This window comes from Colias philodice, chromosome 22 (assembly GCF_061535455.1).
Source record: "Colias philodice isolate Cphi_HAF_F1 chromosome 22, ilColPhil1 Martin Lab GWU primary, whole genome shotgun sequence".
NCBI classification, from domain to species: Eukaryota; Metazoa; Arthropoda; class Insecta; order Lepidoptera; family Pieridae; genus Colias; species Colias philodice.
In genome coordinates this window covers 6,132,795-6,421,152 of record NC_143107.1, presented here as the reverse complement: position 1 = coordinate 6,421,152, position 288,358 = coordinate 6,132,795, and the positions used below count along the sequence as shown (strand labels likewise).

The following is a 288,358-nucleotide window of genomic DNA, read 5'->3' as shown; positions in this document are numbered from 1 at the left end:
ACTCGCTTCTTAGAAAAAAATAAGCTCCTACATAGCAACCAATTTGGATTTAGATGTGGAAGATCTACTGAGGATGCCACACTGCGGCTCACTACACAAGTGTCAACGCATCTGGATGAAGGATATAAGTGTCTAGGAATATTTCTAGACCTTCAAAAAGCCTTCGACACTGTGTCCATCCCAATTATGCTTGCTAAGCTGGAGCATGTGGGCGTAAGGGGCCTTCCCCTTGCCTGGTTTACAGATTACCTGTCTAACAGAACGCAATCTGTGCGTATAGAATCTAAACTGAGTAACGAGGGTGAGGTCTCTTATGGAGTGCCGCAGGGTAGCACTCTCGGTCCTATGCTGTTTCTGATATATGTGAATGAGCTGTGTAAACTAAATGTGGCTGACTGTGAGGTAACTATGTTTGCTGACGACACGGTTATATTATTTAAAGGTAAAACATGGAATGAGGTATTTAAAAAATCTGAAAAGGGACTTCGAGCTGTGACCGGGTGGTTGGAGACTAATTTGTTAAAATTAAATGTATCTAAAACTAAATACCTATGCTTTTCAAAAACATCTGCAATTAGTCCAGCTGATCACCTGGACCTTACACTACATGTTTTTCCGTGCAACCGTGATTCCAGCAGTACTACAGGCTCATGCATGTGTCCGAAGATACAGAGAGTTCCCCAAATAAAATATCTTGGAATTATAATTGATGATAAGCTTAACTGGATTCCGCAAATTAGAAATGTCTCAACGCGGATCAGAAGATTAATATAATATGTATTTAAAACACTTAGAAACTTTGCAAGCAATGACTTAATAACTCTAATATATAAAGCACTTGGGGAATGCCTCATAAGCTACTGTATAACATCGTGGGGAGGAGCAGCAAAAACCTATCTCTTAGAAATTGAAAGGTCACAGCGTGCGCTTTTAAAAGTAGCTTTCAAGTTACCATTCGACCACCCAACTACCATGTTATACTCTAAAGTGAAGATTTTAAGTGTCCGAAAACTATTTGTGTATCAATGTATACGGCGTTATCATAGATTTAATAACAGCAATGAGTATAACAAAAATAGAAGAGTTGCTGTTCCAGTTCCGTGGACTAAATCCAAATTTGGACACAGGCACTATAAATATATTGCTCCAAAACTGTACAATAAAATGAATAAGTTTTATAATATTACTGCTCTGAATAATTACCAAATTAAGGCTAGAATTTTGAATTGGTTATCTAGACTTGACTACAATGACACAGAAAATCTATTATAAATTCCTTAAATGGATTAATTATTAATACAGGTATCCACAAACACAAAGACACACACACACACACACGCACCCACATACACACATACACACACACACGCACGCCTGCACACACGCACACTTACATAAACTTATTCTCCTAATTAATATAGTATTGATAATGGTTTTGGACTTATTGATTTTTTTCTTTTTATTAATTTTAATTTTTAAATTATTAATTTCCATTTCTTGATTTTAACATTTTAATATACTTATCATGAATCTTAATTTTACCTTTTGATTGTGATTTTAATTGATTGGAAATTGTAATTTGTAATATTTAGCTATAATAACTTAGGTACTACTAACTTACATTTTATTGTTATGTTGATTGTAACAACTTATAATAATAGTGTTGCATTGTTTCGATTTAATATTGATTTTTTGCTGATTTAATATATGTGGCTCAATTTATTTTATAATTACTAACTTATTTAATTTTAGATGAATTTATTTATGTGATGATATAATTTTCGAAATTTGTTTTGGACGTGCTTTATTTGTAATTAGATACCTAGACACATTTTGTTTTTTGTTTTGCTGTATGTACTTATTTGTTATTGATTTTTTTTAATAGTTTTAATTGAATGTAAATTTTTAATTTATTTTTGATTTTATTTAATTTGTCTCTGATTTTTTTCGTGTCATGTAACTATAAATGGAAGACACAGGCTCCTGAAAAACAGTTCTTACTATCTTAGGAGCCTGGGTCGCTCTTATTTGTAAAATGTTTTAAGTGGAATAAATGATTTATTTATGATTTATTTATAATATTAGTATGGATATAGCACGGACTTGCTTCTCAAACTGGTATATCAAAATATAGCATCGATAGATCTGGCAAACGAAAATATTTAGCTTTCACAAACAAATATGAGCGAGCATATGCTTGAGTTTTACGTTTGAGTTGAATATTGAAATATAAATGTAATATAGGCTAGATTTGAGAAAATATATCTATCCTATCGTACTTCTTATATATGTCACGGCTAAAGGTAGGTGAGAACATAAACTTAAGATTAGCCGGTTAAACTTAGGTTTATTTTCGACAAGGTGTTAATGTTAGTTTGTTCTATCTTTAGCCGGCTAAACTTAAGTGTAACCGCAGGCCCGTGGCTAAAAATGTCGGGGTGGGTAGATTTGGTTAGCGCCGGGCCGGTGGAGGGCTTGAGGGGCCCGCACAGTGCCAGAAAACACTCGCCCTGTTCCTTACATGTATTATAGTAACCAAATCTACCCACCCCGACTCAGGGCAGAAAGCTGGTGGCTAGGTTAGGTTAGGTTAGAACTCTTAAGACCCGCACGAGCCGAGCGAGCGCAGCGAGCGTGCTGCGGCAGCAGCCGGCGAAGTGCCAGAAAACACTCGCCCTGTTCCTTACATGTATTATAGTAACCAAATCTACCCACCCCGACATTTTTAGCCACGGGCCTGCGGTTACACTTAAGTTTAGCCGGCTAAAGATAGAACAAACTAACATTAACACCTCGTCGAAAATAAACCTAAGTTTAGCCGGCTAATCTTAAGTTTATGTTCTCACCTACCTTTAGCCGTAACATATATATAAAATTCTCGTGTCACAATGTTAGTCTGCATACTCCTCCGAAACGTGTGGACCGATTCTCATGAAATTTTCTGTGCATATCGGGTAAGTCTGAGAATCGGCCAACATCTATTTTTCATATGTACCTCGGGCGAAGCCGGGGCGGACCGCTAGTAATATTATAAATGCGAAAGTTTGTGAGCAGGATGTATGTGTATGTGTAGCTGAGTATGTTTGTTACTCTTTCACGCCAATACTACTGAACCATATACAATGAAATTTAGCACACATATAGAGAGTAACTTGGATTTACACATATGATAGTGTTTATCCCGGAAATCCCACAGGAACGGGAACTATTCGGGTTTTTCTTTGAAAATGCAGGCGAAGCCGCGGCAGAAAACTAGTAAGATAATAAAGTTTGTGCATATGAATATCTTAAACCTAAACAATACGCCTTATATTAAAACTACGGTACAGAGAATTCGATTTAACTTTGCAGCGACTTAATAAAATTCGCTAATAACAAATCTAACTTATTCTTGTCTACAGAGTTTTGGAGCAGATTTCATTAAATTGACCAAAGTTTAATTTGGATTCTAAAAGACGAGATTATTCTAAGAAATGCAATTTGAAAGAAAAGCAAAAACTAGATAAATAGAACTGAAAAACAGAAATTAAAAATTCAGGGCCGTCCCAAAAAAAATTCACATTTTTATCATTTGTAGAAAAATGCCTGCCTTCCTGCAGGGTACGACCTCGGGTTCGATTTCCACCCAGGGCATATATTTGTGTGATGAGCATAGATGTTCGCTCTGTGTCGGGGTGTTAATTATCTATTTATGTATTTATTTAAAATTATATATGTATGTTTATCAATTATCAGCCATCTGGTTTCCATAACAACAGCGAAAGCTTAGTATGGGATCAGATCGTGCCGTGTGTGAAAATTGTCCTGAAATGTTTTTAAAATTTATAAATATTGATTTTTCCAGACAAAAAAAAGGAAACTTTGATATCACAAAATTGCTCTTTCACAATTTCAAAAAATTGCATGCATTTGCAAGTTAAATAACTATGAGTTCATCGTAAATAAATTACTGTAAAAGCGTTGAAATTCCAAGTAATAATTATTATAAGAGACTAAACTGTAAACTGTAACTACTTGAGTTCGACTCAGAAGTATCTATCGAGTTGAGTGACTTTTTACAAAGTTTAACGGGAAAACTTTTGAGTTGTTCGAACTGTTTGCAAAAAGGTTACTTGTGAAAGGTTTTAGTTTCTTTGCGTATTGTTTATTGCTGTATCATGTAGTATTTAATTGTAGATATTTATTGTAAAAATATATACATATTTACAATAATGTGAAAGTAGTGTATTCATTGTGGAAAAAGATTAAGTGGGATGAAGGACAATAATTAATATCACATAAAAGGACAAAGGTTTTCACTTATTAACTAGTCAATTCCAAGTCACATTTACTACGAAATTAGAAACTATATGTATACCTAAAAATACTATATGTATACCTAAAAACCCTATAAATAAATACTATATAAATACTATATGTATACCTAAAAACCCTAAAAACAGATAGACGAAGCTGTAAACATATATATTTTCTAAAGACTACATACTTACAGTGAGGAGTAGGTGCAATGCAATTTCAGCAATGACGCAAGTTTATTTGTATGATTATTAACCGACTTCAAAAAAAGGAGGAGGTTATCAATTCGGCCGGTATGTTTTTTTTTTATGTATGTACACCGATTACTCCGAGGTTTCTGAACCGATTTACGTGATTCTTTTTTTGTTCGATGCGGGATGGTGTCGATTTGGTCCCATAAAAATTTTATTCGGATAGGCCCAGTAGTTTTTATTTTTTGAGCATTTTTGTCTGTATTTGTAAATGTTGCAAGTGCAAGTTTGAAGTCGGTTGTTTTTAACGCAGTTATCACTTGTTTCCCTTATACGAAGACATTCTAATAACAAGTTAAACTTTACAACATGACTGAAATTTAAAAAAATAAATTTCAGTGAATGGATTGAAAACTTCACCGCTCTATAACGATAACCAATAATCTAGATTCTAGTAAGTTCCAATCGCAAGGAAGTTTGCATTAAAATTGAACAGATCACCAGTTACCAAAACAAATCTGAACTATTACCAGATTCGAACTGTTTGCGAATTCACGATTCCAAAGGGAGTTTGAGTCCAAAATTCTGGAACGTTCCAGAATTATATCGATATTCCGATTAAATTGTAAGTGACAGGTTGATGCTTCGACTGGATTGAATGCTTAATACCATAATGGATATAATATGCTAACCTATAATATATACTTGTGTGTAGGAAAAGAGTTTTGCTTTTTTGTAATTTTAATGTATATTTTTTTCTATAGATGAAAATCTCTGCTAATAGAAAGAAAGAAAGAAATAATAATTTATTTTGCCAAAAGCCAACAACAGATATAATAAAAAGAATAAGGAATACAAAAACACAGAAAAAGACAAAAGTGTGGCAGACCTTTAGCAAAAAGGGGACCAACTCAGTATTAAGCTGTGCCTTCAACAGCACAGCACTGATTTTCAGTGGCCCCCTAATAGGTATATTAGGAAGGAAATCTAGTCGTTAATAATAATATGAATGCTGATAAATTTAATTAACAAAATGGCATTCAACATTACAAGTGAGAAGAGATAAACATAGGTACTTAGAACAAGTACTAAAACATTACACGATCAATCAAATAAAATTTTGTATTTAATTACGAAATTGTTGTCATTATTATTTTTTAATTTGCCCACATTTTAATTATAAACATTATTGCCAGTTAAAATAAACAGCGAGTTAACTTACAAGTTAAAAAATTACCCAGAAATCCAACCTCTACAAACCTTCAGCGTTCTGTTAAATATTTCATCCAATTTGTAAACGACAGTTTTAAAGTATAGCAATAAAATATCAGCGTTATCTAAGGAAATTGTAGATGACGTGAGATTAATATTCTGTACCGTTTTACGTTAAGAGCGCGTATTCAATTTAACGCAAGTCAAAAACTCCGCGATCTATTACGATAGATCGCGGCTTGCGCTATCCTTTTACTATGAACAGCATAGGTCCACAGGAGAGCGCCGAGCAACATGTCCTCCCTCTGGAAAGGCTCGCTGCCGACTGATTTTAATCGGGTCGCGCGCAGTGTTTTATAGTACTTTAAAAAAAATTGTAGAAAAATAATAGAGGTACCTTAGTTGATTTTTTAAATTTTATCTTATAAGTAAGACATTCTTTTATTGCAATATGTATAAATTATATTCAATAAAGTCAAATATCTTGGTGAAAATAATCATTTTGTCGACTATAATTTCTAAAAAAATTCACATTGTTCGGATTTTAATTTCGTAAGTTAGGAGTCCAAAATAAAAAAATCTTTTAACTAACTATTTTAATAAGGATCTTTGCAGTTAGTTAAAAATAATTGTGTGTTAGATCTGTCAGCAATTTCAGATATTTTTAGCTTCGAAATTGACACTAAAGGTGAAATCAAGTAATCATCGGCTCAGTTATCTTGATGGTATTCAGAAATACTGTTTTAATTGAAAAAAACTCTTAACTAACTATATAGACAATAAAATTTCCTAAAATTATTAGTAATTCATATGTTTGTAATATAAGTGGTTGATGGACAATCTGGTTTGAAAAATCACATATTTGAGCCAAACAGCGCACGGACCGCGTACACGGCCTTAACAAGAAGCTTGTGATAAAAATGTGTTATTGCGGTCGATTTTGGAAACTCGTGCTTTTTTGTACCTAATTATCTACAATAATTAATCTATACGTGATATTATAAAGCTGTAGATTTTGTTTGTTTGTTTGAACGCGCTAATCTCGGGAACTACTGGTCCGATTTGAAAAATTCTTTCAGTATTAGCATGTATTAGATAGACCATTCATCGAGGAAGGCTATAGGCTATATTATATCATCACACTAAGATCAACAGGAGCGGAGCACTGCGGGTAAAACCGGACGAGGTTATAGGCTCAGCCTAACTTCGTCCGGGCGCGTAATATCTTTTAATTAGGTATAGTGAATTTAATATTGAAATATAATGAAGTATAATACTTACAAGATGAGCTTTCTCTAAGTAAGTACCGCCGAAAAAAAAATATCCTGATTATAAGTAAAGCCATACAAAAACATTATAAGAAAAATATTTATAGTGTTTTATTTTAGCAATTTAAATAGATTCTTAAATCATTTTTTTATTCTCTTTGTTTTTCAAACTCAATCTCAAACATTTATTTAATTAGACTTCTTTTAGAAGCACTTTCGAATCGTTATTACATATTTTTAACATTTCCAACCGATTCGGAAACCAGTGTCTATGGAGAAGATAATATATTTTAAGGAATCCGTGCAAAATAAGTTTTATCATATATTTATTGTACGTTATCGTATATGGTACGTGTGACGGGGGTCTAACTAACCCTTTTCACTTTTATATCTTGCAATTCCATTCAAATCCACAATTTATTTAAAGGTCAACGAACTTATAAGCTCATTGGGAATGATTTTGTTACTTTACTATACTATAATAAATATAACATCGTTTTCTATAAATAATTACACATAAAAAGGAGCAAACATAATATTCAACTACTCAAAAATTATTTATGCTTATTTCAACTCGTTTTAATAGATATTGGGTGGCACAATGTTTAATCAATTTTTTTTCTAACATAGCATACATATATTAAAACCTACGTAACATGGACGATAAATCAAACAAATAATAAATATTGTAATAATTTTATTTCATAACAATAAGTGTACAATGCACATACTACAATAATGGTTTTGTTTATTCAATAAATTATAACTATGTAATTGTTATTGTGTTTAATTTTACGTGAGTATTTTACAGGCTGCCCCACTGTTGGTATACTAAGCTCAAAGCAGGTTATAGTTTTCTTTACGCTGAGTTCGTAAAAAATACTTTAAATAAAATTCCAGACGCATTTTTTTCAGATAGATGAATTCTTAAAACTCTATGTGTACACCCATAACAAGTAACCCACCCAACTTTACCACCAGCATGTGGGCTATCGTTTAAGATTATGTTTTCATAGACAAAATGCTCACATGTAGCGAAGCGGTATATGCCGGCTGCGCGAAGAAAATATGGATTTTTAGGAAAAAATAACAAAAAAAATTTAAAGTAAAGTAAAAAAACTTCAAATCCCTTCGCGCTTAGAATACCAATAGTGGGACACTCTGTATACACTTGGAAATTAAAGACTAAAAATTGTATATCTTCATCAAAACTTCCAGCATTCAAATATCTAGGTTGTTAAGTATCATACTGATAAACCATCATCCAAATTACAAATACAGCATCGTCAGGGGATTATTCAAATTCTAATTTCACATTAAATTCCGCGAACGAGAGCAATGTCTATTTATCGAAAATTACAATTCACCGCGGAAATAATACCTCCGGTGTGTTTGTAATAGAAGCAGTTACACAGGGCCTGTTGAACCTGTGGGGCCCTGGAGCCTGTGGGGCCCTAGAGCCTGGAGGGCTAAATGACGTAGCAGGAAATATAAATTAAACATATCGACTACGACGACTTCGTTAATTATTCTTTTTGATGTGAAACATCTATAGGCGCTCGTAAAACCGATTTCTGACGTGGTGACGCGTCGTCATGCTAAATAATACCTAGTACCTAGTACATAGTCTATAGAGCAATCTGTTCTTTTCTGCATATTACTTTGAAAAAATAATGTCAATGTTTCACATCTGCAGGCGTCCCGTGACGGCTCACATATTTTTTTATCGTTGTGAGGCCATAGTCTTTTATTTGCTCCAGGGCCCTTGGTTACCTGGCTACGTCACTGTGTGCGGAATTTGATACTAATGTAGCTTATTTCATGGATATCCTCTTTACGATCGATATTCGTATTATCTGTTACATTACTAGCTGTAACCCGCGGCTTCATTCGTAGGATACTATACAAAGACAATGCGCTAATCCAGACTACAATTATTCGTATTTGTTTCAAATTTGATATAGGACCAATCAGCTGTTATCACGTGATATAGGAATAATTAATATACATCGATGACATTATTACATAGTAGTTTTTTTTTTTTTACTTTCGGTTGTTATTACTTGCAGAGAGCTTCATGTTTTTGTTGATTGTATTTAGTTCAGTGTAAGACAAAAAACACAACATTATGACGAAATATTACTACTATTATTTCCAAACAAATCATCTTTAAACTAAATTCTCAAACAAAAGTTAACGTTTGAAATGTTCGCTCAAATAAGTCGTAATGCATTATTGGCATACTTGTTCTGAATTCTCTGAACTACAGTTATATAAAGTAGACGTAACTTCATCTCTGATTCTCTGAGACATTCCTTTTGAACAAAATCACCTTCAAAGTCTTAAGTCTAAAGTATTTAAAGGTCTAAATTATTTGTCAACTAAATGTAGGGCTATAATTGGGAGATAATTATATTATTGTGTTATTTTAATATACAACCCACGTTAAATATTAACACCTACGTTATTAAAACTTAAATAATAAGTCAAGTATTAATTGTTAAATGATTTTGACAATGTCTGTCAGTCTCTGGAATTAAGTAAGTAGCTCTCTACTGGTGCAAGAATTATCAATATCGGATAAGTCGTTTCTGAGTTTATCAATTTAAAAATACAAAAAAAAACTTTTCTCTTTATCCAGAATATAATACATCTCTGTACCAAATTTTGCCAAGTTTAGGTCAGCTGATTATACATCCATCCTCAACCTCATCATCCTCAAAAAAGTATACCACCCATCCTCAACCCTCAGAAACTTTCATTTTTATTATAAGAAAAAGTAATTAATATTTTTGATAATAAAAATAAAAAATAAAAATATTCAAATGGACATTCCATAACTTTTATATTCTTTGTAACAGTGAGATGGGAAAATCAATTATTGTCGAACAGTATTACAATTTGATACGCAGCGTGTGATCTCATTACTTTTGTTTCTTTCTGTATCTTTGTAAAAGATAATTATCTTTTTTTTTGTAAAATATTGTTTTCGTAATGTAGGTACATATTGCATGATAATAGAATACGTGTGTGTTATGTGAATGAAGATGGTTCAGAATTAAGTAAATAAATTTTCAACGAGAGATTGTGCTGTAAGCTGAAATAAAACTAAACATGTTGTACCTACTATAAGTAAAAATGTAACATCTAAAAATACCATGTTTAACGTAAATAAAGAATTATGAATTATGAATACCAGATTCGAGTTCAGCACCGGTTTCTAAATCTTTTGTGTACATAAATATTAATCGTGTAGCAAATACATACGTAACTTAGAATAAGATATTTCGGGAAAACAATTTTTATTAATGTTTATTTTTTTTTATTTTTTTATTTATTTTTTTCGATTATTATATTCATTTTTAAAAGGTGAGAGGCCAATTTAAAAAAAAAGAAGGTAACATAGTGGGAAAAAATAGATAGAATATTGGTTGGTAATTATTATAAGGTTACTAGCGGTCCGCCCCGGCTTCGCCCGTGGTACATATGAAAAATAGATGTTGGCCGATTCTCAGACTACCCGATATGCACAGAAAATTTCGTGAGAATCGGTCCAACCGTTTTGGAGGAGTATGGCAACGAAAACTGTGACACGAGAATTTTATATTAAGACTAACTGTTAGATCAGACACCAGCCATTCTAGCGTTATATAACATTCGTTTTGTTTCGGTAAATGTATCGAAATAAGACACGTTCGTGTTCATCGCAACTACAATTTAATTGGTATATTTAACGCCTTAATTAGATACATTTACAATCATCCATCCAATAATAATACACATTTAACAGTCTACCAAGTTAAATAATCAACTAGATTATTCTCTATTCAAGTACAAGTGCCAAACAAGTCATAACTTATCGAACGTCGCACGCCGGAGGCTTCGCGGGACTTTGGACAGCTTCGATCGATATGTTGGGACTTTAAAGTTAATAGTTTATTTTTTAAATGTTATAGTTGATATCTAATTATTGAATAATGTTAAAAAGGTAAAAGGTACTTATAGATATTTATAAAATTAAAACAACGTTAGAAACGAATACATATGAGCTGAAATTAGTTATTAGCTCTATATAAAAGTTATGTTAAAAATTATGTACTCAGTTGAAAAGTATTGGACTACGCGGTTGTTTAATAGATTACCTTAATATATTACATTTTCTTCTTTTAACAGGTGGTTACTTTGACATTTGCTAATATTAAAAAAAATGTATAATTTTCAAACACTAGAATTTTGAATAGAAAATTTGATTTGGCAAATTGTTTTAACATTCATGCTTGATTTCATTGTTTCTGATTATCTTAACGAAGTTAACTTTACATTAAATATCTTCATACCTTCATAATTTATTAAAACCCGCCAAGTAAACAACAAAGTATTCGAGCCCAAACACATGATCCGATATAGTCTTTATCTTAAATGCGAAATAACAATGCCCTATTGTCTCATCTCCACGCTGGCTGATATACCGAGCTGATGTTATGGTACACTCACTCAATTAGGGTGCGACTTTATGACTATCTCTATATATAAAAATGAATCCCCATTTTCCCTATAACATCACCCGTGAAAACACAAAAATATATCTTAACGTTAAGATATTATATTGATTTTGTGTGTTTTTATTTCATTAACTATACGTTAAGATTCAGGTAACTGTATTCTATTTTGTACTGGTTTGTAGTGATGAAAAAATTGGGATATATTTATACGCAGTACGCACCCTTATGGTAAAAATATTCTAACTACAACAAAAAAATAAAACTCTTATTTATAAAACATTAAGATTATGAAAGATTTACATTATTTTTAAAACCAACAAGCCATATTATTTGTGTCTTGATCTCTGAATTTACAGAAGGCGATTTACAAAACTTTTTCTCGAAAGTTTTTCTTCGAGTAACCCAACATTAAACAATATAATAAACATACCAAAATCATATTGGTAATCAAAAATAGGTACTCAAAAAAATATATGCAATGTTTTACGTAATAAAAAAATACTTATCCTATAGTGTTTTAAACCCACATCTTGCAATTTACATTTATAAGTTACTTAAAAAATTAATCTAAATTCCTAACGTAGCACCCTTTCTAGTTGAATGGCTCATAATGTTATCCGCAAAGAGAGTCAAAATGAATGACTATCACAGAGTATACAAAGCATTGATAAGGACACCTCAATAATATTTTCTTAGATACTGGAAACAATGGGGTAAAAGGGACTTTTCTTTTATCTTTTAATAAAATAAAATGCCGAAAAAATGCGCTGTATTTGGAGAGATGTTTTTTTTTTGTTGACGGAAAATATGTACGTAACTCTGTTAAAAATCTGTGTTCTGGTCTAGACTATCAAATTCTCCGTGCCAAATATTATTAACATAGCTATTAAAATGAAGTCTTGTGAATATCTATGCCATAACTGTAGCCCTAAAATATACAGAAAATAAGTAGATTAAGGATTTAAAGAAAAATGAAAACACACCTGCGAATTAAACGCAGATGACAGACCCGAAGATATAAATATAACTGCTTACATAATTAAAACATTTATTCTTTCTTTCTATCTGAAAACGTTGAATAACAACAAAAAATAGTTTTCCTACTTTACATACAACAAAATAAATCAAACAAAATTAAAAATGCAGTCTCTACAAGCAGCTACTCTGTACAAACAAGTCATATTGTGTAAAGGGACAGTTGTTCGTACAAATAGGCATTGTTTAACCACCGCTTTAGTAATGGTTGCATTATGAGTTAAGTGCTTACTACATTCGTTTAGTATGATTGGACTTAATTGTGTCTATTGTGTAATTACTCTGTGTAATTGAAGGGTGGTCTTAATAAGTTTTGGGAAGGGATGATAAAATTGCGTTTTTATTTATTAGTAATCTGTCTAGGCTCTACATGCATTGACTGTGTATAAAACTTGAAGAAATTAAATTTTAGATTACTAGCTTTCCGCCCGCGGCTTAGCCCGCGTTTTCAAAGAAAAATCCGCAGAGTTCCCGTTCCAGGGAATTTCCGGGATAAAATCTATCCTGTGTGTTAATCAAAATAAAAATCACTCAATAATTTATTTCTAAGTGTCAATTTAATATTAAACATACAAGTTCCATGTAATGACGGTATGAAGGTAACTAAAATATTGTGCTATTACTAGTAAAGCCATGTCGTAATTCGTATATCTACTAATACAAATAAAATACCTCTGCCTTTAATAAATCACTTATAAAGTAGTTATTTTGCAATGTTTATTGTTAGTTAGAATATTCTGCCATATTAAAATAATTTGTTAAACATTTTACAAGTTGTAGAGATATTTAGAATTCCTAGAATCTAAACAATAGGCGCTTGGGGAATCCGCGATGCATTCAAGCAAAACCATGGCATAAACTTAGTTAAGAATGGGAAGCAGTTAAGTTATTCAGTAACGATGGATGTGGCTCTACTTGTAGCGATTTAATAAACTAGTTTTCAGATATTACAGACATTATAATATATTATAGACTTTATTTTTTGAAATACGCTCAAAAACGGATTTTAATTGACTTTTATCTTATCTACAGTGTATGTTGTATGTATTTAATATCTCTTGAAATTACAATTTTTAGTAACAAATTTTAATGCATTCGTATAATGTAAGGATGATGTTAAAAACATTTGAATATATCGATCTTTTCTTCTATGTTTGTATATCTAGTCATCCGAATGTGAGGAACCGGCATAAAAACGTATAAGCATAGTAAGAAAGTAAGTTGTCTTCGAACAAAGGTACATGGCGCCATTTGTATGTATGCCACTCAGTTCCTAGGCAGTGGCGTAGCGTAGTGGGGGCGCGGGGGGCGGCCCGCCCCGGGCGGCACTTTTTAGAGGGCGGCAAAATTTCACAGTAACTATTTGAACCATTTCATATTTTTAACGCAACTATAAATAATTAGGAACGATTGAAAAGAGCTCGGAATTTTTCATTACTTATTCTGTGACGAATTCAGGGAATCCCCTTTCTTTGAATGATATTTTGTAGCGAATGGCAACACCGTCTATACTGATTTGCGGGGATTCCCCGTATTTTATTTTATGCTTGGATTGTTTATGACTTATCATATCATTACACATTAGAAGTAATCAGCGAGAATGACTTCTATAACATATATATTAAGTTCAATATTGTTTACTACGTCCCTTTAAGAAAGTACGTGATGCTTTGACAATTCAAAGAAAGTTTTATTCATGGATCTTCAGTTGTTAAGTTCACACTGTTTCGTAAATATGATTTTTGTGCAAATAAGTACGTGTAGTGGTTATGAAATAATTGGATAACTTTGTGAAAATTTGAATTTTCCGCTACGTGTCAGTATAGTCCTACATTCAACTGTGTGAATAATTAAAAATTGATTTTCATTTTATATTCAATTCACTAATTATTTAATCATGTCGATTGTCGAGGTGAACCCTAATTTTAAGTAGGTACTATTACCTACTTAAAATTAGGGTTCAATGTATAGAATGTAGGTATAGTATACATTAATTTAAATACCTAATTAAGAGGGCGGCAAAATTGTCTTCCGCCCCGGGCAGCCGATACCCACGCTACGCCACTGTTCCTAGGGTCGGTGTTTATACAATTATTTAAAATATTAATGAGACAAGTGACAACCCTGCGCCTCGCGAGTTTAGGTACCGTGCGCTCTGAAACGCCGGGAGTCGGCCTACTTATCTCTTTATACTATAGCGATAGCTACTATTATGTATTCTGTGCTATGGTATAAGTTACGTAGTAATCTGTGCTGTATGGCTAATTCAAAGCCTTGCTCTATACTCTAATATTATATTTACGTAATACCGTTCGAATTACATGCAAAAAATTAATATAATAAATTATAAAGTGTATTATTTAATGCCCTAACCTCATATAGACGCTAATCAATTTAAAATATTGTTAAATATATTCATCTATATGTATAAAACTCAAAGGTGACTGATATAGTGATCTATCAACGCACAGCCCAAACCACTGGACGTATCGGACTGAAATTTGGCATGCCGGTAGATGTTAGGACGTAGGCATCCGCTAAGAAAGGATTTCCCGAAATTCTTGCGTGAACGGGGAAAAACGGGGATGCACGTACAAAGTCGTGGGCTGAAGCTAGTATCATATAAATCGCTAGCACTGTTACCTTACAAACTTCACAACTTGGCCATTCTTTGAATACCCAGGGGAACACTTATGTATTAAGATTTCAAGCCAACTGTTCAACTATGTGCTAACTTTCTAGCATACATTGTTATTTCGTGTTTATATGAGATGTAGGTACGGAAATATCTTAGTTTGTTAATAATCTTTATTTAAGTAAACTATTTTTAATTAAACTATAGAAAAAAGTAGTAAGAATTCAAGATAATCGAATGTTTTTTAAAGTAAACATAACTCATATGTTTTACAGAAATAGGTTATGGATAGTTTTTCCTTTCTTACTTTATGACATGTCAAAGCTGCGTTATTAATTATTATACGGAAAGAGCAGTATTCAATTATATCTACAAAAAATATTAATTATTACTGCGAAACGTAAAGGGAAACAATACGTATTTGAAAATAGAATGATTTCAATAATATTGGTTAGGGAGCCAGGTGCTAATTTGGTTAACTATTTCCTCTCAAGAGATAATTCGTCAGACGCATGAGAGTATAGTATTATAAAGCCTCGTGAACGTCAGCTGGCGCTCGGTTGGGGGGGTGAGCGGTTGTAGCCTCCCACGCACATAGGAAAAAAAATACATTCATTCATTCATTTCCTCTCAGCTAAAAATTTGTCAAATTGTAGCTAACCCAATATCTCAACGAAAAAAAATAGTCAGCTGGTTACAACATGGTGTATTATACGTCAGCTGGTGTCTCGAACATGAAAGTTAAATTTAAAGAAAAATTTATTTTCCGTTATTTCCTCTCAAACAAAAATTTACCTGATGATAGCTTATATGTAACTGTGGATAAATATATATGTCAGCTGGCTGTATCTTGGTGGAAAAACCGTCAGCTGATACGGGAGGCTACAACCGCTCTTCCCCCCAACCGAGCTCCAGCTGACGTTCACGAGGCTTCATAATACTATACTTTGATGCATTTTACTAATTACCGCTTGAGAGGAACTTGGTCATAAAATCTGCTGCTGGCTCCCGGACCATATTAATTTCAAATGTAAATTGATATTATTTTATGAAGTAATAAATAATTTTGTAACAGTATATTCAAACTGTGAAACAATATTATTTGAAACCATCAATATCGGAGGAAAACAATTATGACGATTCACAGTGCTTCAAGAAGAAATCTAAATCACTACATAGTATAAAACAAAGTCGCTTTCTCTGTCCCTATGTCCCTATGTATGCTTAAATCTTTAAAACTACGCAACGGATTTTGATGCGGTTTTTTTAATAGATAGAGTGATTCAAGAGGAAGGTTCTAGTACATATATAATCTATAATGTTTTAGACAAAGCGGGCGAAACCGCGGGCGTAAAGCTAGTAAATAAATAAATGTTTTAGTTTGTAATCATCAACATAATATCAATCACAGTTGAAAGATCAAAGCTTATAGATTCACTAGCTGTACTCTGCGGTTTCACCTGCATTGCTCCGCTCCTGTTGCTGCGTGATGATATTATATAGCCTATAGCCTTCCTCGATAAATGGGCTATCTAACACCGAAAGAATCTTTCAAATCGTACCAGTAGTGCCTGAAATTAGCGCGTTCAAACAAACAAACTCTTCAGCTTTATAATCCACTAGCGGTCCGCCCCGGCTTCGCCCGTGGTACATGTTTACGTTTTCTCTACATAAGAACTATCCTCGTACTTCAAGGAATATAATAAAAAAAGAATTATCGAAATCGATTCAGCCGTTCTCGAGTTATGCGCTTACCAACACATTTTGCGATTCATTTTTATATTATAGATACTATAATATTATAAATGCGAAAGTAACTCTGTCTGTCTGTCTGTTACTCAATCACGCCTTAACTACTGAACCAATTTGATTGAAATTTGGTATAGAGATATTTTGATACCCGAGAAAGGACATAGGATAGGTTTTATCCCGGAAATCCTACGGGAACGGGCTTTTCTTTGAAAACGCGGGCGAAGCCGCGGGCGAAAAGCTAGTATTATATATATTAGTACTAATATAGATTAAGGCTTATACATGCGCTAATAACCTTGACCATACTTGACGGATCTCAAACCTCTCCCGCTGCACCTTCTTTTTTCCTCGCATTCTGTATTTAAAAAGATACTAATCAGTGAAACAAAATTTGAGGATATTTTGTCACAACAGTCCCTGACTAGTCCATTGAATAAAAAGTCCTAGAGTGCGTGAGTTAGTAACGTAAGATGTTTCTTCGGAAACATGTCAAGAGTCCCTAGGTAATAAACATACTAAAACCCCGGGCCACTAGGAGGAGCCCCGGAGTAGGGGGAGGGGGGAAATGGGTCCATTTTTTCATTTTTCGCTTAAATCTAAAAAACGGTACATGTTAGAGAAAAACTTTCAAGGAAAAGTTGAAAGGCCATAAAATTATCTACAAGTTGTACCTTAATCATTTTTTCCTATATCCTACCGTTTCTGAGTTATACGCAGTAAAACATGATTTTGGCTCAAACAATTTCCACATCAATCGATCAAAAAATATTTCTTTCTTCCAAAAAACTAAAATGTGCCACTTGTGACCGGTACTGATAGATTGCTCTTAATTAGGTCTATAATTGGTAAAATAAACACATTCCTCCATTGAAGCCTTTAGGAGGAATCGATTGTCAAAATATTATATTATGGTAGTTTGAGTTACTGAACTTGATCTTTTTATTTTTTTCTTCCAAAAAACTCAAAAGTGCAACTTGTGACCGATACAGATAGATTGCTCATAATTGGGTCTATCATTGATAAAAATACCAGATTCCACCACGGAGGCGTTTACGGGGAATTGAAATTTATTAGGGTAGTTACGATACTTGAACTTTTTATTTTTTTTCTCCAAAAAAACTCAAAAGTGCAACTTGTGACCGATACTGATAGATTGCTCTTAATTAGGTCTATAATTGGTAAAATAAACACATTCCTCCATGGAAGCCTTTAGGAGGAATCGATTGTCAAAATACTATATTAGGGTAGTTTGAGTTACTGAACTTTATCTTTTTATTTTTTTCTTCCAAAAAACTCAAATGTGCAACTTGTGACCAGTACTGATAGATTGCTCTTAATTAGTTCTATAATTGGTAAAATAAACACATTCCTCCATGGAAGCCTTTAGGAGGAATCGATTGTCAAAATATTATATTAGGGCAGTTTGAGTTACTGAACTTGATCTTTTTATTTTTTTCTTCCAAAAGACTCAAAAGTGCAACTTGTGACCGGTACAGATAGATTGCTCATAATAAGGTCTATCATTGATAAAAATACTAGATTCCACCACGGAGGTGTTTACGGGGAATTGAATTTTATTAGGGTAGATACGATACTTGAACTTTTTATTTTTTTTCTTCCAAAAAACTCAAAAGTGCAACTTGTGACCGGTACCGATAGATTGCTCATAATTAGGTCTATCATTGATAAAAAAACCAGATTCCACCATGGAGGCGTTTAGGAGGTATTGAATTTTATTAGGGTAGTTGCGATACATGAACTTTTTAACTAACTACCCTAATAAAATTCAATTCCCCGTAAACGCCTCCATGGTGGAATCTGGTATTTTTATCAATGATAGACCTTATTATGAGCAATCTATTTGTACCGGTCACAAGTTGCACTTTTGAGTTTTTTGGAAGAAAAAAAATAAAAAGTTCATGTATCGTAACTACCCTGATAAAATTCAATTCCCCGTAAACGCCTCCGTGGTGGAATCTGGTATTTTTAGCAATGATAGACCTAATTATGAGTAATCTATCTGTACCGGTCACAAGTTGCACTTTTGAGTCTTTTGGAAGAAAAAAATAAAAAGATCAAGTTCAGTAACTCAAACTGCCCTAATATAATATTTTGACAATCGATTCCTCCTAAAGGCTTCAATGGAGGAATGTGTTTATTTTACCAATTATAGAACTAATTAAGAGCAATCTATCAGTACTGGTCACAAGTTGCACATTTGAGTTTTTTGGAAGAAAGAAATATTTTTTGATCGATTGATGTGGAAATTGTTTGAGCCAAAATCATGTTTTACTGCGTATAACTCAGAAACGGTAGGATATAGGAAAAAATGATTAAGGTACAACTTGTAGATAATTTTATGGCCTTTCAACTTTTCCTTGAAAGTTTTTCTCTAACATGTACCGTTTTTGAGATTTAAGCGAAAAATGAAAAAATGGACCCATTTCCCCCCCTCCCTCCACTCCGGGGCTCCTCCTAGTGGCCCGGGGTTTTAGTATGTTTATTACCTAGGGACTCTTGACATGTTTCCGAAGAAACATCTTACGTTACTAACTCACGCACTCTAGACCCCCCTTGGAGGGACTCATTCAGTGGACTAGACGAGGGTCAGGGACTGTTGTGTAACTGATAATTTATTAAACATAAAATTTTCAGAGCTCTAAGTCAGCAGGTTACGAAGTTTATAGAGTATTTGCGGAAAAATCGATGACCACGGCACATTTTTTTTCTAGAAATCTATTAACTTTGGAAAAAAGTCCTCGCGAGCAATTAAAGATCAAAGACCATCCTATTTTATATATTTTTTTCGGTATTGTGCTTTATGTTGTACCAGACTTTATAGAGGTTGAACATAGTCGAAATTGCCGGGTAACGCCTTAAACGTCAGAAATAAATAAAAATTGAAGAGTTAATTGAATGAAAACTGAAAAGGATCGTTTGTGAGCGAGTCACGATCTCCAGGTCTTAGATAAAACGTTACGACCTGAATATCTAGATGAGAAAGGCTTTCTAGAATCTAAAAGTTTTTCTTAATATATTATGGTGACTAAACTAACAGGTTATTTTATTTACCCGACTACGGCAAAGCAAAAGGAGGGTTATGATTTTGACAGGCTATGTATGTATGTATGTATGTATGTATGTATGTATGTATGTATGTATGTATGTATGTATGTATGTATATATGTATGTATGTATGTTCATCTGTTCCCTCGTAACTTCTAAACTACTTATCAGAATTCGACAAATGACATATCATTAGAAGCGTCTTAATTGTCCGCTGGTTATAGGCTATATGGGGTTTCACAAAATCTAATGTGGCGCCCTCTAGCGGACAAAACATACAGCGTAAAAAAATAAAGTTAAGATAAATATGCCGTGTTTGGTATCATTTGAAAGCTTTTTACTTGCACATTTTGAATATATTATATATATATATATATATATATTACTAGCATTTGCTTGTGACTTTACCTGTATTCATGGGCTGATTGCATATAATTCACATCTTTTCGTTCATAGCTTCTTTATTAGTTCATCAATTTAACTTTTGTTTTATACTTTTTCAGCGTCGTTTTTTGTCGTAGTTGGGTTTTAGTTGTTTTACTTTTTATCTTGTTATGGGATATAAATAGTTTATGGTATATAAAGTGAAGTCCCGTGTCCCCTAGTGGGGGACAGGGGTAAGGGACTGATGCAATATTCATACATCTGTTTCAGGGAATAGTTACTGTAGACTGTTTTTAGGGACAATTAGGTGATCAGCCTTCTGTGTCCTGCCAGACCGAAACATTTTTTTTGTTCGTCTCCACCGGGAATCGAACCCAGGACCTCTCGGTTCGACGCACATGCGTCCACCACTGAACCAAGGAAGCGGTTGTGATAATATAATATGCATATTTGTAAAATTAAATTGTAATACTGACATGATTTTAAAAGAGCAACTATGGAGTTTCTTGCCGGTTCTTCTCCATAAATACTGCTTTCCGAATTGGTCGTAAATGTCAAAATATGTTATGACGATTCAAAAGTGCTTCTAGAAGAAGTCTTATTGAATGAATAAATGTTTGAGTTTGAATAAAGTGTTTTCATTCCTAAGTATTACAAATGTTTGGGAACAACTTACTAAGAGAAATAGTAGTAGTAAAAGAAACAGCATATAATATGCATTATATTTCCACATAGGACTTATTAATATTATAAATGCGAAAGTTTGTGAGGATAGATGTGTATGTGTGTGTTTGTTACTCTTTCACGCAAATACTACTGTACCGATTACAATGAAAGTAAGCACACATATAGAGGGTAACTTGGATTGAAGCATAGGTTTTATCCCGGAAATCCCACGGAACGGATATGCGGGTTTTTATTTGAAAACGCGGGCGAAGCCGCGGGCGGAAAGCTAGTATCCTGTATCACATATTTGCAATTATATGCTCTTGGGTAAATATTATCATGTATTCATGAAGTTTGATGTTTCATTTTAGCTCTGTCATGTTGTTTAAATATTAAAATAGAGATATATTTCAGCATTGCTTTGATATTATTTGCTCAGCGAATAATATCCCATAGGATAAGGGTCATCCATTGATATATTTGCTCGTGTTTTGTTTGAAAATCAAATGCAGATATCCAATATCTATTCATAACATCGCAATGAGAATTTAATGTGGAAATTTAAACCAGGAGAAGATATTTGATGAATATTCTCTTTATTCATCAATAAAAATTAGTAACAACATTGTTTTCAGAATCTAAAGGAATACGTTAAGATTGTAACTGTTTATATTATTACCCTTAGATCATAGATCTTAGATATTACTTATATAATGGAAATTTTGATATTGTATTGTCGTTTTTCGCTTCGTCCATTTAAACGTGACACAAACGAAAAGCTTCAATAATTAAATATAACATGAACAAGACTTTATTGCTTCATAGGAATATATCCTAGACAAACAAAGGTTTTTCCGTGGAGTGCCGGTTTATGAATAGCACCTCCCCATCTCCTCCCGTGGGTGTCGTAAAAGGCGACTAAGGGTTACATCATACCGGAACGGGCAGCAGCCTTCCGCGATCCACTACTTAACACCAACTGCGCTCGCCAACCCGCCTGCCAAGCGTGGCGAGTACTGGCATTATCCCCTCATGGATAGCACACCACCAACCAGACTGGAAATCCTTGAGGGAGGCCTTTGTCCAGCAGTGGACGTCCCACGGCTGATAAGAAGAAGAAGAAGAAACAAAGGTTATAATCTATACTATAATATTATAAAGAGGAAAGGTTTGTAATTATGTATGTATGTATGTATGGTTTTCACGCATAAACTAATGGACCGATTTCAAAAATTCTTTCACCATTAGAAAGCTGCATCTTCACTGAGCATCATAGGCTATATTGCATTTTCAAAAAAATTAGAGATCCTTACCAAAAATGCAATAATGTAACCCAAGGTGTAAAAAATTCCTTAATATAAATTCTGTCATCGCGTGCGGTTACTATAGAGAGGCAAATTGATTGATATTAATAATTGTAGTTCATATTATATACTTGAAATGACATATCCCACCAAAAACATTTTCATGTAAAATGTTGCCAAGACGAGCCCATATGACTCGCACTGTCAAAAAGTTATCAGATCTCATGTAGAGCCAAGCTTCTAAAACTACACGCCCTAACTCTACAAGGCCTAACTTCACAAACTCTACACCTTGGTCAAATTATGTGGCTTGGCCATTTCGCTACATTCACATCGGCGTAAGGTGAAAAATTAATTCACTGTTCATTACTTTTGTGTTATACAATAGTTCTTGTAGTAACGAACGGCCAAGCCACATATTTTGACTAAGGTGTAGAGTTTGTGAAGTTAGGCCTTGTAGAGTTAGGGCGTGTAGTTTTAGAAGCTTGGCTCTACATAGTGATTGCAATCCGGCGTCATTTTCAGTCCGGCCGGATCCGACCGGATCCGACCGGATTGATTAAATCAAGATGATTTTCGCTTTTTAGTACAAAATAAGTGAGTTAATCAAGTGTCACTGCACTTATATGTAGGTAGTTTATAAAAAATAAATCACAAATATATAAAATCGACTTTATTTCCTAACCAACGTTAAGACAAACAGGCAACAAGAAAACAATTAAAATTTAGTAGTGTAGGTAACTAGTAATAATTTTACGACGTAACGAGTAGCTCAGTCTTTCTAGATTTCACTTTCACATATAGATCAATTTATAAGTAACAATATTAGTTATAAAGTAACTATAATATCTAATAGATACAATTACCCTTACGTAAAATTATCACAATAATGAGTTTAGAACTCTTTAGTTTAATCAACTTACGATAAATAATTATTTTAAGTAATAATTGTAAAAAATATAAATATTAAAAGAAAATCAATATTGATTTTGAAAATAAGATCGTAGAAAACAAATATTGTTAATTGTGTCATCAGCTAAACGACTTCTAATAGAGCTGCAAATATAGCCTGCGGCCGAAAAGGCCCTTTCAGCTTCTAACACTTGTCGGCTTTATTGTCAGCAAATAGATAATCATGATTATTTTCGCACAAACTGCTAGCACCGGATCCGGTGTTCGGATCCGGTATATTGGTACCGGATCCGGTAACCATTAAATGATGCCGGATCCGCCGGATTACCGGATCCGTTTTTCCGGATTGCAATCCCTAGCTCTACATGAGATCTGATAACTTTTTGACAGTGCGAGTCATATGGGCTCGTCTTGGCAACATTTTACATGAAAATGTTTTTGGTGGGATTTCATTTCTTTTTGTAAGTTGTTTGTAACAATTTTTTTTTTTATTTTTAGCTACTGTGTGGACGTAAGAGGCAGGAGACGTTCGCAACACTTCTATTCATTCATATTTATATGATCTGATCTGAAGTATATGTCTCAATATACGTCGATTAAATTTTAATTTTTTTTTTTAACAAGGAGTACCTATACATATACATATATATCTAGGGGAACCAAGTTTCAGATTATTAGATTAGACCTCTAGCGTCATCAAAAATTTAATTTAAAATTACAGGTCTCATACAAACTCCCATCCCCTATCAGGGGTTGGGGGATGAAAGTTACAAGTTTTATAATTTTTTTGTTGTTTGTGTGCTAATACTAGCTTACATACAAAATTTCAGCTTTCTAGGACATTAGGAAATACCTTAAGAATTTTGATGATCATCAGTGAGTCAGTGACGAAATTAGCGTTTTTTAGATATAAATAAAATCTGAAGTATAAAAGCTAATGTAATTAAAACTTAATATGTTCAATAAGTCCGCTATTGACAATATATCCCGAAAATTTTGTTGATCTAGCATAATCCAAACCCAAGTTATGAGGGTTCAAAAAAACGTCGAAGCGCTTCGAGAAAAGGTAGGTAGTGCCCGTGCGTTTCGCTTGGCTCGTCTTGGCGGGGGCACTACCGTGCCCCCAGATATCATTAACAGTGAAATACCTCTATTTTGGTTTCAATTAATTTATTTAAATAAGGAGTTTTTACTCAAATTTTTAAGTCGAAATTAAATGCAATATTTGCTTCTTATTTAAGAAAAATTATTTATATAATATTTTTTGAATGCAAATCAAAAGTTTTTTTTAAACTATAATCCTAATAAGTTCAATTTAATATTTCTTGATATCATTCATTATATAATCCGATTAATAATATAATAATAAAAAATAATGATGAATAAAATCAAGAAATTATATTAGTTATTATAAAAGTTGGGATAATAGGGGAAATTAATGCAATTTCTACATCAAAAATTAAAAAAAATAATTGTAATTAGAAAAAAATGTAAAGAAAAAGGAATTCGAGGTAATGATTTACATTCACATTCACATTCACATTCACATTCACATTCACATTCACATTCACATTCACATTCACATTCACATTCACATTCACATTCACATTCACATTCACATTCACATTCACATTCACATTCACATTCACATTCACATTCACATTCACATTCACATTCACATTCACATTCACATTCACATTCACATTCACATTCACATTCACATTCACATTCACATTCACATTCACATTCACATTCACATTCACATTCACATTCACATTCACATTCACATTCACATTCACATTCACATTCACATTCACATTCACATTCACATTCACATTCACATTCACATTCACATTCACATTCACATTCACATTCACATTCACATTCACATTCACATTCACATTCACATTCACATTCACATTCACATTCACATTCACATTCACATTCACATTCACATTCACATTCACATTCACATTCACATTCACATTCACATTCACATTCACATTCACATTCACATTCACATTCACATTCACATTCACATTCACATTCACATTCACATTCACATTCACATTCACATTCACATTCACATTCACATTCACATTCACATTCACATTCACATTCACATTCACATTCACATTCACATTCACATTCACATTCACATTCACATTCACATTCACATTCACATTCACATTCACATTCACATTCACATTCACATTCACATTCACATTCACATTCACTGTTCGCTGTTCGCTGTTCGCTGTTCGCTGCTCGCTGCTCGCTGCTCGCTGCTCGCTGTTCGCTGTTCGCTGTTCGCTGTTCGCTGTTCGCTGTTCGCTGTTCGCTGTTCGCTGTTCGCTGTTCGCTGTTCGCTGTTCGCTGTTCGCTGTTCGCTGTTCGCTGTTCGCTGTCGCTGTTCGCTGTTCGCTGTTCGCTGTTCGCTGTTCGCTGTTCGCTGTTCGCTGTTCGCTGTTCGCTGTTCGCTGTTCGCTGTTCGCTGTTCGCTGTTCGCTGTTCGCTGTTCGCTGTTCGCTGTTCGCTGTTCGCTGTTCGCTGTTCGCTGTTCGCTGTTCGCTGTTCGCTGTTCGCTGTTCGCTGTTCGCTGTTCGCTGTTCGCTGTTCGCTGTTCGCTGTTCGCTGTTCGCTGTTCGCTGTTCGCTGTTCGCTGTTCGCTGTTCGCTGTTCGCTGTTCGCTGTTCGCTGTTCGCTGTTCGCTGTTCGCTGTTCGCTGTTCGCTGTTCGCTGTTCGCTGTTCGCTGTTCGCTGTTCGCTGTTCGCTGTTCGCTGTTCGCTGTTCGCTGTTCGCTGTTCGCTGTTCGCTGTTCGCTGTTCGCTGTTCGCTGTTCGCTGTTCGCTGTTCGCTGTTCGCTGTTCGCTGTTCGCTGTTCGCTGTTCGCTGTTCGCTGTTCGCTGTTCGCTGTTCGCTTGGCTCGTCTTGGCGGGGGCACTACCGTGCCCCCAGATATCATTAACAGTGAAATACCTCTATTTTGGTTTCAATTAATTTATTTAAATAAGGAGTTTTTACTCAAATTTTTAAGTCGAAATTAAATGCAATATTTGCTTCTTATTTAAGAAAAATTATTTATATAATATTTTTTGAATGCAAATCAAAAGTTTTTTTTAAACTATAATCCTAATAAGTTCAATTTAATATTTCTTGATATCATTCATTATATAATCCGATTAATAATATAATAATAAAAAATAATGATGAATAAAATCAAGAAATTATATTAGTTATTATAAAAGTTGGGATAATAGGGGAAATTAATGCAATTTCTACATCAAAAATTAAAAAAATAATTGTAATTAGAAAAAAATGTAAAGAAAAAGGAATTCGAGGTAATGATTTACATTCACATTCACATTCACATTCACATTCACATTCACATTCACATTCACATTCACATTCACATTCACATTCACATTCACATTCACATTCACATTCACATTCACATTCACATTCACATTCACATTCACATTCACATTCACATTCACATTCACATTCACATTCACATTCACATTCACATTCACATTCACATTCACATTCACATTCACATTCACATTCACATTCACATTCACATTCACATTCACATTCACATTCACATTCACATTCACATTCACATTCACATTCACATTCACATTCACATTCACATTCACATTCACATTCACATTCACATTCACATTCACATTCACATTCACATTCACATTCACATTCACATTCACATTCACATTCACATTCACATTCACATTCACATTCACATTCACATTCACATTCACATTCACATTCACATTCACATTCACATTCACATTCACATTCACATTCACATTCACATTCACATTCACATTCACTGTTCGCTGTTCGCTGTTCGCTGTTCGCTGTTCGCTGTTCGCTGTTCGCTGTTCGCTGTTCGCTGTTCGCTGTTCGCTGTTCGCTGTTCGCTGTTCGCTGTTCGCTGTTCGCTGTTCGCTGTTCGCTGTTCGCTGTTCGCTGTTCGCTGTTCGCTGTTCGCTGTTCGCTGTTCGCTGTTCGCTGTTCGCTGTTCGCTGTTCGCTGTTCGCTGTTCGCTGTAGCTGTTCGCTGTTCGCTGTTCGCTGTTCGCTGTTCGCTGTTCGCTGTTCGCTGTTCGCTGTTCGCTGTTCGCTGTTCGCTGTTCGCTGTTCGCTGTTCGCTGTTCGCTGTTCGCTGTTCGCTGTTCGCTGTTCGCTGTTCGCTGTTCGCTGTTCGCTGTTCGCTGTTCGCTGTTCGCTGTTCGCTGTTCGCTGTTCGCTGTTCGCTGTTCGCTGTTCGCTGTTCGCTGTTCGCTGTTCGCTGTTCGCTGTTCGCTGTTCGCTGTTCGCTGTTCGCTGTTCGCTGTTCGCTGTTCGCTGTTCGCTGTTCGCTGTTCGCTGTTCGCTGTTCGCTGTTCGCTGTTCGCTGTTCGCTGTTCGCTGTTCGCTGTTCGCTGTTCGCTGTTCGCTGTTCGCTGTTCGCTGTTCGCTGTTCGCTGTTCGCTGTTCGCTGTTCGCTGTTCGCTGTTCGCTGTTCGCTGTTCGCTGTTCGCTGTTCGCTGTTCGCTGTTCGCTGTTCGCTGTTCGCTGTTCGCTGTTCGCTGTTCGCTGTTCGCTGTTCGCTGTTCGCTGTTCGCTGTTCGCTGTTCGCTGTTCGCTGTTCGCTGTTCGCTGTTCGCTGTTCGCTGTTCGCTGTTCGCTGTTCGCTGTTCGCTGTTCGCTGTTCGCTGTTCGCTGTTCGCTGTTCGCTGTTCGCTGTTCGCTGTTCGCTGTTCGCTGTTCGCTGTTCGCTGTTCGCTGTTCGCTGTTCGCTTGGCTCGTCTTGGCGGGGGCACTACCGTGCCCCCAGATATCATTAACAGTGAAATACCTCTATTTTGGTTATTTATTTAAATAAGGAGTTTTTACTCAAATTTTTAAGTCGAAATTAAATGCAATATTTGCTTCTTATTTAAGAAAAATTATTTATATAATATTTTTTGAATGCAAATCAAAAGTTTTTTTTAAACTATAATCCTAATAAGTTCAATTTAATATTTCTTGATATCATTCATTATATAATCCGATTAATAATATAATAATAAAAAATAATGATGAATAAAATCAAGAAATTATATTAGTTATTATAAAAGTTGGGATAATAGGGGAAATTAATGCAATTTCTACATCAAAAATTAAAAAAATAATTGTAATTAGAAAAAAATGTAAAGAAAAAGGAATTCGAGGTAATGATTTACATTCACATTCACATTCACATTCACATTCACATTCACATTCACATTCACATTCACATTCACATTCACATTCACATTCACATTCACATTCACATTCACATTCACATTCACATTCACATTCACATTCACATTCACATTCACATTCACATTCACATTCACATTCACATTCACATTCACATTCACATTCACATTCACATTCACATTCACATTCACATTCACATTCACATTCACATTCACATTCACATTCACATTCACATTCACATTCACATTCACATTCACATTCACATTCACATTCACATTCACATTCACATTCACATTCACATTCACATTCACATTCACCGTTGTTCGCTGTTCGCTGTTCGCTGTTCGCTGTTCGCTGTTCGCTGTTCGCTGTTCGCTGTTCGCTGTTCGCTGTTCGCTGTTCGCTGTTCGCTGTTCGCTGTTCGCTGTTCGCTGTTCGCTGTTCGCTGTTCGCTGTTCGCTGTTCGCTGTTCGCTGTTCGCTGTTCGCTGTTCGCTGTTCGCTGTTCGCTGTTCGCTGTTCGCTGTTCGCTGTTCGCTGTTCGCTGTTCGCTGTTCGCTGTTCGCTGTCGCTGTTCGCTGTTCGCTGTTCGCTGTTCGCTGTTCGCTGTTCGCTGTTCGCTGTTCGCTGTTCGCTGTTCGCTGTTCGCTGTTCGCTGTTCGCTGTTCGCTGTTCGCTGTTCGCTGTTCGCTGTTCGCTGTTCGCTGTTCGCTGTTCGCTGTTCGCTGTTCGCTGTTCGCTGTTCGCTGTTCGCTGTTCGCTGTTCGCTGTTCGCTGTTCGCTGTTCGCTGTTCGCTGTTCGCTGTTCGCTGTTCGCTGTTCGCTGTTCGCTGTTCGCTGTTCGCTGTTCGCTGTTCGCTGTTCGCTGTTCGCTGTTCGCTGTTCGCTGTTCGCTGTTCGCTGTTCGCTGTTCGCTGTTCGCTGTTCGCTGTTCGCTGTTCGCTGTTCGCTGTTCGCTGTTCGCTGTTCGCTGTTCGCTGTTCGCTGTTCGCTGTTCGCTTGGCTCGTCTTGGCGGGGGCACTACCGTGCCCCCAGATATCATTAACAGTGAAATACCTCTATTTTGGTTATTTATTTAAATAAGGAGTTTTTACTCAAATTTTTAAGTCGAAATTAAATGCAATATTTGCTTCTTATTTAAGAAAAATTATTTATATAATATTTTTTGAATGCAAATCAAAAGTTTTTTTTAAACTATAATCCTAATAAGTTCAATTTAATATTTCTTGATATCATTCATTATATAATCCGATTAATAATATAATAATAAAAAATAATGATGAATAAAATCAAGAAATTATATTAGTTATTATAAAAGTTGGGATAATAGGGGAAATTAATGCAATTTCTACATCAAAAATTAAAAAAATAATTGTAATTAGAAAAAAATGTAAAGAAAAAGGAATTCGAGGTAATGATTTACATTCACATTCACATTCACATTCACATTCACATTCACATTCACATTCACATTCACATTCACATTCACATTCACATTCACATTCACATTCACATTCACATTCACATTCACATTCACATTCACATTCACATTCACATTCACATTCACATTCACATTCACATTCACATTCACATTCACATTCACATTCACATTCACATTCACATTCACATTCACATTCACATTCACATTCACATTCACATTCACATTCACATTCACATTCACATTCACATTCACATTCACATTCACATTCACATTCACATTCACATTCACATTCACATTCACATTCACATTCACATTCACATTCACATTCACATTCACATTCACATTCACATTCACATTCACATTCACATTCACATTCACATTCACATTCACATTCACATTCACCGTTGTTCGCTGTTCGCTGTTCGCTGTTCGCTGTTCGCTGTTCGCTGTTCGCTGTTCGCTGTTCGCTGTTCGCTGTTCGCTGTCGCTGTTCGCTGTTCGCTGTTCGCTGTTCGCTGTTCGCTGTTCGCTGTTCGCTGTTCGCTGTTCGCTGTTCGCTGTAGCTGTTCGCTGTTCGCTGTTCGCTGTTCGCTGTTCGCTGTTCGCTGTTCGCTGTTCGCTGTTCGCTGTTCGCTGTTCGCTGTTCGCTGTTCGCTGTTCGCTGTTCGCTGTTCGCTGTTCGCTGTTCGCTGTTCGCTGTTCGCTGTTCGCTGTTCGCTGTTCGCTGCTCGCTGCTCGCTGCTCGCTGCTCGCTGCTCGCTGTTCGCTGTTCGCTGTTCGCTGTTCGCTGTTCGCTGTTCGCTGTTCGCTGTTCGCTGTTCGCTGTTCGCTGTTCGCTGTCGCTGTTCGCTGTTCGCTGTTCGCTGTTCGCTGTTCGCTGTTCGCTGTTCGCTGTTCGCTGTTCGCTGTTCGCTGTTCGCTGTTCGCTGTTCGCTGTTCGCTGTTCGCTGTTCGCTGTTCGCTGTTCGCTGTTCGCTGTTCGCTGTTCGCTGTTCGCTGTTCGCTGTTCGCTGTTCGCTGTTCGCTGTTCGCTGTTCGCTGTTCGCTGTTCGCTGTTCGCTGTTCGCTGTTCGCTGTTCGCTGTTCGCTGTTCGCTGTTCGCTGTTCGCTGTTCGCTGTTCGCTGTTCGCTGTTCGCTGTTCGCTGTTCGCTGTTCGCTGTTCGCTGTTCGCTGTTCGCTGTTCGCTGTTCGCTGTTCGCTGTTCGCTGTTCGCTGTTCGCTGTTCGCTGTTCGCTGTTCGCTGTTCGCTGTAGCTGTTCGCTGTTCGCTGTTCGCTGTTCGCTGTTCGCTGTTCGCTGTTCGCTGTTCGCTGTTCGCTGTTCGCTGTTCGCTGTTCGCTGTTCGCTGTTCGCTGTTCGCTGTTCGCTGTTCGCTGTTCGCTGTTCGCTGCTCGCTGCTCGCTGCTCGCTGCTCGCTGTTCGCTGTTCGCTGTTCGCTGTTCGCTGTTCGCTGTTCGCTGTTCGCTGTTCGCTGTTCGCTGTTCGCTGTTCGCTGTTCGCTGTTCGCTGTTCGCTGTTCGCTGTTCGCTGTTCGCTGTTCGCTGTTCGCTGTTCGCTGTTCGCTGTAGCTGTTCGCTGTTCGCTGTTCGCTGTTCGCTGTTCGCTGTTCGCTGTTCGCTGTTCGCTGTTCGCTGTTCGCTGTTCGCTGTTCGCTGTTCGCTGTTCGCTGTTCGCTGTTCGCTGTTCGCTGTTCGCTGTTCGCTGTTCGCTGCTCGCTGCTCGCTGCTCGCTGCTCGCTGCTCGCTGTTCGCTGTTCGCTGTTCGCTGTTCGCTGTTCGCTGTTCGCTGTTCGCTGTTCGCTGTTCGCTGTTCGCTGTTCGCTGTTCGCTGTTCGCTGTTCGCTGTTCGCTGTTCGCTGTTCGCTGTTCGCTGTTCGCTGTTCGCTGTTCGCTGTTCGCTGTTCGCTGTTCGCTGTTCGCTGTTCGCTGTTCGCTGTTCGCTGTTCGCTGTTCGCTGTTCGCTGTTCGCTGTTCGCTGTTCGCTGTTCGCTGTTCGCTGTTCGCTGTTCGCTGTTCGCTGTTCGCTGTTCGCTGTTCGCTGTTCGCTGTTCGCTGTTCGCTGTTCGCTGTTCGCTGTTCGCTGTTCGCTGTTCGCTGTTCGCTGTTCGCTGTTCGCTGTTCGCTGTTCGCTGTTCGCTTGGCTCGTCTTGGCGGGGGCACTACCGTGCCCCCAGATATCATTAACAGTGAAATACCTCTATTTTGGTTTCAATTAATTTATTTAAATAAGGAGTTTTTACTCAAATTTTTAAGTCGAAATTAAATGCAATATTTGCTTCTTATTTAAGAAAAATTATTTATATAATATTTTTTGAATGCAAATCAAAAGTTTTTTTTAAACTATAATCCTAATAAGTTCAATTTAATATTTCTTGATATCATTCATTATATAATCCGATTAATAATATAATAATAAAAAATAATGATGAATAAAATCAAGAAATTATATTAGTTATTATAAAAGTTGGGATAATAGGGGAAATTAATGCAATTTCTACATCAAAAATTAAAAAAATAATTGTAATTAGAAAAAAATGTAAAGAAAAAGGAATTCGAGGTAATGATTTACATTCACATTCACATTCACATTCACATTCACATTCACATTCACATTCACATTCACATTCACATTCACATTCACATTCACATTCACATTCACATTCACATTCACATTCACATTCACATTCACATTCACATTCACATTCACATTCACATTCACATTCACATTCACATTCACATTCACATTCACATTCACATTCACATTCACATTCACATTCACATTCACATTCACATTCACATTCACATTCACATTCACATTCACATTCACATTCACATTCACATTCACATTCACATTCACATTCACATTCACATTCACATTCACATTCACATTCACATTCACATTCACATTCACATTCACATTCACATTCACATTCACATTCACATTCACATTCACATTCACATTCACATTCACATTCACATTCACATTCACATTCACATTCACATTCACATTCACATTCACATTCACATTCACATTCACATTCACATTCACATTCACATTCACATTCACATTCACATTCACATTCACATTCACATTCACATTCACATTCACATTCACATTCACATTCACATTCACATTCACATTCACATTCACATTCACATTCACATTCACATTCACATTCACATTCACATTCACATTCACATTCACATTCACATTCACATTCACATTCACATTCACATTCACATTCACATTCACATTCACATTCACTACTTCACATTCACATTCACATTCACCGTTGTTCGCTGTTCGCTGTTCGCTGTTCGCTGTTCGCTGTTCGCTGTTCGCTGTTCGCTGTTCGCTGTCGCTGTTCGCTGTTCGCTGTTCGCTGTTCGCTGTTCGCTGTTCGCTGTTCGCTGTTCGCTGTTCGCTGTTCGCTGTAGCTGTTCGCTGTTCGCTGTTCGCTGTTCGCTGTTCGCTGTTCGCTGTTCGCTGTTCGCTGTTCGCTGTTCGCTGTTCGCTGTTCGCTGTTCGCTGTTCGCTGTTCGCTGTTCGCTGCTCGCTGCTCGCTGCTCGCTGCTCGCTGTTCGCTGTTCGCTGTTCGCTGTTCGCTGTTCGCTGTTCGCTGTTCGCTGTTCGCTGTTCGCTGTTCGCTGTTCGCTGTTCGCTGTTCGCTGTTCGCTGTTCGCTGTCGCTGTTCGCTGTTCGCTGTTCGCTGTTCGCTGTTCGCTGTTCGCTGTTCGCTGTTCGCTGTTCGCTGTTCGCTGTTCGCTGTTCGCTGTTCGCTGTTCGCTGTTCGCTGTTCGCTGTTCGCTGTTCGCTGTTCGCTGTTCGCTGTTCGCTGTTCGCTGTTCGCTGTTCGCTGTTCGCTGTCGCTGTTCGCTGTTCGCTGTTCGCTGTTCGCTGTTCGCTGTTCGCTGTTCGCTGTTCGCTGTTCGCTGTTCGCTGTTCGCTGTTCGCTGTTCGCTGTTCGCTGTTCGCTGTTCGCTGTTCGCTGTTCGCTGTTCGCTGTTCGCTGTTCGCTGTTCGCTGTTCGCTGTTCGCTGTTCGCTGTTCGCTGTTCGCTGTTCGCTGTTCGCTGTTCGCTGTTCGCTGTTCGCTGTTCGCTGTTCGCTGTTCGCTGTTCGCTGTTCGCTGTTCGCTGTTCGCTGTTCGCTGTTCGCTGTTCGCTGTTCGCTGTTCGCTGTTCGCTGTTCGCTGTTCGCTGTTCGCTGTTCGCTGTTCGCTGTTCGCTGTTCGCTGTTCGCTTGGCTCGTCTTGGCGGGGGCACTACCGTGCCCCCAGATATCATTAACAGTGAAATACCTCTATTTTGGTTATTTATTTAAATAAGGAGTTTTTACTCAAATTTTTAAGTCGAAATTAAATGCAATATTTGCTTCTTATTTAAGAAAAATTATTTATATAATATTTTTTGAATGCAAATCAAAAGTTTTTTTTAAACTATAATCCTAATAAGTTCAATTTAATATTTCTTGATATCATTCATTATATAATCCGATTAATAATATAATAATAAAAAATAATGATGAATAAAATCAAGAAATTATATTAGTTATTATAAAAGTTGGGATAATAGGGGAAATTAATGCAATTTCTACATCAAAAATTAAAAAAATAATTGTAATTAGAAAAAAATGTAAAGAAAAAGGAATTCGAGGTAATGATTTACATTCACATTCACATTCACATTCACATTCACATTCACATTCACATTCACATTCACATTCACATTCACATTCACATTCACATTCACATTCACATTCACATTCACATTCACATTCACATTCACATTCACATTCACATTCACATTCACATTCACATTCACATTCACATTCACATTCACATTCACATTCACATTCACATTCACATTCACATTCACATTCACATTCACATTCACATTCACATTCACATTCACATTCACATTCACATTCACATTCACATTCACATTCACATTCACATTCACATTCACATTCACATTCACATTCACATTCACATTCACATTCACATTCACATTCACATTCACATTCACATTCACATTCACATTCACATTCACATTCACATTCACATTCACATTCACATTCACATTCACATTCACATTCACATTCACATTCACATTCACATTCACATTCACATTCACATTCACATTCACATTCACATTCACATTCACATTCACATTCACATTCACATTCACATTCACATTCACATTCACATTCACATTCACATTCACATTCACATTCACATTCACATTCACATTCACATTCACATTCACATTCACATTCACATTCACATTCACATTCACATTCACCGTTGTTCGCTGTTCGCTGTTCGCTGTTCGCTGTTCGCTGTTCGCTGTTCGCTGTTCGCTGTTCGCTGTTCGCTGTTCGCTGTTCGCTGTTCGCTGTTCGCTGTTCGCTGTTCGCTGTTCGCTGTTCGCTGTTCGCTGTTCGCTGTTCGCTGTTCGCTGTTCGCTGTTCGCTGTTCGCACTCATATTCACATTCACATTCACATTCACATTCCAACACAAACAGCCATCCACACGTTTGGTTCGTGTTCGTGTTCGAATTCGAGTTATGTTTGTGTTTGTGTTTGTGTTTGTGTTTGTGTTTGTTTTGTGTTTGAATTTGAATTTGAATTTGAGAGATTGTGTTTGTGTTTGTGATCGTGTTTGTGTTTGTCCAGATCCAGATCCAGATCTAGATCCAGATCCACATCCACATCCACATCCACATCCACATCCACATCCACATCCACATCCACATCCACATCCACATCCACATTCACATTCACATTCACCGTTGTTCGTTGTCCGTTGTTCGCCGTTCGCCGTTCGCCGTTCGCCGTTCGCCGTTCGCCGTTCGCCGTTCGCCGTTCGCCGTTCGCCGCTCGCCGCTCGCCGGTCGCCGGTCGCCGGTCGCCGTTCGCCGTTCGCCGCTCGCCGCTCGCCGCTCGCCGCTCGCCGCTCGCCGCTCGCCGCTCGCCGCTCGCCGTTCGCCGTTCGCCGTTCGCCGTTCGCCGTTCGCCGTTCGCCGTTCGCCGTTCGCCGTTCGCCGTTCGCCGTTCGCCGTTCGCCGTTCGCCGTTCGCCGTTCGCCGTTCGCCGTTCGCCGTTCGCCGTTCGCCGTTCGCCGTTCGCCGTTCGCTGTCGCTGTTCGCTGTTCGCTGTTCGCTGTTCGCTGTTCGCTGTTCGCTGTTCGCTGTTCGCTGTTCGCTGTTCGCTGTTCGCTGTTCGCTGTTCGCTGTTCGCTGTTCGCTGTTCGCTGTTCGCTGTTCGCTGTTCGCTGTTCGCTGTTCGCTGTTCGCTGTTCGCTGTTCGCTGTTCGCTGTTCGCTGTTCGCTGTTCGCTGTTCGCTGTTCGCTGTTCGCTGTTCGCTGTTCGCTGTTCGCTGTTCGCTGTTCGCTGTTCGCTGTTCGCTGTTCGCTGTTCGCTGTTCGCTGTTCGCTGTTCGCTGTTCGCTGTTCGCTGTTCGCTGTTCGCTGTTCGCTGTTCGCTGTTCGCTGTTCGCTGTTCGCTGTTCGCTGTTCGCTGTTCGCTGTTCGCACTCATATTCACATTCACATTCACATTCACATTCACATTCCAACACAAACAGCCATCCACACGTTTGGTTCGTTTTCGTGTTCGAATTCGAGTTATGTTTGTGTTTGTGTTTGTGTTTGTGTTTGTGTTTGTGTTTGTTTTGTGTTTGAATTTGAATTTGAATTTGAGAGATTGTGTTTGTGTTTGTGATCGTGTTTGTGTTTGTCCAGATCCAGATCCAGATCCAGATCCAGATCCACATCCACATCCACATCCACATCCACATCCACATCCACATCCACATCCACATCCACATCCACATCCACATCCACATCCACATTCACATTCACATTCACCGTTGTTCGTTGTCCGTTGTTCGCCGTTCGCCGTTCGCCGTTCGCCGTTCGCCGTTCGCCGTTCGCCGTTCGCCGTTCGCCGTTCGCCGTTCGCCGTTTGCCGTTCGCCGCTCGCCGCTCGCCGGTCGCCGGTCGCCGGTCGCCGTTCGCCGTTCGCCGCTCGCCGCTCGCCGCTCGCCGCTCGCCGTTCGCCGTTCGCCGTTCGCCGTTCGCCGTTCGCCGTTCGCCGTTCGCTGTTCGCCGTTCGCCGTTCGCCGTTCGCCGTTCGCCGTTCGCCGTTCGCCGTTCGCCGTTCGCTGTTCGCTGTTCGCTGTTCGCTGTCGCTGTTCGCTGTTCGCTGTTCGCTGTTCGCTGTTCGCTGTTCGCTGTTCGCTGTTCGCTGTCGCTGTCGCTGTTCGCTGTTCGCTGTTCGCTGTTCGCTGTACGCTGTTCGCTGTCGCTGTCGCTTTTCGCTGTTCGCTGTTCGCTGTTCGCTGTTCGCTGTTCGCTGTTCGCTGTTCGCTGTTCGCTGTTCGCTGTTCGCTGTTCGCTGTCGCTATCGCTGTTCGCTGTTCGCTGTTCGCTGTTCGCTGTTCGCTGTTCGCTGTTCGCTGTTCGCTGTTCGCTGTTCGCTGTTCGCTGACACATGATGATGGCAAGGTCCAAGATTTACTTCAAGTGAAACTATTTCACAATCCATGTTCACTTTTAAATCAGTAGCAAGACAATCGACAATCGACGCGCTCGCTGTCAAGGACAATTTTTTTTTTATTTTTAGCTACTGAGTGGACGTCAGAGGCAGGAGACGTTCGCAACACTTCTATTCATTCATATTTATATGATCTGATCTGAAGTATATGTCTCAATATAATATGTCGATTAAATTTTTAATTTTTTTTTTTAACAAGGAGTACCTATACATATATGTATATTAAAAAAATATATAAATATATATAATATATATATATATATATATATATATATATATATATATATAGTGTCGAAATTAGCGTTTTTTAGATATAAATAAAATCTGAAGTATAAAAGCTAATGTAATTAAAACTTATAATATGTTCAATAAGTCCGCTATTGACAATATATCCCGAAAATTTTGTTGATCTAGCATAATCCAAACCCAAGTTATGAGGGTTCAAAAAAACGTCGAAGCGCTTCGAGAAAAGGTAGGTAGTGCCCGTGCGCTTCGCTTTCGCTTGGCTCGTCTTGGCGGGGGCACTACCGTGCCCCCAGATAAAATGTATAATGTATTTCAACACCTTTGTATACCATGTTTACTTGCAACTAAACGATTTATTTATTTTATTTATTCACACATTTCTAATTTGTAAGATGAATGAAGACTCTCCAAAGAGTGTATTATAACTCAAACTTACACATATAGGTACACAAACATCAGCATAATATGCATACTATGTAATAACTATAGAATATAAAATTCACTCCCTCTCTCTCTCAATTCGTTCACAAACTAGGCCTACAAATGCTCTTGCAATGCTAAGAACATAATATTATATTCCGTTATACATTTCAAATAGCGCAACAAATACAAATAAATGTAATATCAAGTATCATCTGGAACGGGCAGTTCTTTAAACTGAATTCAATCTTCACTCCTTTAGTATTCGGGACGCGTCTCTTCATTCGATTTGCAGTTTTTTCCTATTTACGTTTCTCACTTATAGTTTTGTGAAGCTTTATATTGGAAAATATTTGCAATCTCTAGTACAGTTAAGTGTGATTTTGTATTGAGGTCTTGGTAGCATGTTTGTTGCTTTTTTATAATTTATTTCAATGAATATGATTTTATATTTACGCTGTTTTAACATTTAACAGGAATATTTGTTACTGATGAAGAATTTTTATACTTGTGGTAAATATTATAACAAGTATTAGGTATTATAATTGCTAATTATTATATTATTATCAAACATGTTAAAAATATGTAATGACGATTCAAAAGTGCTTCTAGAAGAAGTAATTCACATCTCAAGTTTATTAAGAAGCTCTACCTTTAGTTACTTAGTATTTTAGTAGTCCAAGACAGACTCACAAAGTAAACTAATTTAATTCACAAATAATAGCAAAATCTAAACTTTTAACGCTGCAGGAAAATATTAAATTTAAAACTTATAATTTTCAATTGCATGTTCCATAAAAAACTTCATCTTTAAGCCCTAGACTTTGGATCGTAACAGTCAATGTTATCTCGGTCTAACATTAATAAGTGTAATGTGTGTGAAAGAGATAGTTAAGTTACAATTAAGTGCTTGTTAAGCGGATGTAAAGTTAGTTAATTAGAAACTCAAGTATAATCAGTGTTTGTCGTTGAATTTTTTTTGCGATTTGCTTATTAAAATATATGGAATGCATAATTTCATATTCTTAATATTATGGTAATTAATAATTATTGTATTTATTATTTTCGAGAAACTTTTGAGGCATAGCGATAATAAAATACTACTTTTAAATACATTAAAAACAGGCACAAGAACAACAGTTTATAAATTACACTTTTTCTATGTGTGCAATTTTTTTTTTCAGTAGCATATTTTTAACCACTCATTTGTCGGAAAATTAATTTTGAATGCGTAGGAAAAACTTTTAAAACACAATAGTTATAAATAAAAAGAGGATTCTAGTATGAATTCAATCTCAGAAAAATTTGTCAGAACTCCTATTCAATAACTTGCGAACCCATTTTGAAGAAAGGCGTCTTAGTCTAAGATACGGTGTAAAATTCCTGCCATATATTTTACAAGTAAATCTTTTTTTTTTAGTCTTTGTTTAGAGAAAGTTGTTGTTTCCTAGAGCTATTAATTTTGTTTATACATATTGTCATTAAGTTTAATTTCCTAAGATCATAACAACATTATCGAAAATCCATTCAACTGCATTCAATTCACTTTCCTCGTTATTTTATTTAAAAGATTTTTTAACTCTTGTATTGATTTGTTTTTATTATTAATAGTAGCGTTCTTAGATGTACTCGAATGTTATGTATATTTGTTGTGCCTATCGAAAGCTATATTAACCACCATGGGATTAACACTATTATTAAAAAGTGTTACTGAAGTGTATGAAACTTGAGTGTAAAATTGTACATCGTATCTTGTACTATTAGAAGATTTTCGTCTGCAGGCCGCGAGAATATATCACTCAGAGTCTGCATTTGAAACCTTTTATCTGGATTGAGCAGCCTTTATTTCAGACCCTTATTTATCAGTTTTCAATTATTTCAACCGCTGTTGTGTTTTTTTTTTTGGATTAAGCCTTCGTTGGCTCTGCTCAATATGGTAGGTTTATTTTATTATAGGTGTTGAGTGGTTTATCAATACATACTATAAAATAAAGTCGCTTTCTCTGTCCCTATGTCCTTATGTATGCTTAAATCTTTAAAACTACGCACCGGATTTTGATACGGTTTTTTTTAACAGATAAAGTGATTCAAGAGGAAGGTTTAATTTAATATAATAATTTATTACAGATGAAACTAATTATTATATAGTACTATTTCTGTTAAACAGATGATTTTGGCTAAATATTTTTTGAAGTGAAACTTCATTCGTCACGTCATGGAGTTAGGCGACGATTTTGGTACTTTTGAATCTTGCCAAAGAAGTTTCACTTCTGTCTCGTGTGCTCGGCACAAGGCAAAAGGTCCGTAAATAATTAGTCTGTAGCAATATAAATTAATCTCACTTAATTATTTAAATAGAATATAAACATAATACTTCTCCAATTCTCTTGACTCTTCCTACTCAGAAATTCTTCTCTTGCATTTAAATATAAAACAGACAGTCCCGAGCAATGACCATTATAGAAAGTCTCACAAAGAAAAGTACTACGCCTGCTGTTTTTTTTCGAGCTGCATTGAATTTACCAGAGAACACCTACTCAAAATTCCCGCAAGGCCTTTGCTGTATTTAACTTCGTTAAAGACTTGCGCTGATTAGATTCCATTCAAACCGACTTGTCACTGTGAATGCTAATTAAAATCATACTTAATTATTTATAAAAGGCACGGTCTTAAGGCGATATTTAAAGTCGACATCTCGAAAGATACTTTTTCTCCTACTTTTTAGAAGATCAAAATATGCTTTGGAATTGTAAGGGTGTATTTTTATTCGTTTTTAAGAATCTTTTTAAAGAACTGCTCGCTAATTATGGTAGTATTAAGAGTAATACAATGTAGATTTCTTAATCACTACGTTGCATAAAAGAAAGTCACTTCCCGCTCTTAAGTATACTTAAAAAAAATTGACATTATTATGTCAATAATGATTTCAAAAATGATGCTTGATTTATTAATTACAAGCTGTTATTAATCAAGCTGTATTTATTAATACAGCTTGATTATGAATTTATAGGCTCTTGAATTAGTAAAACACTTAGTTTTTTAAACTATGCAACATTTGTGGATGCGATTTTTTTTATAATCTTAATACTATTATAAAGGCGAAAGTTTGTAAGGATGTATGGATGTATGGATGTATGGATGTTTGTTACTCTTTCACGTAAAAACTACTGAACCGATTACAATGAAATTTAGCACACATATAGAGGGTAACTTGGATTAACACATAGGATAGGTTTTATCCCGGAAATCCCACGGGAACGGGAACTATGCGGGTTTTCCTTTGAAAACGCGGGCGAAGCCGCGGGCGGAAATCTAGTATAGCTATATAGGAAGGTTTTACTTAAATTATTTGTTAAGTTTTAAAAGCGGGACATGCCGCGGGCGATTGCTAGTAATATAATCTGCCACGGAAGCTTCAAATGCTCACAAAAGGATTTAATGTAAAATATGGAGAAGTTATAATGATAAGTGATTATCGACGTCCGCATTGCAATTACCCAAATAGGGTAAGCTTAAATCTGTTTGACGTATAAAACATTTATTGGTCGCGCAAGGGATAAAAGAAATACTATTTTAATGTTTTTGTCGCAATATCTGTTTCTCAATTGATACCTTAGAATAGATCACTTAGAAATGGTAAGCTTGTGATGAATTTTTAGCATAACCCACGGGTATCTATGCAAGATTTCCCCACTTAAAAAAAAATAAGGATCCTTGTATTTTATGCACCGTTACTACTACCACTATAATGTGACAGACTGATGTAAGGATGTAGTATTTTTCCTCACCATCATTATTAATTATAATGCATCTGCATATAACAGACAATTAGTTGGAGTTTCTTGCCGATTCTTCTCCGTAGATACTTCTTTCCGAATCGGTGGTAAATGTTAAAATATGTACCTAATGACGTTTCAAAAGTGCTTCTAGAAGACGTCTAATTGAATAAATAAATGTTTGAGTTTGAGTTTGAGTTTAGTCATCGATTCTGTTCAGGTGATAATCTGTATTCTAAGCTTTTGCTTAGAATATATGTATATATTCTTAGAATATATGTATATAATATAGTATTTTTACTATGAGAGAAATCTTATCATCTATCTTAATACTAATTGCTATACTTGCTGTTTATATTATAATCCTTACAACCAGCATTTATACCTCTAGTAGGTATACTTATCCATATATTGTAAGCAATTTAGATTAAGCGTGAACCAAGTAATACACAGATAATGAACACATGCCGCTGTAACATGAATAAAGCAAATCCAGTAATTTCCATTTAGTGATCGATTTACATGTCGGAGAGCTCTCATTAATGTTAATCGCTATCGAATACATAATATGGTGTTACAAGTCTGTTGTTACGTTGATGACATCGTATTTGTGCCCCTGTATTGAAATGAGAGACGATGAAGTAAAAGTTGCATAACTGCGTTGACGGTAGAATGCCTTACCCACCCTTCGAAGCCAGAGCTTGTGGGTTCGATTATGCCCACCTAGGGCAAATATTTGTGTGATGGACATTGATGTTTGCTCTATGTCAATATGGGATCCTATTTTATACCCAAGTGTAATAATTTTAAGAAAGGTACTTAATAATTACTTAACTGAAATTTACACTACTTGCAACAGCGTTATTTAGTAGATAATTATTCAAAATAAAACTAATCAATCATATATGTGACAGGGTTTGATAGTAATAAATAATTTAAATATAATTATCAGATTATTGTATCTGATTATTATGTACAAATTATATACAATCAGTAACCATTAAATTTTAAATAAGACTAGTTGTGCCGCGGTTTTAGCTGCATTGTTCCGCTCCTATTGGCCTATAGCCTTCATAGTTAAATAGACTATATAATAATGAAATATTTTTTTCAATCCGAAACGTAGTTCCTCACATTAGCGCCTTCAAAAGCAAACTCTTCAGCTTTATAATATTAGTTTAGATATGAAACTATCTAACACCTTTTAGATATTCAACAGAAGTATTAAATACCCAAAACATACAGAGAATGCACCAACTATATAAATTTCAAAGCAGGCTCATTACTAAAAGCTCGGAATTATTATAATGTATTCATAAAGCTTAGGTGCCTTGATTCTAAAAGCACCAAAGATCTATTAATCTTGCACACTATAGTATTATTATAATACTGAAATTTATTATCTAAAGAAGAGATATATCTAGCTACAATAAAATTATTATTATGAGACTGTATCAAAAAGTACGAAATTTTTGAAGTGAAACTTCTTTAGGCGCTTCGAGAGTAAAATTTACATGTCGCGTCATGGCTATAATATACTAGCTGCTCCGCGCGGTTTCACCCCCGTGGCTCCACCCCTGTTGGTCGTAGCGTGATGATATATAGCCTATAACCTTCCTCGATAAATGGGCTATCTAACACCGAAAGAATTTTTCAAATCGGACCAGTAGTTCCCGAGATTAGCGCGTTCAAACAAACAAACAAACTCTTCAGCTTTATAATATTAGTATAGATTATACCGTCATGTAGTGGAGTAAGGCGACGATTTTGGTATCTTTTAATCTTGCCAAAGAAGTTTCACTTCAGACACATGTACTCGGCACACATAGACAGTTGAAAGTTTCGGATATTATGATATATTTGCACTATAACAATAAATACTAAAAATAGAGGTTAAGCAACGGTTCGCAAAGTCACAAATTGGATGGGTGGCCACTTAATTATAATATTTTTTCTTTGAAGAAGCGTGCGCATCGAGGATAAAACTACAGACTACTTTAATATAAGCTTTCATAAAATTTATGAAAATAGATGTTTGTACATTAATGAGACTTGACTTAAAACGCAAATAAACATAAACTTTAAGATAGAAATAGACTCTAATTTGAAACAGCACAAAAGAAACTTCCAGAAGGTCTAGGAAGTCGGTTAAAATGAGATTGTCGTTGATTTCTATTTCTTTAAAACCAGCTATTTCTCGACAAACTTTTCTGGTACAACTTTTCATAGGAATTCCGTATTTATATTTTCACGTTTATTTCTACGCCCAGTTTTCACTAAAGCTTTGACTTCATTTCATAATTAAGTAGGAAAAAATTGAGGTAAAGCTATTTTATTTATGTTCAAATTAAGATATCTAAATGATTTTAATGAAGAAGATGTTTATACTGTACCTACGTTATTAATTTGGTTTTTATAGATATACTAGCGGTCCGCCACGGCTTCGCCCGTGGTACGTGTTAACATTTTCTCTCCATAAGAACCATCCTCGTACTTCAAGGAATATAATAAAAAAAGAATTATCGAAATCGGTTCAGCCGTTCTCGAGTTATGCGCTTACCAACACATTTTACGATTCATTTTTATATATAAGAAGAAGATTATGATAGAATATTATGATAATGAAATATGCCAAAACAAGTCACTCATACAAATTTGAAATTCTTCAGGTTTTGTCGTTAAGTTGTGGATCTAAAATTCAGAGTAAATAAGGAATTTAGTTATTCTTTTTCTCATGACATAATAATATATTTTTATTTAATTAAATCTAGGTATACTAATATTATAAAGCTGAAGAGTTTGTTTGTTTGTTTGTTTGAACGCGCTAATCTCGGGAATTACAGGTCCGATTTGAAAAATTATTTCCGTGTTAGATAGCCCATTGATCGAGCAAGGCTATATGCTATATATATATTCAAGCTAAGACTAATAGAAGCGGAGCCACGCGGGTGAAACCACGGAGCACAGCTAGTAATAGGTATTATCTGAGAAGACAATTATAATTAACCATACTCCTACAACATTTGATAATATAGATGTAATCCAACCGCTTATCATTTGCAAAAAAGCACCTTACAAAAATTATTATTATTTACGTTATAAAAACCATTGAAGAAAACATTATTCCTGATATCCATTTACAATTCAAATTCTTGGACAAGGAAGTGATTTCACTCACAAAGTAGTTTCGAAAAACTCCGCAGATCAATTACAGGAAGATTTCACAAACTGAAGTATTTCTTTGTTAAAATATTAATTAGTTTTCTTGTTTTAGAACTTTCCGTACTGTTTGTATTTTGTCTACGTTATTTACATTTATAGTATGAGAAATATAATTAACTAGCGGTCCGCCCCGGCTTCGCCCGTGGTACATATTTCGCAATAAAAAGTAGCCTATGTTCTTTCTCGGGTATCAAAACATATCCATACCAAATTTCATGTAAATTGGTTCAGTAGTTTAGGCGTGATTGAGTAACAGACAGACAGAAAGAGTTACTTTCGCATTTATAATATTAGTATGGATTAATTGAGGTTATATTTACGTTATAAAATCGAGATTTTATTTTGGTAATGTGTTTGTAAGAACTATTTAAAAGCTACACGTAAAGAACGACATACGAAATTTAAACTGACTATAACCGCTTCGTCTATAACCTAATAAATTATATACTAAAAGCTTCATAATGAATCACTATATCGGTTAAAAAAACCGCTTCATAATCTGTTCCGTACTTTAAAAATTATAAGCATACATAGTGACATAGGGTCAGAGAAAGCTACTTTGTTTTTAACCGACTTCAAAAAAAAAGAGGAGGTTATCAATTCGGCCGGTATGTTTTTTTTTTTTATGTATGTACACCGATTACTCCGTGGTTTCTGAACCGATTTACGTGATTCTTTTTTTGTTCGATGCGGGATGGTGTCGAATTGGTCCCATAAAAATTTTATTCAGATAGGCCCAGTAGTTTTTATTTTATGAGCATTTTTGTCTGTATTTGTAAATGTTGCAAGTGCAAGTTTGAAGTCGGTTGTTTTTAACGCAGTTATTGACTTGTATACTATGTAATGATTCACAAAGCTTTAATCGAAGGTTATAAAATAGTACATATTGGCCTTGAATTTATAAATTTTTGAAATTATAGATCCCATAGATTATAATAAATTAATATGCTGAGCTCAAATATGAAATTAATTTTAATTGTATTGAATAATAATGTAATAAGAAACACAGAGGTACAAATAAATATGATTTTATAGTATAAAGCGCATCACACACGGTGAAGATACAATAATATTTTATGTTAAGATTCTCTAACATAAAATATTACAGTATCTAAAGGTATCCGGTATCAGCGTTCTGACCATCATTTTTCTTTTTGTCATTTCGTATTAAGACCCCTGTAGAACCGCCATCCTGTTACAAATGACCCGAAATTTTGTGTCAGTATCTCCCGGCCTATCGCTTGGTATCTTAAGGTATTGAAGGTAAAATATATATTATCTTCGTCGTATGTTATGGCTCATAGGATTTGTATAGCGAGCGATAATCGAACACATACATTTTACATATTATGTTCACCGTGTGTGATGCGCTTAAAACACGCTCTGAAAACTTGCACTACATTTCGAAAAGTAACTCAGTTAACTCCTGACTCATTGAGTTTGACCTTTTTACTTATATCATTGTATGCAATGCTGAAATTTAAAAGTAGTTGTCTAAGATTCTACGCCATTTAATAATACTATACTAACTAGCTTCCGCCCGTGACTTCGCCCGCGTGGTGTTTTGATATAAGGTAGCCTATGTTCTTTCTCAGGGTCTAAAGATTGTCTGTGCCAAATATCAAAAGTGGGAAAGCGTAACAGACAGACAGGCAGAGTTACTTTCGCATTTATAATATTAGTAGGGATGTAATGAGAAACTTAATCTAACTTTACAAAATAATAATTACACGTAAAAATCATAGCTTCCAAAGCTTTATAACTATAGTATAAAACTTGCCGTGATTCGAAACGTAACTAACTTAAATACCGCTGACTCACTCATTGAGTTAGCTCCCTGTTTTAAATCGATTTTGAATCGTCGCGTCTTATTGCATTGAGTTTTTACGGCTTGTAACCAGATTAGGACAATGTTATTATTTTTAAATACGTTTTTCTCTGAATAGCTATTACTGTAAAGTGGTTTCCTTTATGAGTAAACTAGCTGTGCTTCGCGGTTTTACCCGCAGTGCTCCGCTGTTGGTCTCAGCGAGATGATATATAGCCTATGATGATAATATATAGCCTAAATGATATATAGCCTGTCCTCGATAAATGGGCTATCTAACACGAAAGAATTTTTCAAAACGGACCAGTAGTTCCCGAGATTAGCGCGTTCAAACAAGCAAACAAACTTCTGCTTTATAATAAGTACTTGTAGATCTAGAATTTGATGGTATCGTATGAACAGTTTAATTATTTTATAAACCTATGTCATCAATAAAATGAATATTATTTAAACGTAGGTACCTATGTCTACAAAGTTTTCTGTATTGAATCTTTATTTAGATTTATATTTTTATAGACAAAACTATTAAGGATCCTACGTACTCAATTCATCTTTTACCTGGATTTAATTATTTTAATTATTCTTTAAAGGTCTAAAATAAAACACAAATTATCATTCATCTATTTATTTCTCTTTACCTCCAAAAATCTTTTAACCGCTTTAAAAATATCTTTACTAAGTACTTTAGGTTTTTCGAATGCTAAATAATGTCCGCCATCTTGTAAATTAGTTGTTCCTATAAGATTAGGGAATTTCCAACGAAGAACGAAGTCGGGGGAATGAGTTAGTTCATGTTTTGCGCGTAAACCCCATGTGGGGACTTGTGTTGGTATACTGTAAAAGAAAATTAAAACATATTATGTAGTTATGTTTGATATGCAGAAATAACGCAATTTAAGACATGAAGAATGAATACCTATAGGTAAATAAATTATTGTACAACCGTAAAATATTCGTAACATATTATATTCAAGCAAACTTGAAGCCTTTAAAATTTTGAAATACCTGTAGGTATTATCTAAATAGAAGATATATCTCTTTACATGAAGATTTTCCAAAACAAAATTTATCGTACGCTAATTCATCAATGTCAATCCTATTCAAAAGAAAAATAAATTGAAATAATAGGATTAAAGTTAAAAAAGAAACAATAATTGCCTAAATACTAGTTTATGTAATCGAACTAGCTTTCCGCCCGCGACTTCACCCACGTTTTTGAAGAAAAACCCGCATAGCTCCCGTTCCCCTGAAATTTTTGGGATAAAACCTATCCTATGTGTTAATCTAAGTTACCCTCTATATATGTGCTAATTTTCGTTATAATCGGTTCAATAGTTTAGCGTGAAAGAGTAACAAACATACACACTAAATCACTTTTATTATTAACTAGCGGTCCGCCCCGGCTTCGCCCGTGGTACATGTTTACGTTTTCTCTACATAAAAACCATCCTCGTACTTCAAGGAATATAATAAAAAAAGAATTATCGAAATCGGTTCAGCCGTTCTCGAGTTATGCGCTTACCAACACATTTTGCGATTCATTTTTATATATAAAGAATGAATACCATACCTCGCCAATTTTTCTTCTATTTCACTATTCTCCATCATTTCCTTAAAGAATCTCATCGCTGTAGTAATACTTCCCGTGCTCCAATACAACATGACATTATCAATTAAATCCGTTGAATTAAATGCTGGAAGTCCGCCATCTTCTTTATATTTATTTGCTGGGTCGGTAAATAGTAGGATTCTGTCTATTATGTAGGCTGCTAGGCCTAGAGGTGAGTCTTGAAGAGCGATACCTGAAAGAATTTGTATATTAAAAATACATCAAGTTTTATTGTTAGTAATTTATCTTAAGTAGATTCTAAAAAGGATTCTTTGGGCCAAAAGTTAAATTTTTCAATTATCTGTTTACCATTTTTTAAATCATTATTCATCGTTTATTATGAAGATTTTGTCTTGATTATTTTCTAAGTTCTATTGGATCAGTTTTAATCTACTATATAAAAATAAGTCGGGTTTTCCTTCCTGACGCTATAACTCCAGAATGCACGAACCGATTTCCACGGTTTTGCATTCGTTGGAAAGGTCTCGGGCTCCGTGAGGTTTATAGCAAAGAAAAGGTGTCTCTGGTGGCGAAACGAAGTTCGCCGGGTTTGCTAGTGCAGTATAAAACAAAAGATAATGCAGACAATATTTGTATATTGTTAAACAATAATAAATATCAACAAATTCAAATCTTGTGCCTCGAATCTTGCTTCAAAACCCTACCCAGAGCATCTTTATGAATTAAAATAACTATTCAAAATCGTCAAATCTTTCGTCAGAACTCAGAAACCCTACACGTCAAATCTTACCCAAAGTATCCGGCTTCGTCCCTTGTATATGCTTATATCCAAACTCTTCCAAATAATACGCCAATTTATCCGTCAAAGGATACAATCTATCCGCAAATTCCTTGGCCACCATCGTTGGCCATATCGCACCAACCACCCAAACCATACTGGCCGAACCAGAGAAGTTAATGGGATTGTTCGTGTGATAGCCAAGCACTTGGTTTGGGAAGAGAGTGGCCAAATGTGAGCCAATGTTGTGGCCAAAGTCCCCAGCTTGGAGGTAGAATTGTTTTATGCCTATACGCTCCATTAAATTGCGGAGGACTATGGCCATTTGGTAAGCAGTTAGACCTGGTCGTACTGCGCCCTATAAAATAATAATATAATTATGAAGCACTAATCCTGTAAAAATTTTATAAAATAAACAAACAATTTAAAACAATTATTTTAAATTGTTGAGCCAAAATAAATAAATAGAGGAAATAAATAACTAATTTTTAGGTTATAGCGGCAACGGAATCAAATACATCATTTGTGAAATTTTCAGCTTTCTAGTTTTCACGGTTTATGAGATACAACCTGGAGACAGACAGACAGACAGCGGAGGCTTAGTTACAGGGTTCCCGTTTTACCCTTTGGGTACGGAACCCTAAAAACGAATGATAAAGCCCGCATGTTACACACATTATTATTTATTTTATTATAATTATAACTAATAAACAATTAGATCCATATCATAATGCATCCAAATCCAAATTTTCCTAACTAAAGTAAAATTTCTGTAACGACATGTAAATATAAAAATCAATTTATCACCCATATTTTACGTTAATGCGAAAATTATTTGTCGTTCTGAAATAAAATTAATTCCGATGTGCTTGCAATGACAGCTGTCACACACATCAAGCATTACTTTGTGAACTACAACTTTTCTGAAAATATTCATAAATCTTTCCATAATTATTCTTATTTGCGTGAAAATAAGCTTTGATATTACTATTTAGATGTATTTTTTGTAGCACTATGCATACACCTGTTTCACTGATCGATTTCTTTAGGGAGAAGTATTTGATGAGCATTCTGCGAGACCAAGACAATTTTTTCCTCATTTCCACTGGGAATCGAACCCAGGACCCCTCCCCCAGGTTCTACGCTCACGCAGTAACCACTATACTAAGGAGGCGGTCCAATTTTGATGTATAAAAACATCTATTAACTACTAGCGGTCCGCCCCGGCTTCGCCCGTGGTACATATATTTTACGTTTTCTCTACATAAAAACCATCCTCGTACTTCAAGGAATATAATAAAAAATGAATTATCGAAATTGGTTCAGCCGTTCTCGAGTTATGCGCTTACCAACACATTTTGCGATTCATTTTTATATATAAGAAGATTTACTAATATTTAAATAATGCTCATACAGTTTTAAAGTACATACTAATATTTGGTTCAGACTTTCCTTAATTTCCTACGCAAATACGTGATATAAATCACATTATTATAATAGTGGACAAAAATCTAGTTTGCTGCAACTTTCAACATTACGAGTATTTACCCAAAATTATATAACACTCTCTGTAAAATTTAAGTAAAGTATGCGACATGCTTTCAGCCATTAATAATTATACTGCTTGTATCATAAATCCGTTACACGTTTTAACTGATTCGCTTACTTCTTTCATATAAAATTAATTGAAATCATTGACTTCGTAATTAAATTAAATTTTACAGCAACTCGTGACACAAACACACACATACCTACAAACAAACACTCATACACATACACAAAAATATACACACAAATAATAGAATACACTGATATCGGTTCAATATAATTGAATAAATCGCGTTTAAAATCAGTCAAAAAGTCTTAAAATTCTAATTGCAAAATACTTGCGTACATACACGAAGATACTTTGATTTCGTTTATTTAATTATGTTTTTCTATATCACGTGTGTGTATTACGGTGTATTTACATCAAACGAGCAAATAATCAATGTAACCCCCATGTCAAATTATTTTAGTGTAAACACGCGTAGAGCATTCTTTCATTGTTCTTAGTGCGTTCGAAAAGATTATATGCAATTTTCTAATACTGAACAACACTAAAAGATCACGAAAGAATGCTTTTGCTATAGCTCTAGCTCTATGTTCGTTTGATGTAAATGCACCGTGACACACGCACACACATTTAATCCGTTTAATATGTAGTTTAAATGCTGTCTTAACTTTCTTTCTTACCTGTTAAAAAAAACACACACACACAAACAATTATTTCATCAAAAATCTTATTAAAAAAAACACACACACAAACACTTCTTTCATCAAAAATCATATTAAAATCTATAATTTCTTACCTGTGAAAAAGCAAATCCAGGTAAGCTAGGTACAATAACTTCAAATACGAAATTATATCCTTCCCTAGGTTTGGTCAATAGAGGAATCACTTCATAGAAATCTTTGATTGAACCAGGGAATCCATGAAGAAGTAGCAGTGGTAAAACCTGTAAAATTATTGATATTTTGCGTATTTTACAGTTAGAAAATAAGCCAATTTTAATTTATACTAATCTTCTATACGAATATTTTGAGATAAAGAGTTTGTTTGTTTTAACGCGCTAGTCTCAGGAACTACTGGTCCGATTTGAAAAATTATTTTATTTCGGTGTTAGATAGCCCATTTATCGAGGAAGGCTATAGGTTATATAATATCATATACATATTATCATCTCATATATCATCTCGCTAAGACCAACAAGAGCGGAGCAATGCGGGTAAAACCGCGGAGCACAGCTAGTAGAATATAATACACAGAAATATAGACTCTACATTAATTATACACTATAAGGTATTTTACATACACTATTACTGCTTTTTTATTATGTAACCTTAAGATTATAAATCTTCTGTATTTAGACTTTATATTACTAAACTATACCAATTTAAAATCTCTTTATCGATACAGTATTGTTTTTAATGTACGAATATTATAAAATAAAAGCATAATATATCAGTATCTAAACCTTGTAATTTGAGAAATTTTATTTACCAGAAGTCAGATAGTATGCATTTTACAATAACAAAAAATGTCATACTCACTTTAAAATTACTTCCAACATTCGGTTTCACATGCACATAATGTATATCCAAGCCTTGTATATTCGTCCTGAAGTGTTCATATTTATTGAAATACCTCACTCTTTCAGGATATTTATATTTAAACTGCCAATGTGCGAAAATTTGGCCAAGAACAAACGAATTAATGCCATAAGAGGCAGAATCTTCGAGGCTTTTTATTCGAGTCGCTCGACGGAACGTCTCGAACTTTCTACGTAGATTCTCTTGCATCTAAAAGGGTGGAATATATCTATACTTATAAAATACTAATCTATAATCTAAATAAGAATTACGGAATCGATTTCAAAAATTCTTTCACCAGTGCGAATAGATCATAATATTATTACGCTACATTTACGTAAAACAAGCAAATGCTAATTCTAACCCAACTATTCAATTCTTTTAGTGTAAATAGACGTAGAACATTCTTTTGCACGCCTCATAAGCGAAGCGTTGAGGTGGGTACTACTGTCACTTCGCGCAAAACATCTGATTTTTCAAACTTAAAATGTCTTTATGTATCATACATTGCACTTGTAAGATAATACATACACAAACATATTAAGAAAAAAAAACACTATTTTTAACATTCATGATATTTTTGATGTCATTTTTGTTATTTAAAACTAGTTAAAAAACAGTTTAAAAAAGTTCTGTCTTGGACGTCCGTGTGTCTGTATGTGCGGAGGATTTTCTTGTTAACACGATAGCGACCGAAATACTTTACTAATCGAGTCTTTTTTTTTCTCTTACGCTTGAGTATGCTCAGGAATAGAACCCTTTCATTTTTGAGGGTCTGATTCGATGTGGTTTAATTGTTATTAAATAAACAAAAATAATAATTAATAAATAATTATTAAAAAAAATTATGAGGCGTGCACTTTTGGATTTTCCAAACTATCTTTGTTCTTACTGCGTTCGAAAAGATTCAATTCAATATTCTAATACTAAACAACACCGAATACGAGTTATCGTTTACACAAAGTATGCTCTAGCTCAAGTTCTAGCTCTATGTTCATTTGATGTAAATGCACTGATAAGTACATGATCCCTGGGTATTAAAGGAAGTTAGGTTTATCAAAAAGTACAAAATGGCATATCTGTGGATGAGACATCATATTATAGTACTGGTTACCTTAATTATGCATTTATTACCGAAAACTTATAATAAATAAATGTCATGTATGCTTGTAATTTGTATCTTAAAAAATATACTCTTTCTTTTTAATATATTTTATTTGGAACGTGTTTTTAATCAACTGAAGAAATCCTTCCATAAGAATTTCCCAATTTATTCTCCGTAAACAGGAAAAGCGATACTAAACATACTAAATCAATACTCTCAACAATAATAATTACAAGGTTCGGACAATTCTTCAACAAGAGTAATTAAATGAAAGTTATAATTGGCAGCCCTTGTATTGTTTACAAGGATGCCTCTCAAATGTTGTTCAAACTTTGAGCTTGTTTTGTTAAACTTTCGGGCATTGTTAGCCATGTTAGGGGAATTTGCCAAGTTATTTTTAGGGTTAAAGATGTGACGGTTTGATATGAAAAAGAGAGTTCTTGTAGGTATAAATATGCTATGAATATTAATAACTATTAGTTTTATTAAAAAATGTATATCTTGCATGAAGGAGTCGAGTTTGGTAAAAGTGATTAATTTGGAAACCCTTATTATTGGGATTAGAATTTACTTTAAATTCAATTTAATAAGTACTTTGCGTTTTTAAGGCCATGTAAAAAATAGATTTCAATTTTATTTTTGTAAAACTTATGTTACATATCGTACCCATACTTATTCGGTACTTGTAAGTTTACAAGAATTACCATTTTACAATTACACAAATAGGGTTATCCTACTGTTATTAATTAATGCACTTATTATTTTTATTTATGTAGGTACCTACCTATTTTTAAGAAACATATTGTATAAAGGTAGTTTTAAAATAATGTTGATATGTATAAACACTTGTGTATCTTTAGTTGAATAACAATTTTTTGAGTTTGTGTGTTTCATTTTAAATTATTGAGTTTGAGTTTGTGTGTGTGTTTTTATACTTACAGCATCAGAGAAAACGACTCTATACTTTCGTATCGAAGTATCCTGGTTAGTAGTATTAGGTCCCCACCAGACATTCAAATCTACTTTTGGTAGCTCCGGTACAGTAGACAGTCTGATATATAGTCGGAAAGATAGCACAGCTAGTAGTATTACTGCTGCAGATACTACTATGAGCCATACCTGAAAGAGTAGAATAATAATTATGTTAATTACAGAACAAATAATTAATAAACTATAGTTTAAAAACTAAAAAACACGCTTTAATAAACTCATGAAATCTAAACTTATATTTTAAAGCTGAAGAGTTTGTTTGTTTAAACGCGCTAATCTCGGGAACTACTGGTCCGATTTGAAAAATTCTTTCGTTGTTAGATAGGTCATTTATCGAGAAAGGCTATAGGCTATATCATCACGCTAAGACCAACAGGAGCAGAGCCAGGCGGGTGAAACCTAAAGATACCACCGATGATTGATAAGTGTACAAAATTGGAAATTAATCAGTCCGTTTAGTTGGAGTCAGTTACATACAAACATACAGGTGAAGAATAGAAGCGTGTTAATAATGAGCTGAAGCCTGAAGCGTATTATTTGGATATGATAAGTTTGGTCATCACATTAACATAGGTGCATGTGACTTGTTTAATTAGACATATGCCATTATAATTAAGCTATTGCATAGCTTCTATCGCGGGCCTTGAGCGCGGGGACCGAATCGAGAAATTCCGTAACGAAAAAACCTCACGCTCCCCACTCCGACGGGCTCGGAGGTGTGGCTTGAAGGCATGCTATGCAATAGCTTTACCGCGGCAGTCCCCGAGTGCCACACATCTTTTTTACTACCTTTTACATAGCAGTTTTTCAAAAATAAATTATTAGAAAGCTCTACGGTAGTCTCTGAGTTTAAGAAATCATTACAGGGTTTTTTATTCAAACTCAATCAGTACAGCGATATTAGCACTTATTCTTCGAAATCACACTTCTCATAAACTAGGCTACTTCTTTGTACTAAAATAAAAAAAATTATTTGTTCATACTTCTATACTATAATATATAATGTGGTATAAGTAAAAAAATAACGTGAACCACATTTGTCATTAAACGATCTGTTAAATCCCCTACAAAGACCCTTCAGTAGGTTAAGGGTCGTCCTAATTTGAGTCTCGTTTAGAACAAAATGGGACAAATTGGTTCGAGCAAAACGCATGTGTGAAATTTCTTTGATTAGAAAGTTGTGTAGTGTTAATTTAATCAGGCTAATTTAGAAGCCCGTTAATATATAAAAATACCTACACATTAAATTATTATTGATCGAACTAAATATTCTAAAAATATCAAAACATATCTTTTACAAGTGTATGTCGTAAACTTTTTGAAAAATATTTTAGTTAAATAATATACAAAAAAAAATCCGTATTCAAATTTCAATCCAAATTTATTGACTGAAACAATTTCCTAAATCTAGACCGTGGGATCTCCTAATTACGATAAGATTATAATATAGATATATACTTGGAAAAACCTATACGATTAGTGTTAATATATTATTCAGTATTTTTATCAAAAATATTGTTGCAATAGAAAATAGAGTTTTATAACTCTATTTTTTATTGATAGAATTTATTTTGCTACATGCTCCCATATAAGTACTAGGTACTTTGTGAATTTAAATTTTTCAGGAAGAAACAAACTGAGTTTTGTTATTAATTAATATTAAATAAATAACCTCTATAAGTACAAAAATGTTATAATGTTAATTTACTCACATTGCTACTCTTTTCCTTTTCCTGTTCCTTTACATTATTATTCACTTTCTTTTTCTTGGGAGCCATTTTAACACCAATATCACGACCACACCATAATAATATTATTTGAACTCGTTTACCTTTACTTATCAGATAAATATTATCACTTCGTACATAATCCTGATTTTTCGTATCTCATACATTACGTGTTCATTTGTAAATAGTTCATTGATTCCAATTTTATTATTATCCGTTAATTCATAGATAATAAATTTCAATCTGTTTCAATTCAAATTAAACCCGTGCGTAATTCGCGCCGCGTTTAAATTTCGAATTGTATTTGCCGCCAGATTGTTATTCTTCTTCTTTTGTTTTTTTTTTCTATTCCAACTACAGAGTGCGTATTACGTAGACAGATTAAGTTGCCACTATAAATTTTAATAGAAATATTTTATTTTATTTGAAACTAATAATTAATAATTATTGGTCTTGTATACCATATAGACTAAAGACTATTTATTAACACAATTTTTAATATATTTTTTAGGATTAGGTAGTATAAAATCACGATTTCTGTAACAAAGTATTGTATAACAAATGTAAAAATGCAAGTAGGTGTTGTTGAAGTCTTACTATGGAAGAAACATGACAATAATGCCATTATACTGTGTTTCAGCGTCTTTCATCTCGAAGTGAGAGGTACTCAGGCTTCAGATGAAACCCGTTTTTAGGTCATTTGTTTCAAGGCATTTCTATGGCGTAGGTACTAGCTTATGAGGTAAATAGAAAGGCTTAGGTATTACATTTAGCGTACTTTGCATGGTGATTTTTATTGTAAATTAATTGGCTGCGTTATATTGTTAGATATTATTTAAGGTTATACAGGGTGTCCCACTATTGGTATACTAAGCGCGAAAGAACTTGTAGTTTTGCATACACTGATCACGTAAAAAACACTTTAAAAAAAAATTACGTCCAAAATTTTTTGCTAAATTTTTCCTGAAAATCCATGTTTTCTTCTCTAGCTTCGCGCAGCCGGCATATACCGCTTCTCTAATATGAGCATTTTATCTATGAAAACATAATCTTAAACGATAGCTCACGTGTTGGTGGCAAAGTTGGGCGGCTCGCTTGTTATGGGTGTACACACAGAGTTTTAAGAATTCATCTATTTGAAAAAAAAATGCGTCTGGAATTTTTTAATTATTTTTTACGTACTCAGCGTATGCAAAACTATAACCTCCTTTGAGCTTAGTATACCAACAGTGGGACACCCTGTATAATGTAGTGTTTATAATTTTGTAAATAGACATTCATTTATGACTGTTTAATAAAGATAAAAAAATAATCTAACAGGTAGGTACCTATTCATTTATAACCAAAGAACAGTAATAGTGTGATGATACAGATTTAAGAATTTTTGCATGTCTATAATATTTTTATGTGTGTTTTCATTTGTAATAAAAAATATTGACTTGTGAATAAAATTAGTTTTGTATTTTAAAACTCATATAAAATAATCAAAGGCAAAAGCTTTTCTGTTAACCTTACCAAGAAGACCATAAAACGCCTATGAACTATCGCTTTCCTATTTTTCTATGCCTTAATAATCCCTTAATAACATTATAATATATACTAAAACCGCTGTGTAAACAATTCTGTAAACCCAAATATAAGTGTTAAATGAAATCCAAATCTACAAACCAATAGAAATAGTAATTGAACGTTCGCAATGTCTTCAAATCCATTGGATCTTCATCCATTATCGAGATTAATGCTAAGAACCGTTGTGTGGGTTAGGTGTGAGATCCACTGCATCAGCTATAATATAAATTTAAAGCCTTAAAGGCAATAGAAGGAAAAAAAATATAAGTTATTGTTACCATGGTGACGGCAGCCTATCTGTAGATTGTAGATAGGTTAAATCTCTATAAATGAAGAAAATGTTTTGTTTTTTTATTATTACAGTTTAGATATAGTTAAGTTTTTAGTTCTAATACGGGTAAATATGTTTTTGTTCCATCAAAATCACTCCAACTGATAACTAACAAAGAGTTTAAAAATCCCAAAAATAAAAACACATTTTACATATAAACACACTTTATTCTTTCAAATAGTTTTAATATTTATTATTTGGTCGTCATTCCTAAACTAATTTTTTTACAAAAAAAAATGTAAACATTACGGATAACGAAACGCTATAAAATATCATCTTTTGGTGGATTCGAACTTTACGCCAACATCAGCGTTATGTAGATTTTTGAATTGAATCAAATGAATACTTAAATATCTTCACAGTGAAACCTTTGTGTTTAGTTTAATATTATTTTATGAATTTGCGCTATACCATAATCACTTGTTATGTTTGAAATGAAATAAAAAAGGGTTTTCTTCCGTTGCAGTTGTTTAATTTTAATCAATACACCACGCTAACCTCGTAACATCTTCCCCCATTCTCCCCGTGGTTGCCTGGCAGAGATCACTGTTTAGTGATTAGCCCGCCATGTGCTACATCTTCCTGGTACCATTTTTTATTTATATTGTTTCTGTTTATTTAATGATTATAGAACAATAAAGCGTAATAAAATAAACAATTACTTAGTTATTTATCCTTAATTCACCTCTAAACAACTTTTAAAATTACACCCAAATATTTAACAACACGAGAAAGCTTCCCTTATCGCGGCATGACATATCGCATTGCAGTTCCGTTTAAAAATGGCCGCGTTTCCGCTGTATTTACGTGTTTACAAAGAGCCCGTTTTTACATTTATTTACGTCACAGCATGTGTTTTTTGTTTGTATTGATGCTTTTGTCTTATTTTCAGTTTTTGTAATAGGATAAGTGGTTGGTCTCGGCATCACGCGTAAACGAGTGGACCGATTTCGATAATTATTTTTTGTTATATTCATTGAAATACGAGGATGGTTCTTATGGAGAGAAAACGTAAGTACCACGGGCGAAGCCGGGGCGGACCGCTAGTAAAAGAAATTGTTAGAACCACAACCAGTAAGAAGTTACTAAATACTAATATTAGGTAGGTTATGACTTATGAGCCTATAATCTATATAGATAGGTTAGAATGAATAGCAGAGCCAAGGAAAGCAGTAAAACTTAAAAAGCCATTAATACACAATACAATACCAGGTAAAATAATAAATTAAAAGAACGGTAAATACAATAAAATGAACCCTAATATATACGCGATTCGCATGACCTATTTACCGTACATAATTTTCATGTAGAATTTGAGGACATATCTCGCTGTGGCCAGAAATAATTATGTGTGGAATTCAACCAGACAATATAACATGGAATTTGAACATTGGATGAGGTGGATGAAAATACAATTAATACAGCGTTATAATTATGGTAAATTATCACTTATATTTGCTAGTCTTAATGACTATTCTTAAATACTTAAAAGTTAACATAAATAAAAAGAATTGAAAAGATTATGAAAATGCTTTGAGAATTGAAAACCTTTTCAGAATTTACATCGTCCAATATTTTATGGATGTAGGTTCTATCGGGGTACATAATATATCTGAAACCTATTTCTTAGTCTAATCCTTGAAGTATGTATTCTAATTATCGACAATATAAGAAATTTGAACAAGTATTATTATAATATGTAGTTGTATATTCTAATATAATACGAGATATTGTCTGTGACTAGCTGTGCCCCGCGGTTAAACCCACTCCTGTATTGCTCCACTCCTGTTGCTCTTAGCGCGATGATATACCTAACCTATAGCCTTCCTCGATAAATGGGATATCTTAACACAGAATAATTTTTCAAATCGGAGTAGTAGTACCTAGTTCCTGACATTAGCGCGTTCAAACAAACAAACAAACTCTTCAGCTTTAGAATATTATGTTTAGATAGATTTGAGTTTGAGTATAGGTACATAATATATGTATTAAGAAACACTTCCCACCAAAACTTCAACAAAAAGCCGTCTATTTATACAAATTTACCAACTTTATGGCACATTCGTATTTCCACGCTCGTCGTCAACAAAATGTCTGCATATGACGTCACAAATTGTCCGCTATTCAGTTGCGAAATTACGAGCGTCGACGCCGAACTAATTTCAACGGAATATTATTCGGATAAAATTTGCCAAATTGAACCATTTTGGGCCTATGTTATTTGTGAAATTGCTGGATTTAAGTTGGTTAATGTATTAATTCTGTTTTATTGTGACGCTTGCAATTAAACTGATTAAGGTTCTAATATATCCGAGATAAATCTTAAAAACCTTATGCCCTATACACTATACAGCCCTTGTTAACTTTAACTTTTACTTTAACCATAACTTCAACTAGGTATACCCTGTAACTGTAACTTTAATTGTAGTTTTGACTTTCTGTAATTTTAAATTTAACGTAAACTTTGACTTGAACTTTAACTGTTACTTTAACTCTGGTTGATTAATATGTTTACATAATATAAACATCCAAATTCAATGCAAAATATATGATAGAATAGGAAATAACGTTAGATACCTATAATTTAAATGCATTTTCGCTATTATTTATAACTAGTGGTCCGCCCCGGCTTTGCCCGTGGTACATATTTCGCAATAAAAGGTAGCCTATGTCCTTTCTTGGGTATCAAAATATCTCCATACCAAATTTCATGCATATTGGTTCAGTAGTTTAGGCGTGATGGAGTAACAGACAGACAGACAGAGTTACTTTCGCATTTATAATAATTAGTATGGATTAACATCTAAAGGAAATCAGATTCGCAGAATCTTGTAAAAAATCGCCGAACGAGAAAGCCTTCCTCAAGAATCACTCTATTTATTTAAAAAAACGTATCCAAATACGTTGCGTAGTTTTAAAGATTTAAACATACATAAAGGAATAGACAGCTACAGCGACTGTTTCATACTATGTAGGTTTGTACATGTATGTTTTTTTTTCAAGTTTTGAAATCTTGCCTAAGATAAGTAAGTACCCAACCCGAGGCAATGTACTTACTCCAACTACCACATGTCTGCAATCGCGTGATAACTCAAAAAACGCAATAATGACGCAGTCGTATCGAAGCACACACTTCGAAAAGTTGACTATTGATAAATTTTAATTGGAGGGTGCATTGCAACCACTAATGATGTTATGGGATAATGATCCCATCGAGTGGTATTGATTGCGTGTTGTATGGATTAAGCGCCATTTGCACGACCTATTTTGTCGCGTGATATTTTAAATTTTCGCCCGCAAAGTCAAAGGAACCGCATAATATTGACTGACCAGTTAGCCTAGTTGGTTTGACCCTGCCTTGCCAGAGGTGGTGGGTTCGTTTCACACCCGGGGCAAATATCTGTGTGATGAACATAGATGGTTGCTCTGTGTCTGGGTGTTAATAATTATCTAAAAAAGTATTTATTTAATATTTTATATGTATGTTTATCAGCCACCTGGTTTCCATTATCCAAGCGAAAGCTTAGTATGGGATCAGATCGTGCCGTGTGTGAAAATTGTCCAAAAACCAAAAAATAAATAATAAATTCTCGTCTCTATCCACTTACCTTATTTAAAAACTATATTGAAGCTATATTCGTATCAAGTTTCATTCAAATCGGTTTAGTTATCACTCAGGCACAACAGTCATGAAGGAGGTACAGACAGACAGCTTGCCCGCAGAAAGTTCCTGTTCCTACTCTGTTCTATAAAAAACCTGAAAAACCTTTTATATCGATTCAATTAAGAAAAATATATAGATAAAGACAGATATTATGCCGCAGTAAAGTATTGCTTTATATAGGTAAAATGAAAAACAAATGTAGAACAAAAATTGACTTTGATGGAACCAAGGATGGAACCTTTAAATGGTGTTATTAAGTACAAATAGTCATACCATTGATTTGAAAAACAAAAAGAATTACATGCGGAAACTCTTACATTTTTCTGCCAATCAAACCTCTTTTCAACCCTACGCTTGTCTCAAACTTCAAAGCTCATAAGCCTTTCTAAAAGAACAAAGTAAAAGAGTTACTATTAATATTAAACATGTGGTTGAGTTTCCCGTAAAGTTTTAGCGCGTGTAGTAATTAAGGAACTTAGTCAGCCCCAACTTCCTTGTTCTGTTTCTCTGTAATAAATATACCTATAGCTAATAGGGGTATTGAAATAATGCAACAGTATGCTATTGTACAAATATGTTCATTCGTTTATAAGTATTGAGACACAAAATTAAATATTAAAAAAGAGCGCGTGTGCCGAGCCGAGCACACGTGTCAGCGAGAAACTTCTTTGACAAGATTCAAAGATGCCAAAATCGTTGCCTTACTCCATGAAATGACGGATACCGATATTGCCATGACGCGACTTGAAATTTTACTCTTAACGCACCAAAAAACGTTTCACTTCAAAAATTCTCTCAAGTCACAAATTAATTCAAATTTACCTTTATTAAAAACATATTTTTATCGATAAATTTAGATAAAGCTTATAATTATCATTGTACTAGCGTTTCACTACCGAATTGACTAATTTTAACGTGATATTTTATATCAATAAAAATCCATACAATAATGTTAAATCATGTTGTTGATCCTTAAATTATCAAATCATGAATCAAACATGATTTCAAACATTCGAATCAAAAAAATATTTTAAATTTCACGTTAATTATAAAGCAGAAAACGCAAACTATAAAATGAAATTCGTATAAACCTTCATAAATCATGTACTAAAAGCCAAAAGGTTATTTTTATATATTCGCGATTTACCTTACCCAGCTTTAATTAAGGCGGTGTAGGCATTGAGATAATATTACTACGTATGGAGGAGACACCACGAACAAAATCTGTGCGCCATTTTTTTGCTCTAACTAAGTTTTAAAAATGATTATTTAGTTAGGTACTTAACGATGAAAGTTATTCCTTTGCACTTTTCCGTATTATTTGTATTATTTGTGCAATATCGTAACACACACGAAGGCATGTTTGATGCGTTTCACTTTAAAACCATTAAAAAATACCGCTCAACATACGTCACATGACGTATGTTGAGTGGAACATATAAGTGATGTAGGCGGTGTCGTCTCCTATTAATATTATCTCAATGGGTGTAGGGCGAATTTCTTACAAACTTGAAACCAAGGCGTTCGTGTAAACTCATTTAGATTATTACTAAAAGTAATTGGATTACTTTACTCCAGTTAGAGACACGTGCCATGTTTGGGCGGCTACGAAAAGGAAAATACAAAAATATATTTTGAGAAAAAAGCGTTTTTAAACGGAAATAACAAAAAGAGAAAAAAGGCTTTTTTTTTGTTGTGTGCAAACGCTTTTTAGAGTTATTCAAGTAGATTGGATATATCTGCTCCAAGCACAAACAGTTTCTGAGAAAATCATTAGAATTAAAATGTTTCTAATATCTACAAAAACCTATGTAAACAAAAGGCAATTAAAATAATAGACATTAGTGTCTATTATTCGAAACAATTTACAAAAAAAATTGGTTGTCTGTAAAGTCGGTTTACTGACGATAGTTGAACGTGACAACGGCCGATTGTGCTTCTTTGTCGCTCGTTCCGCGCTCTCGCTTGCACTTCAAGCTTTACATGGAACGCCTCAGAGCGAGGTAACGCCGCATGAGTCATTTTTTGTGCGTGCAGCCGGCTCTATCAATTATAAGACGTTGTCACGTCAAAAATATAAAAAACAATAAAGCTAAAAGCACCGATATCGAAGTTATTGGATCTGACATTATCCATCAAATGTTTAGATGTTAATATATGGAAAAGTGGAAAAGTACGGAATATGAATTATTATAATATCTGTCAGTCAGCGATCGAGGCTAGCTGCTGGAAAATATTTTACGTAAAAAAGCAATTTCAACCTAAACCAGGGTAAATAAGGCTGTGTTTATGGAAATCAAAATTTAATATTTTATTTTATTATTTACTTGATACTTTATTGTACATAAATACCAAGCATAGAATAACGAAATACAATAATAAAAAAAATCTGTATTAATTTTTAGAAAATAGTGCGAAAATTTTCTGTGAAAGTTTAGTTATGAATTACAATATTTTTGTCTCTACACCATGGACATTGATAAATTGAAAGAAAATATATTTTTCCGTTTGTTGCTCCGCTCCTGTGTGTCTTAGCGTGATGATAATATAACTCCTTGCCTCTTGCCAATTGCCTCTTGCCGCTTGCTGCTTGCCGCTTACCGCTTGCCGCTTACCGCTTGCCGCTTACCACTTACTGCTAACCACTTACCGCTCACCGCTTAACACTCACCGCTTACCACTTACCGCCGCATTTTTTGACATCTTGCTGTAACATGTTGTAGCATATAAATATTAAAAAAAAAATTATGTTTTTAGCAAATAAACATTATATTACATATTTTTATTTTTACCGCTTTCCGCTACTGCTCGTGAACAGCCGCACCCGAATCTCTTATTACTCTAAGATTGGAGCTTCGTTAGAATTAATGATATTCAAGAAGTTGGTCGGTTTCAACTGAAACTTTGTAATTTATTGCCAAACAAAGACGCGAGGCGAATACTGATTTCACTAGGATAATGTTACGGTTAGTTACAATGTGATTAAAAATTATTATTTTGGAACTTTTGTGAAGGCACGTTACATATTCATAGACTAGCTATTACAATATCGGAGTATTTCTTAGCAACTTGAAAATATGTGAGTTGTTTTTAAAACGAGATTTTCGAGTTTCGTTAGAGGAATTATATTGCTTTGATTCAAATAAGAAGCCGACTAAGTGTGTCGGACTCGCGCACTGAGGGTTCCGCACAAACCTGTTTTTTTATTACCTATATCTTTAAAACGAAAAATATGGAATATATTTGGATATAAAAACTTCAATTATAAATTCAGCAAAAGTTAATTAAGTGCGCATTTACTAAAACAGAACAAAATGAAAAGCTTTTAAAAATAAAGCATCTCTCTTATTTCACCCTATAAAATAATAAGCTTACATAAAAAAAACGCTGATTCCTTCCTTCTTTGAAATCGGTTAAAATACTACTCTATTAGCCATTTCATATATTTCTGTCATTTTCCGTCAAACTATGACCCGTGTCTATGAAGGGAGACAGTTGATACGTGATTCGCATCAAATCGTACGAATACGTGCGTCATTTCATAATTCGTTATCAACGTTTGACGCAGTGGTAACAATGATATTTTTCAATTATTATTTGTCTAGTTGTAAATTAATGAAAGATCATAAATTGCTACTTTGAAATGGATTGTGTACGTTTAAATACATAGTGTACGTTTGAACTTTGAATACACACATTGATGAGATGTATACATATAAATTATAATATTAAAATTACTATATTTAATTCGCAATAAAATTATTTTGACATAGATTAATTGGTTTTATGAACGTTTGCGAAAAAGGAACCAAGATACATTACGCTATTAATATCGATATTTATATTGAACTAGCTTTCCGCCCGCGGCTTCGCCCGCGTTTTCAAAGAAAAACCCGTTCCCGTAGGATTTCCGGGATAAAACCTATCCTATGTTCTTTCTCGAGTGTCAAAATATCTCTATACTAAATTTCATGCAAGTTGGTTCAGTAGTTAAGGCGTGATTGAGTAACAGACAGACAGACAAAGTTACTTTCGCATTTATAATATTAGTATGGATTAAAATAAATATGAGTCTAGTGTACAAACTGTAAACCAAACTCTTTATAAACTTGTTTAAAATATTGCTTTGGCGGAATATCGAAAAGTCAAAGGGACCACCTACATCCATCCTTAAGAGTCACCTCACATATTTCCGTCAATAGTGACAAGAGGCAATTTGGCTTCAATTCGGATCACGTCGCACGAACACGTGCGAAAATAGTTTATTTAATAATACAATATGCTCAGTAAATATACTGGCTGAGATTTTGTATGACGTGCATGGAATACTTTATACTATGTAATCTAAAAAATCTATCGAGATTTATGGTATGGATTTATTTATAAGGAAGAAACAGTTTTTCATTCTCTAATACATTTCATTTTATAATATTATCATCAAATATTTTTTTCGTCCTATAAAGTGTATAAGTAAAAATCTACGTAATTGTTATATTTCATTAATTGGTATTTAATATTATACTTTAGGAATAATAATAAATCTAAAAATGCCTGAGCACTTTATTATGGCACTAACAGAATCAAATTACTGTATAATAATTAGAACATTTCACAAGAAAAAGGTCTCGGCTGATCGCGGAATTTTTTTAAGTAAATATAATTAAACATTTTTTAATCTATTCCTTGAGCTATAATATCATAGACTATTTCAAGTATAAAAAACTGTTTATCTTCATCGTAATTTTATTATAAAAAATTTCGTGTAATCATTCCTACATCCATCTTTTACTTCGTCCATCTTTTTAACAGTTACTGTCTTGGTTATAAATCACATTTATTCAATCAATAATAAACATACATACATGTTTCTTAGTAAAAGAAAAACAATTTTCTTTAAATTGTTTTATTAATACAAACTATTTCTACAAAGTTCTACGCCTAGGTCTAAAAGTTGTACCTAGTTCGACTAAATTCATCGCAATAATGCAGGAAAGCATAGCACAGTATGCTATCTGGTTACAAAGTATAATAACAGGGAAGACTGACTCGTCCAATAATTTCTCTCGGGATACTCTGGTGTAGGGTTGGCACGAACAAGTTTTTAAATTTTTAATTTTGTATAATTACGTATATTTTGTTGTTTGTGTGTTGGTGTTTTGTGTATGTTTTCATTATCTTGTAGAGTATTTTGGATGGGTAGTGGTGTTATATCGTACTGAAAATGCTTTTCAACATCTTTAAACTTTTTAATATTTGTTATTTGTAAATATATTAGTGTATTTATTCACAGTTATAATGAGAAACATATAAATAACAAAAATTAGTTTTATTTAAAATAATTTGCTGTTTGCAAGAAGTAAAAATAATTTAAGAGTGCGTGATAGAACTATAAAATATTCGAATTGAAACTTTATATTCATATTAGTAAACAAAATGTCAATTTTTGTACATTATTTTAATAATACATTTCTACGTTTACTACAACACATTACACGAAAAATAATAAAAAATATGTTTCCACCTCGTGCCAACCCTATCACCTAGGGACGTTCGGACCTCATAGTCTGCACTGAGCTGGGACTAGATAGATATCAAAAACATTCCTATATCTATTCGGAAAATATTGCATACACTTTCGTAAATGTTTAAAACAATATCGAGAAAGATAGAAGCAAAATGTTATTAATCTAGGCTTGAGAACAAAGACCTATGAAATATGCACTAGATTATAAGTAAAATCATAATATAATATTATGTATAAGCTTTAAAATTTGTATTCATAAAAAGCAATATTTTAATTTAAAGATTTTTCTGTTAACTTTCTTTCTTTGAACACAAGCTATTTAACTTGCAAAATCTCATACCTAAACTTGTATTGTAATAATATGTATTTATTTCTCTAGCCAAAAATGTTGATTGCACATTTTGCTCCTACGACGTAATATTTTCATCACGATGTGTTCCATCACCATTTCGAGCAACGTAAAAAACCTTCAGATGATCTGAAAATTTCAATCGATTTTTTAACTACCTGGTCAAATCACAAACGATTTTTACAATTTACACCTGCATCTTACCTGCATTTTTCGATTTATTTAATTTTGTACCCGCTCATAATTCAATTTATTTCTTAAACTGGAAATTTCAATTAAGCTCTAATTGCAAACTATTTTTTATTCCAGCATTTTATCGATTCTATTAACTCTTGTTACCGATTTACAAACTAAACCGGTAAACGTGTTATCGATTTATTAAATTTAAAATATTTAGCCCATTATTTCGATTAACTCCTGCTACCGATTTACGAACTTAACCTAGCCTACCCAAGCGAATCTTTTTAATATCCCCCTTTTTAAAGCAGCACAGATAAGATGCAGCCCCACAGGATGCCTAGGTCACGAACCAATTTCCACGACGCGCGTGACACAATATTCAATTTCCGATACACTGAGTATTTTTAAACGTGTTTAGTTTCCAGATTCGCGATAGTACATGTTTGTTAAGGTTCTAGAAAGATTTCTGTGTAGATTTAGATATTTATGAACGAACTTTTATGTGAAAATGAATATTTTAAGGGTTTTGTTTTGATATCCTTGTGAAATGAGAAAAATAATAATCCTATCCTATCCTATCCAACTAATATTATAAATGCGAAAGTTTGTGGCTTGTGAGGATGGATGTATAGGTACCTACGTATGTAAAGGTCTGTTACTCTTTTACGCAAATACTACTAAACCGATTACAATGAAATAATATAAAATAAGTCCTAGGCTTTTTATTCCGGAAATCCCGCAGGAACGGGACCGGGTTTTTCGTTGAAAACGTGGGCGAAGCCGCGGGCGGAAATCTAGTAATATATTAAAGTGATGATTGAATGTTGTAAGTTGTAACCTAAGGAACATTATATAATCCTAATAAATCTAGAGCCTTATCTTTTATTTTCTATTTAAATTACTAAATGTTTTTAGAATCGGTACTTGAAGTGGACTGTTCTGTTTGTAATAAGATAAAGCCATTTTGCTTTTCAAATTCAGAGGATCAAACTATTTTTGTTCAAAATCTAACTCTATTGATTAAAATGATACTTATTAATAATATTGTCTTCATTAAATATTTAGTTTCATAGCATTCGAATGCTTTTTAAAAGAGATTTTTAGCCTTGTTGTGGAATTGCTTCTAAAAATTTCTCATTTAGGTATAAAGAAATACTATCTAAATATTAAATTCGACAAAGGCCGCGTTCCATCGATAAAATATTGTATTTATTGTCTTCTTTTAAAATGAAATTAGTTGAATATAAGAGACGAGGTTTAAAATCTAAATCTCTGAAAAGGCTGAATCAATTTAATAGACTACAAGGAAGGATAGGAAAAAAATATGGGTCAATTGAACCACCAGGGGACAGATAGAAGAGCATAAAATAATAAGATTCATCACTATGCCATCACTTGTAAGCTGTCCAACTGAGTGCAGATGAGAATTCAAAAGTACAGGTAGACTCGGTAAATTTTGGTCATATATTTTTGTACGGCATTCTTAACCATCGATAGATACATTAAAAATAATAAGAAACCGCTCAGTGCCGTACAAAACTGGTATTTATTTGCTAAAGTTAAAAATTGCCATTTTATTATAATCAGTGTCATTAATTCAATAATCTGCCCTTACCTTAAATATTTAAGATCAAAGCGTTAGAAAGGTTACCCCTTCTAATAACTTCCTTCTCCTGATTAAACATCTAATCATTATATTTTCACCTATTTCTTAATTTATAAAAAACGACGTTTCTGTTATTTTTTTTCAGCTTTTACATCATTTTCTTCGCTGCTCCGCTCCTATTATATTATACCTACTAGCTTTCCGCCCGCGCCTTCGCCCGCGTTTTCAGAGAAAAACCCGTTCCCGTAGGATTTCCGGGATAAAACCTATCCTATGTCCTTTCTCGGGTATCAAAATATATCTATACCAAATTTCATGCAAATTGGTTCAGTAGTTCAGGCGTGATTGAGTAACAGACAGACAGACAGAGTTACTTTCGCATTTATAATATTAGTATGGATTGTACAAAGCGTAATGTTATTTTAATTATAAATTAAGCCTTTCTTTATTAAAAGAGAAACCAGAGAAACAAACACAAAACCGAACCAGTAGTTTCTGAGATCAGCAGTATCAACCAAAAAATATCTTCAGCTTTATGATATTACAGCTAACAGTACAAAAAAATAGCGTGTGTGCCGAGCACACGTGTCAGAAGCGAAGCTTCTTTGGTAAGATTCAAAATTTCAAAATCGTCGCCTTACTCCATGACGTGACGGTATTGCCATGACGCTACCTTGAAATTTTACTCTCAACGCGTTAAAAAAGTTTCATTTAAAATTACTATGTAAATAGTCTAAATACAATTATATAATATATATGTAGTACTAGTTAGTATTGTTACGTAGGTATGTCACATATTATATAACTGATGTAAAGGCGTGTCACAATTACGTATAAGTACATATATCGCATATCTTAGTTCCAACTACAGAAACATAATCCTGAGCTCAAGGGCTTATGTGAGTGTGTTGAGTGCTACAATTTACACCACATTTGCATTTAGGACCTTTTAGCAACGAGCAGTTTTGGCCTCCTATAGAGCTCTATAAAAGAGCTTTTAAAACTTTCGAAACGTCTGTAAAAAAATATAAAATCAAACATATAATATTATTATATAGGCATCAATCACGTGTTAATTTTTAAATTATTAAAATTTTAATTATTAGATATGATAATAAATTTTTAAAGAACAGAAAAAATGGATCGCGGGATACAAACCCGCGTCTTCCGCTAAGTTCGAATTCCGCCTCGTGATCGACTTTCTTCTATTCATAGTTCGATAAGGATCTTGATTTTAGTTCAACGTAAAAAATTTTCACGAAAACATATGCTTAGTATTTAAACCGCTTAGTGTGTACAGAGCCTTAAGACTAAACGTTTGTTTCAAGATTCTCTGTTCATTTAACTCTTAGTAGCGATAAAGGAGAAGTGGCGTGATTATGTTCGCAGTAAAAAAGCCGAGATACTTAGAAGTTTTTGCCAAAAAAACTGTGGGAAAACGAAAGGTGTGTATAGAACCTATGGAACTAATGAATTAATATGTTTATTGTTTAATCCTGCAACTAGGATTTTCTTAAATAAGAGCTACAATAAGTGGCCTACAAGATACTGTCTCCAATTTTTAAATGCGTTTTTTATATCTGCAACCATCAAATATTACCTACGACTGTTTACAATCCATATTTAAAATGACTATTAAAATGAATATTTACACACAGTTGTATTAAAACAGTCTAGGTATATCTGTGAAAATCTAAGCAAATAATCACATGTACACAGTGAACTTCTATAACAGTTATATACCAAACTAGCTTCCGCCCACGACTTCGTACGTGCATCCCCGTTTTTCCCCGTTCCCGCAAGAATTTCGGGAAATCCTTTCTTAGCGGTTGCCTACGTCCTAACATCTACCTGCATGCCAAATTTCAGCCCGATACGTCCAGTGGTTTGGGCTGTGCGTTGATAGATCACTATATCAGTCACCTTTGAGTTTTATATAATATATAGATTAATAATTAAAATCCACTAACGTTAAAACATAGTTAGCTAAAAATAGAAATCTAAAAATAGTTAGCTGAAAGTTTAAGCAGTTCCTAAATCCGATAAACTACAACAAACTACATACCTATGTATAATAATATGTAATGTTGGTAAATTTGTCGGTGCAACTAAAAATGAATTTTGGAAGTTAGCGCTGTAGTTCATTCGCAAAATACGGTTTAATAACTCTATGTCGATGGAAAACTAAATCTATTTCGTAGTAAAATTTCATTTTATTAAAATTTTATTATTTCAATGATACGGAAATTTTATACAAACAAAAACAATATGCATTTTATAAAACAAAACGGCTTCATTTATAGCTATAAAGAAAATAAAACAAATGCTTTTTCTTACTTCATATACTAACGCATTCCACAGTCTTTTTAAATCGACTACCAAACCCAAACTATCCCATATCTAACACGAAAGCTTGTAATCAACACATTGCTACTTAAGATTTATTTCCTCGCATTTTATTTTAGCTAAGAAAGGCCATTTATTCCTTAATACGTAAAAGCTTCCTCTTCAAGTGTAGCTTGGAATAAACCTTTAAGAGTAAGGAATTTCTATAACAATTTCTGTATATATGTATGTATGTAACATGAAAAAATTACTATCAATGCATGAAAATATCAAAATACCATATTAATTTATAAAATTTAGAGTGATTCAAAATCAGATTCTATCTACTAGTATAGTGGATTTTGGAATTGGAAAAGGATATTTTATCGCAGAATAAACTAATTTTAAAATTATACCATAATTTCGCCTCGTGGCGACGATAAGTACGTAGTACCTATTCGTAGTAATCTATGGTACCTACTACTGAAGTTAAATTTTACGCTCTTACGTTACTTGTACAGTTTTGACGTGACATCGTCTTATAATTCGATAGAGCTGGTTGCACGCACGAAAAAACATGACTCATGCGGCGTTACCTCGCTCTGAGGCGTTCCATGTAAGGCTTGAAGTGCAAGCGAGAGCGCGGAACGAGCGACAAAGAAGCACAATCGGACGTTGTCACGTTCTACTATCGTCAGTAAACCGACTTTACAGACAACCAATTTTTTTTTTCAAAAATAAGTCATATCTATGTGATAGGGCATTAAGTAGAGCGAATTAATTTTAAACTATAACATTCAATCTTGTAAAGACTAGACAATCTAGTGCTTAATTAAAACTAAGACAACACTTTAAAGAATATAGGTACTTTTGAAAAACGTTTTTCTAATATAAAGTTTTTATCACGATCTTGTCTGCAAGTAAAACCACATGCACAGCTAGTTTCATTAAACTTTAGCCTCCACGGGGACTCAAACGTAATTCCCATAGTCCCCCATTACCACTGTACATAGAGTTTAATTACAAAACAGTAATTTAGTTAAACAAAAGGTAAATAGAGCAGCGTAATGGCATGTTTCAGGTAACGGTTTAATGAATCTGAATAATTAATTACTGGAGTTCCATTTCCGTGCCTACTCTACTACGCGATCCCGCGACATTTTAGTGCGCTCATCGTTTTTTTTTTTTGCTAAAACCAAAATTTTATGTATATGTATTTATAATCAGGCGAATATAATATATCGACTTGGTTGCCAGTCAAAAATTGGCCGCAAGCATTTGTTTGTTTGTTTGTTTGAACGCGCTAATCTCAGAAACTATTGGTCCGATTTGAAAAATTCTTTCGGTGTTAGATAGCCTATATATCGAGGAAGGTTATAGATTTATGTTTCATCACGCTAAGACCAACAGGAGCGAAACTGCGGGGTACAGCTAGTAATACATAAATTTTTTGTTTTAGCAAAAAAACGATGAACGCATTAATATGCTGTGGGATCTTAGACTATACCGCCATTTTCTAGTGTTAATTTCATTTTGTTAAGCTAGCTTCCTTTTGCGGTTTCGTCTGCTTTTTAATGGATTCAGCAGGATGCTGGTTTAATAATAATTCTTTTTAATGTAATTTTTGTAATGGCGCGGGCGCGGCGTGCTAGGTTCTTTATTTAACGACTGATTTACCTTGTTGGCTGTGAAATTTTTAGGTGTGTAAACAAAATACAAATAAAAATATTAGGCAGGTACTTACCAAATGAAACTAAACAAAAGTTTAGATTACATACTAAAATACAAGTGGCATAAGAAAACCAATGCTGTTTTGGAATGCCAAGCTGAGACGACGTTCAGCTTCCCTTAATGAAATACAAGATTTCCGCTTACAGCTTCGCCGGTCGCCCGCGTTTTCAAAGAAAGAGCCGCATAGTTCCCGATTCCCATTCCTGTGGAATATCCGGAATAAAAAGCTTCTGGTGGTGTCTTATTCTGGGTCTTCAGCTACAAAATTTCAATGAATACAAAAATTCATTGAAATCGGTTCAGTAGTATCTGCGTGAAAGAATAACATACATCCATCCATCCTCACAAACTTTCGCATTCATAATACATATAAGTAGGATGTAAAAAACTTGTTATGTATCTGTGATGTGTATTCAATGTAACCTATGAGTTACAATAAACAATTTGTACTTTATTTTGTTTTATTTTTACCATTATCCTCCAATTTCCCGACGCAGTTGGATAAAAACAATAGTCATGATTAAACAATACATAATATTATCCCGTGAGAAGTAACATCTGTAAAACCTTTGATATACAAATGTACTGTTATTATAGGATTCCTGAATTTGCCTCGAGCTCTTGTCGTAAAAATCAACTTTCTTCGTACTAAGAATTGGGAGAGTTTCTTTTATACATACCTATTTATAAAATTACAGGCTGGGATTTTAGAAATACAGCTTCATTAAAAATGCTATTGAAATAATGAATAAAATCTTTATTCATTATGAAGAATATATTATTACACACCACATTAAATTCGATAACTTACTTTATTGAAGACTCCTGAGAAAGTGTGTGTTCTAAGTTCTTTCTACGCAGCCAGCTGCAGCGTTTTCAAGATAATTATGGATAATTTATTATGATTTTTGTGGTTACCTATGGATAGTGAACTAGCCTTATTGCAACAAAAAAAACATTTGAGATGAGAAAATCCTCTATGATACGTAGGTACCTACCTATTTTCTTATAACCACGCGAACGATGCCGCGGGCTGTAAGTTAGTTTTATGTGGTTATACACTAAAATAATGAACTATCAATGAGCTTTATTTTTAGGCTAAATTTATTCCCTTATCATGGCTTATTCCATAGAATTATTCCAAGATATTCTACGTTTCCATCGTTATATATAACTAGATTTCCGCCCGCGGCTTCGCCCGCGTTTTCAAAGGAAAACCCGCATAGTTCCCGTTCCCGTGGGATTTCCGGGATAAAACCTATCCTATGTGTTAATCCAACTTACCCTCTATATGTGTGCTAAATTTCATTGTAATCGGTTCAGTAGTATTTGCGTGAAAGAGTAACAAACACACACACACATCCTCACAAACTTTCGCATTTATAATATTAGTAGGACATTTGCCTACAGTCAGGGATAGCACTGCAAAATAACACAACTGTATATTTCATAGACGGCTGGAGGCAAGATGAGATAGTTAATTAATATACTACCTCAATATCATTATGCAAATATCTAGGGAATATTATTATTTACTTGTGGTTAATTATGGATATATTATGTATATGGCAATTTCTAGTACATTTAGAATATCTTTACCTATAGCAATCATCGATTATTTATTTTAACGATCACAGACCTCATTTCAAAATCGGAAAATGCTCTAAACTGAATTACTGCTTTTATCGTCATAGAACAAGTTGAATATTTTGCAAAGATATTTTGCACAGATATTTTGTGAAGAAAATAAAACCACAGATAATTTAGGTAATACTTGTATACGTAGTATATTATTATTAGTCTGTGGTAATACTATAGTTACTATAAAACTTTACAACTGCTGTTGAGATGAAAGGTTTCCAGTTTTTGTTTTACCACAAAAGTCTGTACTTAATTTTAACGTTTAATTAATTTGAATATTTTATAATTATTTTCACCGCCCTTGCTTCAGCGCCATCTATATCTTATTATAAAAAACGACAACACGAACTGTTGGCTAAAGATATTACAACTTTGAAACGATAGATGGCGCTGATATCAATTTATCACACGTTACCATTTTCGCAATATTTTCCCGCCATGAATTATTGCATTTTGCACGCCTCATAAGCGAAGCGTTGAGGTGGGTACTACTGTCACTTCGCGCAAAACATCTGATTTTTCAAACTTAAAATGTGTTTATGTATCATACATTGCACTTGTAAGATAATACATACACACACTTATTAAGAAAAAACACTATTTTTAACGTTCATGATATTTTTGATGTCATATTTGTTATTTAAACTAGTTAAAAAACAGTTTAAAAAAGTTCTGTCTTGGACGTCCGTGTGTCTGTATGTGCGGATCCTTTTTCTTGTTAACACGATAGCGACCGAAATACTTTACTAATCGAGTCTTTTTTTTTCTCTTACGCTTGAGTATGCTCAGGAATAGAACCCTTTCATTTTTCAGGGTCTGATTCGATGTGGTTTAATTGTTATTAAATAAACAAAAATAATAATTAATAAATATTTATTAAAAAAAAATTATGAGGCGTGCACTTTTGGATTTTCCAAATTATTGTTTCTTTCTTCAGTATTGTTTTCTGTGTGATAAATAAATAGTGTTATATTGTATTATTAATATTTTGTAGGGTTTTAAATATTGCGCCAATAATACGGTTTCAAACTTGTATCCTCCACACTCCATAGTCCACAGACTCCACACCTGAAAAAAAAGTAGGTTAGGTTAGGACCATAGAGATAGTATGTGTTAGGAGTTAGGACACGGTTAGGATGCCGTTGTTATTGAGAAATAATGCAGCCTTCGTAAGTTGGTATGTGTCTATGGTAGAACTGTTGAATTCGGTCCAGATGCTTTTTACTTTATATCAAACATTCAAATATACAAAAATTAAAATCTTCCTCCTTATAATATATTCTAATGCATCTATAAAAAAATGCTTATCGCCACCTTATCGCACAACGGTTATCTAATAACGTACCTACATAAACTTTGCGTAGTTCGTGTATAGAAGCTGTTAAGTATGTGAAACATCTGCATATTTAATTACCTATTAACAAAAAAGTAAAACCCATAACCTATTTTACATAACGGCCAATGAACCTTAAACTGTCCATAGAAACGATGTAGTTAAAAATGTATATTATGCTTTATCTGAACCCGCATAACAAATACCTAACTGGCATGCAAATTTGACGTTAAATAATCTCTCTGTTTACCATCGAGCTGTTTACACAAAGCATTATTGAATTAATGAGGTGTGCTAGCTTCCATTAATATCAAAGAGATTGCATCAAATCAGAAATAATTTGATAGTCTATTGATTCATATTTAGTAACCTGACAGCTGACGTTTCAAAAATGGCGGATGTTCTCAATTTGTAGCATATTTTTAATTTGTAACCTCTTATTAGTAGTTATTCTCTTTCTTTAATTATATTTAGTACCTAGTTAATAAATTAAATCAAATATCTATCGCTAAAGGTAGGTAAACAATTTTTAGTCTTAGTTTTTCAACGTCTCATAAAAAAATGAAATACCCTCGCCAAACTTTAACAAAAAACTAAAACTTTTCATAAGCCTCCGCCTGTCATCAAATTGGAAAACTATTTCTCAGTGCTATGAATACAAAAGTATAGCATTAGAACTGGAAAACAAGCTTTAATTATATTTAAGTAACTAGATTTCCGCCCGCGGCTTCGCCCGCGTTTTCAAAGGAAAACCCGCATAGTTCCCGTTCCCGTGGGATTTCCGGGATAAAACCTATCCTATGTGTTAACTGTTAATCCAAGTTACCCTCTATATGTGTGCTAAATTTCATTGTAATCGGTTCAGTAGTTTTTACGTGAAAGAGTAACAAACATCCATACATCCATACAAACTTTCGCCTTTATAATAGTAGTAGGATGTAGGTACATTATCAGTGTGACACATCAATCACTATCTTTTATTGATAATTTGGGACAAATTCTCGCATTATTTATTTCAAGTAATCAATAGTAAAATTTAGGGTACCTATTGTTTTGCTAGCCTAGTTAAGAACTCGAAATTATGATAACAGTTAGGAATTAAATACGTTTAAATAAATCGCGTTTAAATCTGTTAAAGCGTTTATAAAGTTAAATAATACTGACGGATCTAAAAGAAATAACATTGTAAATTATGCCATGCCATGCTAATGCCAATCGTGCTATGTGTGAAAATTGTCCTGAATTAGACTTTTTTAATATCAAATAGATAGTAGGTATGTGTATGAACTTTATTAGGGAAGGCACTTGTCACTCCTGAGATACAGATAATTATTAAGCCCAGCTAAGAAGATGAGCAATGCAGTGTTAATTTAAAATATTTAAAGTTTCTCATAAACCCCATGAATTTATTTCCCATTTATGATAATTTTAATGACAAAATAACTAATTAAAGAAAAACTCGGTCACACTTTGGTTCGTACTAAAAACTCCATAGATTAAACCAAGAATTCCCAACAAAACCATTACACAAACAACTACACAAATCTTATATATAATATCTTAGTTCCGTAGATTCGAATAGGTGAAGCGTAAAACATGTGGATTGTACAGAATGACCTCCCAATGGACAATACGGTTTTGCGTAATTATAGGCTGGCTACAGACGAACGGTTTAAAATCGCAATATGTGTTATAGGTATATGAATAAAATTATACATTCCTGCCAGTTCATTTAAGAGGTAGTACAGAAGCTGTATGAAATGCATGTTAGATAAAATAGGGAATTTTTTTTTATATTGGATTGATGCATGGTTGTAGAGAAATCTCAAATATTATGGAAGTTGAACACGCCGCGCTGCGTCGCGGTCGCCCAGTAATTTGCAGTAGTATATCAAGTAGAAGTTTGGCAATGCACAAATCTGAAATCATTAAGGTAGTTAAATGTAAAAAAAAGAACAGCCAATAAACACATTACATTAAAATATGTATTAACAAAATTTTAAAACTAAACATTTAACATCTTAAGTCGATCACAAGCCAATTAAAAGTTTTCAATTCTACTCATCTTATATGATAATTCTCACTTAAAATAACTAGCGGCACATGAATAAAATAAAAGCTTTTATTTTCTTGAACTTCTGAAATTATTTAAACGCTAAAGAAACTTCGCGGTTTATTCTTCCGTTACCATAATTCCTCAAAATCGTCTTCAATTCTAAAATCTTTTATCTTGAGGGTTATCTTTATATTCACATAACAAAGACAACTTTATGTTCAAAATGGAAGTAAACTTTTTATTTCCTCTGTTTATGTGCCATCAAATTATTTAACAATTTGTTTCTTAGGTCCGTTTTACATCACAAATATGCTTATCACAACATAAGTACATAGTACCTATAAAGCAAAGTCGTTTTCTCTGCCCTTTGTATTAAATCGTAAAAAAATACGCAACGGATTTTGATGCGGTTCATTTTAATAGATATAATGATTCAAGGGGAAGGTTTTAGTATAATTTTTATTTAGGTTTTAGACAAAGCAGGCGAAGGCGCGGGCGGAAAGTTAGTAAACTATAATATAGTATCCATTTTAAAATTTCTATAATATGGTGTTACTTCCTCAAACATTGACATTAATAAAAGCTATAATAAAAAGAATAATCACCTCCATTTAAGCACCATAATATTCCATCAACAACAATTACGTACCCTGATCAGTCTTAACGATAATGTCTTTATTATGTTGTCCGTTTATTGTCTGAAATATTCCGACGAATGCACCAGAGTAAAATCGCAAAGCTCTCCAAACAAATCGTGACCCCAGATATCCAATAAGATTTTAAAATAATTGGTTTATTGAATAATAATTATGAGTCTGCGTCCAATCGATTAGAACATCATACAGGTTCCCATATTAATACTCACGCATTGTAAATAGTTGTTTCGGCTCGTACCATTAGATAAATTCCATTGTTGAGGAGCTTCCATTGAAATTGATAAAGTCGCCGTTTGACTCTGCCTATGCAGTGTGAGTTTCACCTCAGTGCTAATAAGACGTGTGCAATGTGGAAGGTCGTGGCGTTAGCAAGCTTAGTCGCTGCCGTGCCAACTAACCCTAGTGTAGACTTCACACCCATAAATCAATTCGCGCTGAAACTCCTGGACAATGTCTACGCATTTCAAGAGAGTTTCGGCCAATTAAACGTCGCGATATCACCGCTATCAGTATGGAACATCTTCTCCTTGCTAGCTGAAGGATCTTCCGGTGAAACTTTTTTGGAGCTGATGAAGGAACTCCGCCTGCCAAACGATTTACGGTCAACGCAAGGACTACACGCAGCTGCAGTTAATCTGCTCAAAAGCGATGATAGAGACGTTACCCTGAAAGGACAGTCAGCTATGTTCGCTGACTTTAATTATAAAATTCATAAGGAATTCTGTGATTCAGCGAATTATTATGGTAATGCAGTGTATTTCGTGGATTCTTCTAATACAACAAGGCTTGCTGCTGATATAAACTATTATGTTTGTGTGGCAACTGACGGAAGGATACGGGAAGCCGTGCAGCCGAAACATCTTGAAGATTTACGGATGATACTGGTAGATGCGCTTTACTTCAAAGCAAGTTGGACTTATCCATTTGATCCTACACAAACTAAAGAAGAAGCCTTCTATAACTCACAAGGTAAAACAATTGGATCTGTGAACATGATGTACCACAAAGCACCACATAACACGGGCGACGCAAATTCAATCGGCGCGCAAATATTAGAAATGACTTACGGAAAGAACGAACAATTCGCGATGATGATACTCCTACCATTCGAAGGAATGCCGTTGAAGACACTGCTGAGTAACTTGGCCAATCAACCATTAGGTTGGATGACGGAATTCAGGAGCGGAGGGAATCTTCCAGAAATAGACTGTTATATCCCACGTTTTACGATATCCGCGCAGACTGATTTAATTCCTCCTCTACAGTACAGTGGGATTCAAAGGATTTTTGACCCAGATAAGGCTGAATTACCAGGAGTATCAGATAGTGCGTTATACGTGTCAAAAACTATACAAAATGTAGAATTAGAAGTAAATGAAGAAGGAACAGTAGCCGCTGCGTCAACAGTAGTTGGTTTAGAAGATAGAATATTAGGACAGCGATTTGAAGCCAATAAAGAATTTGTTTTCCTAGTTTTGGATAGGTTTTCTGGCCTTATACTTTTTTCGGGCGTTTACGCTCAACCACAAGTTGTATGATTGTAATACATGACTGATATTATATATGTGATAATATTTAAATGTTGTTTTCATTTACCTGTTAGTATAGGTCTTGGAATTAATTAATCATGTTGTTGTGTAGTCGTAATCGATTATATTGCTTTAACTAAATGTAAATAACGTTCTTTGTGTGACCTACATAAAATGGAGATTTTATCAATGATCAATTCTTCCAGTATCATTAATTTTCAATGTCATGTGTGTGGAATCATTTGTTTACTATAATATTGTTGCAAAATAACATATCTTTGTTAATATGTATTCATGATAATATATCAATAACCAATTAAGATTATTCATGTATGGTAGCTGAATGGAAAATCTTTATAAAGTTTTAATGGGGGAAGATTCATCCAATGTAATATTTGTTGTAAGTAACTAGTTAGTTATAAAATATATAAAAAAGCGAAAAAAAGAAACCAATTCAAATAGGTATACCGGCCGAATTCATAAATTCATCCTCCTTATTTTGAAGTGGGTTAAAAAACTGTTTTGTTTGGGTATTTACTATTTACTTGATATTACTGTATAATAAATTTACTAGGCCAATCATAAAATATAATTTCAATAAGCAACGCGGCTGAAACCGCGGGGCGCAGCTAGTCGACTATAAAATGGTGATTGCGATACTTATGTATTTTATACACGCAAATCAATGATGTGAGAATATACTAAACATGTAGTTTGCTTACTATCCTACTAGTTTAATATGAAATTGTATGGAACTTGGAAGGTTGGTTGGAACTCTTGTAAAAACTGATCAAGTGTTCTGAGGGATATTTAGTCGTGCAATTTAAAAGGCACATTGAATAGGTGATATACCTATATCATTTTGTACAAAAATCATTTTGTTATACTTAACGTAAACATTGTAAACATATTAATGATGAATTTCATATTAAGCACAGCCATCCATTACTTAAATAAATTGTCTGTTTGTCTACAAATCAAAAATATAGATAAAATCTTATAATTACATGTTTGAATATAGACAATCATATTTCTTGACAACCCGGTAACTCAGTGGTCAGTGACCCTGGCCTTTGCCCCAAACGAAGTAATACCTATGCATTTTAATTATTATTCTTTAATATATTATATGGACAGATTTATGAAAATAATATATTTCTAAGTTCAATACTTACCTACCTATTTCTCCTTGACCCACCGCGACCGCTTCTTCGCGGTAGAAGCTACAGCTACGTTCAAGCTAAAACTCATAGGTAACTACATACTTGTAAGTTGTAAAACATTTTAAAAGTTAAAACGTTTTTAATTTGAGATTCAGTATAAGTTCTTTACGAGTAACAAATGTCGAATTAACTGTTAGGTAAACGTCCAGAAATATAGCACAGCTTTCCGGCTTCGCCCGAGTTTTCAAAGAAAAACCCGCGTAGTTCCGGGATAAAACCTGTCCTATGTAAAATAACTTCTAGTTTTCTGCTCGCGGCTTCGCCCACACACTAAGGGGAAAGCCCACATTGTTCTCGTATCAGTGGGATTTGCGGGATAAAAACTATCCTACGTACTTTGTCAGGTCTCAAGCTATGTTTGCACAAAATTTCATCTTAATCAGTTCAGTGGTTGAAGCGTAAAGAAAAATACAGACAGAGCACAATAAACACATAGTTACTTTCGCATTTATAATATTAGATAGGAACTTTGGATATTCTAAGCTCTTGTTAAACATTTATCTGTATCATCTGAAGGGTTTACATTCAAATGAATCGTGTTGTAACATCTACTCGACTGCGTGTGCTTTGAATAATGATCTTACTTCATTTAATTAAGACACATCACTATATTTACCTACTAGGTAAGTACTTTATGTCCCTCGGGTATGACAGTTGAATTCCAGTAAGTAGATATGGAGTAAGTTTTTACCCTGTCAGATCTGAAAGCATATAGAAAAACTAAATATATATCAAACTAACACGTATTTTAACACTGTATATAATAGGTAGGCGTAACAAAAAATACAGAATTTTGACCTTAGATTTTAACTAAATTCATTTTCATACCAATTTGTTTTATTTTAAATAGGTAAAAGAACTATAAAACACACTTTAATGGTATACCTAATCAACGAAGTCAATTTATTACTCAGAATAATAAGAAAATAATTTGGAAAATCCAAAAGTGCACGCCTCATAATTTTTTTTTTAATAAATATTTATTAATTATTATTTTTGTTTATTTAATAACAATTAAACCACATCGAATCAGACCCTGAAAAATGAAAGGGTTCTATTCCTGAGCATACTCAAGCGTAAGAGAAAAAAAAAAGACTCGATTAATAAAGTATTTCGGTCGCTATCGTGTTAACAAGAAAAAGGATCCGCACATACAGACACACGGACGTCCAAGACAGAACTTTTTTAAACTGTTTTTTAACTAGTTTAAATAACAAAAATGACATCAAAAATATCATGAACGTTAAAAATAGTGTTTTTTCTTAATATGTGTGTGTATGTATTATCTTACAAGTGCAATGTATGATACATAAAGACATTTTAAGTTTGAAAAATCAGATGTTTTGCGCGAAGTGACAGTAGTACCCACCTCAACGCTTCGCTTAGGCGCGGGTCAAACACAAGCGGCGCGGGCGCGGGCGTGCCATAAGCGCACCTCTTGAATCTGTTTTGCACCACGTCCTTCTTATACATTTTGTATGAAAGAATTTTGGAAAGGCGACGAGGCGGCACGCCACGGTTGCGCCGCGGGCGTACCGCAGGCGTACCGCAGGCGCGCTTCCCCCATCGCATCCAAATAGAGGTCAATTCACGGTCATACACAATCAAAAACAAATCGGGTGGTAGGAGACGGTAGCCTGTCAGTCAAAAATGTGTTCTCTCTGTGTGGAATTATATAGAGCTGCTATTACATACCCTTCTTCGTTTTGTTTTTAAAGGTGAATTGAATTAATCGATGAAATGATTTACACAGGTGATGGCAGTAGGGAAAGTGAAAATGAAGAAGAGCATAATGAAAGTTCCCATGTATTTACAATGTCAGAAATAAAGATAATCCTGATTTTGATTTTGTTTTTTATTTATTTGTAATTGTAATAATATTGTGGAATAATCAGTACTGTAAATACTTTTGAACTGAGATTTTAATGATAAGATTTATATGGTTTAAAATTTAAATGTAAACCTGTGTTTGAAAACCATATTTTATCTATACTAATATTATAAAGAGGAAAGGTTTGTATGTATGTATGTATGTATGTATGTATGTATGTATGGTTTTCACGCATAAACTAGGTACTGGACCGATTTTGATGAAATTTGGCACAGATAATCTTTAGGCCCTGAGAAAGAACATAGGCTACCTTTTATTGCGAAATATGTACCACGGGCGAAGCCGGGGTGGACCGCTAGTACAATATAAATTTTGTGTTATTTTAACCTTCTTTTCTTCCATCATTACACCAGTACTACTTTAAAATTACTTTAAAAGTACTATAAAATTTTCCAAGTAAATTCCAACATTTCCAACAAAGATATATTTGCAATCGTGGGGTTATCCTCGCTATTTACTTACAAGGAATTATCAAAACAAAATCGTTACTTTCAAATTAATGTTAATCTCTTTTAGCACAAAAAACATAATTTTACTAAATTATGCATGAAGAAAATGCATTTAACCACTCTATATAAATATCATTTTCGGACGCCAACAGCGCGCCCGCGGTGCGCCCGATGCGCGCCGCGCCGCTTGTATATGTCCCGCGCCTAAGGCGCGTTTTTTGTGCTAAAAGAGATTTGAAAGTAACGTTAATTTGAAAGTAACGATTTTGTTTTGATAATTCCTTGTAAGTAAATAGCGAGGATAACCCCACGATTGCAAATATATCTTTGTTGGAAATGTTGGAATTTACTTGGAAAATTTTATAGTACTTTTAAAGTAATTTTAAAGTAGTACTGGTGTAATGATGGAAGAAAAGAAGGTTAAAATAACACAAAATTTATATTGTACTAGCGGTCCGCCCCGGCTTCGCCCGTGGTACATATTTCGCAATAAAAGGTAGCCTATGTTCTTTCTCAGGGTCTAAAGATTATCTATGCCAAATTTCATCAAAATCGGTCCAGTACCTAGTTTATGCGTGAAAACCATACATACATACATACATACATACATACAAACCTTTCCTCTTTATAATATTAGTATAGATAAAATATGGTTTTCAAACACAGGTTTACATTTAAACCATATAAATCTTATCATTAAAATCTCAGTTCAAAAGTATTTACAGTACTGATCATTCCACAATATTATTACAATTACAAATAAATAAAAAACACAATCAAAATCAGGATTATCTTTATTTCTGACATTGTAAATACATGGGAACTTTCATTATGCTCTTCTTCATTTTCACTTTCCCTACTGCCATCACCTGTGTAAATCATTTCATCGATTAATTCAATTCACCTTTAAAAACAAAACGAAGAAGGGTATGTAATAGCAGCTCTATATAATTCCACACAGAGAGAACACATTTTTGACTGACAGGCTACCGTCTCCTACCACCCGATTTGTTTTTGATTGTGTATGACCGTGAATTGACCTCTATTTGGATGCGATGGGGGAAGCGCGCCTGCGGTACGCCCGCGGCGCAACCGTGGCGTGCCGCCTCGTCGCCTTTCCAAAATTCTTTCATACAAAATGTATAAGAAGGACGTGGTGCAAAACAGATTCAAGAGGTGCGCTTATGGCACGCCCGCGCCCGCGCCGCTTGTGTTTGACCCGCGCCTTATGAGGCGTGCAAAACTCCAAAAAATTTTGTGTTGTCCGCGGTCCACAAATTCGAGTCTCGGGAATACGTAAATTACGTTTTATGCATACCTATAAAGAATCGTAAACATTTCATCATCTCATCTTCAGCAAAGTGTCAGTGTCAGTGTGCATGTTGTGCCCACTGCCCACGAAGGTTTAAATAAACACTTATTTCACAAAATCAACCATATTTACAACTGCAATTTAATCCAAATAGGTATCATGGACTTCCAAAGCATCTACATTCCGTTTTAGGCAGTCGATAGGCACACATACCTTGCTTACCTTGTAAGTGCTATTCACACGTTGTAAATGAAGCCTCAAGATTGAGATAGTCATAGTTTGAACTTTACTTGAGTTCATTTTATGGTGTAATAAAATATTTTATGATAGGTATATCAAGATGGCATAAAACAAAAATAACTTCCGATAGAACTTTTATATTTGAATCCTGTTATTTTTAAGTTTTAACCTCAAAAGAATTTGAAAATTTTGTATTCAGGTAAAATCGTGAACACAATGGTATGAACAATTATGTAAGCCAATTATCTCCGCGTTCAATTGTTTCTTTTTTATAAATATTATTTCCCACGTAGAATATGATGTCATAGTAAAGATAGGGACAGATTTACGGTGTGAGCGGAGATGCGTCGAACGGAACAATACAGCTTTTAATTTTTAGTTTTATAACGAAAAAGCAACGAAAAAAAGATAACTATTCCGTATTTACAAGACTGCGTCATTATTTAGGCCACAGATAATAATATATTTCTATACTGAAGAGCTCTAGAATAAGCCCAACAACTGGGCTTATTCTAGAGCTCTTCTTTTCTGTCTTTGGCAAAATTCAACTAACTGCTTTATACTAGTGCTAAGCAGAAGCGAATGAAAAAAGTTCATATCGTTATCGAGAGCATAATATTTTGTATAGGGAATTTGAACAGCGCCCCTGCCGTGCGTAAAAGGAACTAATGTCGATGCCGATACGAATACTTTGACTATAGTTTTTGGGGTCGTGATTCAGCTAGAGTTGCAAAAAAAATATTGTCGAAAATAATTCAAAACCGGTATTGAATTTATCTTTTACAGAGAGACAACAAATAAAATAAAAAATAAGTTTTTACAATCGCTACATTAAGTTGAAAATTCAGAAAGAAAACGAACATTTCCTCTAACTATACAGGGTGTCCCACTATCGGTATACTAAGCGCGAAGGGACTTGTAGTTTTGCATACACTGATCACGTAAAAAATACTTAAACAACAAAATTACGCCAAAATTTTTTTGCTAAATTTTTACTTAAAATTCATGTTTTCTTCTCTAGCTTCGCACAGCCGGCATATAACGCTTCGCTAATGTAAGCATTTTGTCTTTGAAAACATAATCTTATACGATAGCTCACGTGCGGGTGGTGGCAAAGTTGGGCAGGTTGCTTATTAGGGGTGTACACAAAGAGTTTTAAGAATTCATCTATTTGAAAAAAAATGCATCTGGAATTTTATAAGTATTTTTTACGTACTCATAACTCAGCGTATGCAAAACTATAACCTCCTTTGAGCTTAGAATACCGACGGTAGGACACCCCGTATAGACTAGCATAAATGTAGATAATGTGACCCAACCATTATTCAAGCTAAGCGTGACCGCGACATTGGAACTACAACAAAATACAATTTTTACCATATCTGTGAACCGGCTTGTTTTCACACGTTTTTGTCATTCCAGATAAATTAATAGTATAATTGAATATTTTCTTATTGGGTCCATTAATTGCTGGTTTTAATGGCTAACTTTATAATTCGCACATTTTAGGGACATGTTGATTTTTTTCTTACCTTTTTTTTCAACTTCGTATTGATGATTATTAAGGTGTATGGATGTGATTTGAAATTAAAATTACCTACTTACTAGTTATTTATTGTCGTTTGCAGACAGAATAATAACTATTGTAGCTAGCTAATCCTACATCAAATTTAACTTTTGCTGAAAAATGAGTTATCTGTAACCCTTGCCTTTTTTTCAAACATTTTTTAAGTTTTCTTGAGTTTTACAATACATTTATACACCATTTATAATATTTTTTTTAGACTGTGAGCCTGACGATCATAAAATAATGACAAAATATTGCGTATTGAAATGCGCGCCATCTTTGAAATAAACATAGAAACAACTGAAGTCCTCACAAATTTTAAGTTTTATCGTTTTCACAAATACCAAAGAGATGTCACTGTTTTGGAAGATGTTACGATGTAAAGTTTTTTTTTTGTAAATGGTAATAACATAGATAAAAAAATATAATTTTTATGATTTACCCATTTTTTTTATCGTGTTAAATTGATTGAAATAATAATATGTTAAAATGAATGAGAATTTAATTCTTCATTAAAACATTAAAATCCAATATTTTATTTAGTACATTGAAGAGGAATTACATTTGAGGTCACGTTTTTTAGAGGACGCAATTTTATTTTTTTTATGTGTAGGGGGGGTCAGTGTCTCGGGTCAGTGTGAAGCTATCACCAAGTTTGTGGGGTCGCCACCCTTGTCCCACGGCCGCCATCTTGAAAAAAGCGGTTGATATGATTTTTACGATATAACCACAGACTAATAATAATATACTACGATATAACGCTTAAACTATTAATTATCTGATAAAAAAAACATTGTTAGCATTATTTGTTGCAAATTAAATTCTCTACAACTTTAGTCCTGTAGCTTTTTATCGTAGAACTATAAATAAAAATATTATAAGCGAAAATGTTTAGAAATTAGAGCTATTTATATTTTTCAATAAAACTTATTTTTATCATTTTACGAAGAAATGGTATCAGACCATTTTTGTAGATTGTTTTTCGAGGAACAACTTTTATATACAAAATTTTTTCATTAGGTCAATACCAATAGCTACTATAGGTTTTACAGCGCTCCGAAGTGAGCATTGTTATGAAAGAACGTTAAATTCCTTCTGTTTATTTAATTAAAGATGTGAGAGTAATCAGAGGTCACGCAGAAATTTTTTGGCAATCCATTTTAGTCGAGAAAAGGTTTATTTTTAAAAAAGGATAACAATAAGCAATATTTTATGTAACAATAATATAAATTAATTAGGTCAAAACTATAATAATTATTCATTACATATTGCCGCGAACTTTAATCTCACTGATACTGGAATAACAACAAAAGGACAGATTTATTTTTAAATATAGGTAAATATAATAAATTATTGCAATTCGCAATATTATCCAAAATTTCATTCAAAGCTCTACCTTACAAAAAATTATATACCTAAGTATATTATACAGTATACTACTAGCTAATCCCCGCGGTTTCACTCGCATTGCTCCGCTTCTGTTGGTCTTCTTCTGTCTATCTATCACCGAAAGAATTTTTCAAATTGGACCAGTAGTTCCTGAGATTAGCGCGTGTAAACAAACTCTTCAGCTTTATAATATTAGTATAGATATTCTATACTAGCGGTCCGCCCCGGCTTTGCCCGTGGTGCAAGCAGTTCCAGGCCGTTTATCCGGTGAAGGAATTTTTTAAATCAGTCCAGTAGTTCCTGAGATTAAAGCGTTTTTAAAAACAAACTCTTCAGCTAAACATTAATAGTATAGAATTATAGAAAAAATACTTAGGTACAAACATTGAGATATTATGTAGGTACAAAAGATAAATAATGCCGGGACTTTCATCAGGGAGTAAACGACAAAACGAGGAAAAATTACAATGAAAATGGGAATCAGGGAAAAAATTAATAGGGGACTTTTGACGGTACTTTATATTATAAATTGTACCCTTTGACCTCTCTATCAGTTGAATTATAGTTCAAAATAAAATGCATTATTACAAGAAATGTATATATTTTTCCTGTCAGGAAATTCCAAAGTAGAAAGTATTTTTAATACCAATTTCACTTATAAGTGATAACATATTTTATAAACAACTTATTACAGTTACTTTATCCTTTAGATATAAATAGATAACATATTTTATAAACAACTTATTACAGTTACTTTATCCTTTTATTACAGTTACTTTATCCTTTAGATATCTGTTTTAAAAGATAAATTGTTTTTAACACACTTTTATAAGCTTTATTTATAAAACGTTTTATGAAGGTAGGTTAGAATTTAAAAAGGTAGATAAATTATATTTGAGGTTCTAGGTTATCTAAACCTGGATCCAGTTTAGTATTATCATAGTATTAGATAATATTGTAATACTGTGGTATTAGCACAGAATAAGTAATAGGTAAGCTTAATAGTAGCTAAGCTGTGTAGCTCTAAGGCCAGTATAAGGCTTATACCACAGTATTACAATATTTCCTAATTGTAATACTGTATTTAACTGTTTATATATACTATGGTATTATCTGTGACCTGGGTAAATTTCACGTTTCGTCTGAAATTTTATAATTTCTATACGGGCTTTTTCAAGATCTTCAATATACCTACCAGATGCGTACCTTGTAAGCAACCTAATTTCATTCATAAATAAGTTAAATACATAATAGAATGTGTTATTCTGCCGTTAAATAGGGTTTTTAGATCTCTATGGTTTTTAAGTATTGTATATTACCTACGTAAGTAAAGTCAGTAGTATTAATTACCTACCTATGAAGTGTCACTGGTCACACTTCCTAACTTGCGAGTAGACTCCTAGGTCATATTAATTAAGGCGCAGATAAATTATTTCAATAGTTAAATAAACTTAATTTCCTAATAGAACTTTCTTGAAGATTTATTAGGCGATGCATCAACTGTTACAAGATTTTAGTGTATTTATTCCTTTTTGGACCACCAAAGGCGAGGATCCCAACGAGGATTTGTTATACTTAATACAACTTAAAATTAAGATACAGTAACAAATCTAAAGTGTCTATAGCACAGATTAATAGTTACTATGTAACATATTATTATAGCTAGTTATTATTCTGTGCCTATGGTCTTAGAGCATTAAACCAACCCTATAGTATACTCCAGCCGTTTCTCCGTTATTAATTTGTTATACTCGATTCGGTCTTAACGTCTTAAGTTACAAAACGATAACATCTAAAATAGTAAGTACCTAGGTACGGATTAAAAAAAAACATATAATATTATATGTATTTGTAACCAAAGCATCATTCGTTGTATACGGTATAGCCCGCTCATCATATAATACATATTTAAGTAATATTGCTATGTTTTATGTATGTATAAAAACCCGTTGTATTATCCTTAATTACATATAGCGCGATAAAAACATTAGCGTGCCACATTACAAAATAGACGGTAACTTATTCATATAGAGTTCAAATCAGGTTGCTGTGCTCATAGTGGTCAAGTATACTCGTTTCACTCATATTGTTCCTATCAAAGTGAGACAGATGCCCGGTCAATTGTTCTTAAGTTCAGAACTTGTTTCACATTCATATGATAGTGCGAATTCGTTGAGAAGCCATTCATTTCATTCACGTGGTGGTAGCTACACGTACAACATGAAAATAATAGTGTTTATGTTATTTTGTATAGCGTATACTTACGCGGACGCGGACTTCAGTGGTAGAGCAAGAAATTTTAGCATAGAATTGCTACATTATACACAATTGGAATCAGATGGACATGTAGTCATATCACCGTTTGGTATATGGAGTTTGATGACTGGTGTTGCCTTAGGGGCCACCGGGAATAGCAGAGCTCAACTCTCTCACGCATTCTTCCTGCCGAGAAGTCAAAAGACCATCATAAGTGGATACAAGAACTTAACGTCGATAGTACTGGATCCGAAATCGGCAGATGTCTCGCTGACAAGCAAGAACTTCATGTTCCTAGACAAGGGTTTCACGATATATCCGGACTTCCAGAAAATTATCACTACGGATTTCAACGCTATGGTGATCAATCTGAACTTCACAGATTCTACGGACGCAGCTCGTGCTGCTAATACTATCATTAACGATTCTGGTGCCTCAGTATCTAACGTACTAAGATCAGACGACTTCATGAATTCAAGAATGATTCTCACCAACGTAATCACTTTCAAAGGACTGTGGCAATCACCGTTCAACAAATCGGAAACAACTCTCGAACCTTTTTTCGATGAGAACAGAAACGAAATCGGCAAAGTGAATATGATGTACCAAAGAGGGCAGCTACCTTTCTCCAGCTTACAGTCATTGAATTCGCTCGTTATGGAATTGCCATATGGAAAGGATGACAAATACTGCATGCTGATCATTCTACCGCATCTCAAGACAAAGGTAACCGACGTGTATCAAAAATTCGAGACGATAACATTTAAGGACATTTTTGGCAGACTGCAATCGGACGTGGAAAGGTTCGGTCTGGAAGACATCGATATCAAATTGCCAAGGTTCAAGATAAGCACGAATGTTGTGCTGAACCGACCGCTCAACAGTATGGGGGTGACTGATATATTTGAGCCAACGTTGGCGAGTTTTCAAAAGGTTTCCCGTGAGAGTATTTACGTTTCCGCGATCGTGCATAAAGCAGATATAGAGGTCACGGAGTCTGGCACAGTTGCGTCAGCAGCCAGCAGTGCATTCTTCGCTGATCGCATATCAACACCGACATTCAATGCGAACAGACCATTCATATACTTTGTTATGGAGAAACCCACAGCAACTGTAATCTTCAGTGGAATATACGCGAAACCATCAGTGTTTTGAAGGGACTAGCATTTAAATCGTGGCAGTATTTTATGTGAACTATGTACAAGACGGTATAGAGTATCCTACCATACCTAAGTCAATAACATGTATTTATTTATTCTGGGTTTTTACGTGTGTGTTGAAACTGGTATCGTGTGTGGTTAAACAAGCTTGGATCCTTATTATTGTCCATTTGAATTCTTTGAATTTTCCTCTTATTTTGTGTGCAAAGTGCGTTGTAACATCGTTGTGAATGCCCGGAAATAAACGTTTATGACATAATGGTAAACTGTTTTTGTTGGTGAATCAGTCGACCCTACAAATTAACAGTTACATGCAAAATTTTGATGATATTCAGATTTATAAATTTGTAATCCTCATAATATTTTGGAGATGCGAATTCAAAATGCTCATTTTCAAATAGAGTACTTGTAAGGTGTAATATACCATAGGTTCATTGTACGAATAATTTAAGTAAGTACATAAAAATTATACTTAATAGGTATCAAGTTAAAAACATCCAAGATATTTATTTACATTAAACTTGTTTTAAAAGTGATAACTGATAATATTTTAAGGGAATAATTGTTAATTAAATCGTGATAAAGAAATAAAATAAAATTATTTTTTATACATCTACTTATATTATATTTTATTACGGATATGAAAACAAAATCCAAATATCTCAATCTTGTTGTAATAAGTAATGACTGAGTTCATTTATTAATTACATTTTTAATTAATTTATAATTACAGGCTAAGGTCATTAATTAGCCGCCTTGTCATTCAAAAATATTATAATCGTGACTTGTCTAAACAGAGTACAGAATCCAAACCTATTACAATCTTTTTTAGGGTTCCGTAGCCAAAATGGCAAAAACGGAACCCTTATAGTTTCGTCATGTCCGTCTGTCCGTCTGTCCGTCTGTCCGTCTGTCACAGCCGATTTACTCGGAAACTATAAGTACTACAGTGATGAAATTTGATGGGAATATGTGTTGTATGAACCGCTACAAAAATATGACACTAAATAGTAAAAAAAAGAATTGGGGGTGGGGCCCCCCATACATGTAACTGAGGGATGAAATTTTTTTTTTCGATGTACATACCCGTGTGGGGTATCAATGGAAAGGTCTTTTAAAATGATATAAAGTTTTCTAAAAAACATTTTTCTTAAAGTGAACGGTTTTTGAGATATCAGCTCTCAAAGTCGTAAAAAGTATGTCCCCCCCCCTCTATTTTTATAACTACGGGGTATAAAATTCTAAAAAAAATAGAGGTGATGCATGCTAATTAACTCTTTCAACGATTTTTGGTTTGATCAAAGTATCTCTTATAGTTTTTGAGATAGGTTGATTTAACTGTAATTTATTATATTTGCTGCTACGGAACCCTTTGTGCGCGAGCCCGACTCGCACTTGGCCGGTTTTATTTTTATTATAGAGTTTGTTTGCTTGATCGCGCTAATTTCACGAACCACAGGATGACCAAATCGTGAAACATTGAGGATTTAACGATCTGAACAAACTATGTTGGCCATTTCATGAAATGCGACCATTTCATGAAATGATCGATCATATCATGAAATGAGCAAATCTACGATATGGCCACGACACAATATACATTTTGGGATAGTAGGTAAGGTGTTTATGACTAATGATTAGATTTAGTATTCTGCTAAAAATATTCCATACTGTTTGAATGAGGCCACTGGCGGAAAATTAAACCTTGAAAACCCAAATACGTATTATTCGAGTTCAAATGGTTTTTATAGACCAAACTTTTCCATCAAAATGTATTGTTCATTAACCGACTGCGAAAGGAGGGTTATGTTTTTCGAGTGTATGTAATGTATGTAATGTTTACTTAGAAATGTTGACTGACATCATTGCAACAAGCTTCTATAAAATATCAAATATGAATAATATAAATATCACAATCGATGTAGAAATTGTTTTAATCAATAGAGTCAATATTGATATTGTGAATTAAGGTTAAATCATAACATTTAAATAAATAAAAGTGTTTATCTCCACTTTCTCAAGTACCTACTTGTAATCTTCTTATATATAAAAATGAATCGCAAAATGTGTTGGTAAGCGCATAACTCGAGAACGGCTGAACCGATTTCGATAATTCTTTTTTTATTATATTCCTTGAAGTACGAGGATGGTTTTTATGTATAGAAAACGTAAATATGTACCACGGGCGAAGCCGGGGCGGACCGCTAGTATTGAATAAAAATCTTTTTAAAATTTTGCTCTATCTTTCTGTTTCTGGAACAGCTAAACTTGTATACGTAGTTTATTATTATTAATTTATTAGTTTGTGGCTGAACCATTTTTTATGAAAGTGCCACTGGAGTCTGGACGATAGTTGAATTCGCGTTTCAACTCTTTTACCAATAAAAAGCTAGAGTGTATTTTTTTTTCTTATTCTGAAGCCGAACGGCTAGTTAGCTAGTAGATTATCTATGTAACTATAAAAGAAATCTAAAATAATAATTAATCAATAAGGTTCAAGAAAGTCTATGATAGTATGTACACTGTAATCTTAGATCAAAGATCTTGTGGTTTATAATTGAAAAATATCACAATATGTGTAATTTTTTACCCTTTTTATGTGTCTTACGAAGTTTTACGTCATTAGTTTTCTGCATACGAATAATTAATGATTTTTTTTATTCAAAGCTGTCGCTTCTGAGATTTCATTTAATTTTGGTTCAGATTTTATGACAATGAGATTTATTTGGGATAAGCTTGGGATAAGTATACGTTTAATAAAAACTTGAAGTCGTTTATTCATAAGTCTATACTAAGTAATACATATTATAAAGCTGAAGAGTTTGTTTGTTTGAACGCGCTAATCTCAGGAACTACTGGTCCGATTTAAAAATTATTTCTGTGTTAGATAGTCCATTTATCGAGGAAGGCTATAGGCTATATATCATCTCGCTAAGACCAACAGCGGAGCACTGCGGGTAAAACCGCGGAGCACAGCTAGTTTTTCAAAATTTTCATGTTGAGACTTAGCTGGTTACATGATTCGAATGTAGACCTGTAATATTGCTAACTAATTTAAAACAAAATTTATCTTTTTAAGTTTCCGGTTTAAAACTGAATTATCATGACTGAGTTATTAATAAATTTTATCACAGGCTTTTTAAATTTTTAAATTCTGTTTATAATATGTAGTTATGTGAAAAAGAAAACTCGAATCCGTTGAAAAGAAAATGTTTGGTAAGTACCTAACTTTAAATTCCACTTTATTTCCAAGCTATTCAGATATTTTTCCGTTCCCGTTCCCGTTCCCGCGGGATTTCCGGGATAAAACCTATCCTATGTGTTAATCCAAGTTACCCTCTATATGTGTGCTAAATTTCATTGTAATCGGTTCAGTAGTTTTTACGTGAAAGAGTAACAAACATCCATACAAACTTTCGCCTTTATAATAGTATTAAGATAATACTAGCGGTCCGGCTGCGACCCCGGCTTCGCCCGTGGTAAATATTTCGCAATAAAAGGTAGCCTATGTTCTTTCTCAGGGTCTAAAGATTATCTGTGCCAAATTTCATCAAAATCGGTCCAGTAGTTTATGAGTGAAAAGTGAAAACCATACATACATACATACAAACCTTTCCTCTTTATAATATTAGTATAGATAGTATAGATCAACTAGGTACTTAGTTTAGCCGCGCGCCCGGTCAAAAATTTCAGAAATCTATATACCTATGTCACACCTATGTATTTAAAAATAGTTTGGAAAATCCAAAAGTGCACGCCTCATAATTTTTTTTTAATAATTATTTATTAATTATTATTTTTGTTTATTTAATAACAATTAAACCACATCGAATCAGACCCTGAAAAATGAAAGGGTTCTATTCCTGAGCATACTCAAGCGTAAGAGATAAAAGAAGACTCGATTAGTAAAGTATTTCGGTCGCTATCGTGTTAACAAGAAAATCCTCCGCACATACAGACACACGGACGTCCAAGACAGAACTTTTTTAAACTGTTTTTTAACTAGTTTCAATAACAAAAATAACATCAAAAATATCATGAATGTTAAAAATAGTGTTTTTTCTTAATATGTGTGTGTATGTATTATCTTACAAGTGCAATGTATGATACATAAAGACATTTTAAGTTTGAAAAATCAGATGTTTTGCGCGAAGTGACAGTAGTACCCACCTCAATGCTTCGCTTATGAGGCGTGCAATAAAACCGTTTTCCTTGGTCACGGCATCTTGCGTGAACGGGTAGGACCGATTTCGATAATTCTTTTTTTATAATATTCCTTGTAGTACGAGGATGGTTCTTATGGAACCATGTACCACGCATAAATATGTACCACGGGCGAAGCCGGGGCGGACCGCTTGTTATATAAAAAACATTCGCTGTTATAAACGGAATCAAAATCCGTGTCGTATGTCCGTTTAAATACATAGTAGTCTTTGGTGTCGTAGTTTTTGAGTGTATCGCGAACACATACCTACTTATTATAATAATTAATGATTCATATTATTTTGACAAAACAAATCCTACTAATCTTCTCTTATCTTTCTTTATATATAAAAATGAATCGCAAAATGTGTTGGTAAGCGCATAACTCGAGAACGGCTGAACCGAATTCGATAATTCTTTTTTTATTATATTCCTTGAAGTACGAGGATGGTTCTTATGTAGAGAAAACGTAAACATGTACCACGGGCGAAGCCGGGGCGGACCACTAGTATGTATTATAAATGCGAAAGTTTGTGAGGATATGTGTGTGTGTGTGTTTGTTACTGAACCAATTACTATGAAATTTAGCACACATATAGAGGGTAACTTGGATTAACACATAGGATAGGTTTTATCCCGGAAATCCCACGGGAACGGGAACTATGCGGGTTTTTCTTTGTAAGCGCGAGCGAAGCCGCGGGCGGAAAGCTAGTGTTATATTACACATATAACACAATACATAATATACATGATCTTATCTAGACGTTAACAAAGCTACGATTTTGAATTTTTACCTCATTAAAACTTTAACGACATCTTATACCTATTTCATTATTTACAGAAATGATGCGTAAAATAACGAATCAGCGATATATATAAATAATTTCATAGACATCATACGCGATGGTTACTTATTTATTTAGAAAACAATATTTAGTCACACTCACGTGGATACGTTTGCTACGGTTTATTAACCGACTTCATTGAAGGAGGTATCTTCTGTTTTTCCTTGCTAATATTATAAACTAGCTGCGCTCCGCGGTTTCACCCGCTAGCTTAAAGCCTTCCTCGATGAATGGGCTATCTAACACCCAAATAATTTTTCAAATCGGTCCAGTAGTTCCTGAGATTAGTGCGTTCAAACAAACAAACAAACTCTTCAGCTTTATAACATTAGTAGGTACATATATAAATTCTAATTTAAAGGCTAATGCATTCAAAAGCTTATCTAATCATAACCCTTGTCAGTTTGTCAGCTTATGCATTGAGTAATGGATTCAAAGAACCACTTACCTACAGTGAATCAGAAAGGTAATGGGAATCAATATTTTTAAGAAATAGGTACTTACGCATCGTATAATAATTTTATGGTTACCTTGCGAATAAACCATGATTGATACTTCAAATATGCAGTATAACCCATATTTGCTCCCACTGCAGGTTTTATTTTGAAATTGAGGTTGCACACGGACTCAATGGCCATAATCCACCACGATGGCCAAATGCGGGTTGGCAGAATATGTCCCATGACGTCGAAGTTTTTGGTTTTTTGATATATGGTTATCCCGCGATGTTTTCCTTCTACAATTGAAGCAATGATGTGGATAATATGCAGAATTGACAAATTAATTTAATCTCCTGTTATGTGAGTTGCTTTATCCCTGACTCAGTGGTTTTTTGTGTATTCGGTATGTTTGCGTACCTATAGGTCGTAGATAGGTCCTAATCTATACTAATATACTAATACTAATCTATACTTACAAGTTACAAATATTATAAAGCTGAAGAGTTTGTTTGTTTGAACGCGCTAATCTCAGGAACTACTGGTCCGATTTGAAAAATTCTTTCGGCGCTAGATAGCCCATTTATCGAGGAAGGCTACATATCATCACGCTTAAACCATAACAGAAGTGGAGCACTGCGGGTAAAACCGCGGGGCACAGCTAGTACAATTATAAATTTACATTGGAATTACAGGTTTACACTTTACTCTAATCATGTAGCGATAGCAAACCATTATAAATAACCTATAGCAGATTGGCAGACATTATTTATATCCATTATACTAGCGGTCCGCCCCGGCTTCGCCCGTGGTACATGTTTACGTTTTCTCTACATAAGAACTATCCTCGTACTTCAAGGAATATAATAAAAAAAGAATTATCGAAATCGGTTCAGCCGTTCTCGAGTTATGCGCTTACCAACACATTTAACGATTCATTTTTATATATAAGATTAATATTAGCCATTAGGTATATATACTTACCCCTTACCCAATATTATGAGAACTACACAAGAATAGCCATGCATTGATTTAACGTCTATGGATTACGTCAAAATGTGTCAGTATACTTCCACAATTTCAAAATACCTGCGTAATTATTAATTTACCTATTAGTATCACGGAACCTTTATATAATATTGCGAATTTATTTATATTATGTACATAATAGTTTTTTTTTATCTCAATCGGCGAAAGAATAAACGACTAAGAAGATGAAAATGTAATAACTGGTATTTCTTATTTTCAAACCCCTTGACCACCGAGCGGCCCGATCAGCCACGACACAATAGATTTTCTATTGTGTCTGTGATTCCGGGGGCTGAGGGATTAATATGTATAAATGATTAATTAATTAAGTATGTAAACCGTTTATATTTAAAAAATTACGTACTTACGCCACGGATAATATAAGACGTAGCCATTTACTAATAAGCCTACAGTCTACACTAAAAAGAAACAGAAATCGAAAATTATTGATTATAGCGACAAGCGTATTGTGAGTTTTTTTATAGTTATAGACTAAGGTTATAGAGGTCAGTGGTTTTTTTATGAGTATACAGCTAAGGTATACAGCTTGTTATACAGTGAATAAAAAAATTAAATACAGAATTTATTATTTATGGATGGTACTCTCCCGCGTTTTCATATGGACTAAAAAAAATAACAGCTCTTACCAACTTGTTAATCGTACTATTTGTGACTGTTTGAATTAAATTACATACTTATATAGAAATGATACTTGTTAATAACATTATAAAAATGCAATAACGAATTTATAGTTAGTCTAGAAATTATTTTCAATTATTTATCACAATTAAGATCATTTCGCCTTTTACATGCAATTTTATCTTAGAATTTTATTAATCAATTAGTCCTTATCAAAATTTTGTGGGCATTATGTGGAACGTATTTTCCGTCGTCCCAAGTGACATCACTCAAAAGTAAAAAAAAAGTCAATGTGCCGAATGTCAGCGTCGAAGTTTTTCGCGAAATTTAAATTATTTTATTTTTAACAATAATTTTAGAATTTTAATATGATCAATAATATAATTGTAAATATAATTTGAATTGTCTGTGAAGAAAAATGTACAAGTTATAAGCTTCGAACGATACCTATCTCTTCTTGAAAAATTACATTAAAAGTGATATTATAACATAAAAATGTTTTTAAGGAGGATTTTCATTTCAAAAACTAATAATTGTAGACACCTCAAACTTTTGAGACATACCAGTAATGTAAATTACGACATAAACCATCAGAATTACAGCAGTAAGTTATTTCACCCTTATAACCTCTAACATTATTATTGTCATATTGTTTTTAGTTTTACTAACACTGTATTTATAACAAAATAAAATAAAATAAATCTATTTAGTTAGCACATAATATCTTCTATTTATTAAACCCAAAGGGATAGTCAAATTTCAAATAAAAATAATTATTTCACTTTTTCAGGCATACCTCATTGCCAAAATGTTTGTGCAAATAAAAACAACAGGATACCACAGAGGCTTACAACATATTCCTATCTTATATATACAAAATATTACTCTAAGCAAATAAGTGATAGTTTAATAAATGAACAAAAGGCACAAGAAGAACAAGGTATGTAAAATCTAAATAAACTTGCCTTTTTTTATCAATTTAATATACTATAAGAAGCATATTAAATATTTGGAAAATATTAGGCAGAGTAATCTTATATATAAAAATGAATCGCAAAATGTGTTGGTAAGCGCATAACTCGAGAACGGCTGAACCGATTTCGATAATTCTTTTTTTATTATATTCCTTGAAGTACGAGGATGGTTCTTATGTAGAGAAAACGTAAATATTATGTACCACGGGCGACGCCGGGGCGGACCGCTAGTAAGTAATAAGACTGTTTACAGTGTAACACTGTTTATGTAGTGATTTATCATCACTACATAGTTAGTATAAAACAAAGTCGCTTTCTCTGTCCCTATGTCCCATTGTATGCTTAAATCTTCAAAACTACGCAACGGATTTTGATGCGGTTTTTTTAATAGATAGAGTGATTCTCGACGAAGGTTTTAGTATGTAATTTATTAGGTTTTAGACAAAGCAGGCGAAGCCGCGGGCGGAAAACTAGTTATGTATAATTAAAGCAATGGTGGTGTTACAGCTATATAATGATTTCATCCAGATAATTAGATGAATTTAGAGAGATTGAATTAAAAGACAAGGTAAAAAAAACACATTTGAGCAATTATTTTGTTTTAATTCAACACCATTTGTGTTTTAGCATTCATATTTTCACCTGGCACTATATTTCTAATAATCTAACAATACAAGTAAATTATTATTGTAAAGCCAATTTATAAAACTGTTTCAGAGTTGAACAAAATACGTGAATTATTCTCACAACCGAGGGTAACACTAAACGAACTCGCAAACAAAACTCCAGATAAGATATTCGATATACATTACAAACAGGCCTCTGTTGCACCAAAAGGTAGTAAAAAGAAAGTACAGCAGAATGATTGGACATGTACATATTCATTTGTTTGGCCGGAAAAAGCTAAATTTGAAGGGTATGTTCTACATGTTAAGTAGATGTTAGGATTACTGATAACACTCATTGCGAAAAAATTGTCGACAAGGCAATTATGTAAAACTAAGTTTTTATTGAGGCTATAATATTTTTTGACCGTCTCCTTGGTACAGTGGTTGACGCGCGAGCGTAGTACCAATGGGTCCTGGGTTCGATTCCCGGTGGAGACGAAGAAAAAAAAATGTCTTGGTCCTTCTGTGTCCGGCAGGAAGAGGCTGGCAAGGCTGGCAAGAGGCTGATCACCTACTTGTCCCTAAAGAAAATCGATCAGTGAAACAGATGTATAATGCATCTGCCCCTTACCCCACTAGGGGACATGGCACTTCACTTTTTCACTTTTATAATATTTTATGCATTCTTTAATATAATGCTTCTGTATAACTTATGGTTATGTACTTGTGGAAGTATGAATTATAATTACCATTTTTTTTAATAACCCAGATACATGTAAGATTTTATTTTGTTATAAGTACTAGACATTAACCATGAACATCCAGTGAGATAAATCTATATATATATATATATATATATAAATGAAACCCGTTTCGCGTTGTCTCGGCATCACGCCTGAACAGGTGGACCGATTTCGATAATTCTTTTTTTATTATATTCCTTGCGAGGATGGTTCTTATGGAAATAAAACATAAATATGTACCACGGGCGAAGCTGGGGCGAACCGCTAGTAAATTATATTAATCAATCTATTTTTACTATTACAACACTAAAATACTAAAAAAGACAATACCTACTTTGTATTAAAATATATCTGTAACACAGTAACACAAGCTACATAATAATTTCTTGAAACAAATTGAAGTAGGTGTAAATTATGTGCCTGTAACAATATAACCTTTACTTTAAAATATAAAATTTCAGTACAGCACTATCAAAACGTCAAGCAGCAGAAAAAGCGGCAATTCAATCGCTTCACTGGCTCTACTTAAACAGACGGATAAACAACAAAGGCGAACCATTATATGATAGAGATGTTCTCGATAAACTAAAGAGCACATTGAATAGTCCTATTGAAGTGTCGATTAGTGATAAGTCGATGAAGTCTGTCGATAAAGTGTGGAATGAATATGAGAAAATTAGTAAGTTTTTGAAGTTGGTTGGTAGAGATAGCTTAGTGGTTAAGCCTGCTATGATATATATTTTTTATTTTTTATTTTTATTTTGCATAATATTCGGATATCACAGATCCATATTTTGTTAGTAAAATAAAAAACCTAAGTATTAGTATTAGTATATGAAGTAACATATTATGTAAAATTAAATTGTTATATTGATATGATTTTAAGAGCAAGTATTAAAAATATGTTATGACGATTCAAAAGTGCTTGTAGAAGTCTAATTGAATAAATAAATGTTTGAGTTTGAGAATTGTGAATAAAATACGGATTTTTTTAGTTTTAGTGCAATAAACCTTTCAATTGCAGTACTATATTTTAAAATTCAAATAACAATTGGAGAGAGACATACAAAAATATATTTCAAGGATGCAGTTATAACATAGATTAAAATTTATTAGTCAGTACTAAATTCTAATAAACAAATATTTGCATTTAAATTAATTTTATTGTACGCCAAATATATAAAAATATAGCATTTATTTTTACAGAATTCATATGCTAAATAACCTATGTATTTATTTTTTTACAGAATCAATATATGATACAACTTTCAATGAAGCAAAACAGAGAAGTTATAATTTCCCAATAAGTATAAAAAAGGACTCGACAATAGATGAAAATGGTAATTATTTATTTACTAGCTGTGCCCCGCGGTTTTACCCGCGTTGCTCTGCTCCTATTGTTCTTAGCGTGATGATATATAGCCTATAGCCTTCCTTGATAAATAGGCTATCTAACATCGAAAGATTGTTTCAAATCGGACCAGTATTTCCTGAGATGAGCGCGTTCAAACAAACAAACAAACTTTTCAGCTTTATATTATTAGTGTAGATTTGTTACAGAATATCTCCCCGCCAGCAGTTTGTTATGTTTTTTTTTGTACGATATAAATATTATTCATTGTCCTACTAATATTATAAATGCGAAAGTTTGTGAGGATGTGTGTGTGTGTGTGTGTGTTTGTTACTCTTTCACGCAAATACTACTGAACCGATTACAATGAAATTTAGCACACATATAGAGGGTAACTTGGATTAACACATGGGATAGGTTTCATCCCGGAAATTCCATGGGACCCATTCCCAAAACTATGCGGGTTTTTCTTTCAAAACGCGGGCGAAACCGCGGACGGAAAGCAAGTATTATATATAGACTTATATTTTTTTATTATTTATTTCGTCTTATGTATGTGTTTTTGTAGATGGCTCTGAAGATCTCAGTATAGACAATGAACAGGATGTCCTGTCAGGTATGTGACAAAAACCTATCTTTAATTATTTTATTACTAAAAATATAAGCATGGGTTTCACATCACCTTAATTTTTCTGTTTAGTTTTTGTGTCAGTTAAAATAAAATGATATTTTAATTAAAGTGAAACTTCTTTAGGCGCGTTGAGAGTAAAATTTCATGGTCGCGCAATGGCAATGCCGTCACGTCATAGAGTAAGGCGACGATTTTATCTGTATCTTTGAATATTGTCTGAGAAGTTTCACTTCTGACACGTGTGCTCGGCACACACGCTCATTTTTTATTAAATTAAGTTTTAATTAAATTTACTCTTCTATAATAGACTCAATACTTAAAAAAGACGTGTGTCACTCGGGGACTGCCGCGGTAAAGCTATTGCATGCTATGCCTTCAAGCCACACCTCCGCGCCCGTCCCCGTGGGGAGCGTGAGGTTTTTTCGTTACGGAATTTCGCGATTCGGTCCCAGCGCTCAAGGCCCGCGATAGAAGCTATGCAATAGCTTAATAATAATATTTTTTTAACAGATTTCAAAAAACACGTGCACCCTGTATTCGGGAAAACATTAGAGCCGCCATCTTCGACCACTCTAGCGAGACGAGAGAGAAATTTGAACAAAATGTTTGAACATTATGATGAATCCCTCACTCCATTGCCTATAGATCAATATTCGTGAGTATTTTTTTGTGTTATAGCTATTCAAATTCAATGAATATTTGCGTTTTAAAGATTTAAATGTAGATATGGATAAACAGCGGGACGTAAAAATTTTAATAAATGACTTGTTTTTTGTAAAATAAAAATGCTGCTGAATTGTAAATCTGAACCATTCCTGAATCCACGTTGTCACAAGATACACAATAATTTTTTTATTAAAATCTATCAGTTTATGAATTCAGTAAAAAAAATTATGAAATAAAGATTTTTTTTTTTGATAAAATTATCGAACTAAGTATATATGCAGTATTAAAAGTACTTTCCCTTTAGATGGCATAAAAAAATCTATCCTGTATAGTGTATACTAATTACGATGTTATATTAGCTTTTGTTCCGGGTTCGCCCGAATATTCGAGTAAAATTTCCATGGGAATGAGATGTTACACTATAGTAAAAAGTAGCATTATTTCTATCTTTCTTATACATTACTAGCGGTCCGCCCCGGCTTCGCCCGTGGTACATATTTCGCAATTAAAAGTAGCCTATGTTCTTTCTCAGGGTCTAAAGATTATCTGTGCCAAATTTCATCAAAATCGGTCCAGTAGTTTATGCGTGAAAACCATACATACATACATACAAACCTTTCCTCATTATAATATTAGTATAGATGTCTCTCTCTCTAGCCTCCTAACTATCTCCAAACTTAATTACAACATAAAAACTTCCTTACGAAGTGACAAGCAAACAAACAAATACATTTACAATATTACCAAGGATTATACTAATACACTTTTTCCTCGAACTCGTATCATTGGGTTACCCACATGACCCCGATGTTTCTGCGAAAGTCGCTTTCCTAACGTAAATATAATACAACGACCGAATAACCGAGTTACAATTCTCTTTTAAAGTTTTGACATGCTTTTATTTTGGCGAAACAAAAGGAAAACCTATACTTGGCTAAGTTTGAGATATATTCGATCATATTTTGGAAGACAATCAATTGATATAGAATGAATAGATAGTCAACTATCTATTCGGATGTTGAAAAACAATTGACGATCTTTTTTGAAGCTATTGGTTGTGGTGTACTTAATTACAAAAAAGATAGTTTCGTTTCAAAGAAAGAAAAACATTTATTTGACGAGACGGTGTGATAAAATAAAAAAATAATAGTACAACTACAAATAATATAGTAAATGAATTTCATACGAATTACCTACTTCTTGTTATTTCCGTTTTTGTTTTGAAACAAGTAGTAAAAATATATATATACTTTTTTCATAAGTTGAGTTTCTATGTGTAATGTGTTGCCTTTTGAAACGATTTCATTATTATTGTAGTGCAACTTCTTTATCGGGGTTGGAAAAAAATTTACTGTAACATTTTTTCGTTACGCGTGAAATTTTTCCGTTACGCGCCATCTTTTTCTTATCCCTACTACGCGTGATTCGACGTATTTCTGTAAAGTTGCATATAGTAAATTATTTTTAGAGAAGTTTCACTTACGTGTGTACACTAGTACACGCACACATTTTTTTTTATTTTTTTTGAAGCACATATTCAAATAAATCTTGATGCTTCAAAGTGCTTTTTTTTCTCACTGTACCTAGCTTCATCTATTGCAAAAAATACTTTTAGAACTTAAGTGATGTCATATGAATATTAATTATACTTCAGACGGGGATTTTTATTTTTTATTAAATCAATACAGAATAGACTGTACTTTATAAATTCCAAATTGTATTGACGTAATTATAAAATAAATACGCATGAGGATTTTGTTTTAGATAAACATCAATGTTTGTTTTACATTTAAAAATAATTCTTGGATTTACATTAAACATTAGCATATTTGGAATATTTATATTTGTACTCTTAGATTACAAAATAAAAGACAGATGGAGCGTTGCCGAACTAAACCGAATGATTTATCGTCATTTTCAATAAAGCTATGTGTGCTGTCATTTCGCCGCTGCACTGTACGTACACGGTGCTTCTGTGTGCGTGTAATGTTACCAGATATTGAAAAATTTCCCAAATTTTTCCCCGACTACGGAAAAAAGAGGGTTATGTTTTTCGAGTTTATGTATGTATGTATGTATAATATTTCTTTGACATGCCCTGCAGTTTAAACCGTTGGACCGATTTTGAGTTGTGAGGTTTCATTGCAATCATCTGAATTATTATGTTAGTGGCGGTGACGTAGGCAAATATACATAAATATATATACATAAATTAGCAGTAAATTTTTAATTTTTATTTTAATATAATTTCGGGTTAATGATATTTTTCTTTTAAAATATTGTAAAAATTATTTTATTACATAAAGTACCTGCCTACTAAAGTTATAATATGTGGAAAAAATAATTGTATTCAATTTTCAATTAAATAAATTACATAAAAAAAAGTTTCAATATTAACTATAATAATTAGTTATATTATTTTTTATTTTTCAAAATATATGAATGCGAATAGCGGTAGTTTTTAGTCGAGAATACGGGACATTTTATTTTCATCATACCTATCCATCACGGAGTTCAAATGAATTAAATCGCGGCCGAAAACGACTCTGACGTTTTTAAGCTATATAAAAGTAACAAAAAAAAGTATTATGCTTATTAAAATTATCTTATAATGATCATGAACCTTTATTGCACTATACAAATAATCACATTCACGATCGAAAAATCCAACAGCACTACCTCGAAGATCTTTTAACCATTTTACCGTTTTACCCATAAAAATGGCAAATTCATTTTCAAAATACTGGCAGCATACGTTGAAGTTTTGTATTCCTTCGTATATGTAAAATTATTATTTGTATACAAAATTAAATAAGCCAAATAATCAACAGAGAACCTGTAAAACGATGTTTTATCTTTTTGTTTGTTTTCGGGAACAAATTTTACAGCGTTTTGATATCACAAGACAGCATTTTTTTACTAAAATAGCAAACCCCTTTTGACGTATTGCATGCCACTAGAATCGCTATAGCACTGGTGCAGCGACGTATTTGCTTTTGATTTCGTATTTTCTTTGACAAGGGCGACGGGCGGTTGTCATGCTCCATCTGTATTTTATTTTGTAATCTAAGTTTGTACTTATGTAAATATTTTTATTTTTTACTTTATGTAACTTATTTAGAGGTTTTTTGGTGTACTAAATGAAACTGTTATGATTTTAAATGCTTTTAAATGAAATAGTGTCTAAATTCACCTTTAAAATGATTTATCGTTAAATGTTAAGGTTTGAACTTTATTTAATCTACTGGTTCAATCAATACACGTACATCGTACAAGCATTGTTTCCAAAATCAGATGTAATTTTTATATACCTACCATAAAATAATGTTTATTAGGCCATTTTGAAGGCTGTTTGTTTTATAACCTAGCCGCTTATATATCTCTGCCTCGCCTGAGTTGATTAAAAAATCGCTAGAATAATCTATACTAATATTATAAAGCTGAAAAGTTTGTTTGTTTGAATGCGCTAATCTCAAGAACTACTGGTCCGATTTAAAAATTATTTCGGTGTTTGATAGCCCATTTATCGAGGAAGGTTATAGGCTATTATCATCACGCTAAGACCAACAGAAGTGGGGCCACGCGGGTGAATCCGCGGAGCGCAGCTAGTAAAAAATATAGCCTATGTTTCTGTGTAAAGTCTAACTTACTCTTTAGTGCTTCTAAAGGTAAAAATATTTGTTTAATTCAGACTATTAAATTTTAATATCAATCTTTAAAATCAAAACATCTTATGTTTTCTCCATTATCTTATTATATTAGTTTAAATCTGGGACAGTCCTATTAACCTGCGTTCAAACGAAAGCGAAAGTCTATTGAAATCGAAAGTGTGACGCTTCTTACGTTTCAAAACGTCACTTAACGTCATTGTGACGTCACTGTGACGTTTCATTTTACGTCAAGAAACAAAAAGCGGAAAGCGAAAGTGTTTATAGTAATATTGTAGAGAGTAAGACGTGGAGAAGTGTGTTGAAAGTTGAGTTGGGATGTTGTGATATCGAATTTTAGTAGAAAGCGTCTAAATATGCATTGAATACGAAATATAATGTTCCAAATGTAGGTCAGTTGTATGATATACGGGGTTTCTTATCGATAATACTGCCTTTCTAATCAATAAAACATCTACCCTACTTGCGGATTTCTCCAATATACATGTGTCAATTTGTTTCTATAAAGAATGATAGTTTCTATGAAATCCATGTTATTTGTATAGGTTCATTTGCAAAATTTCTCGTAGTTTCTAAAACTATTCATTTTGTAATAACTGGAAATCTTTAACTAATCCTCCTTAAAAACCCCCTTACATATATCTTCCATACACTTCAAATGAGCATACGTCACAGTGACGTATACACGACGTTGACAAACGAAACGCGTCTGACGTTTCAGATTTCACTTGAACAGCGTTCACTTTTTTTTTGGCCACAGATGTTGGATGGTAATAGAAAGTAGGTCATGATTTTATGCGGGCAAGACGTCATTGAAATGATGTCAAAAGATGAACTCAATTTTTGTTAGTATCATAAATAACGTAGTAAAAGCTTGTGGGAATAACTATGTAGGATTGCAAACAACTTTTAAAAGTATTAATTTTTGATTCGATTATGTTTGTTTGGTATTGAGTTTTATGCCATTCTATAAAGATGAATTTACAAAGAATATTAAACTGCAAACTATGCATTATAATTTCTCATATTGTATACAATGTAGTATGAAATCTATATTTTATTTATTATTATTTATTTTATTTAATTATTTATTGCACACACAAAATAAATAGAGACACACAAAGTACAACTAATAGGAAATAATGTGTACAAACGGTGGCCTTATCGCTAAGTAGCGATCTCTTCCAGGCCACCGTATGTAATAAGTAAGGAGAGACGTTAAAAGGAGGTGGATGAGCAAAAAATAAGGCTTTAGGAAAAAAGAATAATATAATTATAAATATTCAATATATATTATAAACATATGTATAATATCATATACAACAACTATATAGTAGTAAATAGCAAGAGAAAACATAACTATAAATATTTAATAAGTATATCATAAAGAACAAATATAATATAGTAGTAGGTATATAACAAAGAAGAAAATAAGGTAACAGTAAGGAAATAGAGGAAGAAGCTAAGCAAGAGAAAGATAGTGTGACTTAAGAAGGTGTTTAAAACTCCTTAAGGATTGCGCTTGACGTACTTCTAGTGGAAGTTCATTCCAGAGTTTGGCAGCACGAACAGCAAAGGAATGACCATAAAATTTGGTGTTCGTGATAGGGACACGCAAAAGTAAAGTTTTGGAAGGGCGAGGGAAAGGAGAGGTAAAGTAATCAAATTTATCTTTGAGATAGTGAGGAGCTTTAGGATCAAACAGGACGGAGAAGAGAAGATGAAGGATGTGGGAGTTACGACGGAAGCGGATGGGAAGCCAGTTGAGTTTTTTGCGATAGTCTGACACGTGGTCAAACTTACGCAAGACAAAGATAAAACGAATGCAAAAATTCTGAAGGCGTTCAAGTCGACTCAACTGGGCTTCGGAAAGGTCAAGGTAGGAGGTATCTGCATAATCAAGATGGGAAAGGAGAAGGGAATGAGCTAGCATTATTTTTGTAGGGATAGGCAGAAAGTTGCGCAGGCGCCGAAGTGAGCCAGCGGAAGCAAACATCCTCCTGCTGACCTCCTTCAGGTGAACATCCCACGACAGGGTTTGATCCATTAAAATACCCAAGTTTTTAACGTGGGTACTGTAACCGATCTGTATGCCGTCCAACAAAACATCCGGAAATATATTTGGATGTATAGTGTATAATGAAGGTACATATATGTTATTTTGGCTTGGCTATGGGTTACAACCCATAGAAATATCTTCCTCAAACCCACGAAATTTTATTTTTACAACAAAGCAAGAAGTAATCTATCTGCTTAAAAACCACCATCTACAATAAAGCTGTACCTACTTAGTTAAACTCGCTATTATCTTCGCGACATTAAAACTAACATTATTCAAAGCAAAACAATCTTATATCCTCATCCTCTCCTTGGAAAAGCTCTTTTGACAATGTACCTATACTCTATAGCTTCAAAGGATCTTTAAATACATTAACAGTTGACAATATAAACGTACTAAGACTTAAAACTGGCTATTACCTTCGCGACATTAAAACTAACTTTATTCAAAGCTAATTCTTAACAATTCTACATCCTTATTCGCTACTTCGAAAAGCTCTTTTGTCCAAGTCGTGACAGATAAACAAAAAACCCATCATCGTATTAGTTATTTATCAGTGATTTATGATACAAGGAAAGTAGAACTATCTGCTCGTTCATCACGTTCTGTGGTTAACCCAGCATTTATTATGCCCCTATCAATTAGTTATAGTAGATAAGTGTTGGGAAAACCATATCGTGTGATAATTTTCTTAATGAAAATGAGCGTTGAAAATCGATTTGATAGGTATGATAATTGCCTGTTGAAATAGCGCAAATGTCTGTGGAATAGGATTGTAACATGGACTATGACTTGTGGTCAAAGATTGATGGATGTGTAATTTTATGAATGGTTTTTATAATTATTTTAGGATATAGTTTGCGAATTTAAGTATATCTGCATTTTGCTAAAGATTTTACAATTCATTTTACTGATTCATACCATTTTATTGTTGGATAAAATAGATGGATCGCGCCAATCATCATGTATCATTACATTCTCAACTACAGCTCAAACTAAACAACTGGCGCCATCTATAACTACCATAGACATAACTAAATTTAAATATTTTTTCTACACATTTGGCACGATCTATGTGTATAGTTGTATGTTAATTATACTATACATAAAAATAGATTATGCCGGTCATCTTGAAAGATACTTAAATTATTAATACTTACGTACTGAAGTAACTAGAAAATCATAATATGTACATATATCCAATGCGTTGTGGTAAATCTACACGAATTCTGCCGACTCATAAACCATAAGTATTATTTAGAAATTAAAAACTTTAACCGATATTCCTTAACTTTATTTTCTCTAATTACTTTTCAGCGAACAAATAACCACCACGCTACAAAACTCCCGCGTTCTAGTTATAGTGGGAGCAGCAGGTTGTGGTAAATCGACTCGAGTACCGGCGGCCATTTTGAGGGGTTGTGGGGTTGGAACCACCGCTCTAGTGTCGGAGCCAAGGAGGGTCGCGGCTATTGGTTTAGCGCAGAGGGTCGCTGATGAAATGGGGGAGGGGGTAGGTTGTATATTTAAATATATATGTCTTGTTTACTAGCCTAATGTATATGTGTTTCGGCGGCCATCTTGAGGGGTTGTGGGGTTGGAACCACCGCTCTAGTGTCGGAGCCAAGGAGGGTTGCGGCTATTGGTCTAGCTCAGAGGGTCGCTGATGAAATGGGGGGGGGGGGTAGGTTATTTATCTATATTTTTTTGTATTTGGTATCAAAGTAAAAACTACTGTATGTGCTTTAAACCAAAATGAAATATATTGATCTACTGAATTTTTGCACTGTTTTAAACGTAATTTATTTATGTAATTTAAATGAAATTATAATATATTATAATGATTACCTAATGATTGTTTTTGCTCATTAGAAAACAAAAACAAACTCTGCCCTATATATACACTAGTAGGCAGAGTTTTACTATTATTATGAGCGTGATTGATATAGTACGTCAATTATATAAGCAAAAAGGCGGCCTTATTGCCAAAATGCAATATTTTCAAAGCTAATAAAATAGATATTTTTCTTTTAAAAAAATAGTCTTTTACAAATAAACCATATTCATCGACTCGTCTTTCAAAATCGATTAATTACAATATACTTCTACAGGTAGGTGAAACAGTAGGTTATCAAGTACGACTGCAATCGAAACCACCTCGACCGCCCGCGGGCGCCATCTTGTATTGTACTTCAGGCGTGTTGTTGAGAAGATTGCAAATGAATCCAGGTTTGTGAATCCTTTCCATTCTATAATTAATACATATTGTAAAGCTGAATCAGTAAGAATGTATGTTTATTATTAAATTTCAATCAAAAATATTTTTAAATAAATTATGTTTCACACAGCCGGAGGCACCAAAAAAAAAACAGATTTACTTTGTTAACTACATTTAATAATTATAAATGAGACTTTACAACCATGTCTGCACGATGTAGACCGGAGTTAAAGAATCATTATACATTTTTAATAATTATTCTAAAGAAGTCTTAAAAGCTAACACAGCAAAACCACGCGCGTAGTTAGCAGTTTGCTGTTAAGGCCGGGACGTAATAAATAATCACCTACATATGTTTTTTTTATATTTTTAACAGATGTATATATGTGAGGAAGATCTTATATTGTTCTTGTTTTGTATGAGATAAATAAATGTCTTTAAACTGAAAGTTATACTTACCACCTAGATAGCGTTGTTTTAAATCTGATATTACTCTGTTGTTGTTGAAACGCGCTTTACAATATGTTTATTTATTCATTCATTCATTCAGGTCTCGAAGGTTATAATAGACGAGGCTCACGAGCGTGACGTCAACACTGACTGTTGTTGAAACGAGCTTTACAATATTTGTATGATACCAGTTAACTGCCCGCGGCTTCGCTTAAGTTGTCTAATAAAAACTTACATGGTAAACTCTTACTCGATACTCGCACTATCCAATGGTGAAAACAGAATGAAAATCGGTGCAGTCGTTTTTGAGTTCGAACAAACAGAGAGACGTGACGGAGGGTTTTATAAAATCTAGTGATTAATAATGATTATGATTATTATTCATTCATTCATTCAGGTCTCGAAGGCTGCAGCCACATTATAATAGACGAGGCTCACGAGCGTGACGTCAACACTGACGTCACGCTGTTGTTGTTGAAACGAGCTTTACAATATTTGTATGATACTAGTTATCCGCCGCGGATTGGCACGCGTCGTTAAATAACAAATTATTATCTTAATCACTATCCAATGCAGCAAAATTGAATGAAAATCGCTGTAGTAGTTTTTGAGTTTATCGCCAAGTCATTCTCTACTCGACGGAGGACTTTGTTTTATAAAATTTAGTGATTTATAATGATGATGATTATAATTCATTCATTCATTCAGGTCTCGAAGGCTGCAGCCACGTTATAATAGACGAGGCTCACGAGCGTGACGTCAACACTGACGTCACGCTGTTGTTGTTGAAACGAGCTTTGAACATCAACAAGGATTTGAAGATTGTTGTTATGAGCGCCACGTTGGATATTGATGTTTTTACAAGGTAATTATAATGAGTTTTAGGTAAAAATGTTGTATGTACAAAAAATGTGGTTATAATGGACGAAAAGTGTTTCAGAGACGTTCATATATATCTGTTTTTTTAATGCATTAATGTTAGACTACTGACCGGTTGGCTTGGTTGGTAGAGGCCCTGCCTTCCAAGCCAGAGGACGTGGATTCGATTCTATAAATAGAATATTTGTGTGATGAACATAGATGTTTGCTCTGTGTCTGGGTGTTGATTATCTATATAAGTATTTATTTAAAATTATATATTATGTATGTTTATCAGCCATCTGGTTTCCATAACACAAGCGAAAGCTTAGTATGGGATCAGATTGTGCCGTGTGTGAAAATTGTCCTGAAATATTTATTTAAAAAGTTTGTTATATTAGTGTGAAAGGAAAGACGCGGTTGTAGTTCCCGCCTCGTGATGGATTTGTTTTTTTTTAATTATATTGTAAGGGTGTTATTAAACATGACTACATAATAATATTCCATTATTAGGGATTTTTTTGTAATAACCACGCATAGCAATTACAATTTAAATTCTAAATAACATTTTATTCATAACCGTTAAATTGGGCAATCCATTACAATACAATACAATGTAAATTCAATAGACATAAGACAGAGATATAATATAACTATTTTGTCATTACCGTGATACTTGAAAAAGAAATGGTTTTTAATTTTTATTTATTTACTGTCTTTATTTTAGGTATTTCGGCAATTGCCCCTTAGTTGAGGTACCAGGTCGTACTTACCCCGTGGAAGACTTATATTTAGAAGATTTAGAGAAGAATTTCAATATAAAGTTTAGGAATACCAAAGAAAATTGTACTAAGGAGGATGGTAAGCCGCAGATTAACTGTCAAGAGGTTGGTTTATTTAAATAATAAATATAATATGTGTATATTATGCATAATATGAAAAATGTATGTTTGTGCCTGTTGAAAATACCCTCATAAAATATTAGACCTATATGGTCCTATTTCGGACTTGATCCTAAGGATAAATTAATGTGTAATTTGAAACACATACTTCTCAAAATATTCTTCATAAATTGAAATTGAATTGAAAAATAAATTATTATTCGAATATTTTTCATGTAAATTATATTATAATACAGTATTGGTCTTACCACAAAACAATTTAATTTCTATGTGAAATACGACAAAACCAGATTAAAGAGAACCCGCGTTTAAAGTTAAACCCTGTCTAAAGTTTTTTGTGGTATGACAGTATAATTTTAATTTCAGGTAGTAGACTTAATAACAGCAGTAGACAAAACAAGGCCAGAAGGTGCTATACTAGTTTTCCTCCCGGGTTGGGCTGAGATCAAACAAACTAAACAGCTGTTGGACGAAATATATAAAGATGGATTGCATCTAATTCTGCCTATACATTCCAGGTATGTTAATTTATTATTTTACTAGACTTTTGTAGTGGCTTTGCCTGAGTTCCGTTGAATCTATACCATACGAATACTATACTAATATTATAAAGCTGAAGAATTTGTTTGTTTGAACGCGCTTATCTCAGGAACTACGGGTCCGGTTTGAAAAATTATTTCGATGTTAGATAGCCCATTATATCGAGGAAGGCTATAGGCTATATATCATCACGCTAAGACCAATTGGAGCGGTACAATGTGGGGGGCAACGCTTGTTGATTATATAGACGCGTAAAAAATGACGAAGTGCAATCGTTCAGAAGTTACACGCTTACTGCATAGATTTAATCTATTTTAATTTGATATTTTTTGATTGTTTTATGGTATTCAAATGCTTTATAAATGTAAATTTATAAAATTCGATCGCTCTGGCGGGTCACGGTGGCTGAGTTGGTCAGGCATCCGACCCGGATTAGCGTGAAAGGATGCGGGTTCGAGTCCCGCCTCGTGATTAATTTTTTTCTGTTCTTTATAAATTTATATTTAATCTATTTATTTTTAATACGCCCTGATTTCCTCCAGAATAACATTTTTTTCCTACTTTTTGTTGAATAGTGTAAAAAATAACGAAAAAAACATAAAAACTAAAAATTTTGACTATTTTTACAGACTATCAACACAAGATCAAACACGTATGTTCAACACACCGCCCCCCGGTATCCGCAAAATAGTGCTATCCACTAATATAGCGGAAACATCAGTTACAATACCAGATGTAGTGCATGTTATAGATACGGGAGCTCATAAGGAGAATCGAGTTAAACCGGGAACTGGTAAGTTAAAAAAATCGAAAAGAAATGACAAAAACAATCGAAAAAATGACTAAAAAGCTTTGAAAGCTCGTTAGAAGAACATAATTGACAGACAAACTTTTGAATTTATAAAAAAGTTTATAAAAAAATTAACTTTAAATTTTTTTTTATGAAGTAATACAACTAAAAAGTCTGTTAAAAAACATACGTCTCTTAACGTCGTTATAGCAATATTATAATACGTTGTTTACTTCTATATACAATAACTAGCTGCTCCGCGCGGTTTCACCCGCGTGCTTCCACTCCTGTTGGTCGTAGCGTGATGATATAAAGCCTATAACCTTCCTCGATAAATAAGCTATCTAACACCGAAAGAATTTTCCAAATCGGACCAGTAGTTCCTGAGATTAGCGCGTTCAAACACTCTTCAGCTTTATAATATTAGTATAGATATATAATTTAATCATACAATTAATTTAAATCTCATTCTTCCTGTACTTGTTATTCCTGTATCTAAATCTTCTATTAACCTAATTTATAAAGAGCAACTATGCAGTTTCTTGTCGGTTCTTCTCCTACTATACTGCTTTCCGAATCGATGGTAAATGTTAAAAATATGTTATGACGTTTCAAAAGTGCTTCTATTAGAAGTCTAAGGGCTGATTTTTAAATCCTTGGTTAAAACTTATTCGTCGAATAATGTATAAAACTACCATTTTAAAAACGTATTCTTATTGTTCGTATTTGACAGTTTACGTGACATTTTAATATTATCGTGTAATACTTTATTGGACGGATAAGTTTTATCCAAGCATTGAAAAATCGGCCCTAATTGAATAAATAAATGTTTTAATTTGAGTTTTATATATTTTTTCGATATTTATTTATGTAGATCTTTATTTTTCCAGGCACAGCAAGTCTAGAAACTGTATGGGTTTCCTATGCTGCAGCAAAACAAAGGGCCGGTAGAGCAGGCCGAGTGCAACCGGGTGAGATTAATAGTGTAGATTAATTTTTTAATAAATAATAAATAAAATTCATTTATTTCAGGCCACATAGCCTATATAGTATTAGAAAAATCTTATCCTAGTGTTAGTATTACAAATTACAATTACCTATTACCTACATACATTTATTCCTACAGCCTAATTTACAAAGCCAATGTTTGCTAATAACTAGACATCGGATTATATGCATTTGCATATTTGCATATGCAAATGCATAAAACTCTCTAATTACGGTGTTAGTGCATATTGTAGCCTTTTTCCCGAATCGTGCATATTTCGTTAAGTATCGGGAGTTTTGATTGGTCGACAAACCGTTATTAGCCAATCAAAACGCTCAGCGAGTAAACAAACCCTATTTTGGCATGGTAAAATAGCGAAAAATTACAAAATGGGCTCCATTTTAACTAAATTTTGAGCCATTCAAAATAGGGCTAGATTACCCTTTCGGGGCTAAAAACTTAAAACACGGGTTGAATTCCAAAAAAGGGCTAGATTTAGCCCGGAAAGGTCTAAGGTGGCAACACTGGGCTCGCAGGTGACAAACATCACAAATTTGCGCTCAAAAATTAGGTAAAAATGCTTAATTGTATTTTGGCACAAAAACTATACTTAATTTCAAGAAAATTTCACTGTTTTATTTTATTTATCTTTGATTTAAATAATATATGTATAAAATAATAAAGATTTTTTGATTTTGTATTGTGCATATTTTAGGCATATCAGTCGTTTTTAGTGCATATTTCGGCCTTTTTTAGTGCATATTTGCATGCATATTTTGGCATTTTGTTAGTGCATATAATCCGATGTCTACTAATAACATTATCAAAATAATTTAATACCTTTAAAACAATATCTGTACTTTTACTTATGCGATCTCTAATAGAAAAAATCTTTTTTTCTCAAGTCATTTACCCTAATTAATGTAAATGTATGTACTGTATTATATTATTTGAAGTATTAATAATATAAAAGCATTAATAATATAATGGGCCCTCTTCACTAGCGTTGGCAGCGATAGTGTAGAGGCCCTAAATGTCTATGATCGGCCGTCATTGTAGATGTTTATTCATAATTCTTTGGCATATTATGATATTTTATGTAGTTAGATATAAGTTACATATTATGTAATATTGACATGATTTTAAATGAGCAACTATGGAGTTTCTTGCCGGTTCTTCTCCATAGATACTGCTTTCCGAATCGGTGGTAAATGTTAAAAATACTTATGTAATGACGATTCGAAAGTGCTACTAAAAGTAGTCTAATTGAATAAATAAATGTTTGAGTTTGAGTTTAATCGCCGTAATGGCAGCAAACATCGACTATCATTTGTTGGGCCAACGCGAATCAATTGTGAAAAGAGACCTAAAAATATTAGCGGTTTTTGTGCAGACCTAAAATCCTTACATAAATACGAATGTGTGTTTGTTTGCCTTTCTTTCACGTTGCAATGGACCGATTTCTATTGAAGCCGCGGTCGGAAAGCATACAGTATTGTAAGATATATTGTCCGCGATTACTGGTAAACTTTTGTAATGATAAGCTTTTCTTAAATGTTAGATTTTTCTTGTTCGTTCTTTTTAAAAACAAATATATAATTTTCAGGATTCTGCTATAAAATGTACACAAAGGAGAAAGAAGCTGAATTTTCGCCTCACACTACGCCAGAAATATTACGGTAAGTTTTCTTATTTATAATTCTATTAAATATAAAAAAATGTATGCGTGTACATACGTACACACGTAAGAAGTGAAACTTCTTTATGACCTTAAAAATGTCACGAGTATGGCGTAACGCAAAAATGTCACGCGTACGGCGTAACGCAAAAATGTCACGCGCACGGCGTAACGCAAAAATGTTACACTAAATTTTTGTCCAACCCCCATAAAGAAGTTTCACTTCAATAAATAATAAATATAAACTAATGTATTGATAAAAATGCCAACATTTTCTTATCTATAATAGTTCTATACTACTTTATCAATGCTATTTCTATACTACTTTACTCCTGTGTACTCTTTATACACTAATATTATAAAGCTGAAAAGTTTGTTTGTTTTAACGCGCTAATCTCAGGAACTACTGGTCCGATTTGAAAATTCTTTCGTGTGTTTGATAGCCCATTTATCGAGGAAGGCTATATATCATCACGCTAAGACCAACAGGAGTGGAGCAATGCGGGTAAAACCGCGGGGCACAGCTAGTGTTTATATATTGATATACAAATAAAATAAAAGCTAATATCTATAATTTTCAGAATACCCCTAGACCAAACAGTATTAGATTGCAAGAGCTATGCGCCAAATGAAAAAGTGGAAAGTTTTCTATCGGAATTACCTCAGCCGCCAAGCTCTGATGCTATAAGATTCGCTGTAAGAGATCTTATTGATATAGGTTTGTATTCATTAGAATTCATTTAATTTTTCTTAATTGTTAGTACTATTTTTTATGTTATATTATGTGGTTTTGCTCAAGATTATAAATAATTCTTATATTGTGTTGAAGTGTTGTGTTGGTGACATAAAGTTTATGGTATTTATTTGAAAGGATTTGTCTATTTCTTACATTCATCAATATCGGCTCAGCGTTTATGGCTTGATAACATAATAATCTGACAGAAAGTCTTGCCAAAATCTATCTTTTTTTATCTCTATTATCGAATAACGCTTTTTTCATCACTGATTTATAAATGACAATAAGCGCTGGAAAAACATAGTAATTTTAAAGTATTTTTTTTCTCTTAAAATACGTTTTTATATTATGTATGTCGTTGTAAATATACCTTATTCTTATTTCCCCAGGTGCCCTATCAAAATCGGAACAACTCACGCGTCTCGGCACTTTAGTGTCACAACTAAACGTACCGCCGCGTTTGGCACGCGGCGTTTTGCACGCCGCGATTATTGGCAATATAGTATCGGCTGGGAATATGTTAGTCCACTGTGCTGATAATATTGAGGTGTTTAGCAACGCTGGGGATCGGAAAGAAGGTGAGCGGTTGGAACGCGGCGTTTTTTTCTATGTCTAGTTAATAGTTCTTAAGCGGCGTTTTGCACGCCGCGATTATTGGCAATATAGTATCGGCTGGAAATATGTTAGTCCACTGTGCTGATAATATTGAGGTGTTTAGTAATGCTGGGGATCGGAAGGAAGGTGAGCGGTTGGAACGCGGCGTTTTGCACGCCGCGATTGTTGGCAATATAGTATCGGCTGGGAATATGTTGGCTCATTGTGCGGATAATATTGAGGTGTTTAGCAACGCTGGGGATAGGAAGGAAGGTGAGCGGTTGGAACGCGGCGTTTTTTTTTATATATAGTTTGACAAGCGAGTAGAACTAGGCTTTTTTATACGTCTATAGAAGTGGTATTAGCTCGAGACGTTTTGCAAGCTTCGATCATTAGTACATAAGATTGATGGGAAAGATCGTGAGCTGATGGAACGCGGCGTTTATTTTAGTAGATTCTATGAGCAGTTGTCGTGGTTGAGACGCAGCGTCATTTAGGATGTGTTGATGAGATTAGCGTTTGGAACGCGGCGTTTTTTTATTGTGTTTTGATAAGAAGAGCTGTTAAAACGCGGCTTTTGTGGCAATATTGTAGCAGCTGATAATAATATGCTGGAAATTATTTTACAATCGGCCGAGTTGCTTTTGGGTTAAAATTAAAAAAAAAAAACAAATTATCTTTCATCTGTATAAAATTATTCATAACATAGTTTACTTACGAGTTAAATCGTAAAAATTAACTACATATTTCCCTTAACTCATTACTAATTCGTCATTGTATTATTTATTTTGTATTAATAATAATTAATTCTCAATAATGAAATGAAATGAAATGATTTATTTGTATGAATTGTGGTTACAAAGTTATAATAAATTTCACGTCCGCACAATTCGCCAACAATTGGCATACAAATATTTTAATTTTATAATTTAAACTAATAATTCACGTAAGTTATTATTTAAACATATAAAAAACCATTTATTCCAGAGATACGCAACATAAAGCGCAAATACAGTAAGACGTCAGACCATTCAGCGTTAAACTGGATTCAGGATGATTTCGAACAACAATTGGATGAATTTGGATGGAAGAACGTGGATGTATGGTGCGATAAGTATGGTCTGAGGAAGGATAGACTGGGGTATGTTAAGTGTAAGTATATTTTAATACCATACTAATATTATAAATGCGAAAGTAACCCTGTCTGTCTGTCTGTTACTCAATCACGCCTAAACTACTGAACCAATTTGCATGAAATTCGGTATGGAGATATTTGGATACCCGAGAAAGGACATAGGCTACGTTTTATTGCGAAATATGTACCACGGGCGAAGCCGGGGCGGACCGCTAGGTACTAGGCGACGATAAATATAATATGTATTTTTATAAATACATATATAGATAACACCCAGACCCAAGAACAAATAATTGAGTTCATCACACAAATATTTGCCCTGACCGGGGATCGAACCCGGGACCGTCGGCTCAGTAGGCAGTTACTTTACCACTGCGCCAACCGCGTCGTCAAATACTTTATAAATACTTTGTTATTATTAACTAATTTCCGCCCGCGGCTTCGTCCGCATTTTCAAAGGAAAACCCGCACAGTTCCCGTTCCCGTGGGATTTCCGGGATAAAAACTGTCTTATGTGTTAATCCAAGTAACCCTCTATATGTGTGCAAAATGATTAATAAACATCCAGCTATTCGCACAAATTTTCGCGTTTATAATATAAGAAGGATATTATTTTATTTATTTGCATTGAGTTTGTTAAAATTAAAACAATAATTATGCATGGGACCACACTTTCTAATAAAAAAGAGCGTGTGTGCTGAGCACACGCGTCAGAAGTGAAACTTCTTTGGCAAGATTCAAAGATACCAAATATCGTCGCCTTACTCCATGACGTGATGATATTGCCATGACGCAACCTTGAAATTTTACTATTAACGCGCCTATACAGGGTTACTTGTAAAACACCAGCAACCTCTGAGGACAACATAGCTAACATCATAAGTAACAACATTTGTTCTACGACTTTTGGCATAACGCAATACATTATTTTTAAATGATTTTTTTAAAGTTTTTATTGTTCTTTCCTAACATTTGTAAGTCTATGTTCTATTCATTATCGAAAGGACGACGCGACGCCTCCTTTCCCCTCTCGTTCGCTTCTTGTTTACGTAATTTTTGGGATGCGCGTAGAGTTTATAATATTCAAACGGAAAATTAAATGAATATTTTATATTTATTTTTGTATGAAAATAAAATCTAACAAATTATCAAAAGTCGTAGAACAAATGTTGTCACTTATGATGTTAGCTATCTTGTCTTGCGAGGTTGCTGGTGTTTTACAAGTAACCCTGTATAAGTTTCACTTCAATAAATAAATAAAATGAATATTTTGTACATCGTATGATTCTTGTCAGTATTTATATTTCAAATGTTGCCTTATCAAATATTAACTTGCAACAATTATTAAATTTTCTTTTTTGTTATGGCAACATTATGTTTACCACATGTTTTCCTTCACGTGTTAACTTACAATAATTTTATTTTTTTTTTTTACCTTTTTTCAGCATTATCAAACCTGCACCTAGAACAAATACTAAAATGCGGCATTCTAGAAGCGAACCCAGACCCGCAGACACTTAATCAATTCTCCAATATAGATGAATACACGGCGGCCATTTTGTTGTCCGGCACAAATACATTGCTATTGACGAAACGGCAAATAAAGATGAAGGGGAAATTGAAAACTGCCGCTGGTTTGTTTACGAGGTAATAAAAAACTAGCTTTTGCACGTGGATTCGCTCGCGTAAAAATCCCTGTGTAAATCTGAACTCTTGTTCACGAGGTAAATAAAATAAAGACTTGACTTTATTTTGCACGTGGCTTCGCTCGCGTAAAAATCCCTGTGTAAATCTGAACTCTCGAATCGCACACACAAAAAAAATCATTAAAATCGGTCCAGCCGTTTAGGTCGTGTTCAATGACAAACACAAATACAGTATAAATATCACTACATGAATGAATGAATGAATGAAAGCCTTTATTGCAAGAAATTATATCACTACATAGTAAAAAACAAACTCGCTTTCTCTGTCCCTATGTCCCTATGTCCCTTTGTATGCTTAAATCTTGAATTGATTGATCTTAAATCAACGGATTTTGATGCGGTTTTTTTAATATATAAAGTGATTCAAGAGTAAGGAATTTATTAGGTTTTAGACAAAGCGGGCGTAGCCGCGGGCGGTAAGCTAGTATTATATAAAATGTTATCTATCATTTTCAGCTTATCTAAGCAGAAAAACACACAGTTGGAAAGTGTTATGTGTTAGTGAGCATAAAAATAAGTGATTTGAATATTGACGTACGATAAAAATCTACTCACAAGCACGCTCAAAAATTGTCCGCATCAAAACCCTTCCCACTCTTCTTAAGCACAGTTTTATAATCGATCGATTTTGAACGTTACTATTACGAAATAAGGTGTTAATTTCAATGAATATATCGATCGAGTCACCGTTTGATGAAATTTTGTTCGTTTTTAATTTAAATATTTTTAATTCTTTTTCAGCAATGGTGATCTAGCTCACATAGGCGGTGAAAGCGTAAACTACGGTATAACGAAACGCAAGCACCACACTCACTTACTGACTTACTTTGGCGGTTATCATTCGACTGAAAGACGAGCCCTCGTGGTTTATAAAACTTCGCTAATATCGCCCTGCTGCGCTCTGTTGTTTAGTATGGGAGATATTGTAAAGGTAAAGTATCCTACATCAAAATTTTCAGCCACTCTCCTCAAAAATCCTACAAATCAAAATATTGCAGAAATATTTAGTTGTTTACAACTCTTTATTCTTAACTAGCTTCCGCCCGCGACTCCGTCCGCGCGTAAAATTAAGATTTATTTTTTTCTACGTATTTTTCCGGGATAAAAAGTATCCTATTTTATGCCCAGAATAATAAGGTATAATTATACCAAGTTTCATCGAAATCGAATCGTTAGTTTTCACGTGATGCCTTCACATACAGACAGACAGACAGACAAAAAATTTTTTTATCACATATTTGGGTTTGGTATCGATCCAGTAACACCCCCTACTATTTATTTTTTCAATATTTTCAATGTACAGAATTGACCCTTCTACAGATTTATTATATGTATAGATTCCTACCTTATACCTATTTTTTTAATAATAATCTTTACTGATATTATAAAGCTGAAGAGTTTGTTTGTTTGTTTGAACGCGCTAATCACAGGAACTACTGGTCTGATTTAAAAAATTATTTCGGTGTTAGATAGCCCATTTATCGAAGAAGGCTATAGGCTATATATTACGCTAAGACTAACAGGAGCTGAGCCACGCGGGTGAAACCGCGAAGCGCAGCTAGTATAACATATTTCTCAATCAAACTACAGCGTGCTAAGATTTACAATCCTACTCCCTGTTTTTTTAATTATACCCGCCTATAATTTAAAAGCTGAATCACATATGAATTAAAAAATTTAAATAAAAATCTGTTACAAACACAAATTTGATTGTAATGTTCATAACTGCTTTCATAATATGTACAGGATTTATTAATTTATAATGTTTTTATATTTTACAGAAAGAAAACAGTGAAGATGTTACAGATTTGTATCTACCAAGGCACAGGCTTACTATACAAGTGCCAGTTAGGTAACTATTTTTATAAACTACCCGCTTTTTGATAAAAACAAAAATTGTATACAGAATGATTATTATTATTATCGATTAATATTTAGGCATTGAGAAGACATCTTTGTTGCTTATTATTATTATTTTTTTAGTGAATAATTAAATGTTTTTATATAATTTTATTTATTTTTCAGTCAAGCAGAACACATAATAAAAGTAAAAGAAATGCTTTGGAATACTTTTCAGTATTATATAGATAGAGATGTAAATAATATATCGTATGAAGAATTCACTAATACACAAGAGTTTAAGACAAAACTTATGAAAATTATAGGCAGGATTTTGGTTGAAGCGAACGAGGAATATGTAGAAAAATATATTAAAGATAGTGATTTTAGATAATAAAATTTTTAATGTTATTGGTGGTTTTATTTAACCTAAAAATATGCGTATCCTTACCTATAATAATGATTTATACTAGACTTATATCATAATGAATGAATGAAAAATTCTTTATTGTACACCTTATCAATAACTTATTTAACAATGTACAGAGGGCGGCCTTATCGCTGACAGCGATCTCTGCCAGGCAACCCAAACGACTAGGACAAATGCTAATATCATACTAATATTAATGAGAACGTTTGTGAGGATGGATGTTGTATGTTCGTTAGTCTCACGAAAAACTACTGTACGGATTTTGATGAAACTTTTCAGTATTATAGAGCAAAGCTAGTAATATTTATTTGCGTGAAAGGTAATAACCATCAATCCCCACAAACTTCCGCATTTATAATGGGAAGATCTTATGGCGCATATGTCAATTTAATCCGAAATCTATAAATTCTGATAGATGGCGCTATATTATGTAATGTGTATGTCTGTATGTAATACACAGATGTAATTAAGGAAAAACAGATAAAAAAATATGTATAAACAATACTAGGCAAAAGACAAATAAATATCCAAAAAAATTTGGTAAAGCTTTTATTTAGGAGTTAGTTACATAAAATATTTTTGTATAAAAAATAGGTAATCTTAAACGATTCTCTGAACCACATAATTTATGAAAAGATTATACATTTAATATTATAAATTATTAATAAATATTAAATCGTTTAACCAACTCATGTAGGTACTACATAGAATCCACAAAACAAAATTGTATTTGTAATTTTCTCGACTACGAAATATACGAACGGTCGGTTAGCTATAAAGGTGAGACCACCCACTCGGGTACCAATCACACTATTCATTGCTTCAGACTTAGTAACACCTTCCCCATTAAGATCTATTTCTACTTTATGAATGAATTTCTTTACATTTATCGGCATTCTAGCCATTTTCGGCAATGAAATGTAACTCTCACTATCAAATAATTCATAAACGCCCATATTTTCAAGCGTGTTTTTCAAATTTACGCGCGTTCTTGTGCGTATCTTCGGCATAACAACAAGAATTTCTTTCGGGCTCTCTGTAGCACTCACAGTCTGTCGAAATTCATCGAAAACTTCACTGAACGATGTTTTGGCAAAGTTTTTAAAAGCGTCGTGCAAAGACACGCCCGCGTACGGCAAAAACACCATCATGGACAATTTATTGTCATTGGCGAACGGTAATTCGACAGCATGTGCTTGTAATATATCAATATAAACATTCGGAAATGTATGTCGATTGTACATCATGTCGACCTTCCCAATTTTATTTCCATTGTCATCGTAGAACGGCTTTTTGGTTGTAAAATGTGTGTCGAAATGATATGTCCACAAACCTTTAAAATACATCGCGCTGTAAGGTAGCATCACGTCATTCTCTAGGTGTAAATCATCATCGTTGATCAGCTTTAATGTATTGAAGTGAGCCTGAAGCTTGTTTAGGTCATCTTTGATTTTGACTGGATCCAATACGTCCAGAGGTATAAATGTGGTTTTGTACTTTAATGCTTCTTGGAAGAACTCCATTTCTGGCAGTCTGTTTTTGTCAATGAATATTCCGCTCACCTTTTGTAGGTCTAAATGCGGTGAATGGATTTCGTGATTTTTTATGAAAGCATTGAAATTACTCGCCAAATTCCCTTTTCGTAAGGTGCTAGGCAGGACGCGAATAGCGCCGCTTATTTGTTTTTGAATGTCGCCTGTAGCCCCTGCCTCCAGAACTAATAAAGTCGTCCACACCGTCACTGGAGAAATTACTAAATTAGCCCCATTAGATGAACTGTTTGTAAAGAATAACAACTCGAGTGTGAAGTTATTAATTTTGTCGGATAGGAAATTTAGTTTGGCTTCTTCACTTCTACAAAATGTGAATAAACAACACACCACAATAACGTAAAGATTCATTTCAGCGTTCCTTCTGGTTTCCTGTATGTCCTGCCGAATTATAATACTTAAGTATCAGATTTAACACATTATTTAACATAAAATTATATATTGTTTGTGCAGCTAGTTAAAAAGTTAAGTGCTATATACCTACCTAGTAATCTGTATACCTATATATTATATAATATAATATCCCAAATAGAAAGAAATAAATTACTGGGATATTTACATTTCATCTATAATATAAAAATGAATCCCAAAATGTGTTGGTAAGCGCATAACTTGAGAACGGCTGAACTGATTTCGATAATTCTTTTTTTATTATATTCCTTGAAGTACGAGGATGGTTTTTATGTAGAGAAAACGTAAATATGTACCACGGGCGAAGCCGGGGCAGACCGCTAGTAATTAATAAAATAAATAATAGTTCTAATTTTCAGAAAACCTTTTTTTCTACTTAGGTAATTGTATTAAACGACATCTATGTGACATACTAGATAACATATTCAAGATAAGCTGAGATAAGCACAATAATATTGTTATTGACCGAATGGTTCTTTGGAAATTAATCAAGCAGCTAATAGATGGCACTCAAAACCTCACGGCTCACAAAAACATAAACAACATTGACATTTGACATTGAAATAACTTTGCTGCTTCCTCCTTGGAATTAATATCATAAGTGGATAAAATTTAAACTATTACATAGTCTAATTAATTGTTCACTTACATGAATAATATTTAGCGTTACATGTTAAAATATAATATAATAAGTACGACTATTTCGCCTAATTCAATTCACGCACTAGATTGAATTTTATATTCTAAACTACTATGATGTCGATAAAACTATACGAGTAACATATAAACCGGTTCTATCTATAATATTATTGGTTTTCCCCAACACGATTAATTATTTGACTCTGTCTGCACACACGAGTCACTTGCTGTTTGTAGGAAAATGGTGTACGAACTGTAAGGTTGTTTTTTTACATTTATAAAATAATAATAAGTTCATAAGTTTATCAGAAGGAACCTAATAAAAATGCGTGCTTTAGTGAGTGTGTTATTATGTGTGCTCGCACCTTTGTGTAGTGGTCAAAATGCAGTCATTCCTGATAAAAAGAACTTACATCTGGGACTATCTGAAAGAATAGGCAATTTTTCAGTTGAACTATTGTACTACACTACCGCAGCCCAAGAACGAGGTACGAATTTAATTATATCGCCTATAACTGTATGGACAGTCCTTGCAGTGATTGCTGAAGGTGCAACTGTGAACACACTGACTGAAATATGCAAGGCCATACGAATTGCACCCAAAAATAGACAATTAGTTCGTGATAATTTCCAAAACATCCAACAGTTTCTAGAAGTCAAAACGAGAACTGTTGAATTGCAGAAATTGAACTCGATGTTCGTCGACCAGACGAATCGGCCAGAATCAGATTTTATTGAAATAGCCAAACAATATGAAACATCGTTGATCCCACTTAATTTCTCTGATCCGGACCATACATCCAACACTATTAACGATGTTATATCGAATTTCACTCATGGCAGGATTTTGAAGTTAATAGACAGCAATGACTTAAGGGACAGTCACATGGTTTTATCCAGTGCTTTGTACTTTAAAGGACAATGGACTCTTCCATTCAATTCATCATTCACAATGAAGCGGCCTTTTTATAACAGTGCTGGGGAAGTAATAGGTCAAGTTAACATGATGTACAATAGATATACTTACCCATTTGCTAACATAGAAGCCTTACAAGGTAGAGTGATAGAAATACAATATGGAACTGAGAACCGTCTGTCCATGTTAATAATGGTCCCTTATCCGGGCGTATCTCTTCCAGAGATGTTCTATAATTTCAATAACATCTCTCTCGACTTAGTGTTTGCAGAATTGAAGATAGCAAAAGAAGAATATGCAGAAGATGAAGTAGATGCATTTATTCCGAGATTTAAAATTGAAACGAACATTGATTTGACTGAATCTCTAAAGGATATGGGTATTCACGATATGTTTGATGAAACTAAAGCTAGGTTGCCTAAAATTACTAGAGTGCCCACTTTTGTCAAGAAAGTGGTGCATAAAGCAGAAATAGAGGTAACGGAGGAAGGAACAACTGCATCGGCAGCCACTGCGGCTGAATTTAGCAATCGTATTGGTGTCTTGCGTTTTGAAGCAAACCGACCATTCTGTTATTTAATCGTTGAAAAGACCACTAACACCATTGCCTTTGGTGGGTTCTATCAAGTTCCAGAATTGTTCTAGTTTTTAGTGGAATAATAAATATAAGATCTGGTCATTCTGTGATTACTATGATCTAATTGTCCTAAGTCCTAGATTGCCTAGATTAAGTATTCTTAGATTATATTTAAGTTACTTGATATTTGTGAATGAAATTTTAAACAATTTATTCTATATATTGTCAAGAAAATCATATTCAATTCTGATTAATATCTGATAAAACCTAGCTTATGTGTTAATCCAAGTCACTCTCTATATGTGTGCTAAATTTAAATAATAAAAAATATTATGAAACTGCTGGTTTTGTGATACTAATAAAGTGACCTTACATATGTTTTAGTATAATAATTATAGAAATGGACCAAAATATGAGATTATTCATGATATTTTTATTCTCCTTAATCATGTTTGTCTAGAAGAAATAGTTTGATAGAGGTAAAGAAAGTTCTATTTTATAAGTTTTCTATGCAATAAGTTGTTTATGCCAGCCAATTTCAAATTTAATTAAAATATAATATATTTTGTAAATAGCAGAATACTCACTGCAAAAGTGTTATGTCAAGATTTTTTTACTTTTATTAATATATTTTTAAACATTATTTTTCATAGTTTCATTTTAACACCCATGAATATTTACTCCTTTTTTGCAATATTTTTTTTTAATGTTTCACCCATTTATTTATTGGACTTGTAGTTAACTAAATGATACACACAGGATATTTTTTTTATATTTTTATACCTACTATTTACCTAACTACATCATTGTTCTGAGTTTTTGTTTGATTGTATGTCTATTGTCCACCCTTTACACTGTAAGTGATTAGTGTATTTTTTTTCTTGTATACTTATAGATATGGTTAAGAGGCAAATTAACAGTTTCTGTCCTCTAATGTACCTACCTACATATTTTTCCGCTATTTCAATCTCTTTATGTTCTGTTTCGTGAAAAAGGTATTCTCCAAGGTACAATCTATCTTATCGTCCAAATTCATCCAAATCGGTTCAGACGTTATAACGTATCTATCACACAGACAGCTGCGTGCAAAAATTAATAATAATTTATTCATTTATTCAAGTAATCAGGACTCATATTGATAGTAACAATTAATAACTTAAAAATTATGTTATATATGTTATATGTGCAATAGTAAAATAATACAATTTAGGTATTATGACTACTAGGAATGCACTCCACTGCTGCAATACTATCAATGAAGCAGCCAGTTTGCAGCAGTGGTTTACATACCAACAGTCGAGCCGACTCTATTATACCTAATATTATTTACTGCACACTGTTTTTCATTATGCTAAACTATTGGTTTTCCCTACTATGTATGGTTCATGTTTGTTATTACCTATAAGATTATATTTTATTCTATATAATATTATATTATATTACGCAAGCAAAGCCGGGGAATACAGCAATCTTTAATAGAAGAGTAGTCTTATATTCCATTTGAAGTATAAAAAGCAACGATTTAGTTTATCAAAGTACCTTAACTTAACCCTATAATATTTTCATTTCGAATGCAACCAGTTTTTTTTGCGTGGGTTTGACCACTTTCTATTTATAATTAATTTATATAAACAAGCTGTGTAGACAGTGCAATATTAGACTTTATTACCCTACATTAGCCAACAAATAGCCAATAGGTATCAGCTATTCTCTAATTCCATTGATATAAAATTAACATTTTAATACTATTTACAAGATACTAGGTGATCATACTAAGGACAAAGTTAGTATTTATATCAATGATATTATATTTAACTAGCGGTCCGCCCCGGCTTCGCCCGTGGTACATATTTAAGTTTTCTCTACATAAAAACCATCCTCGTACTTCAAGGAATATAATAAAAAAAGAATTATCGAAATCGGTTCAGCCGTTCTCGAGTTATGCGCTTACCAACACATTTTGCGATTCATTTTTATATATAAGAAGATAAAATATCATTGATTTATATACATATATAATAAAATCGTAGATAGCTTAAGACGAGTAAGGACATAGGATAGGTTTTATCCCGGAAATTCAAAACGAACGGATTTTCTTTGACTCCGCAGGAGAAGCCGCCGCGCTGGTGGAAAGGTTATTTCATAAGAAATTTGTTTTATATTAGCCGTTTTGCACTCATTTTCGACCACGATAAAATGCATGGATTTACCCATTATTTTCCTTCTGTCTTCGAGTTTTGTAGTAGGTAGTTAACCAGTTACTCTAACTTACTATTAATTAGTATTTTATTACGGTTTTAGGCCTGGTAAACCACATGACATCATAGTTAGTTAGAATGAATAAGCTGTAGGAAGGCCTAGAAGACCTTCAATATTGGCATTGTTAGAGATATATGCTTTATAATTTTAAAAAATTGGTACTTAAGCTACTAGTCCTCGTAAAATTATTTAAGCTTAGGGGAGACCGAGGGGAGTTGAAACAATTTTCACGTTTTGTTTGATATAACTCATGCTATTATCAGAAATCTTATGGTACTGGTATCAATCGATAGGGTATTCTATACACTTGCGAAGGGTTAGCATAAATAAACGGTTAGCGTTATACATGGTGGTGAAAAATTGACTTAATCGTAACAAGTCACCTTGTTTCAATTCCCCTCATACCGAGGTAAGATGAAACAGAGGTCGAGGAGAGTTGAAACATTATGATTCTGGGGAGTAATAGGAGCTGCAAAATAAAAATGATGATTTAATTCAAAGGTTTTAATTAAAACTTATATTTTCAAGTAATCAACGACCTTTATAAGTAATATTTTAATGACATATCAGTCAAGTAGGTCTAATATAAATAATAAACACCTAAATTAAAAAAAAAAAAATAACATGCGTAACATCAATTATAATCAGTCGAATCAACAAAATGTTTTACATTTTTATAAAACTAAATCTTTGACATAAAATAGTTATTAATCAGTCGTTTTTAAAGGATTACAATCAGTACCTACTATAAACTATTTCATCATCATCATCATCATTAACAGCCCATGTTTGTCCACTGCTGGACATAGGCCTCAGTCATGGCACGCCATTGAGCCCGGTCATTCGCTCCTTGACGCCAGTTATGCCCAGCAACCCTGCGGATGTCGTCACTCCACCTTGTAGCAGGGCGTCCTACGCTACGTTTGCCGAGCCGCGGGCTCCACTCTAGTACATGTGTGCCCCAGCGGTTGTCCGTTCTGCGGCACATATGACCGGCCCACTGCCACTTCAGCACGCTAATCCGTTGAGCTATGTCGGTAACTTTCGTTCTCTGGCGAATTACTTCGTTCCGGACTTGGTCCCTATAAACTATTTAAGGAACAATAATCTAAAAAATGTCAAAGATAAAGTTCTCCACCAGCACAAGCTTTATGAACCCACAATTGGCATTTCAGACATTGAGCCCACTTTTATTTGCAAGTATTATTTGAATATGATTCCATACAGCAAATGCAGCAGGGTTCCTCTTCTTCTTTATCACTATCTTCGTTTCTTGACAACCTTAACCTTTTTAATTTTACAGCCTGGTTTTGATCTTTTTTTTGCTTTAGTTCCTCCAGTAGGCATGCTTAAACAAATAAACACATTAAATCAACAATAAAATCCTATAATCTTCGTACTTTTTTGTTATAATCAGATATTAAATTGAAAACAAGGAGAGTTGAAACAGACTGTTTCAAATCACCTCGGTGAGAAAAAACCTCCCAATTTTTATTCAAATCACGATCAAGCAGTAAATACACAGAAATCAAATTTACCAAGTATATTTCCAGAATCTATAGATAATAAGTTTTTAAAACATATATAACTCAACCCAAAAAACAAAACCATTATTAAAGTACGAGCATCGTAAAAAATCATGAAATACTTACTTTTTGCGATTTTCGGCACATGTCATTCAGAACTACACAACTGCACAAATGACGCCACCGGCGTGAACTGACGCGATAGCTGGTGGAGGAAGTTGGTTAAAAAAGACGTTGCCAGGTCGCTAACAGTTTTAGGTTCCGAGAAATCGGGACTGTTTCAACTCACCTTTGTTTCAAAACCCCTCGGTCTCCCCTACCTATCTGTTGAGTCAACCCTTTTCTTGTCTAGAATTTTTGTTAACTATTGATCCAGTTGTATTAACACGAATAACATGTCTGTCTGTTCGCTATACTGATTACTGAATCAAAATATTACACAAGGGTAAATAACACAAACACAAGTACATACCTATAAAAAAAATTTATCTGCAAACGCTCGTGCTGTATAATGAGGAAAAAAAATAGATAGAAATAGACGTACCTACGTAGTTTCGTCATACGAGTGACAAAATTTCGAGGAATGGTTGAATAAGCTAACATATTCATAATATGACATTCACGGTTTATCTGGATTTAATTAGGATTGTTTTTAATTAGGATTTACTTCAGAATCCATACAAAATAATAATAATTATACGCCGCATGTCCCAAACGTAACTACTACTAAGTAGGTAAGTAGTTACCTACTTAATCATATATTTTATTGTTAATTGATTATTGTTGATGTTGTGTCGAGAAATAAAAAATAATTGAACAAAGATAAGCACAATACATCATAATATTATTCAAACCGGGACTTTCCTATACATATTTAGTAACTAATGATGTCACACGATTGCTCAAAAACAGGAAAATAATAAAGATAATGATTGTGCACCTTGGTTTACTCATAGTGTTATTAAGTATCAATCAAGTCTGAAGCATTTGTGATATGTATTATGTTCTTTCCATTTCAAATTTTTCATTTTCATTTATTTTGTATCATCTGCCTAGTAGTTACATACCTATACAAAATAATAATAAAGTCGCTTTCTAGTTTCCGCTATCTGTCCATCCCTAAATGTAGGTTTGGATCTATTAAAACGCAACGGATTTTGATGATAATGACTGTCCTAACTCCTAAGCACAGGTCCTAAGTGTCTATGTATATAATTTGTTAATTTTATTGATTAAAAAGCTAAATTTACTCATTCTAAAAATATCAAAACATTATTTTTATCTCAGGTCAATGATTCTTGATAATTTATAAGTTCGGGCCTTCCCATTAAAACCGTTACTTATTCATCTGAAAATATACCTACTAATGTACCCGTTATAAAATTATGAAATATAATTATATGATTATCATTATGAACAATTGAATTGTAAAATTAAATTAGTAATGTAATCTGTAGCAACACTAATATTTTTTAAATAAAATAAATTTATTGGCACTTGTACTAGAATCTCGATACGATAAATAATAAATAGGTAATTAATTTGTAGTAGAAATGTCTGTTATTATCTAGTTACTTGTCATACAAAATAGAGTGAAAAATATGAATTGTATTCAGTTAATTTAAATAAATTACGAAATATTAATACTATAACAGACTAAACTTCACAAACCATTAAAATATTCAGTAGAATAAAATTCGCGTCCGCAGTAATTTAAATAAATAAAAAAAATAAAAATATCATAAAGGTCAAAAGTTCACAAAGTTACATTTTGAGAATCAGTGAATACTTATTATGTTTGTACTGTGGTTTGTACCAAGAAGCTTCTTGATTTGTAGGTAAAATACCTATGTTGATGTTTGAACCAAAAACATCTGTTTCTAAACATCATGTTTAGATTTATAAATTGACTGTTGTAAAAAAACTAACACTGCCATTCAAAAAAAAGAATGTAATATGTAACTAATATTATGGTATTATTTTAGTAAGCTAATAATTGGCGGGAAAACGTAAATTTTCAGAATTCGTAGTCATGCAGTCGTTAAATATCACAGTTAAATATATTACAAACTGCATTAAATATAAGAAAGAAAGAAATGAATCAACTTGATTCATGATTAATCTCAAAAGAGCTAGTTTATCTCACTATTGCTATAAAATTAATTTTGCAATTTAACTGCGGAAATAATAATCATTTGTTTGTTTGAAGGCCTTGCCTTGTCGCACGCAGGGATGTTGACACAGACGTTTTATAGTATTTTTTACATTAATTTACTGGCGTTGTTTTAAAAGTATCAATAAAATATAATATTATTTCGACACCAAAATAATTTTAAATATCAAACTTGAAACTATTTAATTAATAATTAGTATTTCAATACATAAATTAGTATTCGAACATAAAAATATTATGAAAGCGCCATCTTTTGAATAATTTAAGAACTTTCTTTAAAGTATCACGTCATACAATAAATATTTTTAATACTGAATAATAGATGGCGCTTAATTAAAATAAGGGATAAAAATAAAACACAATATTTAAACATCACATTAATTATTATATTATGTATAATTATACATTGAATTAAATACATTAGACAAGTAATTATTTGGTAGATTCAGCGCTTATATATGAAAAACTATTTTATAAGTAATCATTGACTTTTCAAAGAGGAACATGAAGCTTTTTACAAATATTATTATTCTAGTTACATTGTTATATTTACATACAGTGCATCACATACATCAATATAGTGTATTTACAAGAAAAATGTTATAAGTAAAAATTACAATTTTATAAATAAATTGAATACACGTCTATAACTGGAATGTCAGTGTCTACTTTTATAAGCTACCTATGCCCTTACATATATTTTGCACTGCATTAGATTGAAGCCTTTACAATCTAAGTAATTTTCCTACAAAAAACTTATATTACACATAATATACATTCAAATTGTACATGAACTAATTTCATATTTCTGAAATACCTACGTAAAGATTTTAAAGTTTAAGTTGTTTTTAATTGGAACGAAGTTCCTAAAGTTGGAACGGCACTTTTTGCTAGTTGATAAAAAGCAAACAATTCCACTGCAACTTCGTTCTTTGTAACTTCGTTCCACCCGGGTGTCCCTTGAAACGTTCTGTCAATTTTTTTTTATTGAATTAAATATAAAATTAGGTTTCATTACAACAAGTAGTTAATATTATTAGAGAAGCATACAATTATGAATGTGGAAACATTCCAATTTTTAATGTAACTAGCAGATAATATATCTTACATTAAAATAATACTATATATTTGTACAAACTTAAATTTAAGAGGCCTTTAATTCGTTTAATTGTTTTACAACTTACACGCTATAAATAAAATAAAATAATGCATTTATATACAAGTTTTAATTATAATATACTTACTATAAAATGACTAGTTTAAGTTTAGTAAAACTACATGAATTATCAATAAGCAATAGGTATAATATATTATACGATTTAGTAGATTTACAATTACTTAGTGCGTTCTTTATAATATGTATTATATTAATATTGGTTACCCCCAACGTCTGATTTTTACTTGACAATCGTATTATGTAGAGGTATATTGTGATTTTTTCATTTTCAATATACGTAACTACATATTATTTATTATTTCATACTAGTACATATTTTACATTTCAAGCAAACAATATTTCTATACGTCAATATCTATCAGCTTATATCTAAGGGGGCGTCCATAAATTACGTGAGGTGTTTTTTTTCAATGTCGCTGGAACAGCCGCGTGAATTACTGCCTAAGGTGTAATTTATTCTAGCAAATATTCCAACTGCCTCAGGGGCACACTTCGAAATAGGGGCAATAATAAACTTTAAACAAATACAGCTTTATCTTCCGAAATAGCTTTAATTCTTATACATATCAGCCAACACTTTTTCCATAGGAGTATGCCCTATAGTTCTCGCAAAGAATTCCCGTTCTAACTGCCCCGGGGGCACAGATCTTAACAGGGGCAATAATAATAACAATCTCCCAAATCTAGCGGGTGCTGCCGCGTGGGCAGTTCTAGAGTGGGACATTAGCATTACTTGTGCTTGGTCTTGTAAATTCTCGATTTGGAGCGGGTCTTTGAGACCGCGGGTTTCTGTGGATAAAAAAACATAATTATATTATTTTTACAAAAATCTAAAACCGTTTAAAATTTACATAATTACTTACACACGGAAATCTTTCATATAAAATACGAATTTAGAATTTTTTTGAGGTCGGTTAATAAATAGATTATTTTTGTATTTCCCTTGCAAAGGAAAGGTAAGTAAAGATAACTGTGGAAAATAAATATTCAGAACTGTCTAACCTACTTATTATTAATTTTGAAAATAAAAAAATTCATTGCAATAAATGCTAATGGCAAATTGATCGAAAAATAAATGTGTACTATATTTATCGTTCTAAAAACTTTTTAAACTTATTGTTTTTCCATACAATAAAACTCACCAGACTTAAAAAGCACAATCGCCTTCATACAAGCGAACTCAGCCGGATCGACTAGTACAGCGCGATACCGAGACAGTACTTCGCGCAAACGACGCAACGTGGCTGAACTAGTGCCGTTTTCTGTAATTTATAATGTTATTTTAGTACATATGACAATCCATACTAATATTATAAATGTGAAAGTAACTCTGTCTGTCTGTCTGTTACTCTTTCACGCCTTAACTACTGAACCAATTTGCATGAAATTTGGAATAGAGATATTTTGATACCCGATAAAGGACATAGGCTACTTTTTACCCCGTGACATAGGACAGGTTTTATCCCGGGAAAGCTAGTAATATTATAACACAATACCTTGATCAGTTTGTTCGTTGCCAAAAAGTGCGGTACAAGCGGCATCTAAAGGCAGGCACCATTGTATCGCGTTCAAGAGAAATAACTCCGACCACGCTTCTTCTAGTAATATTACCTGTAACAATAGTGTTTTTTTTTATTTCTAACAAAAAATTCTTGCGAGGGTAGTTTAAAAAATCATAATTTATTTTATGTATAGTAGAAAGTGGTAGAAAAAATGTTTAACAGCTGATATGGTTATCGCCTATGGGGAATTAATTAAACGACAAAATAGAATGGCATTATTTTTAATTAAAAATTGGATTGACTAAAAACCTAAAAAATAATGCCTTACTTGATCTCTAAAAGCTAGACTAGCGAAGGAAGGCAAATTCTTAGCCCATTTGACAGCCATGAACAAAAGTCGAGCCGCTGTTTCTGCCGCGCTTTCCACTCCTAGAGGCCTGTAATAAAATTATTGTTTTACAATATTAATTTAAAAAAAATACTCAAAATTATATTCAAAAAGTGTCCCAGGCAAAACTCTGCTTACGCATTTGGCAGAGTTTATTATGTACGAAATATGTTTGATGCACAATAAATAACCAAACTCACAATTATTATACTCAAAAATAGTCCACACATAACTCTGCCCACACATGCATTATGTTAAAAATGCAAAACTCATTTTGTATTAAATGTGTTATGTAATATGACAATGTTTATATTGTCTGTATTATAAACTTATTAGTCTGTATTAGTTTGAAGTATGTTTTATTCATTCGTTCCTATGTTCACTCGCTCGCTCTCTTGGAATGTAATGTGTGACGAATGACGATGTATCGTGTAATGAATGTAACTAAGTTATAAAGAAATATTAAAAAGCTGTTCGAAATCGTCGTTTCATTTTAAAACAACATCAATATGTAAACATTGACGTACAATAATCAACTAGACCTCAAGAGTAGTACTATTATACATATATTATGTGCTCAAGACTCACTATCACGCTCAAAAATCTGAAACAAATCGATGGTACCTACTATGTAAATGTACCTTTACATTACATTAATTGGATCTTACTACTAGATGTCGCTACTAGTCTTGCCTTAGTTATATTTTTTGATGTACAAAAAGTATAGATATTATACAGATTTGATATTATGAAAATAAATATACCTAGTTTTATTATATTGTAATGTTAGGATAATTTTCCTTACCCATATGGCATGCAGTTTTGAGGGTAGCTGGTGACATTTGGTGGTGAATATGAAGTCGAATCTTCTTCATTTGTTACGTCGATGCTGTCATCTAAAAACAAATTGCATTATTATACATATTAGAGAGTTTTTCTCTTAATACTTATATTTTAGTTTAAAGCAACAATATACCCAAATATTGCAGACTTTATGTTCTCATAGCTACACAGGTACTCGACAGCTAGGTATAGATGGTCTGGTGGTAAAGCGATGTTAACACTCACCATCACTATCAGACAGCATGTTCTGTTAGTGATGGCGGCCATATTGACATTGGTAGCCAAACTAATGGTCTGATGTTATGACGATATTAACCAAAATGTTAGCTACAACTTACCATCGCTATCAAACTGCATGTTTTCAAAGCTACACAGGAGGTCTGATGTTAGCTAACACTTACCATCGCTATCAAACTGCATGTTCTCAAAGCTACACAGGAGGTCTGATGTTAGCTTACACTTACCATCGCTATCAGACTGCCTATTCCCATAGCTACACAGCTGGTCTGGTATTAGCTAGCACTTACCATCACTATCAGACTGTGTGTTCTCGTGGTGGTCGTGCGAAGAGTCTGGTAGCGGCTGCGGCGGCAGCGGCGCGTAGTGCGGCGACAGCAGCGGGTAGCGGGCGGGGGATAGTGCCATTGCGAGTGATACAGGTGGTCTGGTGTTGGGATAATATTAATATAAGTAATATCAGCATATTATTGGTTAGTTTAAAAAAAAAGTGTGCGTGTACTAGTTTACACAGTAGGTACACACGTAAGAAGTGAAACTTCTTTATGACCTTATTTTTCAAAAAATAATTTTTTATATGCAACATTACAGAAATACGTCGAATCACGCGTGGTAGGGATAAGAAAAAGATGGCGCGTAACGGAAAAATGTCACGCGTAACGAAAAAATGTGACACAAATTTTTTTTCCAACCCCGATAAAAAAGTTTCACTTAAAAAAATAACGCACTAAATCATTAGTAGGTATTAGAATAAACCTATCTTACTATTAGGCCATTTACCACTGAAAGTAATTGTACTTTTAAATTAAATAACTGCCTTAATTCCTTTATTACACTCTGACCTCTACAATCTGACCTAACAGTTCCTCATTTTGAAAATATTATTTTATTACACGTATTTTAAACACAAGCGACAATATCCGTGTCAAATTGAAACCTTTAAAAAGCATTAAACCAATACAATCATAACGCTCCCGTGCAAACACATTACGTCCCGGCGACCCCATAAAATTCCCATACCGTTTGCAAATATTACATTAGCATACTCCTCCTATGATTTACCACTACAGCGTTGTGCACTCTCTCGATTGCGAGATTTGACTGCCAAATGTGATTGTATTGAATCGTATTTGATTTGCATGGGAGTGTTTTCTTTGCGAATGGCTTGGGTCAAAGGGCAACGGATTGGATTCAATTTCTTGGATGGAGACAGTTTTGTCGGAATATCAATTTGATGTAGAGTAATGGATGAACAGCTAATATTGCAGTAATTATTCACCTAATCGTAAAAATATACTTACTATTGATTGTAACAATGGTCAATTTCTTAAAAATTATGCATCACAGCATTAATTTGTGTATGTAAACAGGGGCATTATTTTTGAAGAGCATACTTGATCATGGGTGTCCAGTTGGCGGAAATATACAAAAATTATTTAAGTAGTTTAAAGATTTCACTATTTTAACACCATTAATGATTTGGCTTCAAGTGAGTAGATGTATAAGCTCTAATGCATGATTGAGCATTTGGCATTTAAATATACCTACCAACAAGTCGAAAATACTTTTCCTATCGGTTATTCCTTTTATTTAAGTAATTATTATGTATTAAGACTATTATTGAATTTATACATTATATTATATTATGTAGAAGATAATATTAGGTACTAAATTTTTAAACATGAAACATTTCAATCGTAAATCGGATTGACAATGGAATCACACAAAATATCCATTGCCTTTTCTATCAACCACAAAACTATTTGGTCTCATAAACCTTAATATTGAAAAGATCTCATAAAAAGATAAAGATTGTAAAAAACTGTAAGAGATTTTAGGAAATAAAAAGCAGTTTGCAAAATTCGTTTAAACACAACAAACAAGAAAGCCTTATATTATCGATTATATCCAACCATTTCATAGGAGTTAATGGAACCAGACGCCAGTCACCCGTCCCTGAATCCCGACCCTTGATCACTTTGAAAGTTGATTTACGTCTCAATGATTTGACGTCAGCCAACTATATAACTAATATGTACAGTCTGGTTATAAAAGGAACAGTTATTTATGCTGTGACGCTATAAGTGACATTATCTATTAATAGATGGAGATATTCTAAATATGTATTGAGAATTTTATTTATGACTACTATATTTTATTGGATGGAAATAGGATTGGTTGATAGAAGAACGGTTGGTCTGGTCAAGGTAAGATTATGTGAAGCGGTAAATATTTCTAGGTTTAAGAGTGGATTTCTTGCTGATTTGAAATTACAAAAAAAAAATAGTTAAAACCTAAAATTTGGAAATATGCTACCTACTGTAAGACATGATAGATACCTACCTAAATGTGTCTTTATTTTTAATAGTCATTCAAAATTAAAAGATAATTTCTGTATATATACAGTGGTGGTCACATAATTAAAGACACCCCCGAATTATTGACCATAAAAGATTTACATTAGGAAGTACAATTATCTGAAAAAGGTATTTAATCTAATATTATTTTTATTAAACCATACAAGACAATGTGTTCTTTAAAATGAGGGACAAAAAATAGTTATATTCCTTGTTAGTTTCGACACTTGCTCTCTGTGGGAATGTAACACAAACTTTGTTTACGTACGTGTAGCTGGCCACTTAATTAAAGACAACAAGAAATGAGTTATAATTTTTTATAAATAAAAAGAAACAGCATTGTGCTTTTCTTCGTTTTGCCGCGTAATTTCATAATTCGTCGACACTCCATAATTTTTTTGAGTATATTTAACTTTTAAAATTAAAATTCATATGTTTAATTGTTTTAATATCAATTATTATGGTTAAAAACAAGAGTTGCGACTCGTCCACAAGAAAAATTATTTTTAACTTCCATGATAATTAAAATGTTCCAAGGCTATGGTTATAAATGCTATAAAACATGTCAAGATGTTCTACACGACCGAAAACATACTCAGAAAATCAAAACCAAGTGAAACTACTCGGCCGAAAGATTCAAAAATGGTGTTGTTGGCTAAAAATATCCATTTAAAGGGTCGAAACTGATACAATTCAGAGTTGTATGGTGCAGCAGGCTTGAAGGGGATGTGTGCAAGGACAATTAGATGGAGACTGTGTGAGGAATACTTGCACTGAAGAGTATCTCGGAAAGTACCACTTTTGAAAAAACAAAATGTGAAGGCAAGATTTGACTTTGCTACAAAATACGATCACTGGACTGAACGAGAATGGAAACATGTGCTGTTTTTGCATGAAACTAGGATTAATATGATTAATTCTGTCAGAAAACAATATGTAAGACGCCATCTCAATAAGGAAATAGATCCAAGATACACTAATAAGTAGTCATACATGGGGGTGGAAATATCAATGTGTGGCGCTGTTTTTCTGGACTTGGTGTTGGACCTGTCAAAAAGACAGAGGGCAACATGGATAAATTCCAGTACAAGTATATTTTAGAGCAATCCATGCTGCCCTATGCGGAGGAAAATTTACCTTTTGTTTGGACTTTTCAACACGATAATGATCCTAAGCACACGGCAAAAGTAGTGAAGTGCTTGTTAAGGAACCAATCTGTAATTGTTTTGGATTGGGCCCCCCTACAGCCCGGGTTTAAATCCGATCGAAAACTTATGGAATCAAGAAAGAAAGAAGTCGCGGCAAAGCGGTCATCAAACGTCTACTAACTTTGTAAAGCATTTTCGAAGAATGGAACCAAATTAGTGATGCAACTTGTACAAAATTAGTTACTTCAATGCCCAAGAGATGTAAACCGTCATTACTGCCAAAGGACATGCAACCAAATATTGAAAAGTGTAAAAATGTTTTGTAAATACGTCAGGCATTTTGTGTTGGAAAAATAATCTCATTAAAATAATATTTTTTTATATTTCTCATAAGCGAGTCTAATGTCTTTAATTATATGGCCAGACCTTTGATATGTTAAAACTGCTAGTAGTAAGGATGAACCGAATTAAATCTAACAAACCGACAAGTTCTGTAGATAAAATTTAGTTTAGCATTAGACAACACATACCTGAATATTTTAAAATTATTTAACAAGTTCCAATCGTAGTGTGAAAAAAAAATGTTGAGAGAAGTATGTTGGGTAGTGTAAAATGCTCTTAGTGTCTTTAATTATGTGACCACCACTGTATATAATATATATGTATTTGATGTCATCTACCTAATTTCGGTAGTTACATAAGGCCAAAGTGTTATCTTATTAAACAATGTGATGAGAACATAAAAGTAACAGAATACCTTCTCAATTTTAGATTCTTATAATAATTAACCTCATCTAACATGTTCCATAATTCTATCTATAATTCTCAGATAAATTCTAAATACATATACCATTATACCACTGAAAAGACATTTATTCACAACACGACAGTTTCCATATTCCACAGCATAGAGTGAACAAAGTATTTCAAAGGCTTTCCGATAGAAGAGTCAAAGTGCAGTCACTCGCGCGAATGTGTATCGTCCTTTGGAGAATGTATGAATAAAAAAATATGTAGTTTTTTAGATATTGTTTAGATATTGCAATGTTTTGTGGTGTATATAGTAAATGCAGTTAGAAATAAAGAGGTTAGTTTGTTATGTTTCTAGATATGTACTATAATGTTTTATGTAATAGTGTATAGAAAATGTAGTTAGAAATAAGCAAGTATAGGTTCGTTTAGTCGATTTAAGATGGCTTCAACATTCCCAGATCGTAATCAATTAAAATTAATATTTAATAAGCTAGATTATAAACTGTCTAAAATTTGTAAACTGTATCTACTTACCAAAACAATTACAATAAAACATATAAACTATAACCGTTCTCCGATTGTTTGTATCTATTATTTTATTATTCTTTGCTGAAATAAGTGTTTTATCTATCAATCTATCTCTATATTATATTTATTTATTTTTTATACGACATTCCCAAAACGAAGAAAGATTCTCAGTATTTATTATTAAGCTATTGCATAGCTTCTATCGCGGGCCTTGAGCGCGGGGTCCGAATCGAGAAATTCCGTAACGAAAAAACCTCACGCTGCCCACTCCGATGGGCACGGAGGTGTGGCTTGAAGGCATAGCATGCAATAGCTTTACCGCGGCAGTCCCCGAGTGACACATGTCTTTTTGAAGTGAAACTTCTTTATCGGGGTTGGACAAAAATTTAGTGTAACATTTTTGCGTTACGCCGTACGCGTGACATTTTTGCGTTACGCCGTACGCGTGACATTTTTGCGTTACGCCGTACTCGTGACATTTTTAAGGTCATAAAGAAGTTTCACTTCTTACGTGTGTACTCTAGTACACGCATACATTTTTTTTCATTTAGTAACTTACCCAAACACTCCCACAGCAACCGCGGCTTCTCTAAGGGCCCTCTCTTGGTCCATATCCCGTAGGGCTTCAGGTCGGATAGTGGCCGTGTTTCTGGGTTGACGCTCGTTTTGTACCGCTGCAGATAAATATATTATATTACCTTATATTTTTCATTATTTAAGATAATATCATGCTATAGTTCTGTTATTATTGTGTCATTAAGAAAGGTGGACCCCAATATACAGGCTGTCCTAGTTTGGGGTCCAAATGTAACATGTTTGTACCTACCTAACCCAATAAATGATTTTTTTTTTTTTTTATTTGAATAGAATTATAGTTTCATCAGTTGCCATAGTCCCGGGACATTATTTTACCTTAAATCTTTTTATTTAAATAAAAGTCTTGTTTCAAATTGCCATGCTCCTGGGAGTCCTGGGAATCATCTTGGCTAATATTTTAAATATGAATTTATATGTAGTTAGGTATTAGCTTATTTAGCAAAGGAACACCCGCATACTTCCCGTTCCCATAAAAATTACTCCTATGTCCTTTCTCAGGTCTTACCTACGCTATCTTTGTAATAAATTTCAGCAAAATCGGTTCAGTGGTTTAGGCGTGAAGACGATACTTATGAAGGCGTCTCGTACGTGAAGAAAATATATCCGTCTAGGAAAAGCTGAGCGATAAGCTGCTATAATTTATATCCTTTTTTTTTAGAAAATGAATGAAAATAATATTCATTCAATCATGCCGACCCCATTTAAATTCATTAAAAAAACTAGTTACAAATCTAAGACACTCAAAATAGCACTGAAAGCACTAAGTTCTCCTTTCTCGTAAAACCTACGGTTCGGAAATTATTATAGTCACGTAGGAGCTAAAATAAAGTCTCCCGACCCTTCATTTTATATGGTATCTTTACTATTGAGATGAAGAACACGTTACCGTAAGTAACAAAAATTATTTCTATATATAGGTAATATGTACAATGTTTTCTATTTATGGAATTTATTTAAGTCAATACATAATATTAAAAAAATTGATTTGTTTATTGGATATTAAATATTATGATTTACTTCAAAAACTATAGAGCTAGATATGTTACATTTCAAATGGTAGGTATTTGATTTTATATCCTTTTTAAAATCTCAAATTATTTACAAATTTAATCACGCAATTCGATAACATCGATAATACTAACCTAAAGTCTCGAACAAACAGAAAAAAACTGCAATAAATATACAGCTCTACAATAATTGTAGAATAATTATTATTCTATAGCTTTTAAAAACCATATATTTTATTTGCCAGCAATACCTTTTGTCACATAACACAACCTTTCGTTCTAGCATGTCACCCCTGTAAGGTTACGAAGGGACGGAGGCTTTTATTTAATTTTATTGCCCTGAAACTGTAGGCACTGTCTAGTGAACTTCGATCGATGTCGTTGTTTGAGACAGTTTGTAGGTATATATATATTATCTACTTTTATATTTTCATTTTTACCTACCTATCTACATAAAAAAATTATACCTAGTAGGTAAGTAGGTACTGTCTGTTCATATAAAAGATAATTGAATGATTTCTGCATTTCTCATACCTAATTATTTACGACAAAATGTTTTTTTGTTTGTCCGGGCTAATGGGTGCATTAATAATTATTAATAACTAGCGGTCCGCCCCGGCTTCGCCCGTGGTACATATTTATGTTTTCACTACATAAGAACCATCCTGGTAGGTACTTCAAGGAATATAATAAAAAAAGAATTATCGAAATCGGTCCACCCGTTCTCGAGTTATGCGCTTACCAACACATTTTGTTATTCATTTTTATATTATAGATTACTAGCGGTCCGCCCCGGCTTCGCCCGTGGTACATATGAAAAATAGATGTTGGCCGATTCTCAGACTTACCCGATATGCACAGAAAATTTCATGAGAATCGGTCCACCCGTTTCGGAGGAGTATGCAGACTAACATTGTGACACGAGAATTTTATATATAAGAAGATAAACAGGACATAAAGTTTGTTAATTGTTTATTTTTATTTTTACGCTTCAGCTGCTGAATCAATTCAATGAGTTCATGGTATCAAATAAGAAACATTTTCATTCACATGAATTTTAAAATAATATTACTTCCCAATATTTTGTAATGCCAACGCATAATTCTACAGGTAGATATTTAGTCTTATATTAGTACTTACTAGGTACGTAATAACTAATAACCATTCATTAGGTACATTTGTAAATTTAAAATATCGCTACGATAACTTATTTCATAAAACCTTATCCCATTCCATACCACAATAAACGAAGAAGCAATTAATCGCACTATCATAAATAGATTAACAATAGCATAGGATTAAACTAGGTTTAATCAAAGTCTACAATTATACTAACTTATAACGTGTAGTTAACGGCAACCCCTCCATAGCCCACTATAAATCAACAGGCCCCGCCCACTTCCGACCGCCATCTTTGAGCTCTCACAGCTCACTTCCGGAAAGGGATGGACTGGTTGGTTTGGGAATATTTTTTATTTGTATTTTTTTAATTACATTACCTAAGTAGTAAACTGTACTGTGTTAAAAAGAGCTTTTATTAAAAATCTGAATAAATGTGAAAATATATGAACTTTTATAACAAATTTCCATCTGCAAGGTACTTATTGCAATTTTACAAAATAACAGAGAAAATAGAAGTAAAAAGCTCAAAATCCTACACTGCAAAATTAATTTATTCATTCGTCATTCAAATATGTTATACAAAAATAAAACTCCATCTGTTTAAATTGTACTGAAATAAAATTACCCTTTCAAAAGACTAGCATAATTGAAAAATAAAATCAAGATCAGGTGCAAGCCTCATCTGCTACAGATCCCTAAATCCATTCCGCACGAAAACGACTAACATCATACCGTCTCTTTCACACCCATACAATTTCCATCCTACCCTCCTTCTCTACCGAGCTACAAATTCATTCGGCTTTACTGGTTATTGATTCTTGGGAACTCGACTCACATAAATGTGCACTCAAACGCCAAAGCTTAGGGTCGAAAATGCTTTAATCGCGACCGCAGATTTATCATTCTGACAGTTCAAAACGCGACCTTAAGCCTTTTGAGATTGAACGCAAACTTGGACGCCTTAAAAGTTAGAAATCCTTTCAGGTACTTCATTTGATCGTTACTTCATTATTTATGGAAATTGAACTTCAACGTTATGGGGATAGAGTTCAATATTAATGTAATGGTGGTTGTGACGTTTTGTAGAGGGGGGCGATTAAAACGGGTCGGATTTAGGGGTTTTATGGAAGGATTAAAATCGCATTAATCAGTGTCTATAGCTTTAACTCTGATATAAACAGTTAAGTGCTAGGGTACGATGTTGGATTTCAGTACAGTCGCGACGCGAAAGGCTTATAAATTATGCGGATAAATTGAAAATACCTTTTTATCGAATGTTTTGTGACAAAATTCATTCGTCGTTTTCAATTCCGCTTTTTACTTTGTCTAGGTGAATTTAAAATGTTATTTCCATACATCAGATTGTTTCATTGCTTGGTAGAAATAAAATGATTCACTATTAGAAAATGTAATTTGTTTTAAGTAGGTAAGTAAGTAATTCACAAACACTTAGGTACGTAAAAAACGAACTTTCTAAACGAAACATTAATAAATCAAAAAATACCTATACACATTGAGTAATTGATAATAACGTTTTACATAAAACAAATAAAATTGGAAATTTTTAATTATTCATAAAATAATATTAATCACATTGCAAAACAATTTTGTACCCGACGGTTCGCAGAATACCGGGCTTAAAGCTCCGTAGTAAAGGCAGAGTTGAGATTAAAACATGAAATCATCCCATTAGCATTTCATTTCCCAAATGAATCTTTAATTTTCTTTTTTTCAGCTTTTCGTAAGAATCTTTTGTAGGATTATTGATGGTTTTTGAAGTATAAAGAATGTGTTTGTTACTTCGAATGCTTATAAGGTTATAACACTCAGTCAGTTGCTTGTTAAAATGTTATCTATATTTTTTATTTAAGTTTTAAAATTTATTTTTAGAAAGAATTCACGTAAAACAACAAGCAGTCTATAACCATTTGCTTAAGTAACGTTATAATTTTACACATAATAATAAATTCAAAGGATAAAAACGAGAAACAAAACGCAAATTAAATTCCGCCAATTAAGTAGCAAAGGAAGAAGCCGAGGCGTTTGACAAAGTGAGCCATCGTCACAACCCAACATAATGAGATTGTCGCGTCGACATCTCAAAGTGTAACTCAATTAAGCTCTCCTTTACACTGCAGAGAGCCGAGAGCAAAATAATGCAAAGCTTAAAGCAATAAAGGCCAGAATATACGTCGGGTGTGCCGCAGGGAGGCGCACCACGCCCTCATTACTTCAACATCTTTTTGTCAGTTTCTTTTCGTGTTAAATTAAATCAATGTGACATTGTTCGAGCACTCGGCGGTTATGGTAATCGTCGGATGGAAGTTTCAAGTTTGATTGCAGGGATTTTTGTTTGCTCCGCATTCGAAATGTGCTTTGTTTACCGAGTTTTGTTATTTTTCTTACTTAAATTTAATGGTGTCGAGACAGTGTATACGTTTATTTTTTAAACGCTTTACCTTTTGTAGAGAGGGCAAAAATAGGTACTACCTAGGTTTGTCGAAGCTTTAACGGAAAATATAAATAATATAATACAAGGGGACAGAAATAAAATAGCGAGGAAACCAATAAGTTATAAATAAATAGCGTATATACCAGCTTACGAAAATATTTGATTGTTTACTTATAATTTAACATCCATAATAGGAAACACACAACTGAAAACTCTAATAACAATTATATGTGCATGCATCATTCACCACCACAAATAACGATCCAATTACTACATCTTTCACATAATCTAATGTTATTTTTTCATCACAAAGCGTAACCGCATCCACCTTCACGGTAGGGCGCTCATTTGAATAAGTGTGAACCGCTGTAGGGCACAGCTTTGTAGTTTCTGTCTAATTATCTACATTTGGAATATGCCCATCATTATCGTGGAGGCGGGAATCTTTGGATCCGGCTTAGGGGCTTGTGGCTTTTTTAATTGTTGCGTTTGAATGTTTAATGATGTAGGTATAGTGGTTTGGCGACAAATGACACTAATGTACTGTAAATTTAAAAATTCTATATTTAATAAGAGACGATGATTAATAATTGGAAATTTAGATAAGATGAACATCGTTATATTTCACAACAAATCTTTGAAATTTTACATTTTTAACTTTTATCCTTAATCGATTTTCGTGTACATTATCACGCTGATTTAATACATTTTATAAGCGATTGTGTAAACAACAAGAATTTCTTCTATTGTACTAATTACCAAATGAAAAGGCTCTTTCAAGTGATAGGTACCTTTAGATCTAAGTTTTTCTAAGTGAAAAATATCTATTTTTCAGTTGCTTAAAAACAACTGAAGACAATGATGTTTTACTATAAGTCTATACATACTAAACTAAAATTTTTACTAAATATCCACATCCCGGATAACTAAAATTTTACCAGAATTAAAAGAAAAACGCACCAAAGACAACATGACGACTATTAGAGCGAATTCAATTGTAACAATGGACTAAGCCTCGGGCAAGGGTTACTAATAACAGATTTACTAGCGAAGGGTGGGCTTGCTTAGATAATGACACGAGTAGTGACATATTGATTGGTACTTGGGAAATTGTTTGGGAATAGAAAGATAATGTTCCCATGTAAAGTGAAGACAAAATTATAGAAATAGAGGAAACATTGGAAGATGTTTTAGACATTGTAGCAAATAAAGTAAAAATAGAGAGAATTACGAAGATAAATAGTGAGTCGGTTAATGCTCTACTTATACTTAAGTAGGTATACATTCTAAAACTACATACCTATAGAATTAATTAGAAAGAAAGAAAGAAAGAAAGAAAATACATTTAATCCAGCACACAAAAATACAAGGCAAAAACAACAAAATAACTTACAATGAACAAAAACAATTAAATAAAAATTACAATTTAAAGAGGTAAGTAGGTATCACGTTTGTACAAGTATAAAAAGAAACATAGGTATTATATTATGTGGTTGACTATAGTATGTGTGCTGGACAGGGATACCACTCAGCAAATCTGTGGCTTAATAGCCGCAGCACTGATTTTCAGTGGTTCCCATATCGCAACTGACGTTTGCAGCGATAGGGGCTACAAATTTATAAAATAATAAAGTTTTAAATAATTTCTTACATACATTTTAATATATACATCCATTACATAAATATGGAATAACAGACACTACATTCATGCAAAAATGCTACATATATGCGACATGCGTACTATATCTACTATAATACAAGATACTCATATTATACTATTCACCTATATATATATACAAGTATATACCATAAAACATTGAATAAACTGGCAAAAATAATAAAAAACTGACCAGATAAAATAAACTAAGATAATAATAGGTATTGTTTTATGTATATATATATATATATTTTTTTTAAAGACCAACTAAGGTTGGCTGATTTGTCGTTGAATTATTAGTTTTTTTAATTCATTACGAAAGCTCGGCACGCTGCTTTTATTGCGTAATGGTGGGGGCAAATTGTTCCAACACTTAGTTGATCGGTATTTAAAAGCACCTCTGAATGCCATGGTGTGGTGTCGAGGCACAGCCAGACTAAATAAAGACGCCCTTGTTCTGTATACCGTGTCCGAATTTCCCAACCAGGATAGTTTTTCGGAGAGGTATGAAGGTATGTTGGACCGTATGACAGCAAACAGTAGAACGGCAAAATGCAACCTTCGCCGATTTTCCATATTTAAAATCCTGGCATTGTTTAGGTATGGCGATATATGGGATCGGGGGGGCACATCCCAGCAAAAGCGAGCACACGCATTTTGTACTCGTTGTATAGCTTTTAATACTCTCTCTTTTAATTAATACTCTCTCTATCGCGATCTTTATTCGAATTGACATTATTCAATTATTTCATTAATTAAGTGAATAAAACAGATTTAATTTTATGCAATAAAATAATATCTTCATCTATTACATCTTTAAATCCTTTTTTTAAACACTTTGAAGTCACTACCAATCCTGCCTTAATCATTAAATTACTTTGCATACTTTTATCTTTTATTTCATGTTGTTTTTCATCCGAGCAATTACTCCCACCATTTAATTATTACACCATTTCAATTCCAGCGGAATAGATTGCTAAACTAACAAACGTATGCACGGGTTAACCCGAAAAATTACAATTTTTAGGGTCCCTAATCTCCCATTTGTATACTGAACGGTTTTAACACGTGGCGGCGCGTGGCTGTTTGATTTTAAAAAGCGTCTTTAAGTATGACTTATACGATTTGCATAATCTGTGGACTGTGATGTATATTCTTGTTGCGATTTCAATGATTGTTTGAGCCAATAGATGTAATTTATTCTCTCGTAACACAGTCGCAATTTTTAATCTAATAGTATTCTAGGAACGAACGCTTTTGTCTATCTAGCATAACATCAAAATTGAAAATCTTGATGCATTTTTTATTAAAACAGAAAAAATCGATCATGAAGTGGTATTCGAACCAGTGTCTTTCGATGTACCGTGGCTACGCCTGACCTCTCGGCTCATCATTCTAATATCTTCTGTTCTTTCGGTTTTAAGTGCCTAAGTGACACCCCAACATGTACCCCAATATAAAAATCTTCAAAGCAAATCATATCTCTTCTGACTTACAGCGAGCGCGCACGAGCAACTTTGTCTCCGCAACTATTTTGTCTCTCCCATCAATTTGTATGGGGATTGGGGAGTTGCGTCGCTACGTGCGCGCACTTTCATACTAGCCCATAGGTGGGAGAGACAAAATAGTTGCGGAGACAAAATAGTTGCGGAGACAAAGTTGCTCGTGCGCGCACTGTCTTACTTGATTAGATTCATAATTTGATGTCATTTTTGTTCTTATAATAATTATTATAACACGCGAAATATTCCCAGTAAAAAAGACCAGAACATAAACTCAAAATCAGTCATTTCCAGACCTAAATTCCAATCCAAGCATGAAACGTTACCAATATTTGCAAACACGTCAAATTAATAAGCTTAAACAATAAAAAGCTCAGAGTCGTTCCCATAAAGCCCGAAACACGGAATAATATCAAATATGGCATCCGTCAAGTGCAGGGCTGCGTCAATTAGACCGTGAGATATTGGAGCAGACAATTGCCTAGGGCTGGCAACTTCGAGAAACATATATTTAAAAAAATATGAGACATTTGTGTTTTGTGATAAAGTTAAAAACTAGTGTATTTCAAATGTTTTTTTTTTTTTTAGAAATCTGTACCTATTATTCCTATATTATGATGTAAAGAATTTTGTTTTCGTTTTACTTGTATAGCCTGCACCGCGGTCGGTACGCGCGTCTCGAATTTTATCAAATGGCTTTTTGTCCATAAGTTTAACATAATCAAATATTATTTTTTTTAGATACATTCTATCATAACTAATAAAAAAATACAAGCAATATCTAAGATATAATAAGTATCTACTTCACTGAAGTATTAAAAATTATTAAAAAGGTAATCAATAATTGAATAACAACTTAAAAATAGATAAAGTACAATTTGAAGCAATTTAATAACAATAATTTTCCAATACTACTTCTTGACAGCCCTATTCTTCTAGTATGGGGATATTTCATAGTAGCTGAACAATTAAATATCCGAGATAATTTATTGAGTGCTCGATTGTTATATTATGATTAGAATGAGAAATGTTATTGATTTCTGCATCCACAATAGTAACTTTAGTATAAACCAGATAGTTTGACCTCTTGATACTTAGGTTTTACAATATGTCGGGACTCGGGATCTTACTTAACTGGTTGCAATTACAAGTATGTACAATCCTTGTTATTACAATTTCTATGTTCCGAAACTCTATGTAATTTGTCAGATTTTATAAAATCTATCCATTGAGATTGTAAACAGTCTAAAAAAATTCAGATACAAGGTAAGGCAATACCTACTTCTAAATATAGATTAACTGTTAATATCATTTGCGCTCATATACAATCGAAAATTTCTGGCATTTTTTAAAATGTATGAAATTTCATACTATAATAGGCTGTAGCCTGTAGCCGTCTTCCTAATTAACCTAAAGTTGCAAAAAAATGCATAGGATCACCCTACATACTAATTATAATACTGCCAAATCAAAAATCCACTCACCATCTTTATTCATGCCCATGGCCAAGCACTTCTTTAACCTGCAGGCTTGGCATTGGTTCCTATGAGCTTTGTCCACCACACATCGACCCGTCCCCGCTTGACACCTAGAGAGAAAAATAGTAAATTTAATATTGCTTGAAAGGTAAAGATTAGGTATTTTTGACGTGACAACGTCTTATAATTCGATAAAGCCGGCTGCACGCACGAAAAAACATGACTCATGCGGCGTTACCTCGCTCTGAGGCGTTCCATGTAAGGCTTGAAGTGCGAGCGAGAGCGCGGAACGAGCGACAAAGAAGCACAATCGGACGTTGTCACGTTCAACTATCGTCAGTAAACCGACTTAACAGACTTTACAACCAATTTTTTTTTTGGTGCTGATTTACACAGGGTCAGTAACTGACTACAAATTCGACTACAAATTGACCCGAAAAAAACCCTGTGTAAACTGATTTCTGCAAACAAGGTAACTGCATAATGCATACATGATTTTCGAGCCCCTTCCTAGGATTATATGTAATAACAATTCTAGGTCTGTTAACATAAAAAATTAAAAAGGTAAGTACAAGAATAATTAGTATTGCTTTGAAAAAAAAAAGACGAATTTCAATTTATGTAGCCACTACCACAATACGCATGATTACAACGACAATTCATACAAACATACACTCCATCTTTGCCGTCGGATAATAATATAAAAATGCATAAGTATCTACTTAATTGAAATTAGGTAAACCGTAAAACAGGTGACTATCCATTTGTATAAATGATAAGTACAGGTATTTGTTTTTCACATATTATAATTTAATTATGATAATACCGTAACCGTTTTCCGTTCCAACTACACAAAGTATTAATAATCTATTAGACTAAGAATAATCTAGGTATACTAATATTATAAAGCTGAAGAGTTTGTTTTGTTTGTTTGAACGCGCTAATCTCAAGAACTACTGGTCCGATTTGAAAAATTCTTTCGGTGTTGGATAGGTCATTTAACGAGGAAGGCGGGCTATATTATCGTCACGCTAAGATAATCAGAAGCGAAGCCACGCGGGTGAAACCGCGGAGCGCAGCTAGTGTTCAGATATTTGCAAATCGCATTTTTATGAAATATCGAGACAGCAATTTTTAATAGGATCTCTATTCATTAAATAGAAATATCAATTTGTTCGCAATCCTAATAAACGAATATCTCTTCCAATTATTCAGTGATACTTCCTTGATCCTATTAAAATAGTTCTGTTCCTGTTTAGTAAGCATAATAAAATTCTTACAGAGATTTCGCAGCTTCTGCAATCTCGATCCGTAAGAAATGCCTCAAAAGGAATCGATCAAAGTGAATGGCCACAATCTGTGAGACTAATAAAGATTAAAGATATTTCATTACTCGTAAGCCGGGGTATAATAGGCTTTGGCTGGATGACATTTGTTGCAAACTAAACTATTGGAGGGCTGTAAGGGCATGTTATGTACAGCAATAAGTGTAGTGTTGTTTACTTTTGTACCTATCTAAAAGGAATGTTAGGTGTAAGCTACAGTACTATGTACAACGTAAAAATAAATAGGATTTGTAGTTTGTGCCTATAGCCTATTATTTAACTCTTAAGGGCGCTTGTGCACTACAAGGAATTTTACTGTCCGGCATTCCGATTTTTTACGGTCCGGTGTGGCATGAAAAAACCGATGAATTGCTTGTGCACCTGTCCGTCTTTACTCGGATCAGTGCGGTACAGTTCAAGGAAGTATGGCGGTATAATGCTATCATAAATGATTGTTTTCGCATTTTACAAGAAACGAGTAAAAATATAGAAGGTGAAATATTATATTACTTCGTTATAATAAAAAGTAAAGTTCCGTAAGAGATTTAAAATGCGTGTTTCACTTATTTATTTTAATCGGTGACGAGGAGCTAAATCTATTCCCACTTGAACTTTAACTTACCAACACTTACTTAGATAATAATTATAGGTCAATGCTTGGTCAATATATATAAAATAACAATACCGACTTCTTAAATCTCATTGCCAGCTAAAAGAAAGTAAAACAAGAGCTTGCTTTCAATTGGCATATGCAATAAAAAGAGTAAATTCCAAGCAAGTGGGCACTCGAAAACAATTATACCTACAGCGACTCGTAAACTCAAAAAACCATCCGGAATAGGGAAAAGTAAAATGTCGGACAGTAAAATTACGTATAGTGCACAAGCTAGTATTTAGATTAATTGCGTGCCATACCGGACCGTAAAAAATCGGAATGCCGGACCGTAAAATTCCTTGTAGTGGACAAACGCCCTAACAATTACCTACAGTAATTTGACAAAACCTGACAGACGTTACAAACAATACAAATTTTCCGCATTTATATCAATTAGGTAGGTACCTAATTGGTATTACCTAATGGATCACATATAGGTAAATTAAGAAAGCACAAACATAAAGAAATGAGGATCTTAATATTTTTTTTGCTTCCACATTACTTTACAATTTAATATGAAGAACAATGCGAATAAAGCAAAAATTATACTTAATTAAATTAAAACACATTAAAATACACGAATCAAACAGACATCTCCAATCACAACATACAAAGGCCAAAATCAATTTGTTCATAAAGAACCACATGTCACACTTATATTTAGGGGTGACTTCAATTGATAACATTAGGCGGGTGCCGAATTAATTGCAAGGGGATGAGATCCCAATGTTAAACGCTTTTTAATATTATCTATCTATCTACCCTTGTATCTATTTGAAGTATAGCGTATGATTTGCTGGTGGTTAATGCTTAAAAATGTAGCTAAAAGACGTTATAATTAGAATCTGACACCTGTTTGTAGGTAAAGGATTAGGAGAATTAATCAGCTTTTATAACGTTTCAGAAGCTACTGATGATAATAAAGATCATAAATTTAAATAATTACCTATATTATTGATAAATAGCAGTAAGGTTATGAGAAACGAATAGCACAATATACAGATACAAGCAGTAGGGAAACTTCATACATATTATGACAATTGACAGATATATAAGAATTCCCCTTACGTGTGTTACGATTCTCGTAAACACGCATGCTTGTGTGCGTGAGCCATTTCGAACGAGTTGTATGAAGTTTCCCTACTGGTTGTATCTGTATATTGTGCTATTCGTTTATTTGTTCATTCGATTGAGTTATGGAATGTAATATGAAATTCTTCAGTGGTCCATTAAAGTCATGTTTTACGACTTAAATTTATTTTCTAATCAAGCAAGTTATTGTAAATTGGATAATGTGTTTCTGTAAGTAGATCTTTCATCTTATCTTTCATCCAAAACAACATAAACGAACACGCGACCATCACAATACTGTTTTGTTTCTGTGAATAATAGACGAACCATACATTCAACGACCTACATTTATTTGACAGTTATTAGGTAACCCAGATTTCCATTGTCTAATTTTACAGATTCTAATTCTAAAATATAACATGTCGAATAAAATAATCATAAATGTTATACAATTATAAATTGTTCCTTTAAGCGCATATTATGTGTAAATGTTCCAAAACATCATTCTTAAAAAAAAACCGCAATTCAAGTCAGAACTGCACAAAATTTAAATATAACCAATCGAAAGGCCCTATAGCTATCAAATAAATATAGAATTATCAAAATCCGGTTATCCAGTCGAAAACTCTCAAGTAACAAACCCAAAAAAACAATCCAAAAACCTCCTCCTTTTTTGAAGTCGGTGGAAAATGCTACCAAACGCTCCAACTCTGACCAGGGCCACAGATGCACGAAGAATTAGAAATATGCTCACAATGGCTTAAGTGGATTCGGGCCATCCCCATTGTCATAGCTGCAGTAAGGTTACAGATGTGTACCAGGTTTTTGATAGGGATTAAAAGATTTTGCGTTTTTGATAGCAAGGGGTCCGAGCACTTGATTCCGCTGTCGTTTTTTGCATTGTAATTCATATTAAAGTATGATGGAGTATCACATGTAGTGTGTAGGAAATTAAATGGTTCTACGATTAAATTATAGTTGTTATTATTGGATAGTCTTTTTGAATTATGTTTTACTTAAATTGTTTATACATATTCAATTAGTAATTATTAAGTAACAGGTACAAAATCAATTTAGTTATAGTTTACGTTATAGTAATATATTTAAACTGTATTCTTACTTCAGAAGCAAACTAATCCTACTGGACCTTTCGTTTCAACCTTCAAATAATTATACAATCACTCCTGTTCCAACTTCCCAAGCCCCAATTAGTTCCATTTTTTCCTATGCAATGTCGTAGCGAATTAAATATACATTAATGTTAATCTCAGTTAGTCTTCTTCTTTACTTCATATATTTCATATGACTAGCTGTGCCGTGCGGTTTCACTTGCGTGGCTCCGCTTCTGTTGGCCTTAGCGTGATAATATATATAGCCTATAGCCTTCCTCGATAAATAGGCTATCTAACACCGAAAGAATTTTTCAAATCGGACCAGTAGTTCTCGAGATTAGCAACAAACAAACAAACTCTTCAGCTTTATAATATTAGCATTAGATTTGCATCTAGATCTATAGGAGTCTCTATAGTTATCTTGGGATAAATAAACCTTCTTTCTTCTACCATTTCACCATCCGCATGTTAATTAAAACTTAAACTATCAAAAACAACACAGAAGTCATTGAGGTCACAACTGTGGCATAGTTTCAGACGGATATGAGTCCACTACACTTGTGTAAATATCTTATGATCAACCGAAAAAAACAAATTCGACTATTGATTTGGGCTACTGAGTCACAGGTGGTTTTGTGAAATGTCAATATGAATGACTCTTATAATTTTCAGAATGTAGGATGTGTAACGATGGAATGTAATATGTAGAATGCGTTTTTGAAGAGTCGGAACAAACAGATAGGTAGGAATAGTTTTGGCTTATAAGTTTCTGAATTTTATTGACCTATGTCTAATAGAGTCTCCTCCACTATTTATCTGGAGATTTATAATTAACAATGCATTTTCTATTAGTAACGAATCTATTTAGTAATAACAGCTATGAATAACTATACTTCATGACGACTAAAACATAATACCTATAGCATTTTGCCTTAACCGTAATTGCCTTTAAGTAGTTAAAATCCTACTAAAGAAAAATAAAAACATTATAATAGAAAATGTGTTAAAACAAACACCGAGAACGAAAAACAACACATTTTTAATGAAAATGCAGAAATGGGAACATCAAATTTTGAAATTAATGTGTGTGACATCGTAACAAAAGCAGTTGAACAAACAGATGTAAGTATATTTGAATAATCTATATTTGAAACAATTAACTTGGTTGTCGAAATGTTTGATGATGTTATTACAAACATGAGTTCATACACCCTTATTATTGATATTGATTAGATCCGTGACTAATGAAACCAAAGATTACTAAACAGTTACTACGTATTATATGGTTATAATATGAAGCAGTTTAAAACTTCGTTTGTGAATAAGTTAGTCGTTTACAATAATTTGAATCTTTTTGTTTAATTTACATTAAGTACATGCTCGGAAAAAATGTGTTAACACACCAATAACACAATTGCAAGGATGCGTTAAAATTCCTAATCAAAAGACATTCAGCCCTAAAAGAAATGATAAAGCCTAAACATAATTTCAAAGATAAGTCAGATATTTACCTGTAAATAAGCTTTCTTCTAACGGACCGTTTGAAGAAGCCACTGCAGCCGTTGCAAGCGAGGATCCCATAGTGCTTGCCAGAACTCGTGTCACCGCATACCACGCACACTAGACCTGATGAAAATGATGTCTAAGGTATTACAAATTCTTCCGATTTTAAAGAATTTTGATAATATGGATAAGCTAAATTATAACGTACGTACACAATACGCATGATAGTAAATGTTTTATTGTACAAAAATGTATACTTTTTAATATTTCATGCTACATTTATGCAATTTTTCCCTAGCTTTATCTAATTTTCTTATTCAAAAACACGGTAAACATTTTAAATAGATCTTATAAATTTTTACCGTTTACGACCATTTAACAGTACACGTGGTAACGCCACATTTTAAATGAGACGTCTACAACATTACATTAACACGAAATCAAACATAAGGAAGCATGGCTCTTTCTTCTTTCTTTAATAGCATCTATCCTACTACTATTATAAAGGCGAAAGTTTGTAAGTATGGATATATGGATGTTTGTTACTCTTTCACGTAAAAACTACTGAATGGATTTGAATGAATATGTATCACAATATAGCTTATACATCAGAATAACACCTAGGATAGGTTTTATTCCGGAAATCCCACGGGAACGGGAACTATGCGAGTTTTTCTTTGAAAACGCGGGCGAAGCCGCGGGTGGAAAGCTAGTATCTAATAAAGTTGATCTGATGCCAACCTGTCTTACCCAAGTGGTTGGTCTTCTTACTGGGCGGGTCTGGCAGCCATGGTCTCAAGGTTGGTGGAGCGAGCGCTGCTGCGACCAGAGCGGCAGATGATGGTGGTGACCAGCGAAGTGGTGATGTGTTCTCTTCTCCTATGAAAAGAGAATCTTTAGTTCAAACTCAAACATTTACTTATCGATAGTAATAATATAAAGCAAAAGAGTTTGTTTGTTTGAACGCGCTAATCTCAGGAAATACTCGTCGATTTGAAAAATTGTTTCGGTGTGATACTTAGTCCATTTATCAAGGAAGGCTATAGGCTATTTATCATCACGCTAAGACCAACAAGAGCGGAGATGCTCTTATAGCAATTCAAGTCAAATAAAAGTTCAATCATGCATTTAAACATGGAAATGATTCAAACGGTGTAACGATGTATTAAATACACAAATTAAAATTACCCTACGCCGCGCAAAACCGTTTTTATATTTAAAGCTCAAGTTGGGGTTGCTACGTAGCATATTATTTTAAGTTTTTCTGAGAAAATTATTAACGTATACGTAGTTAGGTTAAAACTTAAAATATATGTTTAAAATAGCCGACGCATTAATAACATTAAAAGTGTTACTTTAATATCTACAAATGGACCTGCTACATCAGTCCTTCATTTCTAACCATCGATACATTTAATCTCAATAGCGCTAATAAAATAACCATTGCAAATCACACCCTTTATTACTAATAGCATTTCTGTACACAATATAAAGTAGGGGACCGTGAATCGACCCTTGAGAACACCCGATTTAAACGTACGCGGTTTTAGCGTTTCTTCCCTTGTAATAAGGTTCATTAAATGATGTACAAATAATTGTTTTAATGTGATGAATCAATTAAGTTATTGCTGGTCGCCACACACGTACCCGATTAGATAATATAAGCGTTGCCCGTGACGTCGTCTGCGTGATGGAGAAATTAAAGCTAAGTACATTTTTAAAAATCACAAACAGACAGTTTTATTTTCTTTAAATGTCGTATGCAAAAATACTTGGGTATCTTATTAAAAAAATGCGCTCTCAAATTTCTATGCTCAAAAAATAATACACCTATATACACATATTTAAACTTAAAAAAATATTAATTAAACTTCAAAAAAAATATTTATCTATATTATGTTCAGGAAATCAAGCATAAATCTTATCATCACTTTTCATACAAAAAAAAAATATTCTGTCCACATATTTTTAAAATATGTGGACAGATGTGTCTTTATTTACTAGATAAAATATTATTTTATCTAGTAAATAAACACGAACACAGTGATTGTAGTTCAATTATCGTTAACTACCCTCACTATAACTAGATTTTACACACCAGCGGACTCCGCGAGATTTCGTAATTTACAAAGGTATTTGATTTACTGCATTTATTACACGAATATTTTAATTCTTTTTTATATTTCAGATAGAGATTTTTCAATTTTATAGGTCGGATTTTATTGTTTCATTTGAAAATGAAGAAATATTCTTGGAAATTTCACAAACTAAATACAACCTATGTAGGTATATATGAAAACTACTCATTTGATAAACATAATCCGCCCTAAGCATAGACAAAGAAAATTCTTTGATGAGAATAAGATGGAAAATCATAGGTAGTTTAAAAGTGCTCCCTTGAGACATGAAAATAAAAAAAATTGTATTTAAATAATAAGGTAGCAAATAAAATACTAGCTCCTCGTTCCGTCTCTGCCCGTGTAATCCTAATATTTATGGTAATAATAGAATTATAAGCTATCCAAAATTTTATACCTATGCATTTTTGGAATCCACAGCGGACAAACAACGGAGGGACCTAATTTATTAAGCTATGTTTTATATTAAGATTAGTAAGGATACATATCTACAGAATATGCCCCAAATATCTATACTTAAATACTAATAAATAAAAGGCAAAAGATAAAGCTAGCAGTTATGATGTATCGCACGTCGCGATACAATATCGATTTTGTCCGACCGCGTCCGATCTCTGGACAAGGTATAGACTATAGATAGGTCAATGTGTGGAAAATTAGAATTAAAGGAATCTCGCCTTTGGGTCATATAGTAATAAGGGAGAAAATATGTTGGTTGTTCCATTTATATGAAAATAAATAATTATAACTGAATTAACTTTTGAAATCAGTCGCTTTCTGATTCTTACTGAAAATATAAAGACATTTTATTGTATTTATTAATTTAAACTCTAAATATTGATCACTTTAAGGGACAAAAAAGCGTTTTTTTTATTTTATATACATTTTGGTATTTTTTCATGTACTCGTAGGTATCTTTAAATTCAAATATGTACTAGGTACATACTTTATTCAAGGAAAAATATCGTAACTATCAATTTTTATGAACAAAAAGGTGCTTAGACATTTAAAACGTTTCAAAAGAAACCGGGTGGGAATTAATTAGGGCGGCTTGAGGGTACGTCAAAAGAAAACCAAATAAAACGGCAAGCGACAAAGTTTCCTGACTGTGGCGCGGACAGGGAAAACTGTGGAGCGGATGTTGGGTTGCAAAAAAATAAAAAAAATCGGTACGATTCACTAAGTAACGCATAGCTTTCATCGACAAACATAGTGGAGAAATGATATAATGTATATTTAAATTAACTATAACTATATTACTACTATTAACGCATCCACTGTCAATAGGTACCTAAGTCGAAAGGTTTTAGAAATCTACGACATTCCACTGAATTGAATAATGATGATACATCAATACATATAATAAAATTCTAGAAAAGTGGTGTCTGTACAATGAAAATATGTAAAAAAAAATTAGCAGGGGTTATTACTAAATCGATCCCAAACCCAAAACTGTTGTTAAAAAAATTTTTGTCTGTTTGTCTGTTTGTCTGTTTGTCTGTTTGTCTGTATGTTTGAACACGCTAATCTCAGAAATGGCTTATCCGATTTAGATGCGGTTTTCACTAATATATTGTGGTAAGCTTCATTTAACATTTAGTGTTTATTTCATGTCAATCGGTTCATAAATAAAAAAGTTATGACCATTTAAGTAATCACAGCGAAACATTTGCTAAGGCATTTTATACATGAATTACTTGATTACGTAAATTATACGCTAAAGTTATTCCTTGACATGTCCAGATGATCATATCGAAAGTCCCCAAGCGTGGGGGGGGGTGGTTATGCTGAGTGGGTAGTAGGGGGGGTCAAGGACCTTTATTTAGATTTTTGCTCATAAGTCTAAAACCTGCACAAATAGCATTATGGTTACTTCTAGGTAAATTTTCTATATAAAAGGTCTTTGAAATTATATCGTAGGTATTATATTTTTAACCCCCAACGCAAAAAGAGGGGTGTTATGACCGCTATGTGTGTATTGCGTGTCTGTCTGTGCCACCGTAGCTCGCTAACGGGTAATACGAATTAGATGCGTTTTTTTGTTACATTAGTTGTTTATTATATTATATAGGGGTAAGTGGGAATGAAAAAAACGAATGTTAGTTGTTAATGTAGGTTGTTAATGTAGGTTATACCCAAGTGATATATCAAATGAAAATAGACGACATGTCAGAAACAATTAGTCAAATTTTATCAAAATCGGTTCATCCATTTATTTGATATAGGGGTAAAAGTGGGAATAAATAAATGAATTTTATCAAATATACCATAGACTAATATATTCAAGATTCTATTAGTCCATGAATATACTCAAGTGACGTATCTAATGAAAGACATGACGTGTAAAGTACAATAAGACATATTTTATCAAAATTGGTTCATCCATTTATTGGATAAAAGTGGCAATAAAAGTTGTCAAATATGTGTAAGTTGTCAAATATGTGTAAGTGGCATATCAAATGAAAGGGCATGACCTGACGTGAGAAGTATAATGAGGCATAGGTATTTAATCAAAATCGGTTCATCCATTTATTATATAGAGGGGTAAAAGTGGGAATGAAAAAAACGAATGTTGTCTGTTATACCCAAGTGATATATCAAATGAAAAAAGACGACCTATCAGAAACAACAAGTCAAATTATATCAAAATCGGTTCATCAATTTTTTTATTTGATATAGGGGTTAAAGTGGGAATAAATAAATAAATTTTATCAAATATACTCAAGTGACGTATCTAATGAAAGACATGACGTGTAAAGTACAATAAGACATAATATTTTATCAAAATTGGTTCATCCATTTATTGGATATTATATGTAGGTATAAAAGTGGGAATAAAAGTTGTCGAATATACCCAAGTGGCATATCACATTTGATAAAGGGCATGACCTGACGTGAGAAGTATAATGAGGCATATTTAATCAAAATCGGTTCATCCAATAATTATATGTAGGGCAAAAGTGGGAATGAGAAAAACGAATGCTGTCTGTTATACCCAAGTGATATATCAAATTAAAAAAAGACGACCTGTCAGAAACAATTAAGTAGTCCAATGTTATCAAAATCGGTTCATCCATTTATTTGAGGGGTAAAAGTGGGAATAAATAAATAAATTTTATCAAATATACTCAAGTGACTTATCTAATGAAAGACATGACGTGTAAAGTACAATAAGACATATTTTATCAATATTGGTTCATCCATTTATTGGATATAGGTATAAAAGTGGGAATAAAAGTTGTCAAATAATATACCCAAGTGGCATATCAAATGAAAGGGCATGACCTGACGTGAGAAGTATGATGAGGCATATTTAATCAAAATCGGTTCATCCATTTATTGATTTATAGCGGTAAAAGTGGGAATGAATAATCGAATGTGGTCAAATAATATAATCAAGCGGCATATCAAATGACGTGTGAATTACAATTAGTCATGTTTTATCAAAATTGGTTAATCTGTTTATTAAATAATATAGGGCACCTTAGGGGTGATAGTGGGGATAAATAATCCAAATGGTAGTACCAAACGAAAGAATATGACATGTACATAATATATAGGTATGATTAGACATGGTTTAGATCAAAATCGGTTCTGCCATTTACTAGGGGTGAAAGGGAAAAGTTGAAAGTCTGTGAAAGTAGAAGGAATATGGGAGCGGGAGAATAAGCACATCCTGGAAATTTTGAACTCTTCTGTACCTAAGTTTTATAGCTCAGTTAAGTAATAAATTTTATTAACAGTTCTTTTGTGTTATTATTTATTTTATTTCTTAACTTTATAATAATGTGTTATTTTATTTCTTAACTTATAATTTAGTTGTATAATATGATAGTACGTGTTTCAAGACGTGTTTACTCAATAATTGTGTGTTAAGTAGTAACTACTATGCAGTCACTATTCCACGCGGACGAAGTCGCGGGCACAGCTAGTATTATAATATTTTCTTAACATTCTTCTATTTTATTTCCCTTTTTAATGTGTTTATAATTTAAGCATTTCATCTTTCTAATATAACAATCACTACAGAGTACAGTATCTACTAAAACTACCTATACTACTGACATAAATGTATGAACATTGAACCGCGACTCCACAGTTGTCCCTGTCTGAGTGCCTCACTGTACAAACATTGATTTATCTTGATACAGGGATTTACTTCGCTCTCTGCGCGACTTCCAATTTCGCAAACTGTACTTTTTATGTCTCAGACAATTTTCTTTTATGTCCCTTGCCGAGTATTGCGTACATAAAAATATATTGTATATAAGATGTGGTATTTAGCTGTCGTGCGAATGTATGTTTTTACCGGGTTTAAGAGGGGAGGTTAATGATTTCACATTTATCACGGAATATCATGGTTGTTAAAAAATATTCAGAGCAATGTTATGTAGCATATACTTACAGTTTAAATAATTAATTTTGTGTACAATGTACCTGACCTATTTTAGCACTTTAAGACAGTGCGCGCACGAGCAACTTTGTCTCCGCAACTATTTTGTCTCCGCAACTATTTTGTCTCTCCACCCATGGGCTAGTATGAAAGTGCGCGCACGTAGCGACGCAACTCCCCATACAATTGATGGGAGAGACAAAATAGTTGCGGAGACAAAGTTGCTCGTGCGCGCTAGCTCTAATTCTTTTTGTTGAATTAAATGTTTTCTTTTATGTTTTAAAATGTAACCAGCATTTTTTAAATAACCTTATTTCTTCTATCCGATTTGAAAAATTATTTTAGTGTTAAATAGCCTCTTAAATTTATCGAGGAAGGCTATGGGCTATCTAGGTTTTAACTTTTAGTAGAGTAAAATGAGAGCGGAGCAATGCGGGTAAAACCGCGAGGCACGGCTAGTAGTTAATATTTAATAAGTAATTCAAACTTAGTCTGCGAAGCCGGTTTTCTGTGTGAATAATTTAAAATTTCAAACATTGTTCTACCAACAGGTACCAACTAGATAGGTAGGTAGGTACTTATTGTACCTAATTTTAAACAACTTAGTTTGGTTATTAGGTATAGGTATTTTGCTTAGTACTATTTAATATTTATGAAAGCATTTTCTCGCAACAAACTCCGTCTCTCTCATAAATAGATAATATGATGATAATATGGAAAGATAGCTGTAATGTCCCTATAATATGTTGTATTTAAAATATTAGGTAGGTATATTAAGATCCCACAAGGCAATTTTCTAATTTATTTCTTTCAGAGAATTTATCGCTTGCTTCTTCCAAAATGAACTGTATAAAGAATAGGTTATAAGTACTTAAAATCAGATAAAATAATAGGTAAACTTCATCACAAAATGAAATTACAATCAACATCAAATCATAACCTACAAAGAGCTTTATGAGCTGAATTATTCGGCGCGCGATCGCATAATTCGAATTTAGAACATGAAAATGGAACTTGTCTATTGGCTATTTTGTATTCAAAACATTCGCTGACAGGGGAAGTGGCAAATCATGGAGTGGCTGAAAATCAGTCGAATAGACCCCGTGTTACTGGCGGCCGTGGGCTGAATACTGATGCGTTGTCTATGGTAAAGGTGAATAATGGCTGGCTGTCAATTGATTTTTTTTTCTTTTTTTTACAAGACTGTGTTCTTTTTTTTGAAGGAAAGAAGGTTGGTTATGTTTAGGTTAATGATAATTGATTCGGTTTGATAGTTCTTTCGAACGCAGCTTAAAGGTGCACTCACACACATCAGTCACCGTCAAGTCACCGATGACTGATCGGTCATCGGTGACGGTTTGTGTACGTATCCACAAACACCAGTCACCGTCATGTTGTCCGTCAGTCACGTCGCCGGTTTGACTGAATCATTGAACACATACCTACATCAGGCTAGTCAGTGATTAGACGTGTGTCACGCTAGAGAACATGTAGCAATTGACGGTAGCACGACGCTGACTGAACTGAGACGTGACGGCACCGGGTGAGTGGGGATAAAAGTACATATGATACATGTATGGAAAGATTATATTTTGACGTGCCTGACCGGTGACGTCACTGATAGATTTCGTGCCGGCGACTGTCGTGTGGGAACAGAGTCATACTACGGCCACACTACCGTGATATGCCAATAATTATTGCCACAACTTTAACAACACCTAGGTGTAACCACGACTTATGGCCATAATTCTACAATGCCAATCAATATGACAAATGGCGGTAGGCAATAGCTCCGGCGGCGGTATTCTTTCGCACATCAAAGAAGATGACCGCGGTAATTATTGCGTTTGCGGCCACACTACCGTTTGTCCAGTGTGCAATATGAGCTCACCGGCGACGCACGTATCGACCTACATGGATTGGTCAAATGAAAAAGCGCTCGATGGCGCTAATTTTTGGAATTCTTGGAATTCTTCTCTTTGGGATACCCGACAGAAGAACTATAAAAATCGCAGTGTACACAATGATGCGTGGCGTCGGATCAAACAAAATTTATCATTTCCAAGTACAATAGATGATTTGAAAAAGAAAAAATCCTTTTGAAAACGAAAGAATCCTTGATGAATTATTACAGAAACCATATTATATATTAATTATTAACTAATATTTTTTTTTGCTGCGGTAAATGCCAATAATTACCGACATATCTAGGTAAACTCTAGTGTAATCACATCAGTTCATGCAGTAATTTAGACGGTAATATAATGCCATAATTATTGCGGTAACAGCCCGGTAGACGGTAAGGTAGTGTGGCCGTAGCATCATACTAGAACTATTGATACATATTTTTTTTTAATCCTGTCCGGTGACGTGCCGTGACGGTGACTGATGTGTGTGAGTGCACCTTAAACGGTTCTATAGAACAATTTAGCAATGGGTCATTTCTGTAATCTCTTCGTTTATATGTATGGTTTTTGTGCCTTTACAGAAACTACATGATTATAACTACCAAATTAGTAGGTAATTACCGTATTAATTAGCAATTAGTAAAGTGATTGATTAGGTAGGTACGTTAAGTAGCCTAAAGTAGGTAACTAGGTAGGCAATCTTTATTTATACTATCTTTATATTGCTTTATATATACCTAAAGAAAGATTTGTATGAGGGAATGTTTGTAACGAGTTCACTCAAAAAGTACTGCCATGATTTGAATGAAAATATAGTGTATACGTACCTTTCTTTTTTTTGACGTTGGGAAATGCATTTACGCATCCCCCTCTACAGTTTTGCTATATGAGGGGGTATGTGGGACTCGCAGAAAGCCATACCCACTAAAACCCAACGGTGGCCACCGTTCATGTTCGGCGACAGGGTAATGATCTAAGGGTTAACAGCTAGGCCTTATACCCCCAAGTTTATACATACGTATAAATCTAACTCTAGGTAATCTAGTATACCTACCTATCTGTAGGTAAAATAGGTTTTACATCAGAATAACGCATGAGCTATAGAAATACTTGATTATGTTTTTGACATACTTGGATTTACCTATAGCAGGTACCTAAGTTATTAGATACAAAAATTATTAAGTAACTAGGTAAATAGGTATTAGGTTTTTTTTAACAGATATGAAACAACAAACAAGTGCGGGTGGCACGTGGTGGTGGTTGCCAGTTAATACTGTAAGTACCTAATACCTACAGAGAGTTGTTGTTGTACCAGTTAATACAGAGAGTTTTAAGAATTTATCTAAGAGATAAAAGGTATTTATTTTAGGTTTTTTTTACGTAATCAGCATATGAAAAACTTAAAGTTTCATTGAGTACCTACCTAATACCTATCCGACGGCGGAACGGCCTGTATAACATAACTACCTACAGGAATACCAAATGTTAATAATTTTTTTATATTTATCATAGACTTAGTTATATACATATAGTTTATCATAGTTTATATAATAACACTAACGTTATTAAAAAACTATAAAAATAGCATTTTCCTACAGTCTCATTCTAATTTCTAGCGATTCGTTGGACCTACACTTAGATACACTAATCATAGATACTTGGAAACTTATTACCTACTTATGTACATAAAAATTAACCATAAGATAGGTAGGTACCTACTATCATTTTCTTAGAAGATTATGGTTTAATGCTATAAGATCATGTTATATACAAAGATAAAATGTTTAAAATGTTCACTACACCATAGGTGTTGGCAACCAGTGTGTGGTTTAGGCATTATTATTATTGGAAGAAATTAAAAAATATAAAAGGATCAATAAATAATATAATTCAATTAAATAATAAAAAATTGTCTACAATTATTTCAAACAAATAATAATTACTGACTTGTAATCCTTCCATCCTGGTGTTCCTGCGTTAATTGTAACGGTGTTTGAGCGACTTCCATTTTAATAATCACAAAATTATCACTCAAAAGTTTATTTATTAATTGTTTTAATTACAACACATCTTTATAATTCAAATATATTAATATTTAAATTAATTAAGCATTCATTACAATATCTATTACTGCAGTTAAATAACGAGCTTTTTTGAATAATATCATTTACAAATATATTTATTTACTACTAAATTTAAACAATAATCAGAATTAAATACGCCATTTCTACAAATCAATGAGCCCCAGTTCAATAAAAAAAAACACAGACCATAGACAAATAATTTCAAATTACGCGGTTACTTTTGACGTTCGGCCTGACAGCGTTTCGCGCGCCCGCCGCGGCTGCCGTCACACTTTTGACGTGCGTTCACTCCGCTCGTTTGACGGTCTGAGGCGTGGCCGCCCCGCCCCGTTGCTTTGGGGCCCAGGGGGGTTTGGGTCAGCTGTTAAACGCCCGTTTTAAGCTTTAATTTGTGGCATTACGCTGTTGCGTCCCGCCATTTAGAATAATGACGTCGATTTTACGGGAACGGTTTTCCGATTGCGATTGCGTTCCGTTATTTAATTGTGTTGTTTAATTGATTCTGATAATTGGGAAGTTTAAATGGTTGGCTGGAACGACGTTCTTTTTCAAGCTGTTCTGTAATTTGTAATTTTATTACGGACTAAAAATAATTGACACAACTTTAGATAAAATATTGAAAGATATAGTCTAAGATAGTCACTGAAACTCGTATAGGTAAGTAGGTATCTACTCTGTAGATGCAAAAGGACACAAATTATACAGTAGGTAGGTAGCGTGACCACTAACCAACGAATAAGACCTAAAAGTATTCGTAATATCTTCGATAGGTAGATAACTATTAACTATTATTTTTGTAATGAAGATTTTATCTCAACCCCCAGCATAATTCATCTACTTTCTTATTTAAACATCACTTTAATCAAAGTTTTATGTGTTATGTATTTTATTGAATGTGGACTCAAAAATATCATTCCGTTAATAGATATTATAAATTTAATTATATTACCAGATATATTGTACCTACCTACGCGATAATCATGCTTTTATATTTTTCTTACCTACGTTTTATAATACCTACCTAATGTCAGTCGTAACATTTGACATTTGATATCTGATCCAATGGGAACACAATATTTGGCAAGGGCGTGGCGTTCCCGCGAAAAATGACATCAGAGAGGAAAAGTCAATTTCCCGCGTTCTTGTAACCAATGTGATTGGCGGGATTTAATACCTACTATGTAATGCGTGATGTAAAATTTCATAATAGGTATTCTATTTCTTGCAGCATAGTATGAAGTTTTTTACAGTTATTTATATTACCTAATACAGTTTTAAATGTACCTATTCTCTGTAGCATATTAATATTTTATCATAATAGTAATAGATTTAAAATACTTATAAAGTAAGCGTATCCCAATATATAATTCGAAGTCTTTAAAATTATGTTCTACGCAGAATTTAGTACTAGTGGTATCGTATCAAAAAGCTGTAACGTAGGTACCCATCTAATACGTACCTACCTATAACCTACCTAACTGTTTAAATAAATTAAACTCTCCATATTATTACATAACTGTAGATAGTTATAAAGTATTTTAATAAACTATTCAAATTACCTAACTTAGTAAAATCATTGAAAGAAACAAAAATGTCACTCAAACGGTTCACTCAATGCGAAATCTTATTCCACGTGAAAATTTCGTCGCAATAGTCACGTTTGAAATAGTCAAAGGATCCCCAAAACTACCCACGAGTCAATCACCAAACTCCGCTAGGTGTCCTCCCACCCCCCTACGACCTTTCCCCGTTTACCCCCGAATTACCGCTCACCCCTAAACCGCGGCACAGATAATATAATACTTCGGTCTTCAGTGACAGTTCAATAAGGCACGGCGACCAATCGCGGCAAACATCGGCTGGTATAAGCCAATAGGATTAACGCTATACCCGTCTCGGTCAAATATATTACTTTCTACATCGCGCTATCTCACTCCCACTCACGGTTCACGAATTCTTGACTCGAACGCGATTGATTTCTTTATTTGAATTCTTTGTTTTGAATTTCGGTGCGGATTTCATTTATTGGCGGCGGTATTAGGTTCGTTCTGAAATTTATTATGCTTAAAGCTTCTTTTGATTAAAACATTTTTGTATTCTCTGTTTTATTTTCTTTTTGGGGAAGAACGACTTATGAATTTTGTATGATTAATTATATTGGGGTAGGGCATTTTAATGTGAGATAGCTTGACTGTATTAAAAATTTAATCTTGAGTTGAAAAACTTATTAAATAAAAAGTGGTTATAAAATATAAGGTCAGCGTAGAATAAAAATAAACACTAAATTATGATTTCTCATAAATTTTTCAACCGACTTAAAAAAAGGAGGAGGTTGTTAATTCTACTACATTTTTTGTGTTTGTTACCTCAGAACTTTCGAATGGCTGAACTGATTTGAAAGGGTGCCTCCTGCGTGGTCCCATTAAAAAATTTGACTGTTTTTTTTTAGTTTTTTTTTTCAAAAAATAATTACATATTTTATTCGAAGCTTAAGTATGGTAGTAGGTAACCCGTAACTATTTACTTATCTGTGGTATAAGTAGGTACCTAATATTGATAGCTAAACCACAGACATAATAGGTATACCTATCTAATACTATACAGGGTGTAATCGTTAAGTTTGCACAGGCGATTATTCCGTACTATTGCAGATATCAAAAAACTTTAAACTAATATTGAAAGCCCTTTACCTAATGAGTAAAATGATAATAATCACTTTTTTTTTTATAAAACGGGAAATATCGTGCTAATACCAACCTATTATATCATTCCATTTTCGGGGGTAGATGCGTAAATAAGTCTTTACTTGGTAATAAAAGGTAAAGGTTAATGAAAGGCAAAAACAGTAGCAGAGATTAGAAAGCGTTGGAGCTCTATCAATTTCGCTTAATTAGTCATTCGAATTAAACTATTGATTAATAATGAGCCTAAGTACCTACCTAGGTACTCATTAAGAATCTTAACGAACTGTCATTAATCATTTGTGGTCCTGGTCAATCCGATCATCGAGATGAGCTTTTGGCTATATTATAACAACTATGTTAGCTAACAATATGTACCTAAGTATTATCTATGGACCAACAAAAATTGTTTGAAAAATATAATTTTTAAGAGCAGAAGATGTTCAGATGGTTTGCTAGTTTGATATAATTGAAGGTTTCAAAACAAAATTACTATCAATTAATAACTAACACCATTAAAATATAAAATGTTAAATCAAAAATTAAATCAACCGTTAGAAAGCAAGTCACATTTAAAAGCACTTAAAGAGTCATTACGCTATCAAACATATTACAAACAACATATTTTTATTTTAAACTAGCAGTCCACCCCGGCTTCGCCCGTGGTACATATTTACGTTTTCTCTACGTAAGAACTAAGAACCATCCTCGTACTTCAAGGAATATAATAAAAAAAGAATTAACGAAATCGGTTCAGCCGTTCTCAAGTTATGCGCTTACCAACACATTTTGGGATTCATTTTTATATTATAGATTTTGATAATTATAAAAAACAATGATGCATCATTTTTCCCAATTCCAGATTCCTATTAATTCCTCCATTGGTTACAGAAAGTGAAGCTTTTAAGTGAAGCTTGAAGTATTTCAAGATACCCTCAAACGTTTTCATGACAAAATAATTATTATTCTTGCTGTTATGTAGTGTAACACGTCTTGTCCCTAGATTAATACTTCGGTACACCTACTTTTCCTTATCGTATTTTTTGCCGAAAGGAAGGAAAAAATCAAAAACAGATAAAAAAAATCCCGCCAATTTATCTGTCAAACGCGTTAAAACAAGCATGGAGCGATGGAAAAGACTGCAATTATAAGCAAATGTAATTGGCAATTATTAACGTTGAATGTTTGCAGATAAATTGAATAATAGCAGTAAAGACTCCCCGCTGAGACGTCGAGACCAGGTGACGGCGTTGCGTTGTTGACATTTGTATTACCAAAATGGCGGGAGCGGAAATTTACTCGTTTGTTTTGTCTGTGGTCGAAGTTGGACTGTTGTGGAAATAAAAAGAGTATTTATGAATTAAATAAGAATCAGGCTCATACTTGACACTGGCAAATAGTCATATCTTCTTGCCATGAAGAAAAAGAATAAAAAGAGGAATCAGGCGGTTTTTGAGGCACTTTGATAATTTGATACGAATATTTTGACGGATTTTTACAGTTTTTTTTAACTCGATTAGTCCATTAAAAGACTTGAGTCTGTAAAACTTAGCTAATTTATAGTCTTTGCCTCGTAGAGCCAGACAAAATATCGTAACAGACGTGCGTGGGTACCTAAAACATCCCACGCAACTACGTCTGCTTTCAAATATCTACTTTTTTCGCATTTTTGCTATATGTATTATGTATTACAAGTTTTTGCTACATATAGTTCAAACGAAGTCTTTATAAGATGATTATAAATAGATGAGACTAAGATATTACCTACCTATGTTAGTAAAGATTTTTACGAAATATTCGACGACGCGTTGCGGCATTTTATTTTTATTATATATCGTAGGTATATAATTTACGTGTCACGTTATTTCTGCAATAGGGACTTCTGTCTAAAGATAGATCTGTCTAGAGAAGAAGTTTATTGTAGGTATATCAGGAGCGAACAATTTATGAAAATTCCAGTGTGTGATGTAATTGACATAGGTAATATTATTATGTATGTACGTAATTGAAGTTTCCTATCAAAAAAACACGTGACAGAAGTGAAACTTTATTGGCAAGATTCAAAGATACCAACATTGTCGCCTTACTCCATGACGTGACGGTAATAACATGATGCGATCTTGAAATTTTACTCTCAACGCGCTTATAGAAGTTTCACTTCAATAACAATATGAAATTTAAGTCGGCATCGGAACATCTTCTGCTCGGAAAAAGTCGTCGTACCAAAAAGAAAATAAAATGTTAAAGGTAACCTACATAGACGTAAGATAGATATAAAATATATCAAATTCATGCAGTTATATCGTACTAAATGCATAGAGGTAGCTTAATTCGTTTACAATAGACACAAGCGTGCACTAATACAATTGCATTGCTCAAACAATCCTCAAAGAGAAGGGCATTCATGCACTAGGAGTCTGTATTATTCGATTATTGTTTTGACAGGTTATCATTTTGGCGGGAATTTATTATCTGTGAATTAATCAAAAAAAAATGTTTAGTATATAGCTCCGTGTTTTGTATGAATACACTAGCTGTGCCGCGCGGTTTCAACCGCGGTCGAACCCGGGTACCTACATATTCAAGTATTTCTATACTTAACATGTTATTCTGCTGTATAACCATTAATAATTAACCATACTTACAAACTTATAAGTATGACTAGCTTACCGCCCGCGGCTACGCCCGCGTTTGCAAAGGAAAACCCGCATAGTTCCCGTTCCCGTGGGATTTCCGGGATAAAAACTATCCTATGTGGTAATCCAAGTTACCCTCTATATGTGTGCTAAATTTCATTGTAATCGGTTCAGTAGTTTTTACGTGAAAGAGTAACCTAACAAACATCCATACATCCATACATCCATACAAACTTTCGCCTTTATAATATATATTAGATATTAGATATTAGATAATACAATCGAAAATGTACTTAAGCAGATTTAATTACCTAATTGAATAGTAATACCTACTGCGTTTTAAGTCTACTTATTATCGCGAAAAACAATTTTATTCCTACCCGACTTTCTTTGAAAAAAAAATTAGGTGCGAAATTAAAATAAAGGTAACTAATTAAATACATAACAAGTAAATAATAAGGCTGTTATTGTTAAATCCACAGGTTAAATCATTTAAGGCTTAGACCACACCACAGCACCACGTAACCACGTAATTTTGTGATATAAATGAAACAAGCAGCCTCACTTATGTTTTTTCCCCCCGACTTGATATTTTAAAAACCGCAGATGCCGCAGATTGTTAAAAATTCTTGCGGGTATGACCGCGTAACCATGATTGTGATTTGTGTGCAACTCGGGCGGTTTTGCTGGTAATGTAGCGGCTAACCGCTCACGGCAAAAATTCGTAGTGTAGCCTCAGACTAAAACATTGTAAATTGTCTTTATCAAAATTTATGATTATTAAATCAGAGCCATCTTGTCATTTTAAAAAAAATATTCTAGTTAAAACTTACCTCCATTTTCAGTCGTAGACCCAGACCCACCTGAATCAGAAGAATTTATGAACGTCTGCCTTAATAGATGGCGCTTATTACATATTTTCATATAACATTTAATTATAAAATAAATATAATGTTAACGCTAATATGCAATTAAATTAAGCAGCTTCATGATTATGAAAATTTATAAAACAAATTAAATAAAAACACAAATGAACTACGAAATTTTTTTCTTACTGTTACCACACTGACTGTTACTACGTCATAATGACGTTGACAGTTGACGGTTGACAAGATGGCTCTCACAGATAATTTTAAATAAAGTTGAAGTTGTCATTTTAATATCTTAAGAAATCTGTCAAGAATACAATAATTTAATAAATAATAGATTAATTTACCAAATTATGTGCCTTTATTTATTTACTTTGATTTTATCTTAGATTTCATAGACCGTAGTACTGCAAAGCAATTTGATGTATTTCATAATTTTTGTTTTGTTTTGGTCAATTATCAGCGAATTCTTAGTTCAATATTTGAATAAATACTCTCATTTGTTATGTTCACTTTTACCAATTTATTTGGAAAATTAATTCATTTTGAAATTTTAATCAAAGTTAATGCTTTCGCAAAAAAAGTTTTATTAAAAAAAGTTAAAACTAGAAAAAAAATAAAAAAGGCGGGAAATTGTGAATAATTTCCAAAATTAATATAAGAAATACCTGTGTACTTTATTATATAAGGAAGGTAATAAATTATGATTATTTATTAGATTAACATCGAATAATTGCAAAACGATTGAAATATTTCTATAATATGGAAGACAGCAACACCAATGGCAAGTTTATAGGCTATAGCTGTAGCACGATTTTTTATACATATAGGTCAGAGAAAAAATGGCTTAGCACTCGTAGCTCCTATGTACCGTGGCAAGAAATAATTTTAAATTTTAAATGGCCTTCAGTGATTTATGCCACATAAGTAACGCGTTTAAAAACGTTGAAAATGAAGCTGATCAGGTAAGTAATTGGTCTGTTAGTGAAAAGTGCCTTTCCCATGGGTGTTGTAAATGTCCAATTGGAGATGTCAATATGACCCAAAATCCGGGAAAAACTCATAGTGTATAGTGTAACTGTGTATAAAAGTGGAAAATGAAGATAAAATTAAAAGTTACTCGGTTTACGCCTTCGCATAACGGGGTCTCCACCAACCACGTATGATTTTTCGAGGTGAACGATGACATATGAATAGTGCACACAATATTTTTAGAATTATGTAGTTAGTGCTTTAGAGGACACAACAACAAGTGACTTTAATGTTAGTATTCACATAAATTACGAACAATAACTTTATAGATATCATGATCTGCCTCCTACCGAAATATTAAATACGCAGTAGCTGCGCCTACAGTTCCTACTTTCTCTGTCGATTTAAAAACATTTGTGTGTCCTTCATATATACGAGGAACTATTGAATTAAACACATATTGTAACATTTAATCACAGTTTTAATCAATAGCAATTATGTTAAACAATTCTATTTATATGTAGTGTGATAAAAACAATAATATGGGTCATATAAGATACAGTGGACTATGATGAAATGATAGAGCTTTAACAAATGTTATTGTAACAAATAATTACATCATCACAATGTTATTTGTGTACTTATTGATAGTAAAAGGCATATGCATTGATATACTTACTTAGTGGGTGTAACAAAAAGATTTATTCTTTGCTTCATATTAAAATTCACCCACGTAAAGGTCATGCTTGAGTATTAAAAATAAACTGCCTTTGAGTGCTTGTCTATCTTGTTGCTCAGGAATCTACTGTTATAAAGTAAGAATTGGAAGATCTTATAACTTTAAAGTTTAATATTTTGGCCATTAATTTGGTATTTTTAAGTTTTAAAATCTAATTGTTAGTATGGTCATTTGAACAATGTTTAAATGTTGATCTAATATCATTCATACTCATAATATAAACAGAAAAGTATCTGTCTGTAACGTTTTCATCGTTAAGTACAGTTTATCAGATTTTGATTTACATAATTTGTTACATGGATAAAGGTTATTAAAATTTATCACAAACAGGCATGCGGAAAGTTAATCTTATATATAAAAATGAATCGCAAAATGTGTTGGTAAGTGCATAACTCGAGAACGGCTGAACCGATTTCGATAATTCTTTTTTTATTATATTCCTTGAAGTTCGAGGATGGGTTTTATGTAGAGAAAACGTAAATATGTACCACGGGCGAAGCTGGGGCGGACCGCTAGTTATCAATGAAAAACTTATATGCTAATACTTTTTCCTCAAATCACTTACACTTACATTTATTAAAAATTTAATAAATTAACATCATTTTAAATTTTATTTTATGCAAAGAATGAATTAAATGTATTTAAATTTAAACCAAGAAGTGTAAGGATATAAGTTTCCTATTGGAAACTAATAAGAAAGTGATAGTATAGCTGGCTGACATTCTTCTAAATAATATATTTTATCAAAAAAAGGGAATTGCTCAAAGTTTTTGCACAGAATGTCACTGCTTAATTATTCCTGTAAAAAGAGTAAATGATGAAGATATTAACTATACCAAGTGGGTCATATTCATATGTATGTATCTTATATATTAAAATGAATCGCAAAATGTGTTGGTAAGCGCATAACTTGAGAACGGCTGAACCGATTTCGATAATTCTTTTTTTATTATATTCCTTGAAGTACGAGGATGGTTCTTATGTGAAGAAAACGTAAACATGTACCACAGGCGAAGCCGGGGCGGACCGCTAGTATAATCATAAATGTATAGTTAAGACCAATAAATGCTATAAAATGTTTTTGTTTATATTTACATGTTAGTTTACATATTTCATAGACAACAGTTAGTATCTAGTACTGATTAAAAGCAATAACATCCAACTGTAAGAAATAAATATAAGATTGTAGTATGTACTTGATTGTTTCTAAAGATGCAATGATTTGTTGCATTAATAATTAAGTAGTTAATGTCATTTTTGTGCAAATATAGCGAAAAAGGTAGTGTACTGCTGTTTCTCCTTTTCTTAGTGATGAGTGACCTATCTCAATTTAACTATGTTTAATATGTCTATGTTTAAAATACATTAGAATGCCTATAAATTATGATTTAATATTTAAGAATACGAAATATTTTAAATTGATTAGGCATTCATTTTAATTTAAACATGTTACTATGTGTTCGAACATCTGAATTCCAAAGAGTAATTAGCATTCATTTTTGATTTTTATACCTTCATATCCATACTAATAGATACACACCATAATAAAAAAAAATATTGTCATGGTTAAAAAATGCCTATTTCTTTTTCAAAATAAAACTTCTAAAAGCATAACATTTTTGCCCCTAGTATTTTTATGTTGGTGCAACAGCAGGGCATAAATGGAAATCAATAATACAGGCTACAGCCTTGACTTTCATATGCTGTTCAAGTTACCTAAGTTTGTTCTGGCTATGAAAAATTAATTACAATGACTACCTCAATCAAGCTTTATTTGTGGCGTTGTTTAGTATCGAATCTCTTTGAATTATATAGATTTTTATTGAAAGTGCATTAGTTTTTTTTAACTAATTATGACATATAATTTATAGAATAGGAATCCATTTAATTATCTACATCAATTTTGATTTAGTTCTGCTAATTTTGTTTTTTACTTGATATTTGAATTAAATCATATTCCAATTCAGCTGAAAAAACATACCTAAAATGAAATAGTTTGGAAAATCCAAAAGTGCACGCCTCATAATTTTTTTTAAATAATTATTTATTAATTATTATTTTTGTTTATTTAATAACAATTAAACCACATCGAATCAGACCCTGAAAAATGAAAGGGTTCTATTCCTGAGCATACTCAAGCGTAAGAGAAAAAAAAAGACTCGATTAGTAAAGTATTTCGGTCACTATCGTGTTAACAAGAAAAAGGATCCGCACATACAGACACACGGACGTCCAAGACAGAACTTTTTTAAACTGTTTTTTAACTAGTTTAAATAACAAAAATGACATCAAAAATATCATGAATGTTAAAAATAGTGTTTTTTCTTAATATGTGTGTGTATGTATTATCTTACAAGTGCAATGTATGATACATAAAGACATTTTAAGTTTGAAAAATCAGATGTTTTGCGCGAAGTGACAGTAGTACCCACCTCAACGCTTCGCTTATGAGGCGTGCAATAATTAGCCTAATATTTGTTTACCTATATATTATTTTATGACCGCATCCTTGGTACAGTGGTTGACGCGTGAGCGTAGCACCGAGGGGTTCAGGGTTCGATTCCCGGTGGAGACGAAGACGCTCACGCGTCAACCACTGTACCAAGGAGGCGGTCACTAGGGGACATGGGACTTCACTTTTATATATTACTAGCGGTCCGCCCCGGCTTCGCCCGTGGTACATATCTTTCTATAAAAAGTAGCCTATGTCCTTTCTCGGGTATCAAAATATCTCCATACCAAATTTCATGCAAATTGGTTCAGTAGTTTAGGCGTGATTGAGTAACAGACAGACAGACAGAGTTACTTTCGCATTTATAATATTAGTATGGATTTATTTTTATAATAACTTGTTTTTGCAGTCGGACAGAATTATGGAAGAAAACTCAATGGTACGGGATCTCATCACAAAGATTCTCGATGAACCTGGACCAGAAAGTAACAGGTAAGAGCTTGTCTATTAGACTACTAATAATGTTTCTAAATTTGTAAGGAAAATATATGGAATGTTTGTTTCTCTTTCACATTAAAATATTTTATTTTATATATTAATTGCTAATACTTTATTAAATAAGAATTTTCTCAATAAATTTTAAATTGAGCTTTAAATAAACAAATAGGGACATTTAAGCTTTTTTTATTAAATATCTTTTGAGTTTATTCTCCTATAGTTGTTACTGCTAACTACTGCACATTGAAATTGTAACAAGACGCAATCCTCATTTATTTAAATTGGAATAAAATAAAATATTTGGACATGTCTGTACTCAGTTTCATTGACAAATTATTTCAGTTCCATACAAACACCGGAAAAAACATTAGGCGGGCTACAGTCGGGCCTAAACCAATACGCCAAAAACGACACAGGAAGTTCATTCTTATCGCCGCCGTACAACTCGTTTCAAAACAATCCCTATTTGAATCAAAACGAAAACGGTTTTTTCATGCAGAATGGATTTTCAAACGGATTTGTCAATTACCCAGAGAATGACGATCATTTACTCGGCATAGAACCGATAAGTGACGATACAGTAACACCGGAACAGTTGAATTTACTGCGCTTAGCCGCTCAAGAAATTGGCGGCGCACAATTCACGAATCCAACAAAATACGACGAGAAATTCTACAATTTCTTCGAACCGAACCAAAGAAACTCTCTACCAGAGACGAACCTGTTCAACAATTTCAACCAACGACCGAACAGTTTGAATCTTGACGCGAATTACTCGAACTACGATTACACCCAAAGATATCCAAATAAATTCGACAATTCGTTCGTGAAAGAACAGAATACAGACCCGTCGGATTTGCTCACATACTTGCATCAGTTGAATATATCATTGGACAGATCGAGAGAGGATAACTTGATGCAGAACAACTTTAAAATACCAGAAATGAACGGGCATTACCCGAACGAAGAATACAAAATGCAAGATGAGAGAAACAAGGTGTTTTTCAACCGTAATTTCCAGCATCCTCCGAATAAGTTTAACGGGGAGAGCTTTTATCCGAACGAAATGATGAATCAAGTAGATAGGAATGGGTTGCAGAATTTCGATTTCAATCAGCAGGTAGCGATGAATTTCAAACCGAATGGGTACCCGCAAAATGATTTTATGAGGCGTGACGTTCAAGGTTATCAAAATGGAATGGATCAGAGACAAAACTTTGATAATGGTATGAATAGAGATCAACAAGCATTGGTTCGTCAACAAGAGTTGGCTCGACAAATGAATATGTTGATGAGAAATCGACCGAATCAATTGAATGTTGATGTGTCGTTCCTGCATGAGAACGCTCCATTTAATCTTGGTGAGTGTGTATGTTTATTTTTGTTTAAATAATAGCAATTTTATTTTATATTTAAAATAATGAAGAAATTTTCAATAATGTTACTGAATTGTATACAATTAGGTACAATAAACGCTGTTAATAATTACTTACAGTATATAATTAGCAAATTTTTAACAGATTTTTTGTTGTTACATTTTAGTTTTAGAGCAAATTAAACATAGTTCTCAAAATTTTTATGCCTGCTTATTTAAAAACATTATGAGTCGAAATTCACATAAAAAACATGGCAACACTTGTTGAATTCAATATTTTAGTTCTACAGTATTCAAATCCGCTATAAATATAAAAAAAAAAATTCGCCAAAGACGCGGGATAGAATCCCGCCTCGTGTTCGATTTTTTTTGAAGTGAAAACTTCTTTAGCGGCGTTGAGCACTTTTTCTATAATGGGTATAAAATCTTAAACTCGCGTCAGGACACGTGACCTGATCGAAAAAGCGTAAGACGGATACCATTCCAAAATATCAAACATGCTCAACGTTAATAATCAAGTTTTCACTTCTGCCGGCACTCCCGGAGTGCAACCCGGCTTTTTCTTGTAATTTATGGCAACACTAATTCAGGTTTGAACGCGTTACTCGGCCCGAGCCCGCCAGTCCCACCGCCAGTGTTGCCATCGCCAATGTTGGATATGCCACTCGCACCGTATTATGCTATGAGGAATATGAGGTAGGTTTATTTTTATTTTCTACTAACAACAGAAAGAAGTCATTGAATACTTGATTCATATAACAAAAAGATACGACTTACAACAGCTATTCTGTGTAGAGAAAAAACATTTAACTTTATTTTGTTCAATATAGTTATGTTTTGGTTAAACTATAACCATGTTATTACTTAAACTATAACCATGTTATTACTTATTACTTAAACTAAAATAGACCTGGCTTAAACCCAGTATAGAAAGTCATGGCTTAACTTTAGTACAGAAGTTTAAACTGGGCATTATCTATGGTCCTTATCTAAGGGTTAAACATGATTTTTACTAAGTTGCAAGACTTTTATTTAGGCCATCATATTAATAAGTCTAACACCCGGTTTTAGGTTTATCAGCGTTTTGTAATAAGACAGTAATAGTTTCATTGAACACTTTTGTATAAATTTAGATTTTACTGATAAAGTATCAAGATCTAACAATCTTCTAATCTTCCTTTTGTACAGTATTAACCTTGACACTAGAGAAGCTACTAATAGAATAGAATGCTAAATGCATTGTGCTTTTCTAGTATCTTGATATTCATATTATGATAATATTGCATACAAAGGTCTTTAAAAATAGATCAAGTGATTTACACCCTGCATCCTTACATAACGTTAGTTTATACCCTAATATATTTTCTATGCCTTCAATACAAAGTCGGTTTCCGCCTTCTGTATGTCTGTATCTTTAAAATTACGCAACAGATTTTGATGGTTGTTTTTTTAAATAGATATAGTGATTCTCGAACAAGGTTTGTATAATTTATTTAGTTTTAAAACGGTCGAAATCGCGAGCGGAAAGCTAATTATTTAAAGCTTTTTTATTATGTACAAAAAGTATTATGTGTCCATGTGTTTATTAAATTTGTTTTGATTGTGTAAAATAAAGTATTATATTATCAATTCCAGGGGTGCGGTAACATCATCAAGCATACTCCACGCTCGTCTAGATGCCTGTTACGAACAGTGGAAACAATTAGAACGGGAAAGAAAGCGAACAGAAGCAAGATTGGCCCTCGCTTACCCGGGAAGGGCTGTTTCTTCGTCTAACTCTATCCCCGTACCGAGATTACCACCTTGCCCCACTAGAGTGGACAGACTTACTGTGGACATGCTCAGAGAACACACTAAAGTAAGTAAAAATTACTCTTATCTACTCTAAGGAATATTTGTATTTATCTTACCCTGGAAGGGCTGTTTCTTCGTCTAACTCTATCCCTGTACCAAGATTACCACCTTGCCCCACTAGAGTGGACAGACTTACTGTGGACATGCTCAGAGAACACACTAAAGTAAGTAAAAATTACTCTTATCTACTCTAAGGAATATTTGTATTTATCTTACCCTGGAAGGGCTGTTTCTTCGTCTAACTCTATCCCTGTACCAAGATTACCACCTTGCCCCACTAGAGTGGACAGACTTACTGTGGACATGCTCAGAGAACACACTAAAGTAAGTAAAAATTACTCTTATCTACTCTAAGGAATATTTGTATTTATCTTACCCTGGAAGGGCTGTTTCTTCGTCTAACTCTATCCCTGTACCAAGATTACCACCTTGCCCCACTAGAGTGGACAGACTTACTGTGGATATGCTCAGAGAACACACTAAAGGAAGTAAAAATTAAATAAATAAATATTATAGGACATTATTACACAAATCGACCTAGTCCCACAGTAAGCTCAATTAAGGCTTGTGTTGTGGGTACTAGGCGACGATAAATATAATATTTTTATAAATACATACATATATAGATAACACCCAGACCCAAGAACAAATAATTGAGTTCATCACACAAATATTTGCCCTGACCGGGGATCGAACCCGGGACCGTCGGCTCAGTAGGCAGTTACTTTACCACTGCGCCAACCGCGTCGTCAAATTACTTTTATCTACTTGCTCTAAGGAATATTTGCACTTTTCTGGAAGGGCTGTTTCTTCGTCTAACTCTATCCCCGTACCAAGATTACCACCTTGCCCCACTAGAGTGGACAGACTTACTGTGGATATGCTCAGAGAACACACTAAAGTAAGTAAAAATGACCCTTAGCTACTTACTCTAAGGAATATTTGCACTTATCGTACCCTGGAAGGACTATTTCTTCGTCCTAGAGTGGACAGACTTACTGTGGATACTGGATATGCTCCGAGAACATACTAAAGTAAGTAAAAAAATTGGTCGTCTGTAAAGTCGGTTTAATGACGATAATTGAACGTGACAACGTCCGATTGTACTTCTTTGTCGCTCATTCCGCGCTCTCGCTTGCACTTCAAGCCTTACATGGAACGCCTCAGAGCGAGGTAACGCCGCATGAGTCATGTTTTTTCGTGCGTGCAGCCGGCTCTATCGAATTATAAGACGTTGTCACGTCAAAATTACTCTTATCTACTTGCTCTAAGGAATATTTGCACTTATCTTATCCTGGAAGGGCTGTTTCTTCGTCTAACTCTATCCCTGTACCAAGATTACCACCTTGCCCCACTAGAGTGGACAGACTTACCGTGGATATGCTCAGAGAACACACTAAAGTAAGAAACTTTTAACTACTCAACGGAATATTTGCACTTATGTATGTAGCTGAAGATCCATATAATTATTTTTATCCCGGAAATCCCCCAGGAACGGGAACAACGTTTTTCGTTGAAAACGCGGGCGAAGCCGCGGGCGGAAATCTAGTTGATTCTTATTTTATGCCTAATTTGTTGTTTTATCTGGCAGACAAGGTCATATCAGGAAGTAGCAAAATCGTCCTTAAACTGAGCCTTATATAAACGATTATTTATTAAAACGGCTATTTAAAAAAATTACGGCCACGTTAAACCCTTGATCATTTATTAATAGATGTCTATTAATAATAACATTTAAAAATTTTCTCAAAATGATTCTTCATTCCAGGTATTAACATTAATGGGCAAAATGGAGACGCTCCGTGCGAGTGTGTGCGTGCAGAATAAAAAGCCAAATAAACCGGAAGATGGGAAAATAACGGTTTTAAAACGCGGTCAAGGGAATGTTTCTGAACAGGAAAAGGGTTTAGATCCGGATACTTTCGATCCTACCACTTGGAGGGAGGATGTTAAGAATATGGCTGAAATGTAAGTTTTTTTTCGTTGATAAGGTTTTTAAGTTGTTATGTTTTTATCATTGGTTGGTGGTGGGACACAAAATAAAACGACGAATTTATAGATGTGACAATAAATTAATCTCTTCATTATACACAAATAAAATCTAGTTCAATTAAACAAAGTCATATTACTAACTTAAATTAAAAATATGTATATGCAAAATGCACACCAATAAGAATTCACCTCTCTTCCATTCGTATGGATTTCCCAAAAACCAAGTCTATGTGAATACTAATAAGACTGACTTTCCAGTGCATCTCACAGTGAGGTTCAGAATGCAATTCTGCCTGTGTGTTGTGACTTGTATATCAAATACTAGCGGTCCGCCCCGGCTTCGCCCGTGGTACATGTTTCGCAATAAACGGTAGCCTATGTTATTTATCAGGGTCTAGAGATTATCTGTGCCAAATTTCATCAAAATCGGTCCAGTAGTTCATGCGTGAAAACCATACATACATACATACATATAGGGATGTAACGATACCGATACCGATATATCGGCCGATATAATCGGCAAGCCGATATATCGGTATCGCCGATTATAAAACAACCGATACCGATATCAAACAATTCAAAAAACCGCGCCCAATGAACGATGCGGGAGGTCGCCCGCGCGTGCGCACTTTGTTTTTTGATAAAACTCTACCAATAGTAAAGTTTTATTAGGAACTGATTGTATGTGTATAACTTAAAGTTTAACAGACTTTGCAAAATAATAATACTAAAATAAATGGTTTTCTTGTTTTTTGATTTGGCATTGTTATTTAAAAGAATACGATTTACAGTTGAGTCTCTGTTAAATGTTGGTAACTTTTATGCATAATTCACTATTTATTTTTCTCCCAAGCCATCGATATCGGTATCGCCGATATTTTATTACAAATATCGGTATCGGTATCGTATCGGCAAAATCATGTATCGTTACATCCCTACATACATACATACATACAAACCATTCCTCTTTATAATATTAGTATAGACAAACAAAATTCACCTCACCACTCATAAGACCTACATTCAAGTGCTCATCACAGCGAGAATACTTTTTAAATTATCCTCTCCTTCATACTTATAAGACTCACATTTCAATCTATCGCACGGCCAGGTAAAAAGCGCGAAGTTCGCCATCTTCATACAAAATTGAAATTAACCTACTCATAGTGTCTAGTTTAATATTATCTCTTTAATTAGTGATTTTCCAAAAACAACTATATACATACTATAAAAAACATATATAACATAAATAATAAGACACATTCCAGTGCACCTCATGGTGAAGTAGAAAGCGCAATGCGCAGTTTTGTCGAATAACCACACACGAAGTTAACTAAGCGCAATTATCGTCATTGCAAAACTACATATAAAAATTAACTTTTCTTAAATACAAATAAGATTTTGTTCCGCCAAACATACTACTGATTCTATGTTTCAAAAATTGGTTGTTTGTAAAGTAGGTTTACGATCGAGATGTTTACGTGATAACATAATGCAGTGGCAGCGCTCGAGATGAGACGGGAGATCGGTCCGTCTCTCTCTCGTTATACCTGCGATCGCGCTCGTGAGGTTTTGGTGTGACACAAGTTTCTGAACATGTCACCCGACTAAAACGATTTTAAAAACGTTATCACGTCAAAATTAAGTTTTCTTAAATACAAATAAGATTCTGTTCAGCCAAACATACTACTGATTCTATGTTTCAAAAAACAACTCTATTTTCATACTAATAAGACCCAAATTCCAGTGCACCGCACGGTGAAGTAGAGAGCGCAATGTTGGCTTGGCGCAGCGCGGTCGCCGGAGTTCAAGCGGCGAGACGCCGGGAATTAGCACCGCACCGGTATTTGCATGCTGATCGTGAGTATATTGTGTTATTAAATAAATAAAAAATGTGTGCGTGTACTAGTGTACACACGTAAGAAGTGAAACTTCTTTATGACCTTAAAAATGTCACGAGTATGGCGTATCGCAAAAATGTCACGCGTACGGCGTAACGCAAAAATGTTACACTAAATTTTTGTCCAACCCCGATAAAGAAGTTTCACTTCAATAAATATTTCAGGACAATTTTCACACACGGCACGATCTGATCCCATACTAAGCTTTCGCTTGTATTATGGAAACCAGATGGCTAATAAACATACATATATAATTTTAAATACATACTTATATAGATAATTAACACCCAGACACAGAGCAAACATCTATGTTTATCACACAAATATTTGTCCCGGGTGGGAATCAAACCCATGACCTCTGGCTTAGAAGGCAGGGCTTTATCTTTATTTTTGTGGATGCGGTAACGGTTGAGGAACCCAAAATATTGCGGAACTTCCGCATTATGAGGAAGCGGAAGAGGAATCTTCAACAACCCTACTACACTAGTACACGCTCACATTTTTTGAAGTGAAACTTCTTTATCGGGGTTGGACAAAAATTTAGTGTAACATGTTTGCGTTACGCCGTACGCGTGACATTTTTGCGTTACGCCGTACGCGTGATATTTTTAAGGTCATAAAGAAGTTCCACTTCTTACGTGTGTACTCTAGTACACGCATACATTTTTTTTAATTTGATTTCACTTCAACCTGTGTTCTATTACGAAATACAATCCATAAATAATAATATCTATTCATAGCGATACTCCAGCTGGCGGCTGCGGTAAAGCAGTTGTGCGATAGCGCCCGGCGAGCCCGCTGCGCAATGTGGTGCGACCTCACGCTCACTGTAGCCCTCGCACCTGCACACGTGAGTCACATATGTATCACACATAATATATATACACAGCGATACATATATGTATATCACACATATATATATCACACATATGTATCACACACATGTATCACACATATGTATCACACACATGTATCACACATATGTATCACACACATGTATCACACATGTATCACACATATGTATCACACACATGTATCACACATGTATCACACATATGTATCACACACATGTATCACACACTTGTATCACACACATGTATCACACATATGTATCACACATACAGTGGTGGACGTTTAATTAGAAACACGTAACACAATGAAGTAGTCTACAAATTTATTTACATTTGTGTATTAACGTATTAGGATTAAGCATTATTTCATATGTAATAGAACACCCGTTTATCTAGTTTTATGAGAAATTGCTTAATTTTAATCAAACGCTAGCTTAAATTAATAAAATTAAGCAACTTTGAGTGAAGTCTGATTTCCGAGTATTTTCAGTCTGGACAACAAATTAGAAACAGCATGGTTCGAGTGTTTCAAAGTCAAAACCTGTTGAAATGCCGCCAATATTTTTTTCTTCTACAAATATTTGCACCGTTTTTTAAACATTCCATCTAAAAGTTTCTGAAAATTAATTTGCTTTGCAGTATAAATGGGTAAAAGTAAGATTTGTGACCCATCAACAAGAAAAATAATTTTAAGTTTACATTTTGACAAAAACTGGAGTTACAGGAAAATTGCAAATCATTTAGAGTGTTCGATAAAATGATATTCATGCTGGGAGCATGTGTGCTTTTGATTACAAAAATCGTCCAGAAACTTTGATTAACAGTAATTTCTTTTGATACAGCGATGCTACAACTGGCCTAAAGAGTAAATCTGCGGTCAGACAGCGCATACATTGATAGTCCATATTTGCAACTACGTAATATACAATAATAATATTATTAAGATAGATAGATAGTGTACATAGGTATATTTAGTGCTTCCACCTCCGGGAGGGTCACATTGAAATGTGGCTAATTAAAAAAAAATAATAATAATCTCTTTATTAGCAGGTAGGCAATATTAAAATTAACAATTTATGTACTTACAATCTACTTAGGGCCGATTTTTCAATGCTTGGATAAAACCTATCCGTCCAATAAAGTAAAATGTCACGTAAGCTGTCAAATATGGGCAATTAGAATACGTTTTTAAAATGGTAGTTTTATACATGATTCGACGAATAAGTTTTATCCAAGCATTGAAAAATCGGCCCTTAACCCATTGACCACCGTAAGCCCCGATCGGGGCGCGACACAATAGATTTTCTATTGTGTCTGTGATTCCGAGGACTGATGGATTAATCTAACAACCTACATGCTAAAAGGATTGCCGCTCAGCATTTTACAATTTTCAAACTTTCATTGCAGAGCCAGACTTCACTTCAGTTGTCATAACTAACAACTTAAATAATAATTTTCATCAAAATATTTTTTAAAGAATTCACTTATATAATTCCACTACCTAAAATTTAGAAACAGATATACTAGAGCTTATTCGCTTTTCATCTCATTATTATGAAAACGTAGTGTGAAGTCCCTTGCCCCCTAGTGGGGTAAGGGGCAGATGCATTATTCATAAATCTGTTTCACTGATCGATTTTCTGTGTCCTGCCAGACCGAGACATATTTTTTTCTTCGTCTCCACCGGGAATCGAACCCAGGACCCCTCGGTTGTACACTCACGCGTAAACCACTGTACCAAGGAGGCGGTCGATGAATACGTACATAATATATAATTACTAGCGGTCCACCCCGGCTTCGCCCGTGGTACCTACATGTTTAAACTATCCTATCTCTCAAGTTGGATCGAACTGCACATGGTGTGCGAATTTTATTATAATCGGTTAAGTTGTAGTGTGTAACTGTTCTTACAACTGCTCTTAAACGGACTATATAGTATGACGCACACATACAAAACATACATGATACGTTACACACTACAAAGTGGTTTAGGAGTCCATTGAGGACAAACATTGTGACACGAGATTTATATAATAAACTAGCGGTCCGCCCCAGCTTCGCCCGTGGTACATGTTTACGTTTTCTCTACATAAGAACCATCCTCGTACTTCAAGGAATATAATAAAAAAAGAATTATCGAAATCGGTTCAGCCGTTCTCGAGTTATGCGCTTACCAACACATTTTGCGATTCATTTTTATATATAAGACTAGCGGTCCGCCCCGGCTTCGCCCGTGGTACATATTTACGTTTTCTCTACATAAAAACCATCCTCGTACTTCAAGGAATATAATAAAAAAAGAATTATCGAAATCGGTTCAGCCGTTCTCGAGTTATGCGCTTACCAACACATTTTGCGATTCATTTTTATATATAAGATTAAGATTAAGATATACTAGAAATTATTCGTTTTTAATCTAATTATTAAGAATACGTGTTATTTATAAGCAACACATTTGTATCGACTAATGAAATAAAATATTTTCAGACCGAACACTCCCCTCAGTATTCAAACAACCAGTCACCGAAGCATTCGCCGGATTCACAATTAAACAACAATAATAATAATCCGGGAAAACCAAATGGTGATAATAAAGAGGTAATATTTGTTAATTAAAGTAACAACAGTGGGTAGAATTCAAAAATATGTTGGATAGGTATTGTTACTACATACCTTTTATGTATTTAAATAAACATAAACTTTTATATCTCGTCTAAGAAGACACTTATATTATTTAACTAGCTTCCGCCCGCGATTCCGTGCGCGCGGAAAAATGAAGAAAAATGAAGATTTATTTTTTTCTACGTATTTTTTCAGGATAAGATAATTTTTTTTTTTTTTTTTTTTTTGATATTACTGCGACCAGGCAATCTGTTAGGTAACAATTGGCCTTTATATTGTTTGGAACTCCGTCCTGGAACATTGATATTGTTTCAAGGGGCTCGTCCAACGACTCCACCCTTGTAGTCCAGTGTTATATTTGTTTAATTTTTATTTATTTCAGAATCTTTTAGCAAGGTTTGTAATGTCCTGTCTTTTTAGCCTGATGTATTGTTGGCCTCCCTCTCCACTTAACGCTTGAGCAAGGTCGTTGGTGTGTACTGTTAGCCTTTCCTGATATTTCTGGCTGCTTTCGACAATTTGTTTTCGAACTGTGGCTATACCGAGATCAAGGTACATGTATTTATTTGCAATACATTTGGGGATACCAAGTATTGTTCTGAGAGCCTTAGTCTGGAATCTCTCTAGGATTTCAATGTTGCTATTGCTGGCAGAGCCCCAAAGCTGTATGCCATAGGTCCAGATTGGCTTTAAGATTGTCTTGTAAATAAGAATTTTACTATTGTCTTTCAAATTTGAGTGGTGACCTATCAGCCAATTTAAGCTACGCAGTTTTCCATCAAGTTGTTTTCTCTTTGTCCATATATGTTTTTGCCATGTCAGTCTTCTGTCTAAGTGCATACCCAAATATCTAGCACTATCTTCTTGGGGTATTTCTTTGTTGTTTAAGGTTACCGGCGGGCACGTTTCCTTTCTGAGCGTAAATGTCACATGCGTGGACTTACTCTCATTTGCTTTTATCCTCCATAGTTTTAGCCATGTCTCAATTTCATTGAGGTGCTCTTGTATCATGAGAGATGCAGTTCCTGGATCCCTATGGATGGATATCACTGCGGTGTCATCGGCATAAGTCGCAATCATTGTTTTGCTGTTCGCGGGGATGTCAGCTGTATAAATAAGGTACAGTATCGGTCCTAGGATACTGCCCTGTGGGACACCAGATTTTATCTCGTAGAGTTCGGAGAGATCTTCGTTGCATTTCACCTGGTAGCTTCTTTTGGTGAGGTAAGATTTGAGAGTTAAATAAAAGCAGTGAGGGAGCTTCTCTTTCAATTTATATAGAAGACCTTCATGCCACACCTTGTCAAATGCTTGACTTATATCCAAAAAGACAGCAGAGCAATACAATTTGTTTTCAAGACATTTACTTATTATGTCTACGATTCGGTGGACTTGCTCTATTGTTCCGTGGTTTTCACGAAATCCAAACTGATGGTCAGGCAGTACAGTGAGTAGGTGTTCCTTAATTCTGCTGAGTAGTATTCTCTCGAACAGTTTTCCAATAATTGGCAGCAAGCTAATGGGTCTATATGAGGTCGTCTGATGCGGTGGTTTACCTGGTTTAAGCACCATCACCACTTGTGCTATCTTCCATTGCCCTGGGAAATGTTCGAGTCTTAGAAGAGCGTTGAAGATGTTGACAATTTTCATTATTCCTTTAGGTGGAAGATGTTTTAACAAAGTAGCATCGACCATATCATATCCAGGTGCCTTACCTTCTTTGAGGTATCTGATTTCTCTAGCGACTTCCTTTGGACTAGTGCTTTTAAGAGGAAGACACATCTGTTTTGCCGAGCCTAGGTATGTATTCACCTTTGCCGTATGATCAGGATTACTCTCAGGGTGTGGTTGAAAAACAGTGTTTAAGTGTTTTGCAAATGTTTCAGCCTTTTCTTTGTCCGATCTAGCCCACCCTCCGTTGCTGTTGTGGAGAGGGGACATATGAGCTTTAGGGCGTTTTAGGGCTTTAGTTACTTTCCACAATGAATAATCTGTGTCAGCATTGGGGCTTAGATTTGTAATACGATTTTGGATGTTTTCATTTTCTAGTTGGCTAATGTAAGTTTTCAATTCCTCCGAAAATTTATTGAAAGCTGTTTTGTCGCTCGGATACCCGCTCCTGTGCCATATTTTTCTAAGTCTGCGGCGTTCTTTGATTTTCTCTTTGATTTCTAGTGGATAAGAGTTTTGTTTTGGAGGCTTACCTTTCTGTTTTGAAGTGGCAATATTTGCAGCATTATGAATAGTCATATTGAGTTTTTCTATTTCATTTTCTACTTCATCAGAGGTTTTAAGTTTGCATTTCAGATCCACTAGTGTGTTTATTATGTCTTGGTACTTACGCCAGTTCGTATTTTTGCGGTTGTATAACTTAGGTTGTGGTTGCAACAGAGTGATTGTTGAGCTTATGTTTAGGATGACAGGAGTGTGATCTGAAGTGAGGTCGATAGGTGATTCTATGGTGACGTAATTATTATCTATATTTTTTGTAACAAAGAAATCAAGCAAATCAGGTATCCTGTTTCTGTCATTTGGCCAATATGTAGGCTTGCCACCAGATAAGTATTCTAGATTCATTTTTTGTATTGTTTTCATAAGTTGTCTACCTCTTGGGTTATAGACTCTTGAACCCCAGTGAAGATGCTTTGAATTCCAGTCCCCTCCACAGACAAATCTTTTATTCAAAGTCGCAAAGTAGTTGTTGAAGTCTTGTTCAGATATTATATGTCTAGGCGGGCAATAGACGGCTGAAAGTACAGTTTCCAATTTATTGTCTTCGATTATTATAGAGGTTGCTTGAATTTTTTCTGTGGAATAGTTCTCAATTGGGTAGTGCTTAATATTATTTTTAACAATAATGGCACTTCCTCCATGGCTGTTTCCAGATGGGTGATTAGTTGCATACATTTTGTAATTGTCAAAAACGGTGTGCGATTTAGAAGTGAACCTTGTCTCAGATATAAGTGCTACGTCAATATATTCTGTTTTTAAAAATAATTCAAATTCTTGACGTCTCTCCGTCAAGCCGTTGGCGTTCCAAGTGACCACTCGGAGGTTTCGAGTCATTTTTTAACAAGGCTGCTGACTAGCTGGACCATGCGATCCATCATTTTGTCTACCATAGTTTCAACCATTGTCATTATTGTCTTTTGCTGTTTGTCAAGCATAGTTTCCATAAGTTTCATGATGTCGTTAAGGTCTGTTGTTTTTTCAAAATGTGTGTCTGTTAATTTTGCCTTGGTAGCCTCTGCATATGTTTTATTGAGATTGGGTACTCTTGGGTACCTGTTACACAAAGTAGGTTGCATATATGTAGAAGTTACGTTTTGTGATGTTGGATTTACTTTTGGCTTTGGTGCACTCTTTAAGATCCGTTCTTTGTATTGCTTGTAGATGCTACAGCCTTTGTAGCTAGCCGGGTGTTTCTCCTCACAATTCGCACAAGTAGCTTCGATGTCTGGTTTTTTAGTACAAGATGAAGTAGGATGATCTTTACCACATTTAACGCAACGGAAAGGTCTATAGCATTGGTTCTTTGAATGGCCAAATCTCTGGCATCTTTTACATTGCAGTATTTCCTTTTTTTTATATGGCGCTTCAATTGTAATTTTCATGTTATTTAAGTATTTTACTTTGAATATGTCTTTATTGTTGCTCTTTGGTTCCAGGTCAACATAGAAGGTAGGTAGTGGCTCTTTTGTAGCCCGGTGCCTTACATTCACCACTTGTCTGACTTCATGTCCTATATTTGACAGCTCTTTGGCTATCTGTGCAGTGTCTTCTGATGCATGTAGCCCGCGCACGACCACTCTATATGCTCTCTCGCACTTAAGCTGATAAGTATAGTGAGAGATATTGTTCGCTATAAATTTCTCTCTAATAGTTTTATATACCTGGATGTCTTTGGGCATGATTTTTATAATATGTCCAGATTTCAGGGTGGTCATAGTGTATGAACTATTGTCTACTATTTCATTTAAAACTTCCTTGAGAGATGTAATATTTAGGACACCTGTGACAAAGATAGGCTCAGGTTTAGGAATGTATTCTTTTTCTTCTTTCTTGTTGTCTTCTGAGGTATCTTCATTCAAGATTTCAAAACTATTTTGTGTAGGTACTGCAAAAACGGAAGTATTTTTCAGTTTTTTATTTGTGTCGTTTTGTATTGGACTAGTTTCTTTTCTTTTATTTCTTTTAGTAGGAATTTGGTCTCTTTGCCAGTCAACCTTATTGTTTATTATTTCTAAGGGGGAGCTTTCTGGCCGAGGCTCTATCAAAGTCTGATTACTTTGTTCTGAATTTGGTTTGTCTGAAATTCGCTCTTCAGTTATCAGTTTTGCTGGTAAAGAAGAAGTCGAGTTGCTTCTAGTTCGAGTAAACATACTTTTGTGAAAGGTCTGTTGAATCATATTATTTTGGTTTATGCTTTTTTTTTGTTGAAAGGTTTCGCTCATTTTGTTCCCACGAGTAGGGTCGATTTATAACCGTCACACTAGGGGTGACGCCCATTCCCCAGTGAAGGCACGTATACAACGTCGTTAGCCGGGTCCGACGAGGTTGGCGCTAGTAACTTGCCTCCCGCAAGCCATGCATCTTATTGGCGCGTATCCCACCTTAAGATTGGGGTGACTTTTTAAAGAGGTTTTCTACCTCGCAGCCCGGGCGATTAAGCCAAGGCCCCCGATTCCATAGTAAAAGTACTAAGAGTTGCGGGTTGTGAAGGTCATTTCCTACCCTCACTTATTCAAGCTGGTTAAGCTATCATTGTCGGGTTAATTAACCGTCGCCCGATACTCGACGTTGACCTTTTACAGCTGGCTCGGTCACCTCTCAGCCAACCCTCCTCCTTTTGCATACGGGCTTGGGACCGTCATTGGCGGAGGATAAGATAATAAGGTATAATTATACCAAGTTTCATCGAAATCGAACCGTTGGTTTTCACGTGATGCCTGAACAGACAGACAGACAGACAAAAAATTTTTTTAATCACATATTTGGGTTTGGTATCGATCCAGTAACACCCCCTGCTATTTAATATATGTTTAGATAAATTATTATTGTCCTTTTGGTTTATAGTATAAAAATTATACCTAAATTATAAAAAATAAATTATAAAAATTATACCTTCAAAATCAATTAAATTCAAACCTTACCACCCCTACCAAATATTTATCTTCATACATGATCCAAACATATTTTTTAGTTAATCAAATTCCACATAACAATTTCAGAACAAGCCGAGCGCCGACTCGCCGAAATCTGACAACGGTACAGAGAAACAGACGAACAAACAAAACGACAAAGAAAAGAATCGCCGCGCGCAAAACTACAGGCACAAAATTAATAATCAACGTAACGATTTCTATCAGAAAAATCAAAGGTACGACAATCGATTTATGAGACATCCATATCACTATTTGGCCACCGGGCCCATTAATTAACGGCCGTTAAATTGTCGTTAAACGCCATTAATTGTGATTAAATTTGTTCGTTTCAATGTAGGAAGAAATAATAAATGGTAATTAATGAGGTTAACCGCTGTTGTTTAGTATTTAATGGCGGTTAACTCATTTATTTTTATTTCATTGTCATAAATTATTATTGATAGATGTTGTATCTGACGTATTTTATTGAGTTATAATTAAATAACATGTCAAATTATCTTTGCTCAAAATTGTTAATTCATATAAATATTTATTTGAAGTAGTCAACATTTGTGTTTGTTAACTATTGCATATTTTGGATTTTCAAATAAAAAATTGAATGATGACTAACCAACATTTAATTTTGGTTAGTCATCATTAAATTCCTAATAATCCTACATTGAAATGAATAGATTTAAAATAATACTCAAATGAAAATCAATTATGCTAAATTGTTTATATATAAATTAATTTTTAACGGTTATTTTTTTTTAATTTTTTGGAGCGGAAACTTGTATTATGTACCTGACAAACAAATAAGGTTTTACACGGTTTAAGTTGAAATGTTGTGAAAACTACGCTTATTGTTTAAAAATGGGAATTTTAATGACTTTTATAAAGGTTAGCAAGTGCCAAATAACGTACTCAGAAATGGTAAAGATTTTCTTTATTAAAATTCTCATTTTATAGCCCATATAACCCAATGAAGTTTCGGTATTATTTTTTTTTGTGTAAAAGATTTAATGAATTTGTTATCTTAGTTTCCCTCCAAAAAAAACAAGAAAAATGAATTCGGTAATTGGCAACACTGGCGGAAAAATGGATAGATGGAAACCCCGGTTTTCTCCAATTTTATCCCTCTGCTAGGCTTTTTTCTATTTAAGCTAACGTTTGACATTTTTGTAACTTTTTTACCGCGTAATATTTTTTTCGGTCAGTGTTGCCAATTTTTTTTTTCTAAATTTAAAAGCATTTAATTATGCTCACCTCGTGTTTTACGCCTTTAGACGTGTCTTAACGCATGTGCGTTTTAAATTCTACGTTTTAATAACGCTTTAAATGGTGGTGATGAAAAATCTGTGGAAAATAGAAAATTGATTTTTACGGACTATATTTTATGAAGAAAATGAATTTAATAAAAATGCATAAACGAAATTAAATGTGCATTTTTTATGATTATTAAGGCTGCAGTCTAGCAAAATTGCGTTTTCAACAAGTTATTTGACAATTTTTTCCCGGCTAATGAAATGATAAACTGAATTTTTTTTTCTTGTTTATCAATTAGTGTTATATACGCAATGCGCGTGAATTTTTTCACATTTATAAAGTTACTTTATGTTACCTTAATCAGGCCTTCAAGATAAGTCTCTTTCCCCCAAAATCATTTCGAGCTAAGTTTGTGCACTCACTACGTTGCAACCGATTACAATTTACACAATCTGATCAGCGCATTATTATCCTTATATAGTCGTTATTAAAAACTGCTGAATACAATTGCCGAAAAACTTATGATTTTCTTAATTAGAACGTTATAAATTCATTAAATTTCCCATATTTTGCCTCACAAAATCGATTGATAAATACTGCTAAAAGTTATTTTTTCCATTAATTTATTCGAGTTGGTTGAAGACCAATGAGTATTAATCCTTTAAAAAAATTTTTTTTTGAATTTTGATAATTCTTTAAATATTAAAAAAATATTTAAAATAATAAGGAAAAATCCTAGCGAATTTCTTTAGTCGCGCTCCTTGGGCCGGAGCGTTCTGACGTGTGCTCTACGCTCGATTTTCCTTCATACCGAAGTGAAAGTTGCTCTACTTCATTAAATTTAATATTTTTGTTAATTGATTATTTTTATCTTAGTTTTGTGCAAATATTCGTATTTTTAAACATTTGATTTCGATATGGAAAATAAACGAAAAAAATACGCGTGTAACTACTAGAAAAAAAATTATCTTCGAACATAAAGTTAATTAAACCAAATAGATTGCAAAGTTGATTGGCAACAATTTCTTTATTTTACGGGGTGTCAGTAAAGGGATGTATATTTCTTTAAAACTAAAGTAAGCTCATAAATTTTCTTATAATATAATTTTTTTGAAGTTCCAAAAATGTTTATTTTTCGTTTGAGAAATACGAAATATAATATAAACTTGTATTGAGAACTTGAACTTCCCAAGTTCATCCGGGGAAATCCCCATACGGAGAAAATGATTTGTTTACTCCAAAATTGATCCGAGGTGTTTTAATTTTTTCTTCTAGTCATTTTCAACGTAGCGGCATGTTGTTTGATTATTAATTTTGTAACTTAAATACAGGATGTTGGTTTTATATTCTGATCTTACAGACGCGCTGACAAATTTTGTCCACCATTTCTAGTTTAGTCTACCAACTCTAAGTACCAATATTAAAACGAATGGATTATCATCACATCATCAAAATTCAGTGGGGTTGAGAACTAAACAAACAGAAGTAACAGAGACGCGAAGAATAAAAAAAGAGGACGAAAACGATAATTCGTTGATGCTTTCCCTTTTCGACGTATTGTTAGGGTACATCACCAATCTGCAAAAAACAAAACTGATGATTCCCAATTGCTGATTAAAAATTAAAAACAAATAATCGACAACAGTGGTGAAAATTTGCTGATCACAATGAAACATCCTTCAGTGGTAGCAGATTTACTCATTTAAAATGTATCGGTGAACAGCGTAAAGGAGAGGAGGACAGGAAAACATTATGAATGTGGATGGTGGATTGTATACAGGGTGTAATCGATAAGTATGTGCAGGCGATTATGACGTTATTATTGCAGGTATCAAAAAACTTAAAACTGGTATCGAAATTACTTTACCTAATGAGCAAAATGACAATAATAACTTTTTAAAAGTATAACGAGAAATATCTAAAAAATTTACTTTATACACTCCCATATCAAAAAGGGAAAATGGGACTAGTAGAAGTTAAATGTCTAATTCCGGCAAAAGACATGAATGCGGAAGATGCGGTTAAAAAAAATTTAATATTTGAAATACAATGCAAAAAATAACACTTTTGTCATAGATAAGAATCATGACTATTTTTTCCAAATTCAGGGACAACTAAACGTTGCAGAAGCAGAAGTCTGCTTATTTGCTGTTTGGACTGGAGTGAATCATTCGTTAAAAATAGAATATATAAAAAAGTATGTAACGTTTAGGAAAAATAAAATGATGGACCATTATCAAGATTTTACATAAATTGCCTACTGTCAGAATTGATTGATTCGAGACTTCAGCATTCGATGCCCATCAAGGACCCATCCTATATCATTCAAGCGATTGAAAAAAAAGAGATAAATCCAGTGCAACCGATAAAGCATCAGAATGCTAGCAAAAGATTTATTAGGTTTATCAATATAAATCTATATATTATACATAATATAATAAATCTGTAGAAGACGCGAAGACTGACATCCGCACGGACGGAGTCGCGGGCGGAAGCTAGTCAGAAATAAATATCTTTTGTTTTCATTTGCGTATTTTTCTATTTTATAATTTTTTAACACAAACATTACATTTTTTTTATTATATACAAAATTTGTTTATCCGTTTTATTAGTTAAAACTGAACAACTTTCACTAAGAAACTTAGGTCGAAAAAAATGTATAGAGTTATGCATTTTGTATGGAAAGCTTATTTTTTTTTATATTTCGTCCAAATTTCTTTGTAAAAGTTGATCAGTTATATAAACATGAAGTTGAAGATATCAATAGAAAGTATTCGCAAATTTTGTGTACTGATAAAAAAAAATCACCCGGTTTAATTTTCACGAAAATTGTTTCAAATTGTCATTTTGGTACTTATTACGAATATTAAATTATACATACGAATGATTTAATTTTTAAAAATTAAGTGGAGCAACTTTCCCTTAGTACATTTGTATTATTTACATATAGGATGACAGGATGCATTTGTTTGCACTACTAGACCAAGCCCTTAAATGAGGTTTGATATTATAACGTTTATGAAAGGAATGTTTTTTTTAAACAGACTATATATTTAAAAATGAAGTTGTAAAAACAAAATGTGCAATATGTTTATTGTTGATTTATTTATAATTTAAAGGCGATTGGTGTGGTTCATGTTTAAAATTTTTATAAATTTTATTTACTTAACTTAGTGTTTTCATATTCTCAGTTATATGTTAGTTTAAAAGCTTTTTTCTGATACAATAATATATTAAATAAACAGATTTTTCATCATCCACTATAAAAATGTGACAAAAACGTTTGGGCGGTGCCCAGTCATATCAAAAAATGAAGTACACTTTGCATTTAAGTGTATTCGACCATTAGTCTATGTCTATAGTTGTGCTTGGCTAGGTAATTGTCTATGGCCCTGCTCTATAATACCATAGATCATAGATTATGCTAGATTTGTCTATGGTGTCACTTGTAAAATACAGACTAATATAGAGTAAACTGCCAAATTGTATATTTATTAACTTAGTATAAAGAACGAACGTGTAAAACACCAAATAATTTCGCTTTCACTGCTTAATAATATAGGTTTTGGATTTATAAAATAATGCCTAATTTCGTTCCAAAAAAGATAAGCGTGTGACGTCATAGACAATTTCGTACAATTTTGACTTATCTAGTTTAATATCTGTGATCAATGCAGATTCGACTTTTAACGGACAAAGCGGTATTTTTTAAATAATAAAAGATAATCCGTTCGTTTTGAAAAGCGAATCGTGTCTATTATAGAAAGGGCAGTTTATTCTATACATAATTTGGTCGGTTTATACTTGCCAAGTATGTCGGTGCGAGTGATTAGGGAAAATGTTCGTTTCGAAGTTTTAATATATTTATAAAACTTCGGATTTAGGGAAATTTAAATTTTGTGTCTATGGCCTGCGATTCTATTGTTTAGGTCCCTGTTTTTTATGGAATAGTGTATAAAACAAAGCTGAAAAGCTTTTTAAATGAAAAATTTTATTAAATAGTTATGAACGAATACTGATAATATGTATATACAGAAGTTAAAAACTTCTGATCACTCCAGTTTAGTTCAATTTCATAAATTATTTTATTTATATCGTACATACAAATCTTGCTAATAAAATTCGCACTGTATTGAAAAAAACTACTAGAAAATAGTCGGAAATTTGGTTTTTAAAAATATAAAATCTAGTCATATCTTCATAGTTTAACTCACTCGCTCCGACGTTAAAACATTTATATGTGATGTCGTAGTTGGTTTAACAGTTTCCGGTGAAAGGTTAATATAAAATATATGAATTAGTGTAAGTATTTGTCTATTGGTCGTTGATAGTCGGTTTTTTGGTGTCGAGAGAAATACATCGTATCTTTTTATCGTCAATTTTTTTCTTAAGTCGCGTATCGAGGCATATGGCGATTCGATTTGACAGTTCTAAACCATAGAGTATAATATATTTTTTATCTGTGTCTGTCAATTTGACGTTTCGCGGTTTCGTCGTCGGACGCTGTTCGCGCTATTTATATACGCTTTAATATTTTTAATACGGTTCATTAATTAATTATTATTATTGTATCGGTGCACAAATATGTTTTTTCACTGCCGACGCGGCGGAATAACCAAAACATTCATAGTGTAATCTTCCATATAAGTTGTAGTTTTAAGTGAAAATGTTTAGAGCTAATTTTTTTTCGTTTCGTTGACGCTTTTTGATTAAATCAATTTGACAAAGGCCGTAATAAGACTAACGTCGAAATGAATTTATGAATGGCTATAACTTATTTTTTTTTTGTTTGTTTTCTCAATTCGTTGAACGTAGTGCCTTTTACGTAAATGCATTTGATCCCTGTACAAACCGTTAGATTTTATATCTGTTACTCGTGATCGGTTCTTGGTTTTATCGAATTATAAATGGGGGGGTTGGTAAGGCGTATGCCATAGTATATAGAACGCTCGTCGAAGCGTTTCGTGTCCAAAATATAAGTAGATAAATCAATGTGTAGTTGAATATTTATAATTCCAAGAAGTATTTACCACTGGCCTAAAAGTTTGACTTAGATGCGGGCAATTTGTGGTAGAACGTTCTCGAAATTCGCTCAATTTGCCGTGTGGTTTATCCGAGTCGCAATTCGTTAGTTTTTCAATGTAGAAAGTTTATAGCTTAAATGTTCTAAGTATTACAGAGTTGGATAAGCCATTAAGGGGCGGTCCATAAACGTTGAATATTAGATGTATACGTAATATATTTTGATGTGATTTCCATTTAGTATTAAGACGCGTTACCGCAGCTATATACCCACTGATTATACCAACCCCACATGAAATAACTTCCATGTTGATAGTTAAAAGCTATTAGTACAATGAATTTTTGCACTTAAGTTTTTTTAGGGTAGTCAAAGATCTATTTCGCAATGTTTAGCACAATGAAATGTTTAGTTTCTTAGATAATTTTTAGTTGTTAGTTATTATATTTTTTATTGTTTATCGTCTTTAAAATCAATTTATTGGAATATCTCTGTTGCCATAATAGGAACTATTTACCTCAGCTCTTGACAAGACAATTTGAGTCCTATGCAGAAATTTAACAGTTTTTATACGCTTTGGTATGCGCAAATTGAAAGGATTTTCTCCTATATTCAAGTTAAAAGATAGCATATTTTATTATCTAAAAGTTCTATTATTTATTTACTCTATATTTGGATTTACTTTCCACAAGGCAATGTGTTTAGACGCCAAATATTTTGTTAGCTTCGCACGCGGTAGCCCTTGTTATTGGTTATTTATTGTGTTTTTCCCAGAATTTATTTACTTATTTAGATTATAGCCGTAGAAATACGGTGGCTATGAATAATTTGCATGATAGTAGTATAATTTTTATCCAAATATATTTTATTTTAAGTACATCCTATGAGTGCCACAACTAGCTTCTTTTAAAATGAAACGATAACTTCATCGATTATATTAATAATCATGAAGGTATAGGTAAATGCCGTTTCACAAAAATACCCGAATTTAATTTAGCTCAAAAGTTCCTTCCGTCCATACAAATTTGGAATTTGCATAGACTAAGCTTCTTTCGCTGCATATCGTCAACTTGCATACGCTGAAAAACATTTTCAGATGTTTCTAAAAAAAACGCTTTTAAAAAAGTTGGAGTTTTTATAACTAACATATCCGTAGTAAAAAATGTGTGATTCTGAACACGATTTAGATTTTTTTATCTTTCTAAAATGTAATGTATTTCAATGTGTGCAAGATTGAATATTGAACACCGCTTTCGCTTTTCGGTGGAAATATTTTGAATACTTTAGTTGAATTGATATGTACTAATGAATTTAATATTATATTCAAATATCAATTATTTCTACTCGACCAACGCTTGTAACAGCATATCTTTTAAGAATCGTGTGATATAGCCTAATTATAAATTGTCCTTTAGTCCTATATTAAAAAAATACTAAAGAACAAACTACTCTGTACTTAATTTAATGCTACGCTATGCGGTATATATAAATTATTAAGGAATTTTTTAACTTCTAAAGTTAAGTGATTCGTCCTTTCTAAATTTATTCATTGTCCAATTTTTTTCGAACCGTAGATATGAGGGAAAATAATGAAGAAATTATTTTAAATACGCACTTTTTTGCCAAAAATATGAAGTTAATTAAAATTGCAGTACCGTGTTTCTACACATTTTTATATAGTGCAATGCATATGCAGTCAAATCCTAATTTCTTATCTGTTTCTACGATTTCGACGGAAAAACATGGTACTGTACTATTTAATAGTCAATAAAACCTATGAAGCTAGATGATACTAGGTAGAACTCTGCCATAATTCCCTATAATTGTTGACTTATCATTTATTTTAGATATAAATTCTATAGATTTGTCTTATGCCCGTCACAGGGAGATGTTTTAGGGCCCTCGATATATATAGGGTATGATGTTGGTGTTTTAGATATTCATTCAAAGTTCTTACGTGTTATTTGCTCCAAAAATCCTGAATGTACAAAATGTCTCAGCTAGTGAATTCTGTTAGATTTTCGTTAGGAATCGCTTAGATAATGTACCCTTAGCAAGACTGGAATTGTTCTCTTTTAATTTAAAAATTAAATTATCTCACGCTTCTGTGTGGAGTTATTTATCTAAATGTTAATCGTTACAAAGATATCCCTAATATTTAGTTAATCGAATATTTCTCACGGTCGCTTTGAACTAATCAGCTGACTCCTGAGAACATATTTATGTGAATGTGGAACAATCTTAGAGCTTTATCGAATTTGATAATAATTTATGGAAAAAAATGTTTAATATAAAATGATTCATAATTGAAAAAATAAATGTGGTAGCGAGTTTCATCACCGTTAGATAATTCGATATGTGTACCGTAGTCGGTTTTTATTCTATTTTAAACGATGCTAGTTGTGTAGTTAGCCTTCGCCGTTAAGTGGTATAGTATAGGCGGGTACGGCTCTAATGCTTATAGTACGAATCTTATAGTTACATGTTTAACCGTGCATGGTTCAAGAATCCTCTTTATAGATTTAAATGTGACTATTTATAATTATAGCATAATAATCGATGTGAATTTGTCGTTAAGGTGACGGTTAGTTATGAATTTGATGTCTTATGAGCAATTAGTGGCCACGGGCGCCAGTATTTAAATATTTTTCGTCGTCTGCACAAATACTCTGTGTATCCGTTTTGATATGGGAGTCGGTTAGTTGCTAGGTTTAGTTGGAGGGGGACAAGAAGCTTATATCTAATACACTGGAGATTGCACTATGACCATTAACTTGTAACAAGAAAATATGACGTTAAATGACGCCTGTATGTTTTAAAGTGAAACTTTTATTACATCGTCTCAAACTTTTTGGTCTGTGTAGCGCATGTCGCGTGTATCGCCTATATAGGTATACCTACTCGACAGCCGACCGTCACGCGACATGCGCTACACAAAGCAGTGTTCGGAACCGTTCGAACAGTTTCACTTTTACCGTGGTTTCATAAAACCACACAACATTTTTTTTATCCCTTTCACACCTAACTTGGCAAGTTGGTGTGAAAGGGATAAAAAAACATACAGGCGTCATTCAACGTCATATTTTCTTGTTACAATTTAATGGTCATAGTGCAATATCCAGTGTATTAGATATAAGCTTCTTGGAGTGGGACAATAACAGGGTTGTCCGTCGGTTGTATTGTGATAGTTGCCATGGCGTCGGCCGCTCTACCAACGTTACTTACTGTTTAGTTTAAGTTGCTTCTACGAGGTTTCGCCGTAACGATAGGTTTTTTCTAATGGGTATTTAGTGGATTCGATATATTTTTCAGCGGTCGTTTAGTGTGCATATGATAATATAGTCGTAACTAATATTTTTGCTACTCGCCGATTTGGTCATAGGTCTGTCCAATTTTATAGGAATGGCATCATGAATTTTTGATAAGAGAGGACCAACAGTTTGGTTATATTTTATTCGAATTGAGTTTTTGTAAATGGATAAATACAGGATTTATTTTGCCAGTTCCTCTTAAATGTAAGTGAGAATTTCTAAGATATTTTTATAGTTGTAAGCGTCGATGAATTAAGTTTGTTTTTTACGATTTAGCCGCTGTGTAACGGTCGGTGGCTGCTTGGGGGTTTCTGTTTAAAAAATTATGCAATTTTTTCTTGTACTTGCGTATTTTTTTTGCAGAATCGTATAATATGTCGTTGTTTGCACAAGTATTATAATCACATGAGTGCAGGATTGTATTGATTACCGTTTTCACTAGCAACACTGTGCCCGTTACGTTGTAAGCCTATCGAATATATGTATATGTTTTTTTATTGTGGTGCTATACTACGTTTCTCGACAAAAATGTATTTCTATTATTTAAGTTTAAGTGATATATGACAGTTGTTTAATTTAATGCAATACAAACAAAGTGTTTCGCAAAAGGTTTTTTTATTCTGTATAATATTAAGATTGTTACTGGTTTATGTTTCATATGGTGTGTATCGAATTTAAGGTAAGGGTGCACTGTGATGCAAATTTTCTATGTCAAGAAATTGTTAGAAGTAACATTGAAATTTAAGTATTTATTAACTCCTCTGAAACTGTTAAATTAAATCAGATGATTCAATTTTGACGTATTGATGAAGTCGAAATTGAGCATAAAGAAATAAATAGTGAGCATGACTTTTATACCGATTTTTTGTAACAAATTTTGTAAAAAATATTTATATTAATATTTTTTACAACAATAATTATTAATTTTTCCATAATAAATAGTTAAATTTCAATGACAAAGAAGTGAGGAAAAGAGTATAGAGTACACAAAATATTGTTCCTGTTAATCGCTTAATACCTACGTATTCGCTAATCTAATACTGAATAGTTGAAATTTTGTAACATTTGTTAAGAAACGACCCAGCATTTTTTTTTTGTTAGCCGTTAATTAGTAGAATCTGTTTATTGCACTTATCTATATCTAGTATTTCTTTTTTTTTCAAAGTAGGTGCAAATTTGCAAGATTTTGCAAAAACAAATCTTAACATTTATGTTTAGTATACTTTTCGAATAATTGTACCTATACTTTTATTCATTTCATAAGACCTTCATTCATTTAAGAACCCATGTCGTTATACATTTAATTTAAAATCTTACTTGTTTCTAACCTTTCTTACTCTCCTACTAAAAGCAAATTTAACATTTCTAATTTTCAAAATATTGTAATATTCGTATTAAGTACTACAAATACATTAAAAGTGCAATAAACATACAACTAATTAACGGCACAGCCACTGCCAGTTTCCAAACATTACGTATTATTTAATTAACTTTTCATTTATTATCTCTTATCGCTTCTCTAACGTTAGGTGTGAAGTCGCTAGTCTCAACGTTTGGATCTGTCCGTAAAATGTTTGAAATTTAGGTGTTTTAGAAGTAAATTGATACAAAATATACTGTCTGTGGTGAATATCGAATTTTATGAGCTTATAATAATTCCTCCGGGATTCGCGTATTTGTTGTTAGGGTTTGATAGCGCGCGTCTCGTGCGTATTTTGCAAAAATTGCAAGAAATTGTTAAAAATTGTAATAAATTGTAATAAATTGCAAAAAATTGTAAAAAAAATGCAATAAATTGCAAAAAATTGGAATGGATGAAGATTTTATCGCCCTCAATTTGTAAAGTATAACGGAATTTTTCATTAGAATGAATTTTGCCAAGAGTTATATACAAAAAATACGTTTACAATAATGGTCAACGAAAGATATGATTGTTAAGGCGCATATCAACTTGCCAATTTTTCAGCTCATTTTCATAAATAAAGTTAAAACTGTTGCCTTTTCGTTCGTTGATCTTTACTGTTTTTCTTATATCCTACAAAAAAAAAATATATATTATCTTCATCCAAATCGCTGTACCGTTGAGTCATTTTGTATTTTTGTAATACAAAAACGTTTGTATTTGCGATTGTTGTTGACTCAGCGGGAACGAGGCGTGCGCTATCGATGAATGGTGACTGCTATCGTGTACTTTGATTCTATTAAAAATGTATTAAAAATAGGTTTTTTTTTTTCAATTAAAAAAAAAGTAAAGTTTTCTACAGTTTTGGATTTTAGTTTAGATGGAAATATCGTGATTATTAGAATGTGATTTCAAAGATATTTTTGATCTTAAAAGCCACGAAATAATAAAAATGAATTCTCATTTCTGTATTTAATAATTTGATTAAATTAGAAAAAGCGTCTGTTTTCTTTTAAAAATTGTAAAAGCAGGCTCTTTTTTAACAAAACTCGGAGTACACGATACGCCGTCTTTGCACGATAAAAAAAAATTCTTCATACGTTTGGAAGATAGTATTTCGTAAGATGCCAAGTATCTGTCGCATGGACCAAGGTAATTGTCACTTCACTCGCTGGCAGTAAGCATTTTGAATGTGTAAACTTAGAATACATATATAAACTGACGTAAAAACGGTATAAATACGAAAAATTAGCAGTTAAAGCCGTTCCGCGTTATCATAAACATTCTAAACAAACATAGTAACGTACGCACGTACTTTGTAGTGAGACAAAGATAGAATATACATTTAAACCATTAGCCGAAAAGAGACAAATGACTAAACGCAACCCGGCTAATTGCCTGACTTCAGACGTGTTTTTACGCGAATGCCGCTTCTTACCTCAGTTTATATATGTATTCTTATTATAATAAATACATAATATAAATATTTTGACCTGTCTCTATATGTTAGATTCGTGTATACATTTGTAATTTTAGGTACGGCGTAGGCGAATGCAACAGACTGATATAGTGAAGGTATATAAGGGACTGTGTTCAGGATAGGCTCTGCTATTCGCAGTATTAGTGAGGGTAGTTCTCACTTTTTTTATTTGTGCTAAATATATTTATTTTCGCGATTTAGACTTGAAAAACAGTCAAAAAATTAAATTTTTCGTGTTAAAACAAGTCGAAAATTTAATAAATAGGGTCTGAATAGGTTATCAGTATTTGCTGTTATGCACAGCGCTGATTTTCAGTAACGTGGTCAGTGTTTTTATGTGCTTTTGTGTGTAGTTTTTGATATATTATATGTGTGTAGATTTGCCTATGAAGGGAATTTGATACTATTTTTAGATGAAATAGATTTTTTACCCGACTTTATAATCAGACTCGTATGATATTATTTATTATGAAAACAGTTCATAATTACCACACGTTAGAATTAGTTTGCTCTAGTTTTCACTAAAGATATTGCCGACCAAAGTTGGTGAAATACTCATTTTTGTACAATAAATGTGATTGATGCTATAAAATCCTAAATAGACATAAATTTTTAGTTTTAGTTTATTCGTAGTAAGTTTCCAAAATTCCTTATAAGGATATTAATTGCCTATAGTTTAAACACAACGATATAGTTACAATGCTTAGTTAATTCTCAAAATATCCCATATTATAAAAGTATCATAATTTTATAGTTAAATAAATCACTTGATATTTTTGTTAGTACGTCATAGATATTTAGCTCGCGTTACGTAGAAGTTTGAAATTTTATTTATTGTTATACTCCTGCCTGCCAATTTATTAGTATTTAGCGAATATTATTTATTTACTGGTTTTAGAGTTATGTGAATGGAGGGTAGTTGAAAAAATGCGAATTTGAAATACGTACTCGTTGTTTCTCGTAAACTGAAAGAAAAATATCTACATATTTTATTTATACACTCTTTGATTCTGTAAGAATATTGGAAGTTAAAATCGACTTTCAAAAGTACCCTCTATTCGTAATAACTCGAAAACTCCCATTAAGTATTTATAGACAAAAAAAACTATTCTAATAAAAAAACCCTGCACAAAAAACATATCTATACATAAAAATGAAGAGCACATTGATAATAGTATAAATGTGGAACTACCCTCACCCCGTAGTTACAATTAGGCGTATCGGTGTTAGTTATGACGTCACGAATAATTAGTGTTACGCCATGTTGTTGAAATGTGAGTTGATGTAACAGTCCTGCAGTAATAGGGTATTGTTTATCTCAATATTCAGTAGTTAATGCTAGTTGCAGTCATGGTTTTTCTTACTAATAATTTGTTACTGTTTTGGCACGATATTAATTACCTTCTGACAAAAATATATAATGATGAAATTTCGTGTGTTTTATTTTGACCCTTGCCTTGGTAAAACTTATTTCCTGGATTGTGAAATCATTAGCAAAAATCTCATGGAGATGTTTATCCTTCCATCCTTTCCATACGTCAAACTTTCTCTGTGCCCATGGTATTTGTTATAAGGTGAGTAAGGTACATAAAGATTAAAGGAAAGAATGCTTTCTTATTATTTTTACATTACCACATTAACATTATTTCTTAAATCCTGCAGAATCGATATCTAAACAGGAAAAAATCAATGCAACCTATATATATTTTGTTGGGTTCGACTCCCAAACATGTGATATTCCTAAAAAAATCCAAAAAAAATTCCTTGAAAGAAAATCTCAAACAAGTTTTAGAGACAAAGAAATAGTACCTATGTTAGAATGCAGTTTGAAGAATAACTAATTCAGATGAATAATTTTATTGAAGTCGGCAATGTATTAAAGTTTTCTATGCGCATTATCACTTTTGGAGTACTGTACATAATTTTGCTATTTATACATCTTAGTTATACATGTTGTACAAAATGAATTAAATTATCTTTATACAATAGAACTTGGTAGAGATTGTCTAATCTAAAAATGAACGCCCCTCCACTAAACTTAATTGTTTCAATGTGTGAGGACAAATAATTATTGAACCACTTTATATGTGTGCGCGCGTCGATTCTACTGCAAACTTTGACACTCGCGCACTGATTTGTCAACTAATCGGGCGATCAGTTCAGGTGCCTAGCATTATATGGCGGGGAGAGCGCGCTATGTACGGAATGACACGTCCGTTCTGTCGTGCATCGCGTCATTTATGCACTAGTTGGCCAACTGGTCCTGTCGTTCGGGCATGGACGGGACTGGAGGACTGAACGACCAATGAGGCAGACCAATTTGTGTGTATTGCGTCTATACACGTACTTTGAATGTGAGCGTAAACACAGTGGAGGGGCGTTCATTTTTAGATTAGACAATCTCTAACTTACTAGCCATGATTTGCCCCTTTCATTTATTTTTACTGATAGATTACACTTTAATTCTCACAAAAACATGAATATACATATACTTAATATGATAATATATAATTATGATTTGCAAATGCAACTTTACAAGACAAAGTTCTCTCAAGTTAGTTTTTTTTCTGATATTTTTATTTTCCATTAGCTTTTCGCACAGGTTGTATTTCACTTCATAGTATAGGTACCTACATAAAAAAGTCGCTTTCCGGCGTGTGTGCCTGTATGCATAGATCTAAAATTACTTAAAAGATTTTGAGGGCGTTTTTTAAATAGCACACACAAAACACGGTTTAGTAGACTAGTAGTCTAAATAGTTTCAAGAGGAAGGTTTTAGTAAGTAGGTACATCATATTTTATAAGATTTTTAGACAGAGCGGGCGATGTCGCAGGCGAAAAGGTAATGAAACTAAAACTTTCCAGAGAAGAATGCTACTATTGGGGAATAAAGAATGAAAATCAGTGCAGCAGTTTTTGACTATAGCAAAAAGACAGACAGACGCGGCGGAGGACTTTGCCTTGTGTTAAAAAATCATAATATTATAATGTGCTGAGTAAAATAGAATATGCAATGGTAAATTGGGATTGAAAATGAAACAAATGTTATAATTAATAATAATTTATTTTATCTAAACTATATTTACAATTTTTGCATCGGTACATCGAGTAAAAACATATTCACTAGTTCTAAGATTTTTAAATATAAAATTAAAAATTATGTAAAAGGTGGCAAATGTTAAAAATGACGCTTCGAAAGTGTTTCTAAAAGAAGTCTAATTGTTTGAGTATGGTATGTTTTAAATTTTAATGATTACAGATCAAATGTAATGTTATACAGCTTCATTACCATAAACTCATTTTCTTTTTGTTAAATCGATAGTTAAATGCATCTATTCATTCGCAAAAAAATGTTTTATTTTTTAAATTTAATTAGTTACACACGAAATGAATTCTCGAATTTCCCATTGGACACTTTTATAGTGTCGTTCACATACCCAACCGCAAATTTAGGGGAACAAGCAATAATTTAGCGCACTCAACCACACATAAATTTGTTTTCTACAACCTATTCTTTATAATTTAAAATGCTATTGTTGTGTGTTTGTGTGTGTTGGAATAAATGGTTTCTTTCTTTCTTAAAAAATTGCTGAACCTGTTTTGAAAATTCAATGAAATTATATTGCACATCTTTTCGGTTACTTTATTATTTCACGAAGCCAATTTCAGTTGTACCCTACCCAGCTTGCCATTGGGTACATCCACATTACTTAATGTTTCTGTCACAATGCCCGTAGCCACGGTCACGTTATTCTCTCGTATCGTGAACGGTTGACCCGTGGTCATGACCATGCCTTCTAGTAGTGTGAGGTATACCTCTGCGTGGTCACCGGGCATTAACATGTCCATTGTAGGCTCTGGAAATAAAATACAGGTTAGAAGAGTCTTAAGATGATATTATAAAGCTGCCGAGTTTGTTTGTTTGTTTGATTGGTTGAATGCACTAATCTAAGGAACTACGGGTCCAATTAGAAAAATTATTTTCGCATGGATAGCCCATTTATCGAGGAAGGGAAGGCTTTATATAATTACGCTAAATCCAGGAGGGAGCAATAGATAACAATAAAAATGTTAAGTAAATGAGAGCGGTATGGTTGTTAAAACTCTCGCATGGAATTATTTTGGGTACTGAATATTATCTATTTTTTGTGATCTCAACAACTATTCAAACTTTCAGATATTTATATATGTCATTGAACGATATTTAACGATAAAAAAAATGTTGTGTGGTTTTATGAAACCACGGTAAAAGTGAAACTTTCCGAACACTGCTTTATACCTACTCGGCAGCCGACCGTCACGCGACATGCGCTACACAGACCAAAAAGTTTGAGACGATGTAATAAAAGTTTCACTTTAATAAAAATTACAAGTAACATCTCACCCAAATCAATCCTGCAAGCGATATTCCAAGTACCACTAAACATTTGCTGTGAATATTTCGAGAAAATCGGTTTTTTCCTCCCACCCTCACTTCTCGACAAAAAATAAACTTTTGCTTTAAAATGATTGCTCATGGACACACTACCGGCTGCACATAATAGCATACCGGTTTCTACCGCTTTAAGTTTTAAACCACGTAATAATGCACCTATGTTGTCACCGGCTAATGCCTATAAAACAAACAAAAAAAAAAATTTTCTTATAGTAAAAAATGGATATTTAAGAAATGTATTTCATTAAATGACTAAACTATATTGTTTAAAAGGACGAACGAATATTCTTTTAATTCTACTGATTGAAATAATGTATTTTTTTATTATTTTACAGTTCGGGGAGGTTACAAGGTTATAGCAGTATCCAGTGTAATGTATACCTATATGTATATATTTTTATGTGTAATTTTCACATGATTACTTGTTGTAAAATCTTAATATGTATATATAAATCTCGTGTCACAATGTTAGTCCTCTATGGACTCCTAAACCACTTAACCGATTATAATAAAATTCGCACACCATGTGCAGTTCGATCCAACTTGAGAGATAGGATAGTTTAAACATGTAGGTACCATGGGCGAAGCCGGGGCGGACCGCTAGGCTATATATGAAAAGGTACTTTTTAAGATAAAAACTCCATATGTAAAAGCTATAAACACAAGTTACAATCTATATAAGCTTAATATGGGATCAGATTGTGCCGTGTGTGAAAATTGTACTGATATATTTATTTATTTATTTATATAAAATTACCTCAGGCACAGACTGCCTAAAAATTTGTAAATCCGACAGCGTAGTTTTGACATTCAATCCAAAACCCATTAATTCCGCATTATCATTTTTCTTCATAACACCTCTTTTTATAGTACCAACGACAACCGTGCCTCTACCAGGCACTGTGAACGCATTGTCTATGGGCATTAGAAATGGCGACTCTAGATCTCGCACTATGGTCGGAACATAGTTGTCTATGGTGTCTAATAGTTTCTTTATTGAGGGTACTCCTGAAATTTGAAAAAAAAAATACGTAAGTATACAATAATAATCAATTAACCTTTTGTCGGTTTAATAGATGTCTTTTCTAAATAAAACATTTCATCTTTATAGAATAGACCTAAGTTTGGGACCCTAATAAATCTATAGTAATATTATAAAGCTGAAGAGTTTGTTTGTTTGAACGCGCTATCTCAGGAATCACTGGTTCAATTTGAAAAATTCTTTCGGTGTTAGACAGCCCATTCATCGAGGAAGGCTATATATCATCACGCTAAAACCAACAGGAGTGGAGCCACCCGGGCTGATACTTCGAAGCGCAGCTAGTTAAATAATAATATGATAAACTTTATAGGAGCCTGGGTCAATAAGAAAGTATATATCCATACTTATATTATAGATGCGAAAGTAACTCTGTCTGTCTGTCTGTTACTCAATCACGCCTTAACTACTGAACCAATTTGCATGAAATTAGGTATAGAGATATTTTGATACCCGAGAAAGGACATAGGCCACTTTTTATTGCGAAATATGTACCACGGGCGAAGCCGGGGCGGACCGCTAGTAATATATAATGGTGGGTTTGTATTTATTTATATACTATGGAATATGAAAAACCTTACCAATTAGAGATACCAATTACCTGCAATTCTTATCTTACCAATTCTTAATTTAAGTTTTTAAAAGTATTCACACTTAGATTCAATATATTTACTGCATTGATCTAAGATTGGGACCCTTATAAATAAAATAATAAGAAAATGAACTATGTGAAGTTTTGAAATTGTTTCTTATATGGTGTACCATAAATAATTTTTCATTCATTGATTTTATACTATTGAATATAAAACATCTTACCAATTTCTGACCGATCCTCATTAAGTGCTTTTAATGCAGAGCCTTTAACTATGGGCACATTTGCTCCATCGTAACCAAAGTCGGATATCATGTCTCTCATTTCTAATTCAACTAAATCTAAAACCTGAAAATGAACATAAGTATGGAGTTAAATAAATGTTAATTTATATTTTATTCATTTTATTTTTATTTTAGTAGCCTAATGTAATTGAATTACGACGAATGAATTGAATTAGACCTTACTAATATTATAAAATATATGAGTTTATAAGAAGTGGATATTTATTATTTCTTTATATTTACTGCATACGGATAAATTGTAGTCTAAGTTAAACACTACTTTAATGCAACAACCCTCCAAGCAAAGTTGAAGACGAAAGCAAGTAACTAAATATCACAAACATATTATATTAGAAAATTCCCGAAGCATCCGTGTGTGAAATATGTCCTGAAATATTTATTTATTTATCTATCTGTCTATTAGTGGTAAACTCAAAATCTACTGCACCCGATTATCAATCCATTTTAACCAATGAAAAGCATGGTTTTCAAGTTAGGTTTTAACATAATTATGATTTTAAAGTCAATGCAACGCCGCAGACAGAAAGCTAGTATACTACATAAATTATCCAAGACACAGGCAACAGCCTAGTTTGGATCTCCTATAATACTGTAATGCACTGCTTTTTTGGTAAATAAAGATTTTATTTTATTTTTTTATAAATTAAAACCTTACCTCATCATCAACCAAGTCAACTTTATTTATATAAACTAATATATATTGTACTCCAACTTGTTTCGCTAATAATAAATGTTCTCTCGTTTGTGGCATGGGCCCATCATTTGCTGCTACAACTAAAATAGCTGCGTCCATTTGAGATGTTCCTGTAATAGTTTTTTAGTACTTAATTTATTGCATTTAAATATTTTATTTGTCAAATATATAATATATCTTTATGTATCCATGCATGGAGTTAAGTCAAAAATAAAAAATGGCTTGTTTCTTTTATGTTGGAATTGAGGCAAAGGTAAGCAGTATGTTTCCTTATTTCTAAAACTTATTAACTTAAATAAAAGAATTGTATTTGGAAAATTTACACAAATTTTGAATGTAAATTAATTTTGCAGTTTATCTTTAACAAATGTTGAAAACAAACAAGGAAGCATAGGAAATTTTCATTGAAATAAACATTAAAATAAATAAAAATGTTGTGTACCTGATATCATGTTACGAATATAATCAGCGTGCCCTGGACAGTCTGTGTGTGCATAGTGACGGAACTTTGTACTATAGCCCACATGAGCGGCATTTATTGTTATACCTGGAAATTTAACCATAATAAAATATCTACTACTAGCTTTCCACCCGCGGCTTCGCCCGCGTTTTCAAGGAAAAACCCGTTCCCGTAGGATTTCCGGGATAAAACCTATCCTATGTCCTTTCTCGGGTATCAAAATATCTCTATACCAAACATGCAAATTGGTTCAGTAGTTAAGGCGTGATTGAGTAACAGACAGACAGACAGAGTTACTTTCGCATTAATAATAATTTATAATGGATATATTACAGTATAATTCAATCTTCATGGCGGCTCAAAACATCGAACAATCTGATGAGCAGAAAACAATTTTAGATATCAGCGGGACGTTAAGGGACGGATACCTGCGCACACATGCATTTGCAGCTAACTTCTGAACCACCATTAAGTTTGAATCAAACTGTACTAAATAACTTTGATCATTAATATTCTTATATTAAGATTAGTTCTTATATAAACGTTCTATATTGGGTACGTTTTCCTCTTTTTTTTTGTATATTATCATGTCCAAAAAAAAATTTTTTTTTCCACTTTTTCATTGTTATAAATTATAATTAATGTAAAACTACTGTCACATTAATTGTCTTACCATGGTATTCCTTTTTATTGGCGTATTGTTTTGTTAAAGTTAATTATAAGCATTGTAATACAAATAGCTGTTAGGAATCTATGTATGTGAAAATAAAATAAAGTAAAACTTATATATGCGGACTAACTAAATCTATCATCTTAGAGTATGTACATTAAAGCCAGAAATCATAAATAAATACAATATAACAGTACTTAATTTTTTATTTATGTAGTGTGTGTGATTTACAGTACGCGAAAAAAGTTCATCTATCAATTAACAAGTAAACAGATGAGTTATTACCTCTAGCCTTTTCCTCTGGAGCTTTATCTATTTCGTCATAAGAGACATACTTAGCGCCGCCTTCTTTAGACAAAACTTTGGTAATAGCAGCAGTGAGTGTAGTCTTTCCATGATCCACATGACCTATAGTACCTACATTACAATGCTTCTTCTCAGTATCATCAGATTTCTTACTGGAATACGCTCGAATATCAAAATTTATAAAGTTTACAATAACACGATTGCTGGATATACTACTGTGCTTTACGGGTAATCTACGTGGAAAAGTACATAATAAGGAACGAATTATGTATCTACTATTCATTTTTCTATTTTATTTACAAATTATTTATCATTTCAACGCAATTTTTCAGGTTAGATTTCGGTTTCATAACATTCAGTAATGTCAAGTGATGTCAAGTGTCACTGTCACACAGCCAATAGCCATTGAAATTGACTTTTAAAGAACGTTCTGAAATATACTACACGTTCAAAAATCAGTGGCTATGTCAAAAATAAGATACAGAAAGTTATATTTGTGAATGTTTTCAACAAAATAATAACAACGCGTTTCGTATAAAATATTTTTTTTAAAACATACACATGGGATAACATGTATAATATGAAGACACCAAATAATGATAAAAATCCAAATCCATTCACATATTTATTTGCAAGTTGCAACTAGTTTAACGCTCGCGGCTTCGCCCGCTTTGTCTAAAACCTAATAAATTATATACTACAACATTCCTCTTGAATCACTCTATCTATTAAAAAAAACCACATCAAAATCCGTTGCGTAGTTTTAAAGATTTAAGCATACAAAGGGACATAAGGACATAGGGACAGAAAAAGCGACTTTATTTTGTACTATGTAGTGATAATCAATTTTGAAATTCACAAATATTGGAATAGTAAAAACGGATGTCGCTTTTAGACTGGCGTCACCCTACAGTTGCCACAATATACATTTTTAAATTTTAATCAAGAACATATTACCTCTCGTAAAATATTAAAGCTAAGTTACATGAGGCCAATCCCGCGCCATGAACAGAAATCTTATCACATCTAAAGCTGGACTTAAACGCCTGTATTCACATATTATATTACTACGTAGAACAATATGCCTTTTACCTTTTATGCCTACATAATAAATCTATTGACAAGAATATAATTTTACATTCAACATCTAAATTAATGTGGTTATTTGATATAGGAATTAAAAAGAAATTTTTAAGCATAGATTATGTTTTCAAGTGAGTTTCTTATAATAATATGCAGGTTCAATTTTTATAATACTAATTATTACTTACAAAATTTTTAGTGTTTCATCTTATAAGCAATATATTAAAAGTCAAACGATAAAAAGAATTATTTATTTATTTATTTTATTCTTAACAAATCAGTACCTATAAATACTTTACATGGAATTCCGAGCCAAGCAGTTTCTCACAAATATTATTGACATATTTTTAGCACTTATTTCCTAATAAGTATTGTTTACGTATACACATATTATTTTTAATGTATCTTAGTGAGGCAAGACAAATAACCTACATATTTTTAACCTGTTTACATGCACATTTCTCTTATATAAGACATTTAAGTTACATCAAGTCACATTAAGATGAAGGCATTTACTAATTTATTGTATGTGTGAATACCAAATAATTATTGAAACTTTGCATAGAAACATTTTAAGCGAATTTAATCATATCATAAAAATCGATGTTTATCGAAACTAATAGATATAAATAAAATAAACCTACGGAAAATAATGTTAAAATTTTTGTCAATTTGTCAAACAGATTTTTTTTTAATTGCAACAGAGCTAGAATTTTTCGACAAGGTCATCGGTCAAAAAGTTTTCATTAATATTTCTCAAATAATATTTTTAAAATACAGATTTAACTAATTAATTACCATAACATTTAGCGACATTACATTTTATATGAAAAATTACATTCATAAAGGGGACACTTTCTGGCTTAATTTAAAAATTACTCTGAAGTATTTATTCCTACAACTAATTTTCAATTAGGTAGTACCTATTTTTTTTTATCAGTCATTGTTTGGAATATTTTTGTCAGAACTTCAGAATCAAATGTTTTCTATTTCTATGTGATATTATATTACGTTTTGTATCAATATAATTCTATTGTATGTATTAAGTAATTTTATTTATATATTTCAGAATTAATATACAGACATTTAAAATGTAATTGGCCGTAATATTAATATCGTAGTTAATGTTAAATTTACATTATTGAACATTAATTATTTTCACTGTGAAATTAAAACCTGCTTTTGAATCAGTTTTAAAAAAATTGGTACTGCTGTAATGCCATAGACGTTTCGTAAAAGAAGGATCTTTTTTTGGATCGAAATTATAGTACCTACTATTGTAATATTAATAATTATATGCTAAGTGTATACAACATACATGTAAAATTGTCTGACAATTTGTATGAATATTTTTTTAAGCGTTAAATTATAAAATTTGTTTGATTGCGTCCCAATTTCACGGTAAATATAATTAACATTCAAAGGAACAGTCATAAGTACAGAAATTAGTGATGTACTTTAATCGATATCACATGTCGATAGTTTTAATGCGATCCAACTAAGAATTGGAACGTCAATTACGGGTGTGAAAAATTATTTGAAAAAAAAAATAATACTAAGAATATCTTTTTACACATAGTTAAATAACGATTATACATATTTTGCCTGCAGCATGACCATCCTCCTTTTTTCGATGGAGGAATTCTACCTTCCTTCCTCCACATTGCCTGACTCTTACATCAATTTAAAAGTTGTTCCTCTATACTCTGTCCATTATATTATTTGCTTTTTGACAGCTTCACGCCTATGAAGGATTATATTGTCTATGTTGAAATGTCATACAAATAATTATTGTACTTCATGGACAGGCTCCGCCCACTTAGTGATGTCTACACAGAATTATTCAATGATGGGTCGATAGATTATAATAATGGATAGAAATACTCTGTAAAATATATCCGATACAGAAAAACTCTTTTATCATGATATATAATTTAAACATAAAGACAACCAAATTGTAAGATAGAAACCAATAAATAATAAAATATTAGTTTAGTTTAGTTTTAACATAAAATGCATAGATATGTGGTCTTATTATTGCATATCCCATTAGTACGTTTACGTTGTAATTATTATTTACGTACCTGGTTCGATTAATAATAATATTTTGTATTTATAATTGAAATGGTATGACAATCGATAAACTTTTGTACATCACTTCTGGTATCACCCGTCAAGCTGTCAAAAAGCAATTCTTATAGTGGACAGACTATAACCTACTTTATTCTTTCGTTTAAATCAACACCTATGACGTCACAACATGGCGCTCAACCGATCCTATTCTCATTTGGATCGCATATAATACGCACTACTCAAATAACCTGTAAATAGAGCAGCACGTTTTAAAGTGTCCTTTAATGAAAAACTGCGATCATTGTTTTATTATTCGGTAGTGCAGTGTGAACTCAACATTCGATTTCCATATGAAGTGCCTTACTGTACGTAGATCCATGTTGGGGTCAAGGACCTGAAAAAAGAAACATTTTTTTAAATCTATACTAATACTAGCGGTCCGCCCCGGCTTCGCCCGTGGTACATGTTTACGTTTTCTCTACATAAGAACCATCCTCGTACTTCAAGGAATATAATAAAAAAAGAATTATCGAAATCGGTTCAGCCGTTCTCGAGTTATGCGCTTACCAACACATTTTGCGATTCATTTTTATATATAAGAAGATTATAAAGCTGGCTGTACTTAAATAATACTGTATTTTCAATGCAAGATAGTAAACATAAATTATTACTTAAAGTAGTGTAACAAAGTGTTACCTTTTAATAATTTACTAGCTGCGTCCCGCGATTTCACCCGCGTCGTTTACCTCCTGTTGGTCTTAGCGTGATGATAATATATTCTTTCTCGATAAATGAGCAATCTAACACCGAAAGAAATTTTTAAATCGGACCAGTAATTCCCGAGATTAGCGCGTTCAAACAAACAAACTCTTCAGCTTCATAACATTAGTATAGATTTAAAACCTACAATTAATGTAATTTGTGTTATACTGTTATTAAATACATATTATATAAATCTTGCGTACTTATTTTACTTTTCTAACTTTACTTCAAATATATGTCAGTTGCGCGCGAGCGACGGCATAAGACGCACGTCAGTTGCCCAGTTTCGTATTTCGTGAGCGTTAGCGGCGTTTTATTTTAATTCTACCCTCATGTCAATTTTTATTTTGACTTTGGATTATGGCTAGTTTCAATCGATCTATGAGTGTTGGCTCTGAAAAATCAGAAGGGATGAATGAAGAGAAACAGAAAGAAAAGGAAGTGATAATTGATATGCCCATGGGTCCAGAAAAAAGACACAGGTCAGATAGCGAGGAAGAGATTATAAATGATGATGAGGGATTTATAGCCGTTAAAAGAAAGCCCAAAAGATTATTGCGCAGTTCGTCCGATCAAAATGATGAAACAACAAATATGAAAACAAGAGATGATGAAGCTATTGAAGGTGTTCGGGTCCGTTTATCCTCTATGGAATTGTTACCTAAACAATTTGGTTTGGCAAAGCTCTTAAGCGTGGAAAATATTGGAAATATAATATCAATTAAGTATAGAAGTCCGTATAAAGTAATAATTACATTCAAAAACAAGGAAGATGCGAGCAAACTGTTGAAGTGCAAGAGATTTAATGAGAATAATTATCGGTGTCAAAATATGGATGAAGTGAATATTTCTTATGGTATTGTGAGAGATATAGATTTAGATATTGAAGAGAAGGAAATTCTTCAAGAGTCCGCATGTGAATATGAGATTGTCTCAATCAGAAGGTTAAAGCGCTTGACAAGCGACGGCCAGTGGGTAGACAGTACCGTGGTCCGTCTTGGTTTTAAAAGTTCGTCCTTACCCTCGTACGTACATGTTTACGGGTGTCCGTTTAAGGTTGAACGTTACATCTTTCCTGTCACACAATGTGCAGGTTGTTGGAAATTTGGTCATGCAAAAAAGTTTTGTCCAAGTAGAAAGATCATTTGTCCAAAATGTGGCCAAAGGCACGAAAATTGTGAAACTAAAAGGTTTTGGTGCATAAATTGCAAAGGGGAACATATGGCTCTGGACAAAAATTGTCCAGTTTTTATTAAGGAAAAGCGAATTAAAAGAATTATGAGTGAAAATAACTGCACCTACAGCAAGGGCTTATCTCTTTACCTTGAAAGCAATATTCAATCTAGGCTCGACAACAACAACGACTCATCAACTTATATAGATTCACGAGAAAATAATGATGCTAAGGTTGGCACCCCTTCTTATAGAGACATAGTCATCCAGGGTAAGAACAGGACTACAAGTGAAGTAATGGAAGATGAAGATTTAGAAAACAACATAGATAATGAAATGACCTCAGAAATTAGTGGCATGACATCATTTCGGAAAAAAAGAAACAAATCAAAAGGAAAAATATTTACAGAAGACATAATAGAAAGGGACGAAGTACTCGAGTGTAACGATGGAAGAGAACCGGTATCAGAAGGTAAAGGAAAGAGAAAAGAGAGAACATTCACAGCATTTTTGAATAAGATAAAGCAAATAATACTGTCCAGAAAGGATTTTAATGAAAAAATTTATCTGTGCATACGGTTGGTTGTCGACGAGCTTACTTCTTTCTTGTGTGATATATTTAAGGAAGGGAATTTATTACAATTATTTTTTAACAACATAAGTAATGGCTAATAGTTATAGTTTTAAGTTAAACGTTCTTCAGTGGAATGCTCAGAGCCTGGAACCAAAATTGTTAAATTTTGAAGCGCTTCTTAACAGAGAGAAAACTCATATAGCAGTTATAAGTGAGACGTGGCTTAATTCGGAATCAGTTTTAAATCTATCAGGTTATAGTATTTTCCGAGAAGATAGGTCGGATGGTTATGGAGGCGTTGCAATCATTTGCCACAAGTCGCTGAAAGCTTCAAGATCTTCTATTCAACTGCGTAATGCTGGCATTGAGATTGTAGGTATCAACATATTAAATTGTAAGTATTTGCAGCATGTTATTTCCATATACTGTCCATCATCTGTGCGAACGTCCCAAGTAGATTGGGATGATGTCTTTTCTCTTTTCTCTAGGAAAACTTTGATACTAGGAGATTTTAATGGTCACCATAGTAACTGGTCAAATAGGATCGATCCTCGGGGTAGCCAACTTTTTGATAGCTCTCTTGAGTTTGGCTTCATTTCACTTAACAATGGTGACCCTACAAGAGTGAAGCTTGTTAATGGTAGTATCCAGGAAACTTCACCAGATATATCCTTCTGTTCTACTGATATTGCGGTAAATGCCGAATGGAATGTGACCAATGAGAACCTTGGAAGCGATCACTTAATTGTTAGGATTTGTGCTAAATATCAGGAAAGCCTAAAATTTATAGCGAAAAGAAATTTAAAACTGGCTGATTGGACAGAATACTCAAACATAGCAGATAGGTTATTCTCACAAATTAGCAGAAATTTTAACCACGTTCAAGATATGTATGACCATTTTTTAAATATAATTAACGATATAGCAGACAAAAGTACTCCTTACAAAAAAAAGTGTATCAATTCTAACCGTATATTCGTACCTAAAGTATATTGGAATCAAGAACTCTCTAAGGTAATAGCTGAACGACGTCTTGCGCTTAAATGCTTTAGAAGGAATCCCACTCCACAGAATCTGTCAAAACTTAACTTAAAAATAGCAGAGGGTCAACGGTTAATAAGGCAAGCTAAATCTCAAAGCTTTCGTAGTTTCTGTAGTAGTATAGACGAAAATACAAGTCTCTCAGACATGTGGCGTAAAATGAGGTGGATTAAAGGTTTTAGTCAAGCGAAATCTTATGCCTCCGACAAAGCCAAAGAAGAATTATTGTCCACTTTAACACCTGACTTCGTATCTGAACCTCCACCTACTTTTGGTACATCTAGCACCAAACTTGATGACCATTTTGCTATGCATGAGATGGTAAACTGCTTAAAAAAGCAAGATACTTCTCCTGGTTTGGATGGTATTTATTATAGTATGATATATAATCTTCCAGAAAGCGGTAAACGTTTCTTACTAAATCTTTATAATTTAATTTATACCTATGGCTGTGTTCCTGCTCAATGGAGAAATATAAATATATTGCCCATTCCAAAAAATAGTTCCAACGGACATTCAAAACTTCGTCCGATTGCCCTTATGTCATGTTTGTGTAAGACCTTTCATTTAATGTTATGTAGACGACTCGAATGGTATGTCGAACATCACAACATATTATCTCGTAATACAGTCGGATTTAGGAGAGGTCAATCTAGCTTGGATTGTCTAGTCCGCCTTGTCTCAAGCATTCAAATAGGCTTTACCTACAATACTCCAACACTTGCATGTTTCTTAGACATTGAAGGTGCTTATAACAATGTACTGGTTTCTAGAGTAATTAGTATTTTGGATGAACTAAAGGTGGGCATAAGGTTATGCACATATTTATGGGAGTTTTTGCGGTTAAGACACCTTCAAATCCAGTGTGATGATGAGGATAAATTTTTGATACGGTCGACAAATAAAGGTATTCCTCAAGGTGACCCTTTATCGCCTTTATTATTTAATATTGTAACTACTAGTGTTTGTAAGCATATCAATCAAGTATTTATATGTCAATACGCTGATGATTTCGTAATTTTTGAAAAGCAAAGGAAACTTGAAGTTAGTGTTTTAAACATGCAAGAAGCACTTAATAGTTTTGTTAGATTGGTGGAACAACTGGGTTTGGAATTATCTGGTACAAAGTCTAGGTACTGTGTGTTTAGTAGAGCCCGTAGAATGCAACAGGTCCAAATTTATATTAATAATTCTTTATTAAGCCCCGTTGATTGTTTTAAATACTTAGGTTTTTGGTTAGACAGATCTCTTAGGTGGGGAAAACACATAAATGAGTGTTGTGCAAAAGCTTTGAAGTTTTTGAATTGTTTCAAAGTATTAGCTGGGTCCAATTGAGGTCTACATCCCATTCACCTACGTAGGATTTATTTTGCGATTATAAGAAGCCGTTTAGATTATGGCAGCTACATATACGATAATGCAGCCAATTGTCACCTATCTAAGATTGATAGACTGCAAAACCAGGCACTGAGAATTATTGGTGGCTTTTTAAAGACCACTCCTATTCATGTTATGGAATGCGAGCTGAGCATTCCACCGATGAGTGTAAGAAGATTGTATTTAGCTTATAAGTTCTGTTTAAAAACACACTCTTGGAATAGCAATATTAATAATGCACTATTAAGTGAACTGTATAATCTATGTGATAGAAGCTATTGGAATCATAAAAAGAAACCATTGCTTGCAACCTGCTATAAGGATACTCGTGAAGACCCGGTCTCAACATCTGATTTACTCCATACGTTTACTCTAGACACATGGGTGTCCAATATTAATTTACAAAATAACATTTTTACTAACTTAGATTGTATAAATGGTCCAAAGTCTCAATATCTTGATCAACAGATAAAACTAGATATTTTGAATGAACTCCACAATAAATTCATCGGTTACAATTGTATTTATTCTGATGGATCTAAAACTGTAAATGGCCTTGGTTTTGCTTTTTGGGACCCCAATAGAAAATACTCCTATAAATATAAAATTAACAATAGTTACATTTCCATAATGTCAGCGGAATTACTTGCAGTGTCTAAGGCTTTAATCTATGCCGCTGATATAAATGCCCAAAGAATAGTTATTCTCACAGACAGTCAAAGTGCCCTTCATCATCTTAAACGTTGTGTGTCCGGTAAGAGAGGTTTCCCGATAGCATACAAAATAATAGAACAAATTAATAATTTTAATAACTCCAATGTTACTTTGGCACTGCAATGGATTCCTTCCCATATCGGTCTGAGTGGTAACGAAGAGGTTGACAGGCTAGCAAAAACGGCTATTTTAGATGGAGAAGAAATCGATTACTTACCAAATTATTCGGAAGTTCTAACAAAATTCAAATTTAAGTGTTTAAATAGGTTCAAAGAGTATTTTAATGAAAGGTCAAGACTAAAGGGCATTTGGTACAAGAGCATACAATGTGAGCCTCTTCACATACCATGGTTTTATAGCAATAAGTTTAATAGATGCGAAACTGTAACCGCTTTTCGACTTCGTTCCGGACACGTACCGTGCGGAAGTTTTGCTTATCTCCTGAAAAAAGCTGACTCGCCCAACTGCGAATTTTGTCATAAATATGACGATATCCAACACTTCCTCATGGAGTGTGTCCGGAATGATGTCAAAAGAAAAGACTTATTGACAAATTTTAAAATAAATGTTTTGAATGTCGGTGCATATCATAGCATCCTAGCTGCACCACACTCTGATGCAGCTAGAATGCTATTCAAATTTAAATTTAAAATATAGTTAAGATAGTTTATGAAGTGTTTAATATTTGTATATAAGGTACGATGGGATTGGCATCGTCCTTTAGGACTAAAATCCCTTAATAAAAAAGATTAAAAAAAAAAAAAAAAAATATATGTATATTAATTATTTTATTATTTTCTTTAATTTAATTTAAATGAATTAAAATATTATTTTTATGTTAAGACTTGAATACGAATTTAAATATTAACCACATTCTTAATTCATTCTTATTAACCACAACCTCTGTTATAAATACATAATATTATATTGTTAATCGTTTTTTGGTCCCGCAGGACAGGCTTCGCCTAGTGCGGGAACCAATGAATTTTATAATTATATTAATATCAAATTATTAATTAATATTGTGAAATACATTATAATATTGTAATAACCTTGTCTTGTTAAATAAAGGAAATATTTATTCTTGTTATTTATTACCTGATCACAACACAGCAATTCCACCTTCTCTTCAGGCGCATCATTATTACTGTCCTCGCTTTTAGCAGCACTCGCACCATTCACATCACCACTACCTATGATCTTTTCGACCACGTGTTCCGCTACCTTACGGCATTGTATGAAATCATTGGCCACGAGACGATCCTGCAATCAGTTCTGTATGCTTATATGTCATATTGTTGAATGGACGAACAAGAAAATAATATAAAATAAAACATAATCCATACTAATATTATCAATGCGAAAGTAACTCTGTCTGTCTGTCTGTTACTCAATCACGCCTTAACTACTGAACCAATTTGCATGAAATTTGGTATAGAGATATTTTGATACCAGAGAAAGGACATAGGATAGGTTTTATCCCGGAAATCCTACGGGAACGGGTTTTTCTTTGAAAACGCGGGCGAAGCCGCGGGCGGAAAGCTAGTTTAAAATAAATCAATGGTGAACTTATTGAAATAAATATGTGAATTATGAATTGAATGATTAGATTTGGAAATATTCATAATAGGCCATCCACACGTCTGCCAAACAACGTGACAAACAACGAACACATAGGGACAGCACTATACGAAGAAAAGAGATGTATTTATTTCCTACTCGCTTCTCTGTATAGCGCCGTCCGCGTCCCTATGTGTTCGTTGTTTGTCACGTTGTTCGGCAGTCATGTGGATTAGACTAACAGAATTTAAATGCAAAAGCATCTGTGAATGTCAGTCAGTCAGTGGCCAGATAACTTCTCTTTTCTATCCTACTATATTATACTACTAGCGGTCCGCCCCGGCTTCGCCCGTGGTACATGTTTACGTTTTCTCTACATAAGAACCATCCTAGTACTTCAAGGAATATAATAAAAAAAGAATTATCGAAATCGGTTCAGCCGTTCTCGAGTTATGCGCTTACCAACACATTTTGCGATTCATTTTTATATATAAGAAGATTATAAAAGCGAAAGTTTGTAAGCATGGATGTATGGATGTTTGTTACTCTTTCACGTAAAAACTACTGAACCGATTACAATGAAATATAGCACACATATAGAAGGTAACTTGGATTAACACATAGGGTAGGTTTTATCCCGGAAATCCCACGGGAACGGGAACTATGCGGGTTTTCCTTTGAAAACGCGGGCGAAGCCGCGGGCGGAAATCTAGTTAAAATATAAATGCATAAGCTAGTTTGCTAGGTGACACAGGAACATAAGTAAGTAAGTAAGTAAATCTTTCTTTCTAAATGCTTACAACGGAATCGATTTTGATTGAATTTGTTATACACCTTAGGAAAGGAACCCAAAGTATTGAAAGTGAAAAAGAAATGCTATAGGTTAGAATAAGTTAGATTATAACTTGAAATAAAAAAACGAAACAATAGACCTGAAAAAAATCAAGGCAAATAATAAGTTTGCAATAGCAAATTAAACACTATATTATAAATAAATATCACCACCTTTTTCTGCCTATCCTGTTTGCTTTGACAGCTAGAGTGTGGAAGCAAATAAAAGGGTAATTTATTCAACTTTGGAGCTGCCATTTCGACGGCAACGTCGACGACCCATGATGGTACTGTTTCTACTAAAATATTGCCTTCTGTCTCACCCCCTGCGTCACCAACCTGTAAAGTAACATAAAATACATAAATAAATGAAGTAATAAATAAATAAAGATTACAGGACAATTTTTCACATACGGCACGATCTGATCCCGTACTAAGCTTAAAAAAATGAATAAAATACTTTATGTGGTAAATTTGTATTGTTTTGGCATAAAAATATAAATAATAAATATAAATGAGCAGTGGTGGTTCAGTGGTGAGACCTTGGACTTCAAATCAATAAGTCCAGGATTCGAAACCAGGCCAGCACCCAGGAAATAAATAGATATTTCAATTTATGGGCTGGGGCTGATTATGAAGTTGAAGGAAATAAAAATCTGTTTTTCATTTGTTTACTGGTTTTGTTTTAATTATCCAGTATGGTTATAGTTTTGTTAATTGTGATAACATAATTCTATTTTAACTACTAAAAATATAAAAAATTGTTTCAAAATTAAAATTATAGTTAGAAATATCTCAAAGTTAAAAAATACAAGAATATTATGTACATGATAACCTATTCTAAGAAAACAGTTTATCAAGGTTCAAATCAAGATGTGTGTTACTTTTTATCAGATCTCTAAAGATTTTCCTGTACAAAACACTTGTGATTACGTTTTTCTATTCATATTCAAATGAATCATATGATTGCAATTTGTTTGCAATTTGCAAAAGGTTTTAAAATATATTGAACATTTTGTTGTATTCAGTATTCACTCAAAATATCAAGAAGAGAAGAATTAAATTTAAAAACTAAATATGTAAATTAGGAAAAAAGAACAAAGGAGCCATTGTACAAAACATGAACAATGTTATTACTTAATAGTTAACTAAGACGAAAAGATTTTAAAATTTAAATCTTAGTAATAGGATTCTAGCGAATAAACTTACCTGCAATCTATACAACGTTCTTCCACCAACCTCACTAAATATAAGAGGTGTATGTAAGGGTACTGAAAAGAAATTATTGCCAGAAACCTTTTGCCCAGCTTCATTTACTCTATTGGGATGATTCCAGTATTCTAACAACGCTTGCAACAATAACGCACCAAAGTTAACCTTTTGATCATTCTCTGTTGTCAAACCAGCTTCTTTCGCACTCACCCACGCGCTAAAACAATCAGTTTCATCCTGCCCCAAATGTATCGTTAACATTCCCGTTTTTAGATCAACGTTAAACCAATTCGGTACGTAAACCATTTTGAAATGCTTTTTTAACTCTTCGTCGTAATCTATTTCGCCGAGGTCTTCGACTTTACTCGCTTTCAACACGTCGTATAGTACGACGTTGTTTGCGGTGTCTTTAGTAAGAATATGCCGTTTGTCGTTTAATACTGTGTAGTGTTTTATTGCTCGACCACCTGGTATGTGATGGATTGGCTGTGTTTGATACACATTACTCGTGTTGTAATTGTTTTGGCTATACTCTGTGCTTAAGGCAGTCAGCTGTGGCAATTTCCAGCAACGTATATCAGAATCGGACGTAGAAACCCAAACTCCTTGTTGGTCAGCTGTGAAACATAATTTAAGTATTGGTGCAGTCTCTTCGCATACAATCATGAAATTGTCAGGGTTTCGTAGTTCCGTAATAATAATAAGGCGATCTCTGCCGCCAGAAATGATATGACTAAATGTTTCTGTGGCTAATAGCGCCCAGACTGCCTCAGAGTGCACCCTAATTGTAGAAACGCATCGCTGTTGTGATAATGACCACAATTTTATAGTTCCGTCAGAGCTACCTGAAACACATTGTGTACCATCCCTGCTAACAACTAACGCTTTAACATTATCGGCGTGGCCTTTTAATTTCATTAAACGGGAGCAATTTCGTGGATCCCAGACCCTTAGAACTTTTTCAGTAGAACCACTAACGAGAATCGTCCCCGGAGGGTTCATAGCCAGGCTATAAATCGATTCCTTGTTACCGACGAGACTAGACGTAGTTACAGTGTTATTGCTAGCTGTAAGAGCAGTGAGTGTATTTACATCCCACAAAAATATTGCTCGATCTAAACCAGCGCTGGCGACCTGTTCTTTATCTTTTGCATACGCTAAAGTTCGTACGTAGTCTTTGTGAGTCCTTAAAGTGGACATGCAGAATCCTTTCGGGGCGTTCCATACTTTCACAGTCGTGTCAGAGGACGCACTAATAAGATTTTTTCCACCGCAGCATAGTACTATATCATTTACCCAATCAGTGTGATGTTCCATACTTTGGATGTATCTGTCTTGCGTTCCACTACCTGTATGCCATACCCTAATAATTCCATCTCGACCGGCAGAATAAAGTCTTCCCTGAATCGGATCGAGTTGTAATGAACTCACACCGTTTTTGTGCCTCCTCTCCTCCTCGTCCCGGATAACGAATGACACCTGAGTTTTTTTACGCATTATCGAGCCCATTTTCCGACATTTTAAACTTTAATTCAATTAAATTTTGCAAATTTATAGCAAAACTAGAACACTACCGATTGTCGATTGTCGAATCAATCTGTCGACTGTCATGTCATTTTTAATTTGTTTCAATGTTTGACGTTTGAATCGACTACTTTGCCATATAAAAATCATATTAAATGAGTTCACCTAATAAATAAATACATAAAAGTATAAAAATATTTGTTGCAGCATATTATATAGCATAAACATATTACAGCATATTATTATGAATTTATATTTGTATTTTGTATATTTTTTTAGGGGGACAACTGAATAATTTAGGCGTTTTAAGGGGTTTTGGAGTTTTGACACAAACTTAGGGATAAATATTTTTGAGAGTTGGTAACACTGACTTCAAGTTTCATTTCGATTTTTTTCAAAACAAATAACAATTAATATACTTAGCTTTTTTAATTATTAATTTTGTGTGCAGAAATACCTGCTGTAGGGCTTTGTGCGTATATAAATTATATCCGGGAAGAAATTTTGGCAAGATAATACTTTACCTGCACGGACGAGGAGTGAATCTACATAGAAAAATCATTTTTTCGCGAGTTTACTATTCATATAATAGATTTTCAGTACAAGTAATTAATCATCAATAAAAAATGTCTCTCATTAAACAAGCAAAATTGGCTGGAATTAGGAACAAACGCAGCGATCCATTCAAATACCACTTGGTAAAAAAGAGGTTCATTGCCAGTATATTATATGGGCCTGAAGTAGAGAGGCCACTCACGAACAAACAAATGAAAAAATTAATATCAGATATAAAAGATGACGAAGATATATCGGATAAATATGAAGTTATACATCAAGGCGATGTAGACCGGCTTATAGTGAAAAGGCAAACCCCAAAAGAGCATATTGCTGAGGTCCTGACATTCTCTGAATTATTTGATGTTATAGCTGAAGTGCATTTAGCCTTGGGCCATCAGAAGATACATACTGTATTTGATATATTAAAACGAAGGTATTATATAATAATGGAATGGGTGCAGTTATTTACAAGTGTATGCAATGTTTGTTTGATTCTAAAATACTGTTTGAATACAAAAAATCTGTCAAGATTAAATCATCATGTTGTCCAACTCAATATTATCTCAAAATCTGGTACAGGAAGAGATTTAAGAGGCATTATATATATGGACTATTTGACAAATTATGTTCTGTTACGGAAAATTAAAAATAAAAAGTTTATTGCATATGAGCTATTCAGAATATTTATGGATTTTGGTATACCAGATTGTATAGAGGTCAATGATATACAATTCTTTCAGAGTAACATTGACACACTTAGAGAATTAATACCACATTGTGCATTGAACGTTGAGCAGAAGAAACTAAAAAAGTTAACGCCTTTAGAGAAAATAGTTAATGATTCAGTGGAAAATTGGCTAGCTAATACCCAATCCAGTAATTTCACGTTTAAACTAGTTGAACTGCAATGGAAATTGAATCTAAAGACGAAACCTGTTTGTGTTAGGAGTAAAATCATTACTAATAATTCAAAAGAAACCGCATATTTTGCGTTATTTAATCGTAATGTTCATATGAAATTAAAGACACCGTTATACATAGAAACAGATAGTAAAATAAGTGAGGTTTTAACTTGTATGTTTTGTAAAAAACCACTGCATAAAACATATAAATGCTTTTATTGTCATGGGGTGTTTCATTTCTTTTGCTGTAAGCGAAGATTGTGCACAAAGATTGATAAAACTGTTGTTGTTATTTGTAATCAGTGTGATAATGAATAAGAAATAAATCATAATTTAGAATTTTCATATTGTTTCTTTTTCTTTGATTTTAAAACCTGAATGTTTGTTTCATAAAAATATATTCATCTATTATTTAGTACTAGCTTTCCGCCCGCGGCTTCGCCCGCGTTTTCAGAGAAAAACCCTTTCCCGTAGGATTTCCGGGATAAAACCTATCCTATATCCTTTCTCGGGTATCAAATTATCTCTATACCAAATTTCATGCAAATTGGTTCAGTAGTTAAGGCGTGATTGAGTAACAGACAGACAGACAGAGTTACTTTCGCATTTATAATATTAGTATGGATTATAATATCATCTGTGTCTATACTCACAAAAAACAGCTAAAGATCATCAATATACCTATCAGGAATGTATGAGACCAATTTCAATAATTATTTCATTGTTGGATAAATGTTCATGATACATGAAGCCAAGGCTTTCAGTATGTGATGAAAAAAGAAACTAAACTCAACAATGTGCTTTGTAAGTTAAAATTGGCGCCAAAAATCCTGCATTTTTTTTCTATTTTACCATATATTTGTTAATTTATTTATGACACTTTATTGTACAATACCAGTAATAAAAAACATAATTATATAATTTAACATGGAGAACATGAATATGGAAAGTGTAAAATTGGCGCCTGGCGGCCTTATTGCTTAAAGCAATCTCTACCATGTTACCACAGAATAATAATAGGGTGTGTTAAGAATTCAAAACATGAAAATTATTTGTTATTAAGTAGTTACTTTTTTTACAATTAAGTACATACTAATATTGAACTTGTAATAATAAAAGCATAAGCTTCTAAAATGGAGGAAACGGGAAACAGTAGAATAAAATTGAAATCGATCTTTAGAAATTATTATTAGAACGAAAATGGAGCGAGATGGTAACCGATAACAGAATACTGTGCAGAATACTAACAAGAGTTAATTACGTCATCAATCGACACTATTGTATTCTGATTTCTGTTTATTGTTTTAATGTCAATTCATGACGTCATTAGCGTCAGTCAGTGAGCCGGGTTATACCACAGTTTAAGGTTAACGTACACTTATCTGACGAACTTTTCGAACGAACCGAAATCAAGGCCTCGTATCCGCAGCGAAGGAAACAACCGACCTTTTTCAATATGCTTAATTATTTATTTATGTATTCTAATACAAATTAACGGTCATAGGTTCTAAAATATACAAAAAAAAGCCAGAAACTATTTTTGGCGGCGTTGTCATCTTAGTTGTGATCTCTTCCAGGCAACATGGCAGGACAGATGGTAATCAACTCAATGCTTATATTGCTTATATTAGCTTCGTCTATAGCTGCTGTCGTCTATACCGTGCGCATTTAATGTAAAGTATTCTTAAGTTTATTCTAATATTATTCTAAACTTAATTTTCGTTTGATGCATTCTGATCGAATAAGTGTGCGTTCACCTTTATAATATGGTGGTCGACGGCTAATTAGAAATACTGAGTACAGAGAAGGATATTATGCAACTGGTTAGCAACGGGCGGTTCTAGTTTTGTTCGAATTAATATTTTAATAATTTCAATTTAGGTAATAATATGAAATTATTAAAATATATGAAAGCGATTGAGCGAAGCCTTCATCAGGATTGGTCAAAGAAGCTCTCAACTAAAAGCTTGTTAAAAGCAGAAAAGTATCATTGGTTTACACTCTAAAATAGTTAAGTACAGGATAAAATCTATGCTTATTATAAAGCTGAAGAGTTTGTTTGTTTGTTTGAATTCACTAATCTCCGGAACTACTGGTATCTACTGGCCTGATTTGGAAAATTCGGTGTTAGATAGTCATTTAACGCGGAAGGCTATGGGCTATAAATCTATAATTAATATATCATCATGCAACAGGAGCGGATCAATGCGGGTAAAAGCGCGGGGCACAGCTAGTTTTATACAATAAAAGCTATTGAAAATTATCTACCAATTCGAATTTACCTCATGTCGTCGCTTTAAACGACATTGTGTTTAAATCTATAGAATTCATTCATTAAGTGCATTCAATAAGCTTAATGTCCCATAAAGTTAAAATAATCACTGGTTATAGGTATATTAAACCGATTGTTATTTAATGTGTGCCATTGCGTCGATAATTCATTGGCAGTTTTATTGAAATACCACAGAATAAATAAGTGGAGCAACGCGTACTATTGTACCTACGGTATACCTACGGTATACTAGTCTTTTCCGCGGTTCCATTCGCAGATAAAACTATGGGCACACAATACTTATTAATAGTAGACGTAAGCACAGTAATGGCACAGTATATCAAAATTATTTCCTATGTAATACTGTGACGTAAGTCTCTATTCTACCAAATAATATTCCTTACCTAATAATATTTATGTTGTCCTTGTAGAATGTAATCAAAATTATTATTAAACTGTATTTTAATGTTAAATAAGTGATTGTTGTATCGAAATAAGTACTAGGTATTATTAGGTAAGACCACAGAAAGTTCCCGCGCAATTAAACAGATAATACAAAGAGCACAGATAATCTAGGGACGAGGCTCGAAATCTTGGATGAAGTAATTATAATTCCAGCCCAAAATATCCAAGTACAAAATGAGATTAAATTAAATTCATTCGATTCGTGGTAATATAAATAGACATTAAAAGATGTTATAAATAGCTAGTAACGAAGGAGCACATTACAGTTGTTAATTTTATTACGATTTAGATTTATACTTATTTTTAAAATTGGTTTCAGGAGAAAAAAAGAAAAAAAAAACTGGTTAAAAAGCTCTAATTTTTTGGAAAGCGCGTTTGGAAATTACCGCTTGATAGTAGGTACTTGCTATGCTATGCTATTAAATTTCCTCATGTATTAAAAAAAATATAATTTAATCATCAGGTACATTCTGGTGAGCACTTCATACAGGTGAGCACTATCGATACAATACGTTTAAATAACTTACCTATAAGTTATCAAATAAATTAGTGGTTTTATTTCATAGCATTAATTTATTGCAAAGGGCATTGAAAATTAACGAGGCTTTATTGTATAATTACCTACTGTATGTTACTTATTTCATTTATACCTATAACAAAATATACGCTATTTCTGTAATTTATATTCTCTGAAACGATGTAAATATGAGAAGGTTTGTATAATAAACATATAATATTATTTAAAACGAAAGCCCTTTCAAATAATTCTAACTACGACTGGTAATTAAATCTTTAAATGGATTAAAATTGGTTGAAATATTATGCTTTTGCAGATAATAAAAGGAAGTTCTAAGAGAATTTGTAATATAAGATTTTATCTGAGTATAGGCTAAGTAAAGACTTTAATTAAAACCGTTTTAAAAATAAGAGGCCGGATACAGTCGATTTAATTGCGATCCTGAAAGCAATAGCAAATACATTATTTAAAATGTAATTAATTCGCCTATTGTGCAATTTATGTATATTTTACTTAATGTTATTTCATTATTTTGGTGTGTACAATAAAGCTTACATTCATTAATTCATTCATTTAATTCCTTGCAGTGTTTTTCGAAAAAAAAAAATTAACTCGTAAGTAACTGTCAAACCGCCATTTTTTAACTATGTTGTTTCCTTGGCATGATGCTGATGTTGCTGTCGAGGTTATAGGTATTTTAGGTAGGAAAAAAAAACCCACAAATGTTTTTCTGCTTTTTTTCTTTTTCTGTGATATTTTTATTAGTTAATAAAGAGGAAATCGGAATTGGCAGCCCGTTTATTTTCTTACAGCGATCGAATAGTGTTTTGAATTTCCCGAATGGCTCGATATATGATCAAATCTCATTCTCAGTAAATTTATATTATCCCGTGAGTTCTAGCTTTCTTTTTCAATCTAAACACAGGGCCAGCTTTTACGATAGGAAGGCTAGGTAAATTATTAGCTGGCCCTTACTTTGCGTAATGTTAAATGCATTATCAACACAATGTAAACGACTTACTAAATTAAATTGAAACATTTTAATAAAATGTATATTTGAAAAGATAATAGTAAATTCAAGCTTTAAAATTTCAGCTTTCTATACATAGCTTAATCGGTACGTAGTGCATGAAAAATGCTGTTAAAAACGTAAATTCCTTTTCTATATATAGGTACCTAACATAATAATATTATATCCTTAGTAGGTAGGTATAGATCATGGTGTATTTGTTTGCATTAATATAATTGTCTAAACCACCACTACGGGACATGGTCCTGATTCAGGACTCCTGAGACCTGAACCCTTTTTAATCCGTAAATCTGGCCCTGTCTCACAAGCGTGTATAAAAGTATCAGAGGCATGAACACTAAGTACATAAAACTCTGAAAGCGTCCAGTTGGGAATCGAGAAGCGATACAGTGTTTTACACCAAGAAATAGGAAATATACCTCTATTAACAATGTATTATCGCATGCTTAGTGACATTATTTCTTGTTGTGAGCGTAATCAGATGTGGTTTAACTATTGTATTAACTACTAGCTTTTTGTCTGTAGCTTTAACCGCGCAGTCAAAGGAAAATTCCTATAGGAATGAAATGGTCAACTGCGGTAAAAAGTAGCCTAGGTTATCTAGCCTCGTTAACTATCTCCAGCCCCCCCAGACATGTGGCTTTCTATTAGCGTAAAGTTGAATAGAATAGTTTATGAATGTATGAGATTGACGTTTGATTACGACGACGGCGACGATTGATTACGTCAATCTCATACATTCATAATCTATTCTATTCAACTTTACGCTAATAGAAAGCCACTTGTCTAGGGGGGCTGATACAAAAATCATGTCATAAACTAGTAAGGATACTCATATTATAAAGAAAATAGTTTTGATTGTTTATTTGCATTGAATTGGCTTTAATTACCGGAAGTGCAAAATTTTTACACCGCTTAATCTGAATAACATAGGCTAAATTAAATAAAAAAAGTGACCAAACGGCAGCTCGAACTACTAGAGCGTTTACAAGCTATACTTAAATATTAAATTTTATTCGACAATTCTAATTATTTCCAAAAATATAGCCATAATTACTTTTTACGATATCAACTTTGCCATTGAAAGTCCTTAAAAAGTCAGTCAGTAGTACCTACATTCTGGGATTAGCTGATATAAGAAGTAACTTACAAATAACTGTATATAATATTCTGTCGTTAAAGTCTTTGTGAAATCAGCCCAGTCCTCGGGGATTTGTTGATAATAAACAACCAGATCGTCAAACAAATATTAATATTAGCTTTGTAAAATGTGCCGTATATACTTCTACAAAGAACGCTTTTTAATTATTATGATACTAGCGGTCCGCCCCGGCTTCGCCCGTGGTACATATTTCGCAATAAAAAGTGGCCTATGTCCTTTCTCGGGTATCAAAATATCTATATACCAAATTTCATGCAAATTGGTTCAGTAGTTAAGGCGTGATTGAGTAACAGACAGACAGACAGAGTTACTTTCGCATTTATAATATTAGTATGGATTACTGTATTAAAATATGTATTTATATTATAAAAATCTTGAATTTACATATGAATATTTAAATATTCTACTGGTGGTACGCTGAAAAATATTGAATACTAAAATGTGGCTATATTAAAGTAGAATTCATCAATTCAACAACCAACCATTCAGTTTTATGAATGCGAAAATTATTCTCTCATCTGTCTATCTGAAGCACAACAATTGTAAATTTACATGATTCCCTAGCGCAGTATATTTGTTTATATTTTTATTTAAACCATTCTAACCATTTATTAAGTATACTTCATAATATAGCTTATGTTTATTGTTTGAATATAATAGTATATTAGTTGATATTTACTTTATCTTAGGGAACAGTCAAAGTTACAATAAAACCGGTGAAGTAATTTCAAAGATATCAAAATGTTATATGAAGTCTGAATATGTAGCTTATCTTCTATGGGCTTAAGTCCACTCTACCTATAACCACAGAACAATAACTAGTAGCTTGCTTTATAGCAAGTCAAGTTATTATTAACTTCCCCCAAAAGCTACGCACATGCTACGCACAGTCGTAGCTGCTCTACAGTCGTAGCACTACGTACCACAAGCCAAAGCGTAACTCAGTTCATAAAGTTTTATTCGAAGCCGTTACAAGTCTATCTCGAAATAAGGAACATTATTTTAAATGAATTTTCTTACAATCATTATCAGCACGACATCTGCTTTGTTTACAAAATGAATACAAAAGGAGTTTGAAGACTGTAATTAGGGTGTTAAGAGCAATGAGTTTTAATGTTCAAATTTAACTTAACAAATAACGGTTTAGTATGTGCAGTTCAGTTTAATTAGCCGCTTCATTGAGCGTTTATTGTGAGAGATAATGAATATAAATTTAATTTGTAACATAATATAGCTAATTTTCTAATGGTGCTTTAGTAAAAATAAACGTGAATATTTGAATTTGCCTCTTCTAACTTTTTAATAATTCGATAGATTTGTTAACGAAGTTTTTGAAGTGAAAACTTCTTTAGCGGCGTTGGGTATAAAATCTTAAACTCGCGTCAGGACACGTGGCCTGATCGAAAAAGCGTAAGACGGCTTTTTTTTTAGCCCTTGTATTCCATGCGTAAGACGGATACCATTCCAAATATCAAACATGCTGAACGTTAATAATCAAGTTTTCACTTCTGCCGGCACTTCCGGAGTGCAACCCGTCCTTTTTTTAATTATTTTCTTACTTTTTAGGAAAGCCATTCCGAACAGAGGAGCTTATAAACAATTTTAGCATATGTTAAATATAATAATACTCCAGACTGAAGTAGGGTAATGGAAGTTACTCGTAAATTTCATAGGAACTAGCCAACTGCGCAGGAAATAAGTACGCGCAATGGAAAAATTTACATAAATAAAAATACCACCAGGTTCAAAAATACGTTAGGTCATCAAAAATACGTTGAATCGGTAAATTAGACTTTATTGCACAGTACACAATTTATTGCATACAATAATGACTATTATAGTTAAAACACGCTTCAACTCATACAATGACAATAATTATAGTTAAAACACGCTTCAACTCATAAAATTATTGTATTGTCATTGATCCTTGATAAGTGTACAAAGTTAGAATTAAATGTGTCCATTTAAAGGGTCAAAAGGAGTCCGTTACATAGAGTTGAAACTAATAAAAGCGAGTTAAAATGGAAGTCTTTTACTTTATTGGCGAATATAATTATAAAAAATATAATATAGGATATACAATTAATTAATTTATACATTTAAAGGTAAAGAACTTATCCCCCCCTTCCGACCGCTCCTGATAGTAGTCCTAGATATAAAAGAAGAGATCAGACAAAATACCGCTTTACGTGCTCTCTGAGGCGTGTTATAATCTTATTTATGCTATTACTTCACTGATTTCACAATTTCATTTAATTAGTTATTTGATTATTGGAACGGTTAATTATTTAATTAGGTTACTGGTATAAATTACGGTGAATATTAATTATTTTAAATAACTGTAGTGTTTTCTTGATTCTTGTACTTGAAGCAATATCCATACTAATATTTTAAATGCGAAAGTAACTCTGTCTGTTTGTTACCCAATCACGCCTAAACTACTGAACCAATTTTCATGAAATTTGGTATAGAGATATTTTGATACCCGAGAAAGGACATAGGCTACTTTTTATTCCGGTAAAATGACGCAATCCCGGAAATCTCAATATGTAGGTTTTTCTTTGACTGCGCCGGCAAAGCCGCGGGCGGAAACCTAGTTGCTTATAAATTAACCGTGAGAGGTTTTTGTTTTTATGGGATTAGTAGCAATAATTTATAAATATGTATTTGAAAAATAAAGTAAAGGTGTAGTAGAGATGCGGGATTACAACGCACGTCCTTTTCCCTAACGTGACGACGCAATACACAAACATTTTATTTTCTTAATTTTTTTCAAAATATCATAGGTAGCTCACACAGTAATTTATGTATTAAAAAAATTATGCTGCTATATTCTAATAAAGCATAATAAATGTACCACATACACAATGTGGTAATAATTTACTTCTTTCAATATGCAGGATAGAATGTAGAATTGTAGAATTCAAGCGTTCCATCGATAGAGTAATGCTGCCCACTCACTCACAGACTCCTAATTCCTCCATTATCATAGTTTAATGGCTCGGAATAATCAACTCGGTCACACTTGGCTGACATTTACATGCTTGTGAAGGAATGCAATAACATAATAAATCGCTGACTTCTCAGCAAATAATTACACTGGAAGACTTTTCGCATAGAAAAGTGTACTTTTTAAAATATATAGTACTATATAATATGCTTTAGTTACTTTAAGACATTTTTTTAGAGTAAAGAGTATATTAGTGTGGTGAGTATAATAGGTACTTAAATAATGCAAAACGGACATTTTAAAGCACAATATTTTTTGATATCTAATATGTTATTAATATCTTTTATTATCTTATCGTTACACATATAATATAAACTTATGTATGATCTACAGAGATGAATGACAAATTACACGGTCCCTGTTTACAGAGCAAACATTCATCAAAATCCAATGCCGACAAAACCATTATTTATTCTGCAAACTTTCGAGCTTACACGAAATTTTACCACCCACTAGTTTGAACAAGTCACAAAAAAGTTGCTCACAATATATTTTGTCAGATTTACTTTTTACCTTTAAACCCCTCATAAACCTTAACGCAAAAGTTTACGGCTGCCCTTTATTCAGGCAATTGTCCTTAAATAACTTTAAAGAAGATTGCGCATTGTAAGCAGCTTCTAAGGAGCTCCGATAGGGGGCGCTGTGTGCCGCTACGCACAGTCGTAGATGCTCTACGGTCGTAGCACCACGTAGCGTCGCCGGCGGTTTGCTACGAGAATCACGATTCTCGAAATTACGCGAAGTGTTGTGTTCAGAATTTTAAGTGTTGAATGTTGAAAAGTTTAACTTGCAAAGTGAAAGTTCTCTGTGAAGTGGGTTTTGTTGAGTTTTGTTTTGCTACGAATTAATGTGAGTACCTATTTTTGTTCTGTATTATTCTTTAACTTGTTGTAGATCTTTGAAGTTTTAATGGAAATGTTGCGAAAACTGAATAAAAAACTCAGTGGATATTTTTGTATACTAAATGAAATATTCATATAACCAAATAGTTATAATATGTGAATTGGGAATAATATAATACTGATAATTTTAATTGGAATAATTTAAATCGTATAATATTAATATACCTTGTTTAAAACAGCAGTATTTAAAACATACATTTGCGTCATATATTTTCTTCTTATTCTAAAAAATATAGGAGCGGTACTAAAATTGATGTGTTTTACCATTTTAATTCAATAATAATTCTTTTTATGTTTCCAGTGTATTCAAGAAATATTATTTACATTCAAAATAGTATTAAAAAGAGATTAGAACTCATTACCATTTTATGCAAAAGAAGATCCCTTTTGATATTGTACCGTCGTTAGGCAAATTTATTTCGGACTTCATAAAATTGATACAAACAATATTCTTTAATACTCAGTTTTTTTAAACATACCTACGTATTGATTTCATATATTTTTTAAAGAGCAAATAATATATTGTAGTGAATTTCTTAAGATTCATTTAGAGTATATTTTAAGTTGCTCTCTAAAATTATAGATTTCTAAAAACTATAAACTAATTCATGCGTTAGTATTGTAACAAAAACATTTTGATTATATTTTATTAAAAATAATCAATAAAATTTAAATTAATATGTACTGTGTATGTACTACGTAAGGATTTTACGCAAGATTTAAAACACCATAGCATTTAACCACGTAAATCTGAATTGTAATATACCATTAATAATTAATAATCTTAGCAAGAAAGACATTCCTTTGTTATAACACATAACTTAGATACCTCAATAACATGTATTTTTAGCTTAAAAGGTGTATTAGATCCAACCATGTATGATACTGCACGGTTGAATGAACAAAGAAAGCTGTTTTTAAGAAAATTAAATTATCATTTTTATGTTCACTTTCTTTGTGAAACTAACAAGTGATTTAATGAAAAAACATTATATGAATAATATCTTTATTTAAACCTTTAAAACATAATATTCAAAACAATAAGCGGATTCGATAATAAATATTTGTAATAATACATAGGTATAACAATGGTTCTTAACGATTTCACTGTTTTTTGTCATGTTTAGGCAATAATCAATATCTATATCTTATAAACTTATTTTTATAGAGATATTATTATAAATTGCCTCATATAGGTATAAAAATCCTTAACGTCGGCGGTTTTTATCGTATATTTAATCGAAGCTTCAATCGTGGCTGCAAAAAATTCGTAGTTTTTGTGCATGGAAATACGCCTCGAATCTTTCCCAACGGTAGCGCGTATTTATCAAGATAAAAATGAGAAAAAACACACGCTACGAATTGAGAGTTTTGGGATGTTGGTTAAAAATTGACGACGCCATTTTTGGTCAAACCAACCTATTGCCTTGTTGGTGCTGTCTTTTCTGAATAAATTATTAATATTGGCTTAAATATATGCATAGTAAACAAAGCTCGGTAGGCTAGAATACAATATCTTTCTATCCTATCTATCTTACCTATCTATCAATAAACATATATAACATGAATGTTCGTCTGTATGTCCTATAAAGAATCGTAACCTATTCATTTGATCATGTGATGATTTTCAGCAGTGTTGTGCATGAGCTTACGAAGGTGTCTGAGTTGATTGACTATGTAACACAGGCGAAGCCAGGATGCATAGCTAGTTATTTATGTTTGAGGTTTTGAGGATGTAAGACAAATAGAAAATGCAACTGATGTGAAATGAATCAACGCTTACAATGGAAAACAAAACTTTCTTTTTATGACGGACCACATTGCAAATGAAATGCAAATACATCCTTACAAATATTATAAACACGGAAGTGTATTTGTTTTTCTTTCTTTCACGTAGCGATGGAGCTATTTTATAACATTATTTTTGTGTCTGGAGATAGTTAGGAGGCTAGATAGGCAGATCACAGTAAAACATCTTATTTCTTTGAAATGCGTACGAAGCTGCGGGCAGAAAGCTACAGTATATAATATTTTCTTACATTACACATACTAACTTGCCCTTATATTAGAAACATAAAAATAGACTTCGTAAAGGGAAAAACGACTTTGAAAAGTTTTATTTCCATCCATATGAACATGTATGCTAATGCTCTAACTTTCGACTGCAAAAATGAAGAACTTTCACACAAGTTTCCTTCCCCATTCTGCAAAGTGAATGAACTTCCAAAAAGTCTTGTTCATTTAACGAACCTTTGTATGAAATACTTCACACCAAGCGGTTTGGTGCGTTGATTGGTGTAAATTCATGATTTATTTGGTTTCTAGATCTGGTGAATAATAAGTGCTTATTTCAGAAGCTAAATCTAGAAATACCTTCCTTTAATAATTATCTTATTATGTATATTGATTGTTGATGTCTTTGTTAGATATTAAAGAAGCTATAAGAATACTAGAACAAAAAATAAGACCCTTGAGATTCGGTAGAGCCAAGGTTGAGCTGTTGTAGAGATTAATTACAATTACCTAAACAAAAATAAGAAACAAGTATGTATAAATAGCCTAAATATTATTATTTACACTAATATTTACGCTGGTAGAAATACCAATAGAAAACTATTGAGTTCTATAGCATAATTCTTTTGTTAATTACTATAACTTTATACTATACCGTTGTAGATATAATAAAATATGGGCATGCAGGCATAAAATTATTAAAATCGGTTCACTCAGTCAAATTCAATTCAAATTTAAATTATTTATTTGCATGAAATGTACTACAAAGATTTACAGATGTTATATTATCCAGATATCTGTAAATCGAAAGTTCGAAATTTCTGAGACAAAAACCCAAAAAATACAGTCGAAATGAGAACCTCCTCCTTTTTAAGTCGTTTGAAAATACAGATAATACATAGTTTAACGTTGTGAGAGACTAGTGTCTGAAACAGAAGAGATATAGAACTCTGACATATTCAGAGTTCAGTTAATTTTACACCAAGTGATATACGCATTGCGTAATGTATAAATTAGGAACGGATTAGACGGATGGCTAACACTTCCAGCGAAGAGAATTATTGTTGTTTCGATTAATGATTGTTTGAACAATACATGTACGAATGGTTTTTTACTATAGACTCGTTTTTTACGATTATTTTGTTCGAAGTGAAATAGATAACTCATCGATTGTTTAATATAGATAATTTGTATAAAATTTAACGAATACAGTTCAGTATTCTTTAATATTTAATTTAATTATTATGATATATTATAGGATAAAACATTATTTGTACGTATGATTCTTTGTTAAAGTGACGATATTTACATTTATTTTAAAAGAGTTTAGAAATGCTTTGTCAACAGTTAAAAGTTAATTTGAACCTCAGTTTTTAAGGAACTATATTTTTACGTGTGACTTGATCACGATGTACAGGAATTGTGATAATGCATATTAAATAAATATTTCAATAAATAAATATTTTAGGACAATTTTCACACACGGCACGATCTGATCCCATACTAAGCTTTCGCTTGTGTTATGGAAACCAGATGGCTGATAAACATACATATATAATTTTAAATACATACTTATATAGATAATTATATTGTATGATATATATAAAAGTAAATACCTAATACTCATGTAAATAATAATGAACTGAAAACTAAATATATCTTACCTAAAATCGAATGAGAGAAAGAAACGTCTAATTAACGAACTATTAGCTTGTAACATGAAATCTAGACTTAGTGCTCATTAAAGCTTATTTATTACCTAATAATTCTATCAGTTTCTACTTTTCTAGGAATATCTCTACATAGAACTTGGCTTTTCTTGGGGCTTTTTGATTATAAAATTGGCTACAACGTTCATATAACAATTAGTTATCTCCTTATTTTGCGACTAGATGGCGCTGACTGTTATGTTTCGTGTTTAGGAATATATATTAATAATAATAATTAACTCTTTATTGTACACCAAGTAAAACAATACAAAAAGAATAACAGCAAATAGGATTATTGTACAATAGGCGGTCTAATCACTAACAAGTGATTTCTACCAGACAACCTGTGATCAAGGAAATGCTGGATGATTATAATTCTTATCATATAAGTATGAAAATAGTATTCAATGCTTATCTTCTATAATATAAAAATGAATCGCAAAATGTGTTGGTAAGCGCATAACTCGAGAACGGCTGAACCGATTTCAATAATTCTTTTTTTATTATATTCCTTGAAGTACGAGGATGGTTCTTATGGAGAGAAAACGTAAACATGTACCACGGGCGAAGCCGGGGCGGACCGCTAGTATAATATAGAGAAAAGATAGAGAATATTATCACAGATATTATAATGTAGTTAAAACGAGCTTACTCTACTAATAAATGTGAATGTTTGTGAGTGTGCTTAGAAATAGTATGGAGGCGATTTTATAGCTATGGATCAAACGATGGACTATTAAATCTTGACCAAGGAAAGGACATTTATTTATTTGATTATTATATAGTTAAAGAAATGTTATTTATTATAAAATGACGTAATGCACTAATACCATACAAATGATCTCACTTTACGCAAGCCTTTGATGTTATTACTTACATAATATTATATTACGTCTTATATTAATGGAGTTGTTTTAGTTATTTCAATTTATCTTATCTATATGAATGTGTAATGATATATGCACTATATTTGATGCCAGGTTGTAAAGTAGGTATATTTTATTATTGGTGATTTGGCAGAACAACAAAAATTAAATATTATTCCTTTGAAAATCCTTTAATTTTTAAGTAACATTACAAAGTATTAATTAGTAATTTCCGAGAATAATATCCACAAATTAACATCAAATACTTGTAAAGTACTACATAGTTAGTATGAAAGTTCTCAAGTAATCAATGCTTAAAACTCTCAAGTATCTAATGATTCCCTTAGTGAATATACTCGAAGTTTCTAGAAGTATTCCATGGCTGAATAGTTTTGTTTCACAGGTCGTTCGTTGTTCACAGAGCAAGTAATTTAGCACGCAATTCGCAGAATACTAATGGACTGATTGATAACTCGTTAGGGCCTGATTGTTTAATAATTTAGACTGTGGCGTGTTGGAGGTACATACCTGGCAATTAGACGCCTATTTTTATATTTCGTGGAACCCACGCAAGCAAAAATTTCAATGTCAAAGATCATACAAAAGGTCTTAAGCGTTTCTTAGCTAATACTAAAGTTTTATAATTAAATCAGTTAAGAGAAAATGATTGTGTACTTTTCTATAAAAATTGTTCAAACACTTTTTTTCGTTAAGTCATCGCTTCCGAAATAACAACACACTTTCGTAGTTATTAATTTAGCAGTTTGTAGATTTTTTGACGTGACAACGTCTTATAATTCGATAGAGCCGGCTGCACGCACAAAAAACATGACTCATGCGGCGTTACCTCGCTCTGAGGCGTTCCGTGTAATGCTTGAAGTGCGAGCGAGAGCGCGGAAAGAGCGACAAAGAAGCACAATCGGACGTTGTCACGTTCAACTATCGTCAGTAAACCGACTTTACAGACAACCAATTTTTTTATCAAATAAAACACGATATTTAAAAACATTTAAAAGCTGAATTTTCAGTTTCAAATAGTATAAAGCAAAAGTGCATTTTATTCCATTTAACTTTAATTTTTAACATATATTAAAACTAATTGGTACTTTGGATATCGCAAAGCCAAGTGTTCATATATTACATAGCCGTTTAAACACAGAGTGAATGTAAAAAATGTTCGCAAAAATTTTTACCTGAAACTGAAATACTTGGAAATAAAACAGTTTCTCATTAGCTGTGCTAGCTGTTGTTTTATTTCAGCTTATTAAACTAAATTAACGTTCCTGTAATCCATCGTATCTTGGATAATCAATTTCCTGAAAATTCTAGATGAAATCTTGGAGATAAAAATGCCTGGTTTAATATGCGTTCTTTTTAAAGGAGGTTTTAAGGGCTTGGTCTAGTAGTGAAAACAAATGCATCCTGTCATCCTATATGTAAATAATACAAATGTACTAAGGGAAAGTTGCTCCACTTAATTTTTAAAAATTAAATCATTCGTATGTATAATTTAATATTCGTAATAAGTACCAAAATGACAATTTGAAACAATTTTCGTGAAAATTAAACCGGGTGATTTTTTTTTATCAGTACACAAAATTTGCGAATACTTTCTATTGATATCTTCAACTTCATGTTTATATAACTGATCAACTTTTACAAAGAAATTTGGACGAAATATAAAAAAAAATAAGCTTTCCATACAAAATGCATAACTCTATACATTTTTTTCGACCTAAGTTTCTTAGTGAAAGTTGTTCAGTTTAACTAATAAAACGGATAAACAAATTTTGTATATAATAAAAAAAATGTAATGTTTGTGTTAAAAAATTATAAAATAGAAAAATACGCAAATGAAAACAAAAGATATTTATTTCTGACTAGCTTCCGCCCGCGACTCCGTCCGCGCGGATGTCAGTCTTCGCGTCTTCTACAGATTTATTATATTATGTGTAATATATAGATTTATATTGATAAACCTAATAAATCTTTTGCTAGCATTCTGATGCTTTATCGGTTGCACTGGATTTATCTCTTTTTTTCAATCGCTTGAATGATATAGGATGGGTCCTTGATGGGCATCGAATGCTGAAGTCTCGAATCAATCAATTCTGACAGTAGGCAATTTATGTAAAATCTTGATAATGGTCCATCATTTTATTTTGCCTAAACGTTACATACTTTTTTATATATTCTATTTTTAACGAATTATTCACTCCAGTCCAAACAGAAAATAAGCAGACTTCTGCTTCTGCAACGTTTAGTTGTCCCTGAATTTAGAAAAAATAGTCATGATTCTTATCTATGACAAAAGTGTTATTTTTTGCATTGTAGGATTTCAAATATTAAATTTTTTTTAACCGCATCTTCCGCATTCATGTCTTTTGCCGGAATTATACATTTAACTTCTACTAGTCCCATTTTCCCTTTTTGATATGGGAGTGTATAAAGTAATTTTTTTAGATATTTCTCGTTATACTTTTAAAAAGTTATTATTGTCATTTTGCTCATTAGGTAAAGTAATTTCGATATCAGTTTTAAGTTTTTTGATACCTGCAATAATAACGTCATAATCGCCTGCACATACTTATCGATTACACCCTGTATACAATCCACCATCCACATTCATAATGTTTTCCTGTCCTCCTCTCCTTTACGCTGTTCACCGATACATTTGAAATGAGTAAATCTGCTACCACTGAAGGATGTTTCATTGTGATCAGCAAATTTTCACCACTGTTGTCGATTATTTGTTTTTCATTTTTAATCAGCAATTGGGAATCATCAGTTTTGTTTTTTGCAGATTGGTGATGTACCCTAACAATACGTCGAAAAGGGAAAGCATCAACGAATTATCGTTTTCGTCCTCTTTTTTTATTCTTCGCGTCTCTGTTACTTCTGTTTGTTTAGTTCTCAACACCCACTGAATTTTCTATGTTATTGTGATCTTCCATTACATCTGAGTTTTGATGATGTGATGATAATCCATTCGTTTTAATATTGGTACTTAGAGTTGGTAGACTAAACTAGAAATGGCAGACTAAATTTGTCAGCGCGTCTGTAAGATCAGAATATAAAACCAACATCCTGTATTTAAGTTACAAAATTAATAATCAAACAACATGCCGCTACGTTGAAAATGACTAGAAGAAAAAATTAAAACACCTCGGATCAATTTTGGAGTAAACAAATCATTTTCCCCGTATGGGGATTTCCCCGGATGAACTTGGGAAGTTCAAGTTCTCAATACAAGTTTATATTATATTTCGTATTTCTCAAACGAAAAATAAACATTTTTGGAACTTCAAAAAAATTATATTACTTATAAGAAAATTTATGAGCTTACTTTAGTTTTAAAGAAATATACATCCCTTTACTGACACCCCGTAAAATAAAGAAATTGTTGCCAATCACCTTTGCAATCTATTTGGTTTCATTAACTTTATGTTCGAAGATAATTTTTTTTTCTAGTAGTTACACGCGTATTTTTTTTGTTTATTTTCCATATCGAAATCAAATGGTTAAAAATACGAATATTTGCACAAAACCAAGATAAAAATAATCAATTAACAAAAATATTAAATTTAATGAAGTAGAGCAACTTTCACTTCGGTATGAAGGAAAATCGAGCGTAGAGCACACGTCAGAACGCTCCGGCCCAAGGAGCGCGACTAAAGAAATTCGCTAGGATTTTTCCTAATTATTTTAAATATTTTTTTAATATTTAAAGAATTATCAAAATTCAAAAAAAATTTTTTTAAAAGGATTAATACTCATTGGTGTTCAACCAACTCGAATAAATTAATGGAAAAAATAACTTTTAGCAGTATTTATCAATAGATTTTGTAAGGCAAAAAATGGGAAATTTAATGAATTTATAACGTTCTAATTAAGAAAATCATAAGTTTTTCGGCAATTGTATTCAGCAGTTTTTAATAACGACTATATAAGGATAATAATGCGCTGATCAGATTGTGTAAATTGTAATCGGTTGCAACATAGTGAGTGCACAAACTTAGCTCGAAATGTCTTTGGGGGAAAGAGACTTATCTTGAAGGCCTGATTAAGGTAACATAAAGTAACTTTATAAATATGAAAAAATTCACGCGCATTGCGTATATAACACTAATTGATAAACAAGAAAAAAAAAATCAGTTTATTATTTCATTAGCCGGGAAAAAATTGTCAAATAACTTGTTGAAAACGCAATTTTGCTAGACTGCAGCCTTAATAGGAGAGTAAATATTTGTAATAACTTTCAATACATAACTTTTTATGGATAAATCATAGATACAGGTCAAGTTTTTTTTTAAGCTGGCGTTTTGTATGGTCATGGTTTCGTTTATATTATAGAAATAAAGAGTACGTTTGAAATACCTAATCTATAATAAGGCTAACTAAATGATCTACGTCTGAATTTGTATTTGATGTCGGTTTAGTTATTGTTATTTTGTTAAATCTTTCTTATTCATTGGTAAAAGAATATTACTGAGAGCAACGAGAGTATTGCCGTAATATAGGTCTCTTATAAAGGTTTAGGGCTTAGAATATTTTTCACCACGCTTAAAAAGGGTTGTGAAATATGAATTTAATATAAACGAATGTAAGGTACTTTTTTGTCACAAATAATTTATTTAAATGAAAAGCTAAGTATTACACTAAATCTGTTAGAAGCAAAGTGTGTCATGTATTTTTTTTTAATATGAAGATTTAAAATTGTTATTAAGAAATTTTAATGTATGTGCAATGTACAATGTACATACTTAATTCAATAATAAGACCATAACAGAATATATAATTAAAGTCAAACATGAAATGGAAAAAAAAGGTAGCTACAGTAAAGATAAAAGAAAATTCGATATTACAAAGCCTTTATCAGAGTAAATAATCTATTTAGATATTTCGACCGTTCCGCGTAATTTGGAATCCTTGTTTTTTACAAATTATTATTATAAAGAAATAAGATTCGATTAGGGTCTCGGCAAGGATGGAATTTAAATTGTTTGGTAAATACAAATATATACTTTTTGCTTACGAAAATTCGTATTTTATTAAAATAATACCGATAAGCAAGGATAGTTTGTTTCAGAATATCCTATTTGTACTCAGATTATTTCTAGCAATGGTAATAAAGTCAATAATGTATATAAATGGTGATTAGTAGACGACCTTAGTAAAAAAGGCAGTCGATCACTGCAGAATTTCTAGATAGGTACTTCTATTTATTCCAAGAATACGACGGTATAATATTATCTTTAGCAAAAAAAAAGAGTATCTATCTAATTAATTCGTTGTATTAAATAAATAGTTTAGCAGCATTCATAGGATATTAAATATAATTCATACTTTAAAGTTTAATTAAGGATTATACTTATTTACTTCCCTTAATTAAATTACGGCTTTGCCAGTTTATAATAATTTAAAACGGCTATAAATAATTCATGTCTATGATAAATATTGAATCAGAAGGTATAGTAGCTTAGCAATTATAATTTGAACCCTATGTCATACAACACTATATAACACAGAGGCCTACCCATCTGGCTTTATGTTAGGGCGCGTTACCACTATGTCCGGACGACAGATAATAAAATCGTTTAGTTTTAAGTTTGGAGACTGATATATATTTTCAATGAATGTGTTTACATATCACACGATACGATTTACGTCTACGAAATTTTTTGCAGTGACGACACGTTGTTATGATATTGATAGTCTTCGTAAAACGAAAAAAAATGACGACAAACAATCGTTTTAATGGGAACAGCTATCGTGGACAGTCGTCCAACGATAAATAATTGCTACGACATAGTGTGAACGCGCCCTTACGTAGCCTGATTTCACCGTATCTCTTAAATAATTAAATGACGTAAATAATACTGTTATGCTGATGTGAGTAGCACCAGAGGCTAAATTCCTTTATCCCTCTGTTGCATTCGCATCCCGGGGTACTTCAAAGGGAAATATATACCTTCATATACATGTATAGGTAGTTATAATATGTATGTATAAAGGCCAAAGGGAGTGTTGACAGGTCAAAGTTATTTTTATCCGTGGCCATGGCGGGTTTTAATGTTACTAACGATATGAGATTTTACATCATTATTTTAATATGTTCCAAGGTAAGTATAGCTTTATGTACGTAATAATAATATAAGTGTTTTGCATATTTGATTGAATGTGGTGAATTTTTATTTAGGGTTTAGAGACGTAGGGATTCTTAACAATTCTACTTTGATTGCTAGGCTTCAACTCCCATAATTTTTAAATTTTTCTTTTGCAATTTAATCGGTGGTAGGTATCAGTTGTATAGTCTGTACAAAAGGTTTCCTTTGAATATAATCTATGCAATGAATTTTGTTTCAAATAGGTAACTCATAACTTCAGTTTTTTTACTATTATACTTTTTCTTCTTTTTGTTACTACGTGAGATTAAAATATACAACTTGTTACGTCTATTTTATACACAGTGCATATCTATACTAATATTATAAAGCAGAAGAGTTTGTTTGTTTGTTTGAACGCGCTAATCTCCGGAACTACTGGTCGGATTTTAAAAATTATTTCGGTATTAGATAGACCATTTATCGAGGAAGGCTATATTATACCCTAAGACCAACATGAGCGGAGCAATGCGGGTGAAACCGCGGGGCACAGCTAGTTATTCATATTCCTTTAATTACTATAAAACATACTAATCATACCTACTTTACTTGTGTGCAAAACAAAATACATCATATGAACAACCATTAATGTCTTTCACAACAATTGTAGAACGCTTGTTAATTCAGAACCGCTCGTAATTTAGTTTCACTATAAATGTACGAAACTAGAAGGATATAGTGTTAACACATTAGGTTATGTGAACAACAATATAGTTTCGCATTATGGGGTGAAATATATTTTTGTTATGGGACTTAATAGTGGAGTTTTATTATTAAAACAAGACGATGTTATATCTTATATAGTATAAATTCTCATGTCACAATGTTAGTCTGCATACTTCTCCGAAACGGGTGGACCGATTCTCATGAAATTTTCTGTGCATATCGGGTAAGTCTGAGAATCGGCCAACATCTATTTTTCATATGTACCACGGGCGAAGCCGGGGCGGACCGCTAGTAGTTATCTATAAATAATGTCACATTAAAGGCTGAATGTATGAATATATCTGTAACTCTTTGACACAAAACGTACTGGACGGATTTTGATGATACTCAGTAATAGGTGGTAGTAGCTTATAAACTAGTCATCACATTTTTCCGGGTTCGTCCACGAATGACTGCGCGGCACAACTAATGGTATATCTTTAGACTAATGGATCGACTGTACTTTTTAACATAAGAAAGTAAATACTTCTAATTAAGCGTAGAATTTTGAAATTATTGCGATTAACAATCGACCAAATACTAAAGTAACAAAAAAAATTGGTTGTCTGTAAAGTCGGTTTACTTACGATAGTTGAACACAACACACGTCAACGTCCGATTGTGCTTCTTTGTCGCTCGTTCCGCGCTCTCGCTTGCACTTCAAGCCTATGGAACGCCTCAGAGCGAGGTAACGCCGCATGAGTCATGTTTTTCCGTGCGTGCAGCAGGCTTTATCGAATTATAAGACGTTGTCATTTCAATATGAGTCTACTTCACTCTGTCGGGTAATATCGTTGTACTTTTAATATTAAAAGAAGTTTATAGTGATAAAAATAACATTCACACATATGTTTACCGATAAATGCATGAAATGGAGGAATTTCCTGGTGCGAGGCAATTTTCCACATTTTCCCGGATTTGTAGGAGTTAAGAGTGCATCCGGGGAAAGGCAGGGAGAATTTATTCGGTGTCCCGGTTTACGTGGTTATTGCTACGAATCCAGAAATAGTACAATTTTATCCTTGGCATCTTTGATTCAATTCGAATTTTTATTCAGAAATTTTAACAGCTGGCTCTGCCGTTGGAAGATAAGTTAGTTTTAAATAAGATGCCAATTACAAGTAACAAAGTTAAATGACGTGTATTAATGGTATAAAATACAAGAATATAACATACTAGCGGTCCGCCCCGGCTTCGCCCGTGGTACATATTTCGCAATAAAAAGTAGCCTATGTCCTCTCGGGTATCAAAATATCTCCATACCAAATTTTATGCAAATTGGTTCAGTAGTTTAGGCGTGATTAAGTAATAGACAGACAGACAGACAGAGTTACTTTCGCATTTATAATATTAGTATGGATAAATAAAGTATTTAGCTATTTTATTATCCGACTGCGACAAAAGGACAGTTATATTTTTTTAAACTTAATTATTAAATATTGTTGTCAAAATGATTCCATAAGTTACTACTGCACATTGTTAAAAATTACTGAACAAAGTTCAAGTTCTCTAGCTCAATTTATTCTTTCTAAAAGCAATATCTACAACTGTATTTAAACCCATATCAAAAAATTTAATTAATCTTCTTATATATAAAATTCTCGTGTCACAATGTTAGTCTGCATACTCCTCCGAAACGGGTGGACCGATTCTCATGAAATTTTCTGTGCATATCGGGTAAGTCTGAGAATCGGCCAACATCTATTTTTCATATGTACCACGGGCGAAGCCGGGGCGGACCGCTAGTAATTTATAATACTTTAAAATTTAATTTAAATCCCTTGCTATTAATTCTAAATTTAATATACCCTGTGTTATTTGTGTACAAACAGACACGTTATGAACCCAAGAATACTAATTCACACATCAAACGCTTTTTCGCTCTAGGCAACACTATGTAGGTCGTACTTTTATTTTTCAACACGTTTTATGACTGAATAGTACGTCCATGGCTTTTGTGAAAAAATATGTGAGTTTATTATTAAAAACGGAATTTTTAATATAGCCATCAGATGTTAAAAACAGTAATCTATACTAATATTATAAAACTGAAGAGTTTGTTTGTTTGAAAGCGCTAATCTCAGGAACTACTGTTCCGATTTGAAAAATTATTTCGGTGTTACATAACCCATTTATCGAGTAAGGATATAGGTTATATATCATCACATTAAGATCAACAGAAGCGGAGCTACGCGGGGAAACAGCGGGGCGCAGCTAGCATCTTATAAAATAGCTTGAGTCAAAATTCGATTATAATACTCGTGAGATGTTCAAACAATTCAGTAGGTTCTTGAAAATGATCTCTATAACAATTTGATCTCAAATAACTTACTTAAAATTAAACATAACAAAAAAGGTAAAAAAGGCACATTTTTCTACCTGTTTTATCTAGTATAAATCAATTTGCTATGAAAATATAATTAAATTAAAAAAAATAATGCGTAACGACAAAGGACTAACGTTTATTAAAATACTTACGGTCGAATTGAGCCACCTCCTTTTTTGAAGTCGGTTAAAATAAAGTTCGTTTATTAGAATGAATTTAATTTAAGATTCCTGCAGGAGGATTCATATCATATCTAAAGGGCATTCTTCACAATGGGCAGCGTTGGCCCAACAAATGATCGTCGATGTTTGCCGCCATTACAGCGATTATTAATAAACATCTACAATGATGGCTGATCATAGACATTTCTACACTATCGTGATTGCCTTTACTCGCCCAACGCTGCCCATTGTGAAGAGGGCCCATATGGCATGCTAAGAATATAAGCCGCAATGCGTCAAACAACCTCATATTAGATTACACACAGCCAGAGTGTAAACAAATTTAAACTGTTATGAATTTCATGCATTTCCGTTTAGAAATTAATTGAAATTTATAGCTATAATGAGCTTTTACTAAATCAGGCACACTTCTTGAACTCTATAATATCTTCTCTTGTATCGGCTTTTCGGTAATATTTCAAAAGAAAAATAATTATCTGTTCTAAGTTTAATATTTTACAGCATATTCAAAAGCAAAATGATGTCGATAAAAACATTTCAGGTAGTTCAAGAAGTGTGCCTGATTTAGTAAAAGCTAATTTTCACACTGTTTGTATGCATTTCCTGAGAACATTTACTATGGTGGTGTTTATTTTTTTTACACCATATGAAAGTAGAGATTTCAATGAATAAAAGGCACCCCAAGTTTTTGAAAAAAGCTGATATTTTGACGGGTGACTTTTCGATTGAAAATTAGGTTGTTTTTTTGGTATTAATTCAAAATAAGGCGAAAAAATAAATATTTTCAATCAAATAAATTACAGTGTATTTGGGACATAATAAAGTAAGTTTCCACCAAATTTCGTAGAAAAAAAAAAAATTTTGAAGTAGATAAAAATAAAAGACCAAAAACTTGGTTTTGTGAATTTTTCACTTAAATTTTGAGGTTATGTGAAAAAATTGTGAATACAAAAGTTGTAGAACTTTTAATTACCTACAACTTTGCCATTAAACTTTTTTCTATAGGACTTGTAGTTTTGTCGGAAATCGAGAGAAACCATTTTTTTCTCTTAAAAGCTCCCCCCTCCCGCTTAAAAAAATAAAATATAGAAATCAGTCCACCCGTTCACGCGTGATACCGTGACAATGGCCGTGACCAAGGGAAATATGGATTCATTTTTATATATAGAGATTACTTTTTTTAAATATTTTATACTTAGTCACGGACACAGAATAATATGTATTGTGTTAGAAATGATGTGTATTAAAGGTGTGCAATAAAGGCTGTTAGAACAGTTAAGGAAACACATGTGAGCGAGACCCTTTTAGTAAGGACAAGACGAAGATGTATTAGGGTAGGTACAGTCAAAGGTTTTCCTTATCACCCGGTAGTATACGATTTTCTATGGAATAAATAATTTAAACAAAACCGCCAATAATGCATAGAATAAATGTAATGCTATGATTTGAGTTACTCTTCGATGGAGAAAAGTCGATCAATAAATAAAATAATTTAAATTTTGATCAATTATTGAATAGCAAATCATGAAGCGCAATAACAGTTTAGCAGTTTTGGGGTTTTTTCTAATCCTAAAGAGCAGAAAAAAAGGTTATATTTTGTTCTGCTTTCTGGTTTACAGAGATTATTTCAATGTTCAGTTTCTGTTTCCTCACAATTTCAAGGTAGGTACCTAATTTCGATTAGATGCAAATCTTTTAAGTTTTATACTATGTAAAAAGCATCATATGTTTTCGTAAAATAGCAATGGCACATAAAAATTCTGTTTATTAAGAAGTTTATTAATTATTCCACATTTCGTTAATCGAAATAGTTTGAATTACGAAAATCTGCGACCTGGGATATTCGTTAAAGAAAAAATTCGTATTTTAACAACAAAATTCAAAAAATCTGCGATAAGATGTTCACGATACAATATTACGCGACCTACTCATTCGTGAAATTTTTATTTTCACACATTCCCGTATTAATTTTAAGTTCGCTGAAACATAACCCAGTAAACCGATAATACATTATTGGCTTAAAAATTAATCAGCTGTTAAATACTGAGGCATTAAGCAGAGCCGCAGTGCAGGCATATTCTGGTGAAGTCGACCTTAAGGTAAGGCCACATTATGGTTAAGGTGATTGCAACGATCTGTTCCCAGCCAATATCCCGCTAGATGGCGCTGAATTCTACATTTCTAGTTTATTTGAGTTTTTGCGTAATTGGAATAGTCATCAAACCTAGGGATAGTCATGGCGGTTACTGAATATTATATGTTATTGAAATATGTTATATCATTGCCTTAAAATCCACCCAATTCGGTAAAATTATGCGTTTTAACATCTGTCATTGCATACAGGGTCGTTTACACACACAGACGTATACAAAAATGATAAAGATTTAACTCTAGATGGCGTGAATGTAAAGCGCGTCACACACGGTGAAGATACTACCTATAATATTTTATCTAATCTAGTAATATTTTATATTACAGTATCTTAAGGTATCCGGTATCAGCGTTCTGACCATCATTTTTCTTTTTTCGCTGTAGAACCGCCATCCTGTTACAAATGACCCACAAAGGAGAATGACCACGGGTGGTATCGGTAAAATTTTAGTTGTGCCACGTATTCGTTATATTGTTAATTCCTATTTGTATTTATAATGATCATATGTATCAATATTAAGTCTTAATTAAACCGGATAAATTGAAATAATAGTAAAAGTAAAAGTTTTTCTTTTGAAACATGTATGACTACGTATGGAATCGGTAAAATACTAGTTGTGTCACGTGTTCGTGATATTGTTAATTCCTATTTGTATTTATAATGATCATATTTATCACTATTAAGTTGTAATTATACCGAATAAATAGAAATAAAAGTAAAAGTTTTGTTTTGACACATACCTATATCTATCTCTCTTGCAAACGTCATATGTCATAGTTTCTATTTGAAATGTCAAATGAATGTGTTCGACGCATTGTTCGATGTTATTTTGAAATAATGTTTAAATTACGATTTACTTTTCACATTTGTCTTGTAAATTAAAATATTACCTATGTAATAAATGTAAAACTTAACGTTCATCGTTAGTTTAAACTCGATTAAGTAGTTTTTTGAAGTGTTGAATAAAACTATTGTTTTATTTTTATTGTCGCGAACTGCGGCTTATTTACATAAAAACTTTAATCATATCTAAAAGTACTAACATCAAGCTTTAAATTGAGCTATATTTCATCTTGACACAATAAGTTTGATTGCGATACCAAGTGCCATAGTCACTTGGGCAATCTCCTGTGGTTTTCATTTTTCTGTATGGGTAGACAAAACTTCAAAACGCCACCTGCTACGGTTTATATTATTATGAACGATTAGCTTTCCGCCCGCATTTTCAAAAAAAAACCCGTATAGTTCCCGTTCCCGTGGGGTTTCCGGGATAAAACCTATTCAATGTGTCCAAGTTACGTTCTATATGTGTGCTAAATTTCATTGTAATCGGTTCAGTAGTATTTGCGTGAAACACACACATACACATCCTCACAAACTTTCGCATTAGTAGGAAGTAGGATTGTTATAAAAATAAAAGTTATATTTGTTGGCGTAAACTATTTTATTGTAATTTTGGGAAATAAATAATGTCAAAATTGATTACCTACAATAAAACGCAGTTTTATTTTATTACCTACATTACACTATTGTTTTTTTTTTATCAAAACATGTTTTTGAAGTAGCAAATATGATATTATGCTGATCCAAGCATTTTCACTCAAAACTAATATCACTAATGATTTGTAAAAGTAAATTATTTCAATATACATTTCATAACCAACAAGTAAGAATAATTATTCATACAACAACAAATCAAAAACACTATTTACTATGGAAAAAAAACCAGGAAGGTGAAAAACATATTTACGATTTCGATGCACTCGACTTTTAGTAAAATAATAGGTAAAAATATTATTATGGTTTTGATCACAGACATATCTGTGGTTTTGATTTTAGCTACTAGTATCAGAAAGCTGCGTGTTCAATGCACGTCGGGGTCCCACAACTGTGGAGGAAGGAAGGTAGAATACCTCCATCGAATAAGTGAAGTTTTTCGACATACTCGATTTGCCGGCCGGCCTCAATGAAGATTGTCCGAAAGTTCTATATCTGCTCTGTAACGAAAAAATTTCGCTAGCGCGATTCAGAGTGAGGTGTCGTACAATATACCTAATGAAGTTTTTCATCTTTTTATTTTACTGCAAATACAAAATAAAAATTAAACAATGGTAATGTAAATTCTAAACAAACTACTACCAAAATACAATTAGAACAAAAATCATTTGACTGGTTGATTTCACCCAGAGGCCAGAGGCGGCTCGTGACAAAATTGTATGGGTGTTCACTTGAAATAAAACAACGAAAATACAATAGCGTAGCAGGATAATTTATTACAAAAAAAAATGAGCACCACATTTTATAAATATGTCTATAACACTAAAAATTACAAAGTACAGGCTATTTCAAAACGAATTCAATGACTAGGTATCAATAATTAGTAAATCACCGAATTTGCATTCGCGAGCGTAGGTATCCATAGTGTTTGTCACTGACGGTCACTGACCTCTATAACTTATAGTTATAGAGGTCAGTGGTGTTTGTTGTGTAAACATGTATGTATTTGAGTAGTTAGTAGCATATTATATTCTGAATTTCTGATCCATGCCTATTCACTCAAAACTAATAACACTAATGATTTGTAACAGTAAATTATTTCAATAGGTAGGTATTTGAACATTTCCCAACAAGACGTAAGAATAATTATTCGTAGGTATACAAGATACAATAACAAATCTAATACACTATTTATTATTTTATTATTTACTAGCGGTCCGCCCCGGCTTCGCCCGTGGTACATGTTTACGTTTTCTCTCCATAAGAAGTAATAGCTAGAGAGCTAGCGCAAAGCTACCTGTATGTATTTGACCAGACCTGGATTTTTGTGTGTTGATTCCCCTATACCTACTATACATGAGATGAGGAGTCACTAAGCCCAGAGTGGTGGACGGGGCGCGCGCTTAGGTAAGACAGGTGGAAATTTTTGGCGAACTTTGAAACCATTTGACCACGTCTGCCATTTTGATATTTGAAAATAGATTATTATTACTATCGGAAAATAACAATGGCAGACCATTATCACGCGGATAACATTCTGGCAGACACTTATGAAAGTGCTGAAAAAAATACAATTTTGAAAGTATTTGACCAGATCTGCCATTCATATATTTTATTTATTAGGGTCTTAAAAACTTATTTTCGAAACGGCAGACATTTTCATTGCGTACAGACTTCAGCAGACAACAAAACTTTACAGACTTCAGCAGTCAACAAGACTTAGCTTCTACATGGTCAGATGTATATAATATGTATTACGTTCCCTGACCTTACATCAATGATTTACTTTATTAATGTTTTTATGGTCATTTACATTTAATTTTGAAAACTATGGAATAAAATTTATAAATTTGATGATACAAAACTAAATATACATTTGTAAAGAATCTCAAATATAAAGTTGTGTTGCAAATAACAAATCATCATTTAAATATTTAGTTTATTTCTTTATTTAAGAAACAATTAACAATTACAAAACAACATAAAAAAACACGCATGCATTTATTGAAATGTTCATTCATCATCACTATCGTATGGCGTTGTGTGACTCGTCTTCATAATCCATTGAATCGGATTCTGTAAAAGTAAAACGTAAATTATATAATAAAAGAAATGAGTCATTATAAACTTACCTAGTAAGGCAATGCCTTTGATGTCGCACGATGCCGCCGCGCCGCCAGTGTAGGTACTTCTGCTGCTACATGAAAATATGCTAGGGTTGCAACAAATGGGAAATAAAACAATTGTGATTATTACTATTATGATGTAATCATTTATTCATATTATGTACATTCAAAACAATTGCTATTATTAAATCTGATGTAATTATTTTTTCATAAATATATAATTATTATTAATTACATAATATATTGCACTGTGAAATATTTACGTATCACTTTATTTTTGATGTTCTTAATTGTCTTTTATAAAATTTAAGTGACGCATTCGCATTGGGATCAACAATCCGATAAGAAAAGAATGGAGACAACATATACATAGCTTTGATTTCAATTCTACAGATACAAAATATACAATCTATCTAAAATGATACAACGGATGTTTCCTGCGTTTTCTCGTCAAAATACCGAAACAACGTAATTATTGTATAGTAGTTGGGCGTGAAAGTAAAAAAACAAATGAAAAGTGTTTTCCATATGATTATTTATTAAATTTACGCGATTAAGAATAATTTCAACGATACAATTTAGTAACCGAGAATTCAGAGGATTAAAGAAAATACCTGCCTGATCATTTTATCAAACTCTAAAAGAATTATGGTTATTTCGCATCACTCGGTTTATTAGTTTGGTAATAATTATTAAAGGTAGTTACAACCCTAGCCATTGAGTCGAACGGTAGGCAACACAATATCGACTTTGTGCGGGTACATATGGTACATTTCTTCTTGCTGTGAAGCGTAATTATTATTATTAAGATTTTTTAGGCTATTTTCAATCAGCTGTTCTAATTTAATTCTAGAAATTTATTAAAACGTGATTTTTTTAAAAGTATATTATGAGTTTATAAATACCTCAACCAATAGTTATTGTGTCCTATCCTCATTTCTTTATATCTTGGTAGTTAACTAAAGTGTTAAATTTACATAACCTCAACAACAACATTTACACTGCCACTGCACTAAAACTAAACTAACTAGCTCTCTAGCTATAAGAACCATCCTCGTACTTCAAGGGATATAATAAAAAAAGAATTATCGAAATCGGTTCAGCCGTTCTCGAGTTATGCGCTTACCAACACATTTTGCGATTCATTTTTATATATAAGACTAGCGGTCCGCCCCGGCTTCGCCCGTGGTACATAATATTTACGTTTTCTCTACATAAAAACCATCCTCGTACTTCAAGGAATATAATAAAAAAAGAATGATCGAAATCGGTTCAGCCGTTCTCGAGTTATGCGCTTACCAACACATTTTACGATTCATTTTTATATATAAGATAAGATTATGTGAAAATAACCAGGAAGGTGAAAAACATATTTACGAAAACATAGTAAGTAACATAATATGGCTGTCGCTACAATAATTATATTTCAATTTTATCTTTTTATACCTAGTAGAACTGGCCGACGAATAAAAAAAATCGTATTAGAATAAATACAATAAATTACGGAACAAAAAAAGGATTGTAACTGAATTAGGTATGTTTGTTTCTGGGCGCACCGTTTTCGACGACGCGACGCGCGACGTAAGCGTATAGGTATAGGTACCTACTTTGCTAAAACAAACTAATAAAATTGTGTGTCTGTCTGAAAATTCGGAAAAGCATATTTTGCAAGTTTGTAATTACTTTGATAGTTTACCGATTTATAATAATTGTAATTGTAATTGTATAATATATAATTTGCAATGTGGTGAAATTTCATAAAAATCACGGGCCAATTTTTTGTTTTGAATCCCACCGAAAATATAATTGCGTTATTAGAATAATTAATTACTATACCTACCCACGATCAATTATTACAATATAGTCTCAAATGCATACTAGAGAAATATTGCAATTTGATTCAATTAAAATGCATAGCATACAAAAATAAATTCACAACACAAGAAATTCCGCGCGCAAATCATAGCGCGTGTCAATGAAATCAAGAATGTTTTATATCAAGCCGACGCGGACGACGACGCGACGCCGAACAAAAGTACCTACGACGGACGACCACGCTTCGAGTTGCCAAACAACATGAGTAATAAATTGTTTACAAAAAAAACAAGTTTTCCATTTTTCTGTATGAGTAGACAGAACTTCAAAACGCCACCTGCTACGGTTTATATTATGAACGATTGTTATAAAAATAAAAGTTATATTTGTTGGTGTAAACTATTTTATTGATCAATAATTTTGGAATTTAAAATTGTCAACATTGATTACAATAAAACGCAGTTTTATTTTATTACACTATTGTTTTTTTTATCAAAACATGTATTTGAAGTACCATATAATATTATGCTGATCCAAGCATTTTCACTCAAAACTAATATCACTAATGATTTGTAAAAGTAAATTATTTCAATATACATTTCATAACCAACATGTAAGAATAATTATTATTATTCCTACCTACAACAACAAACCTAAAACACTATTTACTATGGGAAAATAACCAGGAAGGTGAAAAACATATTATTATTTACGATTTCGACGCACTCGACTTTTAGTAAACTAAAGTAGGGAAACATAATATTATGGTTTTGATTTTTGCTACTAGTATAAGAAAACTGCGTGTTCAAACTACTTGTTTGTCTGTCTGAAAATTCGGAAGTACTTTGGTAGTTTACCGATTTATAATAATATTGTATATATCGTTGTTTAAAAAATATTCAAACACAATAAAATATGATATACCTACTGATTTATCACTGGTTTCAGTGATGAACTGATGAGTCAATTATAGCCACTATACTTTCGTCATACGTGTGTATGATTGATGTGATTTGCAACGTGGTGATATTTCAGAAAAATCACGGGTCAAATTGTCCCACCGAAAATATAACTGCGTTATAAGAATAACTATACCTACGATAAATTATACATAATACAATATAGTCTCAAATGCATACTAGTGAAATATTTTATTTGAATCAATAAAATAAAAAAAATAAAAAAAAATAATAATAATACAAAAATAAATTCACAACACAAGAAAATCCGCGCGCAAATCATAGCGCGTGACAATGAAATCAAGAACTTTCGAGCCGACGCGACGCGGACGACGAAGGAGCCTAACAAAAGTACCTACAATCATAGGCGGCTCGTGACAAAATTGTATGGCCGTGTTCACTTGAAATAAAACAACGAAAATAGGTACCTACAATAGCGTTAGCAGTACAAAAAAAATGAGCACCACATTATAAATGTCTATTTATACACTAAAAATTATAGAGTATTTCAAAACGAATTCAATTATTATTTAGCAATAATTAGAAAATCCCCGAATTTGCATTCGTGATCGTATTCATAGTGTTTGTCTACACTAATATTATAAAGAGGAAAACTTTGTTTGTTTGTTTGATTGTAATGAATAGGCTCATAAACTACTGGACATTTTACCAATGTTTGCAAGTTTGTGATTACTTTGATAGTTTACCGATTTATAATAATTGTATACTTATATCATTGTTTAAAAATATTCAAACACAATATGATATAGGTACTGATTTATCACTGGTTTCAGTGATGAACTGATGAGTCAATGTTAGCCACAATACTAATCACTTTCGTCATACATGTGTATGAACTATGATTGATGTGATTTGCAATGTGGTGAAATTTCATAAAAATCACGGGCCAATTTTTTGTTTTGAATCCCACCGAAAATACATATATTACTAATTGCGTTATTAGAATAATTAATTACTATACCCACGATCAATTATTACAATTTACAATATAGTCTCAAATGCATACTAGAGAAACATTGCAATTTGAATCAATTAAAATGCATAGCATACAAAAATAAATTCACAACACAAGAAATTCCGCGCGCAAATCATAGCGCGTGTCAATGAAATCAAGAATGTAATTTTATATCAAGCCGACGAGCGACGACGCCGAACTAAAGTACCTACAGTACCATTTACCTTCAGTGTACAATACAGTTTACAGACCTACGACGGACGAACAATAATGAGTAATAAATAAAAAAAAACATAGTTTCTAAGGTCATTAGTTTTATTTTATTTTATTGTTATTTTCTTTGAACGATTGGAAATGAAATTACTCAATTTTTACACAGAACTTTGATTTATTAGAATTATGCTCATTATGCATAAGATAACGAACGCGAATGCACGACATCTAGCGCGTCAATGTCTAAACATCGCCTTTCGTTTAGACATTGACGCGCTAGATCTGTAATAAGTATATAGTCTATGCGCTAGATGTCGTGCTTTATGTCGTGTTTCGCTTGGCAAAAGTCACGCACACTACTGTAGAAGTGTCAAATTTTTCCGGTATTTTACTGTTGTTTTTCTAAGTAAATATTGTAAATTATTGATTAAAAAGGTCGAACGCGCACACATTTCATTATAGAGAAGTGATAAAATGATTAGTTTTAAAGAAATAGTGTCTGTGTTAAGTGTTTAGAGGTAATCAAAAATGTATGGAGGGACGGTCGGAACATCAACCTTAAGCCGTCGCGGTTTTTAACCGCCTGATTATGTGTTTTAAACAAACTAATACAAGCGACCTACGCATTCCCGCGACTATTTTTAAACTGTAGATTAACTGTAGATTAATTTTTCGGAAGGAAAATACCCGCCAAAATCCGTTTTTCATAGAACTTATCAGATGATGTTACCTATATAAGTAAAAAGATGGAGATCGGTTGACAAACAAAATTAAAATCGCACATTAGCTCACATACGATAGGACGATGGCATGATTAAAATATTGTGACTGAAAAAGGACAACTGAAGTAAAATGTGGCTAATAAGCTTCTTTACGACGTACCAGTTACCACTTCCAGACTGTTTCAGAGTGCTAATAACCTATCTACATCTTTTTAATTATAATAGAATTGAAACTTGCCTAAAATGATGGGTTTTTTAACCGTATTATGTGCATCCGTATCATATATATGTATATATCAGTTAACCGCTTGCGGGAAAATCCGTAGTGTGGCCTGAGCCTTAGATATAACACGTTATAGTCAACTTAAGCTTGGTTCTAGTTAGCATTATGCTAATGCATCTGTAAGTCGGACAGATGCCCTGATTTTCACTTTTTGAGAGGTTCTAAGAGGCCTTATGAGTAGATATGAAGGTAATAGGTACAGTAACAGAATTAAGAATGATGTAGAAGCTATAATGATGGTCATGACGTCACGGGAAGCGGCTATTTTTGAGAATAAAATACTAATGACTAAGCTAATGACATAAGCTCAGTTTCTCCAGGGAAACTAGATGTTTATGATGACTGATAAAGTTTCTGAAGAAGGACCTTAGTAAATGATAGTTGTTTTGAAACGTTCTTTTTCTAGCGTATTTAAAATCGATTTCCTAGTAAAAGATTTATACGATTATTCCATATTATAATATGAATTACATATTTAGTAGTTATAATAGTATAGGTAAATTAAAATTTGCGCCATGAAAGACTACCACATAATTTATTCGTATCAGCTAATTTACTCAATCATGTTGTCGTTTTAATCTGTTTTATCTGTAGTTAAACAAAAATCGACTTTAACCACATAATCATACGATTTAACATCTCCGATTCTTCGTTTCTTTCATACAAAATCTTATTAGCAGAAAATCTAAAAGCAAAGCTGGTAAATATGAAAACGCCAAAGCCTAGCAATCGGTTTCCCATTGCGAAATAGGCTCGATTTGCACTCATTCGAAAGTGGGAACGTCCTACACGAACCAATATTCATGGTCGTATTATTCATGAATATTGTGACCATGTTTTGTGATGGTTGCGGATTTTTTTGATAGTGTGATATAAATATGGGATTGTGTTACCTTCGATATTGTTGTATTTTTTGGTTATGTGGTTATGGGGATTTTTTGTGTGATGTGAATATATGGGTAGTTTGTGTATGTGAGATAAATTATTATAAGTAGAGTTAAATTCAAAATTTATTTAAATTATATTTTAAAATATTATTTAAATAAATTTTGCTATAGGTATTGCATCGCGATAAATTACCACAATATACCACGTACTTTTGAAGTTGGAGTAACTGTTTTACGCACATAAAATCTTTAATAATTTGAAAAGGTATTTAAATGAAAAAAGTCTTTGTACATATTTGTATTCTCATTCAAAAACTACTGTATTAAAGGTAAAGGCCCATCTCCATTTTATTTATATTCTGAATTCTGAATACACATTGTAAAACATTCTAAACAATGTAATGAAATGTTGCAAAATTAAATTTCCTCAGATTTAAGTATCTCGGAAGTTAATGTTCTCATAATGTATGCTTAGTTGCATGGGTTTATGATTCTCACTAGCGCGAATTTAATGTAAGAGTTAGTTCTAGACAACTAAGTAAGATTTAGAGTGCTAATAAAATTACTCATCCTACTTCGTTTTGTGTTTAATTGTGGATGTAATTTGAAAATAGTTTGGAAAATCCAAAAGTGCACGCCTCATAATTTTTTTTTTAATAAATATTTATTAATTATTATTTTTGTTTATTTAATAACAATTAAACCACATCGAATCAGACCCTGAAAAATGAAAGGGTTCTATTCCTGAGCATACTCAAGCGTAAGAGAAAAAAAAAGACTCGATTAGTAAAGTATTTCGGTCGCTATCGTGTTAACCCTTAAAGCTTTTCTGTCACTTTTTTAGTACATGTACTTATAGCCGTGTAAATCTTGAACGTTCCATAAAATCTAGAAAATTGACTACGTTGGAGAAAGTACGATAACAATCCTTTATTTTTCTCCTACATGCCAATTATAGAGAACATTTGATTCGTGTGCTAGGTGACTGTTGAATTTAGGGATTCCCGGAATTAGTGATGGTTTGTGTTTCTGGTCAATAATAGCTTTAATGAAATAGTTTCCGTGTTTGATTTCTATTGATTTAACTTTCAGGTGAGATAAACTGTTGTTTTTGCTCTAAAGATTATGAAATATTCAAAAAATTCTATGACAAAATATTCGAAATATAGCTGGTCCGTTTTTTCGGACAGTGCCGTAGATACAGGTAACTAAGAACCATTTGGAATGTCCCAAGAAACGGACGTTGCCATGATTCGTACTTTAATAAAATATCACTTTTATGGGATTTTCTTGCTTTAGAGTCTTTAATTATATGTAGAATTATTTTTAATTAAGTTCAAAATGACGAATATAATCTAAGATCACTTAAATCTGTTGGGTCTACAATAGAACCGGGAGTTCCTCGACCTCCACATGCATTTCGTCTAAATGTCCTAATAATCACTTCACATTTAGAAAAACCATTATTATCTGTATTACATGAAACCAAAGGTTGCTTGACACGAAATAATAAATGTTATTTAACATTCCATAAAACTAAATAGTGTGATTGAGCTCGAGAGGGCTCAATTATCATTTGTTAGGTATTTAGTTAAAATTGAAGATTTTTTTGTTATAATAGATAGTGAAAATACTGCGATACAATAAAACAATAAAATGCTACTTGAAATTGTTTTCAATTGTGTTATATTAAGTGAATATTTTTGTTTTTCATTTTTATTTTATCAGCTGTATTACAGCGTTGTCCGTTTTTTGAGACAGCAATGAAGACGGGGTTCTTGGCAAAGGCCGTTTTAACGGACATCCTGAAAAACCTACTTACAGAAAATTTGTTTTATTTTTTTCTCTACTATAGTATTTTTTAATCAATAACTATCACTAAAACCAATTCTGAAATATCTGGGTACATTATTTCAGGGCTTGCCGTGTTAAGGGTTAACAAGAAAAAGGATCCGCACATACAGACACACGGACGTCCAAGACAGAACTTTTTTAAACTGTTTTTTAACTAGTTTAAATAACAAAAATGACATCAAAAATATCATGAACGTTTAAAATAGTGTTTTTTCTTAATATGTGTGTGTATGTATTATCTTACAAGTGCAATGTATGATACATAAAGACATTTTAAGTTTGAAAAATCAGATGTTTTGCGCGAAGTGACAGTAGTACCCACCTCAACGCTTCGCTTATGAGGCGTGCAATAGTAGTCTTTCGAGAGAATGCTTCTGGCTTTTTTTCGTTACGTTAGTGTTGTGAGAAATAAATGTATTTTTGTAAGATTGGAATTATTGAAAATAGATATGGCTTAAATCTGTAACTGTTTAAAATTTCATTCAGATTTGATCAGCAGTTTTTGCGTGATTGAATTTTACAAACTTTTTAAAAGTAACTTTAAAGTAAGACAATAGTAGGTATAGGTTTTAGTTATTTTTTTACATAGATACTATTGTATCGTACTAGTTGTTTTTATCGACGTTAATAGTAATTTAAAGCAATATTAATTTGGGACGATACTATAAAAATAGAAAGTGTGGACACATGGTAATTGGTATGGACAAATGTTCGTAATGTAACAATTAAAATCATATCGAGATCTAATTTCACAATTTGAATGGTATCTGTGATGTTTAATGGCGCTAAAAGGTATGAATAAAAAGGACCTTTAAAGAGCTTTTATAAATCTGTTTCACTTCCAAGGTCGTAAATTTATGTTAAAGCATATTATGTAGTTATTTACTTGTATGCAGTCTTATTCATTTAATTTAAAAGGTATGCAGCATTCAAATGCAATGGGTAATTAAGTATTCTTGAATCTTACATGAGTTACATGGTTAACATTATTTTTTTAACACTTGCTTTAATTATCGTAATTTTCTGCATTGGTAACAGATTTTTTTTATGAAATAAATATAAAAATCTACAAAAATATAAAGTATGGCCATATTATTCCACTATTTAAACATGCGAAGTGTTTTTGTGCAAATTGTGCAAATAAACAACATGGTTATGTCTCTGTTTCCAACATGAAAACAAATGCTATAGTGGTATCGATAGTTTTACTTGGAGGCTTTACATGACTTTAGTTTGAAAGTTCAACAAGTGAGTTTAAGCAAGTTGCTTGTTTAAAAACTACATATTTATTTTTTTAGTTTGTTTTTATGTGTATACATTAACTAAATACAAAATCCGAAGGTCTAACAAATAATTATTCAACATTTTAAAACGCTGCAAAAAACCTGAATTCGTACCACAATAAAAAAATAATAAAATTATTACACTTAAACGAGATGAAACTATGAAATACCTAGCAGTCTAGCTGATAACATAATGTTCTGCGAGGACTTAAAATATCTATAAAGATTTAAGTATTAAATTAATGACATTAATAATACTCCTATATTAATTTTCCTATATTAATACAAGACAATCTCTATCAAAGAACGTTTTCAATTCAATGACGATCTAATTCATTCTTTATTTCAAGCCCATTTACAGGACATTACATTATCGGATAATTTAAAGGTAAATTTATCTCAAAGGGAATCATTTTATGTTTAGATTTTTCAGGCTTTCAGACGAAATATTGAATACAAACAATAGAGATTTATGGTTTCAAAATTTGAATATTGATTTGTTTGTTTTTTGCCAATCGAGTGTGAATCGAAACGTAGCGGTGAATATTTTTGTCAATTTTAGTTTAGTTTTCTGTCTATAGTTATTTATACGGTTCGGGAAATAGAGGTTTATTTTTAAAATGTATGGGATACAGCTGTGGCCTTTAAATACAATTGTATAGTTTATAGAGCGGTATAAAATATGATCCAAATATTTCTATATAAAACAAAGAAGAATGTGCAATTTATGTGATTTGGTATTCACTGATGATCAACTTTTTGCTTCGTTGCATCGCTGTTGTAATTGAATCATCATTTCACACCTTATTTGTCGATTCTACATTTCGATGTAGACATTAATCAAAATATTAATCAGAAACATTGAAACAGATACTCCATATTCTGACCTTTGTCATATTTTTCCAACAGAACCGCCATTAACTGCCGTCAGGTAAAATAATCTCGATTGTTCTGGAACATTCGATGAAGGCTGATCTTAATCTTAATTAAATCTATTCAGATGTAAGCCGTTAGTAGATTATGGTCTGAGCAAATTGAAGCCATTGTTGCGTAGTAATTTGTTGGTAAATAGAGTTAAAATCAATAACGGAGCTATTGTATTCGCCGTGTTTTAATTATAAGTTCACACATATTGGTTTTGTATTGACCAATGGTATTAACATCGTGATTAACATTTATGTGAATTTATTTACCTAAGCCTGTAAAAAGATAATTTGTAAAGCAGTCGTGCCTTAGTGGTGAGGACCTCGGACTTCATATCGAGTCAAGTCAGGGGTTCAAAGCCTAGCAAGCGTGCAGGATGATTTTTCAATTTATCTGCGTATATTCTTAACATCATTACTGATCGAACGGTGAAGGAAAACATAGTGACGTAACCGACATGTCGAAGAATCAAAAGTTCGAAGACATATGACGTCCGCCAACCCGCACTTGGCCAGTGTGGTGGATTATGGCCTGTACCCTCATAGGAGGTCTGTGTCGCAGCAGTGGGAACGTATGAGGATAAATTGTTAATATACCCGCGGCTACGCTGCTGAAAGCGGTTCGACTGTGTTTGGAAAAGTCAGTGTTCAATAGAGCTTTTGATTTTGTTATTTGGAAAAATTGTTACCGAATTAATTACCAGAACAGTTATCATCTATTTTAGCTATTCCGGAAACGAATTTTTTTTACGATTATGCCGTTATAATGTCTTTAATATTATATATTCAGCGTCTAATCAAACACACTAAAGCAATATGCATTATTTTATAAACGTTTTTTAAGGAATATTTGAACAAAACCTGTTTAAAAATTATTATTAAAATATTTATTCTCAATACAAAACAATGCCCTAATAATTTAATCAATCCAAAGCCTAGTATATCAGACATGTTCGATAGAAACTAAAACGTGCAGGAAAAGTCACGTTTGTACTTCTAGTGACGTCACAATTCATCAGTGGCGATTCAGAATTTCAATCCATCGGCTATGCGATTTGAATGCTTAATGCTGTTTATTTTAAGTCGATTAACGCGTGAACGTTTTGGGGAATTATAATTTGGTTAGGACTAGAACGCGTTGTAGGCGTAAATTATCGGTACGTAATTTACTTTAGTTTTAGCGTGGACATTGTTGTTTCTTCTATCTTGTATTTTTTATTTTATTTGTTTATTAGAAATGTGATGTGTCAATTTCACAACTATTGTTTGATGAAATTGTAATGAAGTATGTTATATAATACACTTATTTAATGTGTAATTATTTATTATTAAGTAGAGTAAAATATTTTAATCATAAAATTCTTTTTTTATCAAAATAAATTCATCCAATCAAAAGCTCTGATGTTAAATTCCCAATAAAAAAGTACAGTCGAAAACTACTTCCTTATTTTGAAATCGGGTAGTAAAAATGCTATAACGTTATTTTAGTAAAAATTTCTATCTTTTATTGTTGGAAGACAATACGGATTTTTAAAATAATAGATTAAATTACTACAAAGATTTTATACGAAACTCTTGAAATAATCGTCATATTTCTTTAACAAATGGAATTGTGTAGTATCCATAAGAAAACTATATTCGTCTCGTTACTATAAAAGCCATTCATTGTACTTACGGACAATTGAATATTGTTATAACTTCTGTGAAATAAAATCCTATGAACCGTAGCCAAAGGAATATATACATTATATAAATCATTTAAAAATAGTCCACAATTTAGAGTGTAACTACATTTTATATAAGAAAAAAGAGAATGCATTTTATTGTTAAGAAAACTGCATTATGATTTATGAGAAATAATTTCGCCCCGGCAAAGTGAAAGATACGGGTTCGAATCCCGAGTCGTAATCGATTTTTTTCTATTCTTTTTAAATGAATCGGTTATAAAGTATTTGAATGCTATAAAATTAAATATCCAATTCAAACTGCATTATTATTTTTAACACGTCGCTTCGATACATTGCGTTTTATCTGACTTTGCGATAGCAATTCTTTTACAAGCTTCAAACTAGGTAATCTTTAAAAAAATTTAGTAGTTTTGTAACAAAAAATAATCTATGCTATTCTACAGTATGACTTGTTTAAACATTTATCAAGACATGAAAGAGTAAGAAGCATATAGAGAGATTTTAGAATTTTTTGTTTATAGAACTAACATGGACGAGTGTGTTATTTTCCGTGATTTTATTTACAAAAGCTTACAAAAATCGTGAAAATAATATTTTATATACGACGTCCAAATCCAAGTAGATTTACTACTTCATCACGTATTTATGCTATGTCAACAAAAACCTTTTTGGATTTCAATCTCTTTAGTAATATAAAGGTTAGCCAGGTTCATGTAAAATGTTAAAATGTAGGTGGTTGATATTTTTCCTCTTTATCAATATAAATAAAGTTTATATACAAATGTCATGTTTATTATATTCCGGTCAATTTGATGGTTATTTTTTTTGCTGTTTATAGGATAAGGATATAAAAGTTAACCCATTGAGCCCCGAACGGCCCGATCGGTCCACGACACAATAGATTTTCTATTGTGTCTGTGATTCCGGGGCCTATATAGGAAATGGTCTTAAATGTTGTCGTTTTTCGTGTGTGGGAGTTTGCCTAATTTAATAGTAGGTTGTTTAATGTACAAATAGTACTTTAATTGGTACAAACTATTTTACAATTTGTTGTAAATCCAATTAATTTATAATAAATAAATTTATTATTTACGAGCTGTAAATTGCTCCGCTCCTGATGGTCTTAGCGTGATGATAGCCTATAGCCTTCCTCGATAAATGGGCTATTTAACACTCAAAGAATTTTTCAAATCGGACCAGTAGTTCCTGAGATTACCGCGTTCAAACAAACAAACAAACTCTTCAGCTTTATAATATTAGTACAGATTAAAAGTAACTTGTTTGCTTGCTTAATGGTAAATTAATTCTTATCTATGTCTCTACTCCTTTCGTGAAAAAAAATGAGCATCTAACAAATAATCCTACAAATTTTATGAAATTATTGTTATAATCTTTTTGACTGGTCGGTTGGCTTGGTTGGTAGTGGCCCTGCCTTCCAAGCCAGAGGCCGTGGGTTCGATTCCCACCCGGGGCAAATATTTGTGTGATGATCATAGATGTTTGCTCTGTGTCTGGGTGTTAATTAACTATATAAGTATTTATTTAAAATTATATAATATGTATGTATATGTTTCAGCCATCTGGTATCCATAACACAAGCGAAAGCTTAGTATGGGATCAGATCCTGCCGTGTGTGAAAATTGTCCTGAAATATATTTTGTCCTAAAATATTTTTAGTTTGATGAGGAATTGTCAATATGAACGATAAGGTAATAATAACATGTAAACTGTATGTTGTAAAGGGTAACAGTACTAAAACATTGTTTACAGTAAAACACGAGTAAAACATATTCAGATATCAAAACAAAAGAAATATATGCGACATAGAAACTTTCGTTACAATCGAGAAGTTACCAAATAAAGTTTATCGGCTGTTTAACAAGATGTAATGCAGATTCCATATTGTTTGTGCGCAAAAAGTTCAGCTTTGCCTTAGTACACAGATAGAAACAGTAGGCCAACTTTATACTACACGTTCGAAATGGCTCACGCTCACAAGCAGGCGTGTTTATGAGAATCATCATCATCATCAGCCTTTGGTTGGCCACTGCTGGACGTTGGCCTCTTCTAATGCACGCCACTGAGCCCGGTCGTTGGCTCTTTGCCGTCAGTTGTGGCCAGCAATCCTGCGGACGTCGTCAAAATAATAAATAAATAATTTACGAGAATCGTAAGGGTATTATCACAATTGACAGATATAAGAATACCCTTATATCGGTCAATTGTGACCTACGAACGTGTCGTATGAAGTTTCCCTACGGTTATATCTGCCTACTGTGGCTTTGCTTAATAAATGTCATGTTACGTAACAAACAAATACGTTATCTTGATGAAGGGAATTGTTCCAACATAGCGAATATTCTCGAAGGATTATAATAAATGCGAAATTATACTTTGTTGCTTTTTCTTCGAAGGTCGTGTTTGATATTGTTTGTGGTATCTACGAGAGTAAATAACGTAATTTGATATTGTTAAATGTAAATATAATAACGGTTAATAAAATTAAATACTTTATTAAAAATCTATGTTAAATATTATATTAACTATGTATATTTTTGTTATTTGATAAAATAAGTAGCCTGAATTTTAAAATTACGCGTCATCTAGAGATCTTGACGATGAAAATTTTTTCGTGAAATCGCAAGTTTTGTTTGAATTTAATTGAAAAAAAAGATAAAACTAGGGCAGACATTTGAATCACAATTTTCATATAATATTAATGTGACCTACTTCTGAACGATCTAGTTATCAAGTTAACTATCATATTTAATCGTGAAAAGCTGAAAAAAGCACACGCAATAAAGACTGGTGCACATAAATAATGTTAAAACCGCTAAAACCTAGCCAAGGTATGAAATATCATTGTTGTATAACAATAGAAGTTTCGTGAAAAATCATAAAACAAAACAAATGCAGTATCCGAATGGCAGAATTAAATGTACCAGGGTGTCATAAAATAATAAGAGTTTGCGGTAGCGTTGAAAGATATTAATGGTCAGTAAAACAATCGTGTGTGAGGAATAAAAGTTAGGTTAGGTTGGTTGTAAAGGGATTCCGTATAGTTTATAGTGCTGAATGTGGAACTGTGAAATCATTTCGATTTGTACTAAGTATAGGCAACAGGTTTTTATTTTGTAAAATATTCAGTTTTAAAAGGAATAAATAAATAAAAATATAGTCCTTTATACACTTCAATAATTACAAGTCATATTGTTAATCATACTTATAAACATTTTTGAAGGGTAAATTTTAAATGTCTGTGCTATGACGAAACTTTTTTATAATTCTTTGCATTCCTAAATCTTTAAAATAACCTAGAATTCCCTACCTAAAAGAATCAAAATTTTAAATTCCAAGTTCATAAAGAATTTAAGCAGTTATTTGTTTTGTATAAATCATCATAATAATTCGGACATTTTAAAAGAGCACATTAAAAAATTTGCATATTTTCATTCCACGGAACCCTAAAACGAGGCAAATAAACTGAAAGGAGCGACTTGATGTATGTTTGTTGTGAGAATGTGCCAACACATGTTTTTGTATGGCAATGTGAGAAATAATACGGAAAAATTATATAGGTCTCTTCATTGTATGGTACGCCTGGTTTTTCTGTGCAATTACTACATAGTTACTTTCATATGCAAGTAACTATAGTATATACTACCGATCCTGAAAAATGTATGTGAAATTACAAATTTTATAGTAGGGAATAAATTAAACCGTTGTGTTCTTTAATAGGTACTTCTTTCTTTTGGTTCGGATTCTAATATAAATCTACATACAGCTGTCTGTGTGTCTGTATGCTTAGTTCCTTAAAATTACGCAAAAGATTTTGATGGGGTTTTTTTAATAGATAGAGCGATTCAAGAGGAAAGTTTTAGTATATAATTTATTAGGTTTTAGACAAAGTGGGCGAAGCCGCGGGCGGAGAGCTAGTTATCTATAAGTAAAACTACATATATAAATTCATATTACTATTGAAATATAGCAGCGAATAGCGATGTTATTATTAAAGAATTATTTCATATCATATTCTGTAGTATTATATTATTCGTGATATTACTATCTATCTAATAAACTATCTCAAAAATATATTACATCCATTTGCGCTTACGAAATAACAAAAACTACATAACCATTCCGCCGTGGAAATTACTATTTATACACACATTCATAACAATTTATATAGAAATAGAGCGTATAAAACTCAGCAGATATACCATTAATAATTTAAGAACACTGAAATAAAGAAAGTTTGTTCAGCACCACAGTTTAATCAAACAAAAAAAAAAAGAGCACACGTGTCAAATTTGACACTTCTTTGGCAAGTTTCAAAGATATACCAAAATCGCCGCTTTACTCTATGACGTGACGGTATTGCTATTATGCATCCTTGAATTTTAGCATTCTTTAACTTACTGTATTTCTTTCCAAAATATTATATTGGATCCATAACTTTTTGATATTCTGAACTGCATTTACAGATTTTAAAAATATTTCCTAGGAACGTTTTCCTATACCTGTAATCGGTTTAGTAGTTTTTACGTGAAAGAATAACAAACATCCATCCATCGTCACAAACTTTTGTGTTTATTATTAGGAGTGAAAGACATCGTCAGAATTAAAAGGGTATGTAATGTAATAAGAAAAGTTTCTTACTGCAACTCGTTACCCTTTTTGTTATCAAACTTGATATTGGATTTCCCCGACATGATTTCACTTACAATAAACCATGTGTGGTTTATATTGTGTGTATATTGTTTCAGTTTGTACCAGTTTTATTTATCTCGAGTCCCGCGGTGTTACCCACGTACATGAGGTTTTCCTTTGAATCCTAACGTTCCTAATCCTTATGAAATATCAATATTCTTAATACATCGGCTGTCTGTTAGCAAAAGTCCCATCAAAATCGGTCTAGCCGTTCTAGAGATTAGCCGCATAAAAAGGCAGAGAGAAATTGTTAATTAAAAAATATATATATTTGGAATATGTAAAGTGTATAGGTACATATTATGCATTAGTAAAAAACGGTTATTTTAATATTACAAACAGACACTCCAATTTTATTATTGGTATGGTATTGAAGATTTGTTCTGGGATGTTGACGATATAAGATCTTTTCTCTGTAAAAGCTCACCTGCGTTCTGCGTGTCATGATTCGATAAATCTGCCTTATAAATTTATAAAGAATAGAAAAAATTCGATCACGAGGTGGGACTCGAACCCGCATCCTTTCGCGCCATTCCGGGGCGGATGCCTAACGAACTCAGCCACTCGTGACCCAAAAATTCGATCACGAGGCGGGAATTTTTTCTATTCTTTATTTTATATTTATAAAGCATTTGAATGCCATAAAACCAAAAATATAAATCTGCCTTGTTACGAAAACAATAATATATATCTCAACATGATTTGTTACAAGAAAACAAAGTTATATACCGCTGCCTGTCTGTCTGTCTGTGTGTTTTTTGTAAGTGGATAGTGGATTAAGAGGATGGTATATTATAATACATCAGCATTTCAGCCATGCGAAGCCAGGGCTGCTTGCTAGTATTGATATAATTTATCTATAAAAAGTAAGTACATGTCTTACTGACCATAATGCAAGTCACGATGTTTACCTGTAGAGTCATATTTAGTTGAATATAAAAGGAAATAATTGATTTAGTTTTGTTCAATGTTTTCAATTTGCACTTCACTACATAGTATAAAACAAAGTCGCTTTCTCTGTCCCTATGTCCCTATGTATGCTTAAATCTTTAAAACTTCACAACGGATTTTGATGCGGTTTTTTTTAATAGAACGAGTGATTCAAGAGGAAGGTTTTAGTATATAATTTATTAGGTTTTAGACAAAGCGGGCAAAGCCGCGGGCGGTAAGCTAGTTGTATTTATTTTGTGAATTATCCTACTAATATTATAAATGCGAAAGTTTGTATGGATGTTTGTTACTCTTTCACGTAAAAACTACTGAACCGATTACAATGAAATTTAGCACACATATAGAGGGTAACTTGGATTAACACATAGGATAGGTTTTATCCCGGAAATCCCACGGGAACGGGAACTATGCGAGTTTTTCTTTGAAAACGCGGGCGAAGCCGCGGGCGGAAATCTAGTTAAAAATATACCTACATACTTCTATTTTACCTTTTCTTTCAGCACAAAAACATATGAAATCATGTTAAATAGTTAATTTAGTTCACACTAAATAAAACTCAAAGCCTTTGACGTCGAATTTAAAATGGCCGCTTTTTGAAAGAATCCTGCAGTTTTTACAGCAAAGTCGAATTAAAAACATTTCTTTTCAGTCCTTTTTTGGAAAGTAATTTTAAAGTAAAATTTTCTTGTCATTAACTTTAGTTGAAATACGATGTTTTGTTTGAATTATACTCAATATTTCTCAATTAATTTAAAATAAAGAGGACATTTTTAATTATGATATAGTTTGTTACACTGATGCTATCGGAATCGAAGGGAAAATTATTCATAATGATTTAATTGGTAAAGAATATTCAATAAGGTATGACTGACCGGTTGGCTTGGTTGGTGGTGGCCCTGCCTTCCAAACCAGAGGTCGTGGGTTCGATTCCCACCCGGGGCAAATATTTGTGTGATGAACATAGATGTTTGCTCTGTGTCTGGGTGTTAATTATCTATATACGTATTTATTTAAAATTATATAGGTATGTATGTTTATCAGCCATCTGGTTTCCATAACACAAGCGAAATTTTAGTATGGGATCAGATCGTGCCTTGTGTGAAAATTGTCCTGAAATATTTATTTATTTATATTTGTTTGTATTTCATTAGCAGTACCTATCAAAAACTACGAGGGTCATGCCAAAAGTTGTTAGATGCTCTTTACTTAATAATTTGATACTGGCAAGTTATACACCATCGTAAACACTAGTTATTTAGTGTCAAATTTAAATATGGAACATATTTGAATTCAAATATTTTTTGCTCATAAAGGCTTATTTTTGTGACAATCTGGCGGGAATTTGCTTGCAACAATGGAACTCAATCGACGAGATTTTCGCGCTATGATTTATTATGATTATAAAAAAGGTTTAAAGCCGCAAGAATGTTTTAAACTTTTGGTTACTACTTTTGGTGAATCTGCTTGTTCACGAGCAACAGTTTTTAATTGGTTTGCTGAATTCAAAAGAGGACGGGGAAGCTTTGAAGATGAAGCGAGGACAGGTCGGCCGCCAACCGCAGTCACTAAAGAAAATATTCAAGCAACTGAAAAATTTATTCGCGAAAACCGACGAATTACATATGTAGAGCTTGAGCGAGAACTGGGTATTGGATCAGCAGCGTTGCAAACCATTATTCATGATCACCTTTCTCTCCGTAAGCGTTGTTCAAGATGGGTGCCGCACAAACTGACCGATGAGCAGAAAGACCGCCGGGTAGATTGGTGCCGATTTATGATAGAGAAATTCGACGGAGGCGAGAAGAAAAACGTATACGATATACTTACAGGTGACGAAACACGGCTGTATAACTACGATCCCGAAACAAAACGACAATCGACTGTATGGTGCTTCGATAATGAACCAACACCAACGAAATGTCGTCGTGCACGCAGCACGCAAAAACAAATGATTGCCTCGTTTTTTTGTAAGACCGGTCATATCGCTACTGTAGTGCTAGAGGATCAAAAAACAGTTAATTCTGAGTAGTATGTGTCAATTTGTGCCCCCTCAGTAGGTATTGTCAGCTTGGTGTGACAAGCGACCGAAGTCAGGAATCCGACACCTTCTTTGGCACCACGACAACGCCTCGGCGCACACGTCCGCCAGAACACTTGATTTTTTTAATTCAAAAAATGTGTCTATCCTGCCTCACCCGCCATACTCTCCTGACTTGGCACCTTGTGATTTTTACTTGTTTCCCAAAATTAAAGAAAATTTGAAAGGAAATAGATTTGAGAGCAAGGAAGATGCATTGGCTGCCTATAATTTCGAAATTTCCGAGGTATCTGGAAAAGAGTGGTCAGAGGTGTTTTCCAAGTGGTTTAAGCGCATGGAAAAGTGTATACATGCTCGGGGTGAATACTTTGAAAAGATAGATATAAGTAACAAATAATAAATATTATGGTTTTCGAGTATCTAGTTTTTTTTGGCATGCCCCTCGTAAATTAATTACAAGCATATTTGGCGCAAAATATACAAGTTCAATAATCTTATATATAAAAATGAATCGCAAAATGTGTTGGTAAGCGCATAACTCGAGAATGGCTGAACCGATTTCGATAATTCTTTTTTTATTATATTCCTTGAAGTACGAGGATGGTTTTTATGATATTAGAGAAAACGTAAATATGTACCACGGGCGAAGCCGGGGCGGACCGCTAGTTAATTATAAAGTCTAATTAATGGTTGTTGATCTAAAATTTTACATCTAAATTCCATAATATTATCGAATATATTTGAAAATTTCTATTAATGTATTCTGTTATATACTGTCTTTTCATGTCTAAGTTTTTTGGAAAGATTAATAGATAAGTTTACTTCTAATAAAATTTTACTTTAGTCTTCATAACAATATAATTTGCTTATGTTTCCCTAAAAATACTGTATATTTCACGTAAACAAATTTATAACTTATATTCAATAATGGTTATACTTAAACACATGCAAATAAAGTTACAACAAAGTATAATTATATTTTTTCAGAACTTTTCAACATCATTATAAAATTCCCCGTTTTTTTGCGATATTCGCTTTGTACTGAGTTGGCAGCCGTCAAAAAAAATCGATTACGGATCCACATTCCACGGCGGTTTTGCATTTGTGCGGTATCCATTGCGGATTACATTAGAACCATTCAGACGTGATAGCCATTTCGTTCGAACACACCGAGCGATGTATTGTGTCATGCTATTGCTATACAGGTTGGATCGGTAAACATAGTAGGCGATCGGTTGTTTGATACGCTTGCCAAAATCCGATTTAACTACTGGCAACATATGTGTAATGTTATTCCTAGACAGTATTGCATGCATGACATGCGTTTACTTCAAGCTGCATGAGTGACCAAAACATCAAATGCATTTTTATATAAGATGTAGTTTGCGTCCAGTCTGAGTAGAGTGCATGAAACATTAAGCTTTTGCATGACATGCACAAATCTACACGATCATGGGTGCATGTCGATTGCAGAACAGAAAATAGAAAAGCACATTAATTAATCTACCAGCAATCTGTATATAGTATATAGAGAATAAAAAAAGAAAAAAGACGTGTGGCACTCGGGGACTGCCGCGGTAAAGCTATTGTCGTAGTGTAGCATGCCTTCAAGCCACACCTCCACCCGTCGGAATGGGGAGCGTGAGGTTTTTTCGTTACGGAATTTCTCGTTTCGGTCCCCACGCTCAAGGCCCGCGATAGAAGCTATGCAATAGCTTAAAAATTTTTTTAAAAAGAATCTAACACGAAGGCACATACGTACGAAAAGGCGGGCTTATTGCTTAAAAGCAATCTCTTCCAGGCAACCCTGTTGGCACAGATTGTTGAACTTGAACACGATGGCGAAATTTTCACAAAATAAATTACGTGGTTTGCAGGTCATTCATTTCAATCATTAAATTCATTCATGCATGATACCACGTCATGCATGTCATGCTATCTTACCGTCTAGGGACGTTACGAACGAGCGAATTGGGTTATATATCTAACGTTCGCACATCAATATAAGCTACGTAAGTTAAGAGGATAATTCTGGCTTTAAAACAGATCGATTTGTATGGAAGTGTGACTAAGCGGATTAGAATGGTATACGATAGGTGGAACATTCACGCTGTATCCATTACTACATGTATTCTGTAGTTTACTATGTACTCGACAACATGTTACGCGCTCGCAGATTTCAAATGTGGTACTGATCCTATTTTCTATATAATGTGTTTACTTAAATGCTTGAGATCCTTCTGTCAGATCGCTACGTGGAAGAGAAGGCAGTTTTAAAAGTATCGACGTGGTAAGGAAACATGAATATAATATAATTGATTTTTGATTAATTTCGTTTTGTGGTAGTTACGTATTGGGAATAGCCAAATAACTATTCATATATGTATATTTTAAATACAAAAAAAATTTGCATTCAGCATAGTGTCTAAGCTCTATTGTTCTATCTCTCACAATCAAATCTTCTAACACACTATTTTTCTGATGGAAGATATAACCTATAATCATAACTACTTCAACTTTGCCCACACACCGTATATATTCGGCCAAAACTAAATCAAAAGCCCAGTAATAACCTACTTAATTACTACCAAACGTTTAAAGATTATCCTCTAAATTCCGCAGCATGACCTGGCTAGAACAAATTTCGATTAACTTCGTATCTAGTTATGACTATTATTAATTGCCTGTGAGATTAGTATTTGGCTTCATGCCCATTGTACTAGCGGATATGGGTTAATCTTTGCTACCTCTATAGGTTATCTGAGGTTTTGTTTCTTTATAGTAATTACTAAATTTCCACCTGCGGCTTCACCCGCGTTTTCAAAGGAAAACCCGCATAGTTCCCATTCCCGTGGGATTTCCGGGATAATACCTATCCTATGTGTTAATCCAAGTTACCTTCTATATGTGCTAAATTTCATTGTAATCGGTTCAGTAGTTTATGCGTGAAAACCATACATACATACTTAATTACAAACCTTTCCTCTTTATAATATTATTAGTATAGATACCTATGTAAACGCTTTTATATCCTTGTCTAGCTGTGCCCTTTTGTTTTACCCGCATTGCTTCGCTCCTGTTGGTCCTGATATTCCTTTTATGGTGATGATATAAGCCTTTAGACTTCCTTGATAAATGGGCTATCTAACACTGAAATAAATTTTACAAAACGGACCCGTAGTTCCTGATATTAGCGCGTTAAACTAACAAACAAACTCTTCAGCTTTATAATATTAGTATAGGTAATGGAGGAAAAGTCAGAATGAATCAACTGGAAAAAAGGAGTTATTATTTTGTTTTGTATTGAATAAAACACAAGGTTAGTTAGCGCCTGCTCTATTAATCTATTTTTATTTCTACTTGCTTTTCTCTATTCACGTTTATATTTTTATTTCTATAACGATGTTATCTTCTTCAGCTCTATGCTGCAATGTTGATAATTTTTATAAATCTTTGTCAACTTTGATGCTAGAAGTTTTATGTTCAGATTATAAGCCTGATTAGTTTTAATACTCTTATCTAAAACGAACACTTTTAACTTGTGTACTTTATTGATGCTTTAAGCAGCTTATAATGTACTTATATAAAAACGTTTTAAAAGGAAACATATTATTGGAAATAAGGTAAGCACTATAAGCTGGATAAATATATTCTACACTAGATTTCCACCCGCGGCTTCGCCCGCGTTTGCAAAGGAAAACCCGCATAGTTCCCGTTCCCGTGGGATTTCCGGAATAAAAACTATCCTATGTGTTAATCCAAGTTACCTTCTATATGTGTGCTAAATTTCATTGTAATCGGTTCAGTAGTTTTTACGTGAAAGAGTAACAAACATCCATACATCCATACATCCTTACAAACTTTCTATTAGATTTTTTATACGTATTAGATTCGATGGAAATATGTAGCTTGAAAGATTCTATTGAAGAGATCGATAACAGCAGTATTATCAAAACATAATACTCGGAAGTGATATGTAAATAGGTACCTAGAGCTAAGAAAATTTTGAATTAAATGTACTTTTGAATCTATTTAAAATTTTCCAAATACAAATAGTTTTTTTTATCATCTAAGATAATCATCGACAATACATCGATTTTAATCAGATTCTATGCAACTATGAAGATACCACTAATAAGATTTATGCACTATTAATAATAGGTATAATATCCTGCAATAGTAGTTATTCGTCTGTTTGGATATTTGGCAAATTAAGACAAATTTTGTAAGTTGGCAGCACTTCAATACATGGATCGAAGTTTGTTGCAAGTCCATCTACTTACTCTGAGGATTTTTCTTTAATAAGATATCTATTATTTTTCTTATTCAGTGCTGCTTCCTCTATTTTTAGTGTTAATTAAATTGATTCAATTTGCAACAATACATTAGATGACTACGGATACGGATGATAACTACGGAACAATAAATTAGATGTCTAATCTGTATTCTATTACTAGTTTTAGCCCTTTATTTCAGTGTCCATCATTGTTTGCGTTTACATATTCAAAATTTCCTTTATCTTCCCGTTCAAAACGTATTATTTATTAAAACATAATCAGCTTTACGTAAACATTATATGTACTAATACCGCGAATCGCGATCCATTTTGGTACGTAATGGCGTCTAAAATTGTTGACTTGTTTTAATCCTGTATCAAGTAATTTGGGAACACTCGGGGCCCCTGTTCACAAGTTAAGGCCCAAAGCCTTCATAAACTGGAGTTTATTTCGCGGTAATGTACTCTGATAGCATACTTAAACTTTGAGCAAAGTTTTAATCAAACTTTGTCCGCTTCTAATAAATTTCCATTAATTTTTCTCTCTATTTTTGTCTCCGCTTTTATGCTGTTAAATTTATGAAGTTTGCGTTGTTACGTCGTTGGCTCAGTTTAGTTGAGCACTTGATAAAAGGAATATCTCAACTACGATGTCAGTAACGAGCTCTTTTAAAATTTTAGACCGGTTTTGGTCTCGCAAACTGTGTTCAATGGTTTCAGCTTTGTACGACTTGTAGTTGAGTTGATTTTTGTATCGTTGTTGTGATATGATAGTCGTTTAATGTGTGTACAACTTCATGTTTGACTAAATGTGGTAGCTTTTCATTTCTAGTGGTTTTGTTTTGTATGCAGATATACATATAATAAAAAAATGGTTTTATAGTGGTTGATTTTAAATCACGGGCATTCAGAACTTGTCAAATAGCTTTGTTTTAGCATTTACAATATTTTTCTCATTTATAAAGTATTTAAATGCCATAAAACTAAATATCAAATCTACAATATTTACAATTGATTTTTTAAACTTATATTTTACTTCAACAGTATTCTAAAATTCTATTAATTCCAAATCCTAATATAATAATCATAATATATTATATTTCGTAGTAATATTTCATACTAATATGAAAACAAATTACTCCATATACTTTTGTTACGTAACAAGTTTAGTTCATTTCATAGGAACTTGCAAAACAAGCGTTTAATTAACAATGAATTTTAATGAATCCTAAATTGTCTTGGCTTCATAAAATTTGCATGCTCTTTCAAACATCTTAAGGACTAGAATTGTTACCCGTATATTATGATCTCGAAGTTATATTATGAGTAAATAAGAACTTCAATTTCTCTTTATTAATAACTAGCTTCCGCCCACGACTTTGTACGTGCATCCCCGTTTTTCCCCGTTCCCGCAAGAATTTCGGGAAATCCTTTCTTAGCGGATGCCTACGTCTTAACAACTACCTGCATGCCAAATTTCAGCCCGATACGTCCAGTGGTTTGGGCTGTGCGTTGATAGATCACTATCACCTTTGAGTTTTATATATATATAGATAGAAAAATGTTAGTTGTGCGCATAGAGGTTGTGCATATATAATGCCAGATTTACTTTGAATAAATAAGCTTATTTAATTATTTAGTTTAGAATAATTATGATAAGTGAAGTCCTGTGTCCTGTCGTGGGGTAAGATTTTCTTAACGGACAAGTAGGTGATCAGCCTTTTATGTACTGCCAGATCGAGACATTTTAAACTGAACTGGTGTAAATAATAAAATATTAATAAATAGCATTCAAATGACTAAATATTTGCTATTATGTAATATTACCGCCCGCGGCCTCGCCCGCTTGGTCTAAAACGTAAAAAATTATATACTAAAACCTTCCTCTTATATCACTCTATTTTAAAAACCGCATCAAAATCCGTTGCGTAGTTTTAAAGATTTAAGCATACAAAGAGACATAGGGAAATAGGGACCACTAGGGCCAAAGAAAGCGACTTTGTTTTATACTATGTAGTGATTCTACCATAATTTGAACTAACTTTAGCAAACGCCTGACATAAAGATTGTGCAGGTTACAGTGACAATAACATTCGAAAAGCTTTCCAGTATAAATAAACGATATACTACATGCTTTATAGACCGGGAGATACTGACACAAAATTTCGAGTCATTTGTAACAGGATGGCGGTTCTACAGGGGTCTTAGTACGCAATGATAAAAAGAAAAATGATGGTGTGATCGCTGGTATCGGTGGCTTAGTCGCGTGGGCGTTAGCCGAACTCGTCGGAAAAATAGCGAAAGTCAAACGATTTGTAACACAAAAATTTTAGTATTTACCGATAGCCCATAAAAAAGAAGTAGGCGGTAGTGTCATGCCATACTTTTCCGGTGTGACTTACAGCCCGCCATACCGACGCGAATATGTTGATTTAAATAAAACAATTATTCAACCATTTGTAACAGGCTAACTTTTGCACAGGTAACCATCGTAGTGCAGCCATTTACGAAAATCGCCATGCCATACTTTTCGGACGATTCCAAATGGTCGCCATACCGCCGAAAATCTGCAAAAAAAAATTATTTCGCCAAACTTTTTGTACCAGTATTGCATTTGGATTTTTGGAGAGTATTTGATAAAATGTGACCATTATTATATTTGCCATACTTCTAGTAGGGGGAAAAAGTGCTGTCATACTTGAAAAATTAATTTAGTATTAATTTATATAAGTGAAGATTTCCAACACCTAGATCTTTGAAATTTTGTATTTATATTCTTTGATC

General features: G+C 33.2%; 11 protein-coding genes across 19 annotated transcripts; 6 read left to right on the top strand and 5 right to left on the bottom strand.

Moving 5' to 3' along the window:
- Window positions 1-47,570: 47,570 nt before the first annotated feature.
- LOC149478493 (juvenile hormone epoxide hydrolase-like) lies at window positions 47,571-56,363 on the bottom strand. The gene is made up of 7 exons (XM_089709342.1): window positions 56,249-56,363; window positions 54,486-54,665; window positions 52,403-52,651; window positions 51,661-51,807; window positions 49,322-49,667; window positions 48,532-48,763; window positions 47,571-47,795 (listed from the first exon to the last, which is right to left on the bottom strand). Exons 1-7 carry the CDS (start codon window positions 56,312-56,314, stop codon window positions 47,582-47,584), a joined length of 1,434 nt encoding a protein of 477 aa, XP_089565468.1. The 5' UTR covers window positions 56,315-56,363; the 3' UTR covers window positions 47,571-47,581.
- A 23,155-nt stretch (window positions 56,364-79,518) lies between these two features.
- Window positions 79,519-80,808, top strand: LOC149478492 (serine protease inhibitor-like). Its single transcript, XM_089709235.1, has one exon. It carries the CDS (start codon window positions 79,534-79,536, stop codon window positions 80,764-80,766), a length of 1,233 nt encoding a protein of 410 aa, XP_089565361.1. The 5' UTR covers window positions 79,519-79,533; the 3' UTR covers window positions 80,767-80,808.
- Window positions 80,809-90,988: 10,180 nt separating this feature from the next.
- On the top strand, window positions 90,989-92,510 carry LOC149478491 (serine protease inhibitor 77Ba-like). Its single transcript, XM_089709617.1, has one exon. The coding sequence runs from the start codon at window positions 91,049-91,051 to the stop codon at window positions 92,237-92,239; it is 1,191 nt and encodes a 396-aa protein (XP_089565743.1). The 5' UTR covers window positions 90,989-91,048; the 3' UTR covers window positions 92,240-92,510.
- A 7,173-nt stretch (window positions 92,511-99,683) lies between these two features.
- Window positions 99,684-124,942, top strand: LOC149478490 (ATP-dependent RNA helicase DHX30-like). 4 transcript variants are annotated; one of them, XM_089709282.1, is made up of 23 exons: window positions 99,684-100,001; window positions 100,188-100,337; window positions 101,089-101,287; window positions 102,184-102,401; window positions 102,970-103,062; window positions 103,642-103,689; window positions 104,215-104,359; window positions 111,415-111,614; window positions 112,213-112,326; window positions 113,474-113,630; window positions 114,351-114,510; window positions 114,892-115,043; window positions 115,695-115,858; window positions 116,746-116,826; window positions 118,450-118,522; window positions 119,103-119,239; window positions 119,647-119,804; window positions 120,094-120,124; window positions 120,839-121,003; window positions 122,432-122,633; window positions 123,434-123,623; window positions 124,474-124,544; window positions 124,718-124,942. In XM_089709282.1, exons 1-23 carry the CDS (start codon window positions 99,893-99,895, stop codon window positions 124,923-124,925), a joined length of 3,225 nt encoding a protein of 1,074 aa, XP_089565408.1. In that variant the 5' UTR covers window positions 99,684-99,892; the 3' UTR covers window positions 124,926-124,942. The 4 variants fall into 4 exon arrangements, with proteins under 4 accessions (XP_089565408.1, XP_089565406.1, XP_089565407.1 ...); XM_089709280.1 differs by lacking the exon at window positions 120,094-120,124 and having other exon boundaries at window positions 119,647-119,835; XM_089709281.1 differs by lacking the exon at window positions 120,094-120,124 and having other exon boundaries at window positions 114,351-114,514; window positions 114,896-115,043; window positions 119,647-119,835.
- Window positions 124,943-125,493: 551 nt separating this feature from the next.
- LOC149478488 (serine protease inhibitor 77Ba-like) lies at window positions 125,494-133,246 on the bottom strand. Of its 2 annotated transcripts, none has more exons than XM_089709354.1 (2): window positions 133,160-133,246; window positions 125,494-126,892 (listed from the first exon to the last, which is right to left on the bottom strand). In XM_089709354.1, exon 2 carries the CDS (start codon window positions 126,860-126,862, stop codon window positions 125,651-125,653), a length of 1,212 nt encoding a protein of 403 aa, XP_089565480.1. In that variant the 5' UTR covers window positions 126,863-126,892; window positions 133,160-133,246; the 3' UTR covers window positions 125,494-125,650. The 2 variants fall into 2 exon arrangements, with proteins under 2 accessions (XP_089565480.1, XP_089565479.1); XM_089709353.1 differs by lacking the exon at window positions 133,160-133,246 and adding an exon at window positions 127,572-127,703.
- Window positions 127,887-129,697, top strand: LOC149478489 (serine protease inhibitor 77Ba-like). The gene has a single exon (XM_089709349.1). It carries the CDS (start codon window positions 127,887-127,889, stop codon window positions 129,120-129,122), a length of 1,236 nt encoding a protein of 411 aa, XP_089565475.1. The 3' UTR covers window positions 129,123-129,697.
- Window positions 133,247-136,550: 3,304 nt separating the features above from the next.
- Hr51 (photoreceptor-specific nuclear hormone receptor 51) lies at window positions 136,551-176,273 on the bottom strand. 4 transcript variants are annotated; one of them, XM_089709250.1, is made up of 11 exons: window positions 176,099-176,273; window positions 160,168-160,305; window positions 159,435-159,549; window positions 153,767-153,870; window positions 144,505-144,619; window positions 139,450-139,586; window positions 138,885-138,975; window positions 138,020-138,128; window positions 137,686-137,800; window positions 137,332-137,451; window positions 136,551-136,978 (listed from the first exon to the last, which is right to left on the bottom strand). In XM_089709250.1, the coding sequence occupies exons 1-11, from the start codon at window positions 176,187-176,189 to the stop codon at window positions 136,740-136,742; spliced, it is 1,374 nt and encodes a 457-aa protein (XP_089565376.1). In that variant the 5' UTR covers window positions 176,190-176,273; the 3' UTR covers window positions 136,551-136,739. The 4 variants fall into 4 exon arrangements, with proteins under 4 accessions (XP_089565376.1, XP_089565377.1, XP_089565378.1 ...); XM_089709251.1 differs by having other exon boundaries at window positions 160,177-160,305; XM_089709252.1 differs by lacking the exon at window positions 176,099-176,273 and adding an exon at window positions 169,812-169,952.
- A 665-nt stretch (window positions 176,274-176,938) lies between these two features.
- On the top strand, window positions 176,939-197,127 carry LOC149478486 (uncharacterized). The gene is made up of 10 exons (XM_089709387.1): window positions 176,939-177,099; window positions 180,707-180,789; window positions 181,138-182,156; window positions 182,761-182,866; window positions 183,806-184,028; window positions 185,793-185,992; window positions 187,764-187,876; window positions 188,658-188,767; window positions 191,256-191,366; window positions 196,622-197,127. The coding sequence occupies exons 1-10, from the start codon at window positions 177,034-177,036 to the stop codon at window positions 196,829-196,831; spliced, it is 2,241 nt and encodes a 746-aa protein (XP_089565513.1). The 5' UTR covers window positions 176,939-177,033; the 3' UTR covers window positions 196,832-197,127.
- Window positions 197,128-212,114: 14,987 nt separating this feature from the next.
- Window positions 212,115-217,879, bottom strand: LOC149478485 (uncharacterized). The gene is made up of 7 exons (XM_089709423.1): window positions 217,494-217,879; window positions 216,521-216,625; window positions 216,040-216,188; window positions 215,304-215,427; window positions 214,206-214,456; window positions 213,398-213,626; window positions 212,115-212,870 (listed from the first exon to the last, which is right to left on the bottom strand). The coding sequence occupies exons 1-7, from the start codon at window positions 217,795-217,797 to the stop codon at window positions 212,665-212,667; spliced, it is 1,368 nt and encodes a 455-aa protein (XP_089565549.1). The 5' UTR covers window positions 217,798-217,879; the 3' UTR covers window positions 212,115-212,664.
- Window positions 217,880-218,835: 956 nt separating this feature from the next.
- Window positions 218,836-231,520, bottom strand: LOC149478484 (WD repeat-containing protein 48 homolog). 2 transcript variants are annotated; one of them, XM_089709309.1, is made up of 5 exons: window positions 229,912-231,520; window positions 228,877-229,041; window positions 227,410-227,574; window positions 220,814-221,064; window positions 218,836-220,301 (listed from the first exon to the last, which is right to left on the bottom strand). In XM_089709309.1, the coding sequence occupies exons 1-4, from the start codon at window positions 231,421-231,423 to the stop codon at window positions 220,969-220,971; spliced, it is 1,938 nt and encodes a 645-aa protein (XP_089565435.1). In that variant the 5' UTR covers window positions 231,424-231,520; the 3' UTR covers window positions 218,836-220,301; window positions 220,814-220,968. The 2 variants fall into 2 exon arrangements, with proteins under 2 accessions (XP_089565435.1, XP_089565436.1); XM_089709310.1 differs by lacking the exons at window positions 218,836-220,301; window positions 220,814-221,064 and having other exon boundaries at window positions 227,459-227,586.
- A 282-nt stretch (window positions 231,521-231,802) lies between these two features.
- Window positions 231,803-233,241, top strand: LOC149478483 (KRAB domain-containing protein 2-like). Its single transcript, XM_089709452.1, has one exon. The coding sequence runs from the start codon at window positions 232,065-232,067 to the stop codon at window positions 233,214-233,216; it is 1,152 nt and encodes a 383-aa protein (XP_089565578.1). The 5' UTR covers window positions 231,803-232,064; the 3' UTR covers window positions 233,217-233,241.
- Window positions 233,242-288,358: the final 55,117 nt, after the last annotated feature.

Bases quoted from the DNA above. Each gene is read 5' to 3' on its own strand.
- LOC149478483 (XM_089709452.1), top strand. From the start codon at position 232,065: ATGTCTCTCATTAAACAAGCAAAATTGGCTGGAATTAGGAACAAACGC.
- LOC149478486 (XM_089709387.1), top strand. From the start codon at position 177,034: ATGGCCTTCAGTGATTTATGCCACATAAGTAACGCGTTTAAAAACGTT. The intron at 182,867-183,805 runs GTAGGTTTATTT...TATCAATTCCAG, and splicing joins TATGCTATGAGGAATATGAG to GGGTGCGGTAACATCATCAA. The intron at 185,993-187,763 runs GTAAGTTTTTTT...CCCAAATTCCAG, and splicing joins GTTAAGAATATGGCTGAAAT to TGCACCGCACGGTGAAGTAG.
- LOC149478484 (XM_089709309.1), bottom strand. From the start codon at position 231,423: ATGGGCTCGATAATGCGTAAAAAAACTCAGGTGTCATTCGTTATCCGG. The intron at 229,042-229,911 runs GTAAGTTTATTC...GTTACTTTACAG, and splicing joins GAACGTTGTATAGATTGCAG to GTTGGTGACGCAGGGGGTGA. The intron at 221,065-227,409 runs GTAATAAATAAC...TTCTTTTTTCAG, and splicing joins AATTGCTGTGTTGTGATCAG to GTCCTTGACCCCAACATGGA.
- LOC149478492 (XM_089709235.1), top strand. From the start codon at position 79,534: ATGCAGTGTGAGTTTCACCTCAGTGCTAATAAGACGTGTGCAATGTGG.
- LOC149478493 (XM_089709342.1), bottom strand. From the start codon at position 56,314: ATGGCTCCCAAGAAAAAGAAAGTGAATAATAATGTAAAGGAACAGGAA. The intron at 49,668-51,660 runs GTAAGAAATTAT...ATTATTTTATAG, and splicing joins CTGGATTTGCTTTTTCACAG to GGCGCAGTACGACCAGGTCT. The intron at 47,796-48,531 runs GTATGGTATTCA...TTTCTTTTACAG, and splicing joins ATAGAAGAAAAATTGGCGAG to TATACCAACACAAGTCCCCA.
- LOC149478488 (XM_089709354.1), bottom strand. From the start codon at position 126,862: ATGAATCTTTACGTTATTGTGGTGTGTTGTTTATTCACATTTTGTAGA.
- LOC149478489 (XM_089709349.1), top strand. From the start codon at position 127,887: ATGCGTGCTTTAGTGAGTGTGTTATTATGTGTGCTCGCACCTTTGTGT.
- LOC149478485 (XM_089709423.1), bottom strand. From the start codon at position 217,797: ATGAATAGTAGATACATAATTCGTTCCTTATTATGTACTTTTCCACGT. The intron at 216,626-217,493 runs GTAATAACTCAT...TTAAATTTCCAG, and splicing joins TCCAGAGGAAAAGGCTAGAG to GTATAACAATAAATGCCGCT. The intron at 214,457-215,303 runs GTAAGATGTTTT...TTCAAATTTCAG, and splicing joins TGAGGATCGGTCAGAAATTG to GAGTACCCTCAATAAAGAAA.
- Hr51 (XM_089709250.1), bottom strand. From the start codon at position 176,189: ATGAAAATATGTAATAAGCGCCATCTATTAAGGCAGACGTTCATAAAT. The intron at 138,976-139,449 runs GTAAGTGCTAGC...ATTTGTTTTTAG, and splicing joins CACACAGTCTGATAGTGATG to ATGACAGCATCGACGTAACA. The intron at 136,979-137,331 runs GTGAGTTTTATT...TTTTATCCACAG, and splicing joins GATTGTGCTTTTTAAGTCTG to AAACCCGCGGTCTCAAAGAC.
- LOC149478491 (XM_089709617.1), top strand. From the start codon at position 91,049: ATGAAAATAATAGTGTTTATGTTATTTTGTATAGCGTATACTTACGCG.
- LOC149478490 (XM_089709282.1), top strand. From the start codon at position 99,893: ATGTTTTTAAGGAGGATTTTCATTTCAAAAACTAATAATTGTAGACAC. The intron at 116,827-118,449 runs GTGAGATTAATA...TATAATTTTCAG, and splicing joins AGCAGGCCGAGTGCAACCGG to GATTCTGCTATAAAATGTAC. The intron at 121,004-122,431 runs GTAAGTATATTT...ACCTTTTTTCAG, and splicing joins TAGACTGGGGTATGTTAAGT to CATTATCAAACCTGCACCTA.